This window comes from Vulpes vulpes, chromosome 14 (genome assembly GCF_048418805.1).
Source record: "Vulpes vulpes isolate BD-2025 chromosome 14, VulVul3, whole genome shotgun sequence".
NCBI lineage: Eukaryota > Metazoa > Chordata > Mammalia > Carnivora > Canidae > Vulpes > Vulpes vulpes.
Window position 1 is genome coordinate 9,921,212 of NC_132793.1, and position 286,439 is coordinate 10,207,650.

The 286,439-nt window shown below is 50.2% G+C and overlaps 1 protein-coding gene across 5 annotated transcripts; it reads left to right on the forward strand.

The window, feature by feature from the left end:
• The first annotated feature begins 25,792 nt into the window (after positions 1-25,792).
• NFATC2 (nuclear factor of activated T cells 2) lies at positions 25,793-187,575 on the forward strand. Of its 5 annotated transcripts, XM_072735563.1 has the most exons (11): positions 43,258-43,440; positions 61,213-62,224; positions 67,216-67,387; positions 107,323-107,525; positions 108,481-108,653; positions 123,643-123,783; positions 140,734-140,789; positions 141,185-141,311; positions 143,780-144,469; positions 176,003-176,090; positions 183,004-187,575. In XM_072735563.1, exons 1-10 carry the CDS (start codon positions 43,311-43,313, stop codon positions 176,044-176,046), a joined length of 2,748 nt encoding a protein of 915 aa, XP_072591664.1. In that variant the 5' UTR covers positions 43,258-43,310; the 3' UTR covers positions 176,047-176,090; positions 183,004-187,575. The 5 variants fall into 5 exon arrangements, with proteins under 5 accessions (XP_072591667.1, XP_072591664.1, XP_072591663.1 ...); XM_072735566.1 differs by lacking the exons at positions 43,258-43,440; positions 176,003-176,090 and adding an exon at positions 25,793-26,217 and having other exon boundaries at positions 61,727-62,224; XM_072735562.1 differs by lacking the exon at positions 176,003-176,090.
• The last annotated feature ends 98,864 nt before the right edge of the window (positions 187,576-286,439 follow it).

Here is a 286,439-nt window from a genome sequence, read left to right on the forward strand (position 1 = left end):
CCAGACTATTTTGCTGGACTTCGCTTAAACACACACACACACACACACACACACACGCACACACGGGTTGGAAGGGGTGGTGGTGGTGGTGGTGGGAGATGAATATTTATTTGATCTTGGATATTTGTATTCTTGAATATTTGGCAGCCGGGAAGACTTGCCCTACTCCTTATTCAGGCTAATAAGGTTTTGAGACGAAATGTTCCAACACCCCAAGTACTTTAACTGTTTTTGTTATGAAACGTTTCAGGGTGACATGAAGCCCTGCGGTATTTGCGAGGAGATCTATAAATGATGGATTTGCTCACCTCAAAATAGAACTGCAGTCGCTCCAAACTTTCCAGAAGTCGAGCACAGTAACAGAATTCATTCAGGACTTGCTAATTTCCTACTTGAAATGGGTTACATAACAAGAACGGTCCCGCCTTCGGGCCTCGCAAAACTACCCATGTAGTGATGGTGAAATGTATCATTAAAAGCTAGAAATAGCTTTGCTAAACTCTGGGGAAAAAAAAGAGGAGGTTTTTTTTTTTTTTTCCCCCTGATAGCTCCCCCTCTCCTTCACCCAAACATTGCATAATGTTAAAAAAAGTCAACTCTTTCCGTGGGATTTAATTTCATTCTCCATGTGGCTGCGGTTGGAGGGGTAACTTCAGCATTTTGGGGGCTGGCAGATTTTTGGAGGATCACGCATCCCCGGATCGGTTTCCATTCGAGGCCATAGCAGACAAATACGCCCGATTCTGGGGTGCCCCTTTCCCTCCTGCCCCCCCTCTGGTGGATGCGTTCTCTATAACGTAGCGTCTTTGCAGAGAGGAATGTCAAAGCCAAGCCACCCCTCAGCCTTCCGTGTTGAGGTTTGGACTTTGAAGTGCATTCCCCGCTAAGATTTGGGGTAATTGAATCATACTGTGAAGTCACTGGCTCCGCAACCTGCGCCTGACGGCGGGGCAGGCCCTGTTTCTTCGAACTCAGCCTGCAGGTTCTCTTTGCTCACGCCGGGAGCTTGGTGTTCCGAGCCTCTGCGGTCCATTTTCAAGAGGTTCTTAAGAGCAAAGCATTTTCTTTTCTTTTCTTGGGTCCAGATACGCCCAGGAATATTTTTCAACTTTCAAGATTGCAGAATCCTGAAAGAGTAAGGGGGCCAGGGGTTATATGGAATACACTGACTTTTTTGGTCATTCATTTACCATTTACTGAGCACCTACTATATGTTGGGTGCTGACCGGAGGGTATTGATCAGGTAAGACTGGAGAAAGTGATGGAGGGAGGGAAGCGCCCTTCAGGGATGGGCCCACTGAAGCAGAAGCCTGAAGGATGGAGAGGAGGGAGTTGTGGCAAGGTCTGGCAGAAGCCACATTTGTGCAGTGCAAAGGCCCTGGGGTTGGAAAGTCTGGGTATGTGAGAGGTGCAGAAGGAGGGGCATATGGCTAGAGTGCTAAGACCAAGGGGGAGCATAGAGGAGATGAGAGCAGGGACATAGGTCAGGCCTGCAGACCATGGCATTCAGGCTAAGGAGCCCTGAGACCTGAGCAAGCGTTATTCAAGTTTGCCCGCTGTGCTTGAACTGCGTCTGCAAGGCCCTGTTTCACTGCCTCACTGACCCATCCCTGCTTGATCTCATTTCCACTTCTGTGGTCTGCAAAGACTCTGGGGAGACCCACCCCTCCCGTTGGAATCAACCCACTCTCATCCCTGATATTTCTTGTGATTTTATTGGCATAAGCGGCCCTATTAAATAAAGGGAAGACGAAGCTGGTCCTTGGATGAAATTCTTGCTTTTCCAGCAAATACTACCAAGGCCTTCTGTTCTGCTTGGGGTGTAGTTGGCGGCTGTTCATTCGCGAGTCCTGGAAAGCAGGCCACCTAAGAAGTGGGAGGTGAGTCTGGGAGGAGAACAGGTAGAGAAAAACCCAACTGGGTCACATTCTTCAAAGCTGCCACATTTCCAGAATATGCCCGCTTGGGTCTGATTTCGAAGAGGAAGGCTTTTGCAGTCATGAACTGCGTGCGGGAGCCCAGGCTGTGTTCAAATTCCTCCCGAAGAAAGAAGGAATAACGAGAACAGGCTGTGGAAAAGAATGTAGTTAGTGTCTTAAAGATGGGCAAATATTCATTCTCATTTGTCCTTTTATGTGAAACAGATTTTTAAAAAGGCAATTGGAGTAGTTAATGACATCCAGAGCCCTGTTGATTCAAGTGGGGTTGGGGGTGGGGGCTTAAATTGGCCCAAACGATTAATCAGACCCAAAGAAAGAGGTGAGTTGCTCCGGAATTCTTCAGAGACGGGGCCAATAATTAGAGTGTAAGATGCTACTCTCTATGCACATAACTTAGCATAATTTTCTTAGGCAGCTCATCACCAGCAGAATTAGAGAAAATCAGACCAGGAAAAACCCGCTAGCCAGGCTGACTTGTGCAGACGTGGAGACTTTTGCTCCAAAATGGCTTCATGCTTGAGGAACACACCAAGAGAAAGCGCTGCCTTTCTTCTGGGCCCCAGTGGGAGCGAGACTAGACATGAATGCAGTGCCGTTTTAGGGAATGTGCTGGAATTGGGGCGCCGGGCAGCCCAGGGAAACATGCCATGGACCCAGCTGGAACAGAGACAGATTTGAACACCAGTTCCCATACTTACTGAGTGACAGGGGGCCAATTCCTTACATTCTCTGAGCTCAGTTCCTCACCTGTTCTTAGGGGATCGGCCACGAGGCCTACAGTCCTGGCTGCAGGTGCAGACTGAAGCGGCAGCTACACCTCCCATCGACACCTCTGAGCAAAGGGTGGGCTGCACGTGGAGGGAGGCATCTTCGCTCCCAGACTGGGGCACACGTTTTCTTCAAACACGGAGGTCACCCAACTGGAGAGATTCCTCGCGTGAGTTCAGATCTTGGGCGCAGAGGCAATATCTCACCCCGAGTCTTTGCACTGGCCTTTGCTGAGCTCAAAGGCAATGTCCACCCTGGGTCCCATTCTCCCAGCAGTGCTCTGCGTGGGAAGCAAACCTGCCTGCATGGCGCTGGGCTGGCCTGAGCATCCCTAGGGACGCTCACACGCCTTCGGAGCAGGGGGTAGATGTAGCCAAAGGAGAAAGGGGACTTCCCAAAGCCTCCACTACTGGGTGATTTGGAAGACAAAATGAGAACAAGTCACTCAATGGCCAGTTGTTTAACATCTCTCTCTCTCTCTCTCTCTCTCTCATGGAAGCAAATTCATTATTGTAATAGAGTAGAAGGCAAATTTTGCTTGAATTGTAAAAAAAAAAAAAAACAAACACAAGGCCTGGGCAATGTGTTGGGGGGAAGGGCAGCTGGTGCCCATGGAGGCGACGCCTCTTCACTGGCTCTGCTCTTCAGGCATCTAAGGGACAGCTTGGGAGGCACTGACTTCTGGTTTCATCCTGAGCCAAGCCAGCCCAGGCCCAGGCCCATGGTTAGGGCTCAGTAAAAACTGAGGTTTTATTTTTTAATTTTTATTGTGGTGAAATATACATAACATGAAATTGACCATTTGAACCATTTTTGAACGTCTAACTCAGGGCCATTGAGTCATTCATCGAGTGTTAAGAGAAGGTTCCAGAAGATTCAGGAACCTGACTAGAAAAAGCAGGCCTTGCCTTATCACAGTCTTTAAGGGTTGCAAAGTGCTTCCCCACCTACCCCTCACGATCCTGGGAGGCAGGTGCTATCATCCCCATTTTGGAGGTGAGAAAAGCGTCACAGGGAGGCTGAACGTGGGTCAGACCCACATAGAAGCACCAGTGCTAGGCACCATTCACGACACCCAAAAAGCAGAAATGTCCAGCAGTCGATGAATACACAAACAAGGTGTGGCGGAGCCATGCAATGGGACACGGTTCCACCACAAAGAGGAGTGAAGTGTGCTACGTGCCGCAGCATGCATGAGAGAACACGGTGCTCAGTGCAAGAAGCCAGACACTACGGGCCACGTACCGTATGGCTCCATTTCTATGAAATATCCAGAAAAGGCCAATCTATAGAGACAGAAGGTTGATTCATGGTTGCCTAGGGATGGAGCAAATAGGGGGAGCAAGGGGGTGACTGCTGATGGGTAGAGGGTTTCTTTTTGGGGTGATGAGAAAACATGTTCTGAAGTTAGACACGTGGTTGCACAAGTGAAAATAACACGGAGACCCATTGAACCGTGTGCTTTAAATGGGTGAACTGTATGGTGTGTAACTTCTATCACAACAACTCTGTTCTGCCTGGGGGCTGTATCGTCTCTGCATTCTGCACCAGCACACACGGGGGGCCCAGCCTCTCCACGTCTTCGCGGGCACTTGGCCTTGTCCGCGGTTTTGCTCTAGCCATCCTAGCAGGCTTTCATTGTACGTTCCCAGCCGCTGATAACATCGGACGTCTTTGCGTGCGCTTGGTTGCTGCTCACATACCTTCTCTGGCGAGGTGTTCATGCCTTTTGCCCAATTTTTAAAGTTACCTTGTTTTCTTACTGTTGACTTCTGAGAGCTCTTTATATGTTCTGGATACAAAGCTATTGCCGAACATGTGATTTGAAACGTTTCCCCCACCTGCAGCTCAGCATTTCATTCTCTTTATTGCCAGCCTTTCTACTGCTAGCCCCTCTGGTGGGTGCATTGCGGCATCTCATTGTGGTTCGAATTTGCATCACATCATGTCTTAGTTTGGCTTGTGGAGTCTTGGGTCAACAGCATCTCTGGCTACATGCATAGTGCTTTATATTTGGAATCTTTCTTTCTTTTTTTCTTTCTTTCTTTCTTTCTTTCTTTCTTTCTTTCTTTCTTTCTATTATATTTATTTGACAGAGAGCTCAAGCAGGGGGAGTAGCAGGCGGAGGAAGAAGCAGGCCCGCCACCGAGCAGGGACCCTGATGTGGGGCTCCATCCCAGGACCTTGGGATCATGGCCTGAGCTGAAGGCAGATGCTTCACTGACTGAGCCACCCAGGTGCCCTTATTCAGAATCTTTCTGAAGAGGGGAGACTTGGAATCTTCTGTACAAGCAAGGCTTTAAGAGATTCAGTAACTTGGGGCGCCTAGGTGGCTCATTGGTTGGGTATCTACCTTCGGCTCAGATTGTGATCCCAGGGTCCTGGTTTTGAGTCCTATGTCAGGCTCCCTGCATGGAGCCTGCTTCTCCCTCTGCCTGTGTCTCTGCCTCTCTCTCTCTATGTCTCTCATGAATAAATAAATACAATCTTAAAAAAAAAAAAAGAGAGAGAGAGAGAGATTTGGTAACTGGCCCAAGGCTGTGCAGCACTAGATGACGGGCAGGGCAAGGATGGGAGCCCGGCCCTGTTGTCTCTCTGTTGAGCTGTGATCTGCTTGGAGCCTTGGCTTCAAGGCTCCTGATAAAAGCACCCGCTTCACATCTCCCCAGCAAGCCGCATTCCTTCATGGCATGTCACGAGAGGTTGAGAAATGCCAACAAAGATGACGAACACAAGCCCCATCGATGTGACTCTCATCACCCCAAGGTCCCTCCTTCCCTGACATGGCAGTTCCCTGGGAACTGCCACATTCTCTAGCTGCTCTCATTGTGGCTGTTCCCACCTTCTAATTATGAGCAGAGTCAGCCCTGGGGGAGGGGGGCAGAGGCCTTGAGCTGTGAGTCATCGCGGGGATGTCGTCACCAGTGGGGGGTGCGGGGAGAGAGAGCCCCTGAACTGTCTGGAGGCACCATTCAGTATCCACGGCTGTGTATTCATCAAGTGCCCGCTGGGTGCCAGGCAGCTTCTAGGCCCTGTGCTCAGACGTCCCTTCTCAGAGAGCCCTTCGCTCTCTGCCCCATATAATGTTCCAACCCTGTCACCCCCTAGCCCCTCACCCAGCCGTATTTGTCCTCAGCCACCTAGCACTGTTCAAGCACTGTTTTCAGTCCTGCCCATGGAAATGCATGCTCTGTGAGGGCAGGGCCGGGATTATTTGCTGTTCTAGAAACTTCAAAAAAAGGTCCCATAGAGTGGGTGTTCAATAAATATGAGATGAACAAATGAATTAAATGAGTGAGGTAAGTGCATTCATTTCACGGTGATGAATACCATAATGAATTTAAATCAGGGTGCCATTGGGGGGACTGACCAGAGTGAGGTGGGGAATGTGTGTCCTTGAATATCAGGTGGATTTAGAGCTTGGATCTGAAAGACGAAGGGAGCCAGCATTGACAGATGTGAGGAAACAGCATTCAGCGCAGAGGAAATAGCATGTGCAAATGCCCTGGGGCAGGAAGGGTTCAGTGTATTGAGGAACAGAAAGAAGAGAAGGCCACCTGGTGCTGCTAAGTGGCAGAAACTGAGCACCGTCTAGCAGGAAGGCATCTGTTTACCAGCTCCCCCTCTCCCTGGCCTATCTCCATCATACCAGAGCTCACTGTCATCTGACCTTTTCAGGTTGGTTTTGAGAGTGGACCCACTGTGTGTCACGTTGAGAGACTCAGGATCCCAGGCTCATGGATTCCCAGAGCCAGAGAGGTCAGGGAAGTGGCTCATACCCCAGACCACACTGCCCCAACTATGACTGATCTTTTTCTCCTAGTCCAGGGCTGTGGCTTTTGGTAGCTGGATCAACCCATGAGAAAGCTCTTCTAATTCTCGAGAGAATCCCCCCAGGGCTCAGGAAATGCCTCTCAAAAGAGAAACTTCTGAGAGCCATGTGGCTTCCAAATGGGGGCATGTATGCCATGTCACAGTCACTTCCACTTGTGTTATCTGAGTCCTCGTTGTAACCGTGTCGGGGAAGCGAAATTAAACTCCCCTAACAGATAAGGAGGGCGGGACACACTTCAGTTCCAGACCTGGCAACTCGTTAGCCACGGAAGGCCTTGCACTCGGAGCCTGAGAGCTCGTATCTGTGCCATGGGCGTGGGTCTGTGTGCGTGACGGGCCCCAGCACGCAGAGCCCTCGGGTACCAGTGACAGCTCTGTGCTTGCACACAGCCCAGTCAGGCCTGGCGACGTCAAGCAGGAGGACGTTGGGGGAGTTTGCTGCCAGCATGAGGCACTTGGGCTCGGAACCGCCGAAAACCAGGGCAGCTGGGGATGTGGTCGCAGGAGCGAATCCACCTCCAGGCAGGTCCGGGCAGCTTGGTCCGTCGCCTCCAGCCGTCCTGTCGCCCCTCCAAGCCCCTCCTTCTCCCGGCACTCCGAAGTCCTGGCGGGAGACTCTCTGGGGCTCAGTGTGGGTCACAGCGGGGCACGTTGGCCAACAGTTTCCCCAGACTGCCCGCGTGGGGAGGAGGTGATGCTCCCCCCCCATCCCTGGGGACCGTGGCTGTGTTCCGGGGCATTAAGGGCAAAGGGATGCGCAAATGGATGCTCGGCGGCCAAGGAAGAGCTCAGGTTCCCTGCAGCAGCCGGGTTGGCTTTGCCGCTGCGCAACCCGCTCGGGGCCTCCCCCTCCAGGCCCTGCTCCTACGCTGCCAGACGACGGCACGGAGTCCAGCTCTGAGTCTGGGGCAAGTCTGGAGAAACGGGGACATCTCTTTTGGGCCATGCCTCTCCATCAGCTCGGAGAACGTGGCCTGCCCTTCCCTCTTCCACGCCATTGGCCAGCAGCGGGGCCACGCCCACTCCCGGGCCAATCACCGGCAAGGGGCGGGGCGATAAAGACCAATCAGATTGGAGCCCCGCTCCTCCTGCAGCCGGGGTCCCACGGGGCTCCTCCAGGCTGGTCCTCTCCAGGGTGGTGGTGGCTTCTGTCCCACAGAATTCTCTGGGATGGTAGAGTTTGCACACGGGGTGTCTTTCTGGGCCTGGAGGGGGTGTCCGTGAAGGTCGCGCCGTGGAGCACCTCCTAGGGAGGAGGCCATCTGTGTGTGTCCCCCGCCCCGCAGGTAGCTCAGGTGCTGCAGGCATCCAATGACCCCACGACGTGCCAAAGCCAGCGGCCAGCGCGGGGAGGAAAGAAACACCAGGTGAGAGTACCCAATAAATAAGGATTGTGGCTGACCTGGAAAAAAAAAAATCATCTTGCCAGGCGGCCGTGTTGACTTAAGGCAGGTTTAATTATAGTGCCAGGTAAGCTCTGCTCTGCCTTTGGGGGGCTGTCCCCCCGCTCAGCTGTCAACTCCGTTTACCTTCTAGAGAGCTGACAATTACATGGTGGCACTTTTTCACTCGCGTGTGACCTAACACAGACGCTCTTCTCAAAAGTTGGTAACTAAATTGGAGGTGCTGAAAGAAATATTGCAATTGAAATAATGCTTCAGGGGACGTTTATATGCCTCAGAGTGAATTAGTGTCTTTTAAAAAAAAAGGGAGAGAGAGAGAGAGAGAGAGAGAGAGAGAGAGCCCCTTCTCTGTGCACAAATATATACTTTTCACATTCCTTTTGAGGCACCAGCGATTTTAACAGCAGTGTAAATCAGATTTTACAGGCCACATATTTCAAGTATGGAGTTCATTAAATGTGTGAAATTTGACATTTGCTTCAGGGCGTGGCTAGGGTCTCCGGTAATGAATCACAAATTGTGTTGGGCTTGCTGATCAAGTACAATATGCTAACTACCCCTGTGGACTTGCACAAACAAAGAGGCACTTTCTCTCTGAGCCTCCCCAAAACCCAATCCTCCTAGGCACCCTTCTTCAAGGGACAAGGCACTAATAGGACTAATGGGGTCCTGTCATCTTTACTGAGGTTGAGAAACACGTGGGACGTATTCTTTGAATCAATTCCTGAGTGGTGTCAGTGCATGCATTAGTTGAAGGCCGATGTACTAACCCCCCACTGTGTGCCAGGCTCTGTGCTGACTCTGAGAACACAGTGGCAGGTGAGACCGTGTCTCACCTGGTGGAGTTTGTAGCTTCGGGGGTGGGGGGGAGACGGCGGTAGAGTAATTACTCTCGCCAACAATTAGGCAATGGCCTGAGAAGTGCGATGAGGGAAAAGCCTGGGGCGTTGTGAGGCCCAGAGGAGACTTAATTATTTTCTGGGGGTATTAAGAAACATCTTTCTGGGAGCCGTAGATAAGTGGAGACTTGAAGGATGAGGGGACCTTAGCTAGAGAAGAGTTGGGAGATGGCGACAGGATTGAGAGCATGGCCTGCACTCAGTTAATCAATGACTAAGTGTTTATGGACTTCTTGTGCTCTGGGGTAGGCCTCACAATGGAGAGAAGACCTGGCAGTTGCATCAGCTGAGATTCACGGTTGCAAGTGACAGAAACCCAGTTAATTGGGAATTTGTTGGCTCATGTACTTAAAAAGCCAGGGCTGGCTTCAGGCATGGCTGGATCTAGGATGAACAGGCATCTACCCCTGTCCCCTGGCTTTGTTTTGCCTTATGTTTGCTTCTTTCTAAGCCAGAACCTCTCTACCCCATGGCTCCAGCAGCCCAGGATCATATTCCACTAGTTTCCACTCCCGGCCAACAGAGTATCTCCTTCTCATAAGCGTCAGCAAGAGTTCTAGGTCTGAATCTCACTGGTTGGTTGCCCATCCAGTCCCAGGATGATCCCTGTGGCCGGTGCTTGGGAGCGCCCTGGTGGGCTGGATCTGGGTCACGTGTCATCATGGAAGACAGAGCGGGAGGCCCCAAGAATGGGAATGGGGGTGGAATGTCTTCCCCAATGGAAAACTGGTGTGAAAAGATGGGGTAACAGATGCCTGGCAGGTGGAATGTCTGTCGCATAATCAAGGCCTCAGGGAGTGACCCTTGGGACACTCTACCAGGTGGCCAGGAGGGCAAGGGGTCTCACTGAGCTCCTGTTCTGTGTCACTCATTGTGCTCTTTGAAAGAATGAGTTCTTGTCACCTAAGTCCCTGTCTCTGAGAGGGGAGAGGAGATGTGTAAGTAACCAGAGTCCAGGGTGGGGGGTAAATTCTTTGAGGCCACAGAAGCGTACTTTGAGAGGGACAGAGAGCAAGGGAGTGTCAGATGTGCGATTCTCATGGAAGTGATACCCCACCCCACCCTGCTTGAGGGATGCCCTGATGACAAATCCATGTCTCTGTAGGTGGTGCCACGGCGAGGGGCGTTTTAGGACAAGGAAATAGCAGGACCAAAGACACAAGGGCTGGAGCATGGGATATATTCTGCTAATTATTCAAGAGGTACTTTTCTCAGAAGCCTAGAGACATGCAGGAAAATAGTGGGGACATGGCTAGCAAGGGAAGTTGGAATCATATTGTTGACTTGCCCAGTGACAGAAATTTATGTCAAACTAGTTCAGATCGTTAAAAAAAAAAAAAAAAAAAAAAAAAGACAAATATACTAAGTGGCTAGCTGGCTTCAGGCACAGCTGCATCCAGGGACTTAGAGATGTTTTGAAGATCACTTCTTTGTTGGTCTCACAGATCTGTTCTCCCCTTGTGGTAGCAAGATGGCCCTTCATGGCTCTTGGCCTACATCATCATCATCATCATCATCTTCTTCTTCTTCTTCTTCTTCTTCAAGATTATTTATTTGAGAGAGAGAGAGAGAGAGAGAGAGAGAGCCAGCAGGGGGAGGGGCAGAGGGAGAAAGAGAATCTGAAGCAGACTCCCTGCTGAGTGTGGAGCCCACACTGGGCTCCTTCTCATGACACCCAAGATCATGACCTGAGCTGATACCAAGAGTTGGATGCTTAACAGACTGAGCCACCCAGGTGCCCTGGCCTGCGTCGGCCTGCATCTTCTAAGCCTGGCAATACTGAGAGCGAGAGAGAAAGAGAGAGAGATCTCAGGAGTTCCAGCTAGGGCCCTGTGGTTGGCATGGCTGGCCTGGCTGGACCAATTCCTGTGTTCAGGGGACTGTAGTGCACTCATCAGCCCAGCCTGGGCCGCACAGCCCCCTGCTGGACCTGGGACGGAAGGCAAGTCCCAAACCACATGATGCAAAGGGGGAGATTATGACCCCTCCTCCGTGTCCCCCAAGAAAACAGAGAACAGATTTCCCAACAGAAGAGAAAGAGGCTGGAAACCAAAGCAGCAGATGCCTATCACAGGAAGGTTTACCACCGCAGTGAGGAAGCTGGTACTTATTTCAGGAGCCCATGGGAGCCAGCAAAGGTCATGGAGCAAGGGACTGATACCATTATTCAAGGTGTTCTTCAGGAAGAGCCCTTTGGCAGTGGTGGTGAGAAGGGGGGTCAACTGGAGTGGAGGGAGAGGTGAGGTGATGACGGAGGAGGTTCCATGTAGGCCAGGAGGCATGAGACCTGACGCGAGGCAGTGGCCACAGAGTGGGAAAGAGCTGAGTGGAAGGGAAATCTCTGGGATGGGGTGTGCCGGGAGGTGGGGGTAGCAGGGAGGCCCACCAGCCTGATGGCCACTTGGCCAGGGCCGGGGGTGCAGAGCCACCCTCTGGAGGTGGTGGTGATTTTGGAGGGATGTGACCCCAGGCAAAGACAGGGCTTTGGTAGGAGAACAGAGGGGCCTGTGTCTCTCCTCCAAGAGCATTTGGGGGCCAGTCTCAAATCCCATGGGCATTTGCGCTCTGACTCCAGGGAGGGTGGGTCCTCCAAGAGGCCATTTGCTGCAAAGCTTTCCAGATGTTTGCTTTGTTGGTTTGCTTTATTTATTTATTTATTTACCCAAGTGGTTAACAACAGAGAGACCAAAAAAAAAAAAAAAAAAAAAAAAAAAACCAAAGTTGAGAGTGAGGAGCCCTTGAGACTTGAGAAGGGCCAGAAAGGCCTGGATAGAACACGCTGGAAGGCAGAGGGGTGCTTCTTGCCCCACCCCTGCCCAGCAGTCCACTGTGCCCCGTGCTCCCCTGCCTGGCTGAGGACGGGGTGTTAGGTGTCCTTCCCCTTTCTCTGTGCCCAGACCTTGGGACTCCCACAGGAGAGGAGCCCTCTAGGTTTTCTGCTGATCCCAGCCCTGGTGGCTCAGACCTCCCCAGGTGCCCTGCTTCCACCCAGGGGGGGGCCACCAGGGCTGCCCCCTGAAGGGTCTCTGGGGGCGCAGCGAGTTCTCCAGTCCCTCCTTCTTGGAGTTGTAGTTCCCGGGACCCGGGCTGGGTATGAAGCTTGGCTGTGTGACCCTGTGAGAGTCACCCAAACTCTGAACCTCAGTTTACTCATGTTTTACAATGAGGGCTGTAGTGGGCCTGCCCCGTGGAAGAAGGCGGGAAGGAGGGGTCAAGAGGAGGCCGGGACAGCCTTCAATATAGAGTAGACATTTCCAGACGGGAGGGTGGGGGTGGGCCCTGACTCCCCAGGACCTGTCCCCACTAACTGGGGAAATGACTGTCTAACCGAGTGCAGTGCAGGGGCGGTGCGCGTTCCTGCCCCGGGTAGGGGCTGCGACTCCATGACAGCCCAGCTTTACCTCTTGGGTTCAACTAACCTGGTCCCAACCAGCAGGGTTGCCAGATAAAACCCACGACATTCAATTAAATTTGAATTTCTGAGAAACGAGGAATAATTTTGTAGCATAAGTAGGTCCCAGATATTGCACAGGACACACTTATGCTACAAAATGATTGTTTACCCTCTCTCCCTGCCTTGGCTCTGCTCTCGCTGCTCGGACTCTACCCCAGCTCGCCCCTCCTGTTGCCATGGTGGCCACATCCTTCCACCTTCCTTTCCAGCAGGAAAGAGAGAGTCTGTCCAGAGCCCAGCTGAAGGCTTCTGGTGTGACCCTGGCCCGGACTGGCTCATGTGCTTGTCCTTGAACCAGTCCCAGCGGTCAGGGGAATTCCATGTGCCCACTGACTTAGGCCTTGGTCACCTGGCACCTCTCTTCTCCCTCTCTCTTTTGTTTGTTTATGAAAGGATTTTTTTTAAAAAGATTTTATTTGTTTGAGAGAGAGAGAGCACACAAGCAGGGGCGGGAGAGGGACAAGCAGACTCTGCGCTGAGTGCAGAGCCCGACGCGGGACTCGATCCCACGGCCCTGAGCTCATGATCCCAGCCAAAATCAAGAGTTGGATGCTTAAGCGACTGAGCCACCCAGGCGCCCCTGGCAGGACATTTTATTATTTCACCATATAACACGTTAGTGATGACACCAGTTGCTTTTTTTTTTTTTTCCCTCAAATGCCACAAGAAACATGAGATAACATTTCTCTGATTCCCAAGAACCTTAATATCTGTCTTTGGGAGAATCTAGTTTCTGACAATGTCGTAGGGTTCCAGCCTGTGGTCATGGGTGTCTGCGTTGTCACGCACAAGATCTCATGGAGGGCGGGCTTGGGGCGTGTGCGTGTGATGTCCCCAGGAGGGTGCATCGCATCCTCTGCCTTGCAGACGTCACCGCAAGCTCTACTTTGCAGTTACCTGGAAGAGGAGACTGTACATTTATGACAAACACGGTAGAAAGCTCGCTTTGGGATTGGAAATAAATGCTTCAAGATTGTTCCTTTGATATCCCCCTTTGACGGCTGCTACTGCCCCGGTGGATCAAGATGCTTATCAGGTGGTATGACAACCAGGTTTTGAAGAGGAACTGCTTTTAAACTCTGCTTCTAGGCACGCCAGCTTTCACCCCTTGACAGCAGCTCACCGTGAGCCTGTCATCTTGTCTCCACATGACCCAACTTTGAATTAGGGATGAAGCCCTTCCCAGTGTAGGTGGGGGCGGAGACGGCGTGGGCTGCCAGGGACAGATGTGCGGCGCTGTTTTATCAGGAGGGTGATTGACACGCACGACCTGGGGTCTGGGTGACATCCCGGCTCAGGTTGTCTCCCGGCCCACCCTTGCAGCGTTGTCCTCGACTCCATCTGAGGAACCAGTGACCACTGCGCGCAGAGTCAATAATGACTCCATGGGGCCAGCTGTGAGGGAGGCGGAAGAAGATAAATCAGAGGGTTGAAGGGAACCATCTGCAGCACCTCTACTTTGTCGGCCCTGGGCTGGAGCCCCCGTGCTAGTCTCTATTCCTCACAGCTGCTATTCGAGAGAAGCGTGACCATCCCTGTGTTACAAGTAAGAACACTGAGTATGCCACTCGGGACACCTTTGGCCACCAGCGAAGCAAAAGCTGAGTCAAACAGGCTTAAACTAACTCCCTTCAGAGGAAGTGTATGATCTCATCATCAGGAACGGCAGTAAGGTGGGTTTCAGGAATGGCACAATCAGGGCTCTGGCTCCTTCTCTCTATATTTCCCTTAGTTTCTCCTTGTCTTTCTTGGTAGCAAGCAACTAGGGCCCCATTTCCAGGTTTCCAACTCCTGTGAATGAAATAGGAGATGTTGCAAGTGACAGAAACCCTAATTCAGAGTGGCTTCGGTAAAAAAGAAATGTCTTCCTATAAGTGAGAAGCAAATGAAGTTTCTTCTGGCTGCAGGTATGGCTGGATTCAGGGGCTCAGATGTTGCCAGCCACACTGAGTCTCTCTCAGTCTCTTGGCCTTGCTCTATGTTGCTTGCGTCCTCTGACATCCTGCTGTATACAGTGGGATCTTGGTAGATGGGTGAATATCCTTGTATCTCAGGAGGAAAGAGACATGTATGTGTGAGTGGGGTTTTCTTTTCTAACTGTTCAAACTAAAGTCCTGGAACTGATTCTCCCTGGCCTGAGCCAGTCAGTCTGAATGCTGATTAGTTGGACTGGGGTCCTTGCCTATCCCAAGAGCAGGGGGTAGAGTCAGCCCTTCTAAACTGCATGAGCTGGGAGTCACAAAGGCCTGGGAGTCCCCAAATAAGAAGTAGAGTACTTAGGGGCACCTGGCTGGCTCAGGGTTGAGCATCTGCCTTCGGCTCGGGTTGTGATCCTGGGGCCCTGGGATTGAGTCTCGCATCGGGCTCCCCACAAAGATTTTAAACAAAATCTTAAAAAAAAAAGAAAATAAAAGAAAAGGAATTGGAGTACTGATTCCAGAAGCAGGCAGGGACATTAGGGGCCAGGGGCAAAGCCGATGAATATTTAGAGGAACCTTCCTGCAGAGGGACCCCCCCCAGCAGGCTACAGCATAAGGTCCCTCTCACCCCCAGTCCCCTCTAGTCCGGTTTCAGGACTGTTCGGGACTGGGACCTTGAGACTGTCCCTGCGTTCCATGCTCTGACCTCAGGTTTGAGGAGAGAGGCCAGGGAGAGGCAGGCCCTCCCTGCAGCCTTTTGCTCACAGCTCCCATTTTGTTTTTTAATGACTTTTACAGCTGATGACAATTTTATTTTTACTTCGTTTTAAGGTTTTATTTTTCTATTCATGAGAGACACAGAGAGAGAGGCAGAGACACAGGCAGAGGGAGAAGCAGGCTCCCTGCGGGGAGCCCGATGCGGGACTCGACCCCAGGACCCTGGGATCAGGCCCCAAGCCAAAGGCATACGCTCAACCGCTGCGCCCCGCCGGCGTCCCGACAATGCAGTTTTATACTGCCCAGTGCTCCAGGTTGAGTCTGTGCCATGAGAAAAAAATCACTTTGAGAGACTCTGGCCCACGTAACCAATTCAGTAGACTGCAGTGTCTTCGCAGAGGGAAGAGATGAAGGAGGGGAGGAAGGAAGGAGAGAGATAAGTGTAATACGTGGGATGTGAACACCCCCACCCGCCGAGCGCCACCACGCTGTCTCGGGCTGCGCGGGGCCCGGTTCTGTGTAAGGACTCTCCTTGAGTCTTGATTTCCCAGCTCCAGCTCCCAGACATCAGAGCCTGGGCTGCAGAAGGCGCTTCTAAAGACACGTCAAATGGTTCCCAAATGGGGCAAATCAGGAGATCGTCCAGAGGACTTGGATCTTCCCACATCTGGGAGGAGTTGCCAGCACGTGAGCTGGGCACTGTAGTGGTTTTGGGGTTAAAAGGGTTGGGAAGCGGTGCATGGAGCCTGCTTCTCCCTCTGCCTGTGTCTCTGCCTCTCTCTCTCTCTCTCTCTGTGTGACTATCATAAATGAATAAAAATTAGAGAAAAAAAAAAGGGTTGGGAAATTGGGTGCCTCTGGTCCTGAAAACAGGATGCATCTAAAGTAGCGTTCAGCTCCTAGTTTTTCTCCAGAGCTGGGTTAATAGACTTCGGGAAGGGCCAGATAGAAGACAGTTTCAGCTTTGTAGGCCGTACGGTCTCTGTTGCAAGTCACTTGCGCCACGCTGCCATTTTATTGTGAACACAGCCGTAGGCCATCCATGAACACATGTGCATGTCTGTTATTCCAATAAAACTTTATTTATAAAGCCAAGCAGTGGGCCATATTTGGTCATAGTTTGCCAACCTCTCACCTAGACTGAAAAGATCGTAGGAAGAATTAGCACCCTGAGTCAGAAAACCGGTATTTTTTTTTTTAAAGCCAGCTTTGCTAAATTTTAATTCACGGGCAATGAGATGCACGTTATGACTGTGCCTTTCAATCAGTCAATACGGAACGTCTCTGTTGCCTTTTGCAGTTGACTGTCCCTTGCCCCCCACTCCTCTGCCCAGCCAACGGTTGGTCTGATTGCCATCCTACAGATTAGTTCGGACTGCGCCAGCATTTCATATAAATAGACGTGGTGTGCTCTGCACCAGGAACGGCCAGGGATCCTGAACAGCAGTGGCACCGTGCCTCCGCTCGAGTGTGAGGCTGTCCTCCCTGCAGAGGCCGGCAGCCCCGGAGCCCGCTCTCCCTGGACCGGATCACGGCTCAGAAGGCAGAGAGCCCCAGAGTAAGAACAGCGTCTCCTCTGCTCGGTGGCCCAGAGCCACCAACCAGGGCTGGGATGAGCTGTGTTTACCTTGGAAGGCCCTACCTCTTTTGTAACACTCACTCATTGTTGCCAGGAGCCCAAAAATACTTTTATTAATGGAAAAACGGGGATGGCTCCACAAAGAAATATTTTGACAAGCCCGGAGGAGCCAGCGGGAAGGTTCAGAGCATATCCTCAGGAAGCTTGGGTTTCTTATCTTCTAGGGAGCCCGCTGGGGGGAAAGGGCAGCACGCTTCTCCCGGCAGGGTGCTGCCCCATTTCCACCAGAGGCTCCCAGGCACGGCCCTGTAGGCTCCATTGTGCCGGGGAGGTGGCTCTCTGCACCGTGGCCTGGTCCGCACCCCACTCTCGCTATGGCTCCCCAGGGCCCGGCGGCTTTATTCACGGTGACTGCCCCATCCAGGTGTTCTTCCCTATGGCCCATTTCCCTTGACTGCAGATGAAGGCTCCAGACGTCTCTCCGGGCTCCCTGGTGCCCACCAGTGCCAGCTGGGCGAGGCAGGTCCCAGCAGGCTTTTCTAGCTCTCCTCGAGAGAGCGCTCTTGAACCCTATGCCTCTCTTATATGTGCTGGGTGCTGTTTGGTTTTATTTTATTTATTAGAGAGAGGGAGGGAGGGTGGGAGGGGGTGGGAGAGAGAATCTGAAGCAGACTCCATGCTGAGCACAGAGCCCGACGTGGGGCTTGATCCCACGACCCTGAGATCATGATCTGAGCCAAAACTGAGAGCCACATGCTTAACCGACTGAGTCACCTGGGCACCCCGTGCCAGGTGCTATTTTAAATACCCTTACATGTGCTAACTCCCCACAGCAGCTCTCCAGCTGGGTAATACTACCCCCACTGTGTGGATAAGGAAGCCGAGGTACAGAGCAGTTGAGTAACTTGCCTAAGATCGCAAGGGCAGGGAAAGGGGCTAGGATTGGTACTAGGCCCGCTGGCTCCGGAGCCTGACTCTTAACTCCACGTATGGCCATCTTTCTGAAGTGCGTATGTGATTGCATTTCTCAATGTCTCTGAACTTGAGGTCTTCGTATCATAAAATAAAATCCACATTGGTTAGGGCAAGTTTAGCTGTTGTGCTGAAGATCCCCAAATAACAGAGGCATAAACAAGTTAAATGTTTATTTTTCTCTTACAAAAGGACCTGGTCAGGAGATCCAGGGTTGATACGGAGGCCCTATGACCCGCAGGCACCTGAGTTCCTTCCAGCTGGTAGCTTTGTCTTCATGAACACAGTTTCTACCTCATAGCCCCGAAATGGCTGCTTGAGCTCCTACCACTGAGTCCCCATTTTAGCAGGAAGGGAAGAAGGGGAAGTAAAGAGTATGTCCTATCCCTTTAAGAGCTTAATTCCAGGCCCTTCCACCATGCGGCCTAGGTCAAGTCATTTAACCTGGTTCATCTTTGAAAAGGAAAAATATTTGAATTTCTTTCAAAGATTATAAGGACTAGACGAGTTGATACACGTCAAGCACTTGGAAAAAGGCAAAGCGGCTCACTGCCACAGAGAATGCTGCCACAGGGCCTTTGCACATGCTTTTTCCTCTGTTGTCCCTGTGTTTCCCCAGTTCTCTGCATAAGCAGTTGTCATATTCCACTCTGCTCAGTGCCACCTCTTCAGTGAAGCCTCCCATGACCATCCTGGCCGGTCCCCTTCCCCTATCCGTTTCCATCTTCTTGTTCCACTTTGGCACATATCACCACGCAATGGCGTCATCTATATTCACATGTTCACTTTCGAACCACCCCGCTGGACTGTGAGCTCAGTAAAGGCAGCCTCTGTGTCTCCTTTGCTCACAGCTGCATCCCCAGCGCCCAGAAGATGACAGGTAGGTGACAGTGTCTGTTGAATCAATACAGCAGGCACCGAGGTAGCCCGCTTGAGTTTTAAAGGACGAGGAGACAAGTTCGAGTCATATGCACCTCAGTCCTTCTTTTAATGAACAGAAGGCCCGACTGTTTCCAGCTTAGCTCTCAGAAAAATGCAAACGAGATAAACCTTTCCTTCTCCCCCTTTCTTTTTCTACTGCCCGCAGAGGGAGGAAGGCAAGCCAAGCCGATTCCCTCTCACTCCACGTCAGCTCTCCAGCTTCTAGGAAAATCTTCCCCATCCCTGAGGGCCCCCGGGGCATTCCGAGGGCCGCCTTTGGCCTCCTGCCGCATCCCGGCTCAGCGATCTTGGATTAGCGGAGGGAGCCCCGCAGAGGGGCAGGCTCTCCCTGGAAACTTGCTGTCAGCAGGCCGATGAGCTGGCAGGGAACGTCCGGGGTTCTCTCCAAAAGCCTTGGAAACCTCCCTGTTGGGTCACATTCCGGCTCGGGGGACCCTGGGATTACCAGGGCTCTCGGTGGCAGCCAGCGGCTGATTGGGAGGTAGCAAGATTCAGCACTTCTGAGTTGGAAAAAGCGGTGCCGGGTATTATTTTGGGAACAGTCAGTCATGAGAACCTCCAAGAGCGGATCGGGGAGGCTATTAAAAGCAAGACAATGTCTTTTGAAATGAACCAGGCTGGGGAGACACCTTGCTCTTTGCCACGACCACAGAACTGGGAGTTCTTTCCAGATGAGGTGAACCTTTCCATCCCTTGGAAATGGGGAAAGCCTCTCCAGCTGTCCAGCCACCGCCTCGTTCCTTCTCCCCTGCCAACCCCGGTGGAGCATCCCATCCACGTCCTCGGCCACGTGATGGGGTGAGGGGCCCCCTCAGCTGGCCGAGAAGGCGGCTGGACAGTCGTGCCTGCCTGCCGTTCATTGAACAAACGCTGCGAGGACCCAGAGGCAAGGCTCTGGAGTCAGTGGGCTGCTGCGGTTGCGACTGGTTGGTGACCTGGAGTCTCGGTGCCTCAATCTCCTTACCTGCGAAATGGGGATAGTCGTCTTCATCCCGCGGAGTTGTTGTGGGGACAGTGAGTTAGTACATAGCCATCGCTTGGTAGGCATGAGATAGGATTATTTACTGAGCGCCCACCAGTTCTGGCCGTCATTCCAAGCCCCACGTAAGATGGGCATGCCTCTCTCCTCCTAGTCCAGTGGGGAGATGAGTCAGGGCCAAGCAAACAAACAGATGAGATAATTTTATATTATTCACTCAACAAAGCTCTTCGAGGTCCGACTGTATGCCAGGCATCATTCTAGGCACCGAGGAGATAGCCATGAATAAGACAAAGCTCCGGCTCTCGGAGAATTTCTATCTTGGGTGAGAGGTAGGGCAGACACATAGTACACAGACGGATGCACAGTTTATCTCAGGGTATGTGGTAAACACTGTACAGAAATACAACAGGGTGCTGAGGTTGGGATTTGTGGGGCCGGGTTGAGCTTTAAGGCAGAGGACCCTATTTCTAAGATGAAGGCCACAGAAGAATGCATTCGTAGGATGACATGAGAACTGGCACCAAGAGGATGCCAGCAGCTGGCCCTGAGGCATCGGGGACAAAGGGTTCTGGGAAGAGGGGGCAGCACCAGGGCCATGAGGTGGGGCCTGGCCAAGGATGGCCAGGGAGGCTGGACTGAGACCGTGAGCTCAGGAGACGGTGGACAGATTAGTAGGACTGGGTCTTAGGGGCCGCTGTGTTCGCAATCTGTTGTTCCCTCCAAGCTTAGTGGCTTAAAAAAAAAAACAAAAACAAGTGTGAATTATCTCCATTTCTGGGGCAGGAGCAGCTTAGGTGGATGATGTGGCCACGTCACCTGAAGACGCGGCCACCGGGGGGAGGCTCTCGGAGGGCTGCTTGAGTGTCCTGACAGCATGGCAGCAGGCTGCCCCAGAGGGCGGGCCCTGGAAGGCAAGGCGGAAACCTTAGGACCCGGCCACAGATGCCACGTGCCACCGTTTTGGAGATGTCCCAGGGTGGGCATCTCAGGGTGGGCACCCCAGGACCTTCTGGGAGGTTGGCCGGGCTCCCTGTGGTGGGGCCTGCGGAGGCTCTGAAATGGCATTTTTGGTTGATCTGGGAACTCGTACGGCTGCTGTCTCTAGTGGTGGTTTTAGCACAACTGCCAAGTGCTTGTGTCACCGGCCTTAGAAAGAACCTCAGGAGCTGCTGTGTCCTTGGCCCCTCCTGGCTGCTGGAGAGCAGGTACAGTCGGTGCAGCTCCAGGGCAGGCCCAGAGTCCGGCGGAAATACCCGAGGGAGAGAGGCGAGGGGACGGGAGCCCAGAGGGGACGCAGCGTGGTGGCAGGGCCCACAGGGGCGGGACGCAGGGCTTGGGGCTCCAGGGGCAAGAGGTGAGCGCTGTGGCTGGAAGGGGTGGGGAAGACTTGATAGGCCTTTAAGCCACGCATGGGATTCTGGACTTTATTCTGCAGGTGATTCTACCCCAGTGGAGGGTTTTAAGAAGGGGAGGATGACAGGATGGGGTGCCTCCTTTAGATTCTGGGGGTTAGGAAAGGTCATGCAGGACAAGAGTGGACTTAAGTGGGGGTGGGCATTGGAGAGGACCAGGGACACAGCGGGGAGGGAGACATGAGGGTGCCTGGCGAGGCTGGCGGTGTGCGGAGGAAGCGAGGTGGATGGACTCAAGAGCTTTTTAGGGGGAGACGTGTGGCAGTGGAGGGAAGGGACAGAGTTAAGGATGATGACCACCGACCACCAGGCTCCTGGGGAAACAGCTAGGACGTAGAGGCGCCTGGGCAAAGCTCTCCAGACCCCCCACCTCCCACCGTCTGGGAGGGTCTCCAGCATTTAGGGTGCTGCTCCAGTTCACCAGGGCTCCCTCGGTGAGGCGGGGGCCTTCTAGGCCAAGGGCAAGGCCAGGCTGGCATCCTCCAGGTGTGTCCCTTCCCATTCCCGCCACTCAGGTGCACGGAGTGGGCTAGTAGGCGAGTAGGTGTTTGGTTGGGGGAGTTTCTCAGAGCAAACGAGAGGCAGCACAGCCTCGTGGGCAAGAACACGGGCTCTCGAGCAGGTGGTTCGGGGTTCACGTCTCCCGCCTGCCGCTCACCGGTGGTGCAGCCGGACGTAAGCTGTATAACCCCTCCGTGCTGCAGCTTCCTCCTCTCTGCAAAAGGATAATCATAGGGCTGTTGTGGTGACTGCGTGAGTTCGCTCCTGCCACTCAGCCAGTGTCCACGGGGGTGGCTGGCTCAACACACCCTGCAGTTCTGGGTTGCATGCACCTGTCAGCCCCGCTCCCCGAGCTTGGGACGTACGGTAGTCCAGCCCGATGCTAACCTGCTGAATACCTGTCAGCCAGGAAGGGCTGCTGTGGGTCAAGGTGACCAGCAGGCGGAGGTGACACTTGAGCTATAAATGCAGCCGGGGGACCCAGGAAAAAAGCCCAAGCCCTTCTAAATGTGCCTGGTGTTGAATCAGTTGTCGGGGCAGCACCAGTAAGTGGTGTCTCAGCAGAAATACCTGCATTTCTTATTTATGGGGCCATTGTGGGGAAGAGAGTCTAATAAAAGTCTTCCCCGGTGATTCAAGGTCTCCTGCAGCCCAGATGCCTTGCAGTCTCCCGGGCCTTTCTCCCCACGGCCACCTGGACTCCTTCTATTTGCTTTGATTCAGCTTCTTTTTCGCTTTTTCCTCATATGCTGGCCCGTTCCCACCCCAGCTGAGAGCTTCTATTTTGGGAGTTTTCGTGGATAATTTAGTGGGCGGAAGCTCCCCACCCACCCCCCTCGGAGCATCCCTTAAAAAAAAGGGAGAGTGCTCGAGAGAAGTGAAAAACAGTGGGTGGTTCAGTTCAAAAGGACAAAATATTTCTTGCCCTGGCACTGGGAGAGGAAAGAAATTGTCTGAGGAGCCGAATAGCTAAACTAAGAAGCCGAAAGCTGTAGCCCATAAGGGCAAATTAGGTGACTCAGCCTCGACTCCCCCGGCTCCAATCCTTGCAGCATGAAAGTGCTTTAAAAGGGAAAAATGCTTAACTGTGACAGAGTGGGCTCCATAAAAATGTGGCTAATGCTGCTTCCACCGAGTTCCAAGAGGCGGCCCCCTCTCGGCAGCGCTGGGCACCTGTGGAGATGGGCACTGGCCTCTGAGGCCTGAGCCTGGGTGGGACTGAGTCTAAAATTATCCCCGGTAATGAGTCTGGCAGAAGCAGGCCCAGCGTGCTAGTTTCCTGCCTAGCTTCTGGCCTCTAAGACCTCGGCTCCCAGGGCGGCCTCTGGGAGCAGGGGCCGTGGTGCCAAGAACATGGGCTTTGCTGCCAAACAGAGTTGGGTTCCAGTCTTGGCTGGTCGTGTGAACGGCAACTCACCAAGCATCAGTTTGCTCATCTGTGAATGGGGCTCATAGCATCAAGCTCAGTGGGAAGGTGAGACGAATGGGATTTTGCAAAGAGCCTCTTGCACGACCTGGACAGCACGGTTGTTTAATAGAGAGAGGCTTTTGGAGGTCAAGGGCACCGATGAGCGGGTCAAAGAGTCCCAATCCCAACCTAAGCACTATTCACAGATTGACCATAGGAAGGTTTCGGTGTTTTGTTTTGATTTTTCATTTTGTTTTGTTTTATTGAAGTTTTTTTTTTTTCAATTTATTTATTGGAGGGGCACCTGGATGGCTCAGTGGTTGAGCATCTGCCTTGGGCTCAGGTCGTGATCCCGGGGTCCTGGGATTGAGTCCTGCATCAGGCTCCCTGTAGGAGCCTGCCTATGTCTCTGCCTCTCTCTGGGTCTCTCATGAATAAATAAATACAATATATATTTTTAAAATGTATTTATTTGAGAGAGAGAAAATGAACACAAGTGGGGAGGGAGGGGCAGAGGGAGAGGAAGAAGCAGACACGGGGCTGATCCCAGGACCCCGGGATCGTGACCTGAGCTGTGATGCTTAACCAACTGAGCCGCCCAGGCACCCTTGTTTTGTTTTAGAATATATTTCAAGCACTTATTATATGGCTTATACTGTTCTTAGAATCACATTCTTTCATCAACTCTGAGCAAGGCATTATGAGTTTCCTCATTTTACAGAGCGGGTAAGTGACTGTGGCAGAGCCAAGAGTCTGGTTCTAGAGCCTTTCCTTTATCCTGCCTTTCAGGTTATCTGACGCAGTGCTGCCCAACAGAACTTTCTACAGTGATGGAAACGTTCTATTCTGCACTGTACAACTTGGTAGCAAATAGCCACAGGGGGCTCTTGAGCACCTGAAGTGTGGTTCATGCACCAAAGAACTGATGTTTATGTTTGTTATTATTTTCTATTTTAATAGCTGCATGCAGCTAGTGGCGACCGTGTTAGACAATGCAGGGCCAGCCCCTCCCAGGGTCATGGCATTATTTTGCAAAGGGTCAAGAGTAGGAATCTATAGCCGACCCAGCTCAGGGCTGGGCACACGGTAGGTGCCGAATTAGGACTTGCTATTCATAGTATTTCTAAGTAGAGTGATCATCGTCAGAAGACTGGTTCACAGTCTTGCCTGTTGTCTGGATCGCAGCAAAAGGAAGTTGAGGGCTGAGTTTCATTCATGCCTAGGATGAGCAACTTGTGCCAGCTTGCCCAAGACTCTCCCAGTTTTGAAACTGAAAGTCCTGTATCCCAGGAACCTCCCCAGTCCTCGCAAACCAGGACAGTTGGTCACCCTGTTCTTGCCTCAGATGAGGGGGTGCAGAGTCCTCAGGCATCGGAGCTTCCTGAACAGACTCGCTGAAAAGAATCTCCTCCCTGGCCTTACAGGCTGCACTCCAGCGTTGGCCAAGTAAAGCAACAGGGGAGTCAACTGCTGTCTGGGTGCCTCAGTTTCCCTTTTCGGGAAGTGGGGGTGAAGGATGCCCTGCTTGCAGGGCAGCTGCAAGGAATTCAAAGTAGGCAGTACAAGGCCCCCGGGCACAGCAGGTGGACAGCTGCGGCGGCTCCTGGGGGAAGAGCAGCCGTCAGTGCTCCCGCTGGAGGCCATGTGGTTGATGCAGGCTTCCAGGTGAGGTGGGTGGGTGAGGCCGGCTGGGCTGCGGGTGGAGGCTTTTCCCCAGTGGCTCTTTGAGGGGCAGCATCTGCAGCAGAAGTGGTCATGTCCAGAGCCCAGCCAGGCTGTCGTGGGCCGAGGCCTGGCAAACAGAGTGGTCCCACAGACGGAGCCAGCTCCTTGCATTGCCTATTAAAGGTCCAGTCTGTCTGTGAGGGGGTGGCAGTGCCGATGAGTCACCCGCCCTGGTGCTACCCACAGTTTTATCAACAGTATCTGCAATGGCCACTTTCAAAGCTGGGCTTGCACGGTGGGCCCGGAATCTCCCACGCGGCCTGCAGGTGAAGAAGCAGAGCCAGGCTACGGGAGAGAGCATCTTGACAGCTGCGCCCCCCCCCCCCGGGGGGGCCTCCCACCTTCCGGGGTCTGTGGCCCATTGATGGGAGCCACGCGTGGCATCCCACGGACCTTCTTCTGGAGAGTGTGCAAAGTTCATGACATCCCTTCCCTTTATTTTCCTGTTTATTCAGAGCATGTGTAAACACATGGGTTGCCTGGTTCCCGCGTCCCTTTGGCCATTTCATTATTGCTGGAGCCTCTGAGCATCACTGGAAACCTTGGGTTTTCTAAATGAATCTAAAAATAAACCCTTCGAAAAAAAAAAATCTTGGAGAGTTGACACAAGGCACCGTTATTTATTTCTTTTCCCTCCTCCCCCTCCTCCCCTCCCCCTCCTCCCCTTCCTCCTCCCCACCATCCCCCCAAGACAAAAGCTTTGGGCAGCCAGAGGCCCCGAGGGACCTGGAAGGGCCCCTGGGTCGGTGTCCAGGTGCCCTGACCACCTGGGCTGTGGGCTGGAGCCCTGGGGAGCTTGCAAAGCGGGAGGGGGGTGCTCAGGCGGGCGGGGCGCGGTGTCCGTGCAGACGGCCGCGGAGCTCCTGCAAGCCCCCACCCCTTCTCCTGGCCGTCGCCCGCCTCTGCTCCCTCTCCCCGACTTCTCTCCCGAACAATCAGGGACTTGTGCTGGCGGCCGAGGGAGCCACGGAGCTGGCTGGCCGCGGAGGAGGCGACGTCATGGATTCCTGAGTGTGAAGTTTGCAGGAAAGCCCTTAGTTTTGGAGATGGCCGGGATCCAGCGGTTTCCATGGCGCTGGATAAACAGGAGGAAACAGTGAGGGAATCCCGTTATTTTACTGCATTGAAAGCCTATAAACACGGCGCGCGGGGAAGGAAGTCGCGTTCCCTCTCGAGTAAGCCCGAGCGCCCAGCCGCGCCGGGAGCGGGAGCGGGAGCGGGAGCGGGAGCCGGGAGCGGGAGCCGGGAGCCGGGAGCGGGAGCCGGGAGCCGGGAGCGGGAGCCGGGAGCTGCAGCCGGGAGCTGCAGCCGGGAGCTGGGAGCCCCAGCCGGGAGCTCCAGCCGGGAGCTGGGAGCCGGGAGCTCCAGCCGGGAGCTGCAGCCGGGAGCCGGGAGCTGGGAGCCGGGAGCCGGGAGCCGGGAGCTCCAGCCGGGAGCTGCAGCCGGGAGCCGGGAGCTGGGAGCCGGGAGCCGGGAGCCGGGAGCTCCAGCCGGGAGCTGCAGCCGGGAGCCGGGAGCCCAGCCGGGAGCCCAGCCCGGAGCCGGGAGCCGGGAGCCGGGAGCCCCCGCCCGGAGGTCGGAGCCCCAGCCCGGGGCGGCAGGCGCGCAGCTCCCGGGCCGCTCGCGGGATGCTGTAGCCGCGCGGCCCCGCCGCCCCCCGCTCCCGCGGCGCCGAGCCCCCAGCCCCGCCAGATGCAGAGAGAGGCTGCGTTCAGACCGGGGCCCTGCCATCCCCTCCGCATCATGGGGTCTGTGGACCAAGGTAAGCCGCTCGCCTTCTGGCTCCGTCTGTTCCTCCTCCCGCCCCCCAGCCCTGTCCCTTCTGCTCCTTTCGGGCAGCGCTTTCTCAGCTCCTGGCGGAGGTGGCGGAGGCGGCGGGGAGGCCCGGGGACTGCGGGCTCCTAGGGGCGCAGGTAGGGGGCGGGGAGACGAGGCCCCTCGGCGGGGCAGCGAGGCGTCCCCGGGCGGGATTCCCCAGGCGGATCTGTCATAAGGACTGTCCCCTGCTCGGGACAGTGGGAGAGATTCGTGCTACTAACCGCTGGCCGCTTAACCATTCCAGCGCTCGGCTTCTGACAGCAGATGCCATTCAGCTGCATCATCACCATCACCATCACCATCACCATCACCATCACCATCACCATCACCATCACCACCATCACCATCACCATCACCATCTAGCTTTTTTTTTTCTTTCTTTTAGGAGAAGGCGCTTGACATTTTACTATGCCAGAGATATAGTAATGAGGATTTTTGCTTTTTAACAGTTAGAGCGGCAGATGCCCCCAGGGACATTTAAACAACTTTCTTAACCCCCTCTCCCGCACCCCCCCCCTTTTTTTTTTGATGTGCCTGATGCATACAGTCCTCCGGCCCTTTTAAGTGCAATGTACCATCAGTTTGTTTGGCGATCTGATTACCCTCCACTTTCCGAGTTTCTCTTTCTCCCCCTCCCCTCGGCTTTAGCCCTGGAATCCTACTATTTGGACCTTACGGGAGGGGCTTAATGTATAAGAATCTGATATGAAAATAGCCATCTGGTCGGGATTGTGGCGGGCTCTCGGCTGCACGCTAATGAAGCAGGCTTCAAGAGGGGGAAGCGGGCAGTGCGATGTGTTCCTCGGAGGCCAACCCGCCTAGAGCGGTGGGCACTGCCCAGAGGGCAGGACCGCAAGAGTTAAGTGAAATAAATATGCGTAGGAGGAGTTAGCCTCGTGTCATAAAATCGGAGTTGAATGTAGGTTTTGTGCTCTGTGTGGCTGATTAAAGTTCTGGGGGAAAAGAAATGACAATTTCAGTAAATAAACCTGAAGAGCTTTTTTCTTTCTTTCTTTCTTTCTTTCTTTTTTTTTAAAAACCGGAGCGAGGCCAAATGCCTTGGGTTAGGTAAATGGTGTGCTTTGCCGCAGCGGACCTCACTGACATATATTTTTAGCTGAGCTGCACTTTTGAAAGCAAGACCCTGCCAACGCTTTGAACTTTTTTTTTTTTTTTTTTTTTTTTTTTACGGGTACCAGTTTATCCTGTCCTCTGCTAGTGGTCAAGCATACGACAATAATGCCCGAAATACATTACTAACATGGCATCATCTGTAAAAGTGATACTCCCAGGCAGCCTACAGATCTATTATGGACACGAATTAGTTTTTACTGTCAAACATACCGAAAAATGGTGTTTGATGTTATGATGGTGGAGGTGGGTGGTGGTGGGGGAACAGACTAGTGACACATTTAGCTCTATTCAGAAAGAGAGGGAGCGAGAGCTTGGACTTGGAGGAGAAATTGGGCTTCTGTTTGACTGTGTGATCTAATACAAGCCTCACATTTTATTGGGGCGGCTACACCTCTCCTCTGGGTTTATGAACTTTCTCCTTTCTCAAAGTTTTGAAGTATGTGTATTTGGGGTGTGCACGTGCATTGCCTACCCTCCCTGGCCCGTGCTCATGTGTGCAGGGATTATGAATGTGTAGCGTGCCAGTGTGTGTGTACGCATGTGGGAGACAGGGTACCACATTGTTCCCGGCAAACCACACTTGGCATGCCAAGGCAACTGGGCACACAGAATGCAATTCCAGGCATCAAAGACAGCTGGCATGAGTCGCTTCGACCGTGTTCTGCATTGGGGTCTCCGGAGGGAAAAAAACCTTTCAACTCAAACACTGCCATGATCCTAGCAACAGACCTGAAGTGTGCATGTAGATGGGCGGGGTCAGCAATAGTGAATAGAAATATTTGCATGGTAGGAAAATACTGACCTTGCTGTGTAGCTCCGGGTCAAGGTCCTGGGAAAAACTGAAGATCTGAAAGAGGTGTGTTCAGTTTTATCTGAAGTGGGATGATGGAAAATATTTTAGGAATAAACAAACCCAGGGTGAGCTCTGCTCACTCCCAGACCCAAACTCCCTGTCTTCTGCTTGGATTAGAATTTCTGCCTGGCCACATTGCAACTGTGTGATCGTAGGCAAGTGACTTACCCTCTCTGTGCCTTGGTTTCCACATCCCCGAAATGGGGCCAATAATAATGTCTCCCTTACAAGTTGCTGTGAGATTCAGTGAGGTGGCACAGGTAAGGCACCTACAATGGTGTCATGCTGGCAGCCAGCACGTGGCAAAGGTTAGCTGCAATTCCCATTACGTTAAAGAGGCAAAACAACAACGCGGTGATGTGGACACTGGATTTCACAGCAACGGTTCTTTGAGGAGGTGCAGTGCTTTAAGTTTCTCTGGCTACTCTAACTTATGGGAGCTTCCCGATGGCACCAGGTTGGGCTAAGATCGTGGCTTGTAAAGCCTGTTTCCTCATCTGCAACAGAGAATAATGATGGTGGTGACCTCATGGGGTTGTCACGAGCATCACATGAAATCATGCACCCAAAACCCTTACCTCTGTGCTTAACACGAGGTTAACACTTACTAAATGTGATTGTTGCCTGACAGTTTAGGACGACGAGAGCTACTTTGCCTAAGGTCACACAGCAGGTTAGCAGCACGATGCCTGGCACGCCACGGTGGAGGGGGCAGACACACATGGAGCACCGGCTAGGTGTTTTAGAAATATTAAGTCTTTGCATCATTGGTGCGACTGTGTGTGCGGGGTAAGTACAATTATTGCCTCCTTCACGGAGGAGGCCAGTGAGGCATAGAGAAGGGCGGTGATGGCCAAGCGTTACCCAGCAGGGAAGCAGGGGAGCTACAGTCTGAATCCAGCCTCTCGACCATATGCTCTGTCGATTCTGGAACTCATTAATATTATTACAATTCTTTGTAATACCATTTGACAGATGAGGAAGCTGAGGCCGACCTGACCCTGGTCCTGGGCTCTTTCCCAGCACTATGTTGTTCCCCGACATATCCTGGAAGGGAAGGAGAGAAGTGAGAGATGATGTGAAGGGTAGAAGCATCATCCTAGAGTTTCAGTTGTGGGGTGAATCAGGGAGAGCTTCTTGCCTTGCCTCAGGGGAACGAGGGTGAGATATTTCCACTTCACTAGAGGAAGAACAGTCCCCAGGCAGCCAGGAGGCTCTCATACCAGCACTGCCTTCCACCTGCGATGAACAGAGACCCCTGTAAGGGCCCCTCAGACGGGCCAAGCCCTTGCATTGCTCCCCCTGTCAGCCCACCTCCAGCAAGATCTTCAGGTCTCTCCCTCTTGCCCTAGAACTTCAGAGACAAGCACTCATTTTCCCAGATGTTCCTCTAACTACCATTGCTGAAAACGTCCCTTGATTGGATTGTAAACCCCCTTTGGACAGGGCCAGGTCTGTTTCTGTGTCTGCAATGGGACCCAGGACATTTCTACACGGGAGAAGTCGATAGCTTGAGATCTGAGTGATGGGAGTTCACATCCTGGCTCTGCCACTTGCTGGCTGTGTGACCTTATGCAGATAACTTCGCCTTCCTGTGTCCCAGTCACTCCACACATCAAAGGATGACAGTCATAATATGTGGAATAATAGCTAATGACTAAGCGCCAACCCATCAGAACAGCAGGAGCAGGGTATCAACAGACATCCCTGCGGGGCCAGGGTTTACCCCTTTATTTGCCGAATCGCAGGGAAGGTCCTAAGGCAGCAGAGACCCTTAGAGGGCATGACAGCAATTATTTATTAACCTACAGAGAATTTCGACCTTTTAATAAACAATATGACCCTCAAAGTACCCACTTAATAAATAATTGCTGTCATTACTACGTATAATTCATTAGTTCAATATTTACCCTCTATCCCCTCCCCCAAAAAATCAAAATTAAAAAGCCAGTTACCGAGTGCTTTCTTTTGCATTTTGCCATTGGATCCATCTCCCTTACTACTTACATGAGGGATTGAGTATTTCACATCTCACCCAGAAGAAGCCAGGAAGGTTTCTATTTTTGTTCCTTTGTTAGAACAGGGATTTGAGGCTCTGACTGCCCAGGCTGGATTGGAGGCCCGCGCCCCACGTTGCCCCATCCTGTGCTGGTCACACTGGCGGTAACACAGTCCATGCTTCGTCTGTGTCTTCTTTCAGACTTCAACTCCAAGAAGCAGAAACCATAGCTATCCTGCTCACTCCTGTGGCCCCGGTAACTTGAACAGTGCCTGGCACTCAGTCGGTGCTCAGTACTTTTTTATGTTAAATGGACAGACAGATGGATGAATACAGGAATGGATGATGCACGGTAGGGGTCATGCAATCTGTTAAGGCCACAGAACTAAGACTTAACTCGGGAGCACGGTGCCAGCTTTCTGATTCATGCTCTTTGGCCTCCTTTTGACAATGACGGTGGCCTTTGACTTCCATGTTTTTCCACCAAAAGCTAGAGACCTAGACAGGATTCCTCCTAGGCCATCCAACAGGCACGTGCTTTCTTGCTGTTGTCTGCAGAGAATCAGCCCCAAAGATCACGACAACAGCCACCACTTGTTGACTGCCAGCTACAGGCCAGGCACCATCCCAAGGGTCTCTCATGTGCCCCCTCATTAGCCTCACGCCAGCCCGACGGCTACCATGCCCATCTTGTCCAAGGTACAGTCACGCCCCAGGATCACATGGCTCAGTCACAGAGCTTGCTTGCAGCCCACTCTGACCTGTCACTCCCTGTTAGGCTGAGTGGTCATAACAACAAAACGACCTGTTTTCTCTTTTCTGCACATTCCGTGTGGCCAAGCACTTTACCTATGTTATCTCAGGGGCTTCTCACAAAACCCCCCAAGAGGCGGGTTTAGAATATTGAGCCTCACGTAGAGATGGAGGAAACCGAGATGGGGAGTGGTCAAGGCATTTTGAGAGCAGGCCCAGCTCCTACTCATGCCCAGAGCTTGGCATTTAAGGGCCCCACAGTCCTGTCTGCCCTGTTTGAGCAGTAGGACCACCCAACAAGAAGGTGAGTGGGAGAGGGGGCTGCAGGCCCCAAAGGACCCGGCGCTCCACAACATTTGGAGCAGGGGTGGGTGGATTGAGGTCTCCTCCTTCCTTCCACTTTGACTTTCTGGGCTACCCAGTAACTTCAGGCAGTGCCCATCCCCACCCCTTCTGGCTCTCTCTGGCACAATGCACCTGTCCAGGGGCCCATGACCCCAAAGCTCTCTGGGAGGAGGAGGCTCCATTGGTGCTTCTTGGGTGACTGTAGCGCTTCCATTAATGGCACTGTCGCTGCTCCTGGAGCCGGTCTGTGCCTTGTGTACACGCCACTCAGTCTTTTCCTCTGCCTCTGCCAGCCTTGCCACACCTTTCCTCAAGGCCCACCTCATCCTCCGCTGAGAAGCTCCCTTGACCATTTAATTCATTTTCATCAACAACTTCAGAGCATTCACTATGTGCCAGTGACCATCCCAGAGGCTGGGGAAAGAGTAGAGAACAAGATGGAGTCTGCCCTCATCAGGCGAGCGCCAAGTGGGTGAACCCAGGAAGATCCATGATAGTTTCAAACGGAGTCAAATGCTAGAGACTCAAAGAGGAGAATAGAGCTGTGAATAGCCTGGTGTAAGCACATGGGCATGCGTGTGTATGTGTGTGTGTGCGTGTGTGCATATGTATGTGTGTGCGTGCATGCGTGTTATGCATGTGTTCACATATATGTGTATCTATATACGCATTTGAGTGTTTATATGTGCACATATGTGTATATGTATGCACGTGTGCATGCATGTATACGTGTGATGTATGCATGTGAGCAAGTACACATATGCATGTGTATGCACATGCATGTAATGCACGTGTGTATATGTGTGCATGAATGTGTATATGCACATGTATGTTGCATGTGTGCACGTATGTGTGTATACATGTATATGCATATGCACGTATAGTTGTATATGTGTGCGTGTGTATATGTGTGTGGGTGCATGTGTATATATGTGCATGTCTGTATATGTATGCATGCATGTGTGCATGCATGTAAATGTGTATGCATGTATGTGTGTGTGCGTGTGCTGTGGGTGGGAGTATTAGGTTCCTCTGGCTGCCATCACAAGTTACCACAAACTGGATGGCTTAAAACAACAGAAATCTATTCTCTCATATTTTTGGAGACTAAACCTTTGAAATGAAGGTGTCAGCAGGGCAGTCTAGGGGAGGATCCTTTCTTGTCTCTTCCAGCTTCTGGCGGCTCCTGGCAATCCTTAGCTCGTAGATGCATCCCTCCAGTCTCTGCATCTGCTCTCACGTGTTCTTCTTCCTTGTATGTATGTGTGTCCTCTCTTTTTCCTATAAGGATACCAGCCACTGGATTCCAGCCTTGAGCTCTAATGAGCTCAGCCCATTTGGATGACATCTGCCAAGACCCTATTTCGAAATAAGATCACGTCCACAGGTGTCTAGGGTTAGGAAATGTATTTTTGGGAAAAGACACAATTTAACCCTCACAGTAGGGATTGCGAATTCAGAATGAATGGCCCCCTTCCTCTTTAAAGAGATGTCTTTTTCACCAACCTCTGAATGGCATGGGGTCTGCCTATAAAATGTCTGGGGGAAGAGCATCCAGGCAGAAGGAGGAAGTCCTGAGGAGAGAGATGTGCTGGAACATTCAGTGAACAGCAAGAGAACCGTATGGCAGGAGGCTGGAACAAAAGAGGTGGGGGAGCAGGACAGAAACCGAGACAAGGAGGCAAGCCAGGGCAGGAGCAGTTTGCAGTTCATTCTCAGGGTACTGGGGAGGCATTAGGGGAATTTTAAGTGCACAGGGTGTGGCCTCGTTAATCTTTTCAAAGGATCATACTGACCATTAAGTGGAGAACAGCCTCTAGCAGGTCAGAGTAGGTGCTCAGAATGCAGATGGGTGGCTCTTGAGGTGGCCGGTGGCCTGGGTGGGAGATGATGGCAGCTGGGACCAGCGCGGGGCAGAGGAGATGGGGAGCGCTGGTACTTTCCAGTCCACAGAGTGCTCTCCTTTGTGGTTCTCACACTGTGTTCCCTGGAGCCCTGAGGTCCTACAGCAATGGCCCTTGTCTTTGGTCCTGGGGGTAGGTGCCATTGATTTTATGAAGTCTGAACCACTTCAGACACATCTTCCTCTCGGCCCAGCCTGGATGCCCACAGGAGCCCCTCCTTCACCCTCTGGTATCGTTGAGAGTCACAAGACATTTTTCAGCGTTTCATCTTGGTCCAAAATGTCCCTTAGCAAATCCGCCCTTAGCTAATAACCAAGGAACAGTGTGACTCAGTAATGAGTATCAGACTTGTGTGGGATAAAGCCATTTCCGTGGTGGCATGTGTGACTTTAGAATTAACATCACAACCTCCTCTGTGCCTAGTTTCCTTCACTGAAATGTGGGTAATAGTGATCCTTAGACACAGGGGCTGCTTGGGGGTTCGAAGATCATGTCTGTGATGCCCTCGGCATATGGAAAGTGGTCCGTTCATGCTAGCTGCCACTTTATTGTTTTAAATTCAAGTTAGCGCTTTCCTTCAGCCTTATAACCTTCAGGTCTGTCCTAAAGGGGGTAAATCCATTGTCTACCAAATCTCAGGGCTCTTTTCTGTGGCTTCTGGATGGCTTATTCAGTTGGTGAACCAGTAAGTCCAGAGGTGTGTGTGTGTGTGTGTGTGTGTGTGTGTGTGTGTGTGTGTGTGTAGGTTCTGCTAGATGCAAGGCACCAGCTAGGTCTTGAGGGAAAAAAATCCAAGATATATAAAGACATGCTTGCTTGCATTCGAAAGTCAGATACCGAGATTTTTCTTTTTGTAAAATCAGGGAGGCGCTATCATATGGGAAGCCATTTATGTGCTAAGTAACTAAAGGTTTAAGTGAAAATCTAGTGATGGCTTTGAGAGAGGAATACAAAAGAGAGAGGGCAAGAGCAGATGGCGTGTGCTTTTATTGGGGGGCCAGGGTGTGGTCCTGCCGAAGGGAAGCTGATGGAGGGTAGCTCTGAGCTCATCACTCCCTGACTTCAGAGAGTACAAAGTCCACACAGATGTTCCAGTCTGCAGAGACTACTGCACGGGAGAGAACGGAGATGAGAAATGCAATACTGGGGTGGGGGGGCCCAGGCATCTAGGGGGGACAGCCTGGGTGACAGAAGGGCAGACGGCAGATGGTTGGGGAATGATTGTGGGGGTGGGCAGACGCTAAGCAATGCTCCCTCCCCTACCCAGCCACCCCTCCGCTGCTTGCCCCTAAGTAAGGCTCTGCTTTGGGAGGAGTTGGGGCTCCCCTGGCAGAGGGATGGTGGCACCTTGTGCTTAATCCAAGGCTAGGACTGGGTGGGAGATGATGAGGTTTAGGAGGAAGGGGAGTTTGCCGACATGCTCCTCTGCTAAGGATCCATTTCTGGAGGCAGAGGGGAATGTGCTAGAAAGCAAGGAATGAAGAGGAGAAACACAACCAGAACATACTGCGGGAGCAGGGACCAGGTAGAAGGAGTCAAGAGCCTGGAAGCCAGGGTCTCAAACTCACATGCTCACGGGGACACACGTCAGCTGGGTGGTGGCCTGAGAGCAACAGAATCCTCTGAAGGGGGAAGCTCCTACTCTGCTCCAGCCGATTGGTCCACGCGGGACTGTGGACCTGCTGTGGCCAGGTCTTCCCATTTTCTCAGGAGATACTGGAAATTGGGGTTTTTATGTAAAATCTCCCAATTTATTTTTTTAAAAGATTTTATTTATTTATTTGACAGAGAGACAGAGAGAGACAGCGCGCACAGGCAGGGGGAGTGGCAGAGGGAGAGGGAGAAGCAGACTCCCCACCCTGGGATCACGTCCTGAGCCATAGGCAGATACTTAACCGACCTGAGCCACCCAGGAGCCCCCAAATTTCCAAATTTAAAAATGTTAGTCTGGGACAGCCTGGGTGGCTCAGTGGTTTAGTGCCGCCTTTGGCCCAGGGCGTGATCTAGAGACCCGGGATCGAGTCCGACATTAGGCTCCCTGCATGGAGCCTGCTTCTCCCCCTGCCTGTGTCTCTGCCTCTCAGTCTCTCTCTCTCTCTCTCTCTCTGTCTCTCATGAATAAATAAATAAAATCTTTTTAAAAAAATAAAAGATGATGTGGGTGTTGCATTGGAGTAGAAGTCAGCTCTCAAACTGTCTTGTTCCCTCGATTCATAAGGAGCACGTTCCTGAAAATGACTTTGGTGGGAAGGCAAAATATAAGGGAACTCCAAAAGGCTCTGTAGTTGAGATGAGTAAGATTTTAATGTAATATCTTAAAGAATCACAATTACTGTCAAAAATCCATGCTAAACCAAAAACAAAAATAAAAAAATTTTTAAAAAGGACAGGATCAGTATTACTCATGTTTCCTTTTTGCCTCAGGCTCTGGTGTGGCTCTGCAGGGTACTGTTACTACTAATTCTGTCTTTATTAGAATTGTCATAGTTTGCTCACCATGGATCCTTTTTTTTTTTCTTTTTTTGGTATTCATTTTGATTTTCGAAAACATCTTATGGAAATAGCATTTCATCGATTGCTGAGTTTTCTTGGCACTCTCTTGAATCTAGCCTCGTTTGCCTTATCTGAGTTCCAGGCATGTAGGAGTCAAATGCATCCAACTATAAATTATAACATTAGTATTTAGGGTGATAATGCCATGGTGTCCTTGACGTGGGATCGTCTCTGGAAGCTGGGAGAGAATGTTCCTGCTTTTTGAATTTGACTTGACTTTGAATTTGACTTAAAAATGTCTCAGCTTGACTTAAAAGCCGAGCTTTTATTACAATGGGTGTTGTCAAAATGTGAAGTTGGTGATGAGAACTTGTGACTTACACGTTGTGTCCTTCCATCATGCCTTGCTAGGTCACTTGTAGGCCTCGGGACAAAGTGAAAGTGTGCATGCAGCCCCATGTTCAAAAATTAAGAATCTTAAGACAGGGATGCCTGGGTGGCTCAGCGATTAAGCGTCTGCCTTCATGCTTAGGGTGTGATCCTGGAGTCCCGGGATTGAGTCCCACATCAGGCTCCCTGTGTGGAGCCTACTTCTCCCTCTGCCTGTGTCTCTGCCTCTCTCTCTCTGTCTCTCTCATGAATAAATAAATAAAATCTTAAAAAAAAAAAAAAGAATCTTAGGACAGCAGAGCATTGAACCAAGCATGGGGTCCTTCCAAGCACAGGGACCTGTGTGCTTGTGCAGGTCGCACACCCATGAAGATGACCCTGGATGCCACTCGGGTGAGCGTCAAATGAATTGGATGACCCAGTTCATCCCCCCATATTACAGATGGAGAAACTGAGGCACAGGAAGGCCAGGTGACTTGCTTAAAGGTTGCAGGGTGAGTTAGGGGAAGAACTTGGATTGGGTCCTGGGCCTCCCAGCTCTGGGACGTTCCATACTGGACCACAAGGTGACCCCAACCTTGGCCAAACATCTATATTTTCTGGCCTGTGGGTGCCATTGACCTTCAGGGAGGTCAGCGGTAGGGGCAGTGGTGATGGGATTCAAACGTACCAGTCTTATTACAATAACCCAAGCACGTATTTTCTATTACAGGACATATAGTCTAGAAGTATTTTTTTCTTCTTTCTTCCTTTTTCTCTCTCTTATTTTTAAAATAAAAACATGTATAGGCAGAAGTTCCCTGAAGCCACTGAGTCAGATGAAATGTTTTTATATAAAAATGATTACAGGTATTATAACCACGCTGGAGGCTGGGCCCCCAGTTGTGCAAAACATCAGATTTTAGGATATCCCCAATGAGTCTCGTTAAACTGAGGAAAGCGGGGGCCCAGGGGCTCCTCCTGGTACAGGCTCAGGGTGGATTGGTCTCTCGGGGCAGGGTGGGGGGAAGCTCTGCTCGGCACCCTTCCTTCCCTCATTCCTTTAGCTGCCTCTCACTGACTAGCTGCCACGTGCTGGGTACTATTCTAGGACCTGGGGATACAGCCAGAGTCGCCAGACAGAAATACAGGGTGCCCAGGTAACTTTGAATCTCAAACAATGAATCATTTTTAGCTTAAATGTGTCCCATATAATATACAGAACATACTTAGACTAAAAATATTTGTTGTTCGTCTAAATGCCAAATTTAACAGACGCCTAAGTCCTGTATTTTTCATCTGCTAAATCTGACAACCCCAGATATGCCAGTGAACAAAGCAGACACACATCCTTGCCCCTGTGGGGCTTACATTCAAGTGAGAACAAGCAGTCGACGGATGAACAGACACACAGAGGAGTACAACACACTGTGGAGGTGAAGGCCGGGGGGGATGCAAAGTTGGGTGCACCCACAGAGCAGACCAGGGGGTGGTCATGGGAGGTCACTCTGAGGAGGTGACAGTTGAGCTGGGGCGTGAGCAAAGTGAGGGGGTGGTCGGGCAAATAGCAACAGGAGCAGGAGGTGCGGAGGCCCGGAGGTGAGGCTGTGCGTGGCATTCTCAAGGAACAGGGTGATGAGCGGGGTGGCAGGAAGGAGTGAGAGAAGGGGAGGATGGCGAGAGATGATAGTCAAAGGGAGGGGTGCAGGGGGGCAGCTCATCCAGGGTCTTGCAGGGTTTGTATTTAATTCTAGACTTAATGGGAAGCCACAGGAGGACTCACGGGTCTGAAAGGATGCCCAGGGCTGCTCTGTGCAAAAGTGGAAGTAGCAAGGCCGGGGAGGAGGCGCCTGCAGTCGTCTGGGGAAGTGGGTGGTTGGGGCGGGAGGAAGAGCCGTGAAGTCAGTGAGAGACGGTTGGGTCCAGGTTACACGTTGAGGATAGAGATGCCTACATTTGCTGCGGGGTTGCCTGTGGGTGTGAGAAAATGAGAGGGATCACGGACTACCCCTCGGATGTGGGCAGAGAACTGGACGGATGGGGGCGGGTCGGGGCAGGTGGTATTTGAGTGGGAGCGGAGAGGGTGCCGAGGGTCACAGGGCTTGGTTGGGAGACTTGGGGATGCTGTCAGCTTGGCAGCTGGACACCTGCCCCCAGATGTAAGGGGAGAGATCCTGGCTGCTTCCTCCAGAAGGTGGGAAGAAGGGCAGAGCTGTGCGTAGTGGGTCCCTGCAGGGCCCACCTGAATGGGCGACAGGATGCAGGGCCCGGGGGCCAGCGCTCCTCTGATACTCACATTCGGGTGGAATCGAATTGTGCTGCATTTTAAGGGGAAGCCTAGAAGAGGAAAAGAGATGCCAAGGGCGGGTCAAGGACAAGGGTACACACGCGTGTCTTTTGTGCGCTGCTGCTGTTTTCAACGCAGTCACTGAAGTCCCCGTTCCCAGTACCCCTCGCCCACGCGGCTACAGGTGATTCCTAAACATTCTTCCCACTTCAGCCTTTATAGCCTGCAGTTTCCTCTCCACACAGGACCCAAGCAATTGTTTAGAAACTCTGATATGATCTTGTCGCGCACTTCCTGATACGGTTCGGTTGTCGTCATTGCTCTTAGGTCCTGAATTCTCCCCACGGTCCCCACTTACCTCCCAGCCTTACCTTACACCTTCTTCAGGTCCGTGAGCATCTGCCCCTCCAGTCTTCCTTCGGTCCCACCAACACTTCATACTTCCTCCTGCCTCAGGGCCTTTGCACATACTTTCCCCATCTGGCTGTTAGTTCTTCCCCTCAGTATTTCCTTGGCAACTTCTTGGCAACTCTTTGGTCTCTGCTAAAACCTCACCTCCTAGGGAAGCCTTCCCTGAACTCCCTATCTATATCAGGTTTCTTTGATATGAGCTCTGTAGCACCTTCTTCTTTTCTTCACGGTGCTTACCTCAGTCGGCAAGTATACATTCGGGTAAATGCTTGTTGAAGTGAGTTGAATTCCTGGAGCAGGGCCAGGCAATATCAATGCATGCTATAAGTTTCAGGCTCTCAGGGGCTTCGCTGGCTTCCCCTTGCACTTTTGTTGTCAAGGCTGGAGAAAAAATGAAGACGCCAGGGCCTCTTCAAGGAGGTCAGCCACGGGGCAGAAAGAAGGTTGACAGAGCTACCCTGTCAGGGCCTCCATCCCCCTGCCCGCCCCTCCCTCCCCGAGATGGCCACTGAATGCACAAAGGTCATACATTCTGCTCCTAGTCCTTGCTCCTAAGAGCACAAATTATTTATTTTGGAATTGCAAATGTGTCTTCTCCTCAACCCAAACCCCCACCTTCTAGGTGGCCCTCCAAGAAGAAAAGCCTCTTACTTCTCACTGCTCCAGCAGAAACTGTTTTGGGTCAGGATCTAGTCTGAACCTATTCCCTTTAGAGAACTCTGATTGTTTGGGTGCAGATTCCAAACCTTAGAAGCCTTAAACAAAATACATCCACTGTTCAGAGGAACAGCTAAAGTACTTAGAGTCTTTTTTTAATTTAAATTTTTTTTTTTTTTTTAGAATTTATTTATTTTAGGGGGAGAGAGAGAGAGAGAGAAAGAGCTTGTGAGCATGGGGTGGGGCAGAGGGAGAGGGACAAGCAGACTTCCTGCTGAATGGGGAGCCTAACACGGGGCTTATTCCCAGGACCCTGGGATCATGACCTGAGCAAAAATTGAGAGTCAGATGCTCAATGAACTGAGCCACCCAGGCGCCTCAAGGCAGTTAGAGTCTTAATTTCGAATGTCCTGAGCCACTCTTCCTAAGCCTGAAGTGTTTGCTGTCCTTTGTCAGTTGTTAAGGGCTTTCCCTTCATATCTCATCTTATTGGGTATCTCAAGAGGATGTTGTTTGGGTAATGATTGAGGTTCTTGCCTTAACAATTGGGTGGCCAGAGTAAGCCTCAGGGAGGAGGACCCTTAAAAAAAACTAAGGTACTTATACATGCAGGACAGTTAAACTCTCTTTTTCCGACCCTCCCATCCATTCCTCCATCCAAACATCCACTTCTCCACTGAGCCATTGATCGATCCGTCTACTATTATCCAAACATCTACTCTTCCATAGATTGATCAACTGAACTATTCTATGTATGCATCCATTGATTAATCCAAACACACACTCTCCCATCCATCCACGCATCCATGCAAACACCCACTCATCCATTCATCCATCTATCCATCCACACATTGCTGGGCACAAAGCTGTGTATGAATGAGGTAGTCATGACCACTGTCTTAGTAGGTCTCATAGGCTAGAGGAGATAAAATTCTCTAGTCAAGTGTGGGTCATTCACCCACTTCTTTGCCAGGGAAGGGTGGGACAACTGGGCTGATAGTTTTGCCAAAATTGTGTCAAGAGTAGTTTCCCAAAGGAACACGCTGGGATGTTTTGATCAGAAGCAGGGAATGAATCCAGGTAGGCAAAATCCACAGGTATCCACTAGATTAGAGGCATTTAATCATTATGGGTGAGAGATGACATGTGAGGGTGACACCAGCCCTTCCTTTTTCTACAGCATAAGGGCAACCTGGTTCCTTTATTTATCTCTGACCACAGAATAAATAAATAAATAAATAAATAAATAAATAAATAAATAAATAAAGTCAGGGTCTCGACTTTGAGTCCTGTCATAAGGACCCAAGAACCCTCGTCTTCTTCTAGATGCTTGCCTCTAAATGTTGCAGTCTGGGTCATCATCACTCCCCCCTCCTCCATCTACATTTTAAGCTACCCTAAGATGTTGGTTGGTTACACCCAGTGTCACTGTGCTTATGGTTTGGAATCAAAGAAGAGGATAGTTTTCTGCTCTGACAACCAGAAAGTACTTCCTAAGACTCTGAAAGTTGGTGAGTCCTGAGCCAGGCTGGGTCCCTTGAAATGAAGTGAGAGTCTAAATTAATGTTTCCCATCCCTGGCGACCCATTGGAAGCATCTAGGGAGCTTTTACAAAATCCTGATGCCCAGGCCCTATGTTCAAACATTCTGATTATAACTGGTCTTTGGTGGGGCCCAGCCATTGAATTTTTAAACAGCTCTCCAGGTGATTCTAAAGCATAGCTGGGGTTAAGAACCACTGGTCTAAGTACAATTTGGAAAACCCTATTCATTGCTGTGTCTCTTTGCTTCCAGGATATAAGCATGATAAGGGTAGAGACGCTGTCCTATTGATGGCTGCATCTCCAAGATCTGTAGCAGTGTCAGGTACCTGGAGGTGCTCAGCAAATATCTGGAATGAACGATGATCCCTAGCTTTGCACCAATCCTCTAATGGAGCAGAGATGGCTCCCCCTGAAGGATGCACATTCACTGTTCTTCCTAGCACGTGGAGAAGGATTTGAGTCACTTCCACGTGAGGTCAAGTTGTGGTTTTCTGGGAATCCTAGGAACTTTCCCACCTAATCTTCTGATCCAGAGATTCTCAACACTGCATACACTTTAGATTCATCTGAGGTCATTAAAAACAAAACAAAACAAAACAAAACAAAACAACCTTTGAATGTTCTGGTTCCCTAGAGGTTGGATTGAAGCCTAGGCATAGGCATTGAAAAAGTGTTCCAGGTGATTCTGACATGTTGTTAGGGTTGAAGACCTCTGTTCTCATCTCCTTTACTGCCTCTGGGAGTCTTCTGACTTCAGCTAACTTGGTCCAAGCCCCCTGGACGTGTTTTATGGGGTGGTGATGGTGGTACTGGGTTCTTACACAGTGTTCCTCAAATGTACCTGTTCACAGCATTCAACTTGGGCACTTAAAAAAAAAAAAAAAACAAACGCATCACTGAGCCTCTGCTCCAGACTTACGGAATCAGAACCTCCAGGGAGAGGCCTGGGGGTCTGTGTATTTAACAAGTGTCCAGGTGGACTTGTTACCAGCCAACCTCTCCAACACACTGAACCCCTTCTGGCTTTAGCTTCCCTGTGGTTCCCCCACTGCCAGAACTCTCTTCCCCCAGATCAGTTAGGTTCATCCATCTGTCACCACCGTCCCCGGAGAGGTGGTGACCACCGCAGAGAATAAAGCCTCCCCAGCTGCCAGTCCTTGCCCAGACCCCTGGTGGTTCCCTCCTGACACTGTTCAAGATGACCTTTCTTCTTCTTTTTTTTTTTAATTTTTTATTTATTTATGATAGTCACAGAGAGAGAGAGAGAGAGAGAGAGAGAGAGAGAGAGAGAGAGGCAGAGACATAGGCAGAGGGAAAAGCAGGCTCCATGCACCGGGAGCCCGATGTGGGATTCGATCCCGGGTCTCCAGGATCGCGCCCTGGGCCAAAGGCAGGCGCCAAACCGCTGCGCTACCCAGGGATCCCGACCTTTCTTCTCTCGTTGATCACCTTCACGCCTGCCCCTAGCCCCAACCTGAGCTTCCCGGGAGGGGCATCGGTGTCAGGTTCATGCTGGGGCCCTGGCGCCAGGCACGTGCTAGGTCGGCCGGAGGGGTCCAGCTGTAAGGTGGGGGCTTGTGCTCTAGAGTATCTAGGATTCTTCCCCCCCACCCCCCCACCTCCACGTCCTGGGAAACTGGGGAAACTGCTTTCAGGGGGTATACAGGTGACCCAACTGCAGGTGAAACAAAGATCATGCCACAGCTGTGGGCACGCAGAGACACCTGGAGACACGGTGTGCAGGGGAAGGGAGTGGGCCCCCCCCCCATGCTCACCTCCCCGCAGAGAAGAGAGGAGGGACAAGAAGGGGATCAGCTGATGACGAAGGGCAAAACTACCCCCCCCGTCCCCCCTCCCCCCCGGTCTGGGTCCGGGTCCCGCAGGCCCGCAGCCTCCCCCGCGGCCCCGGAGCGCCCCGCGGAGGGGACCAGGGCGCGTGCTGCCAGGGGCGGCCTCCTTCCTCCCGGGCGCCCGCCGGGCCGCCTCCCCCGCCCCGCCCCGCCCCGCCCTCCCCGCGCCCCGGTCGCGGCCCCGCCCCGCCCCGCCGGCCCGGCCGGCCCGGCCCCGCCTCCCCGCGGCGGCTGCAGCAGGTGCCTCGGAGCAGGAAGCCGCCGCCGCCGCCGCCGCCGCTCAGCTCCGGGCGCGTCCAGGACCCGCTGCGCCCGCGCCGCCCCGCGAGGACAGGCCCCGCCGCCCCCGCCCCCGCCCCCGCCCCCGCCAGGGCCCAGCAGGCCGCCGCGCTCGCCCCCGGCCCCGCCGCCCCCCGCCGCCCCCCGCCGCCCGCGAGCATGGACGCCCCGGAGCGGCAGCCGGACCCCGACGGCGGGGGCGCCCCAGGTCACGAGCCCGGGGGCAGCCCCCAGGACGAGTTCGACTTCTCCATCCTCTTCGACTATGAGTATTTGAACCCCATCGAAGGTCGGTGGAGGCTCCTCCCGGCCGGGCCCCCCTGCCTCCCCGGAGCCGGGGCGGGGGCTTGGCCTGCGGACGGGGCACCGGGCGGGCGGGCGCCTCTTTGCTCCCGATGTCACACTTCCCGGGCGGGGGGCTGATGAGGGCGGGAGGGGTGGAGGGCATGAGGCTCCGGGACTGCTGCCACCCTTAGGGGGCGGTAGGCCCTCTCTTGCCCAGTAGGGCGTCAGCCTCCAGGTACTGGGTCAGCCTCCAGGTACTGGTGACTTCTCCCTGAGGGTCCCTGGGAGCAAAGCAAAAGGTGGCCCGGGCCTCAGCTGGCTCTGCCCGGCCGCAGGGTGCTCCGAGGGGGCAAGGAAGGGCCGGACTTGCCTCTGGAGGGAGGAGGTGAGGAGGCCAAAGATGGTACTAGGGAGGGAACGGAGGGGCCCAAAGGTTACCACGGAGCCCAGGTGTCACTGAGCCTCCTGTCTCCAGACAGCACCGCCTGTGAGCTGGGTTTGTCGCACACGCGGTGGCGAAACTCATGAAGAGGTTGTTTGTCTGTGTCTGATGCCGGAGCGTGGTTTGACCTCAGAAGCCAGCCCATTTCTTCTCTGGGTTCTGCTGCTGCCTTTGTGAATCACCCCAAATGGATCAGTCTGAGCTTTGTTATGTGACCCCCTACCCCATGGTCGCAGTGGAATGTGGGGTTTTTTTTGGTGGGGGGGAAGGCTGGCCTGTGGATTCAGGAAGAAGCAGCCCATCTCTGCCCCAACGACCTGTCAGTGTCTGCCTTCAGGTGCCCTGGGTGGCTGGGGACTTCCCCAGGCCGGGCCATCACTTCACGTGGTTAACAGGAGCATTTGTCAGAAGGAGGAGGAGGAGGTCGCATGCCCAACTTCACTGTATTTTTCTGGTTAGCAGGTTGTCTTGGAAAAAACAACAACAAAAAAACCCCCGACCGGGCTTCCTGATTTTGACAGCCCAGCCCAGCCAATGCTTGTTGAAGCCTCAGGGGCAGGCCTGTTGGTAACTTCCAGATGCACTCGGGCTTGGCCGCATCCGGAGCGCAGGAAGGGGTTGTGCCGGCTGGTTTGTGTAGGAGGCCTTTACACAGATATTTGGGGGTTTGGTACTTCCCAGAGATGCTGTGTATGGCAGGTGAATGAGAAGTTTTAACTTTCCTTCCCTGGCCATCCTCACAGGCCGCGTTAGGTGAGGGGCTTGCTTTGGCTTGGTTGCCAAGTGAAGATGGGAATTAGTAAATTATTCTGTATTTTGGCTGGAGATGGAAATGATTAGCCAGCCTAAGAGACCAGTCTTCTCAAGTTGCAATCTGGAGGCCATCCTTCGCTTTGAAAAGATACAATTAAGAATCTGCAAACGATCCCTTTAAGGATCCTTTACCATCCGTGGTCTTTGTTTGTTAAGATTAAAGTCATGTTTTACAGAGAACTAATACTGACACCCCTCCCAGATTCACAATCAGCTAACTTTTTTTTTCTTTCTTTCTTTTTCCTTTTTTTTTTTTTTTGCACAGGGGAGCTTTCCGGGGAAATAGTTTCCAAGCCAAATCTGATGGGAGGTGCTTTTTATAGTTTTTCTTGGCAAGTGGTGCTTGGTGGCCGCCAGATGGGTGTCTAAATGGCCACAGTGAAAGCCCTGGAATCATTTAAAAAAAAAAACACCTTATTTTTTTGGAACAGTTTTAGGTTCACAGAAAAGTTGTAAAGACAGCATAGGGAGTTGCCATATACTGAGCACCCAGGTCCCTATTTTATTAACATTATATTAGTATGGGTATACTTACTATCATTCAGGAACTAGTATTGATGCATTATTATGAACTAGAGTCCATGCCGTCTTTGTATTTTATGAGCTTGCCAGTTTTGAGGAGCACTGGCTAGGTATACTGTAGAATGGGCCTCGGTTAGGGTCTTTCTGACATTTCCCTCATGGAAAGACTGGGGCTATAGGTTCTGGGGATGAAGAGCATGCAGCTGAAGTGACAATGTCCATCACATCTTATCAAGGGTACCTATTATCAACTTGATCAATGTTGATATGGACCTTGATCTACTTGGCCAAGGAAGTATTTGTCAGATTCCTCCCTTCCAAACTGGGCTCTTTGGAAAGAAGTTTCTATGTTCAGGCCCTCCGTCCCCCTTATGGAGTGGGGGAGTTTGCTCTGGAATCTATAAATGATGAGTCCTTGCTGGGAAGTAAGCAGCACAGAAACATTGTGGCTGAGGATGAGAAGGGGTGTTGTGAGCCTGGGGAGGTTAAAGGAGCTCTTCCAGATGTGGTCTGGCCCTGCCTTACCCAGATGTTAGTGGGGTCACCTCTGCTTCTGCATGGTGGAGCTCCCCAAGGACTGGCACTAGTCTTTGGGTTGCTATTGGGCTCTGTCCCAGGTGACAGTGTTTTGGTGGTGCATGTGAGGGCTGCCCTTAACTCTGTGCGTGAGCTTGGCAAAAGTCAAGGAAGGAAAGGGCCCCCTAATGGGTCGGACAATTGTCAGAACTTGTTGATGGTCCTTAGAAATTTGGGGGAAGTTGGATGCTCATTTTATGGAACTATATATAGCGTTGCAGCAGATGCTTTTTAAGTCATGCCATAACCCTCCAACCCTAGCCGGTGGGCACTATGGTCACCTCATTTTACAGAGGAGTCAGTGAGGCATGGAATGGTGAAGAAAGTTTCCCAGGAAAGCGGAGCCGGTTAAATGGCAGAGTTGAAACCTGAACCTGGCTGTCTTGCTCCAGAGCCTACATTCTTAACTACTGTGTGAGGGTTCACTATTCCCTTATCTGAGGAGAGAGATGTAAAGCAGTGTGTAAGGGGCCTGGCAGCCATGGCAAGACTGGAGTTTAAAACATTTACCAGCAGAGTGATCTTGGATGAGTCATTTAACCTCTCTGGACCTTGGTTTGCTTAGCTGTCAAATGGCTGAAATAATAGTACTTATCTTACAAGGTTGTTGTTGAATGGCTTGACTTATTTATTTATCTAAAATTTATTTATTTATTTGAGAGAGAGACAGAGAGAGAGAGAGAGAGAGAGAGAGAAAGGGGTGGGTGGAGGGAGGGTGAACATTTTAAGCAGGCTCCATGCCCAGTGCAGAGCCCAACACAGGCCTCGATCTCACCACCCTGAGATGATCTGATCCAAAATCAAGAGTCGCTCGACTGACTGAGCCACCCAGGCACCTCTTATCTATTTAAATCAATACAGAGTGTGATTTGTTGCCAGCATTTTATTAAACCCTTGGCTTTGTTAATAGCCAGTTAATATGAGCCATTATTCATTTACTCATCCAGCTAACTATTGAGCATCTATTGTATTAGATCCTGGGGATACAATAGAGAATGAGACCCAGCCCCTGCCCTCACTGAGCTAGAGCCTTTAATGGTGCTCCTGTGGTTTCTTCTTGTCCAGTGGTGTTGACTAATAATACCTCCAGCAGCCTGCTGTGTAATAGTGGACATAGTAGGCACCCTTGCCTTGTTTCTGACCCTGGCAGGAATACCTCCTGTGTCTGCTTTAGGATTGAAGTGGATGTATTTTATTATGTCAAGGAAGTATCTACTCATGACTGTTTTCTTGAGAGTTTTGATGAGAGTTGTATTATGTCATAGACTCCTTAGGATCTATGGAAAAATGATTTTACTCTTCTTAGATCTCTTTATATGCTGATTTATACTAACGGACTTCCGAATGTTGAGAAACTCCTGGTTTAAACCCCACTTGGTCACTTAAGGTGGTGGGGCTGGTGTCTGATAATATTTAAGATTCCTGTCAGCAGTATCACGAGTGGTATTTGTGATGTCCTTTTTGGTATGCTATTAAGTTTGGATTTCTTTCCTTTTCTGTGCTCAGGAACAATGTATGTATTGTTGGGACTATCCCATTCCTAAAGCTGTGATAGAATTTCCCTGTGAAGCCATCCAGACCTGGTGCCTTTTTATGGGGGTGGTTCTCTGATTGTTTTCTCTATTGTGTCTATGGGAATTGGCCTGCTTGCACTTTGTGTCTACTAGAGTCAATCTTGGTAAGCCATATCTTTCTAAGAAATCATCTATTTTATTTACCTCGGTTTTCAAATTTATGTGCTTAGAGGCATGCAAAGTAGACTCTTACTATACTTAGCTGTCTCCCTCAGTTGAAAAAAGTAACAGAAAGAACGGGGACAGAGCTGGAAGTCCTGACCAGTGCTACTGCTCATCGTGGAGAGGAGAGAGGTGTGTTGGTTGTCAGTGGACAAGTTAGAACTTTAATTCCTTTGTGGGTGCTTGTGAATTCAATGAAATGAATTATTACTTCTCCCAATGTATAAAACACTGGGTGAGATGGATGGATACTGGGAATTCTGGCCACCTCCAGAAGTGCCACATCTCCTCTGGACTGTCAGGACTGACCCATTGGGAGTGATCATTTCTGGTAGGCCTCAATGGGTCTGGTGTATCCCTCCCTTCAGTTCCTGGTAAGCTAATGCAAATGGCACCAGCATTGACCTTTCAGACTCCTGGTCATTTGCTTGTAGAGTCAATTCTGGTGGTCCTTAAGCTGTTGGGGTCACAGCCACTGAAAGCCACAGACCCCATATGCACACACAGCATAGGAGCATGTGTGCACTGCACATGTGCATAACTCCCGCACGCCCCATCTCCCCAACACATCCCCTTCTGCCCTCTGTGTGCCTTTTATACCATTTTCAGGTAGAGTCACAGACCCTGCTGGAGCCCATCCCCTCTTGTCACCTGCACTTCCACTTAGGAACACCTGCTCTCAACCCATTCACGGGGGACAATTAAAACCTCATTCTTTCAGCAAACACACACCGAATGCTGGTTTTGTGCCAGGCCCTGTGGGGGTGTAGAGACAATTAGATGTGGTCCTACCCTTGCCTGGCCCCCGGGCCACTGTGGGACACAGCCTGGTAAACAAAGAGGGACAAGCGAGGTGCTGGGATATAGTATCATGGGGTTTTTTTTTGGTGCTTGCTAAAAATAGAGTTCTACCCTAAGCAAGCAGGTTCACTAAACACATGTGACATTCAGAGACGTTGCCGTCTGTGTCGAGTTAAGGACAGGCCTTATTAAGCCTGGTTTGTACAAATAGCGTCTCCAGGTGCAGCCGGAAAGGTGAAATGAGGGCTAGGGTTGAGCGGTGGCCTTGTCAGGGAGGCGAAGGAAATGGGGAGAAAGTTGCCCTAATCATTCTTTACTACTGAACAGATGTCATCCACGCTTCCAGATTAAAGGCCCTCTGTTCTGGAGGTGATTGGAAGCGAGGTTCTTAAAACCTTAGGGCAGTGTTATTTGGGTTGGTTCCAGAGGTGTCCTAATCCTGTAAGGTTGGTGGGGGGCCGGGGGGGGGGGTAGCTGAATATATATGAAAAATGCAGTATTGTGGCCAGCGGTCCTCAGTCCTGGCTGCACATTAGAATCTTTTGGCTGCACTTGGGCCAAGTGAAGTCAGACTCTTTGGGGGTTCATTACCTTCGCTGAGTCGTGCAGCGGCAAATGGCAGGGCAGGCCTTGAGCCCAGGTTGTTGGGGTCCTGAGTCCCTGCTGTCAGCACTGCAACTCAGCCAGAGTGTCACAAACTCCAGCTTTGAGGGGTCCCATGTCCTGGAGCCTGGGCTGTGTTCACCTCTCATATTTGATATTTCTAGAATCATCAACTTTATGTTTTCTGCTGTCCTAAGGGGGTTATGCTCCTACAGCAAAAATAAAAATGATAAAGGACAGGAAATCAGTGGGACTTGAGCTGTTTTTCTATTTCTTTCTGCATCCCAGTGGATGGTTGTACATTCCTCTGGGCGCACATGATCCCCCAGCTCCAGAGGCCTCAGCGGGTCAGAGCACCAGGTCTGAAATCAGAAAACCCTGGCTTGAAATTCTGGTTTAGATGCCTCCTACCTGCTTGACCTTGGCCAAGCAAAAGTCCCCAGCATTAGCAAGCACACAATAAGTAAATGAATGGATGAAAAGTTGCATAATAATTCCTTATTAGCCGTATGCCTAAGGGCACATGATTTTGCTTCTTTGGGCTTGTGTTTTCTCACCTGTGCAGCAGGGTTGCGCTCACCTGCTGGAGTGGAGGTGAGGTTACCAGGAGGCAGCGTGCTCGAAGCCGGGTGTGGTAGGCCTGTGCAGAGATTGGGTGGCTGTGGCAGTGGTGATGGGCTCCGGGATAGCCTCCAGCTCTCCTGACTTCCTGAGAACATTGGCTCCTTGGAAGAGTGAGAGCCTTTACCTTGGATGAATTCTGAGCTTTAAAAGAAGACAGGCCAGAAATAAAGCAGATTCTGGTTCTTAGAGAGGAGCCCCTGGCTCCCTGGCTTGAGTGGGTGTGGTCTACCTTAATGCACTTACTGTGTAGACCCCGAAACCTCATCTGGCTCCTTGAACAGGCTCCAGAACAGGGTCCAGAACAGGGCTGGCTGCAAAAACTTTCTCCAATGTCCACACTCTGGGGCTTGGAGGTTCCCCTGTGGCTGCCTCTCCTGGGGAGGCAGGGCTTCCCCAGGTATCCTGCTCTGGCCCCATGGGACCTTTGAGCCAGGGCCAGGAAGGAGCAGCCCTGGAAAGTGCAGTGTGATGGATGCCTTGTGGCTTCCCCCCACGAAGGGACTTCCTCCTTCTTTCCTCCCCAGCACAGGAAGTAGCCACACGCTCCGCAGAGCTCCAGCCAAACTTGGCTTCCCTCGGCTGGTGTGAGGTTTGTTTTTTCTGCTGATTGTTCAAACTGAGCTCAGGGAAGAAGGCAACGCTCTACCCTGGGGCTCTTCCTGGGATGGGTCAGGGGCTGTCTGCTTCCTTGCCTGGAGCAGCGCCCGATATGGGCTTCCCCAAAGCAAGAACAACTGCCTTTCACTTTTTCCTGAATTTTTATTATGAACTTTTCCCGAAAAATGGAAACATAGAGAAATGATATAATTAACATTCACGTTCCTATCACCCAGCTTCAGTTACCAGCATGAGGCCAATCATTCATCCCTCCCCCCACTTGTTCTCTAACACTCCCACCCACAGTCACTTTGAGTCAAATTCCGGATGACCTACTATTTTGTTAATAAACCAGAGTAGCCTGGAGCTCTCAAAGATAAGGACTGGAGAAAAATCAAATGCTTATTATCAAACCTAAAACAGAACAATAATTACTTGATTTCACATGTCTAGTTGCCAGTTTCCTGTTTGTCGCACAGGTATCTTTTTACAGTTAATTTGTTGGACTCAAGATCCAAAGAAGATCTTCACATTGTATTTGGTTGATGTGACCACTGTGTCTCTTTGATTCTGCAGAAGTCCCCATCCATCTGTTTTCTTGCTACCTCTTTGCTGAAGACACAGGCCACTTTTCCGGCTCCATTCTCCGCGTACTGGATTTGGCCAGGGGCGTTCCTGGGGTGTCTTCGAACATGTTCCTCTGTCCTTTGCATTTCTTATAAACTAGCATTTAGATGGAAAGCCCCATGCCTTGGATTTTTAATGCCTCCCCCTCCCCCTCTTGGTGTGGGGGAGGGGATATATAGCCAAAGGCCCACTAAGGTACAAGCAGAGCCAGAAGATGGCTTTTCCTGAGTTGGCATCTGGGACCCTCCCCACCTCCTCATCTGAGTTTCGGGCAAAGCACATTTTCTCCACGGGGCCTGTTTGAGTTAAGATGCATTTCTAAAAGCCAGGCCTTCCCCTGTGAATTTTAATTGAGCCATGCCTGGGTGAGCTTTGTGAAGGGAAGAAAGTCGCCTGCAAAGCTCAGGATTTATAAAGGCCCTTATCAAAACAAACCTGCTTGGGCACGCCTGCACTGGGGGGGAGACGTTAAATGAGGAGGGGAAGGCCTTGGTCTGCTGTGCCTGTAACAGTGACTCCGCAGACTACATACAGAAAGGGGCTGTTTACCTGTGTGACCCTCAGAAGCTGGGCTGCCGGTCTGAGATCCGCTGTGGGTGACATCACCTCTGAAAGGAGGAATGCCATGAACGGCTGGGGCTGGCAGGGCCAGTGATGAGGTGTGCCCGCCCCTGGGAGCGTGGCACCGAAAAGAAAACTGCTGGGGGAAAGTGTAAATAAAGAACCTGTCACTCAATCAGGGTATTAATTTTAAATCTCTGTCCCTAGCCAAGAGTCCAGGGGCCCCACTGTTTTCAAGGCATAAGTTTCCACTTGGATTTCAGGTTGGCTACGAGAAAGGTGGCCATCAGCGTGTCGGCAGTGCCAGGGGTTGTGAGACCCCAGGGGTGCAGCCCCGAGGTGCCGGCGGGAAGGTGAGGGGTCTTTGCTGAGCTGGGGGGAAAGTGCGCGTCCACCCGTGGCCCCTCATGCAGGCCTTCGGCGGAGAGGTGGGTGAGCCCACGGTGTCTGAGGGAGGGTTATCTGAAGTCTATTTCTGGTTAGTTCTGACCAGATCTTTCCTTCTCCTTTCGGTGAGGAAGCTGTCTGAACTATGCTCTTTGTCACGCACCCCTTGACGAGCGTGGAGGGACGGTCACTACGTCCAGTTCCATCTCAAATGGCTGTCTTTGAAGAGAGAGGTCGTACAGCCTGGTGACCTTGGATACATAAATTATGGTGTCATCATATGGCGGGGGATGCTACGTGGTGATAAGAAATTGTGGCTGCACACAACGTGGGTGAATCTCAGAACATTGAGTGAAAGACGAATCCTGTCCACCCCATAGGATTTTATTTATGTGACGTTCAAGGGCAGGCAAACCGAGTCTCTGGTGGGAGAAGTCAGGCCTGGTGAGGGTTACTGGCTGGGGGGCCTCCCCCAGGGAAGCCTGGGGCAGAAGGGAAATGTTCTGTATCTTGGACGGTGGGTAACCAGATACGTACAGGTGTAAAAGGCACGAGAGACGTACGTTTCACATTTGTGCGTTTTATGGCACTTAAATGATGAGGTCTCAGTTCGAACCCCAGCTCTGCCCCTCATCGTTTTGTGACTTTGGGAGAATCTCTGCACCCTTATGCCTCAGTTTCTCTATGTGTAACACAAGGGACTTGAGAGCACCTGCCTCCCGGGGGGTTGTGAGCTGCAGGGAGAGAGGTAGCACGCGTGAAAGCTTGGGACACGGTGGCTATGAAAGCAGGCCGGGGCCCTTGGGACGCCTAAACCAGCAAGAGGTGGCTCTTTTCACCCCGATTTGAGGATGGAGATGAGGCCTCCAGTCTGCCGGATGCCTGGGCCGTCCTGCCTCCATCCAAAAGCTGACCTTGAGGCCTGCGGGTCGCCGATTCCATGCGCTTCTCTGCGGCTCTCCGAAAGGAGGACGTGTCCACCTCTGGGCGCGTGTGGGTTTGCACACAGACATGCCAGCAGCCGGTCTGTGAGGCTGATTGTTTGCAAATCATCCTGGGTCTTGTGTCCCGGGCGCCTGGCCTCGTGGCAGGCCGCCTGGGGAGCGGGACCGAGCCTTCCTTTCTGTCCCGTCTGGCGAAGGCAGACAGCTGTCTTCGCTGGGACAAGGTCAGCAAAGAGCACGGCGTTCAAGGTGGCTTTTTCCAGTGGTTCCACATGGACGAGACGGGACGGTAAACTGCTTTTCTTCCCTTCTGGCACTTCTGGACCTGAGTTATCTGGATGGAATTTCTCACCTTTCGTGCCCTGCGTCTGTCTATGTCATCTCCTTGGGACGAGTGTGACGACCTGATTCTCCGTCATGATTCACACACATGGGTCATGGATGAGGAATCCAGCTGCTGTTCTGCGTGTGCGCGGCGGGGGCCTGGGGGGGCCTCCGGGGGGGGGGTCCCGGGGCGGCCTTGGGGAAGGTTTGCCGAGCGCTGGACTTACTACCCCAGGGCCACGTGTCGCTTTTCAGAGACGGGCTTGGCTGGAGGTGGTGCCGGCCACCGGCCACAATGCCTCCGCCTTCCTGCTCTGTGGGTGACTCCTCGCAGCCCCCCGCACACGGGAGGTTAGGGGAGTAGCCGGGTGGTGGGAGGCAGGGCTCGTTACCTCCCCCTTCTCCCCCTTCTCTCCCTTCTCCCCTTCCTCCCCTTCCCTCCGGCTCCGCTCCCTGGTGCCAGGTTGTGGCATCCCGAGCGCTGCCCCGGCAACAGACTGTGATGACTCAAGCCCAGGGCCTGTGACTCGCACCACCTTGGGGCGTGGGCTCATCACGCGGTGGGTCCCTCCGGCAGACAGGGACGGCGGCCCGCAGCCCCCTGGCCGTGACCTGGCTCCCTTCCTCCGAGCCATCCAGGCCTGAAAGCCCCTCTTCTTCCTGTGTCCGCCCCGCCCCCGGACGGCAGACCCCGTGGTGGTTCCCTCGCTGGGTTTCTATTTGGGTCATTCTATTCTGCTTCCTGAAAGTTCCACCCGCCCGGAGTTCTAGGCGGAGATGTCCTCTTGCTGTTCCTTTTTTTCTTTTTTCTTTTCTTTTTTCAAAAGCGATCTGTTGGCTGGCGGGTTGGCACTGCACGCCCGCCTCGGGCTTGGCCGTGTGTCCCCGAGGGTGAGCAACAGGCCCGCCAGAGGCTCCAGGAGGAGAGGCGCTGGCAGGGACCTCTGTGTGGCCTGAGTGTGATGTTAAAATAAATCGTTGACTCAATCCTGGGGCAAATGTGAATATTTCAGAAGAAAGGAATCCGTGTCGTTGGTTGTCAGTTGCCTCCTGGAGGAACCCCCAGAGCAGCTCCAATTCTTGGGGTACCTCCTGGTCCCAGAGTCAAGGTTAAGGTGTCGCCAGCCCAAATGTAGCCCCTTTCATGAACAGCAGGCTAGAGTAATGGATAGGAGGCGGGGGAGCCAGACTGCCACTTAGAAGCAGTGTGACCTTGGGAAAATTCGTCACCCTCTCTGAGCCATATTTTCCCATTAGTAAAATGAGGAAACCGTATCACCAGCCTCATAGGGTTCTTGTGGGACAAACATTAAATGTGTACCCAGGGGTTCTTGGTCTACAGTGGTACAGACATGTTAGCTGTCATCATTTTTGTTACGGCGAGTAGCTTACTGAGTCACTGACACCTTAGTAAGATTAGTTGATCAGCTCCCAGAGGGCCCAGGGGAAAGAGTAAAAGCATAAAATGGAAGGGTATTGGAAGCCTTCTTTGCCTATTCCACATATTTTTTGAAGGCTAGCAGAAAAAGATTTCTCAAAGTGCTGACGAATCCATCTTATTTTTATAAAACGCTCTTCCCTTTTTCTTTTAAGTAGATGCTATGCTGAATATGGGGCTTGAACTCAGGACCCCGGAATCAGGAGTCACATACTCCCCTGATGGAGCCAGCCAGGCCTCTTGCCCTTTCTTCTTTCTTTTAATGCTTTTGGAGGCATTAGGGGCCAGTGTGTGTCCTGCTGGCAAGTTGTTATAAAATATAGCAGTGTGAGCTGAGAAAGGGGAGAATTTTCATTTCATAAGTCACTTTCCATAATAATACCATCACACCAAGAGATCCCATTTATTGGGTGCTCAGTCCGTGTGTTTCAGGCTTCATGTGGGTTAGGTGAACTCTCAGGTTGGTACCATCATTGACCTCATCACCGTGAGGACTTGGGGGGTTCCCCGGTCACACCGGCGAGGGGCAAGGTGGTGCAGCTGGGGGTCCCCTCACTCTGTGCTAGGTGAGACCCGGATCTCTGTGCAGGCACCCTGCTGATGTGGGGCCAGAGCGGTTCCCCCAGAAATCTTGTCCCACAGTCCCCGACAGTGGCCTGAGACACCCGCACCCCCCATGCACGGCCCTGGATGCTGGGGTGAGCCTCTGGGAAGCTGAGGAAGGGGAGAGTGCTGGGAATCAGGCCTTCCAGTGTCTGCTCCAGACATTGCTCCATGCTTCACCTGCTGGGGCCAACAGGGAGCAGATGTCTCCTCTCTGAAGTTTTTTGGGTTCAGGGCCTGACTTGAGTGTATGCTTCCAGCAGCCTTTTGGGCCTCTCGGTATGTGGCAGGCCACGCATACCAGGGTTGTACAGCACAGAGCAGGGATTCTCGCCTGGGCTGGGGGGTGGGCTCTTCTGCTTGGCAGGAGAAATTCGGCAATACTTGGAGACAGTTTGGGTTGTTACAACTGGGAGAAGGGTGGGGGTTTTACTGGCATCTAGTAGGTAGAGGCCAGGGGTGATACTCAACACCCTTCCCCCCCTACCCCCCCACCCCCCCGCACAAAAGAATTAGCCTAGGCCTGAATTGCTGCTGGTTCTGAGGTTGAAAATCCCCGGCCTGGTGCTTGATGGTGCTCTCGGGTCTGTCTGGGTTCGGGCGGTGGGACCTTGGGCAGGTTAATTCACCTCCTTGTGTCTCAGTTTCCTTATCTGTGACAGGGGGATGCACAGGGCTTACCTCATAGGTGGTTATGGGGATAGAATAGTTCACACATAACGTGCTTCCCACAGTGCCTGGCATGTAAGTTCTCAATAAATATTAGCTGCTTTCATGGTTTATTATTACTATTGACTTATGATCCCTGTCTGCCTCTAAGACCTTAATTGATAGACTTATTACATGATTCTGTAGGTTCTGGGAACACAAAAGAAGAGCTTCCTTTTTTTTTTTTTTTAAAGATTTTATTTATTTATTCAAGAGAGACACACAGAGAGAGGCAGAGACACAGGCAGAGGGAGAAGCAGGCTCCATGTAGGGAGCCCGACGTGGGACTCAATCCCTGGTCTCCAGGATCATGACCTGAGCTGGAGGCAGATGCTCAACTGATGAGCCTCCTAGGTGTCCCAGAAGAAGAGCTTCCTGATCTAGACTAGGGAATCTAGGAGGGCCTTCAGGAGGTGGCCCAAGTGTAATCTTGATGGATGAATAATGGCTGGCTAGGAGGAGTGAGGCTAGGAGATTTGGAAGGGAGTTCTAGGTAAGGGGAACAGCATATGCAAAGACATGGAGGCATAGAGGACTTAGAACAGCAACCTCTGAATCTGCTGTCGTGGCTTTTACCTTCTTCATCTGAGAATGGATGCATTGAGGGTGGGCTAGGTATCTCTCACAGCACATCTCATCACAGATGAGATGATTTTATGTAGGTCCACTGATGAGTACGTTGCGTGTAATGAGTGCCATTTTTCTGCAGCGCTACTTTGCTTGGAACAAGTCCAAGGTTGAGTCTCCGTTAGGTGCTACTGTGTCTTTAACACCTTCCTTTCTAGCACTTGCCATTCCCTATCCCCACCTCCAGCCTTAAAAAAGGTAGGCTTACTGGGGTTGTGGAAATGTTCTACATCTTTATTGTGGTTGTGGTTACAAGGGTGTATAACATTTGGCAAAACTCATCAAACTCTACATAGTCAAAATTGGTATATATAAGTTCTACTTCAATAAAAAGAGAGCATTCAGGGCAGAAAAAGGGTGGACCTCAGACTAGAGCCTTTGGAAGGCGACAGTGTCTTGAATCTCGAATTTAGTGACTTTTATTTTTATTGTGTTTTTTACCCTACCTTCTATTTACGGAGGTGACACAGATTTTCCATTAGCAGCAGTGGTATAAAGTTTCCTTTTAAAATAAAAAAAAAATTAAAGTACTAGGTCAGTGAATTTAAATAGAAATATTAAGTAAGTAAATAATATTTACTGGTGATACACAGATATTGCAAAGATCGCGCAAGTTGTAAAAGGAGCGAGATTTTGGAAAAAATTTGGAAACCCTTCTGAAAATCTGGGGGTTCTGAGATGAAACTCACTTGGCCCAGTTGCCTTCTGGGCATGGCCGTGGCCCCCAGGGGCTGGCTGCGAGGGGGGCAGTTGTATAAGGGGAGAGAGAGAGAGAAAGCAAGCGAGCGAGCAGAGAATCCTAGTTGCTTAAAGAAATGTGTTCACGATGAGCTGTGCGTCTGGGATATTTACTGTCAAACACCCAGAGGGCCGAGAATGGAATGATGATGAATTACCGTCACATTCCCTGCTTGCTGTGCAACTTTCAGAATCTTGAGAGGAAAAAGAAAACGGAAAAACTCTGCTGCTTGGATTAATTAAAACCAGTGTAAATGCTTCGGATGCTTTTGCTCAGCAAAACCGGCCTTTCTGTTTTGCACTGCTTGCCAGCGAGTGCGAGTGATGTGTGTTTTCGTGGCCGGGTTTCTGTGCCGGTTCCCATCAGGCCCGAGGGGGTGTGTCTGATGAGATGTGATGCCGTTCATCTGATAAAGGCCGGAATTTTTGCTAAGAGACTTTTTGTGGTCAGTTGTGCTGGTTCACGGGGCAATGGATGATCAGAACATTGTTGGACATGGATTTGATGTTGATCTCTTGCTAGATTAAAAATGTGCCCTCTGTTACCTGCCGGGAAGGCGTGTGTGTGCGTGCATGTGTGTGTGTGCGTGCATGTGTGTGTGTGTGTTTGCACACAGATACGAGTTGTTAGGGATTGTCTCTTCCTAAGAACGCGAGACCTGATAGACCCCGGCTAGAAAAAATCAAAGGATTTTACAGCCAGAAGTGACCGAAGAGACAGATCTGGTTTAGTGCCGTCCTGTTATAAATGGGAAGGTGAGACATAGAGCCAGTGGAGGACTTTCTCAAGGTCATACCGCTCGTTAGTGGCAGAGTAGGACCAGGTCTCAATTTCCTGCTTCTTAAACCAGGGTGTCATTACTGTATATCCTGTTATGTCACCTGCACGCCCCATCACCTTTAAAATAAAAACATGTTTCTTTTGGGAATTGTATTTCTTTTCTCAAGGTCATACAGGAATCAATCTCCTTTCTGCCATGCTTGATTACTTAGTTTCCCAGCAGCTGTGTGTGTACCTGTGTACACATTGTTTTATCCTCTGCTTTTATACTGTGCATGCTTTTCTCCTCTGACACTGTATCTTGTGGTCATTCTGTTTTAATGCAGAAAGAATTTCTCTAACCCTTTATCTAGTCGTGTTGTATCCCATTATATGAACAAACCAGAATTCAACCCATCCCCAGTTGATGGACATTAGGTTGCTTCTAGTCTTTTGAGGTTACAAACAGGACAGCATTAACTAATCTTATGCACACTTCACTTTGCATATATGAGGGTTTGTCTGCAGGATAAATTTCTAAGGCAATACTGTTTAGTTGGAATTTTGGTAGATATTACCAAATTACCCTCTCGAGGTTGTATCTTTCTACTTTTTGGTTTGGATGTTAGCGTCTTTGAGTAGCAGTTTAAATGTTTCACATAGACTTTTGTGAACTCACTTTTAAAAAATTCATTCACCCAACTAGCACATATTTTTGAGCCAGGAGTGGGGGTATGGAGCAGAATGGAGAAGCATGAGTGAGCTCTGATCTTGCCAAGGAGACCAGAACGCCTTCCCCAGCACATGTCACTTGAGCTGGAAGGAATGAGTGGCTTTAGTAATGTAGAGAAGAAGAGGCCTGGGTATGGTGGGAGAGGAGCCGTTGTGGCAGAGGGAACAGCAAGTGCTAAGGTCCTGAGGCAGAAAGGAGGTAGATGCTTTCTAAGAACAGAAATAGTTTGGTTGGAGTCCAGGGAGAGATGTAGAAGAATAGAGAGAGGTGAGGCTGGAGGTGGCAGGCCGGGTTTGGTCAGGTTGGCCTAGATGAGGTTGGTTATCTTTACCCTAAGAGCTGTGGGAAGCCATTTCTGGGCCCTCTCCTAGGTAGAAGCACCATCTGGATCCCATGAAATCAGCTCAGCTAAACTAGGTAGCATGTACTCCAGGATGTTCCAGAAAGGGCCCCAGGAGGTTGAGGATCACCTATGTAGCCACCTTGGCTCCCCAAGGCAAGGGCCAGCCACACACCTCTAGGAAGAAGTCTCATTTCTGGCTGGATGGACCTTGGGCATGAGGTCCATCTATTGTTTGCTCAGCCACTCAGCAAATGTTTATGGACCGCCTGTGCTAGGTGCCTGGCAAACAATGCTGAACCTCAGTAGGTATGGTTCCAACACCGGCATAGCATAGCCTGGTGCATGGGTTGCAAACTTCTAGAAAGGGCCAGATAATACATGTTTTGGGTTTTCTGGGCCACAGAGCATCTGTCGTAATTATCATCTCTGCTACTGTAGTGCAAAAACAAGCCATAGACCGTATGTAAACAAGCAGGTGCATGGGTGCATTCCAATAAAACTTTATTTACAAACACAGTCCGTGGGCCGGATTTGGCATAGGAGCTGCAGTTTGCCTGCCCCTGATCCATCAGGATGAGAGTCCCTAAACAGATAATACCAGATGTGGTGTGAACTGGTAGCAGGTGTTAACAGGGAAACAATGGCAGGAGAAAAGGGCGGAGAGTGACACGGGTGGGGATAGAGCTGATCTTTCTGATGGGCTAATCTAAGGAGGTGTTGACTGAGCAGACACATGAAGAAATTAAGGGAAACGGCCACGCGAAGATCTGAGGGGGTAGAGTTTCCAGAGGAATGATAGCACTCGAGAACTTCAAGGCGGGAGCTACTTGAACATAATAAAGGGGTTAGCGCAGCTGTTGCTGAAATCAGGTGGGGAAAGAGTGAGGAGGAACGAGGGGCGATATGGGCCAGGGCTCTATCACGGGTGTGAAGGACTTTAGAGCACATCTGGGGAAGCTTTTAAAGTTTTGCAGATGGGTGTTTTCGAGAGGCTACTGCATGGCAAACAGACCAAAGGGGCGAGGGTAGAAGGGGGTAGCCCAGAGAGGAGGTGACTTTGGTCCAGGTGAGAGAGGTTGGCCACTGGCTTAGGGCAGGGTTTCGTGGTGGAGAGGGAGACTCGCATACCTGGGGCTTAGGTTTTGACAGTAGGGTGGTTAGGATTCGCTCTGGATTGGATGTAAGGTGGGGGAGAGAGAGGAGTCAGGCGGAGCCAAGCCCCGACAGGGAGAGTGGAGGCGCCTCTGCTGAGTGGGGGAGCTTGATGAGAGTCAGGGGGGCTGGGAAAGAACAGCTCTTTCCCTCACTAAATCCACTCTCCAGGTGGGTCCTTTCAAGGTGGCAGCAGAAGCTGGAGACGGAAGGCCGCTCCTAAAGAAAAATTAGGTCCTCTGGGTACCCACTGTTCTCAATAGTTCGGGAGACTATAGAGCCAGGGCTCTGCCTTTGGAGGGCCTGGGGGCTTGTCTGTGGGATTTCTCCAACTGTGAATTCTGTGTCTTTGGGTGAATCTCTTCCCCACCCCAAGCCCCAGCTTCCTCATCTGTAAAAGGGCACAAGATGAGACGGGACTCAGGAGTCCTCATTCTAAACTAAGCCGCTATTTACACTTGGGTGTGCAGGGCTCGGATTGGGACCCAGAGCTCTTTGGACTGCAGAGCTGGTGCAGTCTCCCTCTGCAGGATGATGAGATGAGCCTAGGTGGTGGTGGTGGTGGTGGTGGGGGTTTGTATTGTGGTCATGACCCACGGGGAGGGGGGTGGGTAGGAAATCTGTTGAATGAGTTATGACCAGCATTCAAACCAAATCACCCCAGACAAGAGGAAAGATAAGAGTGTATTGTATGTAGCAGGGTAAGTATTGTTTCGTGAAGCTTTTGTTTCAGTCTCCGGTAAATGGGGTGTGAACGGAGTTGTGAAAGAGAACGCATTTCTTCCGAGGGTTCCACCGAACCCAAAGTTTGGAAGCCACGGGCCCAGCGCGTCCTGCATGGCTTGGATGAGCTGTGCTCTGTGCATCTGCACTAAAGTCTTTCCGCTTTGGTCTCTGTCTTCAAGGAATCTGGGATGAAGTGGCCCACCCCCCACCCCGCCTTTCCTCTGGCGAGGGAAGGGGGCTCCAGCTTGGGGTTTGGCGTGGTGGGGATTATAAAAAAAACAGAAACAAACAAGAAAAAAACAGGAGACAAAACCCAGCCTGTGATTGCTCTGCATGGGAGTTCTGTTTTAGAGGCTTAAAAAGACCCCTCCTTCCCCCCTTCTCTTTCCAGAAGAACCGAATGCACATAAGGTCGCCAGCCCACCCTCCGGACTCGCATACCCCGATGATGTCCTGGACTATGGCCTCAAGCCATACAGCCCCCTCCCCAGTCTCCCTGGCGAACCCCCCGGCCGATTCGGAGAGCCGGATAGGGTAGGGCCGCAGAACTTTCTGAGCGCGGCCAAGCCAGCGGGGCCCTCGGGCCTGAGCCCTCGGATCGAGATCACTCCATCTCACGAACTGATGCAGGCAGGGGGCCCCCTCCGCGGGAGAGACACTGGCCTGCTGGGGGAGCAGCCGGCCCTGGCCGGCGTGGCCGGCAGCCCGCGGTTCACCCTGCCCGTGCCCGGCTTCGAGGGCTACCGCGAGCCGCTTTGCTTGAGCCCCGCTAGCAGCGGCTCCTCTGCCAGCTTCATTTCCGACACCTTCTCCCCCTACACCTCGCCCTGCGTCTCGCCCAATAACGGCGGGCCCGACGACCTGTGTCCCCAGTTTCAAAACATCCCTGCTCATTATTCCCCCAGAACCTCGCCAATAATGTCACCTCGAACCAGCCTCGCTGAGGACAGCTGCCTGGGCCGCCACTCGCCCGTGCCCCGTCCGGCCTCCCGCTCCTCGTCGCCTGGTGCCAAGCGGAGGCACTCGTGTGCCGGGGCCTTGGCCGCCCCGCTGCCCGGAGCCTCGCCCCAGCGCTCCCGGAGCCCCTCGCCGCAGCCCCGGGACGACGGCGCCCCGGCCGGCTACCCCCCCGCGGCCGGCTCTGCCGTCCTCATGGACGCCCTGAACAGCCTCGCCGCCGACTCGCCCTGCGGCATCCCCCCCAAGATGTGGAAGACGAGCCCCGACCCGTCGCCCGTGTCTGCCGCCCCGCCCAAGGCCGGCCTGCCCCGCCACATCTACCCGGCCGTGGAGTTCCTGGGGCCCTGCGAGCAGGAGGAGGGCAGGAGCTCGGCCCCCGAGTCCATCCTGCTCGTGCCGCCCACCTGGCCCAAGCAGCTGGTGCCAGCTATTCCCATCTGCAGGTGAGCGCGCTCGGGACGCGGTATGGGCCTCGGTTTACCTTCAGGGCGCGTTTTCCGGGTGGGGGTCGGGAGGGGGGGGCATGGGGCGTAGAGTCCCCTGGACAGGATTTACACCCTGGCCCTCCGCTTACTGGCTGCGAGACCTTGGCGAGGAAGTTAGCTCCTCCGAGCTGTGGTTTCCCCGTCGGTACGAGGAGGTGCAAGTGGGCCGAACTCACCAGGTGGTGGTCGTGAGGATGCTCAGGGGCACCCGGCCCATTCATTCGTTCACGGGACAGGTGTTTATCAAACACCTCCCATGTGCCCGGCAGGCGCTGACTGATACAGGTGTTGGGGAGCCAGTGGTGAACAGAACGGGCACACATGTCTGTCTGCGGGGAGCTGACATTCTGGGAAGCACAGAGCAAGCCTTCATGTGGGGAGTTTGCTGGGCCTCTTCTAAGAGGCCTTGATGTTGGTTGGTGTCTGCTGTGTGCCTCAGTACTGCCGTCAGTGCCCTGGAGGTCCTAAAAAAAAGCAAGTGTGAACCGTAATCCTCAAGGAGCTTAAAATAGTGGTAAGCTGAAGAGATGCATGTAGGTGGCAGCGTGTAGGCTTTGGGGTCTGTCGGGACTGGATTTGAGTCCTGGTTCTGTCCCTCACTGGCTTTGTGATCATGGGCATTTCTGGTGCTGTGCCAGGGCAGGCATGGCTAATCAATCAGGACCCCCTTCCTCATTGAGCACCTTGGCTCATTACCTTGCGAGAGGAGAATGATAATAGTCCTCACCTCAGCATGGTGGTTTTTGTTTTGTTTTTGCAAGGATGAGGCAAGAGGATGGATATCAAATTCTTGGCATGCAGCCTGAGCAAAGTAAGAGTACAAAGGAGGGGCAGTCATTATAGAGGAATCCTCTTATTATGGGGGAAGCATTTAGGAGTTGCTTTCTCATCCATGAGCCTTATTCTAGGAGATTGAGCTCCCAATGGTTGTCAAAGGAACGACATGACAGTGATAGTCACCAGTGCTAAGGATGCTTGCTGTGTGCCAGGCATGATTCTAAGTGTTCTGTATGTATTATTTCATTCTTTTTTTTTAAAAAAGATTTTATTTACTTATTTATTAATGAGAGTCAGAGAGAGAGAGAGAGAGAGAGAGAGAGAGAGAGAATGAGAGGCGCAGAGACACAGGCAGAGGGAGAAGCAGGCTCGGTGCAGGGAGCCTGACATGGGACTCAATCCCGGGTCTCCAGGATTAGGCCCTGGGCTGAAGATGGCACTAAACCACCTAGCCACTCGGGCTGCCCTATTTCATTCTTATATAAACCTGGTTGGTACTCTTTTTTTCATTTTTTAGTTTTTAAAGAATTTATTTCAGAAAGAGAGAGAGAGCATGAGCTGGGGGGAAAGGCAGAGGAAGGAGGAGAAGCAGGGAGCCCAATGTGGGGCTCCCAGGACTCTGGGATCATGACCTGAGCCAAAGGCAGATGCTTAGCTCACGGAGCCACCCAGGTGCCCCTGGCTGGTATTATTTTTATCTTCATTTTGATGCTAAGAAAAATGAGGCTCACAGAGTTTGGAAGAAAATGATATTCCATCAAAATGAGGTAAAAATAATCCCAACACTTTGAAAACTCTGAGGTAATGATAATAGCATGAGGCCCTAGATTCTTTTTTTTATTTTTTAATTTTTTTTACAGATTTATTTATTTATTAGAGAGAGAGAGAGATAGAGACGACACAGAGAGAGAGACAGAGACAGAGAGGAGGGGCAGGGGGAGAGAATCTCTTCAAGCAGACTCCCTGCTGAGCATGGAGCCCCATGCTGGGCTCCATCCCATGACCCATGAGGTCATGACCTGAGCTGAAACCAAGAGTCCCATCCTCCACCAGGTGAACCACCCAGGCATCCCGAGAGCTGTTTTGATTGATGGGAGGAGAGTAGACTAGGGCTCTGTCCCCCAGGCCTTGCTTATCCCGCACCGGACCGAACTGGACCACAGGGAGCTTCCAGTCTGGCGCCTCCTCCAGAACAGTTCTGAGAACACCAGTGCCATCATAGGTTGATTGTTGTTCCTTAAAAAAGGAGTTTCTGAGTTTAACAGAGCTAAACAGATATCATTATGCAGGGGCCATTCCCAGCTGTGGACAGAATAGGAATAGGCAGTGATTTCAAAGGCCACTTGGCCATGGAGTTATGAGTTCTGTGATGAAAGTTGTATGGAGCCACCTTAGGAAATGCTGATTAAAGCCAATCCTGGTACAGGTTGAGAAACCTAGACTTGGGGAGGTGAGGCCTCATGCCTGTGATCACCCAGCTCATTAATGAGTGAGTAGGAAACTTAGAACCAACCTTGAGTTCTTGAAAAATTAGAGGGAGAAAAAACCACGAGAGTCTCCTAACTCTGGGAAACGAACAAAGGGTTGCAGGAGGAGAGTTGGGTGGAGGGATGGTGTAGCTGGGTGATGGGCACTGAGGAGGGCACTTGATGGGATGAGCACTGGGTATTATACTAAATGTTGGCAAAGTGAATTTATATTAAAAAAAAAAAAAGAATCTCGAGTTCTTGACTCCTTGCTCTCTCTGCTGCAGATCAATCCCAGAATGTGACTTATGTAATGATTGAGGGTAGGAAAGAACATTCACATAAAATATGATCATGCTGCATTTGCCTGAGACTTTACTGTTTATAAAGAATTTATCATTTATCCTTCCATCTCCATTCTGTGGCTTGATCCAAATAACTGTGGATGCTGGTAGAGTTATTTTAATGCCTACAAGTGCCAGTTTTCTTTAAGATCGAGAGGATAGGGTATTCAAGGATGTCTCATGATAATATTTGTCTCAGGGTCTGTGTGGAGCAGAGGACTGGAATTCACATGCAGCATTTCACATTGGCTCTGATGGTCTAATTCTTAAGATTGTATTATAGTCATCAAAGACTTATTCTAGAACCAAGGAAAATCTGAGGTCGATACTTAGAGATATCCCAGTGGATCTACTCCTTGGTTTTTGTTTTCGTTTTTGTTTTTTATACTTCAAAAGATAATACAAGGGTGAAGTGATTGTTTTATAAGCCTTCTTTTTATTTTGCAAACTTTAAAAAAATTTAATTTGTGTACAGAATGAGAGTATGGGTAACACATGTGACACCTTGGCTGCAGGCATATTGGCACTGAAACCAAGGTGGACATTGTAAGACTTCAGAGTAAGAGAGGCTTCAGGAGCCAACTAGTTACAAAGAAGAGATTGAGATTTGCTTGCATAGTGAGGATATAATTTTAAAATTGGATTGTATGTTCAAGTTGGACTCCACTGCTGATGGAGTTTAGGGGTGCCACTCCCCTGCCTCTCCCCTTGGTACTGTTATGATGGAGAAGGGATGGAATTGGTTTCATTGCAAATGCTTAACTAAGTCCAGTTGATAATCTCAGCTTTTGGCAGCTCTGGGTTTAGTGGAAAAGAATATCCTGATTGGATTAATGATTGGTGCCATATGTGCAAAATCAGGACACAGTGACACAAATCCATGCATTTGCAACTCTGAAACTACTTTGAATATACAGGGCTCCTTTTCAGTAAAACTGTCCATTCATTCATTCATTCATTCATGCATCCATCCAGCCATCAACCTACCCACCCACTGAATATTCACTGAGATATGTGCTGCCAAAGCGAGCACATGAATATTCACTGAGGATCTTTCAAATGTCAGGTATTATTCTAGAGTCATTCCATAAAGGAGGGATTGTTTTGGCCCTATTTTAAATAAATTAGTAAGATAAGAGGTAGTATAGAGATGTGCATGGAGCACTGGACCCAGAATCAAGACACATAAGTTGCAGCCTTGGTGTGTCTTGCTCTGTAATCTTGGGAAAATGTCTGTGTTCTCTGAGGCTCTGAAGGAATACTCTAGTTAGATCATTAAGATTTCAGTCAACTCTTAAATGGCATAATTTTAACCATATATTAAGTACCCAATGGGTACTTGTGCTGGGTAGGTTTAAGATTCTATAGGAAAATAAAACTTAATACATGCCATTACAACTTCAGATGTAAAGGCATATATATCTAATTATCATAACCACAAGTAAATTAGATTGTCTAGAGAACATAACTATTTATTTGAAATATGCGATATATATGTATAGGGAAACATAATGATAGCCTAATATTTATTGGGGAGTTATTGTGCTAAGCTGTTTATATGATCTCAGTATCCTCATTTCCCAGTTGAGGAAACTAAGGCCTAGGGAGATAGAGGCATCTGCTCAAAGTAGTTAGAGGTGGAGTTTGGACTTGAACTCTGGTGGGTAACTCCAGTTATGTTCTTGACCTTTACTCTTCCTTTAAATTTAGGGGTCTCTAAGTTTAGCTACCTTTCCATGATTAGATGTTTTATATTTGCCCTGATAAGCAATGCCTATGACGAGAAATGGGCTCTCCCTAGAATTATCTTTTAATTGAAAGCATCAGATTTGGAAATAAGAGCTGAAATAACCCTCAGGTGCCATCTGGTCCATATGTTATGTTATTATAAGACCCCGAAGATAGAAGAGGTGAAGTTACTTGCCTAATGTAACATGGCACATTAGTGACAACACATAGCCCCCTGATTTCCACTTCAATGTACCTTCTTCCACACTCAGTCATTTAGAAAGGGAGAACATTCTGAGAAATGGTACTCTTCAAAATTCCCAGAGGAAAATAAGCTATAGCAGTTAGAAATGTGCTAGAACTCACATATAATGAATTTAGCTTCATAAATTGAGATGTTAAAAAAATAGAGATGTTAGTCCCATAATTTTCATCAAAGATGGAAGAGAAAACAAAAGGATCTCTACCTTGTGAAGAGTCCCACCCATCCTGTCTGAGAAATAAGTACTTCCTAATGGTAGGATCAAATACCTTTTGGACACGATTTTTCAGAAAAGGGACCATTTACATTTAGTGTACAGGTTGACTGGTTCTGATTTCTCATACACATGACTGATTCTTTTTCCTCCTTCAGCATCCCAGTGACCGCATCCCTCCCTCCGCTTGAGTGGCCGCTCTCCCACCAGTCGGGCTCCTATGAGCTGCGGATTGAGGTGCAGCCCAAGCCACATCACCGGGCCCACTATGAGACAGAAGGCAGCCGAGGAGCTGTCAAAGCTCCAACTGGTGGCCATCCTGTCGTTCAGGTATGGACTTGAATCTTTGTCCTATTTGTGTCCTTCATCTGCCACTAGGTGATCTACTTCTCAGCCACTGTCTGTTGCTTATTGGGTTGTCGTTTGTGTCTAAGCCTCCTACCTGTCTGATGGATGGAAAATTTGAGATGGAATGAGTATCAGAAACTAGTTCAGAGGCCAAATGAGAAAGTCTTCCTGAGCTGGATAAGGATAGAAATGTATTCTTGCTCAAGCTACTTTTTCCCTTCTCTTCCTGATGGAAAAATTGCTAGATTTTGCAGAGGTTTGTGCATTGGCAGAAGGTTTCTGAAGGCATTATTTTGTGTTTAAATTTCAGATGCGAGTCCACTGAGGAAAATTCATACATTCTTGTAAAATATAGAAAGCTAGGAGAAAATGGAAATTACATATAAAATAACTATTCTTTGCATTGTATTGTAGTTCTTGTTGCCTTTTTTTCTATTCACAAACTTGGCAATGTCTATTAATGTACATTTATATGCTGTCACAGTAATTGGTACTCTGATTTTTTTTTATATTATACCATGAACATTTCCTCCTGTTTTTTTCTTTTTTTTTTTTTTTTTTTTTAATTTTTTTTTTTTTTTAATTTATTCATGATAGTCACAGAGAGAGTGAGAGAGAGGCAGAGACATAGGCAGACGGAGAAGCAGGCTCCATGCACCGGGAGCCCGACGCGGGATTCGATCCCGGGTCTCCAGGATCGCGCCCTGGGCCAAAGGCAGGCGCTAAACCACTGCGCCACCCAGGGATCCCCTCCTGTTTTTTTCTTAATCATTATCTTTTATGCCTGTGGCTTTTGATTTAACCTCAGACTTTTTTTTTTTTTCAAAATAAGTAGTGTGCATTTTTCTGCAAAATAATTAGAGTTGAAATTATCTTTCTTAATCGTGTAATCTGTTCAGCCTGAGACTGCTAATTGGTGCTCACCAACCAACTCAATTAAGCAGAACCTTCAATATATATAAATTTACCTCTTATTTGTATGGATGTAGTCTATGATAAGAATTCTGTAATGTGTTAGAACCCTGTAGAGATTCCTAAGCATCCCCTGAAACCACTTAATGAGAAACTACATGAGTAGGGCTCAGGCAAGTGAAAAACCCAAACTCCAAAACCCTGAAATCTCCACAGGTGCTTTGGGTGTACACATCCAGTTAAGGACTTTTATGATGGTATTAGGGACTTACAAATCCTGGCGTTGCTTTTTCTAGAGCGGATATCACAATTATTTTGGGATCTGTGTGTATTCATCACTTCTTCTCCTTGATCATGAGCCACATTCTCCTCTTTGTTTGCATGTCTAGTAACTGTTGGCTCTCTTCTGATATTGTGATGATTATACACACACACACACACACACACACATATACATATACACACTGGACATTATAGAGACTCTGGATTTTGTTATCTTCCTCCAAAGGCAGTTCAGTAACTGGCTGATCACTGTGAACTTGTGTAGACTTGATTTTACATTTTCTGAGGGTCACCTGTGGAACACCTGAAAAGTTTACAATGGTCCCTCCTGTGTTGAGCTCGTTGAGACTTGATTTTAGGGTCTGCCAGGGGCAGTTCTAGGGTAGCCTCTACTCTAAGGCATACCCTTATTTCTAAGAATAACCTTTCTAGATGCTTGGTGAGGGAGGTGACTCCATGCGGGAGTGAACATGGGCTCACCTCCTGTATGTTCTTTTCCTCAGTGACCCCAGTCTTATGCTGCCTGCTATATCTAAAGCCTGAAAACAGTTGACTTATCTATGTTTGTCTGGACTTAACGGTTGTTTATTTGGGGGCTGAGGGGCGAGGCTGGTCTGGTACCATTTTCTCTGTCATGCATGAAAATTGCTTTTTGGGAAAGGAAGTCTTTATGTCATTATTGATCTAGGCTTATCGATTCTATGATGGGGACTCTGGCTTGGAGAGTGGCGTTCATCTGTGGGTTAGAATCAAAACTTTTAGTATCATGGGAAGAGAAACTCACTGAAGGCAGATTAGAAGGGGAATTAGGGGCTTGTCTGAGAAGGCTACCTTTGCAGAACCAGGCCAGGAGACTTGGGAAGAAGCTGGACTTGAGAATGGTCCAAAAATGTACTTTTTTGTTCAGTCAACCCAGTCAACAAGGGGGTTCATTCTGGAAGTAGTTGTCGAGCACCTACTTCTTTGCCATATACTGTGCTTGACACTAAAATACAATGAAGAATAAAAAAGAGGTTAATGATACAAACGTTAAAGGTACAAAGTGTGGTAAGTAGCATGAAGGAAAAGAAACCGAGGCTCTAGGCGTGTAAAACGGAGGAGCCAAGGAAAATGAGGGAAGAACATCTGCTAGGATTTCCTTGAGAAGGCGACTGTGGTTGAAGATGCATTGGGGGAGTGGCATGTGCAAAGGTCTGGAACTGTGCCAGAGGAATGAAGGAGGCCAGTATAAGTGGAGCTGGGAAGGCCAAAGGGAGGGGGGTGGAGGTGGGCAGGAGGGAGTTAGCAGGCTCCGTCCTCTCAGGGCTGTGCTCTCCATGCTCTGACCACTCATCAGACACCGGTTGAGTGCTACTGTGTACCAGGCACGGTTCTAGATGCTGTGATATGATATGAACCAAACTGTGAGAAATCCTCAGCCTCAGGAGGTTACAGTTGAGCAAAATGATAATAATAGTAGTTAACATTCAGCTGTTCCCCATACTGTATGTATTGACTTATCTAATCCTCAAAGGGGCCCCAGGAAGCAAGTCATAGTGAGGTCAAGGAGATGCCGAGGGACTCTCATAGCTGTTAAGTGGGCCTGGGATTTGGACCCCGTGGGTCCGGCTCTTCTTGCTACACAACGTTGCTGATTTTTTACGTCTCTCTGCAGACCACCTTTCCCTGCTTCCACACCCTTACCAGGCTTCCAAAGCCTGTTGGAAAGATGCTCACACCACCTCCTGCCTATCAATTTTATGTGTGGTCCTCACACCAGGTCACTGGGGGCCCAAATTGTGATGTCTCATGGAGATTCTTTTTTTTTTTTTTCTCATGGAGATTCTAATTGGCCTTGGTCCTGTTGGCTTGGCCAGAGAGGTCAGAGCATGTGCAGTGCTGGGCTCTGCTCACCCATTCACCTAGGGCCAGGGCCATAGCAAGTTCCAGAGAGGTGAATGAGCTGGATGGGCAATTCAAAAGACCCTGCTGAACTGTGCTTGAAGTTCGTGTACCTCTCCTTCTGACAGGCCTCTAAGGATCCATCCCTCTTCCTGTTCCTAACTTTGAAAACCTAGCACATGACTTAAAAGTTTGTAGCCACAGTTTTGAAAGATACAAAGTGAAGTATTTTTTAAAAAATAATTTCAATAGATTGTTTTCTTCAAAATGTGCTAACCCCTGATTTACAGCATAGTAAGTCAGTTTTTTTAGAAAACTTCTTTGAAAGTTGAAGTGAGAAGGGGACTTAAGACAAGTGCTCTTACCCCTGGAGTAGGAGTGAAAACCCCTTTCGAAATCGGGAGGGTTGCCCTTTCGTTCCCAAAAGTACAGCAAAGCCCTGTTTTGTACCTTGCCTAGATGCTTCTGCTGGTTTCTCTCTTGATCTGTCTCTCTTCTCTTTATCTCTACATCTGTTTCTATTTCTGTACAGTACCACGGCTCCTTCCCCCCTCAATGACTGGTCCCCACCCTTCTCTTTTTTATTTACCACACTATAAAACTTCATTTTTTTTGCATGCCTCGTGGTTTTATGCTCCTCTTTATGTGAAAATAAAATGAGTACAAGATCATTTCGTTCGTTCTTTACATATAAAATTAAAAACCAAAAAAAAAAAAAATTTAAAAACCTTAAGTGTGTGCATGTTTAGCTGTTCATTTTTTTTTTTTTTTAATATCCCTTGGCCTTGGAAGAAAGTTTGTTCCAAACCTTAAATGCTTTTGGATCTCATGATTCTTGATTCAACTGGCATATATTTGGTTGAGGACCTGCTGTGTGCCAGGCACTGTGCTATGTGCTGATAATACAATGATGGGGGAGATGAATACAGTTTCTGTCCTGCTGGAACTCAGTGGGTCCTGGGGGTGCAAAGTAGACCAGAATGGTTTGGTGTGACCATTGTTGAGATGTGGGTGAGTCAGGGAGGCAGATGAGGGCAATCTGGAATGACATCTGGACCCTAGGGCAAGACATGATGACTGATTAGGATTTACCATATGGGGGTAACTACTTCAACAAAACCCACCATGCCAAGAGAGTACTTGGAAGACCTGCCGTAGAAGGGAGTCTTGCTAAGGAGATGACTTATCAGCTGGGTCCCTGAGCAGGTGACAGAGTCAGCAAAGAGAAAGACCAGTGTCACTTGAGTTTATCTTGGGGGGTGATGGGTTGACAGGACCATGCTGTGCAGGACTCATAAGCCAAGAGGAGGAGCTCAAGTTTTATTCCAAGGTAAGGGGAAGGGAGTGACAAGTTTTGAGTAGAGGAGGAAGGTGATTCTGATTTACTATTTCTTTTTTTTAAAGTTACTTTCTTTCATTAAAAAATTATTTATTTATTCCTGGAGACACACAGAGAGAGGCAGAGGGAGAAGCAGGCTCCTTGCAGGGAGCCCGATGTGGGACTCGATCCCAGGACTCTGGGATCGTGCCCTGAGCTGAAAGCGGATGCTCAACCACTGAGCCACCCAGGTGCCCCTGGTTTACTATTTCTAGGATCATTTGGGCTTCTATCTAGGGAGTGGGTTAGAAGGCATAAGGGAGGAAGCAGGGAAATGAATGTGAGGGGCTGTGGCAGTGCCAGGTGAAGATCAAGCTGCTGAGGACAAGATGTCAGTGGGAGGGAAGGCGGGGGTGGTGGGGGGGGAGGGATTCTATGGTGTGATCGATCTTCAGGACTCAGAGCTGGCTTCGATGCAGGAGGTGAAGGGCCTACGGGTCCAGGATCGTGTCGTGTGCCCTGTGGGGAGACAGGAAGGAATTGTTTTATTAAGGGAAGATGATGAATTCAGTTTGGGGTGTAGCAAGTTGGAAGGGCTTGTGAAGGATCCAAGTAAAGATGTCAACAGACAGCTGGACTTAAGAGCCCAGAGCTTGGAAGCAAAGCACTGAACTTTCTACCTCTCAGGCCTCTGGAATGCCACAGGATCGCATGTGCCATCACTGGAGGGCTGAGCACAGATCCACTTTGAAGGGTTTATTTCCCACACCCTAGTAGGAACCTACATCTCTCCAGAAGCAATGGACTGAGGAAAGGACCCAAGAAGAGATTGGAGAAACAGGATCACAAGCTGACAAGCTGGAGGGGGCCAGGCAATGAAAAAAAAATGGCTGAGTTGTCCAAATGTCAGGGACCAATAGGGAGTGGCGGGGAGTAGGGCACAGCAGCGTGTGTGCCTCATCTCTAGGAGCCACTATTCAGTCCCCATTAGTTGTGCCATGTGGGAGATTGGGCCCGGCAGTGCCAGGTTTTACAGGTTTTCTTCGTGAGAAGCTCGGAAGTCTGAATTTTCACGTGAAATTTCTGGTTATTAAGTTTGGCTGCTAAATCAAACTTTGGGTTAGATTTGGCTCAAGGCAAATATCCTCAAGTTCATAATCTCTGGGGTAAATAAGGTCTGCGCTACTTCAAGGTTTATCAAATAGAGAAGGCGATAAGAGAGAGGCTATATTTATACGATTTCTAAGAATTGTCTGGTTAGGGAAGGAGCACTCTTAGCAGTCAGGCCCACGTTGTTTCTTTTACAAAGCTTTAAATCCTGTGGAAATAGAACAAGCTTATGGTTCTTTCCCAGGAGCCAGAGCATCTTAATTCTACGGCCTCACTTTGACCCGTAAGGACCAGACGAGAAAGGGACCTGCTTGACTCACCTTGAAAGAGCCACGTGCCCTTTGGCAGAACCCAGCCATCATTTCCTTGTTCTGTTTCGGGGCAGGATGCAGGGGTCCTTGGTGGACAAAACTTCCATTCAGAGGCTGCTTTGCAAAATTAGGCTTTAAGCATTTCCCCAGCTCTTCAGCTTCTGGGATTGGATAATAATACCCCAGTTGACCTTGGCCTGTATAATGCCATTGTCCTGGAACCCTTTCCCTGCCTGCTTCCAGATTCCCTTAACCATATTCCTGCACAGAAATTCCTGGTGGAAGATGCTTTGTCATTTTCCTTAGGCATCCTTGTCCTAGGGGCTTTCAGAACACATTATTCTTACCACGCTCTGGGACTTGTTTTCAGCTGAAAGAATGATCGGAAAGGCATCCTTTCAGTTAGAAAGTAATCAAAATGAGAATGTCTAACCAGAGTACACACCTCCAAAGACAATTCTTTCAAACAGATGTTCAGACATATGGAAAAAACATGGGTAGTTCCTTTAGGAGAAATTCCTTACAGATGCAGAAACCTGATCTGTGTTTCATGCCAGGCAACAGTGACGAGCTTTGCAGGGCGGGGAGCGGAGGCCAGGGCCGCACCTGTCCACCTTACACCTCTACCCGCAACCCCCCCCACCCCCCGCCACCCAGCCCTTGAGGAGGCCAGTCAAGTCTCCAGGCTTTCATCTCATAAAATGGATTGTGAGGCTGTGATTTTCATCCTGCTGGATTTTAGCCTTTATCCCCTCTGCGACTCACTTTAAATTATATCTCAGAAAAGGCCGAGAGAAGCCAGGTGGCCTTTTTTCCTTACCAGACAAAGCTGCAGTCATGACAGTGAGCAGCGCTCCTTTGGCACTCGGCTGCACACGTGGGCTTCTATTTGACTAACCAAATTTTGTGCTCAGTGAGGCTTCCCCAACCCCCCACTTTTTAGACATGAAACAGGAAGCAGGTCTTGCCGATGCTGATTTGTCCAGAAGCTGCCGAATTTGCTTCTCCAGAGGGTTCCGTCCAACCCTCTGGAGAGAGAGGAAACAGAGGTGGCTCAGGCTTGTGTCCTGAGATCACCAGAAGTTCCTTTGCTCATTCATCCGTTTGTCTGAAAGATTTACCAAGCACCTTCTATGTGCCAGGCACGCTTCCAGGCGCTGGGCATGTGGCTGTGAACAAAACAGAGATCCCTGCCCCCGTGGAGCTGACGTTCTGGCTGCTGGGAGATAAACAATAAATCTAATAAGTAGGAAAGTTAAATAGTGTGCTGGAAGGTGATAAGTACAATGGGAAAGACTGCCAGGCCAAGGGAAATTGGGAGGGGTCAGAGAGGCCTCACTGCACAGGTGGCTTTGGAGCAAAGGAGGAAAATGTGCAGGGATCTGGGGATGAATGCTCCTGACTGAGAGGCTCTCTGGGGCAAGCTGGCATGGGCTGGGAGCAGAGAGGTGGCCAGAGGAGCAGGGTGAGCCAGGAGGGGTGTGCAGGAGATGGAGGCCCAGAGGAAAGAGGATGGGCAGATTTGGGGTTTGGGCACCGAGGATTTTTATTCTCAGTGAGTTGGGAGCTGGGAGGGATGGGAGCATCCCTCTGGCTGTTGTGCAGGTGAGAACAGACTTCAGGGGGGCTGGGGAAGAGAAACAGGGAGGGGGGTGAAGAGGGGCTGCTGTGGTCCAGGTGAGAGGGGAGCGTGGCTGGACTGGAGCTGGGGGCAGAGGGCATGAGAAGTGGTTGGATTCTGGGTATATTTTGAAAGCCAGGTTAACTAGTCTAGTTGAGAGATTGGCTATGGTCGAGAAGCATGGGTGTGGCTGTAGTCTTGGGAAAGGCCCGAGTCCCCAGGGCTGAGCAGCACTGCCTGTCCCCCACCGAAGCTTCATCTACTTTCAGAGGGAGGACCTCTTCTAGGGGTGGCCTGACCCAGCCCTCTCATGTAAAGATGGGGACGGGGCAGGGTGGGGATGCTGATGCCAGCTTTTGGAGGAGCCGTTGTCACCAGCCGCTTCTTAGTTATACCGATCTCTTAATTATAAGGCTGGCTGTTCAATTAAAAATCCGTAAGAGTGCAGCCCAAACCCAGTGCATCTGTGGGCCAGATGTGGCCTCCTGTGTGTGACCTCGAGTGGTCAAGCAGGCTTTGTGAAAGAACAGAGGCTGGTGCTGGCTTCCAGGGTGAGCCGGGTGGAGGAGACAGGGTGTCCAGGGTGGGGCCGGCAAAGGTGTGGGTGATGAGCAGGTGCAGGGTTGGATGATCCCGTGTGCGCACACATTGTGTGCCAAATGCACACCGATGGGAAGCAGGGTGCTCCTTCAGTTCACATTAGAAGATAAATGGTCATGAATCAGTGAAACATTGCCCCCAGATGTAGGGAAAAAACAGAAAGCTTCCAGAATCTTGGAGAAAGAGTTGTTCCAAAAAGAGTATTAAGTCTGAGGCTTGCAATATGTCTGGCAACCAGTGGGAACATATAGATGAAACTTGATTTGTTTCCCAAACAACTTTTTGGGTCCCTCCTATGGGCCGGGCACTATGTTGTAACAACGAGAGCTGCACTTACGGAGCGCTTACTGTGTACTTTCCTTAGGGTGACCTACTTCATCTTTGCAGTGATGCCATGGAGTGTAGGTGGTGGAATTACTACTCTCCTTTTACAGGCAAGGAAACTGGGACACAGAGAGGTTAAGCAACTTGCCCAGTGTCACCCAGCTGGTGAGCGATGGCATTGATTTGGACACAGGCCTGAAGCCAGAGCCTACATTTAACCATGCGTCTGCACGGCCTCTTTGAAGTAGGGAAAAGCAGGTGGTTTGGAGCAAGGCAGTCTTGGGGTTCATGAGCTTTGGGACTCTACGTCACTGGCTGGGCTGTAGTTTCTTCCCTTTTTCTTCCCTTCATTCCCTTCCAGTAATGAAGACCTGCATCTTTCAGATGATTTGTTTTGTTGTGTCTAGAGTCATTCGGATGCTACACAGAAGTGTCCGGCGTGATGTTTGGCACGAAGCAGGCATCTAATCTGCTGTTCTTTTTGTTGAGAACTATAGTGACTTGGATGGGGGGGGGGGGCGGGGTTGAGCTGTGCTAGCCTAAGACTGGATGCTGGTGCCCATTCAGGCCTTTTCTGGTTGAGTGACCCAAATCTGAGACTCATCTAGGGTATTGTGAGCGCTCTGAGGGTTGTTTATTTATACATTGTTATGTATACGATCTTACTTCACTCTTGCAACCACATAGTGAGGTGGGGCTATTATTCACATTGTACAGGTGAGGAGAGACTCTAACTAACATCATTTGCCTGAAGGCAACTAGTGTATTGCCCCGACCTGGGCTTTTAGCTTCTGCCCACTTACCTCTCCATTCATCCATCACCAGCTCGCAGACAGCCCTGCACGAAGTGCCAGCCCCGCACACAGTGCCAGCCCAGAGCCCTGCAGCTGGGTTAATGCGGGGGTGAGTTGGGACGGGAAGCTTTGGGCGGTGCCAGGCTGGCTGTGATTTGAGCCCCGGGCCAGTGTTGGATATCCGGGTCCTACCCTTGTCTCCACTTTCTCCACCGAGGGACCCTGAGTGAAGCAAAGATTTTCTCTGGTCCTGCGAGAAAGGAAGCATCTGCCGGAGGTGGATTTTCAAGCAACTGTTGGCTCTAACGTGCCACAAGAGTCAGGGTGGTGATGGCTTCTCGAAGGGGCCTCCTTCCCTCTCCATCAGCAGCAAAGCCATACTCCAGACCCTGGGAGACAGTGGGGAGGTTCGAGCCACCGATTCTGAGCCTCCTGGAAGACTGTGGACCAACCTTGCCCATACCTGTGTCTATTTATTGAGCCCTTTCCATGTGACAGGCATGTCTCAGGGACTGGCTGAGCAAGGCATGCTGTGCCTTGCTCTCTGGGTGGGGAAACAGGCTCAGAGGTGCTGAGTGCCTTTTCCAAGGAGCACTTTCTAAGTGACACTTGACTGAGCTGCGGGAGGTCATGGTGCTATTATTAATGTCAGTTACAGAGGAGGAAACTGAGGCTCAGAATCACAGGGCTCATCAGAAGGGATGGTACCCACGCCAACCTCCTCGGGTCTTTGCCAAGAGTGAATGACCTAACAGGTGGAGTGTGTGGAGTGGGGCCTGGCACCCCACAAACACTCAACGTGGGTTCATCGTTACTGTTTCCTATTGTTCTTTCTTTTGCTCTCTCCTGTCCCATTAGGGTAAAAAAGGGAGCATTCGTTCTTACGTGGAAGTTTGGATCTTGTGCTGCAGTCCTGGGGCAGGCGGGAGTTCAATGCTGCGGGTATGGGTGACACTGGTGGCCAACACATCCTGAGCATGGGCTCTGGGCAAGGTCAGAGGACTTGCTTAGGGTCCTGGGGTCTGGATGTAGCAGAGTGGAATTTAGGAGCACACCTGTTGAGCTGCTTGGCTGGACCATTGCCACGGGGCTGCATTGTCCTCAGGCCCAGCGTGCAGGGTTAGCTCATTGTGAGCGTTCTGACGCAGGTTTGAAGAAGTTGGTGCCTGTGTGTGCATGTAGATATCCACAGATGGCATATACAAATTAAATATATGTAAGTATTAAATATAGATATGTAAATACACATGTATATGTAGGCATTATACATATGTGTGTATATATATGTGCATCAGGCACACGAAACATATTTTTATTCAATTATTTTTTTCTTGTTTTTTTGTGAGGGGGAGCATGTTTAGAGTGTGAATGAGTGGGGAGGGAGGGATGAGAGAGAGAATCCCAGGCAGGCTCCACACCCAGCACAGAGCCCGACGTGGGGCTCAACCTCACAATCCTAAGATCACAACCTGAGCTGAAACCAAGAGTCGGACCCTTGACCAACTGAGCCACCAGGTGCCCTTATTTTTTTCTTGTTTTAATATGTATTTATTGTTTTGAAAATACAGGAAAATATAAAAAAGAAACCCACCCTTTGTCACCTGGAGAACTACTGGTTTTGCTTTGATAGATTTCCTTCCAGTCTTTCCCCTCTGAGCCTGCGCACACATGCCCATCGCAGCCTGCTCCTCCTGCCCTCCTTACAATGGTCAGCAGTGTATCAGGTTATTGTGATAACCTCAGGGGCAAAATAGCCCCTACCAAGATCTGAGTTAGACTAGGAGTTACATTCCGTCTCTAAATTATTTTCCATCTCTAAATGTGTATAATGCTACCATTATTTCTAGGCTGTACTTAGAGACACAGAGAGGTTAAGTCACTTGCCCGAGGTCACACAGGAAGTGGATGAGGCCCGAACCGAACCTAGGTGGTCTGGCCCTAAAGGAAAAATAGAGACCTTTAATGACCTTTAATCTTCCAGGTCATTCCTAAGGGTTCTTATTGTTATTTAAGTATTTTGAAAAATTCAGGAAATAAGTCTAGTTTGGTTGAGCTCAAGTTTAATTTTTCCCTTATCAGTTGGCTCAGGCTCCCGCCTTCCAGTGTGTTTCGCCACCTGCCTGGCTTCTGCCCTCCCTGTGTTTGTGCCACAGCAGCCAGCAGGCCCCTCCCAGGTGCAGAACAACAGCCGGCTTGTGGGTGGTGCAGCCTCCTGGGGTGTGGACTTCAGCTGATGCTTCCACATGTCCTGGTGTGAGGGCCCAGAGCCCCCCCAAAACCCCCAGAGGCCTGCAGGTTGCATTCCCTGCATGGCCCCTGAAGGCACTTGAATTTAACTCTATGCCAGGCATTTCTGCTGGTTGAAAAGACATCCCTACACTCCAGGACTTTCTTTTTCCAGATGGGATAGCCTGCCCTTGGGATTCAAGACTTAGCATCTCTGGGGGAGTGGGGTCGGGGCCAGGTCTAGCTCCCGAGTGCAAACCTTGATGATCAGACCTGTGTCAGCTGGTCATGGGACCTCCCTGTCCACTCTTGCTCTTCAGCTTGAGTTGTTCCCACTGTACCAATGGTGTGATTGGGAAGAAGGATAACCTGACCTCCTGAGACCTCAGTTTCCCTGATGGCAAATCGGACAAAATGCTACGCAGAGGATTTCTGTAAGAATTAGCACAGTACTAAGTGTAGACTTCCCTGGTTTCTTTAATAAATTAATTTTTGGGGAGGAGACGCATTCACATGGTGGTACAAGAGATGTGCAGGGCAAGGCCTTCCCACCCTACACCTGAGTGGCCACTTCCACTTCCCGAGGCCCCAGTGTCACCTGTTTTGAATATTATCCTTCCAGAAGGGGTGCGTGTCCTTGTGCTGATATCTCCATTGTTGTCGCTGTCCTCCTCATCAGCATTATCATTTATAAAGGAACTTGCAGAATGTCCTGTGCATTTGAAAAACCTGATAAACGATCAAGGCGGTTATTACTGAGGAGCTTATAGAGGCTTCTAGGGGCGCCTGGGTGGCTCAGTGGTTGAGTGACTGCCTCTGGCTCAGGTTGTGATCCCGGGGTCCTGGGATCGAGTCCTGCATCGGGCTCCCTGCATGGAGCCTGCTTCTCCCTCTGCCTGTGTCTCTGCCTCTCTGTGTGTCTCTCATGAATAAATAAAATATATATATTTTTAAAGAGGCTTCTAATTTCAGTTTCCCAAATAGGAATTGAAGCTGAGGTGATCTTTTTGGTGTCATATCTTTAACCAAATAGACCTTTCCCCACCAGACTTAGGTTTCTGTTAAGGAGCTCCCATCTTCCTAATTTGACATTCATTATAAAATTATAAGTGCCGTTCTAATGAGTGTAATTCATGCAGCCTGTGTTGGGTGAACGTTAAGCGTCGGCTTCACCTGACGCCAGGCTTGTGTCGGCACACTGACTGCCTTAAACCTCTGTGTGCACATATCCTTTCTCCATCAGAAAATGATACATCAAAGAAAAAAAGATGGATATTATCAACAAGGGTGCAACCCATGGTTAAAAAGTAGCAAGAAAAGGGGCGCCTGGGTGGTGCGGTCAGTTAACTGGTTAAGTGTCAGACTCTTGGTTTTGGCTCAGGTCGTGATCTCAGGGTCTTGAGACTGAGCCCTGCATCAGGCTCTGCGCTCAGTGAGGTGTCTGCTTGCGGCTCTCTCTCCCTCTGCCCCTCCCCCCTGTGCTCACACTGTCTCTCAAATCTTAAAAAAAATAGTAGCAAGAAAAGTGTTGAATAGGATTATGAGTGATTTTCTTATCTTTTATTTAGTCAACAAATAATGATTGGTCTCCCACCATATGCCAGGCACTGTGCTGGGTGCTCCCCACTGTTTAGTCCACGGGCCAGCTGCACAGACATCCCCTAGGAGCCTGCTAACAATACAGAATTTTAGGCTCCCTCATAGCTTGCTGAGTCAGTCTGCCTTTTTATAAGATCCTCAGGGGGATTTGTGTGGATATTAGAGTCTGAAGCATGTTATTCTAGGATAGGAGCCCTTAAATTATACCGCCAAATCCAGCCTGGCACCTCTTTTTTTTTGTTTTAAAGATTTTATTTATTTATTCATGAGAGACACAGAGAGGCAGAGACACAGGCAGAGGGAGAAACAGGCACCATGCAAGGAGCCCGACGTGGGACTTGATCCCAGGAATCCTGAGCCAAAGGCAGAAGATGCCCAACCACTGAGCCACCCAGGCGTCCCTGGCACCTCCTTTTTTTTTTTTAAGATTTTATTTATTCATGAGAGACACACAGAGAGGCAGAGACATAGGCAGAGGGAGAAGCAGGTTCCCTGCGGGGAGCCTGATACGGAACTCGATCCCAGAACTCCAGGATCACATCCTGAGCCAAAGGCAGATGCTCAACTGCTGAGCCACCCGGGCATCCCTTAAATAAAGTTTTATTGGAACACAGTCATGCCCATTTATTTACATACATTTATTTATACTGCAAGGGCAGAGTGGAGTCCTGGCCACAGGACCGTGTGGCCTACGTAGCCTAACATGTTTACTGTCTCGTCCTTTACAGAAGAGGTTTGCTGCTCGAGTTGGAGACAGAGCAGTGAACAGAACAGAAAGATCTCCAGCTCTTATGGAGCTGACATTCTGCTGGAGGCAGACATACAGCAAACTGAAAGATCTATACTCTGTTGGGTAGTAAAAAAAAGCAAAAAGCAAAATAAGTCAAGAGAGGGGGGTGGAAGATGATTGTGAGGTGGTGAAGATGCTGTTGAGAGAAGAACTTTTGGAAGAGTTACGTTTTGAAACAGAGTGAACTGCATGGCTATGTTGGGAGAAAGCATTGCAGGAGCGAGAACAGCCAGTGCAAGGGGCCTGAGGCAGGAGCTTTCTTGGTGTCCACTTTGTGCATCAGTACAGAGGTGGGAGCTAGCCGGGTCTGATTTAGAAGTTAAGTGTTGGCCGTGAATGTGGTTTTGGCTTTCAGTTTTCACATGACCTTTGCTGTGGCATTGTAGTGCCTTTTATGAGACCATGGAATGTAGATAGAGGTCCCCATCTCATAGCACAGGGAAGCCTTCTGTGTGTCATTGGATACAGTTGCACATGCTGTGCACTGCAAAGGGCACTGCATCACATGAGGGCACCGTTTATGTTTGCATATTTATTAGGACAGTGTTCTGAAGGGTGCAGAAGTAGTGGTATCTTTTGCTGATCTGCCTGCATAAAAGCAGCAGGCCACTTAGCAGTGGCCCTGGTGGTATAAAAAGAGAAGAAAATCCGAGTGTCCACATCTTTAGGTTAGGGACAGTCGTCAGTCTCTGCAGGGGGTTACGCAGCTCAGTTAACCTTCCCTGCGTGGCCCCTGAAGGCATTTGAATTTAAGCTTTGACAGCGAGAGAGGCATTTCTGCTGGTTGAAAAGACATCCCTATACTCCAGGACTTTCTTTTACCAGATGGGGTTTCCGTGGCATTCTTTTTCCCCACCCGCTGTCAGACCAGACCACCCGGGGCAGCAGGCGGGGAGTCCTGTCATCATCCACCTCTGCTTGTGTTTGCTGTGCAATCTCAGTTTACACACTTCTCCTCTCTGAGCTGTGGGAACCCTGGCTCTAAAAAAAAGAAAAAGAAAAAAAAAAGAGGGGGTGTGTGTGCTCTGTGAGCTTCCTCCCACCTCTGAACTCTCAGGATTCTATGAGTCACATTATATAGGTATCACCCGAGACGAAGTGCCTGCATTCAGGGTTATTTACTTAGAGATGGGAGTTCCAGCCTCTCTCCAACCAGACCTGCCTTAACTTGCGTGCTTTCCTAGCTCCCAAGTTGACTCATTCAGGGACTTGAAGCTGGGGTGTCTGTCTGTTTGTTTAGAATTTGGGGATGCATGAGCCGGAAGGAGACTTGGAAATCATTTACCCAAGTGCCTGGTGTGTCCGATTCATGTGTCATTTTTGCCCAGGGCTTCAGCCACCATTTAGTTGAGGGCTTCAGTTACCATTTCACTGAGGGCTTCTGATGCGTCAGGCCTTCTGCTTAGCTAATGTCATGTCATTCAGTCTCATGCTTACTGCCTGCGCTAGGCACCATCGCCATCGGTTTGCAAATGACCAGATCGGGACTCAGTGAATCCTAAAAATGATACAGTGAGTAAGGGAGGGGGGGCAGAGCCACCACTCAGACTGTGAAAAGTAGGGGTTAGGAAAGGGTTACTTCTTGAGCAGGTACGATAGGCCAGACCTTATTAAGCACCAGTCTGCATGACCCATTCCCATTCTAACCCTATCAGAGGTCCCATTCTTTCACAAAGGAGAAAACCAAGCCCCAGGGGAACGTGTGACCTACCCTGGGTAAGGGTGCAGGTGGTGAGTGGGACCATTTCAGAGTTCGGATCTTTCTCCCCTCATGCACTTCTCCTTGCTCTGTGAACTTTTAGCGCATCCTGTTTACCTGTTGGCATCTGTCACATGCCTTTGTACCTGTGCCAGGATGGGGGCATGCTGGTACTTTGGTAGCCACTGGCTCCTCTCTTACTACCTCCCCTCTGCTCCCTGGGGCCAAGCACCCTCATCCCTTGTCTGGGTGACACCTATAGCCTCCTAACTGGTTTCCTGGTCTCCACGTTGCCCCTTGTCAAGTCTGCTCTCCGCAGCAGCCAGAGGCATCTGTTCGAAATGCGAATCACTCCACACCCCTCTGTTTTGAATCCTGTGACTCCCGTCTCAGGACGCACCAGGTCCTTCCCAGGGACTATAAGGCCCAACGTCACCTGCTCCCGGCCCCCCTCTCTGCTCTTCCTCACTCCACTCCCACCCTCCTGGCCTCTTGGGAGTCTTCAAACACTCCAAGGAGGCTCATGCCTCAGGGCCTTTGCATTTGCTATTCACCTCTCCTGAATAGCCACCTGACTCTCTTCTCTCCTTCGCTTATGCTTCAATTGTCACCTCCTCAAAGAAGCTCTCCCTGATTGCTCTGTCAAAATACCCCCCCTTTCCCCTGCCACCCTCTGTCCCTGTACTTGTGATGTTTTCATTCCTAACCTGATATTGTCTTCCGTTCTCCCCTCCCATCCGTCATCCCTCCATCGCTGCTCCAGCCCCAGTCCCAAGCCCGATGCCCGACACGCAGCAGGCACTTAATCTGTTGTGCGAATCACCATTCCTGTGAGGCATCGGTGAGCCCCACTGTGCCCTGGCCCCTCAGATGAGCGATGCCCTGGGAGTTGAGGCGATGGATGTGCTGACACGGGCGGCTCCTCAGCGGCTTTCCTGTGCGAAGGGAAGTGGAGGAAGGAAGTGTCAACAATTAAGAAGGACCAATTCAGTTCTCTGGGACAAGCCCAGGCTTCCTCTGCCCCTCGTCTCTTTGCCCAGCATGACGGGGGCTCGCCCGAGGCATAGAGAAGCGTGACTTGATGGAATAGGCATAAGTTTGTTGCATAATGATTAAGAAGGAGAGAGAAAAAAACCTTATTTTTCACTTTCCTTTTTTAATCAGTAAGTATGCTGTGGGTGTTCCCTTGTGGTTTCTGAGTCAAAGGGAGGATTGTTGTCGAGCTCCGAGTCCCCCTGGGGCTTCAGCTTTGCGTGTGTCTAACTTCAACTTTGAACTAGTAGTGCTTTTAGGGCCGTGCTCGGATGGGGGTCCCGCGGTCCCTCTTGGAACAAGGCAGCAGGCTTGTTTATTGTGCCTGGCTCTTACCCCACCTCTGTCCTGCTCCGGATAGCCCCTGTCAGCCTCGTCCTGTCCCCCTGGGGCAGGGGGGCTCAGGGGACGGGACCCGGCGGTGCAAGGCAGGGGCCGCAGCAACTGGACCCCAACGGAGTGTCCCTTACATGGGGACACAGGATGTGGCTCCTGTGTGGTGGTAGGACAGGGGCAGTTTAGTGCTCAACTGGGGATCTCTACCAAGGGCTGTCAGGGCAAGAAACCGCGCAGAAAGGGGTCAGATCCCCGTGATCGTGGCAGGTTCAGCCCCTGCCAGCAGCCCCTGCTGCTCTCACTCGCGCTTTCCTTCCGTGTCCATTTATCGGGCCTGTGCTCTTCTCTCCGGAGAATGGGCTCCTTGCCTTTAGACCTGGGGTTGCTGATGTTGTAGGCGCTCTGCTGCCCCCCACCCCAGGCAGGGTGCACGGCCCCTGGGAGGTGGGCTCCGGGAAGCTGGGGCTTGTGGTGGGACCCAGGTGTGACTCCTGCCCTGGGGGGCAGCACCGAGCCCCGCCTTGGGTGGCTAGCGTGGAATCCGGTTCTTCACTCCCCGCTTGCGCCCGGAGCTGAATGTTGTGGTCCTACTGGAATCCCTGTTTGGAAGGAGGCTTCGGGGCTCGCTGGGATTCCGGCCCCACGTAGTCGGGTTGGGTCTTGCCTTTGCGTTGCTAACAAGGTCATTGCTAACAACCCAGTGCCCATCGAGTGACCGGGTGTCCGTCTGGGTCCCACGCCGGCCTTCTTCCCCAGCGTGGGTGTTGGAGGACTCGGAGGCGGGCACCCCCATGTGCAGCCACATTTGGTCCAGTATGTGGCCGTCCTCCCTAGAGCCACCTTTCCGCGCTCACAAAGGCCATCGGAGCTGGGGTGGCCCAGACCTCGCGAATCCTTAAGGAGTTAGAGTAAGCTCTTCCTTTTTACAACAGACTTCATTTCCCTTTCCTTCCAGAAGTTCTTCTTGGCAGGCTGTGGCTTCTCCGCCTCTGACCCCCCTGCTGTGGGAGCTGAGAACATCTCCCTCGCTGGGGAACAACCCCGGGGGAGGGCCTGCTTTCCGGTAGCCAAATACCAGCCCCTCCAACCTCTCAGGTCCTGAGTCTCAGGACTCAGATGGACCGTGGGAAACTCTAGGTCTAGGCGGGGGGAGGGGGGTCGGTCACCACCAAAGGAGCGAAAGGGATCTGAAAGCAGTAGCAAAGGGAGAGCGCTTTGGGGCCCGAGTAAGAGGTGGGGGGAGCCGCAGGCCTCTCAAGAGCGACTCCCTCACACTGCCTTTCCACGGTGGTAAAAGAGACATGTTTATGCAAAGAGGAAACAGGGCGAGCAGGTGTAGCAGGGAAGGGACAGGCTGGAGAAGCCCCTGGATTTGTCTCTGATTCCCAGTTGCACCCCTCGTGGGCTGGGTGCCTCAGGCAGCTTGCTCAGTTTGAGCAAACTGGTGCAGGGCTTGGCAGGCAGGTGGGCAGCACGGACCCCAACCTTCCTCGGGCCCTCCTTTGAAAAAATGAACTACTGATGCCACGGAGCAAGGTTTGAAACGAATGACAATGGTGGTGATGGTGACGATGCTGACATTTATTGAGCACTTACTGTGTGCCGGGCACTGATCTGAGTTCTTTACACGTCTTCTGTCTTTAACCGTTCACTGCAGCCTATGGGAGCGGTATCTCTTGTTCCCCCTCTGGTACAGATGGGGGCCAGTGTGGGATACCCCCAACGAATGTCAGCTCTGGGATGCAGTTGGGGCCCGAGAAAGCTGGTGGTTAGAGCCACCGCATCCTGGGCCCAACTCTTTGCTAGTGTTTTCTCCTGGTGGGAGAGCATAGTGCTTGGGGACCTGGTGCCCACGCTGCATGGAAGATGGGGAAGCAGCCTGGACTGAGCTGCTCCCGACCCCATGTCAGCACAGCCAGCCTGTAGGACGGCCAGGTTGCTGCTGCTTCAGAGCCACCTCAGGTGGGGAGCAGGCTGGTGTCTGGGCTGGCGAATGAGACTCCGTCGGGGCAGAAAGATACGTAGCGAATGGTTCTCTCCTGCAGGAGGACAAAGAGGAAAGGTGAGCAGGGTCACCTCTGAGACCAAAACAGTTTCTCTCGTGTGTCATTGATTTCCCATCAGCAGGCATGACCTGCCACCCAGATCTCCTTCCAGTGTCTGCAGCAGCCGCAGGAGAGCAAGGGAGGGGTCGGGTGATGGCCAGTGTTTACGGAGCACCTGCTGTGCCCGCCTCTGTTCTGAGGCTGCCGCTATGCTGTAATGACTGCTCATCCTTCCAAGCCCGGGAGATAGGTGGGCGCCCTTTCCCTTTGACCCGTGTGCAAACACTCGTTTAGGGGGGCTGCTGAGTGGCTTGCCCAAGATCAGCCGCTGGGACCCCGGCTGGGGTGCTCCAACTCCCCAGCAACCCCGTCTTCACGGCTGGGTGCTGTTGCTCTAAAATCTCTCCTTCGGGTTTCCCGATGGCACCACCAGGGCCCGGACGGCCTCAGTGACTGGGCCCAGGTCACACGGGTCACATGGCCACCAGCAGGCCCAGGCTCGGAGAGGCATATAGCCCCATCTGAGCGGTGAACTGCAGCGCTGCGCTGGGATTCCGTGCGCCCGCGGACACACGGACACGCGGACACACGGACACACGGCCGGCAGGACAGGGCGACATGAAAGGAACAGGCTCGACCTTGACGGGGCCCAGCCCCCGGCTCCCTGGAGGCAGTTGAAAGGAAAGCTGCCGATAAGGAGGCGCTTTATCACGCCTCTTGACAGGCCCCGCTTCCTCCCCTGCGTGGCCCCAGCCTTAAACCCCTTCCAAGTCCCTGGCCCGGAGCCTGGGCCGCGAGCGGTGGGAGTGGGCCCGGGACGGGACGGGGGGCCAAGCCTTTGAAACATCCAGAGGGCCCCACGCGGCCCTTATCTCGGCGCGTTGTTGTTTCTGGGCCGGAAAAGGGAAGCGTGAAGAGGAAAGGCTTTCTCCTGCGGCTTTTGTGTTTGGTTCACATTAAATGAGGCCGGGCCGGGGGTTTTTTTGTTGTTTGTTTTCCCACTTTTCAGCGCCAGGATGATGGATGACTCTCGGGGGGGGGGGGGGGGGGTGGCAGGCCACACGCCACGCTCACGCTCACGCACGCTGGGGCCGGCGGGTGCACAGTGGGCTCCGCGGCTCCGGGCCAGGGCGAGCGGGGTGCCGGGCCCCCAGGCCCCCAGGGCCGCCCCATGGAGCCCGCCGTGCCAGGGCGTGGAGGGCTGTGAATTCATTCACTCTGGGGCCCTGGCAGCCGGTGGCCGTGTCTAGACAGGAAGATGTGTGTGATTGGATTCAAGACGGGGCTGTAGCTCCTGCTGGGGGAGCAGCCGCCTGGAGCCCTGGGGCTGGGGGGAGCCCTGGGGGGTGGGGGCGCAGGGGGAGCCCAGGCTGCTGGAGGCAGGGGCGATGTGGCAGAGGGGACAGGAAGGGCAGAAGCGATACAAGGATGGGCGACGCGGAGAGGGGACGGACCCCCGCGGGACCCTCACGGGCTTTGCACGGGGACTGAGGCTGGGGACATGTGTGGACTCGCGTGCACAGGGACCTACCGCTCCTGGGGCTGCGCCCCAGCCCATCTGTACCAGCTCCTGGGCGCTGATGTTCAAGTTTTCAGGAATTCCACGGTATTTTGGCTAATTTACCTCCCTTGGATCCCCTCCCTCGGGGGAAGGCGTGGAAGAGTATAGCGCAGTGACCTCCTGGCTTGCCTGGGTGGCTCAGCCGTTGGGTGCCTGCCTTTGGCTCAGGGCGGGATCCTGGGGTCCCAGGATCGAGATCGAGGCCCCACATGGAGCCTGCTTCTCCTGCCTGTGTCTCTGCCTCTCTCTCTCTCTCTCTCTCTCTCTCTCTGTGTCTCTCACGAATAAATAAATAAAATCTTAAAAAAAAAAAAAAAAGAATATCTCTTCCCAACTCCGTCTTCACTGACAACATGCCCAGAGCTTGAGAACCACCCCGGTGGGAGTATTTACACCGTGGAAATTAGTGAACGCTACAAATCAAGGCTCTTCCCTTGGAGAGTGGTTGTTAAATCTTTACCAGCCCCCTGCTGTATACCCCCCAGGCACACGCAGGCTGGCAGGCAGGCAGGAAGCTGCCTGAACAAATGCCACTTTTTGTTTTAGGAAAAAATATCAAACATTTATAGATTGGTTGATTTTCTTTTTCCATCCTCTTCTCTGCACACAGGACCCTTCTAGCCCCCAGGTAGGACAGTGGTGCTTTTTCCTCCTGCAGGGAAGTCATTAGCAAAGCTTCTTGGCCCCCTGAGCAAAGAAAGGTTTGCTGAGCCTCTGCTGTGTCTGGGCACTGACCCAGGTGGTTTTCTGAACTTGTGCCCTGATCATCTCCTGGCTCCCCACCCCCAGGATCACCCAGGCTTGGTTGTGCTTTTCCCTAGCACGTCCTGTGATATATACTTTGTACATCAGTCAGTTCTGCAAACTGGGGTTCCCTGATAGATGAATTGTGTGGTACTTAATCTGCATTTTAGAAAGCATTTGTAATTATTTTACTGGCACTTTTGTTCTGTTGTGTATTTATGTGCACCTTTGATTTCTGACTGGTGATCCTGGCTTCCTATTTATGGTAGTGGCCTAAAGATTATTTGTCGATAAATTTCTACCAGTAAAAATATGAGTTAAATTTTAAGGAGAAAGATTCAGAAAATAACAGTCCAGCAGAAGCTCAGACACGTGGCTGGAGAAGGGGCTTTGCGGAACCACTGTTGTGGCCACTTGTGGGTTTGCATCTCTCTCCCCCTCCTTCTAAAACCGAAGGAACAGAGTATCAGAGGGGGGTGAAGAGAATGGGCCTTGGAGCTGGATCTGCCACAGATGGAACCCTGGCTTCTCTCTTCCCTGCTGTGTGACCCTGAACAAATTCCTTGCCCTCCCTGTGCCTCAGTTTCCTCTTGTATAAGAAAGCAGTACCTCCCTCTCCAGGTTGGCATGAGGATTGGATGAGTTGATAGTACCAGCACTCAGAACAATGCCCAACATTTAGCAAACACTCATGACAGTACTAGCTGCCGCTGCCATTGCGGTTGTTGTTATTATGATTAATTATAGCATCCCCCTGTTATACAGATTTTCCCTAGCATGGCGTTGTTTTTTTTTTTTTTTTCTCTTTGTGGATAGACAGGGTTCAACAAATATTTGTTGACTTGAATCGAATTTTAGATTTTTAGAAAGCTGCCAGGCCTGGCACCTTTCAACCAGGAAAAAGCAATCGGGAAACCAGACAGAAAGTAAGCAGCAATTTTTATTTCTAGCGAGCCCCATCGTCACTCCTATGTGTGTCAGACGGCCGTCTCTTCCCCCACCCCACCACCCCCCTTCAGGAATACCTTTCTAGACGCTCACTAGGATTGTGTGGGAGAGGGCAGGGAGCCTCCCAGACTGACTTGGGTGTTGTTACCTGGTATTTTCTGAGCAGTTGGATCATTTGACTTTTTGTAAATGGCAGTTTCTTCCTGATTCACTTTTAGTACTGGCTCTTGAGAGAAACAATTTTTTTGTGAAGCCTGAAGTCTGTAAAGCAGACGTGTGCTCTGATGTATAGATCTATTTGCACCTTGAGTTTTTTTTTTGTTTTTAATTGAGGCTCACCTGAGCATGGTTGTCTTGTTCTCACTGAGGTGAGTTGAGGGGAACATGGAGGTGTAGAGGTAAATGATGTTCTGATGGTGGGGTGATAGGCCTTTCAGTTAGGTTTAAAGGTGCATCTAATAGAAACCTCACATCATAGTTGCTTAAACACTCAAAAATTTATTTTATTGTGTGCAAAGCCTAGAAGTGAGTGATTCAGAGTACTGTGGAGCCATCAGGAATCCAGGCTCCTTCTCCCTTCTTGTTCTGCTCAAGATCCCCTCATGATCCATAATGATTGCAGGAGATGCCACCATCACATCTATGCTCCATGCAGTGGAATTCCAAGAAGAAGGAAGACAGGGCAAAAGGCTCCCCCACTGGGTTAGCTTCCTTTTGGGAGCCCTTCTGCAAGTTCTCCCCACACTTCTGCTTATATCTCATTGACTCCAACCTGGTCATGTGACCACTTTCATCTGCAAAGGAGGCTGAGACATGTAGACCCTTAGCTGGGCTCATTGTCACCAGAGATCATTAGGATCCTATTACTAAGGAAGGGAAAATGAATAATGGATAGAGGGCAAGAGGTCTCTGCCACAACAGATGACCTTGAAGAAGAAAGATACTGTAGCACCATTTTTATAATACAATTTTAAAGATTTGAGAGATGTGGTTCTTTAGTTCTTAACTGGTTTTCTCTGGCCTGTGGTCTAGGGAGGTGGATGCTCAACTCGTAGATGTGGCGGGGATTTGAGAGAGGTCCTACAGGATGCTGCTAGAGAGGAGGGCAGGAGGGGGCTCCTGTGATGATGGTCTCTGGGGACTTTTGGGATTCTTTTTTGAGAACCTGTGTGCAAAAGTCAAAACATCACAGGCCTCCCTCCCGCTCACCTGTCTTTTTCAGCGCTGAGTTTCCAGCATCTAGAACTGCGCGAGGCCCACTGTAGGCACTTGCTCTGTATTCAGTGAAAGAATAAGTGAATCTGAGCCTTGTTTCCTCATTGACAAAACCCAGATGAGTGCCTTTGACCTTCTGGCCTTTATACCTAGAGCGTGTTCTAAGGAGCCATGAATAATAACAGGTGCCAGGGGCCTTTAAAGTCAGTGCTCAACGGGATGCCTGGGTGGCTCAGTGGTTGAGTGTCTGCCTTTGGCTCAGGTCATGATCCTGGGTCCTGGGATCAAGTCCCACACTGGGGTCCCTGCAGGGAGCCTGCTTCTCCCTCTGCGTGTGTCTCTCATGAATAAGTAAATAAAATCTTTAATAAAATAAAAATAAAGTCAGTGCTCAACACTAGGTGTTGTATGTAAGTAATGAATCACCACTGAATTCTGCTCCTGAAACCAATATTGCACTGTATGTCTATATGTTAACTAACTAAATAAATAAAAAAAAAAAAAGACAAAGTCAGTGCTCAAAATGCTGGGCAAGGTACAGCTATTACTTTTTAATACTTTTTTTCTTAAGAGCTAAGGCAATATGTGCTCATTATGAAGTGTTTAGAATATATAGATTGCTCACTTATTAATTATTATGTACCTACTGTGTGCTAGGCTCTGAGTCCAGGTGAAGAAGAAAAATAAGGTGTTCATTCCATGGAGGAAATGGATATCAAACAGGTTAAACCATCAGTACGATTATTTTAGATTGTGATGAAGCATTTTAAGGGGGAAAAGTGGGTAATAGGAGAGAAAGCCTGGGGAGGTAGTTTACTTTATGTTGGGATCATCGAGGGGGTGGTTCTCTCCAGGGATGGGTTCATTTAAGTTGATATTTGAATGACCATAAGGAATCAGGCCAGTGAGACTCAGAACATTCCAGATAAAGGGAATAGTAAGTGCAAAGGCTCTGAGGCAGGAGAGCTCAGATGTTTGAGGAAGGATGAGGAGGCCTGTGTGGCTTCCTGCGGTGCATGAGGGAAGGAGCAGGAGGAGATAAAACTGGAGAGAGAAGAAGGGATCTGATCATGCAGGACTTTGCAGGCCATAGAATTTGAATTTAATTGTTTATACACTGGAAAACCATTGGGGGTTTTAAGTAGAGGAGTGATATTACCTGATTTGCTTTAAAAAGATCCCTCTGGCTTGTTTCTAGAGGCTATTTAGGATTCGAGGAGTGGGGCAGAGCAAAAGAAAAGCAGGCAGATGGCAGTGGGGTGGATGCCGTGGTCTAGACAAGAGGCAGCCGTTGGGGGACCCAGGGGAGGTGGAGAACAAGGTGAGAAGTGAAGGCTGGAGGTTTTGCCAGTTGTACTCTTGATGGACAAGGGATAGGATTCCAGTACGGGCTTCCCAAGAAACCACCCCCCACCCCCCCACGAACGTCAAAGGAATTGAGGACTGGTTCCCAGTGGGGTGATTCTGACCCTCGGGACGGTAGACAATGTCCAGAGACGTTTTTGGCATCACAACTGAGGGCGGGGTGGTGTAGGTTCCCGGCATCTCGTGAGTGCAGGCCAGAGATGCTGCTGCCAAACATCCTATAGTGCGCAGGGCATCCCCTGCGGCAGGTCGTTGCCTGGCCCCCAAATCAAGTCAACCTTGGTCAATATGCCGAGGCTGAGAAATCCCGATTCATCAGTTGTTGGGCTTTTAAAAAATTCTTAGCCCATATCTTAAATAAATTATAGGACAATGAAAACCCTGAATGTTACCATCGCCCCAGAGGGGTCCCTGATTCTTCACGGCAGGGGTGGGTGTAATGGTTCTGCAGCGCGGCCCTCTGCTTGCGGCCCCTCCCCGCGAGGCCTCTGCTGAATGATGAACGAATGAATGAATGAGCACAGGAGCTGCCTCCATCAAGAGATGAGTCAGAGGGGATCGGCCCCCAGCCTCCCCTCGTGTTACGAAAGCCAGGCCCCGTGCGGCCGCGCACAAGAACGGGCTCCTTGTTCCTGTATGATGTGATTTGTTGACCTGCCAGGGAGCCCCGCCTCTCCGCAGGTCACCGGCAGCGGCGGGCAGTCTCCCCGCTGTCTCGCCGCCCAGCGCGGGGCACCAGAGCGGTGCGGGGCCCTCCAAAAACCCACCCTTTGAAACGAAAGAAATTGGATCTTAAAATCCCAAAATAGTGTACGGAAAGGTACACATCACGTCTGCCTTCCCCTCTTCCCCCTGGTGGCAAAAGTGACTCAGAGGTGTTGGTCTGCATCCAGGGAGACCTGCGCTGCCTCTGGGGGCGGGGGCGGGGGCGGGGGTGTGATTGGATGGGGCTGGCTCACCTTTCCCTTGGCTCTGCTGCCTTTCTAGAGTCTCCCTTTTCCCCCACCCCACTGTCCCGGGGTTCCTTCTCAGCTTTGGGCTGCTATGAAAAAGGAGGGGCCGGAGCAGATGCTTATCTCCCCCCACTCCATGCCCCTGTCTTTGGTGGAACATTGATGAAGAGCTGAGCTGCATTTGCGTTGGGTGTTATGTTGGAGTGTTCTGGGGGGCTGCCAGCAGGATGGCGAGATGGGATTCTTACCCCCCTGGGGTCCTTGGGGTGCTCCATGCTGCTGCGTCGGGTCCCACCAGTCAGGGGCAGGTAGGCCCACGGAATGGCCATGATGGCCAGGAGCTGCCTTGCGTCCTCAATTGTCCCCTGCAAGGGGGACTCTGTCTTCTTCCTCTTCTCTGCTTCTCCTAGAGCCCAGGTCCCCCCTGCAGACAGGAGTGTGTCCCTCACTGTCAGGCCAGTGCTTGTGGTGAAAGACGCCTGGAGAAACGTTTTGGAAGCATGCTGTCCCTTCTCGTTTGGGCTTTGGGTGAACACGCTGGTGGTGGGGGGCCCTGTGCGGGCCTTGCTTCTCCCTCACCGTCTCCACCGGGTTGCCAAGTCACTGCACTTTCGGCCCAGTCTCTCCCTGTGTGGATCCCTGAGTGCTGCCTGGAGAAGAGATTGTAAACTTCATTTTTCCAGCCCAAGTTTGTCTCCTCTTTGACTTCCAGTGGACTTGGCCTGGTATAATATGTCTCTTTCACGGTGAGACACATTCCTGCAGACTGGCTCAAACGGTAGTGAATTTAGGCGGACTCCAAACGCGGAGATTCTCTTCCAGACATGAATAAGCCTCCTCTTTCAGGGTCACTGGAGGATGAATCACCCGGCAATATGTTGAGCCACATAGGAACCTGAGAATCAATCTGTTCATTTATTTACTCAGCAAATATTTATTGAACGTCTACTATATGCCGGGTACTGCTCAAGATGCTGGGCCACAGTAATGAACAAACTGTCATTCTAGCGGCGGGGGCTGTGGGGGGAGTGGGGGCAGACAATAAGCAGAAGCATGAGGTGACACTTATCACTATAAGGAAGGAAATCAACAGGAAGCCATGATGGAGCGACAGTGGGGTGAGGGCGGGGGCTCTACTCTAGCCAGACTTCTCTGAGAAGGCCTCGAATTTAGGCTGAGACCTGAAGAATTGGGAAGAACCAGCTGTGGGAAGATCTGGGTGGTGGTGGTGGTTGGGGGGGTATTCTGGGCTGTGAGAACAGCAAGTGCAAAGGCCCTGAGGTAGGAGCAAACTCGGGCTATTTAAGGAGCATCAAGGAGGTCCATGTGGCTGGACCAGAGTTGGGGAGATAGTGTTGGTGACATGGGCAAAGGCCAGATCGTGCAGGGTTTTGTATGCAGTGACGAGGCATTTGGGTTTTATTCTAAACATAGCTGAGGATCACTACGTTTTAGAGCTGAGAGACAGCCTTCAAGATGATTTCTTCCGAGAACTGAAACTAGAGAAGAGGAATTTACCAAAAGTCACCCAGCCACCATTGGTGGATGAGTATTAACAAGAATGGATATGTATTGAATTCTTGCTGCACGCTTTAGACGTAACTCACTCGATCCTTCCGACAGCCCGGTGAGGTGCGTCATGCCCGTAGTCCCTCTTACAGATGAAGAAACTGAGTCCCGGAGAAGTCCATAACTCACCTGCCACAACAGAGGAAGTACCAGTGGCAGGTCATGACCCCAGACAGGCTGGCTCCGGGGGCCCCACTCACGCAGTGGCACAGAGAGAAGACCTGCAAAGTACTCATTTGGCTTTTTAAAACAAAAAACAAAAAAAACCCCAAACTCCATCCGAAGGTTGACTCCAAGAAGGCTTGCATATTTTAATCCAGGACTTCCAGACTCATCTCCTAGATGACTCAGTCGCTCCTTGGCCCAGGGAGATAACTGGTCAGGATGGAGATGCTGGTGGGGAGCCACGATGCAGCTGACAGTCCTTTCAAGTGGACCAGAGGCAGGGGGTTGGGAGTGGAGGGGGTGAGTGGACCTGAGAAGGGGAAGGCCCCCCTATAGGAGGGGGCGGGGGCAGTACGGTCCAGTTCCTTTGTGCAAAGACCCCTGGAGGTGCTGGGGTGGGAGACGCACACTAGGTCCGGGATCTCGTCCGCTAATGCGCCTCGCCTCTGATCTCTCCCTGGCTTCCTCGGGCTTTCCAATGTGGACATGGTAATTGGAAACAAATTTAGCATGTTTCAAAGCCATCAGGCTTCTCTTCAGGCAGCGTGCTTGCTGTGCGGTAGATACGTCTGTTTTTAATTTCCAGTGATGTGAGAAATATAGAATGACTTGATTCTTAATTTAGAATCCTGAGAGAGGGAGAGAGAGAGAGAGAGACTGTCTTGTTTTGTTTTCAAGCCTGTGCAAAATACCGAATTCTCCTTCTCCGGCTCACCATGTGATTTTAAAACGTGGCCCTATCTGTGGGCATCTGGAGTTTGCTGGTCATAGAGGTCTCCTGCCAGCTGAAGACATGTCTGGCTGGGGGTGTCCCAGCTAGGGTTGACAAGCGGATGTGCCGCTCCTTTTTCATCACACCCCGGAGCTGCTGTCACCTCTGTTTGGGACAGGGCAGGCCAGGGACCAGTCATCTGACCAGCCGAGTCCTGCCCATGCTGAGCAGGACACAGTGGTCGCTCTGGGCCGGGAAGATAGATTGCGCTGGGGAGGAGGTGGTGTGGGCAGCATAGGGGGAAGGAAGGGTCTGGAGGGGTTGCCAGCCACTCAGACGCTCCCTGTGAGTGTTGCTCACACTTCGAGCACCTGCATGGATATTTAGGCACCATAGATGCCTCAGTGAGCAAGACAGATAAGTTGATGATGCTCTCGGTGCAGGAGGCAGAAAGAAGCAAATAAATATATTGTGTGGTGTCTGGTGGTGATAATTGGCTGATGTAACGGGAAGCAGGATGGATGAATGAGGAGTGGGAAGGGTATATGGGGTGCCTGCCACATTGGGGTGGGTGGTTGGGGAAGGCCGTGCTGGCGAGGAGTCCTCTGAGGACAGGTTTGAATGAAGAGAGAAGTGAGCAGCACTGTGGATTTGGGGGAAGAACATTCCAAGCAGAGGGAACAATAAGTGGGAGGGTGTGTCTGGCCTGTGCCTGGCCTGTTTGAGGACCACCAGGCCAGTGTGCCTGGAGCAGAGGGAGTGAGGACGGTGAGCTGGAGATGGTGAAGAGAGGACCAGATCGTATAGGATCTTCTGAGTTATGTGCAAGACACGGGCTTTTTGACCTGAGTAAGATGTTGGCTGTTGGTGGCGGGGTGGGGGGGTGGGGTGGAGGGCACGCAGGGGGAGGGCAGTGTTGAGCAGAGGAACAGGATCCCTAACTTCAGACTGTAAAGATCATTCTAGCTGCTGCGTGAAGAAGACTGTGTGGAGGGGGAGGGGGCAGGGAGGGAACAGGGAGAAGGATGAAGGCAGGGAGACCAGGAAGGAGTCTACTGCACAAGTCCAGGCAAGAGATTGTAGAAGCTCAGACCAGGGTGGTGATAATAGGACTCGTGAAAAGCAGTTAGATTTTGGATGGATTTTGAATGTTGAGTCACCAAGACTTGCTACTCGACTGGATGTGGTGTGTGGTTTGCTTATCTCTTGGTTGTAGGCCCCATAGCCTGAACTCAAACGGAGCCTGCTGGCACTTCAGCCTGTCTCTTTCTTTGCTGAAGGCTTCCACCTTGGACCTCCTACTCTTGAGGTTTCCACGGGTGGGTCCTGGGTTTTGACTTTTCTCACCGGATGGGATGGCACATCGCACATGCATTGGTACCTTCATTGCTTTAGTTTTTCTTCCTTCTGGCCTTTAAAAGAAGTGTCAAGATTCACAAAGAGAAAAGTGGGGTGGGGAGGATCTCTTTCTGTGAATGAATGTTTTGGCCTTATTTTTTACATTATACATTCAGAAAATAATTTTTGTGTTGAGCTGTAACCAATATAATAGATTCAGGGGTGCTGCAGCCATGGGCTCTTGGGACAACCAAGCTTCTCCCTGGGAATGATCAAAATCCAGGGGATATTTTATTTTATTTTATTATTACTATTTTTAAACATTTTATTTATTCATAAGAGACACAGAAAGAGAGGCAGAGACACAGGCAGAGGGAGAAGCAGGTTCCCTGTAGGGAGCCCGATGCGGGACTCGATTCCAGGACCCCGGGATCACGCCCTGAGCCAAAGGCAGGCACTCAACCACTAAGCCACCCAGGCATCCCTCCAGTGGGCATTTTAAGAAGAGCGTCTGATTTCTGGTTTTGTATTTTATTTTAATTAATTTATTTATTTTAAAGGTTTTATTTATTTATTCATGAGAAACACAGAGAGAGAGAGGCAGAGACACAGGCAGAGGGAGAAGCAGGCTCCCTGCAGGTAGCTCGATGTGGGACTCGATCTTGGGACTCCAGGATCACACCCTTGAGCCAATGTCAGGCACTAAACCGCTGAGCCACCCAGGGATCCCCAGATTTCTGGTTTTATTTTAAATTTTACTTTGGATTCCCACACACTCCCCACCCTCACACCTACATAACACTAATAGGTATATTGGGTCTCACTGTCACAGTATATTTTGGAGATTATTTTATATCCATACATAAAAGCTTCCCTAGAGTTGCCCAGGTTGTGCACTGCACAGTGCCAAGGGATGCCATTCGTATTAACCTGCCACGCAGGTTCCTAGAATACTCATTCTTTTCTGTAACAGCATCATATTGCGTCGTCCATCACCACTGACTTAACCAGTACTCTTGATGGGCCAAATCTTTTGCTATTTTAAAAAGTGCGGCACTCAACGACCTTGTGCTTAATTTTTTCCACACATCTGCCAGGACGCCCATAGGACAGCCCACTCACCAGTAGTAGAGTTACTTCATCAAAGGGGGTGTACATTTTTAATTTTAAAAGATAACTGCAAAGTTACCTGCACACTTTGGTGTGCAATTTGAATTTGGAAGGTGACTTTGCTTGCCCCAGGCCCCTGGAAAGGACCTCACTTTTGGGTTTGGGGGAGCCTAGAAAGAGGCCTCATGACCAAAGTCTCCCTAAAAAGGGGGCGACAGGGCATAGGGGACCTCAAGAGCCCATCATGCCATCCCAAGACATGAGGTTGTTCTTGCAAGACCCAAATCACTCGGCTTTTGGAGAAGCAAGGAAATGGCTCCATGATCTTCCTACCAAATCTCCAAAGTCTATTTGTGTGTGTCTGGGTGTGTCCGTGTGTGCAATAGGTTTGGGCGCACCCTATTTCCGCAGACTCTCCTCGTGGGTTTATGTATTTCAACCAGGTCGCTCTCTTGTCCTGTCTTTTGTGTCCGTCCACGTAGAGCAGATGAAGGAGATGAGACCTGGATTCAAATCCCTGCTCTGCTGCTAGCTTGCTGGGGGGACCTGACCTCTCTGAGCTGAGCTTCTTCTTCTGTAAAAAGGGCAATTGAATAGCTCACAGAACTTTGTGGGGATGGACGGGGGGCAGACATGCAGCAAGTAACTGGACAGTGAATTAGGTTTGGTAATGATGGTGAAGGAGGCAGCAAAGGAGAGTGTTACTGGGGGGCCCTGCCCCACCTGGGAGCAAGGAAACTTAGGTGGGAAATAAGATTTGGGTCCCGCTCTGCAGTGGGAGTTAAGGAGGATGGGGGTGGGGCGAGATTATTCCTGATGATCAGAGGCAGGGGAACACCCTGTAAGGGGCAGGGGGTTGGGGTGCTGGTAGGGGGATGTGTGCTGTGGGGAGGGGCCAGGCCACGCCTGCCCTGCAGCCAGCGGACCGGACAGGGAGTGAGGAGCCAAAGTTTCTGAAAGGTCATCCTGGCTGCAGGGTGGGGAATGGGGGGCGAGGGCTGGAGGGAAGGTGGTAGTTTGGATGAAGGGGGAGGCGATGGAGGGAGGGGGGTGGGTCTGAGTGCGCTTTAGGAAGCGGAATTGACAGGACTTTGAGATGGAGCCAGTAGAGGGAGGAGGCAGAGGGCGGTCTCAAGAATTAGGATTTCTGGTGAAGTTACTACTGTGTGCTCACTAGGTGGGTGGGTGTGTAATGCCTGTTGGGATGCCTGAGGTGAGAGTAAAGTCATCATCTAATTTCCCTGGTGTGTGTGTATGTGTGTCCGTGTGTGAGAGTCTGGTGTGAGTCTGTGTGTCTGTGTGTGTATGCTTGTGTGTGTGAGTCTATTTGTGTGTGACTGTGTGTCTGTGTGTGCATCTATGTGTGTCTGTGTGAGTCTATGTGTCTGTGTGTGTATGAGTCTATGTGTGTCTGTGTCTGTGTGAGTCTATTTGTGTGTGTCTACGTGTGCATCTATGTGTGTCTGTGTGAGTCTGTGTGTTTGTGTGTGTATCTGTGTATGTGCATCTATGTATGTCTGTGTGAGTCTGTGTGTGCATCTCTGTGTGTCTGTGTGTGTCTATTTGTGTGCATGTGTCTGTGTGTTTGCATCTGTGTGAGTCTATGTGTGCGTGTACATCTATGTTTATCTGTGTATGCTTGTGTGTGTATCACTGTATGCATCTATGTGTGTCTGTGTGAGTCTATGTGTGTGTGTATGAGTCTATGTGTGTCTGTGTGAGTCTATTTGTGTGTGTGTGTGCATCTGTGTGTGTCTGTGAGTATCTGTGTCTATGTGTATGCTTGTGTGTGTCCGTGTGTGAGAGTCTGGTGTGAGTCTGTGTGTCTGTGTGTGTATGCTTGTGTGTGTGTGAGTCTATTTGTGTGTGACTGTGTGTGTCTGTGTGTGCATCTATGTGTGTCTGTGTGAGTCTGTGTTTGTGTGTGTATCTGTGTATGCGCATCTATGTATGTCTGTGTGAGTCTGTGTGTGTGCATCTATGTGTGTCTGCGTGTGAGTCTATTTGTGTGCATGTGTCTGTGTGCGTATGTGTGTGTGTGCATCTGTGTGAGTCTATGTGTGTGTGTACATCTATGTTTGTGTGTGTATGCTTGTGTGTGTGTGTGTCTGTATCACTGTGTATGCATCTGTGTGTCTGTGTGAGTCTATTTGTGTGTGTGTGTGCATCTGTGTGTGTCTGTGAGTATCTGTGTCTATGTGTATGCTTGTGTGTGTCCGTGTGTGTATGTGCCTATGTGTAGGGGGCTGGGGAGGCAGGTAGGTTCTGCAATTTTTGCATCCAAAACAATAAAGGCAGAGTTTGGGATCCACGCATACTTGCAGAAATCTCCTCCCTCCTGCTATGTGGCAACGGGGAATCGCAAGAAAACACCCTCACAGGCCTTTCCCTTCTTTCACAGTGAACTCTATGAGGACGATACCAATTTCCTAATATTCCAAATTCAACAACAACAAAAAAATGCTACTTAACATTGTTAAAGTTTGATTTTAGTAAAATTCAAAACAGTTTCTTTGGCCAGTTGCCATTTTGAAAATCAATCCCACATTTTGGACTTGATGGCAATCTTCGTCCATCTGAGAGTATTTAAAAAGCTCTAGCAGGGTTGATAGAAAAATTGTTTTCAAGGAAATGTCATTTAGGAGTTCTCATTGCAGGGTCTATCACGGGGGAAGGTTTGAACGCCGTCAGTGCCCCAAGGTAGGGGTTAAAGCTGTAGCCCATACAGAGGTTGGAAATGCCAGGGGTGGGACCCAGGGTGACGCAAGGGTGGGGGCAAAACTTAAGGCAGCACTCACCCCCGGGTGCCTACCTGGCCTTTAGACAATCCCGAGAACCAGTGCCTCCGTAAGTCACGTGGCCAGGTGCCCGGGCACCTCCCTGGCCTTGCTAGTCCCCGGGAGAGCCTCTGCAGTCATTTGAGATCGTCTCAAATAAGATTCAATGACAAGGGGAAATGGTCACACTGTATTGTTAAGTGGAAACAGTATGTAAAACAGAATCCCAAATATGTGCGCCTAGAAGAAAAGTCTGGAAGGAATATACTAAAACGCTTCCTTATTTTGAGAGAGTATTTTCTTGATAATTTATACTTTATTTTGATTTTTTTGGTATTGTCTGTTTTTCCTACAATAAATGAACCGCTACTCACTTTTCCTTTGTCTTGTTATACAGTTACTATCAGCGTCGATGGATGTTCTTTTATCTGTGCACCAGGGCAGTTAAATTGCTGTATTGCTGTTGCGAGTGGGTCGGGCTTGAATCTGGGGGTGGGTTTTTTTTTTAAAGATTTTGTTTATTTATTCGTGAGAGACACACGGAGAGAGGCAGAGACACAGGTGGAGGGAGAAGCAGGCTCCCTGTGGGAAGCCCAGTGTGGGACTGGATGACCTGAGCCAAAGGCAGACAGATGCTCAACCACTGAGCCTCCCAGGCGTCCCAGGGGGTGGGGGTTCTGATGGGCCTTCCCCGTGAAACCCTGGGTCTCTGAGGCCTGGACACCGTGTTCCCTCCGGGTTCTTTTTGCTGAGCTGGCGGGATATACCTGCCTGTCTTAAGAGGCCTACTCCAGATTCTGGCCTTTTTCCGAGTCAGGTGTGACCCAGAGGCAGCCAGCAAGGCCACATCCTTGGGGTTCCACCCCAGGGGCTTTGGAACTGTAGGGTCATGAGCAGGGCCCTTAATCCTGCTGAGCCTCAGTTTTCTCATCCAAAAAAGGAGTGACCCTGCTTTCCTGCTGTGCAGATTAAATCAGCTTTGCCACTCCCTCCTCACGAACCAAACCTCACCACCCTGTGCACCAGAAACACCCCTTCTTCCTGGAACCCTGTCAGCCACCTGGGAAATGACAAGAAGCAGAACTTTCGCTCTCACCTCTGTGCAGGAAGCAGAGCCTCTTGTGCTTTGGAGACCAGCTGACCTTGAACTCATAGGTTTGCAGCAGGTGTCTGCTAAAGTCGGAAGGTGACTTTGCTTGCCCCTGGGAAGGACCTCACCTCTGGGGGAGCCCAGAAAGAGGCCTCGTGACCAAAGTCTCCCTAAAATGGGGGCAACAGGGCATAGGGGACCTCAAGGGGCCATCATGTCATCCCAAGACATGAGGTTGTTTTTACAAGACCCAAATCACTCAGCTTTGGAGAAGCAAGGAAATGGCTCCATGATCTTCCTACCAAATCTCCAGATGGCTGGCTGGGCTCTCCAGAATGAGCACAGCAAGCAGTCAGAGCCCTGGGGCACCTTCTACCACCTTCTCGGGGAGGGTGGGGGTGGAGGGGAAGTGTTCTTTGCATTTCATGCAAGCTGGTGAGCTTTCTTCACGGGGCCCCACCTCCTTCCAGCACTCTGTCAGAGTGGCTGTTAGCCAGCCCGCAGAGAAGACTGGAATTAGTGCCTGGGTTTGCCACCCACAGGCATGTTTCGGGTCGTTTTTCACTTTGCTAGTCTTTCACATTCATTCTTCACCTTTCCATTCAGTTCTGTAGTCTCACCTCCGTGTTTTGATTTATGTCATCCTGTGATGACAAGGAAAAGTCTCTGCTCACGGGCCCTTGCTGGGTGCTATACTCTGGGGCCCTATGAAAGTCATCTTGCGAAGCCTTTGAAGGAGCCCCAGGGAGTAGGAGGTGGTATCCCTCTCTTTCATGATCATTTGAAACCCAGAAGGGTGGAGCCCCTGCTCCAAAGTCACACAGCTTTCAAGAAGCAGGGCTGGGACCGAATTTTAGCTGTGTCTGACCAAGAATGAAATCCTTTCCTCTTTCTGGGACACCACACCCCTGCCTGGTGCTACCTGGGGAGGGGCCACTCCCCTGGTGAGATGGGCTCTCTCTCTTCTCACCGCAGGCGTTGGTCAGGCTCTACCATGGGGCTGCTCTAGAACGCAGAGAGGACCTTCTTTTCTTTTATTTAATTATTTATTTATTTATTTATTTTTGAGAACCTTCTTTTAAAGGAACGAGAGGGATGCCTGGGCAGCCCAGTGGTTGAGCATCTGCCTTCGGCTCAGGTTGTGATCCCGGGATCCCGGGATCGAGTCCCACGTCAGGCTCCCTACATGAAGCCTGCTTCTCCTTCTGCCTGTGTCTCTGCCTCTCTGTGTGTCTCTAGTGAATAAATAAATAAAATCTTTTAAAAAAAAGTAAAGGAATGAGCTTCTTTTTCATGAGGAGCACCATTATTTGTATTGATTTCTGGTGCCTTCCTTTGTCTCCATCCATTCCTCTCCAGCTCCTCTGACACCCCTTCTTGAGCAAGGAGAACACGTTTGATCTCCCACCTGAGCACGTGTGTTTCCTGAGGACCTCATCTGTGTGTCTGACCTGTAGTCCCAGCTCCCCGAGCAGCTGTGGTCACACCAGGTCATGGAGCATGTGGTGGTTAACAGAGTGGCCTGGCAGCCTGGAATCCACATCCTAGCTCGGCCCTACACTAGCCGGGGTACCTGGACAGGCCGCCTGACCCTTGCAAGCCTCAGTGGGCCCCTCCTACCCAGTTACTTGGCCTGTGGGTGGCGTGCATTTAGCTGATGCGTTGTTGGTGACCATGACCGTGAATTCAATATGTTTATTGCTCACACTGACCAAAATAAACAAGGTTCCTGCCACCAAGGTTCTTGGGCCTCGTGTTCAGGTGGGGAAGAGAGAGAGAGAGATACTAGGCAAACAACTAATGAAACAAGACAATTTTTAGATGGTCATGAAGTCACGATTCCAGTGCTATGCTCGAGAATGTTAAGTGTCCGATTCTCTGGAAAAAAAAAAAAGAGCCCTGATGTGTAGCATTTGCCAGTTTTTGTGGTATAAATATCCCTACTGTGGCTGACTTCAAGTTACCAAAGTGGCATCCACTGGCTCTTAAAATTTCTAAAACTTTAACAAGTGGCTTTTTGCAAGGCCCGAGAAGCTGTTTCCAGCATTGGGTGTGGCTCGGGAAAGACCTGAAAGTATCTGAAAACAGAATGTACCAGTGGGAGAGCATTCTAGGCAGAGAAGGGGGCTGTGCACAAGCCCTGAGGTGGGGGAGAGAGCTCGGTGTACCCAGGGAACAGAAGACGGTGGGTTTTGGCAGGGACCTAATGGGGTGAAGGGAGAAGAAGTGAGACTCTGTGCTGGTGGAAGCCTCATAGACCATGGGACCAAGTTAGGATTTTTTTCTAAGGCCACAGGAAGTCTTTGGAGAGTTGTAAGCAAGAGAGTGTCTGTGTCTCTCATTTGCATTTTTTTTTAAAAAGGTGATTGGACTATTCTGTAAAAAGCCAGAAGGGGCCAGTTGGGGGACAGTGGTGTGTGGGCCAGTGTTCCTGCAGGGAAAGAGATAGAAGTTGCTGGATTCAGATGGATCCACAGGGATGTGGCACATTATATCTTCAGGTGTCTCCTGGATGTTCACCGTGAGTACATATACTGAGGCTGCAATTTCTTCTTCCATCCTGGGGAGGAGGAAGGAAACAGACCATCAGGGCTCGCTATCTATCCAACCTACTCCTGTCTACACTGTGCAATACTCTGTTTACTACCTCCCAATAAATCCAAGAGAGGAGGTGAGGAAATATATTTATCTTGGGTCCAAATACAAAGCACAACCAACAGAAACAAAATCTGAACTCTGACCTTCTTCCTGTGATTTTTGCAGGAGAACAGTACACTGTTCTTTGCCTGGGGGAGAAGATAAGAGGCTCCCACTCAGGATTTCCATCTTTGCCCTTGGGCGCCTCTTGGGTGTGTATCAGACATGTAAATGCTGTGGGCCGCGGCCTGGCAGGTTTTAAAAGAGGTGTCATCTGGCTCTGCTCCACTCCCAGCCTGTCTCTATATGGTGTTTAGGAGGCTGTTGAGAAGAACTCCATCTCTCTGGACGGGTGTTGTCCAGTAGAACTTGCTGATGGAAATGTTCTGTATCTGTGCCACTAGCCATCTGTGGCTCCTGAGTGCTGAAAATGTGGCTAGTGTGACCGAGAAATTGGATTTTCCATTTTCTTTAATTTTTGTATCTATTATACTGGCCGGCATGGTTCTAGACCATGTGTAACCCTCCCATTACCCTGGAGCCTTTGTTTCTTGGCAGTTGACTAGAGATCCTAGTTTTGTAGATCTGCAGAGAAGGGTAGGGTTTTGGAAGCTGTCACTTGTCACAGCCCCACGCTCGCATGATTTGCCAAGAATGGAACAGTGTTTTTCAGGGGGAGAGTGGCAAGATGAGACACCATCTTCAAAGTCTCAACCCAATCCTCTTTTTCTTTTGTGTGTGTGTGTGTGTGTGTGTGTGTGTGTGTATTTTTAAAACTAATGTTACATTTCACAAGTTTCTAGGCATAGATTCTTCATTCATTGTAAATCAAGTGGTAGTCTTCTCTGACCACCTTCTTAACCTTAATCTCCTCCATCCCTAGAAGTGACTATGGTGTGGTCACTTTAGCATACAACCCTTTGTACCTTTTCCTATTGCATTTATATCTGTATCAATGGATAGATCCCAAACATCTAGCATTAAAAAAAAATAAGTTGTATTGTGTTTTTCTGCAAATTGTCATCTTTTTCAGCAGTAAGTCTTAGATCTTTCTGGGTTAGTTCATTGATCTTTACTGTGTTTTTTGTGTTTTTTTTTTAATTGCTGGACTATTTCCTAGCCTGGACATTTCATATTACTCAGAAGCCTACTGCTGTAATTAATCGATTATTATTCCATTTGTTTTCGTAAACATTTTTGTGCATGTCTCCTAAATGCACAATATTTCTTCTAAAGGTACATAGTGAGAAATGGAATTAGCAGGTCATAGGGAATATGTATTTCTGATTATAATAGCTGCTACATAATACTCTTTAAGGGGTACCTGGCTGGCTTAGTTGGTAGAGCATGCAAGCCTTGATCTCGGGATTATACCAGCCCCACACTGGGTATAGAGATTACTAAAAAATAAAATCCTTAAAAAAATAATAACAAAATAGTTATACCCTGTTATGTCCTTATCACGTGCATGGGAGTGCCTGTGTGCCCATAGTTTCTAAAACAGGTGATTTTATCAAATACCAACATGCATGCCAATCTAGCAGGTGAAAAATGATATCCCATAGTTATGTAATTTGCATTTTCCTGTTTATAAGTCAGATTGAACATCTTTTCCATACTAATGGCCATTTGTTTTTCTGTGAATTGCCTGTTCAAATTTCTTGCTCATTTTTATGTGGGATAATTTTGTTAATTCATTCAGCAAATGTGTCCCAGAACACCTACCATGTACCAAGCAGCATTCTAGGCGCTAGGGATGTTGTGGCAAGTAAAATAAATAGACATGCCTGCCCTTGAAGAGATAGTTGTAGGAGAAAGACCTGGGCTCCTGGGTGGCTCAGCTGGATAAGTGTTCAACTCTTGATTTTGGCTCAGGTCATGATCTCGGGGTTGTGAGATTGAGTTCCATGTCAGGCTCTATGCTGGGCATGGAGCTTGCTTCAGATTCTGTCTCTCCCTCTCTCACTGCCCCTCTCCCCTTCTCATGTGCACACACTCTCTCTTTCTCTCTTGAAAGAAAGAAAGAAAGAAAGAAAGAAAGAAAGAAAGAAAGGAAGAAAGGAAGACCTAACCAAAAGGAATCAAAGAAATATATAATAATATTAGATGGGATAAAAAGAAGGAAGAGGAGATAGAGAAGAAGGAAGGAGATAGTCCTACCCACTGAGGGTAAGACTCAATTTTTAGTAGGATGGCCAGGAATCTTGTCCTTTACTTATTCATTTGTAGGCATTCTTTATGTATTTGTGTACTAATCCTTTGCCTATTCTATGTTACCCACATTTTCTTCCAGTCTTTAATTTTCTTTTGACTCAGATGATGGTACTTTTGCCTTGGTCTCTCTCCCTCTCTCTTTCTTTCTTTTTCTTTTTTTTTGATTAAAAAATATAACTTGTTAATGATTTTAATTAAAAAACTTTTAATTAAAAAATATATTCATATAAAAAGTGTGAGTTCCTTCTTCCCAGGCAACCATTGTCAAGAGCTCTTATTTACCTTTCCTGATTATTTTCTATCTTCAGCACCATGTGACATTCTCCCCACCACCCTACTGACAACACTGAGCTCTGGGAGTTTCTGGCTGTTTCCTCATAAATGCAGCTCTGATCTACTACATTCATCCTCATGGTTGTTTAATATTCCAATTAAGAGAGGATATCTGTAATTTATTTGAGCAGCCCTTCTGGTTGGATCTCAAGGTTACTTCCAGTTCTCCATTCCTCTAGATGATGCAGCAATCCTGTGCTCTTTCTGCTGCCCATGAGCTTCTCCGATCTTGGTGGGACTATACCCAGCAACACCCTGCATACCAAAGGTGCTATAATAATCTGATTTTTGTTTTCTCCCTCACAGCTCCATGGCTACATGGAAAACAAGCCCCTGGGTCTTCAGATCTTCATTGGGACAGCTGATGAGCGGATCCTTAAGCCCCATGCCTTCTACCAGGTGCACCGGATCACAGGAAAAACCGTCACTACCACCAGCTATGAGAAGATTGTGGGCAACACCAAAGTCTTGGAGATCCCTCTGGAGCCAAAAAACAACATGAGGGCGACGTAAGGGCTGTGGGCCAAGGGTGATGGGTCTTTACGGGGAAGCAAGTGGGGCCAAGTGGCAGGGATTTGGGACAGGGGACTCTGAAGTTGGTGGAAGAAACCATGGATGGTTCTTCCCACTCTGTGATGGACCCTTAAAGATTTGTTTAAAAAGTATCAGGAGGAGAACACATATATCTTTGGATTGTCTTATTTGGGATGAGGCTAAATTTATTGACATTTAAAAATGTGTTTGGCCTAAAGAAAATTATTAAATGATGATGCAGAAAGGCTGAAACTCACAAAGCAGTAGCAATATAGCTAAAATTTGGGAGACATTGCACCCATGTATTGGAGTTAAAACAAACTCTTTATTAGAAAATAATATCAAACTTCCAAACCACGAGAATTTTACAAAGAACTCCTGTCTCCTGTTCACTCACATTTGTCCATCACGAATGTTTTCCAACTTGCTTTATTATTCCCTTCACTCTTCGGCTTTTCCTGAGCTGTTTGAGAGTTGGTTGCAAACACAGTGACTTTTTTACATTTAGATGCCTGAGTGTGCATTTCCTCAGTACAAGACTGCGTTCCTTTGTAACCACAGTACATTTATCAAATTAAAGATCCTTAATGTTGATACACCCCTCTTTATCTACTGAATAGTCTATAATCAATTTGACCAGTTGCATATTTGAGTTTCTCAGATAATGTTGAGAGTAGAAAAACTGGCAGGAAAAAATATCCCTGGAGAAGGAATTTCCACTAGGGAATTTCGCTCATGACTTTGGAAGTGTTTTACCCCCAACTGGGCATCAGCTCCTGGATGAAATATTTATCAATGGACTGCAGCCACCGCCCTTCCCCATCCACCATAGCTGGTGGTATTATTTTGGTTAAATGAGTAAGGTGGTTTCATGGGTGATCTCTTCACCGAGATGGTCAGTTCTAAATGGGGTTCTCCACCTCCTGGCAGCATTGATTGTGCGGGGATCCTGAAGCTTAGGAACGCCGATATCGAGCTGAGGAAGGGTGAGACGGACATTGGCAGGAAGAACACGCGGGTGCGGCTGGTCTTCCGAGTGCACATCCCAGAGTCCAGCGGGAGGATCGTCTCCCTGCAGACAGCATCTAACCCCATCGAGTGCTGTAAGTTGGGCTTTGGGCAGGGTCGGCCTCTGCAAAGTGTACTGTATGTGACTGTCCCCCCTGGGCAAGGTGCCCAGCAAGAGTACCCCGGACCCACAAGGGTCCACAGGGGGCCCAGGAGGACCATAGGGCCCAGAGACAGAGCACATGTAACGATTTCTCTCTGCTTCTGTTTACTTGTGGAAGGTTCTGTGGTCTCACAGGAAATTAAAAGAATAATACAGCTAATGAGTAGCCTACAGCTTTGTTTAGAAGATTTGAAATGTATAAGTGATTTGGTCTTAAAAAAGGTTGATGTAGTAGGAGTGAGTTCACTGTACACAGCGTCCTCGTTTTCTTTTCCTGGCCTCTCATTTCAATCAGAAGGGACTCCCAGTGGCTCTCGCTTATTGAGCGGTGACGCTGCTGGTCACAGTGCTGAGCACTCAGCACTCGATAGCTCGTGGAATCTTCACAGCAGTCTTTGGCAATGCCTGGTACCATGATGCTCATTTTACAGAAGAGGTGGGAGAGAGCTGAAGGGTTGGCTAACTTGTCCCAGCAGGGCTGGGATTTGAACAGGGAAAGATGCCCAAACAAAAGTGCAGAGGAATCTTAGAATAATCCAGTGTGCAATGGCCGAGACCTGCTGTGTGGAAGGGCCCCCGAGCAGAAACTGGCTCAGTTCTCATCAGGCTTCGAAAGAAGAAGCTGCTTTGAGCTCATTCATGGGGACTCTAGGCAAGTTTTGTAGTCAGACATGGCAAAACTTACTGTCTGCTTAGGGTTTGAGAGTTCGCAAATCATTTGCCAAAGCATAAAGAAGAAAAAGTAAACGTTGTTGCGGAAACCAAAGCTGTTTATATGATTTTTTTAGTCTCTTCTAAGAGTATTTTTTATGTTGTTACAGTTGTGTTCTGTATTCAATTATGTCTCAGGATTCTTTTTCCTTTTTGCTGGACATTTTACCATAACTTGGTGTCACAGAAATCTGCTGCCGGCAGAAGCCAGGGGGGTCACGTGGAGGAGCGGAGTGGCTTTTGGTGGGTAGCAGTAGGGAGTGGTGGAGACCAGGGAGCAGAAGGACATGTTCCCCACCTAAACGGGCTGCCTTTATGCCACCCCAGCCAATATTTCCACGCGGGCATGTAGACTAGAGGCGGCCAGATCCTCTGACTTTGTCAGACAAACCAAAAATCTCCTGATTTTTAAAAAACAGTAACAAATTCAAACTACTGTGTGGATCAGAGGAAATCTTCATGTGGCTTTGATTAATCAGAGGTAGTCTTAATCAGACATTAATGAGTAAAGCAAAAGCATGAATATCTTATGCAGAGAGGGTTGAGGACGTCTGGCCCTCAGGACTAGAAGCCAGGGAGGAGAGAGCGTGGGCCCTCTTTGGGAGTGAAGCCAGAACTTGGTCTTGGTTGGTCTTTGGAAAAAGATGAAGGGGCCCTGTGATTTCTTCCAGCCTTGCAAGTCACGATGTGGATTAGACTGAACGCAGTGGTGAGCCTATCCTCTGATGTTAGATGAGAAAGACCCAATAGCAGACAACAAGGGAAAACAAGTGTTGAAAACGTCAGCGCAGAAACATTGGAATTCCCCTCTTCTACCCAGCAGACCCCACCCCTGTCCCCTGAGTGCTAGTCATGGTGGCTGCCCTACTCCACTGTTGGTTTTGAACATCTCGAGATGTTTTTTGGGAAGGAAACTCAGGCTCTTCCTCAGTAATTTGGGGGATTTTGAGAAGATAAGGTCTCCTCTTTCTGGCAAGTGAGTCACACTACAGGATGGGGCTGTGGTTTGTAGCAAGGTGGGGAGCAGGAGGCCTCAGGAGAGAACACATGCCGGAGCCCCTGTCCCTCTCCATCGTGGGTCCCTGAGGTCAATGTGTCTCCTGTTGAGCTGAGACTTTAAGGATCACCATTGAACCACATACAGCTCCGGTAAGGTCTTCAGGGTGTTATAAAGTTGTTTGACAACCTTGCACATAGGGTTTTTTCCCTCTATTTGGCTGATTCCGCTACCTCCCTTTGACAGATAAGGAAACAGACTTTCTTGGTAGAGTGATTCACTCATTTTTACTCAGTAGGGAGCAGAGCCAGAGTCTCCAGCTTTCCAGTTCTATGAAATACCTTCTTAAGGTTTCTAGAACACCACCATTTCTTGCAGTTCCAGACTAAACCACCAGTTGGTTGGTCGCTCTCTCTCTCTCTCTCTTAGAATCATCTGTCATTTTTATTGCCTTCTGTGTCCTATTTGCCTAGACCGGTGCCTGATAGTTCTACACATATTTATTGACTAATGGACTTACCGTATGATCCTTAGGGAGATGTTCAATAAATATTTATTGACACTTAGTCTGTAGCCTGTGTTGACACAGTATTTATACAATAAATATTTATTGACTGGTTGACTTAGTGTATACCCTATGGGGAAGGTGAGTTGGTAAGAAAAACACTCCATGGGCTGGTACTTATTTGCAAGGCTAGCTTACTTACTTCAGAGGGGCCACTTATGTACTAATGTCTTAGGGATCAAGGGTAAGCTCTCAGATTCTAGCAAAAGAACAAAACAAACAAAAACAAAACCAAAAACAAAAACCCCAAAACCAAACTTGAACAAACTACTGAAGGCCACTCTTTGGAAAGTGACTAATTTGCTAGAAAAGTCAATTCCTTACATTTGTTTATTCACAGGTCAGCATGTCAGAGGTCAGCTCTCCCCTTTGCGCAGACAGGCAATCCATGTCTTTCTATACCACATTACTTCTCTGTTTCCATGAGATCCTTCGGTATGGCCAAGGACATACTTTTAGTTCCCTCCCGTGGTTGTCAGCAGAGCCAATTTTTTTTAAAGATTTTATTTATTTATTCATGAGAGATACAGGAAGAGAGAGGCAGAGACACAGGCAGAGGGAGAAGTAGGCTCCCTGTGGGGAGCCCGATGGGGGACTTGATCCCGGGATCCCAGGATCACGCCCTGAGCTGAAGGGGGATGCTCAACCATTGAGCCACCCAGGTGCCCCAGCAGAGCCTGTTTTGAAGCTTCTCCAGTCTCCCTGGCTCTGGGTACCTCCCACTTCTCCGAGGACACCCTGGTCTTCCCCGATGGCAAACACACACTGGGCTCGCAGGGCCGGTGCCTTCCCTCCTCCAGAGCCTGGAGATGGGACAGTTCTCCTTTCCTCAGGGCTCCTCTGTGTTCTCAGCTTCAACTGCTAGTTTCTTGTGGTGCTTGAGCCCTTGGGTCCCTCTTGTAGGACTTCCTTAGGACTGGCATGCCTGGATGCCCCAGACAGGGAGGCTTGCGATGGCAGACTTCTGTTCTCTCACGGTCCTGGAGGCCAGAGCCCGGAATCAGGGTGTCAGCAGGGTTGTTCCTTCTGGAGGTTCCTCCTTGGAGCCCAGCAGTCTCGCACTCCTCGGCTTGTGGGGGCATCACTCTCATCTCTGCCTCCTGTTCACATGCCCCTCTCCTCCCTGTGTCCTTGTCCATCTCCTATAAGGACATTCTTATGAGATTCGAGACCCTCGCTGCTCCTGTGTGATCTGCCCTCCATCCTTAATTTATTTACACCTTCAAAGATCGTATTTCCAAATACAGTGGGGTTCTGGGTGGCTGGAAGGTTTTGGCTGGGGCTCTGCTCAACCCAGGACACTGCCTCAGCTGCATTCCTTCTCTGTCCCTCAGTTCCCAAACCAACTCGGATCTTTCTCTGACTTCTTTCTTGGCTTTTGCCCATCCTGTCCCCTCCATCCAGAACACTGGTTCAAACTTGGCTGCATGTTGGAGTCACCTGGGGAGTTCTTAAAAAAACAGTATGGTGCCCAAACCCCACCCAGAGATGGCAAGTCTGCTGGTCAGTGGTGGGGTCTGTGCATGGAGACTTTTATTTTATTTTTTAAAGATTTTACTCATTTATTCATGAGAGACACACAGAGAGAGGCTGAGACACAGAGGGAGAAGCAGGCTCACCGTGGAGAACCCAATGTGGGACTTGATCCCAGGACCCTGGGATCATGCTCTGAGCTGAAGGCAGATGCTCAACCACTGAGCCCCCCAGATGCCCCACAGGGAGACTTTTAAGTGGAGGTCGACGGTGGTTTTGCTGTGAGAAAACCTTGCCTCCCCCACCCCTCCTACCCTCTAGTCATTGGGTTCACTACTCGTCATCCAAGGCTGCTCTTCACTTGGCCCCTCAAGAAGGATGCTTGCCTTGACCCCACGGGGCATGGGGCCCCCACTCTGTGCTGACAACCCAGTTTACTTACCAGTCTCTCTCATGTAAGGATGGAGACCAGAGGGTGTCAGCCAGGGCCTGGCACAGAGCAACTATCTCTAGAATGTTTGTTTTAAAAAAAGAAATAGTGAAAACAAGCATTTCCAGGCTGCCTGGGGGAGAGAAAGGCAGCGAGGGGACGGAGTGGGGCTCTCCACAGGTGCAGAGGCCTTGTCCCGTGAGAACCTCCCCGTGGATTTTCTTCCTGCCCCGAAGGGGCCTGTCAATCGAGTTTCAGAAAGCACCAAAAGCAGTTTTCCACTAAGTCTTACCCGCTCCCAGCACAGGATGGAAATTCGCTTTGCTCCTTCTGCAGGAACTGGGGAGTGGGTATATGATGGGGACCAGAACGTGGATTTTCTCACCAGCTCTTTTCGTTCTCTCCCATTTGGTGACATAACTGTGTTTTACTAAGGTATAATTAAGATGCAAGAAATGGTGCAGACTGCGAGTCTTCAGCTGAATGATTTTTGACAATTCACGGTACCTGGGTGACCACAGCTCGAAACGAGACACAGGACATTTCCTTCCCTCCTGGAAGGGCCCTCGCACCCCGTCAGCCAGCGCCTCCTCCCCAGTCGTGCACACAGGCAACCGCTGTTCTGATTCCTATCACCGTAGCTTAGCTTTCCCCGTTCTGGAACTTCATGTAATGGAATTAGACAGCATGTACTCTTGTGTCTGGCGGTTTCTGCTCAGCACGGTGGTTTTGAGATCCATTGCTATTATCGTGTGATTTGATAGTCTATTCTTTTTTCTTGCCAAACACTATTCAATTGTGTGACTATAATGCTCGTTTATTTACCATTCATAGACATTTGGCTTGCAGGCGGGGTTTGGGTGCTGAGGAGAAGGCTGCCACGAACCTTCTCGTTCCGGGTCTTTTGTGGACAGATGCTTTCACTGCTCCCAGGTGAATACCTGGGAATGGATTTGCTGCTTCACGGGTGGAAAGATATGTTCCAGCTTATGTATTTTCTAAATCATTTTATACTCTGTGCAAGAGTGCATGGGAGTTCCATTTGCACCACATCCTCACTGGTGTTGGATTTCTTTTTTAAGATTTTATTTATTTATTCACGAGAGACACACAGAGAGAGAGGCAGACGCATAGGTAGAAGGAGAAGAAGGCTCCCCACAGGACTCGATTCCAGGACCCTGGGATCATGCTCTGAGCTGAAGGCAGATGCTCAACCACTGAGCCACCCAGGTGTCCCTGGTGTTGGATTTTGCCAGTCTTTCTACTAGTAGCCATTACAGGGAGCCTGAGCTGTACCTCTTTATGCATAACTTGCATTTCTCCAGTGACCCAGGATGCTAGACTCCAGTTTGTGTGCTTATGGCTGTTTCAGTGTCTTTAGTGAAGTGTCCATTCAAAGCTTTTGCCCATTTTCTGTTGGGTTACTCATATTTTTATTGTTATTACGCAGCAGTTGTTTGTGTACTGTGGATAGGAGTCTTTTGTCAATGTATGTGTTATGACGATTTTCCCCAGTCTGTGGCTTTCCTATTTATTTTCTTAACGAGCATCACTGTTTGATTTTGATGAAGCCCTAATTTATCATTTTCTTTTCCTTTGGGGTTAGTGCTCTTTGCATTCCCCCAACAAATCTCTAGCTGTCTGAAGGAAGCAAAGGTATTATCTTATGTTTTCTTTTAGAAGCTTTTTGATTCTGGCTTTTAGGCTTAGGGCTATACTCCATCTGAGGCTAATTTTTGTGTAGGGTGTGAGGTAGGGTCGAGGTCCATGGTTCACCATCTGGAAATCTGCTTGTTTCATATGCCCTTTTCTGAAAGCAAGAGCTTAGAAAACCCAACCGTGTTCTTTCCCTCATCAGTGTTCCTTCATTGCTCCATTTCAGTCTCCTAGGCAGGCAATCATGCAGGGTTGCTTCAGGAAAGACCTTAGACTCAGTGGGACCACTCTGGCATATTCCCTCCTTTGCTTCATGAAGCAAGGCTGCTTAACTTGTCTACCTGCTTCTGCCAGAAGCCGGGAGGACCCACATAATTCCTGTGGGCTTTTTAACGTGGATTTGTCCACTTAGAAATATATTTGGAGTGCATGATATACTGTTCTAGGCACTAGGGATGAAACAGTGATCCAAACAAAGTCTTGGCCCTCATGGAGGTCACATTCTAGTAGGGAAAACCAACAATAAACAAGTAATGAAAACCATCATTCACACAGCTAAGCATGATGAAAATAACAAGGACCATGTGTTGGTGACTTGGGGGCAGGGAGCAGCAGGGTTGCGTGTGCTGATCAGGAGAGACCTCTTGAAAGAAGTTTCATATTAACCTGGGACTGAGTAGTTGGGGAGCATGGCCTAGTGGAAGGATACAGTAAGTGCAAGGGCCCTGAGGCAGGGATGAGCGCTGGGTCTTCAGGTAACAGAAGAGCAGCTAGGGAGGCTGTGTGGAGTGAAGAGGGGTCAGGAGAGACCTGAGATGAAGCTGGGGACTTGGATTTTATTCGAAATGAAACAGGAAGTCTTGAGTTCTAAGTAGGGGACTGACATGATGGGATCTATGTTTTCAAATTTGTTTAGCACAGTGCCAGGTACACAGTAGATGTTAGTAAGACCAAATGAAGGTAGAAGGGAGACAATAGGACCCGGCAGGGAAGAGGTAAAGGAAGAGGAAAAATGATCAGTCACTTACTGTGAGTCAAGCATGTTCTGTGTTGCTGTTGGCTCATCAAAAACACTGCGAACTCAGTGTGTGTTCCCATTTCACAGCTGGGAAAACTGAAGAACAGAGAAGTTAAATAAATTGCCTGTGGTCACACAGCTAACAAGGGACCAAACCAGCATGACATCCACATTGTGCTGGATCTCAGGACACCAAGGTGGAGGTGTATCACCAGCAACAGATTAATTTGGGCTGCAACCCAAGATTGGCATCATCTCACATAAACCAGAGATCAGCTCAGCAACCCTCATAGGCCTGTGGATGCCCTCCCACCCATGGCAATAGATTGTCTCCCCTGAGCTCCCGTAGCAGTAAATCTTGAGTGAAATTTGGGCATTAGGCAGAGAGTGGGTAGGCCAGGCCTTTGTCAGCCCCTGCTTTCCAAGGAGACTTCTGAGCCAAGAAGCCACATTTCAGAAACACCAGAAACCTCCATGATGGGGAGAAGCAGTTTAGGCTGGTGTTTAGGTCTGGGCCTGGGTTCAAAACCTGCCTCTGCCACTTAGTAGCTATATAGTCCCAGGAAGTTACTTAAAACTCTGTGCCTCAGTTTCCTCATCTGTAAAATGGGGATAGTGGTCATGCCTGTCTCTTGGTACTTGTGGGGGGCTAAATGTGTGTGTGTGTGTATCATACAGTAGGTGCCAGTTGAGATCACACTAGGATAACCCAAATGCCTCTCCTGTGGTATGTCTCACACATGCTTGTTTACAGCCCTTCCCATGGCTCTACAGAGCAGCTTTGCGTATACCTCTGACTGCTACTCTGTCACTGCCAAGAGACCATAGCCTAGGCAGCAATAGCAGGTGTGGGTGTTTAACAATCGCTAATTGTTTCAGGCGAGCTAGCACCAAGCAGCACACCGTACTGCTGACCAGGGACCTGGATGGTTATCTGGCCAGTGGAGTGGGTCGGCCAGGTGGCGAATGCAGGTTTAGGGGAAGGGGCCCAGGCTTGAGGTGGCTTCCCTGCTGATTGATACGGTTATCTGACCAAAGGTTATGGCCCCTTATTGAGCTAGTTATGCAGTGGCAGGGAAGGCAAAACCAACCTGATTGAAAGGTCAAAGTTGCCCATGGCTCTCACATGTATTGACTTGTTTCTAGCCTCCTCATGGCCTTGCAAGGCTCACTTTAAAGACTCGATCAATTCATTCATTCAGAAGCATTTATTGACAGGTGCCAGTGAGTGTTTGAGGCATGAAATGCTGCCTTCTTGGAGCTTTTCTTCTAGTGGATTGAGGTTCAGAAGCATTTTGTGATTTGCTGCAGCCACACTGCTGGCAAGAAGAGGGGCAGAGCTTGGGGTGACATCCATGTCCTTTGATTAAAGGGTCCAAGCTGCCTGGGTCCCTCAGTGACTAGAAAGCTCATCAGTTGAATGGAGACTCATGCTGCCCTCAGGAAGGGTCTTGTTATAATGGAGATATATGGGAATATTCTGAAGAGGCCGCCTGTTAGCACATTGGAACAGGAGAGTAATATCTGAGCAAGCAAGAAAGGTCATGGTACCCACTGTGGCCCTTAGTGCTTTGTGGGTTCAGTGCAATGACATATACCGGCCCTACAGGGTACATGTTACTGTTGCATGTGAGAAAGCCCCATGAAGCCCAGAGTTAGAAGGTGGTCACATGCACTGCAGGCTCCATGTATTTGTGCAGACCGGACCCCACTCCTGTGGGGTGAATGCTGACAGATCTTTCACGGGGGTGAACCCCACACTCGGGGAGGGTTGCTGTCCCACCTCCTGCTTCCCTGGGAATACCCGGTAATCTCCAGGGCAGGGGCTGAGGGACCTATGGGGCGGGTCTCAGGCAAGGCCTGAGTCAGCACTGGATTCTGAGCTGGGCCAGGCTCACAGCCAAGGATGACAGCCTGATGTAGCGAGGAGAAGGATGTACAGCAGCTGGAGCGCCGTGGCCAGGGGTGGTCAGTGCTCGGGCCAGGATGAGACTGATGGGAGGCCCCCCCCCTTGCCTGGGCTGGCTGGCAGCTGTCCCACCGGGAAAGCCTTTACTCAAAAGGGGCCCCTCAGGGTAGAGTGCCACAGTCTAGGTTCGGATTCTGCTTGTCTGCCTTACTTAGCTGTGAGCTCTCTGGCATACTGCTTTTCCTCTGGGAGATGCCGTGCCCCAACACCAAGACGGGAATAATTCTCACTTAGTGGTCTCATGAAGTTTAGCAGCAAAAATAAATGTAAACAACATTCATTGAGCCTGACAAAATGCTACATGCTTCCTGTGCATTGATTCATTTAATCTGCAAACAGCCCTATGAGGTTGGTGCTATGATTACTCCCATTTTAGGGATGAAGCAAGAGAGACCCAGAGAGATTATGTGACTTGCCCAAGGTCCCAATGCTCAGAGGTTACTGAGCTGGGCTTTGGACTCGGGCATTCACTTGGCAGCATCCTTTTATCCATGGCCCTAAATTGCCTCCTCATGTGTGTTTTATAACATCAACCAAAAAATGTATATGTGAAGTGGCTGGGATCGGAGGCACTCTCTATGGCAGCTGTAATTACTCGCTATTATTAGCAGAATCCACCCACTCTGCAGAATCAGATTTCTCCGACCAGCTTCTCCTGCCTGTCTCCTGAGGTTTTTTGGGTAGATCGTAATTCTTGGCCACATACCCCAATGACGGGGCACCCTGAAGACAGGCAAGCAGCGATGCCCCCCATTCCCAGGCTGCGTTGGGCAGACCTGCAGGACCCCGCGCCCGCGTGAATTTCCCCTGTTGCTGCCGCTTGGCTCTGCATCAGCCCCTGTTGCTGAAAAAAGCAAACACCCCAACTGGTTAAACCAACAGTGCCCTGTTGATTCAGAGCTTGTAAAACCCAGGAGCCCCAAGCCCCTTTATGACGCACCAGAATCTGGGGGCAGGCGGGAAGCCCCGGGAAGTCTCTTGGTGAGGGCCACCTAGAAGCTTAATGTGGAGCGGAGGGTCTAGACGTCACCCAGGGGCTGGAGCCGGGTCCTCAGGATGGCTTGAAAACGGCAGCCCCTGGTCTGGGTAGAGCAGGGCAGGGTGTATGGTTTGGACGGTCTGGAACCTCTAATGGTTGAAAGGCTGAATGAGAGTCAGCGGGGCCTGATGGGGGTTTGGTGTGAGCCCCTGCTCCCGGAGAGCCCTCTCACGGGTCCTGGATGGTGTCATTCCAATTAACAGCCATAGGTGTGAGAGGTTGCATCAGAGAGAGAGGAGGAAGTGGAGCCCAGGAGGGTAATTTTGGTTGCTGTTTGCCTCTCTCTTCAGTTCCTCTTTCAGAGCCTAATTGGATTTGTTTGCTTTACCTCTGGGCTCTCTGAGGATGCGGGGGCATCCCCTGGAGGAGGTCCCCTTGTCCCCAGGTGGCCTCTTCAGTGTCAACGTTGGCTTTCAAACAGATGTGTACGACAAGTCGCCTGGAAAGGTTGTTACCATGCAAATTCTAGGAAGGTTTGGGTGCAGGAGATTGAGGGTGTGAGCTGAGCATCCGCATGTTTATTAAGTGCCTCCTCCAACCAGGTAATCTGGCTGCCAGGGACCTGGGAGCATTACTTTGAGCAACTCTGGCCGTCAAGGTTGAGAAATCTGGCTTCTGGCTCAGGATCCACCAGGAACAACAGGAGTGGGCACAGTAGCACCTGTAGACACGTGGGATGTGGTTGGCACGGTCTCGGTGAAGTAAAGGCTCTAAGACAGCAACCCCGAGCCAGCGCCTTGCGCGTGGAAACGGCTCAAGAAACTCCAGGGTTTAGTATCGGTCACCTTGTGAAATGTACTGAGCCGAATACACGTGTTGTGAATTCTCCCCTGGACTGTGAACAGCTGCAGCTTGCAGATGGGGAACCGACTTAGGGGAGCCCCACGCGAGGGTCACCCTAGCTAGGCCCCGGGACCCCCCAGCGCTCCAGCCCTCACCCGAGCCGCGGCTGCCCCCCCCGTGGAGTGAGTGCCGAGCGTCTGTTCCTCTGTCTGTACAGTGGCGCTGACAGCCTCTTCCTCGGGACTCCGGTAGGGCTGTCACTGAAGAGTTTAAAAAGATCACAAATGAGAAAATGTTTAGAATATGTCTAGGTAAGAGAGAGCAGCATGTGAAAAGTTGATGGTAGTAAGGCGTCGTTTCTCGAACAGTTACTGTGTGTTAGGCCCCAGCTGAGTGCTTTTGTCTTAGATTTTTTTTCTTATTGTGATAAAATACACATCACCAAATGTGCCATTTAAGCCACCTTCAGGTGGATAATCCTGCGGCACTCAGGACACTCCTGATGTTGTGCTGCTACCACCACCACCACCACCACCACCACCACCTAGTCACAGAGCATGTCCATCCCCCCTAAAAGAAACCCCATACTCCTTGGCACTTACTCCCCGGGCCCTGGCAGCCACCTATTTTCCATCTCAATGGATTCACCCATTGTGAACAGTGTGCCTACACGGGATCCCAGAATAGTTGTGCTTTTGTGTCTGGCGCCTTTCGTTTAGCATAACATTTCAAGGCTCAGCATTACATGGGTGTATGTTCCTTCCCACGGCTGAATCGTACTTCTGTATGGGTCCATCCAATTGTGCATTGATGGATATTTGGGTTATCGATACTTGCTATCTTACTGGGTGTGTGCTGCCCCCACCTGTGTTTACATGTGGTATGTTCTCTGGTACTGCTTGCAGCAGATCCACGAGGGCAGGTACGGGTTGGATTTTACCGAGGTGGCATCAGTGATCCAGAGAGGTGATGTGACCTGCTCAGGGTCACGTAGCAGGGAGGGAGCAGAGGCAAGCCTTGAAGCTGTGTCTTTCTGACCCCAGAGCCCAAACAGCAGTAAACCAAGAATTCTCCTTTGGCTTCCAGGGTCCTGCATTAATCTGCCATTGATGGTATAGCAAATCATACCTTGTGGGACCCATTGGGATTAATCATTAGGGATTCTTCTTCTTCTTTTTTTTTTTTTTAAATCTCTGCTGCTGACCTTCCCTCAGAGCATTGAAGTCAGAACAGTGGTTCTCAACTAGGGATGATTTTGGCCTCCTCCTCCCCAGGGGGCCATCTACCGTGATGTCTGGAGGCACTTCTGGTTGTCCACAGGGAGGGGTGCGGCTGGCAGCCAGTGGGTGGAGGTGCTGGGGGCGGCCCACAGCAGAGGCAGCTCTAGCCTACATGGCAATAGTACCCAGGCTGAGAACCCCTGCTCTAGAATTAGGACCTGAGTGCCAGTATTCTCTAAACTTCCTGGCTCATTCAAATGAGCCCTCAGGGGTAAGAGTGCCTCTCAGACTTGGCAGTGCCTAACAATCATGTGGATTCCTTAGGCCTGGGGTGGGGCCCGAGGCTCTGCATTTCTGACAGGGTCTGGGTAATGCTCATCTCGGTTCAGGACTGGAAAACAGATGAGAAAGTACAGGGAGCTGGGCTAGACTCTTGGTTCTCTCTCTTTAAATTATTGTTTAAGAAAACAGTCTTTTCCTTCAGCTCAGGCGAAGGAGTGGGAAATGCAAGTGTGGCCGAGGGAGAGAATGTTGTGAGTCTCTGCAGGGAGAAGCGGTGAAGCTGCTCCAGGAAGGAGACCGTGGTGTTCACAGCATTGCACAGTGATTCACAGAGCAGCCGTCCGGGCCAGCCTCCCCCCAGCGCGGAGAGTCACGGCCACGGCCAGTCCCCGGCCCGGCTGGCCGCGAGCCCTTGGCTGACTCTCCCAGTAGTGATGATTAAGGCTTTCCACCTGCAAAATGGGAGGGATGGCTCTTGCCGCCTCCCCACCCATTCCTGGGGCCAGAAGCCCCCCGGCTGCCCCCCAAACTCATCAAAGGCAGATCTTAAAAGTTGGGGCCTGCTTTCCTAGGCGATGCAACTGCTGTTTTCACTGCTAATAAATCTCCATTTGTGGCAGCTCAATTAGGAAGTCATACAAAACTCCTATATTGAAAGAAGGGATTAATAACCCGGCCCATGTGGGAGAGATTAGCAGCTTCTGCAGAGAGGCCTTTTTAATATATACTCTTAACTGGCAGCCCCTTGGAACAGGCTGGCTGGTCCCTGGGCTGAGCCGGGCAGGGGGCGAAACCAGCAGGGGATCATTGTGAGTCATTGGGTTGCACTTTCAAGGTGAAGTGTCTGGGAGCCTGTGGCTGGTCCACAATTGACTGCTGAAATGTTGCCAAATGCACGGTTGCTCCAGAAGGAGCCGGGTTCAGGAGAGATGGAAGGGGATGCTCGGCCACCTGGAGGTGCAGGCCGGCCAGGAGGGAAGGGTTAGGCTCGGGCTGCTGCCTGCCATAGCTCCCGGATGGGGAGGTCCTCGGGCCCCTGGCACGGAAAGGGCTGGCCCTCTGCCCAGTTCTTGGGCTTGGGAGGAACGCCAGGAGCTCGGGCTGACTCACAAGGGGAGGGCCAGCCTCTGCGGCCCACGCTGCTAAGGCGAGGCCTGAGCAGATGGGTCCCTCTCACTGACTGGGACTTGTTTCTCACCCTGCCCGGGAAACGTGGCTGGAGAGGGTCTTCATTCTCTCTTGCAGCCTGTCTTCCAGAAAAATCGGTGGCTGGCCGGAGTGAGCAAGGGATGGAGGTCTGGAGCTGGGACAAAGCAGCTTCTGAGGATTCAAATCTGAGTCCCTTGGTCAAGGGGTGGCCTGACTTCTCTTAGCTTTAGTTTTCTCTGTAGGCAAATGTGAATAATTTTAATCCTTCCTTCCTCCGAAGGTTGCTTTGAGCATTTTCAAGTATTATATCACTGTGGCTTGGTGCTTAGCATCGGCCTGTCCTGTGCCTCCATCTTTCATTCATCATATATACAGATGAGGGTATAGGTAGAGAGTCTGATATGTATGTATTAAGATATATTGAGATATATCCACATCCATGTATATCCATCAGTCTTTTTATCAGTCCATCCATCCTGAGTATGTCCTACTAAGTCTGAGGCACTGGTCCTGGCCCTGGGATTACAGCAGGGCTCCCTCCTGAGGCATACCTTCTAGTGGGGAGAGATTTGAAAGACAGGTGAACTAATAAAACAGGGTCTTGCAAGATAAAGGGAGAGAGGAAGAGAGAGACATGGATGGATGGGATGGGTACTAACTTGAAGGCAGGAGGCTACGTAGAGGGGTAGGAGGTAAGGAAGCCTTTCTGAGAAGGGGGGCGTTGGAGGAGAAACCTACATGAAGCGAAGATGGGAATAACAGGAATAACCTTCTAGAGAGAGGGACTAGAAAGTACAAGCACTCAAAGATAGGAGTGTGCTGAGTGTGTTGGAGAGACATCGAGAGCATTCTAGAAGTGGGGCAGCTGGGTGGCTCCGTGGTTGAGCATTTGCCTTCAGCTCAGGGCGTGATTCTGGGATCCTGGGATCGAGTCCCACATCGGGCTCCCTGTAGGGACCCTACTTATCCTCTGCCTATGTCTCTGCCCCTCTCTCTCTCTCATGAATAAATAAAATCTTTTTTTTTTTTTTTTTTTTAAGCACATTCTAGAAGTATGGCTGAAACAGTGAGCCAGGCAGTTGGGGGTGAGGAGGAGGGGAGGTCCTAGAAAGTGAGTTCAGAGAGGTGATGGGGGCAATCATGCTGTTTCGAAGACTCAGTTCAGAATTGCCAGTGAAGTCCCAAGCTGCTATGTCTAAACCCCGTAGGAACTGGGTCCTAGCACTTAGCATGCATGATTCCTTCAAGAATTTGTTGACATCAGGTACATGAGGAGAGGACACCCGGGCCAAGGGACTCTCTTATGAAAAAGCTGATTTGCCCTTTTATAAAATAAAGACCAAACCTCATTCGTTTTTCCTCCCTGCAAAGAGAACAGACGTCTCTGTCCCTTGGTTCATGAAAACAAAATGTGTTGTTAGAAGAAAACCAGCCCAAATAACTTAGGGCACTTTTACGCTAACATGGCATTTCCAGAGTCAGTGGTTGCCGGGACCCATGGCTTCATGTTTGCCATGACAACAGGTGACAAAGATGGGCAGAGCGTGTCTGTTCGCCGTGAAATCGGAAAGCCTCTTGTGAGCGGACTTTTCCTGCCATCACCGTGACTTCTTTCTCTCTTGCCCTCAGCCCAGCGATCCGCCCACGAGCTGCCCATGGTGGAGAGACAAGACATTGACAGCTGCCTGGTTTATGGGGGCCAGCAGATGATCCTCACCGGACAGAACTTCACCGCCGAGTCCAAAGTCGTGTTTACTGAGAAGACCACAGGTCAGGGGGCTTTTTGAGCTCTTTTGTTGTCCGCTGGCACCATATCAAAGCACCATCTTTTTCTTCCAGACAGCACCGATTGGGGGGATAGATTCTGTTGGGTCGGGCTTTCTGGTCTGCTCTTTCTGCTCACCACGAGCAGCTCCCCAGGCCTCCAGAGACTGATATCAGCACAGTTCACCATGCCATGTGCCATGATGTGGTCTGGGTTGTTCTGTTGGTTGGTGAGGTTGACCTCCACCCAAAACTCTTTTTTTTTTTTCCTACTGTATATTCACATAGAGAGGCGAACCTTTTCAACTTTTGACTATTATCAAAAAGGGAGGCCTTTCTCGGGACCTGAGTTCACACGCTCTGGCCCTGGATCTCCTAGGTGTAGATGCCAGCTTTGCTACTTGCTTCTTCTGTGATCTTAGGCACATCACCCCCCCCCCCCTTCTGTGCTTCATTTCCTTGCATATAGGATGATAATAACAAAGGTTCCTACCCCACAGTATTGTCAGGAAGGCTAACCGGGTTAATACAGGTCGAGTAATTATAACAGCACCGGTTTATTGCAGGCCAATAAACATAAGCTACTTATGATTTTATTACAAAGAGTGTTGCGCTGAATCTTCTCTAATACTTTTAGGATTAATTAACTAATCTTCTATACCTGAGTGTCCATTGTTGTGTACTTAGGGTTTATTCCTAAAGCGGAATTTTGGATAGTCATTTTGAGAGCTTTAATTACCTTCTGGAAATGTACAGATTGAAACTTCCATCAATCCCATGTTCGGAATGGTTTCACCACATCCCAGAAGTGCCATTTTTTTTTTTTAAATTAAAAAAATACTTGCTGAATTGCTCTTTACTACACGCTCCTTTGCTGTGAGAGCTGTGATGTTTTTGTTTATTGGCCGTGTGTATTCTTCCTTCCATATATTGTCTGTTAATATCTTTTGCCAATGAGGACATGGTAAAAAGAGAATGATCTAAAATAGGATGAATTTCAAGTTATGCAATTATTTGTTAGTTATGGATGCAAGACCAACTTTTTTTTTCCCTAATGGACATGATTGCAGTAGGTTAATTCTAAGGGGGTATTATATTGATATTTGTTGACTGTCTTTAGGATGATTTGGAGATCATAGTAGGCAGGCTGTCCAGTTGTGAGGATTGTGCACTGCATAAGGGCACCTCGTCTAGGGACTACCGTTCAAATGGGGATCCATCATCAGTGTGTTACTAAGACAGCTGCTGGCAAGAGGAAGTGGGATGTCTTAGGGAAGGGGTGTTTCTTCCCATTTCAACACAATGCCTTCTCCTGGGGTGGGCTAGCTCTGTGACCAGACATGACATTAAGGAAGACTGTGGCAGTGGGGGCTGGAGATGGATGGGTGGGTTTGGGAGTGGTTTAAAGGGAATGGGATCTATCCCTGTGGGTTTGAGGAGTAGTAGTGGTATGGTGAGGGGTTAGGGATGCCAACATTTAAATGGGTGCATTGCATTCTATCCCATGTTTGTACAGTACTTTAGTTAGCTATTCCCATTTTATTATGCCTTAGGCTGCTCCCAACTCTGTGCTATTATGAGTAACTCAGTGATGAACATCCTCTACATCCCTTTAGTCAGCTAGGTAGGAGCTCATGCTCTTGAGCCAAAACCGAGCTCCACTGTTTCCTAGCGGTGTGACGATGGGCAGGTTATGTAACCTCCCTGGGCAATGATTTTCTCGTCTATACGATGACGAAGATGACAGTCCTACCTCATAGGGTGGCCATAGGATTAAAAATTTCTGCATGTTAAGTACTCACAACATGCGTGGTATATATAGTGCTCAAGATACATTAAGTAATGCTATTTGGTGTTATTTCCTAGGGTTAAGGCCTGCCTGTGGTGTCTTGGCTTCATGGAGGCATGCATGGTTTTAAGCATCTTGCGGGGTGGCTTACTTTTCAGATGATGGAACAGTGAACTACTCTCTTCTGCAGGAATTTTCTAGGCTTTTGTAAATCAGAGGGCAAACCGATGTGGCTGGCATGTTGTGACAAAGCAGGCAGAGGTCAGAACAGAGAGGTCTCCCAGTGCCAGGTAGGGACATGGCCTTGGTTCGGTCAGCACATGGTCAGGGGGAGTCGTGGTGAGTTCTCCAGCAGGAGAGTGGCATGAGGTGTAGATGACCAAGCCCTCACTCGCTGCTCCAGTGTTGGTGCCTCCTGTGTGAGCAAACCGTCCTGCGCGCCTTCCGCTGACTTTCACCAGAAGCCTGTGGATTCGTAGCACCTGTTAGCAGAGGGGAAATGCTCATAAGACAGAGACGTCTTGTCAGCCACACACGGGTTGGCAGATGCTCTGGGGGTGGGGGTGGCTTGGAGGGAGGCCAGGTCCTACTAGGTCCCCCACGGATTTAGGAGCCAGCCAGTTGTCCTTGTCCCAAGAGCTCAGGCACTTGTGACGCCCTCTGAGGGGCACCAGTGAAGTGTTTGTTGAGTGAATGAACGATGGTTTTCCTCTCTAGCTTGCTGTCTCTTGGTTTCAGAGGAAATGTCACGGTTGACCTCCTAGTGGGAGGAAAACTCAGAGTCTGTTTCAATTTTGAAAAGTCGTGTATTAATAAGGAATAAGGAGTAATTAAGGAGTTAATAAGGAATAATAATAATAATAGTAGTAGTAGTAGTAGTAGCAGCCATGTCTGCTCTTTGCTGTCACTTTGCACGTTGTGGGCGGGGGATGAGGGACTCACCCACGGTTAACGCCCACCATTGTCCTGGTGTCCAGCCTCCCGGTTTCCCTCTCCATAAAATGAGATGATAACGCCCCCTCCCCACAAGAGTTAAATGGATACACAGGCAGCATGCGCTTAGGGTGCAGAGTGTGCTCACTGAACGTTTGCTGTCGTTTGTACGCCCAGAACTATCATGGCTTGGGCCACCATCGACTCGATGGTTGCAAGCACAGGTTCTGAGCTCAGAAGGCCTGGGTTCGAATCCGTGATGTGCTTTCAGTAGCTTCGGCATCCTGGATAAGTCCCTTCACCTCTCCGAGCCCCTCTTTTGTAACATGCACGTGATTTACTTCTCGTGAGAGAGGATGGCATGAGTGGGTGGCACAGGTTGGGGCTCTTCGCCTAGATCTTAGCACACTGTAGATGCTCAGGAAACCTGAGTTTTTATTGTTAGCATTACATTTAGGCCCTGGAAGAACAAAGACGGATGAGATTTTATCTCATGGCCCTAGGGGACATTGAAAAACAATAAGCAACAATAAGGAACTATCTGCCAGGCCTTGTTCTAAGCACTTTGTGTGTATTACCGAATCTGATGCCTCCTGACAACCCTACCAGGTAGCTACTCTTCTCCTCATTTTCCTAACGAGAGCCTGAGCACAGAGAGGTTAAGTAACTTAGGGAAGATCACACAGGTGCCAAGTGGCAGTGCTGGATCCGGCACCCCTGACCATTAGCTCTTCTGAGGAAGCTCAGAACCAGGTTAATTTGCCTGAAGGCCCTTCAGCTGCTTTGAGCCACTGACATGAGCCATTTTGTGGTGAAATAGGTCCTTGGATTTTGCAGGGGGTCACTGGGTTCCAGAGGACCCATTCAGAACCCCTTCGTGCCTAGCTTAAAGAATCTTGGGTGAAGGTGGTTTCTGGATTGATGCCAGCAGACCAGCAGGGGTCTTGGAGATGCCCCTGTGCCCCCAGAGAGCCAGTGGCCTTCCCTCGTGGGAGTGTGTGGCTCCTCGGGGCTCCAACAGGCGGGGGGGGGGGGGGGCTAGTCTTGCGTTGCAGGGAGCTGCTCTTTTGACCCCAAGCCCTCGCCTCCTCGCCCAGGACAGCCTTCTGCAGGGGGAATCCCTGTTGCTCAACTTCGTTTTTCCAAAACGCATCTCCGTTCCCATCTCCATGGACAGCTTGGCTGGCAAGGGCGCTGCGGGGCGGGGCGGAGTGGAACGGACTGAAGTTTTCCAAGGAAGGGGAACCCCAGCTGGTTCTCACATTAAGGAAAGGTGACAGCCTCCTGGGCTAATCTTAGCCCCCACGTTGGGTCATCGGCACCACCAGCTCCAATGTTCTTTTTATAGCCGTCAACTGAAATGGGGTTGGCAGCTTCTACTCCAGCAGGATGACAAACTGGAGAGTGATGGAAAAACAGTAGGAGAGGGGCAGCATGGTGTTTCTTAAGTTAGAAAAGCTTGGTGTTTTGGAAAATGGCATCTTATTTATAGCAGCAGTAATAATAATGACTATTATATTATTTTTATTACTATTTTAAATTATTTTCACGACTTCCAGGAGCCTGTATGATCTGGCCCTTGCCCATCCCTCTGAATTCACGCTTTTTGGCCCAAACCCTTGCTCACTTGGCCATAGGTACACCTGTCTTCGTTCTGTCCTCAGACACCCCATGCTGGTTTGTGCCTCAGGACCTTGGCTTTCACTGTCCCCTCTTAGAATGTCCTTCCACCATTTCTTTACGAGGTTGCGTCCTCCTGTGTCTCTGAGGCTCAGCACAGAGGTGACTTTCTCAACAAGCGCCTCCTTGACCCTCTGCTCTGAAGTTGCTCTACATCCCCCTCCCCATAACCCCGTCACCTTGGTTACGTCACATTGTCCTGCTTTGTTTTCTGGGTGGCACCTTGCTCTGCTGAAATTATCTTGCCTGTTTGTTGATTCATTTGTTGTCTGGTCTCCCACACGAGACTCTTAGTACCTCGAGGGTGGGGACTCCATGTTTGCTGCTGTATCCACAGCATCTAGAACAATCCCTGTGCACATAGTAGGTATTCATTCATACTGTCCAACGGGTGTTTTCTCCTTTAATTGTCACATCGTCCCCAAGAGACAGGTGACATGGTCCCCGTTTACAGCCGAGGTAATAGGTCAGCCCAGAGCTGGTGACGGAGCTGGATGCCCAGGTGGTGTTAATCAGCATCCGCCCCACCCCCCGTACCCCCCACCCCCACCCCAAGGAAGCTCTCTGGTCACGTCCACGAGGGCAAAGAGAAACCAAACAGGATGATCAGGGTCTTTCCTATTTACCGTCCTCGGTGATGGCCTAAAACCCTTCATATAGTCTCTGAAATGTAAAAAATGTGTAACCTTCCAGGCAGAGTTCAGGCGGAGAAGTCCAGGCTGTTCCTGACTTCAGCTGGTAACCCTGGCCCCCGGCCACCCAGGCCTCAGGCGGAGTTGGGGGTCCCAGCAAAACATTGCAAAACAGGAAAAAATCTAAGGACACAAAAATAAAAGTGATGTGGCAGCGGAAACAGGGTTGCCATGGCTTTGAGCGACTCGCCGCTTCTGGGTGGGATCCAATGTTTTGGAAGGTTCCTCCACATGACACAGGGTTTTGGAATCTTTCAGCTGGTAAATCTTTCTTAATTCAGGCCCCCGGCCCCAGCCAAGTAGCTCCCTGGCTCTCTGTGTCCTGCGGGGGTGTAGGTTGGAAACCTGCCTGCATCGGATTACTCAGCTTTGAAACTTAAATTGTTTGAAGAGAATTTGTGTTTTGTTTTGCTGGACGATTTTCTTGGAACAGTCTGATGGCAGAGGCTCCCATCACCTGTTGAGAGGGCAAATTGATTTTTTAGAAAGGAGGCGTGGGTAGCGGAATTCCCTCTTTCCCACTGAGTCATCATATCCTAATATGAGTCATTTTATTACTTGGAGGTTCCCAAAGGTTGTATTTTGGGCTTTGTTTAATAAATATAAATGCACATGCTTAAAATAATTTTTTTTTGCTAAATTAAGTATCTTTCCATGAATTAGTATCCTAGAAACCTTGGAACCACCTTAAGGAGGCATCTGCTCCTGCCACCTGTTTTTCTCTGCGGGTTCGGCTTCGCCCAGTGTGGCGTTGTCTAAAACAATAGACCTGGTGTGGGAGTCTCTCTAGACTGGGCTTCCCTCTGGGAAAGGTCAGACTCCAGGCTGGGCCGGGCCGGGGCATGGCTAAGGCCCCGCAGACCTCTGCCCTCGGTGACTCATGTCCACACTGTCATCGGCCCCCTGGGCTGAAGCCCACCACTTACACACAGCTGGCCGGGACGCCAGGCTTGCCTCCAAAGCCAGAGGCCAGGCCGTGGCCCCTTAGCCCCACTGGAGACAGAGCAAATGGTCTCATTTTCATCCCTTGCATGTAAGGACAGGCTTTTGGGTGAAAGAATCTGACAGTTCATTCTGTTTGGAAGGCTTTGAAAGAGGACACAGAGAAATGAGTTTTCGAGCTAACTTGGGTTCAAGCGTTTCCACCATCAGAAATTGTTCTTGGTGCTAACAGACCTTTGTGTAGATGGCAGTCAGGAGGCCGAAGTGCTCCCCTCCACACCCCACCGCCACACACACCTGCAAGAAAATCATAAAGAAAGAAAGAAATTATCTTTCATTAGTTAAAACTATTAGTTAAAACTAATAAAAGAAAATCATCTTTTATTAGTTAACACCCTTTTGTATTTTTTTCCTACATTTTTGGTTTCATGCTTTTTATTTTATTTTATTTTTTTTCAAAGATTTATTTATTCATCAGAGACACAGAAAGAGAGAAGCAGAGACACAGGCAGAGGGAGAAGCAGGCTCCATGCAGGGAGCCCAATGTGGGACTCGATCCTAGGACCCTGGGATCACGCCCTGAGCTGAAGGCAGACGCTCAACCGCTGAGCCACCCAGGCATCCCTATTTCATTTTATTTTAAAGATTTTATTTATTTATTCATGAGAGACAGAGAGAGAGAGAGAGAAAGAGAGAGAGAGGCAGAGACACAGGCATAGGGAGAAGCAGGCCCCATGCAGGGAGCCCAATGTGGGATTGGATCCTGGGATTCCAGGATCATACCCTGGGCCGAAGGCAGATGCTCAACCACTGAGCCACCCAGGCATCCCAAGTTATATTTAAAAAAAAATAAATAAATAAAAATTGTCTATATTTAAGGTAGAAGCAGTATAAGGAAGCTGGATTTTGGATCATCTAGCAGATTTGGCTCGAAACCTGGATAGGCCCCATATTATGTGCTCTGGGACTCAATTTCCCCATCTCTAACATGGGATTCATGATATTTCAGCAATGCAAAGACAGCAAGGATCTCTAAGTGTCCAGCACATAATAGGTGTTCAGAAGAGGTCAGCTGACCTTCCCCGTGCCCTCTGGGAGCTCAGTTTACTGAAACGGAGCCAGGCAGGCAGGGCCGAGTTGGTTTCTCATCTGAGAGAAGAGTCCCTCTGGGCACGGGGGAGTCTCTCCTCTCGCCCCCCAGCCACCCCCCACCTGCTGTCACCGCCTCACCGAGGAGCTGGAGGGAGCTTGGGTGCTGGCTGCTCCCTGCCCCCATCGTACAGGTGGGGAAGCTGACTCACATGGTGAGGTTGACAGACTTCCTCAAGGTGGCAGAGCTTGTGGGTGGAGGGCTGGGTCCCCAGCCCCCACTTCCTGGTTCCCAGAGCGATGGGCTGGACGCAGCCGTTGGGGGGCACCCATAGGTGACTGCTCATTGCGGGGAAGAGTTGCCCCTGTGGGGGGATGGAAGATGGGTGCAAATCCAGCCTCCGTGGGACCAACCCAGCGATGCCCCTTTAGCCTCCTTCCACACGCTCAGCCCCGGGGCTTCCATGACACCCCCTAGGTATTTACCCAACACCTACTAGGTGCAGGTACTGTGCCAGGCACTGGGGACCCACCTCGGATGAGGTCCCTGCTCTCAGGGGGTGGGCAGTCTCAAACTTGCCCATGAGCGGGCCACTCCGCAATGGAGAAAGTGCTCTGAGGCCAGTGAAACCGGTCAGAGGAGCTAGACAAAGGGCTCGGGGGTTGGGGGGCAGGTATGTAGGAGGCTCAGGGAAATTCAGATCTCAGACCACACTCTGTCCGTGCAGCAGCACAGGGTTTGGGACATACTTGTAGTAAAAAGTGGTCACTGATTTCTGAAAATCAAATTTAACTGTAGTCTTAGATGTTAAATCTGGCCGCCCTGGAGAGTGTGATCAGAGCGAGGGCTTCCCGGAGGAGGTGGCTTTGCACAGAGGCCTAAAGGCAGAAAAGAGGGATCTGTACAGACTGTCGGAGGAGGGTCACAGGTGGAAATAACTGCCCAGGGCCACTGTCCCAGCCTGGGGATGAGCTTGGGGTGTTTGAGGAAATGAAAGCAGGCCCTGGTGGCCACCCGGGGCAACATGAAGAGCACAGGGCGGCGGGGGTGGGTGGTGAGGACAACACCAACCAAACCTGGAGAGGTCGCTGGGGTGGGGCGAGGGTGGGAGGCACCTAGGACATGCCCAGGGTTTTGTAGGCACCGAGAAGCGTTTGGATTTTGTTACAAAAGCAACTAGGAGGGGATCCCTGGGTGGCTCAGCGGTTTAGCACCTGCCTTTGGCCCAGGGCGCGATCCTGGAGTCCCGGGATCGAATCCCGTGTCGGGCTCCCGGCATGGAGCCTGCTTCTCCCTCTGCCCGTGTCTCTGCCTCTCTCTCTATATGTCTATCATGAATAAATAAATGAAATCTTTTTTGTCCTATGCAGGGGGGTGACAGGCTCTAATTTCTCTCGTTAAAGTCGCCCTGGCAATCTGGATCAAGGACGGACTCAGGGCTGAGGGGACAAGGGGAAGGCGCTGTGAGCAAGTGCATGTGGGCGGCTGTAGCATTTGGGGCGGTGAGATCTCAGCCCCCGGCCCCTCCTGGCCCCCGGCCCCGTCCGCTCGGCCCGCTGAGCCCCCACACCCAGGGACTATACATGTTTCTGCTCATTAGCAGTGGGCAGGAGCAGACTGGAGGGACTCTGGCCATCTTCATTTAGCTAATTTTAAAAGCAGGGCCGGGGCTGGGAAGCATCACACATGGTTTCCTAACACAAACTGACACTTGGATTTCCTCCCCGTTTGCCTGGAGCCCAGGGGCGTGCTCACGGCCCCAGTGAGGACGGATTCGCTGTCCTCCTCCTGAAGGCTTCCTTGTTTCTCCTTCGAGTGCTGACAGGAGCCCGTGGCTCATCCAGGCTGGCTGCTGAGACCCCAGCCCAGACCCGATGCCAGCCCTCCTGCTTCCTGATGTTTCGGGTTCGAGAACTGTCTACAAAGCTGATGTGAGAGCAACTACAGGGTAGGGGCCCCGGGTCCCACAGACACGTTGCCTACTGGGGTGCGCCCTCTGGCACGACGGCCCAGCCACCACGGAGCCTGGAATGTTCATCGAACCAGGCACATCCCCCACCCCGTGTCTCTCTGTGCTTGCACGGGCTTGCTAAGTCCTCTCTAGACTCATCCCCATTGCCCAAAGAACCTGGCTCTTTTCTCTTCCCCTCTGAGTAAGACTTGGAAGGGCCCGTTTCGTGCTGGCTGCCAGTCCCTGTTAATTTAGGACGGGGGAAGTTTGCCCAAACATCTGCTCGAGGGACTGAAGTCCTTCATTTCATCTCAGCCCAGAGCAGCAGAAGCGTACTTGGTCATCTTGGGCCTCCTCTGTCCTGGGCAGGTTTTCCCGGAGTCTCAGACCTGAGGTCTGGGTTGGGAAGTGGATTGTAGACAACTCAGCTGGGTTGGTCCAGCTGTTCGTGACTCAGTGTCTGCACCCTTATCCCAGGTGTCTTCCCCATCCCTCTGTCCCCCAAAAGGACTCTTCATGAAGGTTTCAGTCTCTCCTTCTGGGGTCTTTCTGTCAGAGAAGCCAGTGGTCTGGTTGTGGGCCAAGCCCTGGGAAATCCTGACGTCACTTTGTTCATTAAGGCCACTGGTGTTTCCCAAGTGCTCATTGTGTGCCAGACACGGTGGGGCTGGGATGAAGCAGAGAACCAGGCAGGTGCATGGCACTGGTCTCGGGAAGCCCACAGTCCAGCAGCAGAGGGAGACAGAAAACCATTAGGCCAAGAAGATGAGGCCAGAGGATGGAAGGTGATGGGGGACAAGTCAAGGAGGACGTCCCCAAGCAGAGCTGGAGGTCTGGGAAGGCACGGGTCTCAGTGACGTCTGCAGAGGAGCAAGTGTGGTTGTTGGGGGGAATGGGGAAGGCTGGTGTGGCCGGAGGGAGATGAGGGAGACAGAGTCTCCAGCCCAGGAGACATGAAGAAGCCTGAGTCCTCACTTGTGAGCAATGGTGGGCCTGCCAAGAGCAGGAAGGCATGTGTGGCTTGTACCATGGTCCCAGCGACCTGCATGGGGCCTGCTGTGCGGTAGGAGCTTGGTCAGTGTTGGTGGTCCATGCTTGGCTTCTGTCGGAGACCGTGGCCCCAGAGGGTTCCCGGGAGACAGGCACTTGCAATATACTTTTACCTTAAGAGAAAAGATTTCTCTTAAAAAAAAAAAAAACCAACAACAACAACACTAAAAATGCACCTATGGAGCACCTGGGTGGCACGGTCATTTAAGTGTCCAGCTCTTTGTCTTGGCTCAGGTCGTGATCTCAGGGTAGTGAGATCGAGCCCCACCTCGGGCTCTGAACTCGGCTCAGAGTCTGCTTGAGACTTGCTCTGCCCCTACACCCTGCACTCTCTTTCTCTCTCTCTAAAATGAACAAATATTTTAAAAAATATGCATGCAATGTATTTCCACCCAGTTTCCTGAATGGTGTTACAGAAGAGGTGCATGTCTGGGCTGGGTCCATCCGCTCTGGCCACGGGGGTGTAGCCATGTGGACAGTGTGAGGTGTGTGTTCTCAGAGCTTGTACCACACATATGGGGCTGTGGTACTTACCAGTTCCTGCTCTTTAATGTAACAGGGACACGTTTCCAGGGCAGAGAATCGGATCACGCTAATTCTAAGTGCTGCCCAGTGTTCTCAGAGCTCATCTACCTGATATTCTATACCAGGGACAGAGGGCCTGTAATTACTTCAGCCCCCTATCCACGAAAACTTTCTGTGGCCGTTTTATCTATTCACCATGAGAGACGTAATATAATGCAGTGAAACAAGGAACTGGAACACCCAGTGGAACACTTGGGTCAAGATGACCAGCAAGTTCGTCCTCCCCAGAGTCAGACCAATGGGACACCAAATTCTTGAAGGAGAATTACAGCAGTACTCACCGTGGGCTGAGCATTTTGCTAATAAGCATTTTACCTATAATCTATTTGAATGTTGGCCAACTCTTTGAAGTCAGTAAATGAACTTGACCATTTTGCTTCAAGGAGGAAACTAAGGCACAGAGGGGTTAAGCTGCCACTCAAAGGCCACACAGCAAGTGAATGGCATTGGTTGAGCTTGAACCTGGAGGGAGTGAGTTCAGGCAGAGAGCGCCCTGCCAGTGTTTATGGAGAGTTCCTCTGACTCCTGGAAGCTCAATTCAGAGGATGGGATTAGGGTGTTCTCTTGATGAAACCCTAGGACTCATGCTCTGCAGGATGCAGGGTGGGGGAAGGGAAGATGAGCCCAGGGAAATGGTCTTGAGGTATTTTGCAAACCATGCACTTCCCGTAGAGATCATTTCCCTTGAGTGTGCCTTCCATGTGCTACCTAAAATTGAGGACGGCAGTGTCAGCTTTCAGTTCTCTTTGGGGACTTGTCTGTTGGAGCTCAGTGCAGACTGCACTGGAGATGCACAACCAGGCTGGAGTCCTGAAGCTGCCCTCTGGGCTTCTGGTGCTTAAAGACAAAACGGAAGAAGCTGGGCCCCTGGGTTTGGCTCATGATTTAGGTGTTTTTTTCTTTTTTGTTTTTTAACAAATTATTTATTTATTTGAGAGGGAGAGAGAGCGAGCGAGCATGTGCACAAAGCAGGGAGGGACAGAGGGAGAGAGAGAGAGAGAGAGAGAGAGAGAGAGAGAATCCTAAGCAGACTCCCCGCTGTGTGCAGAGCCTGATGTGGGGCTCGACCTCACAACCCTGAGATCAAGACCTGAGCTGAAACCAAGAGTCGGACACTTAACAAACTGAGCCAACTGAGTGCCTCATGGTTTAGGTTTTGATTTTTCATTCTCGTGAGCTTTCTGTCTCTTTCTAAAAGTTGGGATAATGGTGGGAAGACCCATTTGAAAGGAAAAAAGTCCGGCACCATCTATACCTGCCTCCTATGACAGACACTGTCCCTTTGTGAATTCCCTCTACTTGTGCCCGTAGGCAAGAATATTTATAATTCATAATTATAAGCAGAGAAATGTGTATTATTTTCTGATTAAAATATGCTTGTGGTTTTTTTGTACCCCAATCATGACACATTGTGGAATAAATGCAAAAAATGATAAGACAGTATTTAAATGCTATGTTGCCATGAGCCATAATAATGATGCACACGAACATCTGCTCCACATTTATCCTGTGCCACGTGTCTGTCTGGCAACGAACCTGTGAGGTATGGGTCCTGTGATTGTCCCCATATTTTGGATCAGAGGCAGAGAGTGGTAAAGTGTCTTATCCAAGTGCACACAGCTAATTGGGCCTGTGGCCTGTAGGGTGGCTGAGAGGTGTTTTTAATTAGGTGTGGCCATTTCAAAATGAGATTTCACTTGAAATACAGGGATTCCAAGCTGGGTCTGTCTCCTCTGGAGTTTGGGGTTCGCAGGAACAAAGCAGACACCGCTGTGGTGCCACGGAGGGGAACTCTGTTCTGGCCACGGAACATGCCCGAGCCGGCTCGGGTTACAGTAGCCCGTGTAGTTGAAGACCCGACAGAGAACACTGAGCAGAGTTTTTTCTTCCCGACCTACTGTCTGGGGCTCCAGCAGTGGGGTGAGGCCTTGAGCCACGCCACGGTCTTCCTGCAGAGGCCTCCAGAAGCCCTACCTGGTGGGGGTCCTGTTTGCTCTGCTTGGAGCCCAGAGAAAGGGGGCAGCAAGGAGGGAGAGTTTTTAAGTGAGCGGCTGTAGAAGGACATCCCTGTGTAGCCCAACCTGGGGAGGGCCCTGTGGACACATGTCCCTCCTGGGCATGTGGTTCTGATACTTTTTTTAAAAAAATTTATTTATTTATTCATGAGAGACGGGGGGGCGGGGGGCAGAGACACAGGCAGAGGGAGAAGCAGGGTCCCTGCGGGGAGCCTGATGCGGGACTAGTTGTGGGACCCCGGGATCACGCTCTGAACCAAAGGCAGACACTCAACCACTGAGCCACCCACGTGTCTCAAAAATCTGCATTTTCTTGGTGAAACCTCATTTTGAAATGGCAGCAGCTAATGAAAAAAACGTCTGAGCTACCTTACAGGCCATAAAACAGGCCTGGTCTCAAGGGTGGGGCCAGTGGCTTTTGAAAAAAAATTGTAAGCTGTGCATATTACAATAGTGGTCATTGTAACCATTTGCCAGTGTACCATTCAGTGCCATTAAATCACTCACGGTATTGGTCCACCATTGTCGCCGCTGTCGGTTTTCAGGACATTTTCATTTTTTGAAACAGAAGCTCTGTCCGCATTAAACAGTCTCCCCTCTCCCACCCCTCCCCGTTGGCCTCTGATAACCTGCGTTCTTCTTTCTGTGTCTGTGCATTTGCCTGCTCTGTGTCCCTCTTGTAAGGGGGTTTAGGTAATACTGTCCTGCATCGAGCCTGTTTCACTCAGCATCACGCGTTCAAGGTCGATCCGTGTTGGAGCGTGCGTCCAAATTTGCTTCCTTTTGGAGGCTGGAGGCTGTTCCACTGTATGTGCGAATAGACCACATTTCGGTTGATGCATTTGTCTGTCCATGGACCTCTGTCTCCTCTGAAGAAGCGTCTGCCCCAGCAAATACCTAGGTTGTGACTATTGCAACCATCTTAATTCTGATTGTGCTGACAAATGGTTGAGCACTAGGGTATGGAATAAGGGAAACGTGGCCTTTGAGGACAGTGGAGGAGGCAAATGCACACTTTTTAGGAGAGAGAGGTGATGGTGGGGTTGCCTGGGGTGCCATGGGCACCGTGGCTTGGCTTCCCCGGGAGAGGCTGCAGCTCAGGGGTGAAGGATGCGCTGCCTGGAGTGCCTGCCCAGTGTCCTTCCTTCACTTGGTGGAGGAGCTGCACAGGGATCCAGAAAGCACATCACGTGGGCGGGATAAGGAGAACCGGACCAGGTGCCTGCGTTCAAATCTGGCTCCCTGTCCTCGGGCCAGTGCCTGAGTGTCCTCACCTTCCAAACGGAGGTGATGATCAGACCTGCGGTATAGGATTGTTGGATCGGATCAGCCCATACTGACGGTGCTCAGAAGCAATAGCTGTTACTCCTCCTGGGGGCAAGGTCGTGAAAATGGGGCCCATGGAGGCCAGGACAGGGTGGGTGGGGTCTTCAAGGCCTCTGTGCTTGCTCAGAGGCTATCTGCTGTCACAGGGGGAGCAGGGGAGCCTTTGAGAAGATGCACATGAACCTTTGTGGTGGATGTGGCCCTGGAAAGATCTTACCTGCAGAGAACTTTCCCTGAGCCTCCCAGGAAGCTGGTCTTCCTGTCTCTGCTTAATGACCTTGAGCTTTTCTCCTCAAAAGCATCTCTTTTGTTATTGGACTGTGCCAGTTATTGTGTAAGGACTGGGATTTCGTGACTGTTTGCTTCCTGCCATTGGACAAACCATGGTTCTTTCTCTGGGCCTCAGTTTCCCCATCTGATGGTGTCGGGATAGCTAATTCCTAAAAGTAGTCCCAAGCACCTGGGCCCTGGAATTCTGTGGCTCTTCGTGGGTGGAATCTTACTTATTATGTACGCCCACCGGAGATTGGAAAAAAAGTGAAATTTAAGGAGAAAGGCCACCTCTCATTTCTCTTGGGTCCCTGGACCAGGAGAAGAGACCCCGTGAGAATCCTCTTTCTGGGGACATCAGAGTGCCACTTTGTGCTTTGCCTCTCACTTGCTGGTGTGAGTCAGGAAGAGAGCTGGGGATGGAGACGATGGACCCAGCTTAATAGATCCTGATGCTATTTCCCAGCTACTTCTCCCTTTCCTCCCAATGATGAGACTCCGGAAAACTGTGCTTTCTTTTCAAAGTGGGTCAGAGTCTCCAGGGAAATGAGCCGAGCTGAAGCAGCCAAGATATTACTGATGACAGAGCTCAGTTCAGCCAATGAGAGGCCAGGGAGGAGGTGGCACACCAGACATCAACACGTTATTGTCTGTTTCCTCGATTAATTTGTTATTTGATCTCCTGACTTGGAGCTCGCGTTGTAGTTAGTGAGTAAGAATGCACTTTAAGACACGAACCCATGCCTCACTCGAACCACCACCTGAAAGACGGGCACACGTCTCTGTGGATGAGTTTTGACTTTTCATAAAGGGGTGAGGATTTTTTCTGACTAGTTCTGTCCAGGGCTTTTCACCTGGAAAGTACCCAGTCTTGGTGACCTAACTTCAAATTCCTTAAAAAAAAAAAAAATTATTTATTCATGAGAGACACAGAGAGAGAGAGGCAGAGACAAAGGCAGAGGGAGAAGCAGGCTCCCTGCAGGGGGAGCCCGGTGCGGGACTCGATCCCAGGACCCCAGGATCATGCCCTGAGCCAAAGGCAGATGCTCAACCACTGAGCCACCCAGCCCCCCCCTAACTTCAAATTCCTTGATGTCCACCCACCATCCTTTCTTGCCTTCTTTTGAGCATGGCTGACGTTGGCCCTTGGAGCTGCTGACACTTTGGCGTGCTGAGACATGAGATGTTTAGTAGGCACCTGCAGTGTCGGGTTTTGAGGAGATGGTGGTGACTCCGCCTTGGTCCCTCCCATCATGGTGAGAGTTGGTACATGGACCACACTTACTCTCTTTTCTTTTGACATAAGTCCATGTCTCCCTTAATCACTTCAGGAGTCCGGTAGGACTCTAAGGCCAAGGCTTGGAGACGTCCTCATTACTGAGGGCTCCAGCTAGCTCCTTGCCTTTGTTGCTAAGATCATCTACATTGCTTCAGCTTTGGTAGCAATCACTTTATTCATTATTAGTTGCGGAAATATATTCTATACTAGGAAGTCCAACTAATGCTTGGAAACCAGATTTCTTTGGGTGAACCTTAAGAGCCAAGACTATGTGGATTCAAATCTAAACTATCATGGAAGATGTTACTTGTTGTGCTTAAAACAGGGGAGAGGGAGGGTTGTGTGGCCAAATGTTGGGACATGGTATTTACCTCAGCCCACCTCAGAGAGTTACACTGCATGTGAGCAGATTAAAGGCTCTGAGAAGTCCTGCAGTAAAGAAACCCATTTGACATTGACTCAGCATTTTCCAAATGCTTATTAGCTTTAGAATTTGTTTCCCTGTCCTCATAAACCCATTTAATATTCTTCGGAGCCAGCGTTCCACAAAACACCCTGGAAACACTTGTGGAAATGATTTGTTTCAGCCGAAAACTGCCCAATGGCCAATGTAGGTGGTCAGAAAAAGAAATCTGTTATTTGCAGATGCAGAGTTTTGTTTGGCCCAACTCATTGGCCCCAAACTGAGGAATTAGTGCTCTTCTCCAGGGAAGGAGAGTTCACTCCTGAGCAAAACCTCTCATTGATTATTGTAATGAGTCATGCGAAATCCAAGCTGTTGCCTGAAAGGTGAGGGGTGGGCTCCTACGCTTCCACCATCTCCAGGGACTCATAAGCTGGGACATCATTTAAGGCTCTTAGAGCAGAATATGTGAGCCACCTGTGTTCCCAGACAATCAAGAAGCCACATATGGGGCAGCCAGTGATCCATAATAGGGCCCCTCTGACTGTCTTGGCATGTGCAGGACATTTTGGAACTAGTCTTTGGTTGAACAAAGCATAGAGTTATGTATAATGTGTAACAATACTGCTTTTTTTTTTTTTTAAGAAAGATATAATAGACATTCAAACATAACAGCAGTGGGGTGATGGGCAATTTTTGTTCTCTTCTTTCCCTCATTACCTACGGGTACCCAGCTTTCTATTGTCAACATGCACTCCCTGTGGAAAAAGAAATATGTGTAAATAAAAATACATGTGTGTTCAAATAGGCATGCGTAACACAAGCGCACATGTACACCTTGCTTGGATGACATATGCATAAACCAAGATAAATATAAGTTGGTGAATTTGGGTCTTAAATCCTTGGTTTCTCACAGTTGCCTCAAAGTGTGTCCCTTTTTAATTTTTCCAGATGGGCAACAAATTTGGGAGATGGAAGCCACGGTGGATAAAGACAAGAGCCAGCCAGTAAGCACACGGACGAGATGACCGAGCGCCCTGTCTTGTTTCCTTCCCACCTCCCTTGTGCTCTCTTTCCTTCTTTTTTTTTCCCCCTCCTTCATCAAAGTCTCAGTGCTTTGGACCAAATAGGCACTCAGTAGGTATTAAATCGACAAATCCATCGAACATTTATCTAGCACCCGGCCCTCTAATTTGTAATTGTGGCATCATAATATACTTTGGTAGAGTAAGTGGTAATCCTTTCTTTGCTGCAGCTGGAAGGTCAAGTTCCCCTTAGAGAGAATTTCACCTGTAAGCGTACAGGATGTGTCTTGACTCCTTTTAGTTGAGCTGGCTTGATGTGCCTTGCGTAGGAAGGTAGGCGTTGTGCAGTGAAGTTGATAATAGCTCCTTCCTTCCAGAACATGCTTTTTGTTGAGATCCCTGAGTATCGAAACAAGCACATCCGTGCATCGGTGAAGGTGAACTTCTATGTCATCAATGGGAAAAGAAAACGAAGTCAACCTCAGCACTTTACCTACCACCCAGGTAAGGAATCTTCTCTGAAGGCCCCTTTGGTGTTGAGAGGCAGCACAGGCATGTGGTGAGGACACATGAGGTCGGCTTCCAGCTGGGTGACCTTGGGCAGGTGACTCACCCTCTCTGAGCCTCCATTGTCTCATCTGCCAGATGGCACCTTCCTTATAAGACTTAGAGAAGCCAAATGCATGTAAAGTGCTTAGCACAGTGCACAGTAAGCAGATATGGATGATATTAGCTATTATTGTTAATAATTTCCTTTGGGAGGGCAGAGTAGGAGGGAGGCACATATGGACTTGTTCAACAGAAGGTTGCAAAGCTGATGACTCCTGTCCATGTCTTAGATTTGCTCATGATTTGGTGAATGAACATGCCCTGAAACCTGCAGAATCTTTAGTGGACCCCACAGAGGGTGGTCACCCTGTGCCCCAGACGAATTCCTGGGTAGGTAGCCCGGCCAGGAGGTCTCATTCCCACAAAGGACTACAGTTGGAAAAAGAGTGTCAGGGGCCATTTTGCATGCATTCATTCGTTCAGAAAATCTCTGAGTGCCATATCTGAGGCACTGTTCTTGGCTTGGAGATAACAGTAGTGAACAAAACCTAAAAAATCCCTATCTTCATTGGAGCTCGTGTTCAAACAGGGGGGATTATGATAAAATATAAATTGATCAAAGGTGATTCAGAGAGCAGGTAATATTGAGATGTCAGATTATCACTGGGGCTGCAGAGATGGCCTACAAGCTTCCCAAGGCTGACACAGGCCTGCTAGCCACCTTTCCAGGAGTGGAAACCTATAATCCAAGACTATCACCCAGGTGTAATTTCCATCCTGTGACAGTGTCGCGTGGAGCCTCTGCGCTGCCGGCAGCATGAGACCAAGGGGACCATCCTGGCAGCCCAGGCTTGATGGGCTTTGGCTTTGGTGGAGTGTGTCCATAGATTTGCTTGGTCTCTCTGGCCATTGTACCATCCCAGGGCTGACATGACATGCCGTTAGTGGCAGGGGCTTGCAGGAACCCAAAACTGTGTAGAGGAGAATCTCTGAGAAGGTTCTAGACTAAAGCTCAATGCTCAATGATCCTTTTTTTTTTTTTTAAAGATTTTATTTATTTATTCATGAGAGACACAGAGAGAGAGGCAGAGACAGGCAGGGGGAGAAGCAGGCTCCCTGTGGGGAGCCTGATGCAGAACTCGATCCCAGGACCCCGGGATCACGACCTGAGCCAAAGGCAGACGCTCAGTCATTGAGCTACCCAGGCGTCCTCAATGATCCTGTTTAACATAGAGGTTTTCCCTGTGTTCTATGGCACTCTCACCTCATGTTTGTGGTCAGGAGGCCTCCCTGGGCTTGGCATTGGCACCTGCATGCCTGAGCGGGAATTCAGTCTTCCAGGTCGGCCAGGGACTGCAATGATGGTCTTTAAAGGACAATTTGAGAAACAATCGCTGGTTGGTGTCCAATCAGTCTTTAGCTCTAGTGGCTGAACCTCCTTGCTGTCTCTACTTCCTGATGCCTGATGGTTCCCAAACGTGGTTACCATCCTGTACCCACCACATTCACTCCAGTGGGGAAACTGGTTCTTCAGCTCCTGGGACTGGCAATGCTTTAGGAAGGGATGCTGGAGGAGTACAAGTTCTGGAGACCGTCCTAGGTGGAGAGAGAAGCTGCAACGGCACCAGTGCTGATGGTGGAAAGCTAGTAATAATAACAGCAAGCATTGAGCACTTACTGTATGCCAGTCACTGTGATAAATTCTTTCCACTCATCTCATTTCATCTTCCCAACAACCCCATGGGGCCCAGGGGTGTGCTTGTTACTGCCAGGTAACAGATGGGGAAACTGAAGCCTAGGCCAGCAGGTCTCACTGCCCCCAGAATACTACAAAACTGAGATGGATCCACCACCATTCGGTCATTCCTATTTCCTGAAAACATCTGAGTGCCAATTGAGTGCCAGGCACTGTTTTAGGTGCTTAGGGACACAGCATGGGACAAAACAGATGCAAAAAATCCTCCCTTTGAGCATCCGACAGTCTAGCAGATAATAAGTAAGCACATGAAACATCCAGAATATTTCAGGGCGTGGTAAACATTACCAGGGACAGCAGGCAGAGAACAGGGACTGAAGTGCTAGGGCAGGAGGAGGAGGGGGTATAATTTCAGTCAAGCCTTCCTGTCCAAGCTCTGCCCCTGGGAAAAGCCTGCGAACATCCCGGGGCTGAGACAGACCTACCAGCCATCTTTCCACTATTGGAAAGACCCACCATTCGTGGTCATCATCCAGGGTAAAATTTCTATGTAAGACAATTACACAGGGAGGCTCTTGTCCAAGGCTAATAAGTGACAGAGCCTGGGGCTCTGATCCCACCTACTTGGACTCCCAAGGCCACGTTCCCGGCCCCAGTGCTCGCATCCTCTGTGTGCACCTGTGGCTCACTAAGAAGGGTGCACCCCGTGTGCTTCTCTCTCTCCCAGTCCCAGCCATCAAGACGGAGCCCACTGATGAATACGACCCCACCTTGATCTGCAGCCCTGCCCACGGGGGCCTGGGGAGCCAGCCTTACTACCCACAGCACCCGATGGTGGCGGAGTCCCCCTCCTGCCTCGTGGCCACCATGGCGCCCTGCCAGCAGTTCCGCTCGGGGCTCTCATCCCCCGATGCCCGCTACCAGCAGCAGAACCCAGCGGCCGTCCTCTACCAGCGGAGCAAGAGCCTGAGCCCCAGCCTGCTGGGCTACCAGCAGCCGGCCCTCATGGCCACCCCCCTGTCCCTGGCGGACGCCCACCGCTCGGTGCTGGTGCATGCTGGCTCCCAGGGCCAGGGTTCCACCCTGCTGCACTCGTCTCCCACCAACCAGCAGGCCTCGCCGGTGATCCACTACTCGCCCACCAACCAGCCGCTGCGCTGCGGCGGCCACCAGGAGTTCCAGCACATCATGTACTGCGAGAACTTCGCGCCCGGCACGGCCAGGCCCGGCCCACCTCCCGTGAGTCAAGGTCAGAGGCTGAGCCCGGGGTCCTACCCCACGGTCATCCAGCAGCAGAACGCCACCAGCCAAAGAGCCGCCAAAAACGGACCCCCGGTCAGTGACCAAAAGGAAGTATTACCTGCAGGAGTGACAATTAAACAGGAGCAGAACTTGGACCAGACCTACTTGGATGACGGTAAGATGCTTGTTTTTTCTTGTTGCCCATAAGGACAGGGCCCCCAAAGTATCCTCCCCCACCCAGTAAGTCCACGCTGTGGCCTGGGTATCCATCCACCTGCCCCGCTTTGGGCCTCCGAGTCTCCCTCTTAATGTAAAGGGGTTGACTGAGATAACCCTTACTGCCTCACTCAACTCTGTGTGCACGAGTCCTCTCCCAGCAGGACCTTGGGGGTGGCTGCTGAGAGTTTTAGAGGTTTCGCCATAACCACTGCAACAGAAAGAGCAAATGAGGGCAGTTCTGGCCAAAGGAGGGCTCCCTGGGTCATGAACTGGGGCAGTTTAACCGCTTCCACTCTCTTTGCGTTGCCAAGTTTAGACCAAGAATAGACAAACAGAAAGGAAGGAAGGCAAACCTTTTATTCCCGTAGAGAGAAAGAGAGAGAGAGAGAGAGAAAAAAAAAAAAAGTCCTGCTTCATAGCCCTCTTTTGTGTATTTGGGGGAGGGGAGCAGAGAAAGGGAAGGAGCGAGTCCGCTGGAAAGTGGAGCATGAATGGGGGGCTTGCAGGCAGGCTCCGGGCATCTCTGTGCCATGTGCCAGTGGAACAGAGAGGCGCATTGACGGGAGGGAAACAGCGGGCTTCCGTTGTGGTGAGCCCGGTTGCTGGGGTGGTTGGGCCGGAGCAAAAGACTCAGGGCAGCTTTGTGTGAGTCTGTAGGTGCCTGAGTTTGGGGGAGGACATTGGGGGTAGCGGGGGCGGGGTGCCAGCTGGAAGGTAGTCTTGGCGGAGTGGCTGTGTCTGTGACAGTGGTCTGTGATCTCAGGGAGGAGGGGCCCATTGTGCTAGAGGACTCACCTGGGATCAGCCAGGTGCGGCTGATGGACAGAGAGGGCGGCAGGCAGAGCCATCCCCCCCACCAGCATCTCCCCCCCCCCCACCCGCAGGGGCTCCAGAGAAAAGAAAACAGGTGGTGTGAGCTCCTTAGTAGAAGGAAAACCTACACCACTGGCTGCCATCCACAGCTCCAGCTTTGCATTTTGCAGGCGGCAGCATCTGATAGACCCCAAAACCTCAATTATTTAGGGAAATTTACTCTCAGGAACCCAGCCAGGTAATAGGAAAGGAAGGCAGAAAGCTTCAAAATGGCCACAACAGTTATCCTAGAAACCAGATACTAAGAATCAGACCCTTCAGTGGCAGGAATCCTCGGGCACTTCTCAGACTGTTGACTTTGACTCGGTGGAGAGTTTTGACGATCTGGGTGATGGGGGGTTCCGGGACTTCTAGTAGTTTGTACATCCTCTCTCTAGTGCAACTATTGGTCACACACCCAAGCCCCATCAAGCAAAGATGTCTAGGGTGACTTGGTATAGGGTCAAACTGCCCTTGCAAGGCTGACCTCAGGGTATTGCCGTGTGAATAATTGATCTGTCTCATCCTGAATATTCAAACACAAGTCGAGGTAGGGCACTGTGCTTGGGTTTTAAAAGGGAGACCATGGGCAACCCGGGTGGCTCAACGGTTTAGTGCCCCCTTCAGTCCAGGGCCTGATCCTGGATACCCGGGATCGAATCCCCCATCAGGCTCCCTGCATGGAGCCTGCTTCTCCCTCTGCCTGTGTCTCTGCCTCTCTCTCTCTCTGTGTCTCTGTGTCTCTTGTGAGTAAATAAATAAAATCTTTAAAAAAATAAAAAATAAAAGGGAGACCATAGGCAATCCGTCCTTGGACAACCCACACTTCCAAATGGCTAAGATAACATTTTGGTGCTGATTTGAAAGGGGGCTGTCTTGTAGGAACTCCATTTCATGCGGAATGCCTAATGCGAGCAGGTGAATGAAACGTGGCTGTAACCAGACCTCTCTCCACCACGCTCGCGCTCAGGGGATGTATCAGGGATGAGGTGCTTTATAAATAAATGATGCCTGAGTAGGCGCAGGTGCCTTTCCCCAGCTGGCTCTGTGTCTGGTGGTTTAGTCTCCCAGAGTGAGAAATGTGCCCCCCCCCCGCCCCCCACCTGTCTGTCGTTCCACATGAAAGACAAATGGTGAGGGTCTCTATTAGAGATGGTGAGTTAGTCAGTGCCCTGGCCCTTAGGGATCCATCAGTATACAGGTGGTCGTGACTCACCTTCCAGGTCCGTCATGGCTCCAGGCCCGCAAAGGTGCTTCCTGTTTTCACAGAAGCCTGGGTTAGGGACAAAGCAGCTGAGGATAGAGACCCCATAGGGCCTCCTAAATGCCTTTCTGAACACAGGCCAGTTCAAAGTCATGGTGAAAGTGAGCTCTTGGCAGGTCGGTAACATGAGTCGGCTCTGAGGATGTCTCAGAGAACTGAGTGCGGTGAAATTGCTTCTCCTGATGGGGCCTGTTTTTCAGTACTTTGTGCACAAGTCCAATCCCATGGGATTTTAGGACATATTCTCTGAAGTGAGGGTTCCAGAGCTTAAAAAAAAAAGTTTTTAAAAAACCCATTTACTGTGGGACTTCTCAGAGCCTTTACTGTACTTGTGGACAGTGTCAATCTGTAAAATGAGGGATGTAGCACTTCCTTGAATTAGTCACACACAAGACAGTGTGCAACTCGAGGGGTGCCATTCACACTGCATTTTATTATACCGTCTGTGAATGGAATCCCCGGAGTGGTACAACACGGCAGGCCTGGAACCCCTGTTCCCCAGCCTTCTGGAGAAATAACACTGAGGGAATTAGAGTTTAGAAGCCCAGTGCTGCCCCCATCCCCATATGGCTGTATTCACGCTTCTGAGTTCTGTGGCTTCACGGGGGGGCCAGAGTAGGACAAGGCAAGAGAATAATGTCTGCCTGTGTGGCTTCCAAAAGGCAGCAAGGTGGCTGCTGGTTAGATGTTCAGGACTTGACCGGCAGCGTCTCCAAGGCTCTGCACAACCCAGGACCACCCAGGGGGGCCAGCTGTGCACAGTGTAAGCTCCAAACAGCACCACTGCTGTAGCCACTAGAAGAGCTGTGTGCACTTCGGTCTCCTGATTTGCTGAGATTTCAGACCCCTCCGATGGAACATTCTCGGATTCCACAGTTGGCTTTGTGGATGTGGGAGTCAGACTTCTCAGTCGATTTTGCATTTCTTTCTTTTTTTTTTTCTTTTTTTGCATTTATTTCTGACAGGCAATCTGGAGATCCCTGGGTCATCTCTGTAGTCTGGCTGGGAGACATCCTGGGTTGTGAACACCCCCCCCAGTTCTTTTTTTAAAGATTTTGTTTATTTGAGAGCGAGAGAGAGAGAGAGAGAGGGTGAGGGGCAGAGGGAGAAGCAGACTCCCTGCTGAGCAGGGAGCCCAATGTGGGGCTCGATCTCGGGACCCTGAGGTCATGATCTGAGCTGAAGGCAGATGCTTCACCGACTGAGCCCCCCAGGTGCCCTGTTAAGCTCCTTTTCTACACCTTTTACCGATTACTCGGAGGGAGGCTCCTCCACAAAATATATATCAGGCTGTGCATCCTGGAGCTGTGTGTGCTTCCAGTGGTGGGGATTTCTCATGTGACGTTCCTTTGCCTTAGGATTTTGGCAGAGTGCACTTTCCTCGGAAACTTCTCGAGAGCAGTTTAAGTGTTTCGAGGGTCAAGGGGAGGTTTCTCGGGCTGCAAGAGGAAGGGGCCACCAGTGGACTCCGGTCCAAACACAAGCAAATCTTTGAAGTTGATCGTGCCAACTGACTGTGATCCCTGGGAGCCCCCATGCTTGGTTATCTTTTCCTGACCCTTCTCGAAAGGTCCCGAGTGCCTTGTCTGGGCGTCCCACCTGATTCCATCATGTTGCATTCCTGCACAGAGACAGTCTGTCTGGGCCCCACTTTTTCTTGGAACTCCAAAATGCAGCTTCTGCTTTCCCCACTCCGAGGATTTGAGACATTTTCACTGAGTCTCATTCTGAACTGGCAAAGTAAGTGAGATTCCAGGGCAACACGCATCCCCACTCCTCCCTCTCCCTATGTTCCTCCACCCAAACCAGGCACTTTCCATTATTCTTCTGAAATGTAGGCTTTGCACACGTACTGCCTTCTTTTTTCTCTGTCCTCTTGTCACTTCTCTACATCGTTCCTTGTTCTAAAGTCCCTAGTTTTACCTGGAAAACACCAGTCATGAATGAATTCTTCTCCCCTCCTTCCCTTCCTGCCTCCAACCTATCTCCTGCCAGCCCTCCCTGCCTAGAGGCCTCCCTCCTTCCCTCTGTCCCCTCCATCCTGACCGTCCTTCCCTCCCTCCTTCCCACCTCCCTCTCGCGCCTAGGTAGTGACAGGCTGCCTACTGTGTGCCAGGCACTGTTCTGGGACTTGGGCACACAAGTCAGACGAAGTCCTTGCTCACGTGGGATAATTTTTCTGTAAAGGAGGTAGACATTAGTATGGAAGGTAACATGTAAGCACATTTCAGATGGTGATAAAAGGCCATGAGGGAGCCTGCACAGGGTGAGGAGTGAGAGTGTAGCCAGATGGGGGTGGTATTGGCCCCTGAGACCCAATGCAGAGAGGCTGCTGTGGGGAGGTGGGAATAGTAGGTGGTGGTGACTATGAGGGCAGAGGAGGTGGCGGGTTTTTGGCAGTGTGGTGTGATCTGATTTACCTTTTGAAAAGCTGACTTTGGTTGTGTTTGGAAAATGGACCGTGGGTAGGCAAGAGTTGGCCAACAGGGGCTTTACTTTGTTTCAGACAAAGCCAGATACAAAGAGCGAGAATCCCACGGCAGGCGGGTTATGGAGGGGTGAGTCGTTTTACAAAAGGTTGCCTTGTGCGTCCTTTCATTAGTGCGATTATTTAAAATGTAACTGGAATTGTCAAAACGTGTTTAGTTCACAAATAGTTCTTGCATTGCCGTTGCCTGGAATGAGGTGGCTGTACCTCATCGGCCTAGGTGATCCAGCAGGTGGGTGGGGGGGTGGGGGGGTGGTTTGTGCCGTGCAGGCCCAGGCAAGGGAAGAGGCAGGGGCAGGTCTCCTCCCGTGTGCCACTGATGGCACAGTCTGCAGAACTGGGGGGGAGGGTGTTCTCTGGTCATGAGGCCGTCTCACCGCAGGCTCCGGGTGGCAGGCATACGCCATCAGCCTCGAGACTCAGCCACTGATAAGAGGACTGAGGGACAGGGGGAGGCTTGGGACTCAAAGGAATTCCTTGATCCCATTCTGGAAATGTCTTGGGGAGAAAGGATGTGGTCTTGGTGACGCTGGAGCCTCCACCAGAGTTTTGGGAGGACAGCAGATGGTGTGTGCATGTCTGTTTGGTCGGGTTTTTTTTTTTTTTAAGATTTTATTTATTTGAGAGAGAGAGAGATCTAGAGAGAGAGCGTAAGTGGGGGGGGAGGTCAGATGGAGAGGGAGGAGCAGAGTCCTCACTGAGCAGGGAGCCCAATGCAGGACTTGATCCCAGGACCCTGAGATCATGACCTGACCCAAAGGCAGATGCTTAACCAGCTGAGCCACCCTGGTGCCCTAGACCAGTCCGTTTGTGAATCTACTTCTCTGGTCTTCATGTGAACTACTTACAAAACCATTTTTTGGAAATACGTTGAATGAATTTGAATATTTCTCTATATACTTAAATATTGAGACATGTGCACATTCAGAAATCAGTTAGTGTACTTTGAACTTCACCTGTTGGGCCACCCACGTGATTACCACCTGGACCATGCATGGCATGGAATCATGGTAGCACCCGAGCAGCCCCCATGTGTGCCCCTGCATATGTCCCATCCACCATCTCGGCCACTCTCCTGCCTCCTACCCCGAGATTCATTTTGCCTTTTTGTATAGACAGAAGTCATATAGTGGTGCTCTTTTGTGTCTGGCTTCTTTCCATCAACTGCGGGCCTGGGAGATCTGGAGATACTGTTGGTTGCAGTCGGGGTTCATTCATTTCATCACTGTGGGTTATTCCATTGAGGGAATATCCTGTGGTCTCTGCACCCATGTTTCCATTGATGGACAGTTGGCTTGTTTCCAGTTTTATGAATAAAATTTCTGTGAACTCTTCTTTTGATGCTCAGACATAGGTCAGGAGCAGAGCCTTTGCCACTTTTCCTAAGTGGTTGCACTAGTTTATCCACCCAGAGCAGGTCATGGACAGCACATGAACTCGTCTGAAGCGGAGTCCATTTAATATCTGCTGACCTTGGGATCTGCCCTCACTGCTGATGAATACGCCTGGTGGTGGGGGATCCGGGCTGCAGACCCAGGGCGTGGCAAGCTGGTTGGGTGTCAGCCACTTAAACTCTCTGGACCTCTGTTTTCTCACCCATGAAAACCACGCCTCTTGCTCAGAATACTCAAACTGCCAAAGATACATTAAGATCAGAATGTGGAGTTGCCAGCCAAGGACGCAGGACTCCTGAAAGATGTTCAGTACTCAATATTGGCTCTGTGAATAAGGATCGTGATGATTGGGGCACCTGGGGGTGGCTCAGTGGTTGAGCATCTGCCTTCTGCTCAGGTCGTGATCCCGAGGTCCTGGGATCGAGTCCCATGTTGGGCTCCCTGCGTGGAGCCTGCTTCTCCCTCTGCCTGTGTCTCTGCCTCTCTCTCTCTCTCTCTCTCTCTCTCTCTCTCTCTCTGTCTCTCATGAATAAATAAAAATCTTAAAAAAAAATAAAAGAATCATGATGATCATCCTATTTCTGCTTCCCTTGCAGTTTCCTGTGATGTCTGCTCCAGGCTTACCTGTATTACTTTTTTTTGTTGTTTGACAAGCAAACTTTATGTGAAAAGCAAGTGGGAAAAGCCCCGGAGAAAGCAGCACTGATCTGTGATGGCTTTTCCGGCAGCAAAGAAACAGTGTAGATGTTTGCTCACCTCTGGGTGGGGGGGGCAGCTTTCACTCCCCCACGGGCAGCTCCCCCCCCAGGCCAGGGAAAGACATGGGCAGGGAAAAAGCACAGCTGGCCTCACCCCTGGAGGTTAGGCGGCCTTTCTACCCTTGGAAGAGCCCCTAGAGCGCATTGGGAAGAAGAGGTGACCATACCTCGTGGAATTCTCTAGGCTTCGGGCTGGCAGGCAGCGTGGAGCTGAAGGTCAGCCACCCTCCAGCCCCCTGCGGAAATGGTGTGATGCAGTGGCCTCCCGTCATCCCTTCTCTTTGCTGTATTTGGTCTTGTTTTCATCCTTCCCTTGCCTTGCTCGAAGTGTTGACTCAATATGACTTTGAGCGGCTGGCTCCAGCCCATACTTGTGACCCCAGGGCAGCTTACTGGCTGCTGCCCCTCAGCCTCCTGCCCTACAGGTGGCAATGACCCCCACTCCTCCCTTGAATGGAGTGAGCGGATGCGTGTCACATGCCTAGAGTGGTGCTCGGCACAAAGTAACTCTCTATGGATATCCGCTGCCCTTCTTGTTTGTGAGCTTAGTTGTCGTCTTGTAGAACATGGTTTACATTTTTAAGAGTGTATTTGCCTAGGAAAAGAAAAACTTGGCTACTTTGGTCTTTGGTGCTGAAGACCCTTAGGCCCTGCCTCCCCCACGCTGCACAGGCTCAGGGTCCCCTTCCTTCTGGGGACCTCAGGATGTTTGCCTGCACAAGGAGATGATGTCATCTGCCCAGGGGCTGCAGGAAAGGCCAGTTAGCGTGGCCTCTGCTGTGCTCGCCTGGCGGAACATGGACCAAGGGCCTAAGTTTTGCTAGTTGTGCAAATCAGCAGAAGGACCAAGGGGGTCCTTTCATCCATCCATCCATTCATTCATTTATTTGAATCTCTATTTTTTTTAAAGGTTTTTATTTATTTATTTATTAATGAGAGACAGAGAGGCAGAGACACAGGCAGAGGGAGAAGCAGGCACCTTGCAGTGAGCCTGATGCAGGACTGGATCCTAGGCTCCCAGGATCACGATCTGAGCTGAAGGCAGATGCTCAACCACTGAGCCACCCAGGTGCCCCGAAGGAGGTCCTTCTAAAAGGCTCTTTCCCCAGAAGCTGGACATGGCCCATGCGTGAGCAACAGGCCAGGGAGGAAGGGACAGAGGGACGCGCAGAACAAGAGAAAGGAGCTGAGGGTGACTGGCACAGCTTTGTTCAGCAGGTCAGGAATCTTTTCTGCAGTTGCTCAGGGTCCCCAGCAAGCCTGGGACAAAGCAGCTCCTGTTAGGAGAGGGGAGAGGCGTGCCCAGCCCACGGACAGCCTGGCACTGCTGAGAGCGGCCCCCGTGCCCAGCCACCGCGTGGGCCCCAGGGTCTGGGTGAAACACGGGGATCGTCTCTTCTGATGAGGACCAAGCAGAGCGGGTGCCTGGCGGGGAGGCCCAGAGGCCACAGATGCCCAGAGAGTCTGCCTCTGGGGCCGTAGATCAGGGCAGTGCTGTTCACTTGAATCCAAAGCCAAGTTTAATTCACGTGGCTGCCTTTCGTAGGCGCCAACAGAGTCCCGCCCTGGCTGAGGTCTTTGGTCAGCATTCTTTTTTAAAAATTCATTTAAAGATGTTTATATTTTACATAGGCAGTATATTCACATGCTTTAAAAAACCATATAAAAAGATCCATCCAGCTCAGTCTGGCTTGCATTTCTGCCCTGCCCCTTCTCCAGCCTTCTAGAATAGCCTTTCTCAACCTTATTTTCTTTACCACCACCATCTCTGGCCAGGCTCCTTTTACAGTTCTTTCCTGTCAGTGCCCCCATGATTGTCAGTCCCACAGATACACTGTGTATCTGGTTAGGTACCGTGGCCCTTTGTGGGGCCACAAACTAATGTAATATATAAGACTTCTTCATACCTTAAGGTCCAATCTCCACCACCTTGGGAATACACACTGTAGAGTTCTTTATGTCATCACTGGCAGGTGCAAATCCTATTTCCCTCCTTCCTTCTACAAAATGTAGCAGATCTACTCCCGGGTCCCCCCCTGGATGGGAAGTTGGGCATGTCTTGTACAAGCAGGGTGTGTGAATCTGTCACCCGCTGAAGGGGCAGGTATGTCAGGGGCTGGGTCTCAGGAATGAGAGGGCTGGCCTGAGGGTCCAGCCTTGATTTGGGATCTGTTGAGTGGAGAGTTTCTGGGGTCATCTGACCTGGCTTTCGTTCTAGCCTCGCCTCTGCTGTCGTTTATGACCTCAGGCGAGTAACTTATGATGATGGTCCCAACTCTGAGGGTTATGGTAAGAATGAAAAAGGAAGCCTCCTTAGAAGAAGAGCACTTTGGCCACTACCTGGTATGCATGGTAAGTGCTCAGTACTTACCAGTGTACTTTCCCACCACCATCACCACCACCATCGTCATCATCAGTCTGGGCTACCGCTGTGGTCTGCGTGGTTGGGTCCCTATAAAATTCATATGTTGAAGCCTAACCTCCAAGGTGATGGTACTAGGAGGTGTAGCCCCTGGGAAGTGCTTAGGTCATGAGAGCAGGGCCTCCTGAATGGGATTGGTGCTCTTATAAAAGAGACCCTCAGAATTCCCTAGTTCCCATCTGCCGTGTGAGCTTATTGAGGAAGGTGGCCGTCTTTGAGGGGGGCACCAAATCTTGGAACAAATCTTGATCTTGGAACTTCTCAGTCTCCAGGACTATGAGAAATAAATACTTGTTGTTTGTAAACCACTTGGTGGCTTGTTTGTTATAGCAGCTGGAACAGACTAAGACAGCCGTGCAGGTCGTCAGGGCAGAGCTGGGCTTTGAAGAAGAGCCCTGAGGGCTTTGAAGAAGAGCCCTGAGACTGATTCAGCCTGTGTCCTTATTACCTTGTTAGGCTATTTCTGGTTAATTCAGCAAAGGATATTTAGAGTCTTGCTAGAAAATACCAAATTCCAGAAAACTGCTTGCTTAGAGGTGAGCCCGCAAAATTTGCAAGAGCTGCTGCTGGAAGATCAATGAACTGGGCTAAGAGCAGATGTCTCTGCCTTCCAGGAGAAGGAGCATCATGTAGGTGCCTCCCTACATAGATGTAGGCATCTATTTTGCCCCTCTCGATATTTCCCCACCTTCCAAGAACCTGCGATTTCTAGCTGTGCCACTTAGCTGCCCTTTGATCCCCACTGATGTGTACTTTGTGTCGCTAGCTTATGTAAATGTAAGGAGCCACCTTCCAGCTGAGTCCCCACCCAGAAACGCTTAGCCATCTTTTTGAAATTCTGCAGCGCAGATGTTTCCAAAGGGAATATGCCCTTGCATTTCGAGATCAGAAGCTACCAAACCACAAGAAAGTCCATTCTCAGACTTGTCCACTCAGCCTGTGTTCCAGAGCAGCATCTGACCCACAGAGAGCAGACGGGACCCAATAAAGAGGACCAGAAGAGACATGACTTGGTGTCATCTGCTGGCCCCACAGTCATTACCAAAACCCACGCATTAAACTGTTCTGAGTCATTCGTTTCTACCTCCAAGTGAGGTGATCGTCTTGTGGTAACAAGTGAATATCCTTGTGCAGGAATAAGGTGATGGGTTAAACAAGATTTATGGGTAGGTCAGCAGCCAAACCTGCTTTGAAAAGCTCCTCTCTTTTTCATGCTTACTCGCAGAGGACAGAAGTGCTGAGGCTCACTTCCTCCCTAGTCAGTGTGTGGGGCATGCCCGAGACTTTGCTCCTTGCGGAATGATACAGCAACGATTGTTGTGAGCCTCCTTACATGGAGGGTTATGGTTGTGGTGGCTCCTCACTCGTCCCAGCCCACAAGCCAAGATAGTCCAGAATTTTTGTGTTAAAAAGTACAAAACGTCACAGTATCAGCTTGAGCCACAATTTGTTTCTCTCTAGAAAAGTAGAACTTGAAAAGCAATTTAGTTACTTGAGGCTATGCGTTGGATGTGCGGCCTTTAATCAGATCTTCTTTTAATACTGCATTTTTCTCTGTACTCCCTGCCCTCTCCCCCATCAAGAAACCCATTTCAGGTAAATAGTAATGCTTTATTTACCCAGAAAAAAACAAAATCTTTTACGAAATAGCCCTGGTTTCAACTCCATTCCGTAGAGCTGAGATTTGGGTGCATATTGTTTTTGTGGCCTTTGAGCATAGTTCTGGACTCTCTTCTTGCCCTGGGCCCGTTCAGCTTTATTTTAGGACAAATTTTCTTTTACTTTTCACCCTCTCAGGAAAAAAGAGGGGCTTTGTTCTCAGGGAATGATGAAACCATTTCTCTGGCCCTTCTCCACCACATTCTTGACACCTCTTTAATTTGTTAAACCTGAGGATCTGGTTAAGCTGAGCCTGTGCCTATAAACGCAGGGCCGGGGCCTGTTTTGCCCATCCAGGATGTCAGCAGTCTTTCCCTGGGCAAAGCCACAAGCAAACCGAGGCTTGACACTCAGGAAGGAGTCTGTTCAGGTCCTCAGCAACCAATCCTGCCACTTTAAGGCTTCAGAATGACATCTGCCTCATTTCTTTAAACTGCCATGAAATCAGATCTCTGGCAACCAAAGTGGAGCACTTCCTGGTCATTTTACAATGGATGCTAAGCACCCCAACTTGATTTTATGATGGGATCGTCTGTTGCAAGTGGTTTGGACTTAAGTCCTAGGCATTCTGCAAACCAACAAATGGGTTTCATCTGAAGCCTGTTAGTTCCACCATCCCAGGAAAGTTGCAAGGACACTCCCTGGTTGTTAGTTTCCAAAACTCTGGACAGAGTGAAGGTTCTGTTGCATAAGCCTACTTATGTGGACGACGCCTTTGAAATGTTCCGCAGCCGGTTCTTATAGATTTCTGGAAGTTGATGGTGTCTTTTGAATTCTCAGCTTTACTGGATGCCTAAAAAAGAATCGACCCAAAGTTGATTAATGCACTCTTTCTACTTCTTACAGATGGATCGAGTTGTGGTCTGCTTCAGGACTGGGAGTAGGGGCGGCCAACTGGTGTTCCAAGGGCTCCATTTAGCCTGCAGATATTTTGTTTGGCCCACACAGTATTTTAAAAAACATTTGGATTAGATGCCAACGCTTAAAAACCAGGAGATTGCACATAAAAATACAGATTTCAGGCTTTCCTTGGAAAATCCAAGAATCGGCTGCCCTGGGCCCCACGTTCTGCATGGTGGCTACCTGGAATCAAAGTCAAGGCTGGCCTAATGTAGCGACCACCTCCCTTAGAGCACATAGCTGCCCTCGTCTGTAGCCCCCGCCCCTCCTCCCTGTCTCCTGAAGATGGATGGAGTGTCCTTTGTGTTTTGCCAACTGCTCCTTTGTGCTCCTGCCGTTGTTGCTCTCATACTTGGGCCAACCTTGCTCAGTCAAGGTTTCTTTCCGAGCCTGTTAAGCATTTGAATTTGTGACCTCTCTTCTGGAAGTGCCACTCCCATCTGTGGCTGCCTAACCCAGCACTTGGCATACAGTGGCACTCTGGAGGTGTTCGCTCCCTCTTTCTTCTTTCTCCTTTGTAGCTGGGAGTAAGATGTTTTAAAGAGCTTTTATTACGAAATGTTTGAATATACAGAAATATAGAGTAGTACAGTGTACTCACCACTCACCTTTGACGGTTATCAATCAGCTCACAGCTAATCTGATTTCTTCCAGACCTCTGTCATTTCCCAGTCCTGTTTCTTCCCAGTAGTTCGAAGCAAATCCTAGACATCAGAAATCCTAGATAGCAGAACTACATCATCGCATGTGTAAACATGTGCTATGTATCCCTAAGAGAAAAAGACTCTCAAAAGATTCATACTACTCTTAGCAAATAGGAGACTGAGAGCAAATTCCTTAATAGTATGAAATATCCAGTATTTAAACTTCCCGTTGTCTCAGACCCATCATAAATGTTTTTCCCTCTCGGTTTCATTTTCATTACTTTATCGTTTGTCTGGATCAGAAGGCGGACCAGACCCATACTTTATAAGTGGGATACCTTGGTTTCTCTAAGTCTGCTTTAATCTAGAGGTTCCCCTCTAGAACTGTTTTTTATTATTGTTGTTGTTGCTAGTATTTTGCCAGTTTGTTAAAACAAAAACAAAAACGGCTTCTTTATCCTATCAACTTTCTCACAGTCTGGCTTTTGGCAATTATATTCCCGTGGTGAGGTTCAGCATGCCCCCCTGTCGATGCTAGAGGCTCAGTTGATTCAGGTTCAATTGTTTTGGCCAAGACGGCCTCATAGCTGGCAGTGGGTCCTTTTGTCAGGAAGCACATGATGTCAGGTCACTTCTCTTTTGGCGACGCTAGTAATGATCGAGAGTGCCTAGCTCCGTTGATTCAGTGATGCATTAACTGCAAAATGGTGATATTCTGTTCTAATTCTGTCCTGCCTTCCTCTTCTGTTAGTTGGAAAACTTCTATAAAGAGAAATGTCCCTTCATCAACAATGATAGAATTCATATAGGAAAAGATGGATGAATGCTTGATTCTTCCCCTTTATTTACCAGTTTTTAAAATAATGGGTTGGTTCCTTAACATCCTTCCAGTGGCAGTCAATTAGGGTTTTGTGGGTTTTTTTGTGCCATTATGAACTCATAGATTTAAACATACTTGATGTCTTAAGATGTTAATAGACTTTTTTGAGGGGGTAGTTCCTTTTGTCCTCATCATTTGATGGTTCTAAATAATATGACTTCCTCTCCTTTCTTTCTCTGGCTTAGCAATGTGCTTATTCTGAGGTGTTAGGGAGGAAAGAATCCTACAAATAGACTAAGGGTTATGATCCCTACACGTGTGAAGGGGAAATCATAAAAGAGCTCTTCTGCACCAGCTGACTGAGGTATTCGTCAAAGCACTAAGGAGTTTTTAGATGTGACTTCAGAACTGTTAGAGTTTGTAGGGTAGGAGAAAGTTCTGTATTGATTAGGTATATAGGGCTGCTGTAACCAGAACCCAAAGTTAACAGCAGCTTAAACAAGATAGATGCTTGCTTGCTTATGTAACAGCTGGGACATAAGCGGTCCAGGGCTGGTATACAGGCCATGAGGTGCAGAGACTAGGCTCCTTCTATCTTATCATTCCACTATTCTCAAGGTGGTACCCCCATCCGCATTGTCCAAGGTGGCTCCTGGTGTGTGTGGGGGGGCAGGGTAGGGACCAGGAGGAAGAAAGGCATGTCCCTTCCTCTCAAGGGCATAACCAGGTAATCTCCTACAACCCTTCACACTGAGCTGCAAATGAGGCTGGGAAATGTGGTTTTAAGTATTTACATTTCCCAATCACAAATAAAACATGATTGTAATGGAGACAGTTTTAGAGAGGTGTTGTTTTGTTTTGTTTTGTTTTGTTTTGGTTTTGTTTTGTTTTGTTTGTTTTAGATCCCACAGACACAGTCGTACACAAAACAGATGAGTCTATGCCTTCATGGGACTTACCTCCTAGTTGGGGAACCAAACAAACAGTTAAAAATATATATATGATAATGTCCAATGGTTACTGCACTATGAGAAAAATCCAAAACAGAATGAGGCCTCAAATGTCCAGTTGTTATTTCTCCCCAGATTCGGGGACTCCTCCTCCTCCTCCTCAGGGTCAGTCCAGGAACCCCCCAAAATGTTTTATCTTTTTGCCTGAATCAGGTTTCTCAACCTCAACACTATTGGCATTTGGGGCCAGATAATTCTTTGTCGTGGGAGCTGCCCTGTGCACTGTGGGATGTTTACCAGCATTCCTGGCCTCCACCTCCCAGATTCCAGCAGCTCGCCTGCCCCGCCCCACTAGTGACAGCCAAAAATGTTTTCAGATATCGCCACATGACCCCTGGGGTGCAGAACTGCCACTAGTTAAGAACCAGCAGACTGAAGGCTTTTAGTGCCTGATTCTGGTGCAAACCTTGCCTTTATCGTATTGAATGTTGACCAAAATATATGTTTTTTGGGGTACATGGGGGTCCACTCTAGAAAAAGCCACTTATTTGTAGAGTGGAGAGTTCTTAGATCTCTCTGGGTGTGTAAAGCCACCAGGAACTGGTTTCTTTCTGTGCACAGTGGCTTCCCTGGTGAATGCCCAGGACAGTGGCTTCAGGGTCCAATGTTGGTGAGTAGTTGAAGTCAAAGGAAGCGTGGCTTGGAGCCTGCTTGGCCACCGCCTCCTTGTGGCCTTGGGTGAGGCATGTGTGAAAAGTGCCCCACAACAGATGGCGAGGGCCAGCAGTATGGGCGTAGCCTCTCCTTAGCGTGGGGTTGGTGGGCTGGCTGCCTCAGGAAACAGCCAGGAGACATCTCGTATTGGGCCTTTGCCTTCTTGTTTGCTTCTAATCAACTGCTGGCCCAGACATTCATTCATTCCTTCCTTGAAAAGATTTCCACTAGGCACCTACTGTGTGCTGGGCTTTGTCCTGGGCACTGGAACATAGCAGTGAATCCAATGGATGAGGCCCCTCTTCTGCTGGTCTCTAGGGGAGAAAATGTTAATCAGAAATCAACCAATGAATAATGAGACTTTCAGATGGAGCAAAGTGCTCTGAATAAAATAAACAAGGTGATGGTAGGGAAAGGAGGAGCTTCAGGTGGGCCAGCCAGGGACAGTCTGCTTGAAGAGGTGGCCTTGACCTGAGCCCTGGAGAAGGGGGTGAGGGAAGGGAGTTCCAGGCAGGTGGAACAGCATGTGCAAAGGGCCAGAGGTGGGAGGAAGCCTGACCTGTGTGGAGGGCAGAGAGAGGTCTAGAGTAGCTGACAAGCCATGGCCGGGAGATGAAAGCAAGGTTTTGAGGGGAGGCCAGACCACACAGGGCCTCAGAGGCCACAGCCACAAGCTTGGATTCAATTCTGGGAGGGAAGGGAAGCTGCTGGCAGGTGGCAGGTTGGGGTGTGTGTTTGCAGGCTAGCAAGTACAGGAAATAATTATGACAACAGTCTGTCGCACTTAATGAGCACCTTTGGAAGGCAGGGACTGATTATCATCTCGAGCACAGCTATGATGAGCCAGGCTGAGGAGCGAGGGAGCAATGTGTCTCAGGTCCCAATGCTAGAGGCCCAGAAGAGGGGCCGTCAGAGGCAGGTGCATATCGATGACATGAGAGAGTCGTCTAGCTACAGTTCATAAGCAGGATGGAGCATTTCTCTTGGGGCTTTTCGCTCCCTCCATCTAATGGGACTTCAGAAAATTGACTTTCACGGCAGACCCGCCAACGTGCCTGCCTCCTGGACACCCCCACGTGGATGCCCCACAGGAATGCAGTGCCCATCCTCCTCAGTCCCTGTCTCCTCAATCTGTATGGCCACCTAGAGAATGTAGGGGTATGGCCTCAGGCAAGTTACTTAATACTTGGGACCCCAACTTCCCCATTTGTAAAGGGGGATCATTCGGGTGCTTCAAGTTTTAATGACTGACTCACAGCCAGTGCCTGTAGCAGGTGCAGCCGCGTGGTAGGTACTTGGCAGGGAGTAACTGGCAGCTCATCATCTTCCCTGAAACCATCCTCATCCATCCAGGGCCAAGGAGTGGCCCATCCCTGCATCTGGGATGCGTCAGCCCCCTTTCATGGCCTTGTGTCTGTTCTGGGTTGAAGCCTACCTGCCCGGATACCACAGTGAGCCCAGCCCGGCCGCTAGACACCGCCCCCCAGGTGAGGGGCGTGGGTGTGGATTCCCATCTTGCCCTTACTGGCAGACGACCAGAAGCAATCTACGGGACTGTTAATAAGACACAGTCCCAGAGGAGGGTGCTGAGCAGCTGAGACAGGAATAGAGGGGAAGACCTCTTCCTGTTTGTGTTTTTATACCTACAGATTTTTTTCTTCCTTGCCAAATGCGTATATTACTTAAGAAGTTACAAAGAAAAAAAGGAAAGAAAGGGAACATGGTTCAGGTCTGAGAAAATGGGGTTTTAGCAATGGAAAGCTTTTAGTTCTGCCTATGGGTGCGTCTCACCATTTGGATGTGAACTTGTCCCTCTTGTCCACCCCTCTCGGCTTTGAGTGGAGGATGACATGTGGCTGGGCTAAGACTTTCTTGCCTCTGAACTTGTACCCATACCATACGCTCCTCCTGGAATGCCATCCCCTCCCTCTTGTGCCTTTTGGAGTCTGGTTAGTGTTTTGAGGCTCTGTGGAGCTCTCTCCTCTCTGCTGCGGGGAGGGGGCCATTGTCTCTTCCTCTGAGTCCTGCAGACACACGTGGCCCCTGGCAGCTGCTGTTTATCACATATACCTGTCAGGTGTTTCTATGTATTTTTTTCCTTCCTGGTTCAAGTCCAAGTCTCTGGGTGGGAAGGACTAACATCTCTGACTTGTCTGAACCCGCAACTACCTCTGCGATGGCTTTGCACATAGTAGGTCCTTGGCAATGTGTGCTAATGCTCCCCTCGGCTCAGAGCCTTGCCCAGCTCCCTGCAGGTAAGACCTGTGGAACTGAATGAATATCTGAGAACAAAATGGAGATCATATGCTGCCTGGCTTTTAAATGATTTAAAACTTCTCATCCTAAAACAATAATAATTTTTTTAAAAAATTTTCCTTTTATTTATTTGAGAGAAAGAGAGAGCACGAGTGGTGGGAGAGGGGCAGATGGAGAGGGAGAAGCAGACTCCATGCTGAGCAGGGAGCCTGATGTGGGCCTCGATCTCAGGACCCTGGGATCATGACCTGAGCCAAAGGCAGATGCTTAACCAGCTGAGCCCACCCAGGCACCCCTATTTTTAATAATAATAATAGTAGCTAATACTTAGGTGGCACTCGTTGCATGCCAGACACTCTGCTAAGACTTTGCTGTATTAACTCATTTAACCCTCACAACAGCTCACGGGCAGGTACTATTATTATTCCCATTTTAGAGGTAAGGAAACTCTAGCCCAGACAGATGAGGTGACTGACTAAGGTCACACAGCGAGTGAGTGTCTAGTTGTTCTGTCTCTGTTTTTTGAGGCAAGATCCTACATTTTTCTGTGGGAGTTGAGGAATGCAAGGAAACAACCCGGTGGCACCTGCTAGCAAGGTCGATGGCATATACAAGCGGGGGACAGCCTGCGTCCCGGTCCTAGAATCAGGCCCCATCAGGATAGCTTTGTGACTTAGAGCTGTGAGCTTTTCAAAAGGCCAAAGAGACAGTTTGAGAGACGTGGGGTGGGGGGTGTTAGTAGAGGAATAAACCTCCAAATCCAAACACAGAGCTGCAAAACGGGAGTGACGAACGTTTAACGGAACGCCTGTGATGTAAGATGCCAGCAGTCACCCCAGCCCTTACTGTGCGATGCTTCGTGTGAGTGATGGGGCTTCTTAGTTGTCTGGCATGATAGGGCCTGGAGTTTCTAAAAGTAGCAGCAGTGCCTCGGCCTTGAACGTCCCGCTGGGAGGGCCGGGCGCGGGGAGGCTGGGCCAGGCCGTGGGCTCCCTCGCAGCACCCCGCTCTCCGGGCCTCTCGCTGTCCCCCAGGCCCGGCAGAGGCAGAGTCAGAAGGCCGGGCCGGGGCAGGCCTCCAAATACGTGCTGGCCGCGGGGTGCCCTAGACAATTGATTTCTTGCCTTTGGGGGCCACGCTGCCCAGCGTTGGGCCCTCCGCGGTTGTTGTGACAACAAAAGCAGGTGCCATGGAAACGATTGTGCAAGCCCGAGCCGGCTGCCTGGGAGTGTGTGCGCGAGTGTGTGCACAGTAGCTTTGGTGGCGATTGTGCAAGCCCGAGCCGGCTGCTCGGGAGTGTGTGCGCAAGTGTGTGCGCAGTAGCTTCAGAGGCGATTGTGCAAGCCCAAGCCAGCTGCCGGGAGTGTGTGCACAAGTGTGTGCGCAGTAGCTTCGGCAGCGATTGTGCAAGCCCGAGCCGGCTGCTCGGGAGTGTGTGCACGAGTGTGTGCGCAGTAGCTTTGGCGGCCGGCGCTGCCCTTTGCTGTGCTTGGCCGGGGCTCCGTGGCCCCTCTGCCTGCCAGGAGCTGGCCCAGCTGCCCGTGCCTCTTCCCTGGCTGGGGCTCCCCCCCACCCCCACCCCCCACCCCCGGTCGTGGGGCCTCCCTCCAGCTCTGCCTCTGAGGCGTTTCTGGGGGTGGAAAGCAGACACCAGCCCTGTGTTCCCCGGGCTGCCAAGCTTCTGAGAAACTGGACCGCCCCTCTCCTGCCCACCCCGGCCCCTCTCAGAGGCAGGTGCCCGCTTCCCCCCGGCCGGCCTCCCAGTTCGCTCTGATCAGAGGGAAGCTTCCAGGGATGGTCTCTGCTCCACCTACAATTGCCATCCCTTTACTCACTGGCCCCTCCCCTCACCCAACGCCAGCCGTGGGGCGCACAGGGCCGGGGCTCACCCCGAGATGGCCTCTTGGCACTTGACTGAGGCCAGAACTAACTACCCTGGCAGGAGGGTCCTAAATTCAAACTCTAGATTACAGCCCCGGGGCACCTGCTGCCCTGAGGCAGTTGCTTCGCCTTTCAGGGTCCCCTCTGTGTGGCTGCTGTTGGCAGAGGGACAGATGTAAAGCATCTGTTTCAAGTCATTCTTGCTAAGGTGGGGAGGACTGATGAGGTTAGGGCCCCCTCCCGTGGGTGCCTCAGGCCCAGGAGGTGCTCATTCACGCCGGAGGGTCTCCTAAGGAGAAAGGGGATGGAGTGTTCTCAGGCGGAGGTTGGCACCTCTGGTTTCTGTTTTGGAACATTCGGCATCCTGGCCAAACTGTTTGCTCTTGAGTCTGTTCCACTCAGCACGTCTGCCGGGTGTCTGCTGTGTACCAAGCTGAGAACAAGTCAGAGGGTCTCCGCTTAGTAACCTGCACTGTGGTGTGTAATAAGGCGAGTGTGGATTGTGTGCGTGTGTGCGTGCATGGGCGTGTGTGCAGCCACAACCGTATGTGCCAAGGAGCGGCTCAGGTGCTGATGGGGGCGAGAGAAAGAAGTTGGCCCGATCAGGTTCTCCTTGGACTTTGGGGTTAACTGATCACTGTGGGCCCAAACAAAAAGCTCCGTCTTTATCATTAAACCAACATTTATGGGCGAAGCAGGAGCGCAGGGTAGAGTGGTTTCCATTGGCGCCCTGGTGTCACCAGCTGCATCTGAATCCTGGCCCTGTGACTCCGAGCAAGTCCCCTCAGCTCTCTGAGCCCGGGTTTACTGAACTACACGATGGGAATATAGTGACATCTACTCGTGGGGTCCTGTAAGCACTGACTGGTCAGCGCATGTAGATGTCTTAGTTCAGGACCATTATGCACTGACCCCTGTGACCAGCCAGGTAAACTGACAGGTGCTGGATGAATGAGGGGAGGTCCCCTGCTGTGGATCTTGCAGCCTAAGGGAGAGCAGGGATACTTCTCACAACAGAGATGTGTTTCAGATGGTGAGATAGACCTTGAAGGAACAGATGCTGAGAGACAAAGTCAGGAGGGAAGGCTTCTCGGAGGAGGAGGCATTCTCCTGGCCCAGGGGTGCTCGAGGCTCCTCCCCGTCCCCTGAAGGGGTGCTGCTTCCTGCTGCTCTCCAAGCTGGTGCTCCTGTGGGAGGCAGCAGGGAATGGGGCTCATCCATCTTCCTTGTCTCTCGTCTCTGTTCCCTCCCCCCTACCTTCCTTCCTTCCTTCCTTCCTTCCTTCCTTCCTTCCTTCCAATACCAAATTGCTTTTATTACATATATGTAAGATGCAAAAATAAGGATACAAATGTCGGGTCCCTACCCTGAGTTTAAAGAAGAACATAACGACTACCTTGTGGCTCTTCTGTCTTTAAAACTTTTACAATTCACAATCTTACAGTTAGGTTTCTCTACGAGATGGCTCTTTTAAAAAAAACTTCTAAAAAAAAAATAAAATAAAAAAAAACTTCTGATTTTTCACTATCACAGCTAAAAACAATTCTTTGATATCAAACCCAATGCTTAAATTTTCACTTGTCTCATAAGTGCCTGATTCTCTTTTCTCTTCTTTTCTTTGTTTCTTTTTTTTTCTTTTTCCAGCTAGTTTGACTCTGGATCCAAGGCAGGGCCCACACGTGTGGCTGTTGGACATGTGTTTTCGTCTCTTCCCTCTGCTCACCTCCCCGTCTTCTTTCTCCCGTTCGCTGTCTCTGCGTTTGTTCGCAAAGCCAGGTGGTTTGCACATAGGCTGGTTTTGCACATTGAAACCCCGTGTGCCTCTGACGTGCTGCTCCATCCTCAGTATTTCCTGCAAGTCAGTAGCGAGACCAGGGGCTGGATCAGGTTCTGTTAGAAGGGTCAGGGGAGACCACCTCATGAGAGCCGGTGTGTTCCTCCCCAAGGAGGCACCTGGGGCCCAGCTGCCTCTGTCCTGCGGGGCTCACAGCCCGGGTGCTCAGTGCACCCTCTTCACCTCCGCCCCCACCCCCACCCCGTCTTAGAGTAATCGCTGTCCTCAGTTCTGTGTTGGGTACTTCCTTTTCTTTATACTGTTTCCACTTGTTTGATTCTCCACACAGTACATTTAGTTTTGCACGCTGGTGAAGGGTCACAGAAATGGAATCATTGTGCAAGTTCTCTGCAACTTGCTTCTTCCCTCAACATTGAGATTCCTAGGTTGTCGTTTCAGTAGCTGTAATGCTTTCCTTTTCTCTACTGTGTCGTATTCCATCGTCGAGCTCCTGTATCCATCCTGCCAGTAGACATTCAGCCGTTTCCAGGGTTTTCCTCTTTGCTTTTTATAGAAAGTGCCTTCTGGAATATTCTTCTCTGTTTCCTGGCACACACACAACAGGAGTTTCTGTAGGCTTATGCCTCCAGGTGGAATTACTAGGCCACTTGGGCGTACACATCTGCCACTTGAGTAGACAATACCAAATTGTCTTCCAAAGTGGTTGTACCCGTTTGTACTCCCACCAGCAGCATAGAAGTGATTGCATGGCGCCACGTCCTCCCAGTGGTTGGTACTGGGAGATTTATAAGTGGTTTTGCATAGCCGGTATGTGTGAAATGATACCTTTTGATGAACAGAAACTTCTAATGTAAATTTATTTTCCGAAAGGTTTGAACTTCTTGAGTGTAGTTTAAGGTGGTGCTCACCCAAAAATGTGTCATTGGACCGGGAGCTTATGAGAAATGCAAATTCCAGACCTGGTAAATGAGAAACACCAGGGTGGGGCCTGGCAAGCTGCTCTTTACAAGCCCTCCAGGTGATTCTGGTGCTTCTCCAGAGCATCAGAAGGACTGGGTTAGGAAAGCTTTTTCTACCCTGATGCCTGAAAGAGCTTCTCCTATATTGTGTTCCAATATGTTGTAGTCTTCCTTTTCACACTGAAGTTTGTAATCCACCTGGAACTGTTTGTGTGTCCAGTACAAGGTAAGGTTCTCATTTCATTGTTTTCCATGTGGATAAGTCATGGGCCCAGACCATCCGGTGAGAAGTCCCTCCTCTCCCCACAGGCCTGTAATCCGGCGCTGGTATAAATATCATTTCTGTGTAAGCGTGGGCTGCTTCTTGATCTCTCGACTTTGTTCCGTAGATGAGTTTGTCTGTCCCCGATCCCAGTTCTTGATAATAGCAGCTCTGGAGGTAGTCTTGGTTTCTGGTAGGGTCAGTCGCCAGCTTGTGTTCTCCAGAAGTGTCTTGGCTATCTGGGGGCTTTGGTGTGTCTGTGGACACGGAAGAGTCAGTTTGTCAGACTCCACGGGATGGCGTTGAATCTTTACATCGACTTCAGATCGCTGGATGTCTGGCTCAAACAGGAAAAAAGCAACTATTGTACAGTACTGAATTCTTGTGGAGTTTTGCTAGAACCTGCTCAAAGTCCTCCTTCGTAACAGGAGCAAAGACAGAGCCAGCTCACCCAAGGGTTTGCCGTCATTCCTGGCCACCGAGCCTGCCATGTGGGCTGGGGTATACCTCTTGAGCTCACTCACGACTGCCCTGCAACCTGCCTCCCCACTCAGAGCTTGGCGGCCTCAGTGGATGTGTGCTTAGGGCCAGGAGGATGGAGGGCTTTAATGGGGCAGGCTGACCCTCTCATGCCTAAGTGTCTCTGGTTTCCTGCGGATGCACTACTCAAAACCTGCCTCGTGGAAAGGTCTTTCCACAGACAGTTTCTAGCCATGTCCCAGTTGGCTTAAGAAATAAGCTCAAGGGAACACCTGGGTGGTTCAGCGGTTTAGCGCCTGCTTTTGGCCCAGGGTGTGATCCTGGAGTTCCAGGATCGAGTCCCACATCGGCTCCCTGCATGGAGCCTGCTTCTTCCTCTGCCTGTGTCTCTGCCTCTTTCTCTCTGTCTCTGTCTCTGTCTCTCTCTCTCTCTCTCTCTCTCTCTCTCTGTGTCTCTTATGAATAAATAAATAAAATCTTAAAAAAAAAAAGAAAGAAAGAAGCTCAAGGGGTGCCTGGGTGGCTCAGTCAGTTAAATGTCTGCCTTTGGCTCAGGTTGTGATCCCAGGGTCCTGAAATCAAGCCCCAAGTCGGGCTCCCTGCTCAGCAGGGAGCCTGCTTCTCCCTCTCCCTTCCCCCTAACCCCTACCTCCCGCTTGTGCTTTCTCTCTCTGTCAAATAAATAAATAAAATCTTTTTAAAAATGTCTTTTACAGGTTTTATTTATTTATTTGACAGAGCACATGCACATAAGTGGGGGGAGCAACAGAGGGAGAAGCAGACTCCCTGCGAGCAGGGAGCCTGACTCAGGGCTTGATTCCAGGACCCTAAGATCATGACCTGAGCTGAAGGCAGATGCTTAACCCACTGAGCCACCCAGGAATCCCTAAATAAATATAATCTTAAAAAAAAAAATGAACTCAGGATAGAGATGTTCACAGGTGAAGAAATAGTTTTTTCACCCTTTAAGTCAGACTTAGTGGTAAAGAAAGATTTGAGGTTCCAGATTCCATGTCCTTGTCTTGACCCCATTTGCGGCTTACTGTCGGCTTATTCTGTCCACGCCTGGTACTCGGAGGGGGATGTGGGCCCCACGAGACTTTGAGGCAGGATTTCACTAGTTAGAAGGAACCAGGTGGGTGACAGCCTGACCCAAAGCTCAGAGGCCTTGCTTCTCCCTTATGACAGCAAAGCATGACATGTCACTGCTTCTCCTGGGATCTGCTCTGAGGGACAAGCATTATATTAGTCTGTGTTTTTTGCCTCAGTGAAGTCAGCACTGGGTTTGCCAGTACTCAGAGCGGAGTTTATTCATCCATCTTTTCCTTCTATTCAATCAGTCATTCACCCAATAGCTATTTATTGTCACTCCAGGGGATGCTGCATGAACAGAATGGCTCAAGGGCCCTGCCCTCATCAGGCTCACAGTCTAAATAATAGAACCAAGTAGAGCTAAGTGCTGTGAAAAAATGCAAAGCAAGGGGGCCAGGAAGAGAGAGTGGTAGGTAGCACGGAGGCCTGCTGTATCAGGAGAGGGAAGTATCCCAGAGGAGGAGACGTTGGGCAGAGAGCTCAATGAGAGAGCTTATAGATATCTAAGGACACAGCCTCCTAGGGAGAGAGAACAGCAAGTACAAAGGCCCTGGGGTGTATGCTTGCGGCATTTAGAGTGTAAGAAGGTGGGCTGCGGGGCTCAGAGGATCGTGAGAAAGAGAATGTATTCTCTTTGATCTTAAAGGGGTGGACTTTCTCAGGGCCAAGGGAGACCCCTAGGTCCCAAGAGTGGGTTAGTGCCAGCTGGAGAAAGTCCATCAAAGTGGAATCCAGTGGGTATCTCCAGCACCCAGGCTCCCGCTGTGGATAGTTGGCAGTCTGGCAGCCATTCACCCGTCACCCTCTGGGGTCACCTGGATTTCCCCATCAGGCCCCTGACCGTGGAGGCTAAGATAGTTATGCTTTCTTTGGAGAAAGACTGCCTTATGTGCCCTGCAGGTGGCCACCAGAACCCAAAGCCAGAATCAGATCGACAGCATGGGAAGGCTTGGGTTCCATTAGGTCTAGAAACACAGGTTCCTGGTGGCTTTGTGGGATGTGAGCTTAAAATTTCCTCTTTTGCTGGAGAATCTTGTCAATAGGAACAAGCTGGATGCCTCCCATCATACCTGAGGAAGCCATCGTCTCTCTCTGAGCCCTGGGCCTCACTCTGTTTCCAGTCTTGTGATGTGCTAGCACCGTGTCACTCTTGAGACACGTGCCCTATGCTTGACATTGTGGTCCCCAGGGGGCCAGGCCTCTCTGCTTCTTACAGCTCACTTCCCCCACTTAACTTGAATGAACAACATTTTCCCTCCAATAGACACGAGTGACTTTTCACTGTGCAACTCTGTTGAAAGTCGGGGTATCCCAGGGACCAGTCTTTGCTCAGAATTGCATCCAAAGAAGCAGGTTCTGGCTGCCAGGTGATAATTGCAAAAGAATTCCCATCTTGGCTGCAAGCCGGCCTGTCTTCCCCATCTGCCAATGACATGCCCTCCTCCCAGTTAGCACCTTGGCTTCCGACTCAGAACCCGAGCCTCAGTCCTGCCATGTTTACTCATCCTGAGAGCTGGGGACAGTTTGCTGCGGCGTGGCATCTTTCTCGGAAGCTCCTAGGTCTTGCTGGTAACATGTCTGGGTGGCTGGGTGCTGTGCGGGCCTGATGCTTGGGCTGGCTTCCGGAGCCCTCTGGTTTGCAGAGTGTGGGTGACTCAGAGGGCTGTTCTGCATGTCGCAGGCCCAGTACAGCCAGCGCACCGTGCAGGGTGGCCCCAGAGGGGCCCCTCTCGGCAGGATGTGAAAACGCATCTCCGAGAGCACGGCTGACCTCAGACCCACCCACTCTGAAGATGCAGAAATAGCTGCCAGGGTGAAAGTGCTTTGGTGAAAGAGGGTGGCTGTCCAATCGGTTCCGTCTGTTAACCAAACGCTCTCTGTGTGGTGGGCAAATGCATGCAAGCAAGCAGAGGGGGAGCGGCGCAGACACGCTGTTAGCATGGCACTGCGCTGTGCCAACTGGATTCATAGCACAGCACTTTTCTGGGTTACGTGTTATTATTCCTATTTTGCGGATGAGGAAGCTAGGCCTCGGGGAGTGAAATGATTGGCTCACGTTCCCTCAACATCTGCAGGGGGCTCAGTATGTGCCACACGCTGTTGGAAGCACCTGTTACGTGCTGATGCGTCGATCCCCTCAGGGATGGTCAGGAACAGCCATCGCCCACCTTTTACAGGGGAGGTGCGGGGAGTGGGGGCCGGCCTCCAGTCTGTGGCAGGGTGTGTCAGGCAGGGATCTGGACCCATGATTCTGGCCCCCAGTAGTGTATTTTCCTGGCAGTCCGCCCTGGGGTGCCAGCCCCCCATCCATGTCCATGGAGCTCAGCCCCCACCCTCAGAGACTTATACAGCCTTACCAGACACAGAAAGGCTGCATTTGTGATATCAGTGGACGGTAGAGTGGGGAGAAGGGGCTCTGGGCCGGGGGACCCAGGTGGCATTTGAGGTGGGGTGTAGATAGAGAAGTGGCATCCTGCTGCATATCTCGAGGAGGGGGCCCTTCTGGATCCAGAGCCGGGCTGCGTGAAGGTGTGGTGGTAGTGGGAACACTGGGCCATAGCAGCAGCATCTGCTCCTTGGTCACATCCTGCCACGGACCAGCCCTGTGACCTGGGACAGTCACTTACACTTGGCTGCTTCTCTGCAGGTGCCTGACATGTGAGCTTCAATGGAGATACAGGGGAGAAAGGTGCTCTGCAGAATAGTGCTTATAGGCCTATCTTAGCTCAGGCTGCCATTAATTTTCCTCACTGTTTTAGAGGCTGGAAGTCCGAGGTCAGGGTGACAGCGCCATTGGGTTCTGGTGAGAGCGCTCTTGAGATGGGCACCCTCCTGCTGTGTTGGCACAAGGCAGAGGGAGTGAGTGTATAAGCTCTCTGCTATCTCTTGGGATGAAGGTACAAATCCTATCATGGGGGTCCCACCCTGACGACCTCATCAACTCCAGTCACCCCCATAGGCCCCATCTCTAGGTACCATCACATTGAGTGGTATAGGGCTTCAACAGAGCCATTTGAGGGACACAGTTCAGTTCATGGTTGGGCTTGATGGAGGGGATGAGCCAAGAGTTGGGGCTCTGTCTGCACATATCTTAGGGACACATGGTATAATGTCACACACAGGGTCCTTGCCGGTCTCTTGGACAGCCTTTGAGCTGAGGGCAGTAAGTGCCTGGGCCGGACCTGTGAATCTCAGAGAACTTTAGGTCTAGGTTCGGTCCCTGCTCAGACCTGGCAAAATTTCTTCGCTAGAAGCTAATTGCTTTCTTGAGCCTGGAATGTGTGGGTTGGGTGGCCTGGGGTGGCGGCCGGGGTTGGAGGGGGGCGGTCCCTCATTTATCTTGCTGTCTCCTACCCCACAGGCCCTTGGCTGAACCAGGAAGGTAGAGGGTTCTTAGCCACACACTTGCCCTCTCCCTCCCCGAAGCAGGTGGGCTTTCCCAGGGCTGGGCCCTAGAGTGAGGACTTGTCAGGTGAACCTGGGGCCAGGCCTCCACCCTCAGGAGGCCCAGTCTTTAGGTCAATCAAGTATTACACTAACCCAAGCGAGAGGGAGGCAGACATGGTTGAAATCTTCTGGGGGATTCGAGACAAAATGTGCAAGACGGGGGAAGGTATGGTGGAAGAGAGTGTGAAGTGGTGGGATGCCTCTTTACAGGTCATGGGCTTATGTTGGGCTTTGGAGATGTGTGGATGTGTGTGTTTGTGAGGGAAGGGTGTTCCTCTTGGGGATAGATTGTGCTCTGAGCTGGTCAGGACAGAGATGGGAGGACACAGAATAATCTGGAGAGTGAGGTGGAGACAGCTGGAAGAGTCAATAAATATGCAGTGAGTCCTTTCCAAGCAGCGAGGGCCATGCTGGTCTTTGAAGGCAGAGGGTCTTGTGAACCAGGCCAGGGATTTTGGGCCACCTCCGAGAGGCCATGGGGAAGTTTTGTGCCATTCCCTGACATGAGGAAAGGGGCCCAGGAGGGAGATGCCTCTTCCTGCTCCCACCTGTTTAACCCACCCCCGAACCCTGGCCTCCATCCCATAGCTCACACGGAAGCAAGGAGAAATACACTCAGATGTCTTAGCGTAAGTTTTTGGCTAATTCCTTCAACCCCCAAAGAGAAAAATGGCTTCCCAAACAATTAGGTATTTATTTTATCATCTCATTTGCGGTCACAGGCTGATTTGTGGGTTTGGATCGCTGTTTCTTTCCCAAATCTCAACTGGATGTAGTAACAAGTGCTTTTCTTTTGCTTCTGTTTTGGCAACAATTTATTTTGCAATGCTTGCTTTGTGGCTGATGCCTCTCAGCAGAGGTTTGGGGTCAAGGCCATGATGAAATGGCAGAAGGACAAGGAAGCAAGCCGTGGTTTGTTTAGAATGCTTTCCTGCCTGTGGTTGCTACCTTAGAAGCCGTGTGGTTGCTCGCCAGGGGAGGTGCAATGTAGCTGCATGAAATCAGAAGAAATTCTGCTGAATTGGAGAAAAGGACTGGGCAGCAGGGGCAAACCCGGCTCAGGTCTGAGTTTCAATGGCTGGATAATCCTTCCTTGTATGGCAGCTTAGCTCAGAGCACGTCCAAGCTGTTTTTCTCAAGATTGTAAGCCGATGTGTAACCCTGGGAAAAGTAGAAAATGAGTAGGATGGTGGTAGTTGTGACTGCGGTTGGGAGGGACACCAGTGTTTTCATTGTAGAACCATCAAACTGAATGCACCTTGGACCCGTCTCTAATTCCTACCGGCTCCATGACAGATGCACACAGGACTTCCCATCTAATTCCACCTCACTTAGAGATGCATGCATGGGCTTTCATGAGACTGGATGCTAATTATATGATTTGTCAAGGCGACAGATTCTTGGGTCTGTGTTTTTGCACTTTATCTGTTGATATCATGTGCTTGTGTGATAGTTATTAGTGTTGTTGAATCAGTGAAGCACTTCTGACCCTTAGCCTCAATGACCATCTAATCCACAGCACCAGTGGAATGGTTCACTGATTTGTGCCTAGTGTTGTAAAAATGCAACATCACTGTGTAGGTCTTCAGCTGTGGCCTTCATAAAAGACCACAAACTGGGGCAATGATTCTAGGACCAGAGGCCCCACTCCTCGGCTCTGGGAGGGTTTGTGGATGTTACCCAGGTAACTCGGAACAGTGGCCTACTCTCTCGCTGTCTCCCTCCATATTACAACTGGCCAGAGCAGTCATACTGATCAAAGGAACCTACTTCCTCTTGAACCACATAAAAAAATAGAGTCATGTTCTTGGTTACTGGAGAAGATGGTTAGGCCAGGTCTCCATCTCCTTTCACATCCTCTCCCCGTTCTCTTCTTTAGGAGACTATATTGCGGAGTTTATAAATACTTGCCAATAAGTCAAACAGAACCTCTTATTTAATCCACACAGCAGCCTTGCCAGGAGGTGTTCTTTTCCCCACCCTGGGGCTCAGCGAGAGGCCCCGAGACCAACATGGATGTCCCTGCCAGGGTGCTTTTGTTCCAAGGGCTCCAGATGCCAGTCTGAATTTTAACACAGCTCCCAGGACCCCCTGACCATCTTCCCACTGTAGGGAGCCTGGCATTAACGCCCGGGGAGCGAGGGCCTTACCAAGCTCTGCCCAGCACAGGGGGCTGGTCCTGGCCAAGTTGCCCCACCTTTCTACACCTCAGTGATTGATCTGAGCAATGGGCATCCCACTACCAATCCCCAGAGATAGCCGTGTGAGTTAAATACAGCCCCTGTGTAGCTGCCTGTGGGAGAGGAGAGCAGGCCAAGGGGGTGGGGGTGGCTGGGTCGTGAGGAGAGTTTGGAGTCTAAGTTGTATGGAAACAGGCCCTTCCTCTCCTCTTGTTGCCTCCATCTTCCACCAAGAAACAGACAATTAAAGAGCGAAACTTCATGACTAAACAGGAAGCTGTACCTCAAAAGGCCGCACACAAGCCAGTTGGTTTGATGCTTTATAAATTCTCTGCACACTCTTGACGAGGAGTAGGGAGTGGAGACCGAGCAGGGCTGGCTTCTTGGGCACTGGCTGGCTGGTCTTAGGGGCATCGTTCCTGGGGTTTCCCCTAGATTTGGCTCATTGCTCCAAGCATGGGACCTTGGCCCTGTGCTGGCACCGGATCCTCCTAAGCGCTCCCTGAATGGGCGTAGATGGACAGAGCAAACACCTCCTGGCCCCGACAGCACCTTTGAGCAGGTTTTTCTGGGAGTAGCAACTGAGCCAATTGCTCTGCCTTCGGTACCAACAGGTCCACCTGCTGCTGGGCAGAGGCCAGCACAGGGTCAGGGAGACGGGGGAGGGGCCAAGACAGTGATCGAGACAGGAGGTGGTAGAGACTGCTCGTTTCCGGATGTATTTTGAGGGTAAATCCAGAAGCATTTGCATCTGGAGGGATGTGGGCTGTGACCAAGATTGGCCCGAACAACCAGAGGAAGGCAGTAGGTTTCCTATGGTGGGAACAAGTGGTACAGGGCTGCCATTTGGGGATGGGGTGGGCAGTGGGAGCGGGAGTGAGGATCGGGAGGTCGACCTTGGCCCTATTCAGTTTGAAATGCCTGGTGGGCAATTAGATGTTTGCGTCTGAAGTCCAAGGGTGAGGTCTGGGGCTGAAAACATGGTCAGGATACAGGTGGTATTTTAAGGCCCCTAGTGAATGGTCTGACGGTGCCTTCTGCTCGTGGGTGTGGAACAAGCCACAGTGTAGTCCAGAGAGGGAAGCACAGTGGGGAAGCTGCTGTAGGGCCACAGCCACCCAGGCGTGGGGGGAGGGGGCCTTCTCCTTCAGGAGACCGCCTGCAATGCACAGTCCAAATGGTGTTTACCGCAACTACAGCGGAGCAGGGGGGAGCTGGGTACTTGGTCCTGCACCAGCCCCAGCCCACCCCCTGGAGCCCAACACTAGGGCGTTCAAGCCCTATAACTGCACCAGTGCTGGCGAGCTCTCATGATTCGGTGGTCTCCGCCTTGAAGGGACATGTCAGGGCGTCCCAGCTTCTCCCTCAAGAGCATCCTGGTTTACCTACTGATGCTTAATAAAGCTGCACCTAGTAAAAATTGAGGCACTTCCTGCAAGAAATTAATTTCAGGCACTCAAAACAGACCCTGGCCATTTAAATGGACTTGGGCCATTTAAAGGAGATCGAGAGAACGAGTGGTTTGGAAATCTAGACATGATAGACGGCTACACAGGGGAGTGTATTGCTCTTGAAAATTGAAGAGAAAAAAGTAATCTAACAGAATGGTAATGTAGATTGTTCAGGACTCTTTTTAGGGGCCTTCAGTGCTCTGACTGGGCTGTGGCTATAAAAATAGTAACTTTTTCTCATTGTCAACCAAAAAAAAAAAAAACAGGAAGAAAATGTGCAGCCTTATGAGTTTGCATGCACACTGAGGTTATATCACTTGTAAGAAGGAGACAGGGGCCAAACTTAGCATATATAAAAGCCCGAAGGAGGATTACATTTGAGTAGATTTCTCATGAAATTCTCATTTTCTTTGCAGAAGCTAGCGTCTTAAAATTTTTTCTCTTTAGTTGGCCCTGACTCGCAACTCCAGGGCAGACAGGCAGCAGGGCCGTTTTGTCTAGCTTAGGAAAAAAAAAAAGAGAACCCACCAAAACCTTACTGATGCCCTTTGATCCCAGAGACCCTCATTTCTTTGCACAGAGTCCCTCCTCTCAGTGACTATTCCACTGGTTTGGGGTTAATTCTGGCACAGTTGTTAAGGTGATACAGGATGTGGGCTTCAACGGCACCCAGAGGGTGACATTCTGTCCTGGGTTCTGAGTGGCCCCGAGGCTAAGGGATACTCAGTAAATGGATGATATTAACATGAGATGGAAGCGTAATAGAGGTCAAAGGTGATTTTTTTTTTCTTCTCAAAAATGGTTTTGCAAATCTTTTTCAGAGCTGATAGACACACACCTTAGCTGGATACAAAACATATTATGAAACAGAATGACTGTGATCTTTGATCCGAGAAATCAAAGTGAAAGGTAATTGACATCTTCTGCTTCTCTTTTTGTTTTCCAGCTGTGTGTTTCCTTAACTTGAATTACTTGTAGTAGAAGAAAGCTTTTCCACCCGTCCTCACAGACACCACTTCCTGCTCTTAAGGGCTGGACCCCACCACTCTGTGAGGGGGACACCCCTGGGGGATATCCCTGAGACTGGCTGGGAGGCTGGAGCTCAGGGTTGGGGGCGGAGGTGGGGAGGAGGCTCTGGGAATTTGCATGTTCTCCCAGAGGCCCCGTCCCCTCTCCCAGGTCACGTTCCTACGTTTGAAAGTTCTGCTCCTGCACCAGACCAGCTCCTTTCTGGTTCTGTACACTTTGTTTGGCGTATCCAGTTAAGACAGACTGTCAAAGGTGGGGCGTTCTGCACTGGGGAGCGAGAGAAGGCAGGTAGAGCCAAAGAGCCGGGCAGCTACTCTCAAAGGGTACAGTGCTGGGTCCATCCAGGGTAGAGCTGGTTTTCCCTTTGAGCTCAGCGGAGCCCCTGAGCCAGCCTCAGGCATTAGATCGACCTCAGCTGACTCTGGCTTCTGGGCCTGCGTCGAGAGGAGCCTGGTGGCTAATGCAGACCTTCCAGCACAGGGGTAGGGAGGCTCCCCGTGGGCCGTGAGGGCGCTGCTTTACCTTTCTGTGTCTCAGCTGTTCAGATGCTACTGCTGTTACTGGATGCTCTGAGGTTCTGATTAGAATCAGCGCACGCAGCGCCCAGCATGGGATGAGCAGTCCCCCGAAGTCAGCCGGCCGTATCCCTGGGTTACATGCCTCCTCACATCTCCCCGGCTCGCTGGGCTGTGGCTTCTGAATGGCCCCTTTGTGAGAGACAGTGGGCCCATTCCATCGAAGCCAGGCCCAGAAGAGCACGGCGGCAGCACACTGGCAGCCCACTCTGGAAGCACAGAAATATTCACAATCAGCACACGCAGGGGAGTGGACACCCTGGAATCGTGGTTCCCAGAGGGTGGGCTCTTTCCAGTAGCGGCAGGAAAGGGGCAGTGGGGAAGGGGGTGTTGCCCTGGCACCTTCTCCAACACTGACACCGTCGGTGAACATCTGCTGGACGCCGGGTGCCAGACTCCCTCCTGGGGGCTTCACATCCAGGAGTCAGGGTGACAAAAATTCAGACTATAAGGCACTTAACCAAAGCCCTTAAAGGGCCTTTTTAACGGACTTCTCCCCTCCCTGGTATTAGCACTTGGTGATGCTTCTGACCTTACAGAGGTCTGGGAATTTTGGCAAGCCAGCTGGGATCTTCAGGGCCCCAGGGGGATTTACCAACATCTAGCTCTCAGACCTCATCCACGGCTTGGAGCTGTAGGCCTGTCAAGGTTTTGGTTTTTTTTGTTTTGTTTTGTTTTGTTTTGTTTTTTTGTCTTTTACACCAAGTTTCTGAAGTCTGGCCCCTCTGGAAAGTTCTTTAGAGTTTCCCAGGTGCCCACGAAACAGGCAGAGATGGCTGGGAAGTTACTTAGGAAGCAAAAGCAGAGCCTTGGGAAAGTTCTGTTCTCAGAGGACGAATCATTTCAGTTCTGATATCGAGTCACAGGAGAAGCCTCCAGGCCAAGGGCCACTTTTTCCTTCTTAGTACCTTTCTGCAGCCTAGTGGGGAAAACAGGCCTGGTGCTCACTCTTGGCTGTTGGAGCAGCTTCTCCCACAAGCAGCTGGGATGAGAGGCGGAAGGACCCAGAGCACACTCTCTGTGCTTTCTGATCCGGCCTTCTCGCCCCAAGCATGAGTCTTGGGAGCGAATTTGCAAAGCATTGTGGGAGCGGATGGAGGAGAATTGGGGTGGGGGGCTGCACCCATACTGGCTCTTCAGCCTCTTTGGCCTTAGAGAATGTAGCCTCCCCAGTTCCCATCCAAGCTTGAGGAGTGTCTTTCTGGCTGTGGCCTTTGTGGCTGGCCCCAGACTCTCGTGGGCACTCACATGATCTAACCAGATTTTAGAAAACATGCTTGAGGTTTGGGAGAGAAGCAGGATGGTGTCTCTCCACTCCTTCCTGTTGTTGCTTTCTCGGGGGATGAAGTTCCAAAGTCAGCAATTAAGGGGGAACGGCCTAGAGTCAAAAGGACGCTCACCAGACCTTTCAGTTACACCTAGCGTATATCCGTGTGGTTTTCTCTGTATGCAACCCCGAGCAGACATTCTTCTGCATGGTGAAGTTTGAGAACCTCCGAGCTCAGCTGAAAGGAGAAAGTCAGCATGCATCCCTTCATATAGATCAGAAAATCCCTAGGGGAGAGTGAGATGCTAACAGAAACCCAAGTTCTTGGAAATCAACACCTAGAATTGTGGGATGAACAACGCTAGGAGGCGGCATTGGCTTCTGCAGTTGTTACTCCCCAACAGTAGGTGCAGAAAACACTCCTTTCCTGTTCTTCTCTGCCATTGGTATATACTAGGGGTTGGTACACGAAGTCTCGGGCCAGTTGGTAATTGGTCTGTTCAAATCTAGCCCCCTGGCCTGTTGTGGCAAAGTTTTATTGGCACACAGCCCTGGCCATTTGCTCACATGCTGTCTGTGGCTGCTTTCACACCAGAACGGCAGAGCTGAGCAGTTGAGTAAAGGGCCATCTAGCCAGCAGACCCGAAAATATTTTTATCTGGCCTTTTATAGACAAAGTTTGGGGATCTCTCGTATTTTCTTTTTATGCCTACAGCCATTTATTAGAATAGTTACACAGTTTTCTCTTTAAAACTCCAAAAAATCAAGTAAGAAAAGAATAATTGTAAATACTTAACATCTGTCAGTTTTTTCCTTTCCTGGTTTCACCATTAGGTCTCAGGCTTAGAAATCACCCTGAGGTTCATCAGTGTTTTCAACACAAAGCCTCGCTCTAAGGGTGACAAGAGGTCAGGGGTGCTTGTGGTAGAGTCAACACCATCGGCCTCAATAGTGTTCTGAGAAAGTGATGCTTGGTGACCGCCCTAACCACTTAGCACATGGCCTCTGCTGTGCACTTACAGGTTGCCCTTACCTTTTCCTCTCTCTCTCACATACGCACGCACACACACACACACACACACACACACACACAATACTGAGGACTCCAGGGTCACAGAGGAAAGATGATGACTACTGAACTTAGTAGCACAGTCTCTTTGTCAGTTGTGTAGCCACATAGTGTTCAGGTTGATATAGGGGTCCTGAGTTCTAATCCTGATCCCATCACCTTGTCTGGCTGGTGACTGCCTATCTCCACCTATAAAACAAGGTATATTACTAGGTATAGTGTAAGAAAAATCTAGCATTTATTACAGTGCCTGATGCATAGCTAACCTTCAATAAATACGAACGGCTTACATTCTCTCGTAGAGAAAAGGCTCCAGACAAGTAATAGACTTGTAACCCATTTGTCAGTTGGGTGACAGAGGAAAATCAGCTTCCCCAGACCAAATGACCTAGGCTGATAGTATGGGATCCCCATGGGGGAGCTGAGATGCATGCATTAGGTACCTGCTGTGTGCAGGGGATGCAGGTAACTAACTTGACCCAGGAGTTTGTGAGCAAAGCATTATGAGAATTCAAGATTTGCTTTTGGAAGGAGGGCTGGCCCAAGGGTAGGAGTGGGAGGTGGCTTCCATGAAAAGGTGGCTTCGGAACAGGGGCAGAAGGGAAGTTAGGGTTGGGACAAGGAGAGGAGGGACTATTTGGAGAAATGCATGTGGCCCAGTTTGAGAACGGGGGGGAGGAAAGATAGAGATTGGCATAGGACGGATGCTCAAAACATTTACTGAATGAATGAAACGTAGAGGGCTGACATAGAATCCAGCACTCAGACCTCAGTCAGAGCTGAGGACCAAGCCCACAGTGGGTCAGTATGACCTGAGGCTGCTTAACCAGAAAAGGGAAGCGCAGAAAGGGGTTCAGTGTCAGCAAGCACTTCCTATGCCCTGAAGCCCTTTTGTTCAACAAGAACTTGAACAAAACCCCAGCTGGTGAATTGCAGGAACCTATGAATGGAGAAGATGGAAGGGAGAGTGCCACCGAGGGGGGCTAGGGGCGTGCACTGCGGAGCCCGGGCGGCCTTCCCGGAGGAGAGGGAGCAGAGCCCTGAATGGAGGAGTGAGGAGAAAGGCCTTGGGGGCCGGGGGTGGGGTGGGCAGCCAGGACAGAGACCTAGGGGGTACGGGTGGAAGCCCACGTGGCAGAGCAGTGGCAGGAGCTGAGGGGGGAAGGGAGCTGGCACCAGATTGCAGGTGGGGCCCGGGAGCGAGGGAGTGAGGCCAGGGCCCGAGAATGAGCTGCTACAGGGCAGCCAGGAGCCCCCTTCCCCATGAGGACAGAAGCTGGGGAAGGACCACGGGAGGGGTTTCATGGTGGGCGCCAGGGAACTGCTTCAAAGGGCAGGGTGGCCTCGCTCACTCTTCTTCCTTCCCCCGATACCCTTGGCTGTGAAGGGACACCTCCTACAGGCAGGACACCCGGCTCTGGAGGAAGCGGTGGAGCAGAGACCCTCTCAGCTCCCCGACAGACGGGGCTGCACTGCCCTTGCCGCCACCCAGCTGGCACTTCTGCTACAGAACTTTCTCCTTATTCGCAGCCAGGAGAGCAAGCTCTGAGGTTTGAGCAAGAGAAGGTTCCTCTACCCAGAGAGAGGTTTCTGTGGGGTTTGAGCAGGCCTCCCTTCGGGACCTGAGAACACAGCTGCCTCCCCACACCCCCATGAAGGGCTAAGCACATGGTGTCCAGAGTTTTTCCAGACGCAGCTATTAGCTTTTCTACCTGAAAGTAGCTCCCAGAAAGCAGGGGGAAAGCCACTCCTGCCTCCTTGACGCATCTCCTGCCTTCCATCCCACCCCGGCCCCTGCCTTCTGAGAAGGGAAACGACCCTTTAGTGAGGGCCACAGTGCCAGCCTCGCTGCCTCCCAGATATTTTTAGAAAGCCGAGGCTATGGAACGTTTCCATTAAGGATCGACTCCCCTGGTTTCCTAGATTGAGAAAACAGGAAGCCCTTCAGAATCCGGGCTTTGAAAAGCTTTGCATGAAGCTGCGCTGACCCCACCTCCGCCCTGGCACTCTGCTTTCACTCCTGCCTCCCTGCTTACCAGGCCCCGGCAGGGGTCACAGAAGGGTGGGCCTGTGGGGGTGGCCAGTCTTCCTTGGGTTCCTGCTTGAGGGCTCCTGGGAGGCAGCTAAGCTGGTGCCTGGTATACAGTAAGTGCCCAATTAATGTTGGTTCACTCAATCTGAATTCATCTTCTGAGTCACTCCCAATAGATCCACAGTTTGCTGTTCTGATGTACACATTCACAACACCGCTACCCATCCAATACGTGTGTCTAGCGCACACCATGCTACCAACACCTGCCATACACGAGGCACGCTACTATTTTCATCACTTGCAAGAGCTTATCTAAGCTCCTCCACAGCCCTAGAAGGAAGGTGACTTTTATAAACCATTTGCAGACAGGGAGACTGAGGCAAGGTTTAGCGAACAAAGCGGCAGTAGAGATGGGATTCGAAGCCTGGAGCTATCTGGCTGCAGGACCCAAATGCTCACCTTGTCTCTGAAGAGCAGAGAGCGGTGGTCGCCCAGGCTCTAGCACAAAACAAAACCCACTGGCACCAGGCACGTGTTCCCACAGCCTGGGGCTAGTGAGATCGCAGCTACCGGTGCTTACCAGGCAGGGCCCCGGAGCTTGTGTGGGCCTCAACACCTAACGGGACTAATCGGGACATGCTGCTGGTCTCGTCCTCTGTAAAAGGGAGAGCATGAGGCACAGAGAGGTAAAGTCCCGCCGCCTGGGAGCAGGGGTCCGAAGGTCAGATGTGCCTCTGGTGGCTCTAAGGCAGTGGACGTCCACACTCCTCGCACGTCAGGGCTGGCGGACTGGTCCACTCAGGGGTCTTCTGGGGAAGGCAGCCTGGCCCTAGGAGGGCTCAGCTTGAACTTGGGGAGAGTAGGAGCAAGTCTCCACCATTTGAGATGGAAAAGCAAGATGAAAATGAAACAGCCTGGAGGAGGAGGCGGGGAAGGGCTGCAGGGGACCCTGGGTGACCTTCCCTGGAAGCCAAGAGGGGCCTCCCTCCTTTCCTCTCCTGCCCCTGGGACCAGTCAGCTGCCCTGAGGCCCACACGGCGGTGGATACACCCCTCAGGGCAGGCACACACCTCTCCCTTGGGTCTGGGCTGTCACCGAGAGCCACTTTTTACCAAGAACATCAAAGGAAGCCTGTGTCCCAGCTCCACCTCCTCAGACCTTTGCTGCCTTGTCTACAGGGACCAGGGCCCTGGACAAGGGACGCAAGATGGGAAGAGAGAACCAGCTTCTTGATGCCAGGGGTGGGCATCCCACCATCCCCTGGTTCCCTGCTAGGCATTACACAGTCCTTCTGCGGGAGGGGGTGGCTGAATTTTCCAGACCCCTGGGAGGTCCTTCCCCACTTCAGAAGACTCCCCGTGTGATCCTTCCCCAGTGGAGGGGTGGGGGACATTCCTGGTTGTGCCGAGAGGGATGGTCTACCCTGATGGCTAGCCTTAGTGGAATTCCTAGCTGCTTTTCTAAAAGGTCGCCTGCTTCGTGGGTCAACTATGGTTTCGTCACATAGTAGGTATTTTCTGGATGCTACAATAGGGGTGGTCGGCAGAGAGACCGAACATCCTGAGAACCCGCCCTCTGGCCCAGCTCTATTTCTGCCAGGATTTGTGAAAGTTACCTTCACTATCGCCGGTAGCACCAAGTATTATCATCCAGGGGGAAAAAAAAAGCAGAGGAAGGCATGTCTCATGTTAAGAATCATCCAGAGGTTTTATCCGAACCTAAGCGCATTTTACAAAACAGCCCCATTGCTGTTAGGTTCTAGAAAGCTAATCGGATCCGTGTTGTTGGCGCCCGCTCACTCGCCCCTTCTCTCTCTCTCTCTCCCTTTCTCTTTCTCTTTTCTCTTGTAGTTAATGAAATTATCAGGAAGGAGTTTTCAGGACCTCCCGCCAGAAATCAGACGTAGAAGATGCCATTAGCAAGACACCTTCCGTATCTGACCCCCTGGAGCCTTCCACTGCCCTCACCTCTGTTTCCTTTCCTGTTACATCTCCCGGCCCGGAGGCCACCCGCGGGACACGGTTGTGGCAGAAAGCTGACTCGATTCAGGAGCTCGCCACCTCTCGGTGTCCACACCAGAGAGAACACTCTGCCTTTTGATTTGTGTCTTAAATCCCAGAGAGCATCTCGGTTGACTTTCATGGTGTCCCGTCCAAACCTTAAGTGCCTGCTGACCAAAACCACATTCTGAACAAGACAGCGCGCTGGAGCGGCCCTGAGGACGGCGAGAGCGGAGCTGGGGGCGCGGGCTGGGGTGGGGGAATGGAAGACGTGGGCCCCGTGATTAAACCCCAGCCCTGCCTTCATTTTTCCAGGTCACAGATACAGCTCCTGTACCTTTTGAAGGAAAGGAGTTTTCCCACAGAGCCACCAAAGGAACGTGACCCGAGAGCCTGGCTTCCAGGCCGAAGCAAAACAGCAGCCGGACTGTCACCCTTAGGGACCGACTGCCTCTCCCAGGCCGCGGTCGGGCCATGGCTCCAGCCTTATTTTTCGATTTTCTCCTGAAGCAAAAACGCTCTGGCCCCCCGCCCCCCCACGACATTACCTGTTCAAACTCAGCGTTAAGTTATGACATGTGTCCACGCTTTTATGTTGGTCTCCGCTGCAAAAAGCTGGCCACGGGTGGCTGGAGGAGGAGCTCTCGGGGCCAGCTGCCCGTCACCCCTGCAGCCAGCCGTGGGGACTGGAAGCAGGGACCCCGGGCCCTGGAGCGAGCGCCCGTCTTCTGCAGCCCTGCAACCCAGTGGCTTTCTGCTAAATCTCGCTTGCCTTCTTCCTAGCGGCCAGACTGCTTTTCCATAAACTAGTGAAGGAGAATCTCCAGCATGTGCATTGAATGTTGAGAAGGAATCGTAGAAGAGCTACAGCAAGCAAAAGAAAAAAAGAAAAAAAAAATTAAACAGCACAGGTATTTTTTGTGAAGTGTGAAATGAGGCAACTGGCAGGCCTAAGTGTTTCTCTGAGTGGGTTCCCCCACGACAAGGGGTGAATTCCCTCGCAGGCCTAGACTTAAAGTGAGACAACAAGCTCAGGCTTTAGTCCCAAAGTTCATTGGTTATTTTTTTTTTAACCTGCACCCTTTTAAAGCGCCCCCGCCCCAAGACCTGTCTGCATTAGCTGCTGCTTCTGCATCGAAGAGAATCAGCCCACGTGCATCCCTCACTTGAAAGGAGCTCTGCCCAGACTGGTCATATGGGGATCTTCTCCCCACTTGTCTCCCCTGCACACACCGAGTCCTCAAGAGTCTTCCTCCTTTGGTGCAGTTTTTGCAAACACACAAAACTTTCAAAAGTTGCCTGCAGGGGCGGTTCTCATCACACAGAGGTGTTCCTGTTTGCATTTATTGCGGGCACCCCAGGACAAGCCAGGGATTCCTTTTCCGCCATTCGGTTTCTTCCCCAGTAAATCAGCACAGAATGTAAATATTCCTGGCTCTCTTCGGAAGGCTCCACTTAGGGATTTCTCAGTCTGCAAATCTGCCAGGTAGGAGCCCAGGAAGAGAATCGTGGCCGTTAAGGGCTCGCTGTGGGTTTTCCAAGTCCTGGCTTTCTTGTCAAGGTGACATAGAGGTTAAACCTTGCTCATAGCTTGACCAGGAGCCTGAGGCTCGGTGACTACGGCCCAGTGGTGGGCCTGGTGCTCCAGAGAGAGGACCGGACACCCCCGGCTGTGACCTTTCAATCAAGACCTAGCTTTTATTTTCCCCCAACAGCTGGGGACCTCTCTTCAAGCACAAAGTTTGGCAAAATCCTCTTCCATACAAAATGCCAGTAAGAACTTGTCATTGCAGAGCTTGTGGGATGTGAAATTCTTCCTAATAAAAAGACTCCTTATACCAGCAGCTTTACCTAAAGCATTCTCTCTCCAGCAATATTGACTTTCCTGGGGAAGAGTTTAAGTGTTTGGTGAGTGATCTGGTCTCACTTGACCTGGCTAGGAACTTTTTTTTTTTTTGCACATGAGGGAACTTGGCCTTTCCTTGGTTATCTGAATGTTCTACCCAAGTGCCTTCCTGCTATTGTAGCAAACTTGCTCTGCTTCATCGTATGTGGATGGGCTGAACAAGGGCTAACGTGTTTTCCATCAGTCTTCTGTCGGTCAACAGGGCCTCCCGCTAGTTCAGACACTTGTACGGATCCACATATGTACGTGTGTGTGTCTAATGCACGCACAAGCTTTTTCTAAGACCTCCTAGCTGGATAGTAGAGGAAGCACTTTCATAAACAACTCTACCGAATAACAAAGGAAAGAGAAACCAAAGCATTAGTTTGAGACCTAAACAGGTAAGAGAATGTGTATCAGGAGCCGACAGCTATCAAGAAAGTTGGGTCGGTAACAATTGCCAGGAGGAAGTTTTGCCAAGAGGAATTGCTCATGAAATATTTTTCAGTCTGGGAAGAGGCAATAAGATCCTCTAAGAGAAGGAGAAAATAAGGATGTCTAAGTGGTAAAGATGTGTGTGTTGCACGTGATAGAAGGATCTCAGGTCGAGGTTTGCACTTGCTACATCCAAGGTAATGTAAATATGTAGCACTGCCAACAGGAATCTACCGTGTTGCTGAATGTAGTATATTTCCAAAGTTTGCAAGTCTTCCTGTATTGTACAAAAATACTGCTGCTTGATAATATATAAGAGCGATCCAAATTAGTAGGTTATTAAATTTTATTTTCTTATCTGTATTTTTATGCTTTTTATCTGTCCTGAAAATATCACATAACACCCCCTGTTGGAATCAGAAAATATTTATAAATGGTTGAAATCTTTTTCAAGTGTTACTTTTTACATACATTGATGATTTCTTTCCCCTAAGGGAAATGATGTATTCTTGAAATTTTGTAATTCATTCTAGCAAAAAAAAAAAAAAAAAAAAAAAAAGAAAGAAAATTAAAAAAAACAACAAAAAACAAAAAGCAAAAACAAACCAAAGCAAAACACAAAAACCCACCTCCGAGTCTGTCGAGTCACCTGAGTCGTAGAAGAAAGTGTCTCTGGAGTAAGGGATGGCTTTGTAGAAGAAGGAACCTTCTAATTGTTGCTTGAGAGGACACGGACTTCAGCTCTGAGCCTTCCTCTGGTCACGGAGGAGAATTATGAAGTGTTGAGATCCCCCAAAGCAGTAGTCCAGGAGGTGATTTTGATTTAAAAACAAAACTGCCTGTGTTGTGATGGGATTCTGGAAAATGTTCACAGAACCCTAAGGGCAGGCTCATGTTTACAGAGCTGACCAAATCCTGGTAGGTAACCCCCATACGCATTATCTAAAGGACCTGCAGAGTTTTCCAGCATAGACACACCCTAGATGAATCAGATTGATTCCTTCTAGAAACTGGGAAGCACTGATGTGGCCTTTCTTGTTTACATCCAGTAGCCAAGACGTCGGTCTCAGGAAGCCAGCCTTGGCCAGTGTGGGAGCTGTCACATTTAGATTGGAAGCTGATGTGTTCTACTTGTCACTCTGAACTAAAGGGAGGGCTGAATGTGTTTATTTTCATGTCAAACACTTTCCAAGTGCTTTCTATTGTCCAGAATTGAAAGACTGTCAGAGGTCCGGCTAACAGTTTTTGTTCATGTTTACAAGAGGCATGGGGGTTGTGACACTCTTGATAAGCTGGGCTACACTTTCCTGCACTCATTTTTTTGGAGGGATAACCCTTTAGCAGGTACCACCCAACACATCCTAACCTCCCATCTCCCAAGCCTGGAGCTTGGGTAATAAATCTCATGGAGCCAAAGCAGCCAATGCAAGTGTTTTCCTGCATTCCAGCTACAGAAGGATCACACAGAACCGGGACTGCAAACATCAATTACCCTCAGCTTTCAGGAGTACCTGGAGTTACAACCACCATCACCATCTTAACTCAGTTTGTTTAAAAACAAACGTTTCTGTGATTGGTAAGCTAGAGATGGTCCCTAAAGCAAGCCCCTCTGAAAAGGAGATGGGGTGCTGGGTGCTGGAAAAAATCATTTAACACTCTGCCTTGATGCGGCTGTTAGCAGACCAAACGCCTGCCTGGTTCAGGGTTTGGATGCAAAGGCCACTGTTTCCAGCAGAGCAGGTGCCTTCAGCATTGCGATTGGCTCGAGCAGACAGAGGCTTTGGTTAGAACAAGCTTAGCATCCTGAGCATCTTGTTAAAGAACCTTCCTTACTCCCATTGCCTCTACAACCCTTAGAGGGGAGAAATGTTGACAACGCCCTAATTAGTTCTCTAACAAATACAAAGAATGCTCTCCAACGGGGTGGTGCTAGAAGGCTTAGGATTTTCGAAATCTTGACTGTTAAAAGAAGTTTGAATACATCACATTCCTATGCAAAATGTTTTTAATCTCCAGTTTAATGTAGTTTATTTTTGCTATATGTAAAGTATTTTTATACGGCTTGTATCATGATAGTTTAGCAATAAAACAGTTGAAAGCAACAGCTGCTTTGGTGTATCTTTTCTTCTCTAGAGAGGCTGTTCAAATTTACCCTTTATGTTTTGAGTTCATACAAGGAAATTGTGTGTGTGTGTGCGTGTGCGTGCACATTCTCAGAATATGTTCAATCCTCAGCTCAGCCCCAGGAGGTAGACGCGATCCATTTTACCTCTAACGCTGGGGTGCAGAAGCCACTTGTCCAAAGCCACAGAGCCATGAGGTCATCCTGGCTTCGCCCATTTCTATTCCAGCTCCCCCCATTGCAGCTCTGCTATACTCTCTCTATACCTGTTTAGAAGTAGCATCTAGGTAAAGACGACTGATAATGTCCACCTTGGGCCAGCTCACCGAGGCTTTCAGAGCATTCACAGCCAGCCAGGCTGAGCTGGTCACTTGAAAGGAAAAGCAGTTATTTGCTTAAACATTTTACACAATTAAAAAAAAAATCTCTCTTACCAAACCCACAAGCATAATTAGATATTGTAAATACTAGAACTTTCCAGCTGACTTCTCCCTTACAACAGCTTTTCTTCCTCGGGCCCTTTCGTTATCAGAGGTTTGAAAATAATCACTATGTAAGTCTTCATATTGTTCAAACTTCATCCCCTGGTCAGCACTACCTTTAAGCCCTAGGGAAGCAGGATCCCTGCCCCGGGTGCTGTGCTTCATGACCACCCTACCACGCCATGGCCCTCCTTTGGGGTGCTTTCTTAGACTTTCCAAGTCCCCCTTCCAGTACCTGGAAGCAGCAGTACCATATGGTGGGGTGTCCCAAGCACATGCAGGACCCTGCATGGGTTCTGGCTACTGGAAGCTAGATCCCCCCAACTGGCCAGAACCAGTTGGTTCCCATCTCTTCTCTTCATAGCACAAGGTCAACCAGATACCCCAGAGAGCTCTAGAATCCACATCTATGGGGCCACCTGGTTTCTAGATGACCTCCTGGTAGAAGAGTTGATTTTTTTGTGTGGGATCATGTGAAATTGGGTCACCATAATGGTGCTGAAACAGTGATTTGAGGAAGTCCCCAAATTGCTTATGTAGACAGGATCCCCATAAAAACAGTTTGCCCAGGCCCACACACTCTATGAGTACTTCTGCCCTCTTACAGCTTCTGCTGTAGCTGGGTTCACCAGCTGTCTTTAAATGAACTAACTTCCTGAAAACTTTATACTGCTTTTCCTGAATAGAAACCCCGTCATCTCAGGCAGAGGACATGGATAAAACCATACAGCCATTTAAAAAATAAATCTGTGTTCTGTATTTATATCTGAGTCACACTTGGAAAACGCCAGTCAACCTGTGCCTCAGTTTCCCTAGATGTAAAATGAGGATATGAATAGTCCCTGCATCATAGGCATTGTTAATACTGTTAACAATAATTAGCCACTGATAAAATATCCCAGTGCCTGGCAAATTTAAGATTCACCTAAAGTTGGACTTTGTCTTCCTAATACCAGGAAGGCAGCATTCAGAGCTCTGACAATAGGTCAGCTTTTCACAAGAAATTGCTAAAGCCAAAAAACTTGAGCTTATCCAATTTTCAAGTCCTGAAACAAAAGGGAAACTCCCAGGGGCATCTTCTCTGCATCAGGGCAACTTGGCAGATCCGTGAAGGTCTCTTCCTACACGTGAAAGCATGATGGAGTTTTGTACTAAGGAGTAAAACCACAACACTGGGGGGCAGCTGGGGGGGCTCAGTGTTGAGCATATGCCTTCGGCTCAGGTCGTGATCCCCGGGGTCCTGGGATCAAGTCCCACATCGGGCTCCCCGCAGGGAGCCTGCTTCTCCCTCTGCCTGTGTCTCTGCCTCTCTCTGTGTGTCTCTCATGAATAAATAAATAAAGTCTTTAAAAAATGTATTAAACCCACAACACTGGTTTAGTAACAAGTGGAAATATTAAGAAGCAGTAAGACAAGAGCCAACAAAATGCTGACTACACTATTTTCAGGTTCACAAAATAGGAAGGAAACTGATTTCTTGGCAGGAGTGGGTTGAATAGGAAATAATCCCAAGAAGGAGGCATAACCACAGAGACCATTAAAAAATGAAGGCCGCAGGCACCTGGGGGCTCAGGTGGTGAAGCATCTGCCTTCGGCTCAGGTCATAATCCCACGTCCTGGGATGGAGTCCCACACCGGGCTCCCTGCTCAGCGGGGAGTCTGTTTCTCCTCCTTTCTCTGTCAAATAAATAAAATCTTAGAAAAGGAGTGAAGGCCAGACTTTTGGGGAAGATGGCAGAGCAGGAAGCCCTAAGCTCACCTTGTCCCACAGATACGAGGCAACAACCACATCAGGTACATGGCCCAGAACCCGGCACGACGGCCACCAGAAAGGAGAGAAAAGGCCACATCAGAGGGCAGGAAGGGCAGAGACAGGGTTGGGAGCTAAACAGACCCTCGGGGCTGTCCCCTGGAGGGACGCCACAAGTGTACAGAGGGGAGAGGAACTATTCTTAGACTGGGAAGCCTGTACGAGAAAGACAAATCCTCATACCATTGGGCTTTGAAAATTGCGGGGTGGTGGGGCACATTTCAGGGCTTAAAACTTGGAACTTTAAAAATCAACAGGCTCAGGCAGAGGTGGGAGGGAGAGGAAACTGCGTCCTTGACCTTGAAGAGACAGCACAACAAACAGCCTGTGGATGTAAAGTACAGAGGCAGCAGTTTGAAAATTGCCTGTGGAATAGGGGAGGGAGATTGCTTTACTAATCCCAGAGCAGTGCTAGAGGGGCAGGGACACTGCTCTAGGAACAAAGGAGCTGGCGGCAGGTGCCGCTTTCCTCCCCCTGCCCCCTGCCTAGACACCTAACAGGAAACAGCAAGGCCATAGCAACCCCTACCTAACTCGCTAACAGCAAGCCCTGCCCCTGTGTTATCTTGTAGGCACCCCCCACACACACCAGGTCTCCACCCCAGGTCTCCTCCATGGCAGACTCCTGCAAACCTTGCTTCCCACCTCCCACTTGCTTCTGGGGATTTGCCTCCTCCAGCCCTGCCTGCTGTAGTTAGGGGCTACAGGTCCCCTTTCCCTGGTGTGGACCTTGCTGACACCACGTGCCCTGTCCCCACGTTCTCCCGCAGTTGGGTGCTACCATGTCTCCAGCAAACACCTGGTCTGACTCAGCTCAAGCCCAAGGCAGCCCCAGATGGGTCCATTAATAACAGACACCAATCCCATTCCCACAGCACCAATCCCTTGCCCACTGAAGGCAAAAGCAGCTCAGCCACAATAGGGAGCATGCAACACACATAGGAGACGCCCCAGAGGCATGAAGTTCCAGTGAACAGGGAACATTCAACTGTGAGGCACCATAGAATCTCTTCTTCATAAGGCCACTACTTTCAAGAATAGGATACCTAGCTGACTTTCCTAACACATAGAAACAGACAGAGGGGCACCTGGGTGGCTCAGTCAGTTAAATGTCTGACTTTTGATTTTGGCTCAGGTCGTGATCTCAGGGTCATGGGATTGGGCCCCACATCGGGCTTCACACTCACCAGGGAATCTACTGGAGATTCTCTGCCTCTCCCCTGTTCTCTCCTCTAAAATAAAAAAATCTTGTTTTAAAAAGAAGAGAAACATATATAGAGTTAGACAAAATGAGGAGACAGAGGAATAGATCCCAAATGAAAGAACAAGGCAAAACACAGCAGGAGACTGAAGTGAAATGGAGATTAGTAATATGCCTGATAGAGAATTTAAAGTAATGGTAATAAAGATACTCACTGGACTTGAGAAGAGTGGAGGACCTCAGTGGGACCCTTAGCAAGGAGAGAGGAAACATACAAAACCAATCAGAGACCATCAACTCATTGACTAAACTGAAAATACACTAGAGGGAATAAATGGTAGACTAGAGGAAGCAGAAGAATGAACCAGTGACCCAGAGGGCAGAGTAATGAAAAGCAATCAAGCTAAACAGGAAAGAGAAAAAATAATAAATGAAAAAAGACTTAGGGAATTCAGCAACATCATCAAGTGTAATAACATTCACATTATGGGATCCCAGAAGGAGAAAAGAGAAAAAGGGTCAGAAAGTTTATCTGAGGAAATAATAGCTGAAAATTTCCCAAAGCTGGAGAAGGAAATGGAAATTCAGATCCAGGAGGCACAGAGAGCCCCCAACAACAACAAGAAAAAACAAACAACAACAACAATCAACCCAAGGAGGTCCACACCAAGACACACAGTAATTAAAATGACAAAAAGTAGAGATAAAAAGAAATTTAAAAGCAGCAAGAGAAAAGAAAGCAGTCACATACAAGGGAAACCCCATTAGGCTTTCAGCTGATTTTTGAGCAGAACCTTTTCAGGCCAGAAGGGAGTGGCATGGTATATTCAAAGTGCTAAAAGGGTAAAATCAGCAGCCAAGTGTACTCTATGCAGCAAGGCTATCATTCAGAATAGAAAGAGAGATAGAGTTTCCCAGACAAACATTAAAGGAATTCATGACCACTAAACTAGCCCTTCAAGAAATGTTAAAGGGGACTCTGAGTGGAAGGGAAAAACTGTAAGTAGGAGTAAGAAAAGCAGGAAACACTTAGGGTGACTGAATGGATTTTTAAAAAGCCCCACAACAATACCCATACATATGCTGCCTACAAGAGACTCATTTCAGAGATACTCCTAATGACACCTGCATATTGAAAGTGAAGAAATGGAAAAGCTTTTATCACACAAATGGAAGTTGAAAAGCCAAGGAAGCAATACTTATAATTGGACAAAATAGACTTTAAAACAAAGACTGTAACAAGAGATAAAAAACACTAATATAAAGAGGACAATTCAATAGAAGATATAACAATTGTAAATATTTATGTACCCAACTATGGGACAATCCAAACACAAAAAGCAGTTAATAACATAAAAGAAGTAATCAATAGTAATACAGTAAGAGTAAGGGACTTTAACACCCCACCTACAACAATGGATAGATCATCCAAACAGAAAACCAATAAGGAAATAGTGGTTTTGAATAATACATTGGACAGATGGACCTAACAGATTATTCAGAACATCCCATTTTACAACAGGATACACATTATTTAAGTGCACATTGAACATTTTCCAGAATAGATCACATATTAGGCCACAAAACAAGTCTTAAAAATTCAAAAAGATCAAAGTCATACCAAGCATCTTTTCTCACCACAATGCTATGAAACTAGAAATCGACCATAAGAAAAAACAGCTGAGGAAAAAAAAATACACAGAGATTAAGTAACATGCAACTAACTAAACAAAGAATGGGTCAACCAAGAAGTCAAAGAGGAAATCAAAGAATATATGCAGACAAATGAAAATGAAAACACAATGGGCCAATATCTTGGGATGCAGCAAAAACTGCTTAAGTTTATAGCAATATAGGCCTACCTCAAGAAGCAAGAAAAGTCTCAAACAACCTAGCTTTACACCTAAAAGGAGCTAGGAAAAAACAAAATCCAAAACCAGTAGAAGAAAATAAAGATTAGAGCAGAAATAGACAAAACAGAAACAACAAAAAAGAATAGAAAAAAAATCCATGAAACCAGGAGCTGGTTCTTTGAAAAGGGCAACAAAATAAAACCTTTACTTTAGTCAGACTCATTTAAAAAAGGGGGCGGGGAGACTCACAAACAGAAATTAAAGAGAAAGAATAACCAACACCACAGAAATAAAGGATTATGAGAAAATTATGAAAAGTTATATACCCTTAAATTGAACAACCTAGAAGAAATGGATAACTTCCTACAAAGATATAACCTCTCAATACTAAAGCAGGAAGAAATAGGAAATTTGAAAAGACCAGTTACCAGCAATGAAATTGAATCAGTAATCAAATAGTTCCCAACAGGGGTGCCTGGGTGGCTCAGTCAGTTAAGCAGCCAACTCTTGATTTCAAGTCATGATCTCAGGGTCATGAGATTGAACCCCATGTTGGGCTCCATCCTGGATGCGGAACCTGCTTAAGATTCTCTCTCTCCCTCTTTCTCTGCCCCTCTCTGCTCTTGCTCTGTCTCTAAAACAATGCCCCCCCCCCCAATAAAACAAAACTCCCAAAAAACAAAAGTCTAGGACTAGATGGCTTCACAGGTGGATTCTACCAAACATTTTAAGAGGAATTAACACCTATTCTTATTAAAGTATTCCAAAAAATAGAAAAGGAAGGAAAGCCTCTAAATTCATTCTGAGACCAGCATTACCCTAATACCACAACCAGACAGACACTACAGAAAAAGAGAACTACAGGCCAATCTCTGATGAACATAGATGCAAAAATCCTCAACAAAGTATTGGTAAACCAAGTCCAACAATACATTAAAAAATTAATTCACCACGATTAAGTGGTATTTATTCCTGGGATGTAAGGGTAGTTCAATATTCACAAATCAATATGGTATATCACATCAAGAGGATAAAAACCATATCTTAATTTCAATAGGTGCAGAAAAAGCATTTGACAAAGTACCACATCTATTTATGATAAAAACCCTCAAAGTAGGTTTAGAGGGAATAGATCTCAACATAATGAAGGTTTTATATGAAAAAATAGTGAACATCATACTTCATGGTGAAAAACAGTTTTTCCTCTAAGATCAGAAACAAGACCAAGATGTCCACTCTCACCACTTTTATTCAACATAGTACTGGAGGTCCTAGCCACAGCAATCAGACAATAGAAAGAAATAAAAGATACCCAAGCTGGTTAAGAAGAAGCAAAACTTTTACTGTTTGAAGAGGATATGATACTATATAGAGAAAACTCTAAAGACTTTCTCAAAAAACTACTAGAACTGATAAATGAATTCAGTAAGGTTGCAGGATACAAAACCAATATACATAAATCCACTGCATTTCTACACACTAATAATGAAGTAGCAGAAAGAAAAATTAGAAAACAATCCCTACTTACAATTGCACCAAAAATAATAAATTACCTAGAAATAAACTTAACCAAGGAGATGAAATACTTCTACTCTGGTGAAAAAAACACCGATGAAAGAAACTGAAGAGGACACAAATGGAAAGATATTCCATGCTCATGAGTTGGAAGAATATTGTTAAAATGTCCATACTACACAAAGCAATCAACAGATTGAATGAAATCTCTATAAAAATACCAATAGCATTTTTTACAGAACTAGAAAAAATAATCTTAAAATTTGTATGGAACCACAAAAGACCCCAAAAGGCCAAAGCAATCTGAAAAAGAACAAAATGGAAGTATCATGATCCCAGATTTCAAGATACGCTACAAAGCTGTAGTAATCAAATCAAAAAGGTAGGATTAAAAAAAAAAACAGTATGATACTGGCATACACACACAAAAATAGATTCATAGATCAATGGAACAGAATAAAGAGCCCAGAAATAAATCCACAACTATATGGTCAATTAATCTTTGACAAAGGAGGCACAAATATGCAATAGGGAAAGGACAGGCTCTTCAACAAATGGTGCTGAGAAACTGGATAGCTCCATGCAAAGACTAAAACTGATCCCTTTCTCACACCATACACAAAAATAAACTCAAAATGCGATCAAGGACCTAAATGTGAGACCTGAAACAATAAAAATCCTAGAAGAGAGCACAGTCAGTAATTTCTCTTACATTGACTGCAGGAATATTTTTCTATATCTAGAAACATATCTGTTTCCTGAGGCAAGGGAAACAAAAGCAAAAATAAACTATCGGAACTACATCAAAATAAAAAGCTTCTGCACAGCAAAGAAAACTATCCATAAAAGACAACCTACTGAATGGGAGGAGGTATTTGCAAAGGACATATCCAATAAAGGGTTAGTAACCAAAGATAAAGAACTTTTACAACTTCACACCAAAAAACCCAAATAATCCCATTAAAAATGGGCAGACGACATGAATAGACATTTCTCCAAAGACATACAGATGGCCAACAGACACATGAAAAGATGCTCAACATCATTAATAAATCATCAGGAAAAAGCAAAACCACAAGGAGATATCACCTCATATCTGTCAGAACAGCTAAAATAAAACAGACAGGAAACAACAAGGGGTGGGGAGGATGTGGAGAAATAGGAACCCTCATGTCTTGTTGTTAGAATGCAAACTGGTACACAGTCATTCTGGAAAACAGTATGGAGGTTCCTCAAAACAGTAAAAATAGAAGTAGCCTGTAATCTAGTAATCACACTACTGGGTATTTACTTAACATGAAAACATTAACTCGAAAAGATTTATGAATCCCTATATTTATTGTAGCATTATCTACAACAGCCAAATCATGGGAGCAGCTCAAGTATCCATCGATAGATGAATGCATAAAAAAGATGTGGTATATGTACACAATGGACTACTACTCAGCCATGAAAAATAATGAAATCTGGCCATTGCAACAACATGGACAGATCTAGAGACTATACTGCTAAGTGAAATAAGTCACAGAAAGACAAATACATATAATTTTACTCATATGTGGAAGCTAAGAAACAAAAGGAACAAACCAAAAAACAGATTTTTTAAAAAAGATTCTATTTATTTGTGAGAGACACAGAGAGAGAGAGAAAGATATAGGCAGAGGGAGAAGCAGACTCTCTGTGGGGTGATGCGGGACTTGATCCCAGGACAATGGGATCATGACCTGAGGTGAAGGCAGATGCTCAACCACTGAGCCACCCAGGTGCCCCCAAACGGGTTCTGAACTATGGAGAACAAACTGATGGTCACCAGAGGGGTGGTGGGTGGGGATGGGTGAAATAGATGACAGGGATTAAAGAGTACACTTATCATAATGAGCACGGAATAATGTATGGAATTGTGGAATCACTATATTGTATACCTGAAACTGATGTAATATTGTATGTTAATTATATTAGAATTAATTTTTTAAAAATTTTCAAGAGAAAAAAATGAAAGTCATTTTTGTTTCAGGAACTTGGGTTGCTGAAAGAGCTGTAATGAGGCACATTTGCTGAACAGGGTTGGACCAAACTTTCTCCAAAAACGGCTACCCACTCTAAACTTCTAAACAGTCCCTTCCTTCTTCCTCCTGGTAAAATTCAGAAATCAAGCTTGGTAAGCGGGCTGATGCAGAGTTATCACCAATGAGAAGGAATCCTTTTCCCTAGCCCAGGATTTCTTAGTTTCCTAGAAATTTCAAACCCTGAAACTCTACACACAAAGTGCAATGAACTTCAGACATGAAGTACAAGGACAATCTGATCCTAAACATTCTCTAGGGGCCAAGAGATGGTGTCTTGCCCTGAGCTCTTGCTAGATCTTCCCAGTAAACACCCCAGAACCGTTGCCGTTGGTCCTCAAAATACCAGAGGGTAGCTGTGATCTGATCAAGAACCCTCTGTAGCTGATGCCATCAGGACAGCTCTTGAGGAAAAGGATTCACAGGACAACCTTGGCACCAGAGTTTACCCTCACAATCCACTCCCCAGACTCTTATGCAATGGCCTTTGTGACTTCTCAAAGTCATAGACTATTGATAGCCATAGACTATTTCTCACTCGATGTGCCCTGATCTTCCCAATTCCCAGTCTCCTCTCTCCCCACCACCCCTAGGCCTTCCAAGTACGCCCAGTCTTCCCCATCAGTGTGTGGCAATCACCTAAGCATTCTGCAGCCAAAACCCCAGGTGTGACCCTGGATCCCTCACTGTCCCCAAGGCTCACACATCAGCAAATCCTGGTGAGTCTATCTCTGCAATTACCTCTAGGCTTCATGCCCCCTGGACCACCATTTATGATCCGCCTGACTGGGAGAGCAGCCCCCTCACTGCTCTGGCCCACTCCTGCCCTCAGTGACCACACAGCAGCCAAACTGAGCTTAAAGAAAATTCGGGTGTCACATGCTCACTTAAAGCCTTCTGAGGGAGTCCCTTTGCATTTAGTTGTTTTCCAGCTGTGTTGAGGTATGGTTGACAAACAAGAATTCTATGTATTTAAGGTACACAACAAGGTATCTGATATATGCAAACACTGTGAAGTGATTGCCCAAAATCAAGCTATTTAACACGTACATCACCTCATGGTTGCCTTTTTTGTCTGTGTGGTGAGGACACTTGAGATCTATTCTCTTAATAAGCTTTAAATGTAATTATTAACTCTATTTACCATGATGTACATTAGCTTTCTAAAACTCACTGATCTCATAACTGAAGTCCATGCCTTCTAATATCTATTTTCCCCAGCCCTCAACCATGATACCACCACTCTACTCTGTTACTAGGAGTTTGACTTTTTTAGATTCCACATATAAATGAGATCATGGACTATTTGTCTTTGACTTACTTCACTTAGCACAATGTCCTCCAGTTTCGTCCATATTGTCTCAAATGCAGGATGTCCTTTTTATGGCTGAATCATACTCTATTGTGTGTGTGTGTGTGTGTGTATGTGTATGTGTATACTCATAAATTTATTACATTCTCCACATCCATTCACCTCCTGGTAAAATTGATGGCCACTTAGGGTTTACTTTAGATCTGTAGATGGCTCTATGTAGTATGGGAAATTTGACAATTCTTTTAATTGGCATATGCATGGAGTATCTCTCCCATTTATTTGGGTCTTCTTCAGGGTCTCTCAAGGTTTTATAGTTTCTAGCATATAGATCTTTAGCCTCCTAGGTTAAATTTATTCTGAAGTATTTTATTCTTTTTGATCTTATTATAAATGGCATCATTTTCTTCATTTCTTTTTTTGGATAGTTCATTGTTTTTGTATAGAAATGCAATGGATTTGTTAATTTTGTTTCTTGCAACTTTGCTGAATTCATTTATTCTTGCAGGGTTTTTTTGTTTGGTTTTGGTAGAGTCTTCAGAGCTTTCTATATAGAAGAACATGTCATTTGCAAAAAATGTACTTCTTCCTTTTTTTAAGAAAGATTTTATTATTTATTCATAAGAGAGAGAGAAGCAGACTCCATGCAGGGTGTCCAATGTGAGATTCAATCCCAGGATTGAATGATCTTCAGGATCATGCCTGGGTCGAAAGGCAGGCACCAAACCGCTGAGCCACCCAGGCGTCCCTACTTCTCCCTTTCTAATTTGGATGCTTTTTATATCTTTTTCTTGCTTCATAGCTCTGGCAAGGAATTCTAGTACTGTGGTGAATGGAAGGTCAGATTGAGCATCCTTGTCTTGTTCCTAATTTAAGAGGAAAAGCTTTCAGTTTTTCATTGTTGAATATGAGGTTAGCTGTAAGCTTGTCACATACATACAGCTTTTAACAGTTGAGGGACATTCCTTCCATTCCTAATTTGTTGAGAGTTTGTATCATTAAAGATGAATTTTTTCAAATGCTTTTTGTGCAACTATGAAGACAGTTATCTAATTTTTATCCTTCATTTTGTTAAAGGGGTATACCATATTTACTGATTTGTATATGCAAGGAAATATCCTTGCAACCCAGGGATAAATCCCACTTGATAGTGTATAATTCTTTTGATGTGCTACTGAATTTGGTTTGCAAGTATTTTGTTGAGGATTTTTGCATCTGTGTCCATTAGAGATATTGGCCTCTGGTTTTCTTTTATTGCAGGGTCTTTGGTCTGGCTTTTGTAGCAAGGTGATAGGGGCCTCATAAAAATGAGTTTGGAAGTATTCCCTACTCTACAATTTTTTGGAAGAGCTTGAGAAGGACTGGCATTAGTTCTTCTTTTAATGTTTGATAGAATTCACCAGTAATGCCATCTGGTACTGGGTTTTTCTTGGGAGATTTTTGATTGCTAGTAAGGTGACTGAATTAGTAATTGGTCTTTTCAGATTTCCTTTTTCTTCATGATTCAGTCCTGGCAGGTTGTAGGTTGCTAGAAATCAACCCATTACTTCTAGATTATCCAGTTACTTCTATATGTACATTTGTTTGTAGTAGTCCCTTATGATCTTTTGTATTTCTTTTTAAGATTCTATTTATTTATCCATGAGAGACACACACAGAGAGGCAGAAACACAGGCAGAGGGAGAAGTAGGCTCCCTGCAGGGAGCCCAACATGGGACTCGATCCCAGGACCCAGGATCACACCCTGAGCCAAAGGCAGATGCTCAACCCAGGCGCCCCTGATCCTTTGTATTTCTTTGTTATGAGGTGTAATGTTTATATTTGCAGATGATATATCATATATAGAAAATCTTAAAGATTCTGCCAAAAAACTGTTAGAACAAATTCAGTGAAGTTACAGACTTTTGTATAATGGTTTTTGTACATTATAATGTACAAAAACCATTATACAAAACTCAGTTGCATTTCTATACACTAACAAACTGTCTGAAAGAGAAATTCATCCTAAAAGAATACAATACCTAGGAATAAATTTAACCAAGGAGGTGAAAGATCTGTACACTGAAAACTATAAGTTACTGATGAAAGAATTTGAAGAGGACACAAATAAATAGAACAATATCCCAAGTCCATTCTACCTGAAGCCATCTACAGATTTTAGCCCTATCAAAATTCCAACGGTATTTTCACAGAAATGAAAAGAATCCCAAGATTTGTATGGAGCCATAGAAGACTCCAGATATCCACAGCAATCTTGAGAAAGATGAACAAAGCTGTAGGTATCACACTTCTCGATTTTAAATTGCATCACAACGCTATAGTAATCAAAACAGTGTGGTACGGGCAAAAAGAGACATACAGATCAATGGAATAGACAAGAGTCCAGAAATAAAGCGATGCATATATGGCTGCCTAATTTACAACAAAGGAGCCAAGTATATACAACAGGGAAAGGATAGTCTCTTCAATAAATGGTGCTGGAAAAACTAGACAGCCACATGCAAAAGAATGAAACTTGACCCATATCTTATACACAAAAATCAATTAAAAATGGACTAGAGACTTAATATAAGGCCATGGAACTCCTAGAAGAATATATAGGCAGTAAGCTCCTGGACCTCAGTCTTCATGATGATTTTCATCATTGGACACCAAAAGCCCAGGGAACAAACACAAAAGGAAAAAAAAAAAAAAGACAAAAACAAATGGAAACCATCAACCACAACAAAGGAAACCATCGACACAATGAAAAGGCAACTTACAGAATGGGAGAAAATACTTGCGAATCTAGTAAGGGTTAATAGTCAAAATACTAAAGAACTCATAGCTCAATAAACAACGAAACAATCCAATTTCAAAAATGGGCAGAGTAACTAAGGCATTTTTCCAAAGAACACACACAACTGGCCAACAGGTATGTGAGAAGGTGCTCGGCATCGCTCACCATCAGGGAAATGCAACTCATAACCACAATGAGATCTCACTTCGTACCTGTTAGGATGGCAGTTAGCAACAAACAAACCAAGAGAGAAGCACTGGTGAGGAAGGGAAGGGAAATTTTAAACACTGTTGGTGGGGATGTACGCTGGTGTAGCCACTAGTACCTCCAGTATGGAGGTTCCTTGAAAACTTAAATATAGAACTCCCAGATGACCCAGCCACCCGCCTTCTGGGTATGGATCCAAAGGAAATGAGAGACCTACACTCCCACGTTCACTGCAGCAATCTTCCTAGAAGCTAAGATGCAGAAACCGCATAAGCAGCTGTCAGTGGATGAACGGACAAGGAAGACGTGGTATGTACACATAGTGGAAGATCATCCAGCCACGAGAAGGAAAGACATCCTGCTATTTGCAGCAACATGGACCTGGACGGTGTCATGCTAAGTGAAGTTGGCCAGACTCGGAAAGACAAATACTACGTGGTTTCATTTCTATGTGGAATCTAAGAAAAAAAAAATAATAAAGTCCAGCTCCAACAGTCAGTAGAAAAGTGGTTAGGTTCCCAGGGGCCGGGAAAAATACGGAGAGGTTGGTAAAAGGGTACAGACCTTCAGTGTTAGATCCTCAGAACATACATGTTCTGTACATTAGTTCTGAGGATCTAGCATACAACATGGGGATGATGGTTGATAACACTGTTGTATAACTGCAATTTGCTACGAGGACAACCTAATGTTCTCACACACATGAAAAGGTCAATATGTGAAGTGATGGATTAACTAGAAGGGGGAGAAGTCCTTTTACAATGTATATACCTTATATCAGCTCACCATGAGGTACACTTTAAATATGTTATACCTTTATTGTCGGTTACACTTCGATAAAGCTGGGCGGGGGGGGGGGCTGGAGATCACTGCTCTGCTTGGGGCGGGGGAGGAAATCAAGGCTCTGTAGGAGGAGGAGGATAAAAAGAGCTGCTTTTGCCATTTTGCTGACATCACTTCTTTATTTTAACTTCAAACCTGGAGCAGGCATCTCAACCACTTGGATCTGAGACCCTGCAAGAGCCTTGGTGTCCTGCCAGTCACAGGACCAAGCTCTTCCCTGTGCATTTAGAATGATCCAGATTGCAGGCAAGACTTCCAGTGATCTTCCCTGCCAACCACTTCTCCAGACTCGCCTCTGGCTAAAGCTTCAGTCTCTCCTCTGGTCTTTGCACAGACGAAAACCTTTTTCCCAGCCTCTTTCTCTGCTCTCCCAGGATCTCAAATGCTCTGACCCCAGAGGTTCGTGGACCTGGCTCTCCCTTGTTCAGGTCTCTGATCGAACAGCTCATCCTCCGAGGACTTCCCCGACCACCAGGTAATGCGGGATTGACACATACAGGCGTCACAAGCCACGCACGCTCTTGCTTGAATAACCACTTGCTTGTTTGCTCACGGTCTAGCTCTTACACCTGTCAATTCCATGAGGGTAAAGAGAGGGATGGTCTTTGCTCAAAGCCACACACCTAGATCCTGCACACAGTAGGCTCTCTGGAGCGGCGAGCTCAATGAATAAACGTGGCTCAATTTCACATATGCAAGTGACATTGAGAACATCGGACTTGTCTGGAACACATGAAAAATTAATTGTTTCCTACTATTTAATACATTTTTAAAAGCCAAACATCTGACTCAAGAGAGACCTTTCTTCTGTCCCACATGGCTCGGTTTGTTCACTTCTAATTACACATCAGTGTATTCCAGCCCGTCTTCTAGAAAGAGCCAGTTCTCCTTGCTGCAGAAGCCAATAAAGGCCATTATTCCCCAGAATCCTGGAGCCTGCCAGGCTATTATCTGCCTTCTGGCATCCTGCAGTCACCCGTGGCCCTCTTGCCTGTAAAATGCTTGCTGCTGTGACTCAACAGCTCCTCGGGGACAGGTAAGAGCAGGGCGGCTGGCCAACTGCCGTTTACAAGCCAAATGTGAAACACCACTTCTCTGGGGAAGCTGTTCAACAAGGTGAGTTATGGGAATGTCTGAAGCGGGCAAAAGGCGCAGCCAGAGTGTCCTCCTTGCCACCTGAGATTGTACAAACATGCGTGGCTGTGGCTCCTCTCGGCCTGGTCCTCCCTAGATACACCTGTACTGGGCACACCTGGTCCCACATTCTCCTCCATCCTCCAACAGGTGCAGAGGTGCCAGGGATTCCTCCAGGCATGAGCCTTGTGGAACATCTTTCTCAAGCCTACCTACCCCCTGGACACCTCCCCGGGGCCCCGGCAGGGAACAACACTGCCTGAGTGGGTCCAGGCCCGCTCTGAGCATTGTGAAGAGGGATCCCAGGCCCTCCTCCCCATCTCCCACTGCCCTGGCCTCATCCTCAGCGCTGATTTTTTTTTTTTTGTCCTTCATCCCTATTCACGTCGGATGCAAGCCAGCCTCCGTTATCTCCCACTTGCTCGTCCCCATGAGGCTCTGCACACCCATTTTGCCCCCCCAGCTCCCGAAGACACTGCTGCTGCTTCGCCCTCTGCCTCTCATGGCCAGCCACAGACAAAATCCCCACATCCTTGCTCTTCCGGCCAATGCGCGCCCGCTGATTTTGCTCTAACTGAAGATGCCACACCACCGAGGCCCCCGTTTTCCTCGGAGACCCGTGACAAATCATCACAAACCCAGTAGCTTGACACGACACAAATTCATTAACTTATGATTTCGGAGTCAGAAATCCAAAATGGTCTCTAAACCAAGGTGTCCATGGGGTCTCGTCCTTTCTGGAGGCTCCAGGGGAGAATCAGCCCCCTGGCCTGGGGCCCCCATCTTCAAGGCCGGCGATGGCACCCCTCACACCTGCCCTCGGCCTTCCTCTTTAAGGACCTTGTGATTGCACTGGGCTCACCTGGAGAATGCAATCCAGCCCGAGAGTAGCACTCACACCTGCAGAGGGCACGGTGACATCCACAAGTACTGGGGATTGCGAGGTGGACGTTGGGGGCCTGTTCTCCTGCCCACTGTGCTCCCCACAGTCTGTAAATCACCAGGCTCTGCCTGTAGGCGCCTTCCTTGCTCTAGGCTGTTCTTCACCCCCTGGCCAATGTCCTCATTTCTTGGTGACTTGAGCTCCTGGGTCGGAGCACTTCTTCAGCTTCTACTCTTGGCTTAATTTTTGGCAATTGCATCGTCCGTCAAAGGATCCTTTCCTCAACTTGACTTCTCAGTTTCCTAAATTCTTCTGGTCCCGTGACTTGTCCCCTCCTTTAGCCATCATACCCTAGAGCTGTGGCTCAAATCGTCATGTGGATCATAAAACCCGGGAGCCAGTTCAAACACTAGATCGCTGGTTCTAGCCCCAGAAAGTCTGAGGCAGCAGGTCTGGGGCGGGATCAGAGAATCTGTGCTTCTAACAAGGTCCTGGGCCGCCACACAGAACCATCACCCTGACCCTGAGCACCAGTAACTGTAGCTCCTCCCTCTAATCAACTTCAAGTACCCCACTCCGATCCAGACTCCTCCCTCTCCAGCACCTGACCCCAATAATCCTACATCCCACCTGCCACCTACAATCCTTTGCCCCTCCAACTTTTCCCTCTTGCCTTTGCCTTCACCTGCCTCCTCCTTCTCCAATCCCACAGCCAAGCATCATCATCGTCTCGCCCACGCGGGTTAAATCCAGCTCTGTTTCCTCCGTGCCTGCACCCATGAGTGAGCTCCAGCAAAGCACAAATGCCAGACCAGGCCTCTGCTCCCTCCCACCTTCCCAAGACATCACCCAGCACTCTCATGACTTCGGCCCCATCAATTTTCCTTTATCCCAGATAATTCTGATCAGAATACAAACACGCAATCACTTCTCCTCCCTTAAAAATGATGATTGGCTTTACAACCTCATTCAGCTCTTGCCTTATTTCTCTCTTTTCCTCCACAGCAGAACTCCTTGAAACACCGTGCATATCGGCTTTCTCCCACATCCCTCCCGCCATTCTTGAGCTCACTCTCATCAGCGTTGACAGCACTGACACCACCTGGTCAAAGTCACCAACGACCCCCAGGTTGACCTTGAACACAGTGGCCACCTGCCCAGCACCATCCACTTGGATGGGTCCTGAACACGGATTCTGTTTGCTGTTTGCTTTACGGGGCTTCCGCTGGGTTCCCCACCCTCCTCTGTCCTTTGCTGCCTCTTTCTCATCTCCCCAACATGAGAACACCCCCAGGCTCAGCCCTTGGACCCCATTCTATGTGCACACATTTCCTTGGTGACCTTATCCAACTTCATGGTTTTATTATTTTTTAAAGATTTTATTTATTTATTTATTTATTTATTTATTTATTTATTTATTTATTTATTTATTTATTTATTTATTTATTTATGACAGAGAGAGAGCAGGGAGCGGGGGGCAGAGGGAGAAGCAGGCTCCATGCTGCCTGACGTGGGACTTGATCCCTGGACTCTAGGATCACACTCTGGGCCGAAGGCAGCGCTAAACCGCTGAGCCACCCGGGCTGCCCAATTGCGTGGTTTTAAATACCACTTACATGCACAGGACTCTCCAATTCATGTACCTGCGTGGATCCCCTGTCCCTGGACTCCAGACTCAACTATCTACCTGCCTGCTTGACACACCTTGCGTGGAACTCAGAGTGGCTTCTGGCCTCAGTGAAAAACTGATCCCTCCACAGCCCCCACCCCCCACCCCAGGAACTGAACTGAACCCTGCCAACAGTGGAGGATTGTGCCTCTTGGGACTCTAGGGACTCTGACTCTGCAGACACCTTGATCACAGCCTCATGATCAACCCTGAGCAGGGGGCCCAGCAAAGCTGCTCCTGGATACCCCACACTCAAACTATAGGATGATAAACGTGTTGATTGAAGTTGCTAAGATTTTTTTTTTTAATTTATTTGAGAGAGGAGAGAGAGAGAGAGAGAGAGAGAGAGAATGGTGGTGGGGCTGGTGCTGAGGGAGAGGGAGAAGCAGGCTCCCCGTTGAGCAGGGAGCCATACGTGGGGCTCAATCCTAGGACCCCAGGACCATGACCTGGGCCGCAGGCAGATGCTTAACCAACCAACCCACCCAGGTGCCCCTTAGCTGCTGAGTTTTGAGGCAATTGCTTATACGGCAATGAATAACTAATGCCCCAGAGAGGTCTAATCACCAGCCCGGGGTCACACAGCTTGTGGGAAGGGAGTCAGTGTCCAAGCCCAGTCCATCCCCTAGAATTTGTGCTTTTTAATCTCAAAACAAACTGCCTCTCAGGATATTCTGCATCTTGTCTCATGAGAGACATTTCCACCAGCATCTGGGTGTGAACCCAGCTCCTAACAGGCTGATGGGGCTGCACATCTGCCTCATGACCGGCCCTCATGCCCCCTCCACATTCATCAGCTGCCAGGCACTAGCTCCAAAGTTCAAGTCAGACCCAGTCACTCTTAGATTTGAAGCCCTGGGATGACCGCTTTACGGGGCTCTTGGGGTCCCGTGACGATGTGTTTGCTGCACACAGGCCCCCTCCAAGGATTCCCCGCCGGCTACAAGCCCACGGGCTTCCCTGCACCTGCCTGGGTCCCTCCTCCGGGAGGGCTGCCCCCTACCTCCTTCCACCTCCCTCACTTGGGGCCAAACCCTCCCCTTTATCCTCACACTCTCTCTTCTGGCTTCCGGCAATCCACGTATGAACGTGCTAGGTGGCCCCTTGTCAAACCAGAAACAAAAACAGAGGGCAGCCCGGGTGGCTCGGCGGTTTAGCGCTGCCTTCAGCCTGGGGCCTTATCCTGGGGTCCCGGGATCAAGTCCCACGTCGGGCTCCCTGCGTGGAGCCTGCTTTGCCCTCCGCCTCTGTCTCTGCCTCTTTCTCTCTCTCTCTCTCTCTCTCTCTCTGTGTGTGTGTGTGTGTCTCTCATGAATAAGTAAATAAAATCTTAAAAAAAAACAACAACAGAAAAACCCTTCACCCCACCGCTGCCTCCTGCCACTGGCCTATCTCTCTTCTACCCCCACCCCCCAACCTCAGCCAAGGGTCTGACTTTAACGTGTGTTCTCATCTCCTCTCCTGCTCTCTCCTCAGCTGCTGCCCTACGGCCTCTGCCCCCACCACACTGCTGAGACCAAGGCTACCAGCGCCCTTCTCAGGCTGAATCAGATGGATCCTTCTCCAGCCTTTTCTTCCTGGACTTCTCTGCAGCATTTGGCACTGTCCAGTTCTCTCTGCCACATGAACCTGTCCCCTTCCCCTGGGTTTTCAGGACACCCATGCTACTGGTTTCCCCCACTCCCATCCCACCCACTGGGCCCTCTTCCCCTACAGCTAAAACAGAGGCTCCCCAGGCACATCTTCTCACTCATGGGGTCCCCACAGCCTTGATTCCCATCCTGAGACCAATAATGCCTGTGTCCGTTTGCTCCAGCTCAGATCTCCCCTTACCACTGACACCCCATGTGGATATAGCTTAGACCCTCCATGCTGTCATCCTGGCATACCCAGCATGGAATTCATCGTCTCCCCAATGCCTGAAAAATGTTCTTCTCCTGTGAACCCGTCCCAGAAAGTGACACCACCATCTACCCCGTTGTTGAATCTAGAACCCCAGGATTCAGCTTCAGTTCCTCCCACCTCCCCAGCTCAGCGTGGCTACTGGCCACCCCTTTGCCACCCTCCATCTCCATACCTGCCATCTTGTTTTGGTCTAGTGCCTATGATGCCATCTCTCCCCTGACTGACTTTCTTCCCCATAAGGCGGTCAGTCCTTGAGAGCAAGGCCAGTCTCTCCGGTCCACAGCCGTGCCCACAGAGACGAGACCGGCCAGGCATGTGGCAGGCACTCTGATATCTGGCAAGTGAATGGATCTATCAGTTTTCTCTGGAATCCTTGGCTGCAGACTGACTTCCGAGAAGCCCCCATGGCAACCTATGTGGTCTGGGGGTGATGAGGGGTGTTTGGGGAGACACAAACTTTCTCTTCCCTGTGACCCAACTTGAACCCTAAAGGAGAACCCAATCACCCCTTTGGTGTCCAGGCTGGAGGGGAAGAGAGAGAACCCATGGCAGCAGGAGGAATGGAGGGCCAGGGAAGAGTAGAGTGGTCAGCTGAGTAACGGCCCCCATGCTGTTCACGTCCTCATCCCTGGACCCTGTGAATACATCACCTTCCATGCTAAATGGGACTCTGCAGCCTTTCTGAAGAACCATGAGGTCCAGAGACTGTCTTGCATTATCCAGGTGGGCCCAGTGTAGCCACAAGGGTCCTGAGGGGATGGAGGCAGGAGGGTCAAGGTCAAGAGAGGTGACAGGACAAAGGGGCCACAGGGATGTGCGCCGAGGAACATGGGCAGCTTCTAGAACCTGAAAAAGGCAAGGAAAGATTCTCCTTGGAGCCTCCAGAAGGAATGAGCCCTACCGACATCTTGATTTTAGGACGACTGACCTCTAGAAACGCAAGATAATAAATTCGTGTTTGAAGCCATTAAGTTGGTGGTGATTTGTTATGGCAACAATAGGAAACTAATACAAACAGTAATATTTACTCTTCCCTAACTACCATGTGCGTGCCAGCCACCGCCGCGGATCCTTGTATGGAATGAGGATTCCAGTGTTGAAATCCTAACCCCCCCCTGAGTGATGGTATTAGAAGGCGGGGCCTTTGGGGGGGAGATCAGGTCATGGGGTGGAGCCTAATCCTCCAGAAGGGGGTGAGTGCCTTTATTTTTTAATTTTTTAAAAAGATTTTATTTATTTATTCATGAGAGACAGAGAGAGAGAGAGGCAGAGACACAGGCAGAGGGAGAAGCAGACTCCCTGCGGGGAGCCCCCTATGCGGGACTCGATCCCAGGACCCCGGGATCACACCCTGAGTGGAAGGCAGATGCGCAACACTGAGCCACCCAGGTGGCTGGGTGAGTGTCTTTATAAAAGAGCTCGCCAGCCCTGCTCCCCCACGTGAGGGCAGAGCCCAGAAGAGGCCCCCACAGAGGCCTTGTGCCACCCCCTGGCCTCAGACTTCCAGCCTCCAGGACGGCGAGAAATAAAGTTCCGTTGTTTATAAGCCAGCCAGTCTATAGTAGCTTGTTTTAGCAGCCCGAACGGACTAAGACAGCCATTCATGGTGTTCTGCAAAGCAGGCACTTTTATCTCCGTGTTACCCACTAGGAAATGGAGGCTCTGAGAGGCGACGTGACCTCCCCAGGTCATGCAGCTGCTTCCCACAGAGCCAGGCCGCAGACCGGCTCTCCCGGCTTCCAACGCCTACGTCCTTCCCACCAAGACGCAGCGCTTCGCAGCTGCACTTGCTACCTCTTTGGGCTCTAGTTTCTCCATTTGTCACACAGATCGATCTGATGAGGTCACCCTTGCACTAAACACATGCTTTGTGAGTTGCCAATAGGTGTTCTGGGCCGGGGCGGGGTGGGGTGGGGTGTATTTTGTGGTACATCGTCTCTGGAAGTGCTGAGTTAAAGTCGGTCATCCTTTTCTGCTCTTTGCCTTTGACCTTCTCAGAGCATCCAAGAGCTGAGAACCCTGTCACTTACTCAGATGTGGACCGTCTGTGGCATTTCCTGACGGGTCTATGTGGCCCTTTGGAGTGGATCCCCTGCCCTGGACTGATTCTGGGGACATCTCACTCTGAAATGTTGAACTACATGATCTTGAAGTTCTCTTTTCAGGTTTAAAGGACCAGGATTCTAGGCCTTTCAACTCACTGTGAGCAGGTGTGGGATGGGTCCCCTTCCCAAGAGGGAGCATCCCGCATGACCATGGCTGCTATAAGCCATCGCCACAAGTGTGCAGCTTAAAGCCACAGTTATCATCTAACGGTGTGAGGGATCAGAGGCCGCCCTGGGCTAAAAGCAAGGTGTGGCCAGGGCTGTGTTCCTTCTGGAGGCTCTAAGAGTTTCCTGCCCTTTCCAGCCTCCGGAGGCCGCCCGCACGCCTTGGCTCATGGCCCTTTGCCCATCTTCAAAGCTGGCAATGGCAGATGGAGCCTTTCTCGCTGCATTCCCCTTGGGCCCGACACCCCCGCCTCCCTCTTCCACGACTCAGGGTCCTATGGTTACACTGCATCTACTCCGGGCTAGCCTCCCTATCATAATGTCAGCTGATGAGCAACCTTAATCGCCCCCTTGCCACATATAATTCTACAGGCTCTGGGGACCAGGATTAGCACATCTTTGGGGGCTGTTACTCCTTTCTCAACAGCGAACTCATCACAGTGAGGATTCCCATTTATGGTGCTGGTTATAGTCTTGCTATGGCTCTTGGAGGGAGGGGCTAGCATCACCCCCATTTCACAGGAAACTGAACCTCAAAGCTGTGAATCCACCTACCAGAGGCCACTCAGAGGGGAAAACTCATGCCTCAGGAGTCCTTGCTCTTGGCCACCACGGGAGGTCTGCTCCCACCATGGGCCACCTCCCCCCCAGGAGACTCACAGTCCCTGGCTGTTTCACAGAGAGGAACAGCTGAGACAGTTCCGGGGCTCAATGCTGCCACTTGCAGGGATGAGTGACCCCACTTCTCTGTGCCCCAGGTCCTCCTCTCTGACCTAAGGCTCCTCTGCCTGGCGTTCGGAAGGATCCGACAGGACAGTGCCTGGTGCAGAGAACCGACTAGGGTCTCACTGGTTGAGTCTGCGTAAACGGGTGGCTGGTGGCCCATAGCTCTGAGCTGCACTTGGGAGCTGCGTGGTGGGCTGGCGATGCTCCTGATAGCATTATTCAGCCTCGACCAACATCTGGAATCTGATGTTACTTACCGGGAAGTAAGAGTGCCTGGGCCAGGTGCTCTCACACAGCTTTGCTTCTATTAATCCATCCAAAGCAACCTCAGAGACTTGTAATACTACCATCATCCTCCTTGCACAGCTGGGGAAACTGAGGCCCAGAGAGCTGTCATAAAGCTCCCCTTATTGGGGGCACTTGGGTAGCTCAGCATCTGAGCATCTGCCTTCTGTTCAGGTCATGATCCCAGGGTCCTGGGATCGATTCCCACCATCGAGCTCCCCGCAGGGAGCCTGCTTCTCCCTCTGCATGTGTCTCTGCCTCTCTCTGAGTCTCTCATGAATAAATAAATAAAATATTTTTTAAAAAGAGTTTCCATGGGGATCTCTGGGTGGCTCAGCGGTTCAGCACTTGCCTTTGGCCCAGGGCCTGATCCTGGAGTCCCAGGATCGAATCCCACGTTGGGCTCCCGGAGTGGAGCCTGCTTCTTCCTTTGCCTGTGTCTCTGCCTTTCTCTCTCTCTCCTTTTCTCTGTCTATCGTGAATAAATAAATAAAATCTTTTTAAAAATTATTTTAAAAAAGAGCTCCCATTATTCATTCACACAGTAAGTCTATGCCGATGCTGACTATGTGCCCAGAATGGGGTGTTTGGGATGCATTAGAGGAGCTCGCATTACAGCAGGAGAGATCAACTGTAAACAGGATGCAGAGAAGGTATGGAAACAAATAACCTGTGCCATGGAGGAGAGAAGTAGGTCAAGGTAGACGGAGTCTCGCAGGCAGGGCGGGTGGCAGCAGGGAGGGGGCACTGGCAGTGTCCTGAGGCATATTTACGATGTACCTGGCACCATGCTCAGCCCGTTCCAGGAAGCCTGTCCCCGGAACGGTGTCCAGGAATCACAGCCACCCACCCTGTAAGGCAGGCAGGTCTCCCCCTGTTCCCCAGGTGAGGTAGGAGGGTCAGGGAGGATCCCTGCCAATGACCACACGGCCCGAAGTGGTGGAGTTAGGATCTGAAGCCAGGGCTGTGTGTGCCCAAGGCAGAAATGTTCAGAACTCCCACAGTTGCCCCTCGGGATGGGAGTGGGGGGAGCTATGGGGCCACAGGGAGTGCTGCCCACAAGTCTCAGATCTGGGGTCACAGTGGCTACGCCAAAACACACCCAGGGGCTATCCCTTGTTTGCCAAGATGGAGAGAGGGGAGGAGGAGGAGCAGGTGCTCCCTAGGATGGGTGCAGAAGAGCCAGCCCAGGAAACCTCTTCTCCATATGAATATTCTAAGCCTTAGAAAGCCACCCACCTTCCCCTGCCATACACGAGGTGGACTTCCCATGCTGGCTGGAACCCCTAAGCGTCCCCTAAGTGGATGCAGCTGTTGGGCTTCTGTTTTTAGAAACATTCATGGTCGGGGACACGAACTTCCCCCTTTCTAAAGAGTGTCGCATCCACACCAACATCTGAATGTGAAAAGATGTAACCTCTGCGCCCAGACAAGGCAAAGTTTGTGCAGAAACTCCCCGTTACACCGAACACTGAGCTAGGCAAGGAGCATTCGCTGGCCTCTGGGAGGCGAGATGGGGACTCAGTGGAGCCCTACTGCCCCCTAGAGGGGCAGATTCTGGAGGCTCCGCTGGGGATGCGCAGGCCTGGAGCCTGGGGCCTGGGGTCCTCCCTGTGCACCCCCTCCCCCCAGCTTCTTTGCCCTCCTCCAGTCCTCACCCCAGGACATTAGCTCGACCACAATCCATCTGCTGAGTCATTAAGGTGGAGGAGGCTCCGAGCCCCACTGGCTGAGTCAGGTCCCTGGATCGTGCGCTGAATCCCAAGGACTCAGCTTGCTCTGCCCTAAGGAGTGACTGGCGTCCCCAGGCACGTCTGCCTTCTCCAAAGGTTTTAAATGCCCACGCCCTGAATAGAAGAGGACATCTCACGCCCCCTAATCTAATTCCAACAAAACCCAACATTAAGCCGTAAAACAAGAGTAAGGAAATCTAAGACCTTTCGGAGTGTTGCCTGACGACTGCTTTGAAGTCTCTTTCATTTTCTAGAATAAATATCCCTCCAACCGTTAACAAAAAATTTTTGGCGCATCGCATTGTTCATGTGGTAATAATGCTAAGACTTAAGTATTCTTTTATGAGGATTAGCTACTGCTCTCTGGGCAGGTCCTAGGGACGCTGCAGTTCCAAGGGCCCCCTCATGGCTCCCTCACCTCGTCCTCAGGACGGCTGTGCCTTGCGTAGTGTTGTCACCATCCACACTTTACACAAGAGGACACTGAGGCACAGAGAGATTAGGCAACTTGCCCAAGATCACACAGCTAAGCAGGGAGGGGGCAGGAACAACCAGGTCCTTCTCTGCATCCAGCGCCCGGTTGAGAGGTCACATCTTCTGAGAAGCCTTCCCTGCCCTCCCTGGTTACAGCTGGCCCACCCCACCCCCCTGGCCTCGTCTCTCCCTTGTTCCCTTGGCAGCTCTACCTGCATGTGCAGTCGTGCCTCAGGTCTCTCTGGGTCCACCTCCCCCACTGCAAGGTCAGCTCCGTGAGGGCGGGCACGGGATCTGCTGGGATCGCTTCACACCCCATGACGGGCCCTGGAACATGGTACACGCTCCCTCAATATCTGTGGAATGAATGAAGGAATGAATGAAGACGTACAGTTTCCGTTCTCAAGGAGCTCCCACTTAATAGGGGTGATGCACCTTCCTGACTATATAGTAGGCTGAAATGCCCACCAGGAACCTGTGAGCGCTACCTTATTCAGAAAAAAGGGTCTTGGGGATGTAATCAGGTTAATGATCTCAAGATGAGATCATCCTGGATGATCTGGGTGGGCCCCAAATCCGATGACAAAGCGTCCTCACGAGGCGAGACAAAGACCCAGAGAAGGCTGTGGAGTGGAGGTGTGGGCAGAGAGCAGAGCCTGGCAGCCACAAGCCAAGGGGCACCTGGGGCCCCGGGGAGCCACAGAAGGTAATGATTCCTCCCAGAAGCCTTTGGACAGAGGCTGGCTCTACTGACATCCTGACTTCTTCTACCTTCGGATCTGTGAGACAGTAAACTTTGTTTTTTAAAACACAAATGGTTGTTTTAGGCCACGTAGTGTGTGGCACTTTGTTACGGCCGAGCCCTGGGAAACCAACACATTTGAGCAAGCAGCAAACACCCCACAAAAGGGCTCCCAAGACCCCCACCCACCAGGCAGCACCGTTGGGGGCAGCGCAGCCAGCTGGGCCCTCTGTGCTTTGGGGGCGCTTGCCATTTCCGGGAGACACAGACACCAGGCCTCTCTCCCAGGAGCCTCCCTGCTACTCTGGTTAGAACTTCGAAGCCTATTCTAGCCTCTGTTTTGAATTTCCTGGAGGCCTTCCCCCTCAACTCACACCTCTGCCAAATGGAGCGACTCCCTCACACACAGGTGTGTAACTCACCTGACTTCACAGGTGCGGAGTCCCCCCTCCACCCCCCCCCCCACCTGACTTCAAAGCCGCCTCCCGCTGGGAGCTTTCCCTAATCCCCTGCCTGGCAGTGATTCTTCCCTTGTTCTCCCATAGGCTGTGGACTCCTGGGGAAACAAAGGGCTCACGCCTCACCTGTCCCCCTCCCAAGCCACCTGGCACACAGCAGAGGGATAGCAAGAAATGAAAACAGAGAGCCTCGTCCTTGGCCAAACATAGTTCTCTGCTGCCCCCCACCCTTGTGCACCCAACTGCCTACCTCCTGCTCCCCTCCTATCAACAGTGACCTCTGACCCCACTTATGCCCTGCTTACCGCCTGTGACCTCCGTCCCTCTCCCATGCCCACCCTGGGTTCACACTATCTGCCTCTTAGCTTTGTGCTCCTAGTCACTGGACGCATATGATGGTCCTGACCAAGTGGGTTGGGTGCACTGACCTTCCACCCTGACCTTCCAGCTCTGGAGCAGTACCTGACGATGCCACTCAGACCTCAGACTCCAATGAGACCACCTGATAGGAGGTAGGAGAACGAAGTGAGGTACCGATGGGACTCCCCTAGAAACTGTACCGTCTGTGGTAGGTAGGCCTTAATACTGGCTGGTGTCACGCATGATGACGGCGATGACAATCATCATCACTCCCAGCTGGGCCAGGCCAATACGCTTCCGGGGGCATGACCAGGATGCATCCCCACTTCCCTTCAGGCCAGCACGCCCCCGAGAGCCCCGGGAAGGCCCTGGTCCCGAGCACACGCCCAGTTCTGGCCCTCATCCACTCAGTGTCCTTTCTCATTCTGGGTTGGTTTCTGTGGTGCTGGAAGATGTTTTCAAAATGATGCGAGCATATTTCTGAGGTCAACTCCTAATCAAAAACGACTCCCAGACGGTGCCCTGGTTTAAAAAGAAAGAAAGAAGAAATTAAGTGAGTCATCATCCAAACCATTTGAATGAAACAAAGACACAACAAACTCTGCTTTCCTCCTGCGCCAGAACAGATGACCTCAGCCCAGCAGAGAGGCAGCTGGAGGGAATTAACGGGGATCTCCGGCTCCCCAAGATAGCGGGGACCGCACAGTCGACCCACATGACTCACAGCGGGAACCACAGGGATATGGCCGACCCAGGCCATTTGGACCCCTCGGAGGGGCCAGCAGCAGGGTGGCAGCTCCCAAAACGGCCCTGGGATCCTGGGACTAATGGGGGGTGGACCCAGAAGGCCAATGGACTGTAGACTCAGGGGGTAGTGAGGGTGACCACAGAAAGACCCCAAAGTTGGGGTGACTCCACCCCATACTAGCTTTCAGGGAGCTGGAGGATCCTGCTAGACCAAAACGGGGTTTTACAAATATCCAGAATGCCCTGAATGGTGACTCTATTTGCAATGTCAGTGACCTCTTCTCCAGATTTTCTCTGGGTCGCCTCACCTAACACCCTTCTCTCTGGGGGAGAACAAACAGCCATTTCCCAGGAATCTTGGGGCTCCATTTATTTATTTGTTTGTTTGTTTATTGAGAGAGAGAGAGAGAGAGAGAGCACGCATGAGCATGAGCAGGGGGAGGTGTGAGGGAGAGAGAGAGAAAATCCCAAGGAGACTCTATGCTGAGCATAGAGTGGGGCTGGATCTCATGACCCCAAGATCATGACCTGAGTCAAAACCAAAAGTCAGAGGCCTAACCAACTGACTGAGCTTCCCAGGTGCCCCTTGGGGCTCCTGTTAAAATGCTGAGCGTGCCAAGGTTCTGAACTTGGAAGACTTTGCCAGATCAACTTTTCCCTGGAGTGGGAGAGAGCCCTGACTGGACAGGACTGAGGGCTCAGGCTGAGCAGGCTGCTAGAAGTGGGCCCAGACCCACTGTGACTGTTACTCCAAAACGTGTAACTTCCACTCAGGACTGTCAGGATGGCTCGCTGCATGGAGAGAATTAGGTTCTTTGAAAATTGAAGTAGTTTCTAAAATGAAAGCAATAACATATGCACATGATAACACCCTTTTCAATAATAAAGACAAAAATTAGCAGCAAACATGGAAACAAAGTTAATTATCTCAGGATATTAATATTGAGGGGGGAAGAAAGTGTGACACAAAGTCTTCTTCCGCCAGGGTACACAAGAGCTCCTTCTGCGGTGCTGTCCTTTCTTGGTTTGGCTTTTCTTGTTTTTCTGATGTAAAGTTTACCTTTAATGATATGTTTACTTCTACTTCTTGATTTATCAATATTAAGAGGTACTGAATGACTCCCTCCATTGAAAGATGAGGGACTTAGTATAGTTATGTTAGTTTTACTTTGTGCAACCTGAGGTCAGTCTGGATTCAAATCCCACCTCTCCCACTTCTTGCTGTGTAACTCTGGGAAAGTTGCTTAACCTCTCTGTGTTCCAGTTTCCTCATTGGTAAAAATGACAGATAATGCTAGTTTTTGCTTCATAAAGTTGTCATGAAGATTAAATGTGCTAATTCAGGCTACATGCTTAGAACAGTGCTTGCTATAGAAGTTTTCGATCAATTATCATTAATTTGTTATTATTACTTAAATTATTTCTCATTATTCTGCTCTAGAATTTAGAACTAAGTCCTCTTTGAACTGTCAATAGGCTGACTCAAAAAATTGAAAACTGTGATCAGTAAACAGTATTTGCTAAGTGTGCATGGACCCACAGAGAAGGACTGTATCAAAGGAAAATCTCCTAAATGTCAGATCTAACATGTGCTCCTTTCAATTCTTTCTAGTATTCCCTGCCTCTATGGTATAACTGTCAACTGACACTTTAAAATATGTGTATGGGGATCCCTGGGTGGCACAGCGGTTTAGCGCCTGCCTTTGGCCCAGGGCGTGATCCTGGAAACCCGGGATCGAATCCCACATCGGGCTCCCGGTGCATGGAGACTGCTTCTCCCTCTGCCTGTGTCTCTGCCTCTCTCTCTCTCTCTCTGTGACTATCATAAATAAATTTTAAAAAAAAAGTTTAAAAAAAAATAAATAAAATATGTGTATGCCATCCTCTTTCTTAGGTTCTTTTTTGGGAGATTGACACGGACCCTTGAGTAGTTTTCTCATTTAAAGGACAATCCTTGTCCTGTTAATGTTTGAATTCTAGAATGTCTAAGAATATCTTTATTTTGTTTAGCTATATACAACGAATTCTGGATTGAAAATCTTTTACATTCAGATCATGAAAGACCTAGCTTCAGCATCTTCTGGCATCCAAGTAGATGACAAATGTGGTGCTGATCTGATTTTCAATCTTTTGTCGTTGGCCACTTTAAAATTATCTCCAAAAGCCTGTACGGCAGCCTCTTTATTCTGAAAGCTTTGAAACGTCTGTCGGTATGCATCAGAAACAGAAGTCAGTGGAGCATGTAATCTGCAGACCTTAAGTCTCTCCTGGAGTGTGGTGAAATATTCTTCTCATTTCTTTTATTATTTCCCACCACCGTCCTCCTGCCCCCACTCTGGTCCATTCTCTTCCCTTTTTGGGAATTCCCATTTTACAGGGGTTGGAACTCCTGGATTTGTTCCCCTCTGTCTCAACTTCCTCATATTTTCTAGTGTTCTCTCTTTACATTCAGGGTTATTTCTTCAATTCTGTTCTCCAGATACTAACTTTATCATCGGCCGGGTCTATTTTATTTTTCATCCCACTCACTGAAATTTTCAAATGAGATCATATTTCTTTCATTTTCTTCTTCTCAGATGACTACAATTTCACACCAGCCTACTCTTGTTGATGCAAAAGTCTCTCAAATCCTCTTCAAGATGCAAATTTGGACAAAACCACTTTTATCCTCCTCTCTGAATTATCTCTGCTTATTCCAGAGTGAAGTAGTCAGTTTATTCATAGCGATCCTTCCCTTTTGTGATATTTGTTTTCTCCAAGTGCCTTGAGATCCCCTGGACATTGTTTTACGTTGACAAATACAGGATCAAGTTGGCCAATGTCTGTGAGAGGCATGGTTTTCCTCTGTGACTCCAAATGGTTTCCTTCCCCAGTGGGCCTCTCCTTGGAAGGGTGGGACAAGCCATGGGCTGTGCAAACATGGGCAGGGCACAACCACCAACAAGCCTGGGTACAAGGGCAGAGAGCGGAGAGGCAGGCAAAGGAGATTCCAAATTGCCATAGCGAAGAGGATTAAACAAACAAGGGGTTGATTTTTCTCCGGAGGGAGGAAGTCTGAGGACAGGAAGTCCACAGATGTTAGGGAGGCTTGGTGACATCATCCACCAAGGGCCCAGGCTCCTCCTCGATGTCCACTTCTCATGTTTGACAGACAGATGGCTGATGTACCTTGAAGCTTCACTCCTGAGCTTCTGGTAAGAAGTGGAAGACCAGGGAAGCAAGAAGGGAGGAGACTGGAAGATACTCCAGAAATCCCCAACCAATTTCTGGTCAGGTACATGGTCTCAAGGGAGGCTGGGAGTTAAAATGTTTTGGCCAAGTGCTTTGTGATCTTGAAGAAACCAGGGTTCCTCTTAGAAAGGATGAAGGAAATCAGATGTTGGGCGAGTGACCACCTGTGTGGGAAAGGTGCTTCCATATCCCTCCCCCCAGGGGAGCTGCTTATCTACACCCCCTCACCCCCACCTCACCAGCCCTACGTCCATGAGAAAGATCTCGATCTTCTCTCTTCTCTCAGCCCTGTAGTGGAGATTGTTCTTTGTTCCCTACTATTGAACTCTCCGTCCTTTATAGTGATGGAATTCCCATTTTTCCTGGGCACCCGGCCACCTAGAATAACCACACTTCCTAACCTTCTGTACTTCTAGGTGTGCTGGGTGGCCAAGTCCCAGACAACAGAGTGATGGCAGAAGCAAAGGAGCCAACTTCTGGGTGTGCTCACAAAGGGAAAAGAAGGGTGTGCTTCCCCCTTCATTCCTTCCCATTGGCTAGGCTGTAGATGCGATGGAGACTTTTCTGGAACGTGCCTGGTGATGGTAAAGCATCGAGATAGAGAGAACGAAGACCTGACATAATGGACACCTCCTTAGTTCTGGCAAGAGCTTCATCTTATTTTACCCGCTGCTCTTTGGGCCTCTGTTGCAAATGCTCAGTCCAAACAGCCACCTTAAAGATGCCTTCTTGGTCCTATGAAAAAAAAAATCACCAAATCACCATCACCAGTTGTAGACAGAATAATAGCCCCTAAGACGTCAGCATCCTAATTCCCAGGATCAATGAATACATTCCCTGAGGTGGCAAAAGGGACTTCACAGATGTGACTAAGGATTTTGAGATGGGAAGATCATCCTGGGTGACCCGGAGCACCCGATATCATCCCAAGAGTCCATATAAGAGAGAGACAGGAGGGTCAGAGCTAAAGGGGGAGATGTGGTGACAGAAGCAGAAGTCAGAGATAGAGGTTTAAAGATGTTCCTGGGTGGGGGACACCTCGCTGGTTCAGTTGGCTAAATGTCCAACTCTTGATTTCAGCTGAGGTGATTTCAGCTGAGGGATTGAGCCCTGCGTTGGACTCTGCGCTCAGTGGGGAGTCTGCTGGAAGTTCTCTCTCTCTCTCCCCCATCTCCTTGCCGCCCCTCCTACTCTCTCTCTCTCTCTCTCTCTCAAATAAATAAATATTAAATAGATAAATAAATATTAAAAAAATAAAGATGCTGCTGGCTTTGAAGATGGAGATAATAGTCACAACCCAAGAATGCAGCCTCTGGAAGCTGGACAAAGCAAGGGAATGGATTCTCCCTCGGAACCCATAGGAGGAACTCGGCCTTTCTGACACCTCCAGTTTAGAATTTCTGAGATCCACAACTGTAAGGTACTAAATTTGTGTTGTTTTCATATTGTGGTAATTTGTCACAGCAGCAAGAGGAAACGAATACACCAGCCATGAGAATATTAAAGTAGCCATTTGTAGAGTTTTTCATCCAACACTCACAATACAAATTCATAATGCAAATGATTTCACTCAATCCTCACAACCCTGCCAGGGAACTACTCCCATCACCCCCATTTTACAGAAGAAGTTGAGACTCAGAGAAGTTCTGTCAATTGTCCAAGATCAAACAGCTGGTAAATGGGAGCTAGGATATGTTCCTAACATGTTGCTCTTCTGCCTTCAGCTAAAAAACCAAAAAACCAAAAAACTTAAGAAGGTTCAGAAGGGCAAGAGTGTGGCATGAAAGCTGTGCCCTGCAAATCAACCTGGGAAATAATGCCTCCTTTTTTTCCAACTTGTCAGGATATCCTTCTAATCCTCTAAACCTCTCTCTTTTGGTTTAAAATAACCTTTGCTTTGCTGCAGTTTGGTGGCTCAGAGACCCCTCATTTTGTGGCTGCCCATAAGCACACCGCAGGCCTCCTCCCTTTGTTTGGGGGAACAGTTCTCTTGTGACGGCAGAAGCATGAGTCAGGGGTGCTCTTGGGGACCTGGGGTGAGGGTACTCCCAAGAGCATCTATGCTCAGGAAACCACAGGGACAGAGCCTCAGCCAGACCCAAGAGGCTCCCCTCAACACACTCTCAGGACCCTCTGGGCACTTCCCCCATCCAGGCCCCTTATGATGGAGTTCAGGGAGATTGGTCACCTAGCCATGAGGGAGGGAATCTTCTGGTCCCTCACATGCTTGCTCTTTCTGCTTCCTTACTGTAATGCCACCTCTCCTAAGGCCCACCGTGGCCACTACCTGGTTGTCTGTGGAGTGGCAGGTCTCCCTTTTCCCCCCTCCCAGCCACAGCCTCATCTCTGCCATGGTGAGTGTGCAATTAGAATGCATGACGTCTGTGGTCCCTGTGTCCTCTTGCTGGCCCCAGGTACCCAGAGGCTCTCACTGACCACAGGCACAATTTATTTTGGTCTACACTTAATGTCATAAGCCCTCATCCCCTCATCTCTAAAAGGACCTACCTTATAGGATTAGTTGAGGATCCAATTAGATAACGCAGGAAAAGGACTGACATAGACACTTCATGATAATTATTGAGACACTTGAGACACTTCATGGTAATATATTCTGTCTATCTATCTATCATCTATCTATCATCTATGAAAAAGAGTGCATGTGCATGAGCAGGGGGAGAGGGGCAGAGGAGGGAGGGAGAAAGAGAATCCCAAGTAAGCTCCAAGCCCAATGTGGAGTCTGACACAGGCTCAATCTCATGACTCTGAGATCATGACCTGAGCCAAAATCAAAAGTTGGATGCTTAACCAACTGAGCCACCCAGGTGTCCCAATTATCGAGATTTTAGTTATTATTACTACAATGCATTGATTCTAACAAAACTGGTTTCTGTCCTGTCTTATTCCCTAGGTCAGCTTTCCAAATCTAAGGCAGAGTTTGTAAACTAGGGTCCTATACGTTGTGCCCAGCCTGGGGTGCATTCTGTTTGGCACACCGGGTGTCAGCCCACAAGGTGGTTTTAATACTTGAGATAGTTGCCAAAGGAATTAGTGAGGGTACAGCTGCTGAGCTGGAGACCCCAAACAATAGCGGCTTAAGAAGGAAATAACTTTCTCTCTCTCTGCCAGAATAGTTTGAGGACAGGCAGGTGGATAGAGAGGCCCCACCGGGCTGGGGACTCAGGCTCCCTCTCTCCTGTTCTGCCTTCTTTCCTAAGTGCTACCATCCAGAGGGTCCATGGTGGCTCACCATCACATTGTCTGTACCCCACCAGCGGCAGAAGACCAGGGGAGGGTGGGCCCTTCCTTTTGGGGTCAAGGCCTTGCAGTTGTCCACATCATTTCTGCTGATAGGCCATTGGCCTGAACTTGATCATTTGGCCACACGTAGTTGCTGGGAGTGTATCGTATTTGGGTTGGCCTCAAGCCTGACAAAAATTTAGAGGTGCTGTTATCAAAGGAAAAGGAGAACATCAATTTGGGTGACAAGGAGTAGTCTCTGACACACTGACATTTTAAAATTGGGGAATTATCGATTCTGGGGCATACTGATGACAAGGAGAACTTGCGTGCAATGAGCACCTCTCCGTGTCCTTGCATTGGCCATGTTGATGGGGGTACATCTGAGATTGGGAACTGGCATTCAAACTCACCCCCAAATAGAAGCAAAACCTAGTTCCTTCCCATATTCTGCTGGATGCATGCTAGAGAAAGCTTCGGAATGGCGCAGCAAGTAAATTCCACAAACCACTCTACCCCCAAACCCCCGCCTGAGAGTGACATCATCCCCCCATCTGGGCAGGCAGTGCCCTATCTCTCACTTCCTTCCTGATCACTGAGGGCTCAAGGCACATGCTTCTTCCCATCCGGTCCTCAGCTTGGGGACCACAGAAGGCACCCAAGTGAACTGTTGACACTACCTCTCACTCAGACCCAGGAAAGGCCAGTGGCCCCCCATCTCCCTTGCTCCTCACTCCTGCCAGCCCCAGAAGCTGAAGAGCCTTTCAGAGAAGCTGAGCTGGTGACGACAAGCTGTCCCTGTGGGAGTGTGCTGGGCTGCCACCCGGCCAACCAGTGGCAGGGTCCTGTAAGCCACAGCTCCCAGTCACCGTGACAGGAAAGCTAGCAGTGTGTGCCTTCCACCTCCTAGCGGGTCATAAATGCTGCTCCCGGAGATTACGGGGCCCCACACTCCATCCTTAGCTCCTCCAAGGGGCACGAGGTAGAGCAGAGTCACAGCACCCCCCCCTCCCGCCCTTTCTAAATTGGACTTAAAAATGAAAAAATAAATAAAAGAGGGAAAGGGCCTGATTGTTTTTAAGAGCCGAAGAATGAGCTTTCTTTGTGCTCACACGCCTCCAGAAGGACCCAGGGGAGTGAGCTCACAGCAGCCATGGCCCTCCCCAAACTTCACCTTCAGGGTAAAGCCAGGAGCCAAAGAAAATATTGTGATAAAGTCTAAGTTACTGCTGATGCCTGCCCGGCCACTTGATTAACTGAACTGAGTGCAAACAAATCTTCCAGCTCCTTCCTCTGCAAATTTGGGACAGGGAGGAGGTGAGGCCTGGGCTCCAAGCCAAGTCCCGGTGTCCACACCGTGCTGGGCCCTCGCTCCCTTCCGTTCTTGTTGCTACCAGCACTCGGGCCCATGGTGCAGGCACGAGCTCAGGGCAAAGTGAACATGCTGGGCCCTTGTTCAAAAAGCAGGAAGAAAAGTGCCGCTACAGGGACTCGAGGTACTAACACATAAAATATTTTTCTTTCTGGACTGGTCATGGCGTTTCTTTGCTATTTAATGTTGTTCTAAGTACGGGAGAATTTAAAAATTGAAATTATTAGCATGAATTTTAGCCGCCCATCTGTCTACTGCAAAACCCCAATTCTAAATTCAAATATAAGGGCACCAGAGCCCATCAGCAGATTCACCCTGCTGATTCACGACTGGTGTGTCGTAGCTCACATGGGCGCGCACACACACACACACACATGTTCCCTCCTCACCAGCACCGTGGAAACACTGCACAGAAGCTTCTGGATACATGCACGTGCTAGCAGCCCCGTCTGCCTTCCGCTCACCTGGAGTGAGGACTGTCAGAGAGGAGCAGGAATTATGGCTTCTGCAATCCTTCCTCTCCTTCCGAGTCCTCGTGTTCAGGGTCTGTGAGACACCAGGACAGGCAGGTTCCACGTGTAAGCAAGGGTTCCTTGGCTGGTCGTTGTTTCTTTCTGCATTTGCCTTGTTTCTACATCCAAAGCAGCTGGTTCTGGCAGAAAGCCTGGCCTCTCGGGGCTGTCGGTGCACCCCCGCCCAACCCCGTTTTGACTTGGTTGTAAGTGTGACACACACACCTTGGACTCACTCTGAGTTTCACCAAACTCCAGGTTGGCGGTGGGGGTCCCAGATCCCACATCACGGCAACTGTGAACCACATGGTACAGTCGAGGTGCGTACGGAGCCCATCTCCTTTGCTCACACACCTGCCCCCCGTCCCAGCGGACTCCGTGAAGAGGGCTTGGTCCAGCCGCTGGCACGTGTGAAGCCCTGGAGGAAGGAGGCCACGGTCACCGTTGCTGTTATCACTGCCCTAAGTCTCCCAAGGCCTCCCAACAATTTAGAAATAATCAGGTCCCCAACTTTGATCCCCTGCTTCCGAGCCCAATGCTTTTCCCACTCACTCCACCTCTGAACAGAGAGGAGATGAGATGTTTGCAGAGCACTTAGGGCACACGTGTCTGAAAACCTACTATATATAGGTCTCTGCCCCTGGGACCTGGAGCTCCCAATACCCTTGTCAGTAGGGATGCTGGGAGCATCTTTTGTTTTAATGTTTGGTCTTTGACCCCAGTTCCTGACACAGAGTTCCTAAATCCCTTGGGATGTCTTGCGTGACAGCAGTATCTCCTGGTTTTTTTTTTTTTTAGTATCTCCTGTTTTAATGGTGCTGGGCTCCTGGATGAGAGCTGGTTGCTAAAAAGACCAAGCCGTGATTAGAAGCTTGGAACTTTCAGCAACCCCTCCCCCCCCCCCCCCCCGCCCCCGGTCCTCCAGAGACTGGAGAGGAGCTGGGAAGTAAATCCATAATTGATTTTGTCTATGGGATGAAGACCCCATACAAACTCCAGAAGTACGGGATTCAGACCTGGTGAGCATATCCACGTGCCAGTAGAGTGGCACATCCCAGCCCCTTGGGGACAGAGTCCCCCGCCCTCAGGACCTTCCTGGAGCTCGCCTTAGGAATCTCTTTAGCCGGCTGTTCATTCATATCCTCAGAAATATCCTTGGTAATAAATCAGCCGGAGTAAGTAAAGTGTTTTCCTGGGCTCTGTGAGCCCGTCTAGAAAATTACCAAACTCAAGGAGGGGGCTACGGGAACCCCCATTTACTGCTGGTGGGTCAGAAGCTCGGGTGACAACCTGGACTTCCGGTTGGTGTTGCTGTCACCAGGGGAGGGGAAGGCAGGCTCGTGGGACTGACCCCTTAGCCTGTGGGGCTGATTCCAGTTAGTGTCAGATTGAGCTGTAGACCCGAGGCTGGTGTTGCAGAATTGCTGGTGGGGGAAACCCCACACAGCTCCCGTCAGAAGTGCCCTAAGTGATGTGTGAGAAAGCAGGACAGGGTTTTTTTTCCTGTTCATTCTGACATATGAGGCTGCTCCATCAATCTTGGCTGCTGTCATTGATCGGTGCACCCTGAAACAGAGAAGACAGGCCACCCCGCCAGCTGCCTGCCCCTCCGCTCTCTGCTTCTCCCTGGCCTCAGCCCTGCACGCCAACAAAATTTATGTATGGATCCGGGGCCTATTGGTCCCCCCAAAACCTGGGACCAGCTGAGACTCATTTGAGAGCCTGTCTTTATCCAGCTGGGGACGGGGGCTCCCCAGAAAGCTGAGCTCTCCCCAGAGAGCAAGATGCCTCTCTTCATTCTGGCCGAAGTGGCGGACACAGGCCAAGTAGACGCTGTGAGGACAGAAATGCCCCGAGGCCCACAGACGTGGGAAGCTCTGCTATCAGGAACCAGGCGCTAGAGCCCTGTGACTCATTGCTTTTCCAAGGTCAAGTATCACTTTGGAGGTCAGTGATGCCTAAGGCTCTGGAAGCCATGCCCTTAGTTGGTCAAGCTTGTGGGTATACCTCTTGGCTACCCTTCCCTGCCTTCATCCATCAAGCCCTGGCCTTTATCTGAAAATTCCCTGAGTGTACTCGATGCTCTAAGAGATCATCTTGAGGTGTTTGGTTTTAAACTCTGCAGATGCCAGACCTTATTCCTTCCCCACCCAGGAATGCCCTTGGGGCCGTGGGTTAGTCACAAGGCAATGGGAGTGACATTATCCCAGGGCTGGCATCAAAGTGGGTGTCCTGCTGGGAGGCTCCTTCCTGGCTCGATCTAATGTCGTGTGAGTCAGATACACACATATGTGCAGAAACACCCTGTGTGTGTATCTCGAAGCACCGCCCCAAAGAACAGGCCTCAGGAGAAGGGCCTGAAGCTGTGTGTGAGTCCAAGCTCCTGCCAGTGATAAAAATGACAAGGTCCCAGAGGCAAGAGCCTCACAGGCAGGCAGCATTTTAGCAACAGGCCCGTGTCCTGTACCATTCCTGGAGCAGCCTGGACAATGGTGTGTGATGAAGCGTGCGCCCCTCCAGGCCACTTGCTCGGGGATGGTGTGGGAATAGCATCACAAATACAGATTTCCAAGTCCTAACCCAGATCCATTGACTCAGAATCGTGCAAGGGATCCTCACAGGACTCAGGGCCATCAGGCCAGGGGGCTGGAGGCTGCACAGTCACCAAGCACCTGCTAAGCAACTTCCATGACGGCCCATCAGGGGCCTGCTATGGCCCAGGCACGGCCCTGGCCCCTGGGGACACATGAAAGGAAATGACACCTAGAACGTGAAATGAAGGAACAAAACATAAAATGAAATAAAACCAGGAAAAGCCCCCACCCACATGCAAATTTCAGTTTGGAGCACGTGAGTATCTTGGTGCTGCGGTAACAGATGGCAAAAAGCAGACAAAGCATGAGATTATTCCAGAAAGTACTACGTGCTAGGGGCGGTGGGGAGTAGGAGATGGGATGGGAGGGCCCAGGGGGAGGCGGAGGGTTGTTTTAGACAGTGGAGGAGGAAGGCCTTTCCTGTGGGAGTGGGAGTCACGGGGCCATGGGGGTGGTGGGGAGAAGGGAGCCTTGAGGCCTGGAGGCAGGGAAGCTGGGGAGAAGGTTCCAGGTGCACCAGCCAGGGTCAGGTGTGCTGGGTGCTTTGCCTACACGGCCTCGTTTGACCCTCACAGCAGCCCTGCACAGGATTTATCAGGGACACCCTCCCTCCCTTTTATACCAACCTCCTGCATCTCAAATAGTGTCAGCCCCATCCTTTGAGGGGTGGGGTGTTGGGTTCCTGGGGCTGCTAGCATGAGGCATGCACCCTGCAGGGCTTGAACAACAGACATGTGACCTCTCTCAGGTCCGGAGGTGGCAGGACAAGTATCAAGGTGTCAGCAGGCTCTGTTCCTTCCGGGGGCTCTGACTTGGGGTGTCAGCCCGGCGCCACCCGCCACCCCAGCTCCTGGTGGACGTGTTCACTGCCAGTGATCCTCACAGATGCACCACTCGATCTCTGCCCCCCTCTTCTCACAGCCTTCTCCTCTGTGTGTCTCTGTATCCTCTCCATTTCTTTTTTTTCTTTTTTTTAAAGATTTTTATTTATTTATTCATGAAAGACACACAGAGAGAGGCAGAGGGAGAAGCCGGCTCCCTAGGGGGAGCCCGATGCGGGACTGGATTCCAGGACTCTGGGATCACGATGTAAGCCAAAGGCAGGTGTTCAACCACTGAGCCACCGTGGAGCCCTTCTATTTCTTTCTTTCTTTCTTTTTTTTTTTCTTTTTTTTTTTTATTTTTATTTATGATAGTCACAGAGAGAGAGAGGCAGAGACACAGGCAGAGGGAGAAGCAGGCTCCATGCACCGGGAGCCCGATGTAGGATTCGATCCCGGGTCTCCAGGATCGCGCCCTGGGCCAAAGGCAGGCGCCAAACCGCTGCGCCACCCAGGGATCCCTCTTTCTTTCTTTCTAGATTTTATTTATTTATTCATGAGAAACAGAGAGAGAGAGGGGCAGAGACACAGGCAGAGGGAGAAGCAGGCTCCATGCAGGGAGCCTGACGTGGGACTTGACCCCGGGTCTCCAGGATAATGCCCTGGGCCGAAGGCAGGCGCTAAACTGCTGAGCCATCTAGACTTCCCTTCCCCTCCCCCCCCCTCTTTCTTATAAGAACATGTGTCACTGGAGTTAGGGCCCACCTAAATCTGGGATGATCTCACGTTGAGATCCTTAATTACACCTGCAAAAACCCTTTTTCCAAATAAAGTCACTTTTGCTGGTTCCAGGGGGTTGGGACTCGGGCATCTCTCTCTCTCTCTCTTTTTTTTTTTATTTGGCAAGGCAGGGGCGGGGGTAGTGATATATTTACCCCACCACAGTTTCTCAGGCCAGAACATTTGGAGACGACCCTGATGATGACGTGACTCTCTTGCAGCCCGCCTCCAGCCCATCAGCAAATGCTCATGGTCCCAGCTTCCAGATAGATGCTGAAGATCTTCCTCCCCGACCCCTGCTCTGACCGCCCCCCCCCTCCCCGGACCCGAGTTAGCTCCTCAGGGCTCCCTGCCTCTTCCCTGGTTCCCCACAGCCCACGGTCAGAACAGCAGCACAGGGGGCCTGTTAAAACCAAGCAAAGGACGTCCCTCCCCCGTTCAGTTTCTGAGTGGCTTCTCATCTGGGAGGCGTACAACAAAAGCCCAGACTGGCCCAGCGCACCTGCCTCTTGCCGTCACCTCTCCTCATCCTGCTCCAGCCATGCTGGACCCCTTGCTGGCCCTCGGAGGGTCAGACAAGCTTCTGCTCGGGGGACCTCGGCTCTTGCTGTGCCCTCTGCCTGGCCCGCGCTGCCTGAAACCACTGCTCCTCTTGTCTCCCTCAAGTCTGAGCTCGAGGAGCCCCTGCTTAACGAGACCAAAACAAGAAATCTGGACGAGGAAAGGCACAGGCCCAATCTCAAACCATCTGACGTGGGGCACGGTAGCGAGCATTAACAGAACATAAGAGAGGATCCTGGGCCGCCTGGGTGGCTCAGTGGTTGAGCGTCTGCCTTCGACTCAGGGCCTGACCCCAGAGTCCTGGGATCGAGTCCCACGTCGGGCTCCTGCATGGAGCCTGCTTCTCCCTCTGCCTGTGTCTCTGCCTTTCTCTCTGTCTCTCATGAATAAATAAAATCTTAAAAAAGAAAAAAAGAGAGAAGAGGATCCAGTCGGCTGGTTGTGCCGAACGTCCTCCTTCAAAGGGCTTGGCTGGGTCCAGCGGTGTGGACCTCCACAGGAAACAGTATTTGCATAATCACATTAGATTTGTGTTTCTTGGTTTCTGACCGTAGAATCCACCTTTGCCTTGCTTTTCATTGCAGGAGAGGAAGCTAATGCTGTGAGCCTCGGCATGCAAGTCCCGAGGGTTTCCCTTCCTTGATCCTGCTCTGCAAACTTGGGGAGCTCCGGGTGCCAGGTGTTCTACAGAACATCTCTCCTTCGCCCCTCAGAAGACCCCGGAGGTAGGTCTGACTACTGCGGATGCACAAGCAGGTCCGAGAGGCCAGGGGGCCGGTCCCGAGTCAACGGGGTTGCCATGCGGTGGAGCTGGAATCTGAACCCGGGCCTTTGGACTTGAGAACACATGCTCTCAACTACTAAGCCACATCATCTCTGCTCCCTTTAAGCCTTAACACTCTCAGCACTTGGGGCCAGATGCCTTGTTTGTGGTCGCTTGTGCTCTATGCTGCAGATGTTTAGCACCACCCTCGGCTTCCACCCACTTGGTGCCTGTAACACCTCCCACCCCAGCTGTGCCAACCAAAAATGTCTCCAGATATGGCCACATTTCCCCTCAGGCAAAATCCCTCCTGCTTGTGGACCACTGTTTCTACCCAAATTCTCCCCCTCTTTAAGTCCTGCTTTAAGTCCCAGGGATTCCCCTCTCCCTTCAATTGCTAGGATGTGGCGGCTGGTCAACCCCACTGTCGAGCCCTCCGCACCACGGCCAATCCCGTGGGGCCTCTGTGGAAGGAGACCCCTCTTCTCCTGAGGCCCCTACCCCACGGGACCCTCTAATGTTCCAGAAAGAGCTGATGGGGGGTGAAGGGCGAGATGAGAGCAAAGTGTTGGCAAGACCACCTTGAGGGAGATGGCGGGACCCAGAGGACAGGCCTAGAATGCTCTTCTACGGGGACACGAAGGGTAGAGACCAGGAGAGTGTGAGCAAAGGGGACAGATTCTCGGCTACTGAGTGACCAGAGGGCAGGGCTGCCCCTGGGGCAGAGCGTGGAGACACACCCCAGAGATCCCAAAGACTGGTCCTTTGGTTTTGCTGAGCCAGATTTACCTAAAACTGGGAAGTCACTTTTATCCCCAGACCACAGGCCCTCTGGAAGAGGAGAGTTTGCCCCAGGAAATAAAGACTGAGGGTCCGTGAAGGGTGGTAGCAGCACCGGGGGACTCCTTGGCTCCCCAGTGCTGTGCTGGGTGGTCAGAACTCCAGGTCTTCTGGGCTGATCCAGTCACACCATCTGATGGTGACAGAGACCTCTCTGTCCGCCAAAGTCTAAAGACCACATTTCTCAGCATCTGCTGAAGCTAGATATGACCACGTGACTATGAGTTGGCTCGGGAGATATAGAAGGAGATTTGGTGGGTTATCGCCAAGAAGGCTCTGTAAACGGGAGTGTGTAAGGGCCCCTGGCTCCTCCGTTTCTTCTGGCTGCTGGCCTAGAAGGTAGACGTGATGGCTGGAGCTGCCGCAGCCATTTAGAATCGTGAGATGACCTTGAGGATAGAGGCCATATGCTGAGGATGGTGGAACAGAAAAATAGTCTGGGTCTCTGATTTTTTATGAGAGAATAATAAACTTTGGTCTTTTTTAAGGCATAACATATTTGGGGCGGGTGTTTTTTTTCCCTGTTATATTTAGTAAAACCCAATCCTAACAGATATAATTGGTTATAAATGAAAATCTGAAGTGAGACTCTTCCTCTGAATTTTTTTTACAAGTGCAGCCCTACCCATTTGGGATGTTTAGATTTCATAAAACCTCAAAGCTCTCTGTTTTAATGGCACAACTCGGGACAGGGGAAGAAAGGGAACAGGCCCGGTATTGCTGTGTAGACAATGCTAATTACAGCAATTGGAGTCACAAAGAAAAGTGGTTTTTTGGCTTGGGGTGGGCATAGGGGTGGAGACAGGAATATGGGGAGGGTGAAAGGTGGGGATGGCTGGAAATGCATTCCTCTGGTGGGGATAAAACTCGTGTCTATGTCATTAGCAGAATTAGATGCGGGTCAGTGGCCACAGCTGGAGTTTGTAAACAATCTTTTGAGCATTTGCACATTTTTTTTCTGGCTTGATCAAAATGAAACATCATTAAAAACAGCTCCATCACCAATTGTCATCTCTGCCAGGGCCTTGGGAGGCACCCTCCAGTCACGTCAGGCTGCATGTAATTGGCTTTGAAGTCTGTATATGCAAAGTGCCTTTGAGGATTGCAGCCCAAGAGAACTTTGGCGGAGGAAGAAACTGCGAAACTCCATCCACCAACATGGCTTCTCAGCTTAACTACAAAGACCCTGAGTAGTCATGAATTCCGGCCTTTGCTGAAGGAACCTGAAGACAGGTTCAAGTGGGGTGGCCTCCCTTTCGGCCACCTAGAAAGGGTGACATCACTTAGGATGCAATGGCCAGGACCCAGGCTATCCCAGGCCCATGGGCCAGTGGTTGGGGACCCAGATTCCGCAGCTGGGTGAGGCAGCTTCAAATCCCTGCTCTATCGTTTACTAGCCACGTTACCCTGCCCAACTCACTTCACTGCTCTGTGCCTCAGTGTCCCTGTCTATAAAATGGGGGCAGTGTCAGCATCTAGCACGTACTGATAAAGCCCTTCGAGCAATGCCTGGCTTGCAGGAGGGGCCAACACCGATGAGCTGCTATCACCGCTACTGCTGCTAGCAGTACTGCAGAGTTTCTACTTGAACTTAATCCTCCTGGAAAGTTTTTTTTTTTTAATTGCATGATGTTTAATTTGCATGTTATTATATTTCTTGCATTATTTCCACTTCCTGTTCTTACTTAAAAGAAGCAGATGCCACGGGAAGAAGTCTAAAAACCAAATAAAATCGATTGAAAGTCTCAACAGAATAGTGGCAGGCATATCCAAACCCCTCATTTACACAAGAAATGGGTTTATATAGTCAGGTTTCACCTTGGGTATGCTTTATAGTTCAGCTGGTTTCATGAGATGGCCTCCAACTTTAGGTGAGTTTTTTTTTTTTTTTTTTTTTAGGTGAGTTTTATGTAAAGAAAGGGGATCCAATGAGACTTTTGCTCTATGGAAAGGCCACAGCGTCTTTCCAGGGAGGAGGGGAGGAGGTGGGGGTGGTGTCCACGGCATCTGGCGGGGTTTTCTTTTACTTGTGACCAGAATTCTCCTAATTCACCCAAGGAGACTGAGCCCTTAGACACCACCCCACGGATACCCCACAATCACCTGGCTGTCGCCAGGCCCCTGAGACATTCGTCCCTTTGTCAGGACCCTGAGATACCCGGCACGTGGGAGGGTAGGACGGGGCCTGGAAGCTCAGACGTGGCGGGCCCACAAGCGGGCCACGGCTCCCCGCCAGCACATGCACCCCCCCGAATCTACACGTGTGTCCTGCTGAGACGCAGCCCCGAGACTCTGAGCCGCAGTGGGGTGCGGGTGGGCCTGCACCCTCCCAGGCCCATTTAGGAGGCTGTGCGGGTCGCCCCCGGGGGTGCCCGGCGCAGATCACGGCACCAGCGGTGCAGTCGGCCTCCTCCACAGCTGGCAAAAGGGAGTTTTCATGCAGAGGGCCCTGATTTCCTCCGAGTGGCTTGTTTCTTCCCAGGAACAGGGGTGGGGGGAAACGTTCCCCGAGAGCCGTGTCTCGGACACCCCTGCTCCTTCTCCAGGGCTTTAGTATTTCAGACATACGACGGAAACCGTCTACTAGAAACCACATGTGTAATATAGAAATCGCGTGTCACATAAATTGTGTGTGTGTGTATAAACCTTGATTTGTTTGTTTTTTTGTCTTGTTCCAGGGTCTTTGTCCATGACTTCCTTTAATTTTTGCCACGGCCCTACTAGGTGGATTCACTACCCCTACGTTTCTGATGACTCAGACTGAGGCCGGAGAGCCTAAGTGACCTGCTCAAGGTCAGGCCTCCGGTGTTTTCTATCCCAAAACACTGCACCTCCGGCCGCCCCACCCCGGCCACTCGGCCCGTGACAGTAGGTGCCCCCTGATGCCCCCACTTCCTCTGCTCTCATGTCCTACCCACGGGCAGCTCTGGGGCATACCCACGGGATGCCCCGGGCTGGGCACGCAGCTCCCCTCCCCAGGGGCCGGCCCGGTCCAGGCCCGTCTCCCCGGCAGCTCCGGGCCCGCCTCCTCCTCTGCCCTCGCCTCTCGTCTCTGCGCCGTTCCCATGACGCAGCTGTCATCCTGCTGACACGGGAGCTGAGGCCCCAGTGGCCCTGAGGCCCCGGCCAGGCACCGCAAGTGGGCCAGCGGGCGGTCGGCAACTGCTGGAGCTTCCTCCGCAAGATTCCCCTCGACCCCTTCACCCCCGGATCACAGCTCCCATACACGTTTATTGAGCACCTACGGTGTGCCCGCCCTTCACGCTCTGGGCGCGGGTGCTGAGTCCGCAGGTGAAGGCCCTGCCCTCCCGGGGTGGACATCCCCAGCCTGAGTTCTGCTCCGCCCGGATGGCTGTGGCTCTGCCTAAGCACCGTCTGTCTTCTTCCTTCTAGGCCCCTGCTTGTCTGGCCCCTTGCCTGTGGCCTCCCCACGCTCCCTGATGTCCCTCCCAACACGCAGCCAATTCCCACTCCTCTATACTGGTTCTTTGTTGTTGCATAACAACCCTCCTCCAAACAAAGTGGCTTAAAACATTTTTCATCTCGTGCTTTCTATGGGCCATGGATCTGGACATGTCAGCTGGGTCCTTGGGCTGTGGGGCTCTCGGAGGCTGCGGTTGTCCCAAAGCTTGACTGACAAGGCCCCCAGCTCACCCCCAGGGCTGTGGGCAGGACCCAGTTCCTCCCGAGTTGTTGGACTGAGGAGGACCGCGGTCCTCGCAGGCCGCTGACTGGCTTCTCCATATCATGGGGCTGGTGGGGGGGTGGGGACCCAAGAGATGGAGGTCGCAGTGCTTTGCACCTAATCCTGGAAGTGACATCCCATCATTCTGCCAGTTTATTCACTGGAAGCAGGTCATCAGGTCCGGCGTGCACAAGGACGTGCATACACACAGGGGGCAGGGAGCCCTAGGGACGGTGGCAAAAGCACCCTTACCACACCTTTCTTCAGCGTTAAATATGAATGTCTCCTCCTCCAGGAAGCCCTCCCTGATTCCCAGGTTAGGAGCTCCTTCTTTGAGCTTAGGCAACCCAGGGATCCCCTTGTGACACTTATTACATTATGGCATGGGGGGCACCATGGATGAGCCCTCCTGAGGACACCAGCTCCCACTTACCAGGGTACTTTGCATTGTATTCCCGGCCCTTGCCACTCCAGGGCACGCAGCTGGGCTCAGTGTTTTTGTTTAAACTGCATGTCTCTTTACGAGTTGAAAAGTGGAGACACATTTTAGCTCTGTATTCGTTATCATAGACACATACGGCAACAGACTACACAGGATTCAAAACAAGAATAATCCTTTCAGATCACCTAAGAGTAAACAGCTCCTTTATTTTAGTAACGGACTCCTGCCTGACTTCGAATTCCTGCTCCCTCCCTATGCTGGCTATGGAACCTGGGGCCCGACCACCCAGATGTCCACATCTGTACGGCAGGGATAAGGGCCGACACTCGCTGAGCACCAACTATGTGCCAGGTGTTAGTATTAGTGTTCTCTGCACACCACCCCATGTGGCCCTCTGAGTGGCCTGATGAGGTGGACCCCAACTGCCGCTGTTTCCATTCTAAGAAGAAGGAAAATGGAGCACAGGGAGATGGAGTTACTTGCCTAACTCAAAGGAGGTAAGAATTTAAGTCCGGATTACCTGGCTCCAGAGCCCACCCAACTCACTGGGTTATTGCAAGGATTAAATGAGATCATGCGTACAATTTTAGCTCAGGGCCCCGCATGTGGCAAATGCTCAACAAACACTACTGTGTAAGTTTAACTCCAGCTGAATATAACAGAAACCTAAATACATTTTTTAAAAATGTAGGGTTCCTTTTCTTTTCGTGTGGAAGGCAGTACGTGGCTGGTAGTGTCATGATGCTGTTAACACCCCAGCCTCCTGCTCACCCATCCTCTGCATACAATTTCCCTGTTCCATGATGACTCATGGTCCAAGGTGGCTGCCAAGGCTCCAGCCATTACTTTGAAGTTCCCAGCAGGTAAAAGGAGACAAAGAGAGGAAGGGCTGAAAGGACTCCCCTTCCAGTGAATGAGTAACCTCTATATTAAGAGCCTTTTTAGGGGCACTTGGTGGCTCAGTGGTTGAACATCTGCCTTCAGCTCAGGTCATGATCCAGGGATCCTGGGATCGAGTCCTGCATCGGGCTCCCTGCAAGGAGCCTGCTTCTCCCTCTGCCTGTGTCTCTCATGAATAAATACACAAAATCTTAAAAAAAAAAAAAAAAAAAAAAAAAAAAAAGAAAGAAACCTTTTTAAAAGCTCCATCTGGTGACTTCAGCTTCTAGCCCCCTGGCTGCCTCTGGCCGTAAGCAGGGGTGGGATGGGGTCTTTTAGCAGATACGATGTCGCACTAGATAAAACCAGGGTTTTGTTGGTGAGGAAAGGAAGAACGGAGGTTGAAGAAACAATTAAGCCTCTGCCGTGTATCCTTAATGCCGTTAGCATCAATAAACGGGAGCCAGTCTAATGCTGAACTAACACTATTCACCCGAAGGCCCCCATAGAAGCACGGGGTGCTCAAAGTGGGGAGAAGTGGGTGCCCTCCACGCCCCAGTGTGACCTTGAATTGCCCAGAGAGGGGCCTCGGGGTGCCACACCACACAGGGTCCCTCTTTACCTTGGTCGTGTCACCTAACCCTCTGAACTTCAGGTCCATCACTCGGGAAACAGGACCTGTGAAGGCATCTGGCCCAGAAGGCCCGAGGGGGACCTGGTGTGACAGGAGCAGTGACCGTCCGCACCAGTACAGCCCCTGGCCCTCGGTCGGCCGGGAGTAAGGGGGGGGTCTCGCGCTCTGGCTGTGGCGATAACCTACGCAGGGAAAACAGAGAAACCTAACATCTAGGCCTCTGGCTTCTCAAAAAGTGCTCTATTGGCTTTTTTTTTTTTTTTTAAACCAATGCACCGAATCCCACTGGGCTGGCAGGAGGCCCCAGGCGAATCTGGGGCAGCACGGAACACCGCGGAGTGCCAGGGTGTACCCCACCACAGCAGTTTTCCACAGACGCTGCCCACTTGGCCCCAGCTTGCCGTGGGAGCCGTGGGAGCCGGGGTCCCCGCAGAACGGCGCGTCCCGGGCAGACCGCGCGGGGCTGCCGGTGGTGACTCATGCATGTCTGTGGGGAGCCGGGCTCAGGGCCGGCGGGCTCCGCTGCCAAGTGGGCCTCGGCTGGTCCCGCTGTGCCCCGGGGCTGGAGATGCCCCAGGCGACTCTGCTAATCCTCAGAACCTTGGACCCGTCCTGAATTCCACGCCGCTGGGTCATTCACGGCCTGTGCTCTCTCCAGGGCCCGAAGTCTGCGTCCGCACTGCCCACCACACAGGTCCACAGGTCCCGATCCAGACAAGTACCACAAAGCGTAAGGATTCCTCAGGGAAACGGATGAAGCCCCCACCCCCCGCCACCCCGCAACCCATCTTCCCTTCCCACCCAAATTCCTGTTGGTTATTAAGACCATAGGTTTGAAGACCTCAAACTGGGATTTGAATCCCTACTTGATTGTGTGACCTCAAGCAAGTTACATCACCTCTGTGGGCCTCAGTTGCCCTATGTGGCCAGTGGGGGCAGTAATAGTGTCTACCCCATTTGGTGAGGATTGGAGGGGGCAATGCACAGGGAGGGTGGCACCTGGCACTGAGGCACGCAGGGGCCATGAGCCACTATGATCTTCTCATCATGGAGCTTTCCGTGCCTCACAGTTGGGCCCCTTATCATCTCTCTGACCTCACCTTCTACCATCTTCTTCCCCTCACCTGGTCCAGCCACATCAGGCTCTTTGTTGGTGACACACACTCAAGCTCCTGCCTCGGGGCCTTTGCATCTGGTCATCTCATTGCCCCAGAGACTCTTCCATGGAGTTAATTCCCTCAAATCCTTTCAGCCTTTAGCCAATTGTCACCTATTCTTAGCGAGGCCTTAGTGACTATCTTATTGAGGCCTTCAATTCCCCTCGCCTCACCCTTCCCTGCTTTATTTCTCTCCATAGCACTTATCCTTCACCTGGCATTATTTTGGGCATGATTTGTCTCTCCCTATGTATTAATTATTTATTGATGCATAATAAATTATTCTAAAACTAAATACCTTAAAGGAACAAATATTGATTACCTTACAGTTTTAGGGAGTCAGAAATTTGGGAGCAGCTTAACTGCATGGTTCTGGCTCACTGTCTCTCATGAGGTTGCAGTCAGCTGGCACCACAGTCTCATCTGAAGGCTGGACTGAGGCTGGAGGCTCTGTTTCAAGATGGTACCCATATGCCGCTGTTGGTGGGAGGCTTTAGTTCCTCACTACCTGGACCCTCTCATGGCCGCTTGATGTGCTTACGATATGGCAGCTGGATTCCATCAGAGTGAGGGATTCAAGAGAGAGCATGATAGAAGGTACTCTGTCTTTACAACCTTACCTCAGAGGTCCCCTCCATCATTCCCGCGTGGAGGGGGGAGGCGAAGGGAGAGAAGTCATCCCTGTTCAGAGTGGGAGGGGACCACACAAGGATGTGAATACCAGGAGGCAAGGATCATTGGGGCCATCGTAGAGGCTGGCTACCACCACCTACCAGAGCACAAATACCATGACAGCAGGACCATGTCTATTCACAGTAGTCTTCAGTTTCTAGAACAATGCTTGGCACGTAACAGATTCTTAGTCCATTGTTGGATAACTGACTTAAGGAGTGAACAGTAGAGGTGGAACTCAGCCAAAGCAGAATGAACACACCTCCCTGAGGACAGGTGGAACATGGCCTCTCCAACAGAGGCTTCCCCCCGCCCCCCACCCCGGGTGGCTTGTGAGGCCAACCGTGTGCCACAGCTTCAGAATAATGGGGGAAATAAAAGAAAAAGCAACAGCTCTGAATACAAAGTCACCTCCTCACAATACTCCTAGAATGTTCTGATATGCAGAAAAGATGTAAGGATGTGGGGTTAAGGGCACGAGGTTAGACAGCAGAAAGTCAGTGCCTGTCCTGGCTTGGCCACTCAATCAGTCAAGTACTAGAGTTTAATTCGATCAATTGATCGATTTATTTATTTAAAAAATATTTTTAAACATTTATTTCTACATGATAGACACAGAGAGGCAGAGACATAGGCAGAGAGAGAAGCAGGCTCCATGTAGGGAGCCTGATGTGGGACTCGACCCTGGGACCCCAGGATCACTCCCTGGGCCGAAGGCAGGCGCTCAACTGCTGAGCCACCCAGGCATCCCTCAGTCATCATATTTAAATGGGAGTAGCCCCACGCTTTCTGCCTAGCACCCAGGGATAAAGCTCATTGATTCATTTACACTGGTCATTTAATCATAATCCCTGACATCATGGATTCACAGTTTAGTGAGAGACTCAGATGGATTGGTCCATTCTGAAAACAGCACCGCACAGTAGGACGTGGGTTGTTAAGTGCCTTGACGAATTCCTTCTTCATTTATTGAGCATCTACTATCCGCAGCCACTATGCTACATCGTGTTACATTCATTTAAACTGACAGTGGGGAGCGACATTTCTAATAAAAGCCCAAATCGATTCACTGAGTGCTATTTACTTTCTAATGTAGTAATTGTGGTGGGTTTGGATTGTGTCAACTCAGCTAAGTTAGAATTCCCAGAATTCCTTCCCCTGTAGGCTTTCTGGCTGGCATGTGCCACAGGAGACATTTCAGGTAAGACCGGGAAGGTAGAAGAAGCAGACAGACCATTTTTATGCTTGGAGGTGGGGTGTGGGGACGAGGCTGTGGCTCACTCACACCGACGCTCTTCTTCTGGCTCACCTGGTTGGCATGGGGCGGCAGACAGCCCATGGCTTCCAGCTCCTGCAAGTCCTCTCTCAGCAACTCTGAATCCCGACAGGCGTGCGTTAGTTCCACGATAAAGGAAGCCACCTTCTCCAGCGGGTCACTGGGGTGGGGCTTCCGACCCGTCCTTGGGTGGGGCTCCAGGCTGTCCTCATCCCTCTATTTCTCGTTCACCCTGCCTTCTTGGTGGCTGCCCTGCTGACTTCAGGCTACAGCACCAGATTAAAAAGAAACAGGCTCACGTAGGCTGTCGGACCAGCTCCCACATCTGCATAATGTCAACCCCCCATGATAAATCCCTCCAGTAGTTTCTCTGACCAAACCCTTAGCCAATCACTGAAGGCTAATTCTCATCTGATGTCCTTTAAAATATAATAACCCAAGACTATTCTCAAAGCATCACTGTTTTCAAATACCGACATCGAATACCTATGGGCACGTAAGGAATACCTACAGGTGTCACCCATCATGGCTAAAAGCTCTACTTGAAGTTTTGAAAAATACACCCTCGGGATGAATGGCAAGTCTGTCTGGAGAGGTGCTGAGGTGGGAGGAAATGCCCATGCCTTTGACCCAGACTCCTTGGTTCTCCAAAATCACTTGGTGGTTTTTCTCCAGACCTGCCCCCGAGGCCTTCGACTTGGCTGTGGCCTTGAGGGCAGGAATAGCTCCGAACTGGCTGCTGGAGAATGTGGACTGTCTAGTGGAAAATCCTGATGCCAGCGTGAGCTGTGTTGCAAGCATGCGGCTAGACAGCAGAGAAGTGCCCGCACACTAGGAAGTGATGTGTCTTCTTGGACAATGCCAGCGGATACTGCTCGATATGCATAAGCTTTTCCAGACTCTCACAGCAGAAGATGAACAGCCTCACTTTTACAACCACAAGTAGTACATTCTTAAGCTTGTACATGAGTGTATATGTCAACGCATTCAAATGACCTAATCAAGCGTAACTCTCAAACTATGAAGAACTATGCAAGGGGATAAGCAAGACTATCACTGAGCTTCTATTAACCTAAAGCAGAAAATAACTAATCAATAAATTTCCACCGATACAAAGGAGGGAACAGCAACTAGAAAAGCTATTGATAAGCCTCCATTTATCCAAAGGAGGAAAAAAAAAAAAGAGTAAATCCACGAGTGAGCCTCTACCTATTTAAAGGAGAAAAGGGCAATTAAGCAAACCCATGGTTGAGATTTCATTTGCCTAAGAGAGGGAAGGACATTTTACAAAAACGTAAATGATCGTCTGTTTTTTAAAGTTGGAAAGACTGACTTCAACTGTTTATTCCAGGGGGCGGCGAATGAGGGCCCAGGGCAGGCTGACTGTTTCTGTAAATAAACTTTTATTGGAACACAACTGTGCTCATTCTTTTAACTTATGGCCTGTGGCTGCTTTCATGTGACAAGGACAGAGTTCATTAGCCGGGACAGAGACATATGGCCTGCAAGCCCCAAAATATTTATTATGTGATCCTCGAATAAAAGTTTGCTGACCTCTGGTTTATTCTATAATCTCTGTGACCTGTGAAGCGTTCAACAACTTCTCTATTGCTTTCATGTTTTCAATAAATAAATTATGCCTCATTGAAAAGTCGGACACCTCCTCCTGAGCCTCTGACTTTGTCACCATGCCTATTGTTCAAGAACTCTGGCGTTTACACGGTCCCAGAGGGGGCCAGCGGGGGCGTCTGAAGCGTGAACCACGGCCACCCGTCCTCGCTGCCACCAGGGGTCACTGTGGAACACAGGCGGCGCGCGTTCGTCCCAGATTCCCTAGTTCACAATCAGCGCTGATCCCAGACCCAGTTGTGCGAGGACTGCCAGGGCCTAATGGGGCTCCAGCTCATTTACTTGCCCTGTCCGAAGCAGCCCCCTGCAAAGCTCCTCGGGGCTCTCAATCTTCGGCCACCTTCCTGATGATTTCCCACGTGGGTTTCTTGTCCTTCTCCCACGGTGGCTATCAGGTGGGAGCTTGAGTCCACTCTGATGGGTTTTCCTGACTTCAAGTCTTGAGGAACAGGGGTCGGGTGTCTGAGCCCCTTCATTCTGTAGAGATCCAGCCTCCCTCAGCCCCATCCCCAGCCACTAGGTCTTTATGGAGAGAGACCCACTTTTGTTGGATCACACAGGTTCTTTGTAGGTTTTTTTTTTTTTTTTTTTAGGATTTTTATTTATTTATTCATGAGAGACACAGAGAGAGAGGCAGAGACACAGGCAGAGGAAGAAGCAGGCTCCATGCAGGGAGCCCGACACGGGACTGGATCCCCGGTCTCTAGGATCAGGCTGTGGGCTGAAGGCAGTGCTAAACCGCTGAGCCACCTGGGCTGCCCAGGGTCACACAAGTTCTCTACAACCACCCTTGAGCAATGGTGCTACTTGCCCCCGTCACATGAACTAAGAGAGACCAGCTGCCTCCCGATCAAAGGTTTACTGTGAGGTGGCTTGAGTGGAGGTGCAGGGCAGGTTCAGGGGCCTTTTTGCGATCTAAAGGAGAGGATAAGCTTGAGCCCACTGGGCTATGCCTTTACTTACACCTCACAGGCTCTTTCCTGTTGTCAGCAGCCTCTGAGATGGCTCCAGTGATCTCCACTGCCCCGCTGTCCTGTCCTGGACAATCCCCTCCTCTTGGGTAGCCTGTGTCTAACCAACAGAATACCTCAGTGGTGGTGGGCTGTCACATTCTGGTCACATTACAGAAGGTTCTAACTTCCATCATGCTAGCAGACTCTCTCCCCTGCTGGTTGTGATGAGGCAACCTTATGGACCAACAGTCAGTTTGCATAGTTGGGTACACCATGGGGAGGCCACCTCAGTGAGGAACCAAGAGAGCTCGCCAAAGCTGGGGGTGGCTACTACAGCCCTCTGCCCACCAATCTGCAAGGCACCGAACTGGCACACAACCACATGAGTGAGCTTGGAAGTAGATCCATCCCCAGTCGAGCCTTTGGATGAGACCCCAGCCCTGCAGACACCTTGATTGCAGCCTTGGGAGATGCTGAAGCAGTGGACCAGCCAAGCCGTGCTGATTCCTGACCCACAGAAACTGGGAGACTGTTTTAACTGTGCTGTTTTAAGCCACTGGGTTTGTGGTCATTTGTCACACAGCAGTAACTAATATGCCTGTCTCTAGACCACGCGGGTCCCAAACATGTGAAAAGCTGTTAGGTATCAACTGTATCTACCTCTTAAGACCTCTATGTTTTTCAATAGTGTGTGGCATGCAAATTAGAGTCCTTCTCAGAAAAATAAAAAGTATGACCTAGATAGTTGAGTATTTGGACAGCCTATGAAAGCAAGCCCAAGCAGAGTGACACCTGTCCTCCCAGGTCCAGGTGTTGGGTGGTATTATGGACTGAACATTTGAGGGTGGAGTCTCCAAGAATGGGATCAGTGCCCTTATAAAGCAGACTCCAAAGAGTTCCCTTGCCCCACCTGCCATGTGGCCTCAGCGAGAAGAGGGCCTTCTGTGAACAAGAAAGTGGGCTCTCACTAGACCCCCAAAATCTGCTGGTGTCTTAATCTTGGACTTTGCAGCTTCCAGAACTATGAGAAATGAATTTCTGTTGCTCAAGAGCCACCCAGTCTGTGGTATTCTGGGTTACAGCACCCCGAGGTGGATCAAGACAGTCCCTTGCACAATCAGATCTTTTTAAAACTGACATTTTTTGCAGGTGTGCCAAGTGCCATACATGGAGCTAAATTTGTTAGCTGTGTTATCTCACTAGACCGACCCCAAATCTCTTGTGGGTGTTATTACCAGCTCCAGTTTTCAGAAGCCAAAGAGACTTCGTGAGCAAGACAGGCAAAAATCCCCACTCTTATGGGGCTGATAGTTTAGGGAGGGAGACACAGACAATCACTAAATAATCAAGTAATGTGGCATCATGCCAGGTAATTATAAAGGCTATAGGGGAGAAAAACCTATAAGAATGAGAGAATAAAGTATGGGGGTAGTATTTTATTTTATTTTATTTATTTATTTATTTTTTTAATTTATGATAGTCGCACAGAGAGAGAGAGAGAGAGAGAGAGAGGCAGAGACACAGGCAGAGGGAGAAGCAGGCTCCATGCGCTGGGAGCCTGATGTGGGATTCGATCCTGGGTCTCCAGGACCGCACCCTGGGCCAAAGGCAGGCGCTAAACCACTGCGCCACCCAGGGATCCCTGGGGGTAGTATTTTAGATAGGGTTATCATGGAGGGCTTCCTTGAGGAGGTGACAACTAGGTAGAAACCTGAGACCAACACTGTAGGCAGAGGGCACAGCCAGTGCAAACCTCCTGAGGTCAGATTGTGGGTAGGGGCCCAGGGTAGCTAACGAACAGCACGGGGCATCTTGAGGCCGAATCGTCCAGAAGGTGGGTGGCTGAGGGGGGTGCTAGGCAGAGCCTACACTGTGCAGGACCTTGTGAAAACCCAGGGTTTACTCTCTGTGAAGGGAGGCCCATTCTTCCACAGCAATCACTCTCTGCTGGGGATGTCCCACCACCGGACGCGCACCTGGCCAGCGGGAAGGACACCGCCCCTCCGGCCCGGGCTCAGGATCTGCCCTTTCCAGGCCCTGCAATCCCTCCCCAGAACCACCACAGTGTGAGAGAGCAGCTTGGAGGGGTACAGAGGCTGTGGAAAAAGTGACTCACTGCTGGGCCTGGCAGGGGGGACCCTCCCACTGCCATATCTGCTTTCTGCGTGAGTGTGCAAAACCCACAACCACAAGGGCCCGCGGCCTGGCCCCCGGTCACACACACTCATCTCTCCCTTCGCTGCGAGCTGGAGGTCACGCTCGTGGGCCGTGCAGGGTGCCCTCGGGGTGTGCGGGTCCCCGGGCCGGGCCCTGGGCCCTGCGAGCGCACCTGACGCGCCCGGACTCCGCGTGGCCCGGGGCCCCCCCGCCGCGTGGTGGGCCGCCGCCAGGGCTCCGTGTGCGCCGGGCTCCAGAAATGTTTATTTTGCATCTGCCAGTTCGCGAGGCAATTATCGGTAACCGAATCCACAGCCCAGGAAATGTGACTTCATCAGGACACCGAAGCCCAGGAAGGGGGACACTTCTGAGCCCAGGGCTGACCACAGACACCACGGAGGGGGGTTCCGCGCCTTGGCTGCGGGTGACATCACCGTGGCTTGTGTCCGAGACGTGACATGAGGACAACCCCTGCGGAGGCCGGACCCGGTGCGCCTGTGGGAGGCCTCCCCTCCGGCCGTCTGCCCGCCGAAACCCCCGGCGCTTCTATTTCTGGCACCACTTGGAGATGGATATGGTCGCTGTGGATGGGAATTAGCTGTTAACGGACTTGCCAAACACAAAGACCAATTTCCAATTCTACGGATTTTTGAGTGGAGGGGGTTTGAGGTTAAAGATTTATAAATTTATAAAATACGGCTTCTAAAATGATTTGCTGGAGCCTCCCCGAGCACCCTAGAAAAACACGTAACCAAGGAAACGCTGGAAAAATTTCCACACCCCTCTGAGCAAACAGTATTTCAACTCTGTTCTTTAAACACACACACACACACACACACACACACACACACAGCCAGTTCCTCTAAAACCAGTTAGCTTCCCGCAGACGCACAAAAGCCAAAGCATCAAGCCTGAAGCCTTAGAGTGGATCTGCTGGGGCAAATTCCATTTCCTAAGATACGAGGGGAAGTAGCCAGGACTTTCACATCCTGAAATGGGCCCGAACTTGTGGCGACAGGGGCTGGAAGAGGTATAGAATGGAAGGTGGCCTCGTGTGGTGGATAAGTGGCCAGTTAGAGAATCAGAGGCCAGAGTTCGAATCCTACCTCTGTGCCTCTTTTACCTGGGTAACACTGGGTAGGTTTAATTTTGTGTTCTTCTGGCAAATGGATTTGACAACATTTTTAGCCTTTTGCTAAATGCTTCTAGAAGGACCAGATGACACCCTGTGCATAAAGGGTTCAGTAAGGCGTAGCAGGGATGAGCAAGACACATCAGCTCACTCCCACAACGTCTCCACTCCGCTGCTCCCTCCTCTAGCTGCCTGGCTGCTCAGAGCTCGCTGTCCTTGGTGTCCAGCTCCCGGGAGATGGTGTCTGCAGGGATGGCTCTGAGCTCCAGGGTCTGAGGTCTGAGTTCAAGTCTGTTATTAGTGGTGAGAAGTGCAGCCATAACCTGCCTCTGAACCTAGTCTCCTCATCTGTGGGTGAGGCCGCAGGTAATGCCCACCCTACCAGGGCTGCTGTGGGTATTAAGTGAGGGAAAGCCCGTGACTCTAGAGTCCTAGACCACAGTGAGGTGATGGTATCTTTTCCTGGGTCTTCCTCCCTCAACTGTTCTCGAATGTACTATTTCTTACTAGGGCGTGAAGTTGGTAATCAAACAGGCGAGAAAGCTAATGCTGGAATGTGTCCCCCTGTGCCCTTCTAAGGGCTTCAGAGAAGGCCCCAAGATCAGCTCGGACCCTGTAGAAGCCAGTCCAGACGGAAGGAGAGGCCCCCTCACTGGATGGCAGGCCCTGGGAAAAACAGCAGAGTGGGGCCGGCGGTTCTCTGCAGGCAGAGCTCCAGAGAAAGCTGGCCTTTAGAAGATGCTTCCAGTCTGTTAGCCTCTTTGCACATCCTGAATGGGGTATGTCAGCTTTTCCAAGTGGTTTCTACTCTCTCCCCTCTGCCCTCCTCTCCTAGAAGCCTGAACCTGGGCACTACTGACATTTGGACCAGATCCTTCCTTGCCGGCAGGGAGTGTCCTGGGCATGGCAGGCTGCTCAGCTGCATTCCTCGCCGGCAGCCACTAGATGTCAGCAGCACCTCCCTACCTTGTAAGGATCAAACCATCTCCAGACTTGACCAAATGACCTCTGGTGGGACAAAAATGACACCTGGTTGACCCCCCTCTTGGAGCTCCTGCTTCTTGCTATTTTTCCTTCTGAGAGCTCAGAGAACAGGCGTCATCCTCATGCTGATGAACCATCATGTTGCAATCAACACACTGGCCATCCATCAAATCTGGGATGGTGTGTGTGTGTGTGCTTGCACGTGTGTGTGTGTGCGCGTGTGCAAAAAAAGAGAGAAGAGGGGGGAAGAGGCTCTGTTCAACCTGTGTCAGGCCCATCAGAAGGCAGGAAGTGCCAGAGATGGGGGCAGGCATGTGAAAGAAGAATCTGCTCCCTGGACAAGTCACCCTGCAAATTCCTAATAGCGCTGACTTAGCAAAGAAGGTCTCCCTCGACTGGCTCCCCCTCATTGTCCCATTCTGTTGTGCTCAGCGTGAAAGCCTGGGAGCAACCTTTCCTTGAGGGTCACAAGGGCCCGGCACTGGGGAGCGTCCCCACAGAGCTGTAAGGCTGGCATGGCCCTTCCCCTTTGGCAGATGAGGAAACCGAGGCTCACAGAAAGAGCACGAGGAGCCCAACGTGGCAGACCGATCTTATTCTATGCCTGCATTTGTCACAGGCTCACCCTCCTTGAGCAACCCTGCAGCCACCCAGGCAGGCAGCCGGGATGAGAAAACCGTCACAATCTCAATTTGCAGGGTCATTGCCAAGCATTTACAGGCTCATAGAATTTACGTTATTCGGGATTTCAAGCCCACGACAAAGAACAGAGACTAATATAGGAGAACAGCACAGATCCACTGCCCAGCTTGGATCAAATCTGCTTCGTGACTTAAGTTCTCTAATTTTTATTGAAAAATCACATATGTGCAGAAAAATGCACATGTACTATGTGATCAGCTGGATGAAGTTCCACAAAGTGAAGCCAGCATCCAGATGAAGAAATTTATTACCAACATCCCAGAAAACCCTTCATACGCCCATGGCTTGTTTTTAAGAAACAAAGCCTATCTAAAGCCTCACGGGTAACCCCTCCCCACCTATTTCTCTCTCTCGCCCTGGTGCCATCGTCCTGAACACGCCACCCGTCATTCCCACGTCTGTGCCTTCACGTTGATGGAGCAAAGACACATCTATGTAAACAACCGGTGTTATTACTTGTCAGGCTTAACGCTTTCCATAAATAAAATATGATGCTTTCTTCATTCTAAAGTGATGTTTTGAGAATTGTCCATGTTAATAAATATAGCTGTAGTTTCCTTTCACTGCAAATGTCACAAGCACTGCTCCATGTGCCTGGTGATGGACACCTGGACAGCTTTCCGGGTTTCTCTATTACACACATCTACACGTGACGCCGGGATGAATATCCTTCGGTGTGGCTCCCGCACGTGGGAGTGAGCCTTTTGCCAGGGCACCTAAGCAGTGGGGTGGAACCGGTGTGTCACAGGATGGGTGTGTAGTCAATTTTGCTCTCCCCGAGGGTTGTGTCAGAGTCACACACATTTTAAACTGGGGAGGGTATCACTGACTTTCGGTCCAAAAGTCACAAGCTGTCAGCCTGTGGAGCTGGGAAAGTCTGCATAATATTTGAATAATGAATGTTAATACTCACAAGTGGGCAGATTTCACACAAAATCTAGACTTGAAGCTTTTTGCGAGAAATTGAAAAGCGTGGCAGGTCTGGGCTCTGATGGCCACAGAGGTGCCTCTGGAGGCAGAAAGGGGTCCTGGAGGTCAGGTCCGGCAAAGAGATCAGCTGAAGGGCTCTGTGCCCAAGCAAAGCGGGTTGGAAGGCAGGGGGAAGTGCAGGAAAGAGGGAGGGGGGAGCAGGGGGGACACGAGGGGGGCCCGCACAGCTTGGGACAAACCAAACCGTGAAAATGCTAGGAGCCTCGAGCCTCCTCATAAGATGGGGGACATCCAGCATCACACTGTGAGCTGTGCTGGGTCACTGAGATGCAAATCTTCCCACTGATCCACACCTTGTCTGGGCCCAATCGCCTTCCCAGAGTGTCCTGAGTGCACGTGTGAAAGTTTACCAAAACTTCTGTGCTCCTCATGTGAGAGATTTAACCTGGGACACCAGCCACCCGAGGCGGGGTGGCGGGGGGGTGATGACGGCTCTCAACGCAGTGATGTCAGTAGGAGCTGGGGTGCGGGCTGACAGGTGCCCCTGGGGATCATGAGCCTTAGGAGGCATCAAAATGTTGAGGTGGCCCAGGGCCTTTTTAGGAGCTGGACGGTGGAGCTGGAAACACAAGCTTTTTAGAGCCTGTTACGAGTAGAGTGAAACTAAATCTAATAAAAACTTACCCTGTTTGTAACGGCTGCTTCTCCTCCGTTCCCTAAAAAGGGCTTTCAGGGTCGCCCACTGTTTTCTCGCATCCCCTCTCCGGGCAGTCACACTGGTCCACGGGCGGCTGCTTGGACTCCTCGCGTGTCACCCCTGCCCTAGCAGACAGAGTCCGTCCTGACATCTGTGGGGGCAGGCACGAGACCCTGCTCTGCCACTGGCTGCCAACAAGGCCTCTGGCATGATCTAAGCTAGCGTGTGCCTCAGTGTCCTGCAGAATGGGGCCATGGCACCTAAATCACAGGGCTTTGCAAAGATGAAATGGCGAACAGTACCCGCTCCCCAGGTGTTGGTTACCCCTGCTGTCATCGCCGCCCTGGCTCCTGGGACCCACTCTCTGAGCCACAGGTGGTGGGATCAGCAGCCCTGCCTTGTGTTCCCCAACTCCTGCACCGATTTCTCTAGAAATCCCCACACCTTGTCTTCCACAGGCCACACCAGGCCCCTAAGGTTGGGACGGGCACCCCAGTGCTCAGGAGCCCACCCTGAGTGGTGGCTGAATGAACCCCACTTTCTCCTATGGCTGCCTGGGAAGAGGTAGTTATCCAGCTGACCTGGAAGGTGAAGAATCAGAAGTTCAAAGAGGTTCAAAGTCGCACAGCCCCGAAGGGGTTGAAATAGACACCAAACCCAAAGTCCACACTCTTCCCTTTATCACCCAATGACTCAGAATTCAAAATTATTTTTTCTGTTTTTGGAATGAACTCGGTGTACCCTTCGAATAGGGACTTGGTCCAGGGGATCAACCTCCCCCCAAGCCAGATGGCCAAGAATGCAGCTTGGGTGAGAAATTTCCTTAACCTCATTCTCCCTCCCCCGCCCTGGCCCTGGATCCACCTAGACTCCTGATTCCCACACAGAGGAACCTGCTTGTGTCAAGTAGAGGCAGCCTTGCTTCTGCCACCTTCTCCGGGAACTGGAAGGATGGGAGATGCTTCGTTACTCTGCTCGAATCCAGCACCGGAGTCAATATGATTCAGCTCCTGGGTGCCCATTATAGAGCATGGTAATGGGCAGGAGGGCAATCTGGCTCCCGGCCATTCATTTGTAGATTCTCCAGCCTAGACTTGTGACGCTGTCTGAACTTAGATGAGTCATCGAGCTCTACATGGAAAAAGCACTACTTTATTAAGCCCAAATAGTGAAAATCTACCATAATTTTCATATTCCCTTTTAACTTTTAAAAGCAAAATCTTTATTTTAAATAGGGAGGTGGCTTTGGCTTTCCTCATCCCTGAGAGGCCCTGATTAGGTGCCAACCTCGAGATGTTTCCAGAGCTCAACAAAAGCTGGGTTTATGCAAAATCTAAGCTTGTCACAAACAAGTCAATTAGGGCTCAGACAGGCGTTTGTGACAAACATCCTCTAATCAGCTCCATCCCTATCCCCTTCCAAAAGTCTGTGCAAGGGGAAGCATGGCATCGAAATAATAAGATACGAGGCTCTTTGACTTCTTTGCTTCCTAAACCCTTTGCTCCTCTGATGGCTGCTCTGGGCCTCTCTCCAGGGAAGTGTGCAGAGCTGCCTACAGCAATTCGCATCCAAATCCAGGGATTTCATGGCCCCCGTACGTTGCCAGTCAAGGATTTTTAAGTAAGCCAGTTAAAACGGTGGAGATGGGGATCCCTGGGTGGCTCAGCGGTTTAACGCCTGCCTTTGGCCCAGGACTTGGTCCTGGAGACCAGGGAGACCAGGGATCGAGTCCCACATCGGGCTCCCTGCATGGAGCCTGCTTCTCTCTCTGCCCGTGTCTCTACCTCTCTCTCTCTCTCTCTGTGTCTCTCATGAATAAATAAAATCTTAAATAAATAAATAAATAAACAAACAAATAAATAAAACGGCGGAGATGTTTAATTCATGATCAATGCAATTGTTTGCCAGGTGTAACATTTAAGGTTGTTTTCTGCAGTCCCCAAATCCACTGGCTGGAAGCACAGCCTCTGAGTGGGATGGACGCAGGTCCAATCCCATCCCTACGAAATTGGGCAAAGGTCCCCATCGTTAGAATGGAAATATCAATGGGACAGAGCTGTCGAGGGGATTGAGTTAATGTTTGTAAGTTGCCTAGATGGGTCCCTGGCATACGGTAAGTGCCCAGGAGTGTTCGCGCCTTCTGGCAGCATTGGTGCACTTCCCCTTCCAGGCTCTGGGATAGATGAGGACTAAGCCCTCTGCCAGGACAGACCTCTGGCTCCCGCCACCAACACCACCACCAAATCCCCCCCCACCCAAGCTTGCAGGGCTCACTTCCATGAAGCCACGAGAGGGAGCACTTGCCTTTCCTAACACAGAGGCCTTGCTCCCGCCACTGAGGATCCCCGGACACTGGAGCCTGACCTGCAACCTTCCCCTCAACAACAGCGGGGGTGGGGTGGGTAGGGGTGTGAATGGCCCTGTACTTTGGACAGGCCTCTAATTTACTTGACCTGAGATTTCCTCTTCTCCACTAGATCCCAGGGCTGGTCCTCTCCTCCTTCCTGCTCTGAGAACCTTAGCTCGTGGGGCAGGTCCAGCCTGAGTGATAGACGCAATTTATCTCCCCAGGGGAGATGCTTCATCCCCTACCCACCCAGTGGCCCTTGAGACCACTGGCCAACAGCTTGAAAGTGGGACCTCATCGGGGCTTCTGGAAGCGGCTCTGCCCCTGTCTGCATCACAGACAGGGCAGGCAGGCAGCCTCCCAGCCCTGCCTTCCTGCCTCGGATCCTGGCCGCTCCGGTGGCCATCGTGACACTGTGACGTGACAAGCCACAGACACACAGAGAGCAGAAAGCCTGGGCCCACCTGAATTTCCTGTCCTTCCTGGGAACGCGCTAATACTCATGCCCCTTCGGAGCCTCCAACGCTGCCCTGCCCACTGCACTGAGGGTAAGATCCATGCTGAGGCCCCTGAAGGCCTGGTCTCCTGACCCTTCCTCCCTTCCTCCCTTCCTCCCTTCCTCCCTTCCTCCCTTCCTGACACACCAGCCTTCTTCTCTGCTGCTCTATTATGCAAAGTCCATTCCTGCCTCAGGGCATCTGCACTTGCTATTCCCTGCCTCTGGAAAGTTCTTTACCCAGATTTCCAACACCAGCTCTCATCACTCAGGCCTGGGCTCAGATGTTCCCTCCTCAGAGGCCCTTTCCCCCACGACCTCCTGCTCCATGCACCCTGAGCATCTATCCTACTCATCTCCCAGCACCCAGTACTACCTGCAATGGCCTTGTTTCTTTATTCAGTGCCTGGTTTACTGGCTTTCCTCTAGATGAGAACCTAAGTTTCTGAGGGCACACAGTGTGTGGCACAGGGTAGGTACACAGGGAATGCCTGCCCAATGAACAAATATATTTGTCTTTTTGCTGGACCTCATTTGAGTAGGTGTCTGTTCTTTGCACTTAATGGAAATTCTTGGCCAACAGAGAAAAATTAACTCTGAATCAACTGCCACAATACGTTCTGCTCTGGCTGCTGCAGGCTGAGCTCCCATCTCTCTTCCCGGCCTCCCAGCCTCCCTCTAACACACACACCATCCCCACTGCACCCCGAGACATCACTCATTCATCTGACACCCGGAGGCATTAACACTTACCTCCTGGGGAAGAGCCTTCTATTGCAGCAGGCAGTTAGAGTCAGCAGCTCTGCTTTGGGTGTTCATCAACAAAACGGATGAAGGCAGGGGCTGCCCTCAGTGTCCCCTGAGCTCACAGGTGAACCTGGATTTCCCCAGGAGGTAGATGATTCCTGGAAAAGTATATGAGCAGCTGACTTTTGCATGACTCTTTGATGCTAAAATGCATCAAAGAGAAGGTTTGTGGAGGAAATGTGAATCATGGCCCCCATTACGCAGTTCTGTGAATCCTGAATCTGTTCATTAGGGTTCCTGAGAAAACCCAAGCTAGCTGTCACATCCCCAAGTATCACTGAGCGGCCAATTACAATCTCCCTGCCCCGTACTGTGGCAGAGAGGTCCGGCCCTGCAGTCACACGAACCTGGGCACGAGAACCGATACAACCATTATCTGTGCGACATCTGGCCAATCACTGAATGTCTCTGTGCCTCAGTTTCCCCATCTGTAAGTGGACATCCGACTTGGAGCTACTTAGTGGACAAAGCAGTCCAAGCTTTTTGGAGCGTGGGTTGGCAAAATCAATTTCAGTGAAATACATGAATCCCCTTTTATTCCAAAATGTTCCTACGAGGAATCTAGGCTGAGTAAGATTCACATTCCAGAAGGTTCACACGACATCACGTGCAATGGTATGTGTTGTATACACACATGTTCGTGCACATAGCAACAACCTAATGTGGGTTAAATAAGTTCTGGCACCAACAGAAAACTGGGAAAGTTTAAAGCCGTTAAATGAATGAGGTAGACTCACTGAGAGGCTTGAAATAGGTCAGAAAAGCAAATTTTAGGGCAATATTGTGACATGATTCCTTTCCATTTTTTTGGAAAAGCATATTCAGTGCATTTATAAATAGTTGCTTAAATTCATGTTAGCTGGGCTCCATGTCCTTTCTTCTGGGGACAGAGGTGGCTTCAACACGACACAGAATAGCCTGGCTGCGGCCATGGGGCCACACAGGCCCAAGCTCTCCTGTCTCCTCCAGCATCTGCCCCCGCTTGGAAGTGGGTGGGCATGGAGCCCCAACAAATAGGTACATAAAGCCCTGAAATAACGCTGTTTTTTTTTTTTTAAAAGATTTTATTTATTTATTCATGAGAGACACAGAGAGCGAGAGGCAGAGACACAGGAGAGGGAGAAGCAGGCTCCTTGCAGGGAGCCCAATGCAGGCCTCCATCCCAGGACTCCAGGATCAGTCCCTGGGCCAAAGGCAGATGCCAAACGGCTGAGCCACCCAGGGATCCCTTCTGCTGGTTCTTTATCTCAAAGGACAGAATCCAAATTTGAGTCCACCAGGGCAGTGGGGACTCGGGTGCTCATCCCCCAGCGGAGGCTGGGGGGATCCACTTGCTGGCATGGGGCTTGGGCTTCCAGGGCCTCAGGGACTCACAGGGCCACCCCAGGGACTCTCTGCCCCGTGTCCCCCCCCCCCCCCCCGCCCCCCGCAAGTGGTTGGAAATGCTTCTCCTTCACCCCCTGCTCTGGGCTCATCCTGTTTTCCTGGCTGGCACCAGGGGGTGGGGGGCTCTCTGCCTTCTGTCAGAAGGGGGGCGGGAGGGGCCCGCAGCAGGGATAAGGCCTTAGGATACCCACTGTGCTCGTCCCCCGTGCCCTTTCTGCCTTGAGCTACATCACAAAATAATGCTCCCTCTGTTACTTTGGCTACGGGAAAGTCCAGCCTCCAGGAGGGGCGAGGGGAGGCCAGTGGGGAAGAAGTAAAGCTCCAGCCAGCCATGGTGGGAGAAGCTGAGGGGTGTGGGGAGCAGGGCAAGGTGGGGGGAGTGCAGAGGGGAGGCTCTCCAAGGCTGCACCACCCCAGTGTGGGGCAGTGCATTTTCTGAACAGCATTTCTTTCTCTTGACAGTTGTGTGTGTGTGTAAAACCACCATAGATATTAAGGGAAGAGTGAAACAGAGAGTCCTGTCCAGCCAGCAGGCTGTTCCGACTCTCAGCCTTGCAGCCGGGGCCCCGGGCTCTCCCGCAGCACACAGAGCCAAGGGGTTAGTGAGACCACTCCCCGGAGGGCAGACCAGAAATACCAAGCTTTTTCTTCCTAAAAATTTTTTTAGAAGATTTTATTTATTCATGAGAGACGCAGAGAGAGGCAGAGACACAGGCATAGGGAGATGCAGGCTCCCCGCAGGGAGACTGATGTGGGACTCGATCCTGGAACCCCAGGATCACAACCTGAGAGCCAAAGGGAGATGCTCAACCATGGAGCCACCCAGGTGCCCCTAAACTTTTTCTATCAAGGGCCAGAGAGTCAATATTTTAGATAGTGGGTCTAAAGGCAAAATAGAATTACGTACTTCTATTTCCAAGATAAAAAATAATCTCCACACATTTTTTATTGATGAAATTCGAAACATAGTAACTAAGTATAGATTTTAAAAAAATAATACGAGTTTACTGTTGAGAGGAATGGGAGGTGGCTGAGAGTATTCACTTAATTGGGGTTCGAAGTTAGTGTTCCCTATCATTGAAATCAACTGTAATGCTGGATTTTTTCCAAAAGCATAAAAACGTGAAAACCTTTTTCAGTCATACAGAACCCTACAAGTGAGTGGACAGCTGCCGGATCTGGGGCACATCACCCCGGAAACTGGGCCACTTCCCTAAACCTTCCCTGGTTGCCGCTGGGGTACATTGCCAACACCGTGAAGGCACGCAGATGAAGGTGACTGCTCCAAGTACTTTCTGTCCACAAAAAAGAAAATGCTACGCAAGTAGAGCATGTGGGTCTGATCTGGCTCAAAGAAAATGCCTCCAGCTTGAGTCTTGAGTGGATTCCGAGCCACCCATCCAGACTCTCGAGATGGTCCTCAGGGAGGAGCCTGGGTCTGAGGTTGAAAGGCAGGGAGGAGCCTGGGTCGGACGGCTGAAAGGCAGGAGCTTAGGCCCATCCATGGAGAGTGGGAGCCCATGGGTCAGAGACAGGGCCCAGGAGCCTGAACCCTGACCAGCCAAGGGATTCTGCAGTAGGTGGTCCATGGGCCCTACTTGGAGAAGCACCGGCAGAGAGGAAGGGAGACCAGGTGGGATGGAACACCCACATCCTGCATCACTAACAACAGTGGCCCTGGCTGCAGGGTGCTATCGGGGTGCCACCCTCCTGCCTTCTCAGAGACTCCTTCCCGGCCAGCAGCCCTGACCCAGGAAGTGTCACTGTAGCTATTTACTGCTGAGGTGCGGGGGATTGAGTAGCTGACCCAGAGTCACCCAGCCAGGAAGAGCGCTCCCAGAACTGGAGCAAGGCAGCCCCACCGCAGAGCCTGCCGTCTTTAAACGTAAGGCTTCTATCAAGGGGCTTCTGGTGACCGCAGCGATTCACAAAGCCATTCTCAAAACTGAACAGTTTGGCAGTACTTGGAAAGAAAAGGGAGGAAAGAAGGCAACCAAGGCACGCAGGACCTACTACATTTCCAGTACTTGATTCTTAAAAATTTGATTTAAATTCAATTTGCCAACATATAACAGCAGTGCCCATCCCATCAAGTGTCCTCCTTAGTGCCCATCACCCAGTTACCCCAACCCCCCACCCACCTCCCCTTCCAAAACCTGTTGTTTCCCAGAGTTAGGAGTCTCTCATGGTTTGTCTCCCTCTCTAAATTTTCCCCACTCAGTTCCCCTCCTTCCCTAATAGTCCCTTTCACTATTTCTTATATTCCACATGAGTGAAAACATCTGATAATTGTCTTTCTCTCACTGACTTGTTTCACTCAGCATAATACCCTCCACTTCCATCCACATTGAAGCAAGTCATAGGTATCTGTCCTTTCTAATGGCTGAGTAAGATTCCATTGGGTATATAGACCACATCTTCTTTATCCATTCATCTGTTGAAGGACATCGTGGCTCCTTCTGCAGTTTGGCTATTGTGGACATTGCTGCTATAAACATTGGGGGGCAGGTGTCCTATCATTTCACTACATCAGTATCTTTGAGGTAAATCCACAGCAGTGTAATTGCTGGGTCGTAGGGTAGCTCTATTTTTAACTTCTTGAGGAACCTCCACACGGTTTTCCAGAGTGGCTGCACCAGTTTGCATTCCCACCAACAGTTCAAGAGGGTTCCCCTTTCTCCCCATCCTCTCCAACATGTGTTATTTCCTGTCTTGTTCGTTTTAGCCATTCTCACCAGTGTCAAGTGGTATCTCTCTGTGGCCTTGATTTGTATTTCCCTGATGGCAAGTGACGTGGAGCATTTGTTCATGTGCTTGTTGGCCGTGTGGAGGTCTTCTTCGGAGAACTGTCTGTTCATGTCTTCTGTCCATTTCTTGGCTGGATTGTTTGTTTCTTGGGTGTTGAGTTTGACAAGTTCTTTATAGATCTTGGATACTAGCCATTTACCTGATAGGTCACTTACAAATATCTTCTCCCATTCTGTAGGTTGTCTTTTAGTTTTGTTGACTGTTTCCTTTGCTGTGCAGAAGCTTTTTAGATTGATGAGGTCCCAATAGTTCATTATTGCTTTTGTTTCCATTGCCTTCATAGATGTGTCTTGTAAGAAGCTGCTGTGGCAAAGTTCAAAAAGGTCATCATTGCCTGTGTTTTCCAGTACTTTAGATACAATTTACGTTAATTCTCACAATAGCCCTGGGAAGCAGGGGTGACTGTACCCATTTGTCACACAAGGACATTCCTGAAAGACAGAGGTTAAGTAACATGCCTAAGCTCACAGGGGATAAGTATAAGATCCTACCAGTGTCAAACCAAGGTGTTTTTTTTTTAAGATTTTATTTATTTATTCATGAGAGACAGAGAGAGAGAGAGAGACAGAGGGAGAAGCAGGCTCCATGCAGGGAGCCCGACGTGGGACTCCATCCTGGGTCCCCAGGATCAGGCCCTGGGCTGAAGGTGGCGCTAAACCACTGAGCCACCAGGGCTGCCCAAACCAAGGTTGATCTGGCCCCAAGGCAGTACCATGAATGCTCGTTGCTACCACAATTTTCTTGAATTGCAAAAAGCCCTGAGCTCTGTATCTGTTAGCTCTTGTGACATAACAAACCATGCCTGCACTCAGCAGTATACAATAAAAATTTGCACTCAGGCTCAAAGGTATATGGGAAGACTGAGATGGTTTTTCTCTACATGTATTTATTGGGGTCCAGGGTAGAAAGATAGCAACTACCCAGGAGTTTGTTATTCTCATGGGTAAAATCTGGAGCTACCAGAAGGGCAAGTGGAAACGTGTGATCCTTTTTACCATCTAGGCTCAAAACTGCCACATCGTCACTTTTACCCATATTCTGTTGATCAAAACAAATCACAAGGTCAAACCCAACGTCAGTGGGGCAGGGAATATACTCCTTGAAAAGAGGCTTACGGAAGGGGGAACAGAGTGAACATTTGCTGAACAATTACCTAAAGGCTGACCTGGGGGATCTGAGAGATAATGAGCCCCCTTCCCCCCACCTTGGTTCCAGATACTCTGATATTGGGATGCAAAAGGCTTAGTCTCAATGGGGAAGAAGAGAGACATTAATTCTGCAATAGCAATGCAAGCAGCAGAAACGAGGAACACAGACAAGATGTAGAACAACAGGGAGTGGTGGAGACTGTGGCAAACAGAGAGCACAGACCCTGCCCAGGGGCTCCGTGGCTCCCACAGACTACCCACAGATGTGCAACCTTTCCCCTGACTCCTGTCATCCCTGCCAGCCTGGCCCTGGCTCCCAAGTATCCGACTTATCATTATGGGAAAGGTGAACCTCCGAGAAGCAACATTCTAGAAGAAATTTGCCGCTGCTCTTGTGCTGTACTGCATAAAGAGACATTCTCAGCACTGCTGGAGGTTTACCTGAACTCCTCATCACGCCTTGCTGGGCTCCATCCCCAGGAGCAGGAGTTGAGGACAGTCGGGACCACAGCCTCAGTGTGCATCTCGTGGAGGAGGACGCATTGCCCCAGGCTCCTGGGGCCACAGTGGCCACCAGCAAGGGGGAGCCTGCGGCCAGTACAGTGTCAGGTGCAGCTGTGCCAAGCCCCACGGGAATTTGAGCAAAAGGAAAAATCAGACAGATCCTGTCTTTGTTTAAAACTGTGATATTTTGCCTTGTGGGCATTTGCCTTGGATTCTTTTTGCATGAATTTCAATTTTTAAAAGTACTGCATTCAAATATCATTTATCTTGATTTCTCAGCCTTTTGGTGTCCCTTACATTTGACACCTGAGGCCATGTACTTCACTTGCCTCATCCTTTTTGTGGCCCCACTGCTTGCAGTAGAGGAAGGCCTGGGTCCCAGCCATGGCTCTACTACTTACAGATCTCTCTGTAAGCCCTTGGTCTCTCTGAGCCCTGGTTCATTCGCCTGTAAAACAGGGGTGCCCATACCCACTGGGCTGGATTCAACAAGATGATATATGTAAATGCTTCTTGTAAACAGCGATCACCTGAATAGGATCTTCTGGCTAAACATCCAACTCCTCCTCCAAGAGTGAACAGGATCAGGTGTGGGGCTAAGGGATGAGCCGCCTCTGATTTGGACCACAGGAAATATATCCTGTGGTTAGAGGTCTCCCCGTGTCCCAGATGAGGTAATAGGCATGGACAAGGGCCACCAGCCACGACTGTCAGATCTGGGCAGAAGGTGCCCGCTTGCACACATCTGTCAGGGTGAGAGGGAAGAAGCAGTGAGCGTCAGGCCTGAGACCCAGACTCCAGAACCGAGCCGGGCTGATGTGCAGTCCTCATCACCACATTTCAAAGCTTGTGAATTTTCGTCATTTTGTGCTGCTTTGGATCAGCTTTCACACTTGAAACGACCATCAAATTGCCGTCATTGCTGCTGGCCCTAGTCGCCGACACCAGCAACAACCCCTGTGGATGCCCAGGCTGCTCCCGGAGCAGTGGTGTCAGCTGCTGTTGGCATTCGGGGCAAATGGGACATGGGGGCTTGGGGCCATCCTGGCCAAACCCAGAGCAGAGGGAGCAGCAACACAAAGCCTCTCCCAGTGAATAGGAAGGACGAATGACCTCTAGTCTGCAGGAGCCCTCCTGTGACTATGAGGCAAGGGCAGTCATGCCAAGGAGAGCAACGTAGAAAGACGGAATAAAGAGTGAGCTCAGGTTCCTTGTGTCCCTTCTGGGCAGCTGAGTCAATGTCAGCAGTTCCCTACCCCTGGGGATCTTGTGGGGACAGAACAAATCACCCCCCCTCCCACCATCCCTATTTGTTTAAGCCAGCGGTGGTCAGCTTCCTGCTCCGGGTGCAGCCAACACAGTTCTCACGGATACAGCTAGTGATACTGTTTATGGTGTTTACTCAAGTGTTACTTGAGCAAAGCTTTGTCTGGAGTAAGAATTTTCTGGCCATCAACCCATGATAAATGTGTCTGCATATGCATTTAATATGCATTTAATATGCATTTAATATGCATTTAATATTTGACCTCCGAAACAAATACCCTTCCACCATGAGACTGCACACATCCCCTGCAGTCTGTCCAACAAACACAGCCGTGAGCATGTGCTAAGGTCACAGAAGCTTAATATTAAAACAAGACACAGCAAACCGCCTCAAGGGAAGTGCAAATCTCCTGTGGGTGCAACTGACTGGCCTGACCTAAATAACATCTAGAGCACCGGCTGCAAGGGACTCTGGGAAGTGTAGTTGGGCAAGTGCAGAAGGCAGGCGGGACGGATGCCCAACACCAGTTCACTACATCTACCACCTGGCAAACGAGGGGCACCCCTGGATTTCAAAGATCTTTTATTTTTATTGTTTTTTCAAAGATCTTTTAGAATTTAATTTCCTGCTTAAGTGTCTAGCACAGAAAACAAATGCGTCCCCACAAAAACAGAAATAAAAATCCCCAAACACATAAGGTAGCTCTAACAGATACTCAGGCAAATCAGTTAAATTCCCAGTTCCTCTGTTCTTTTGTGTCTGAAATGGACGGGATATCCACTGCAGCTCCTACCTGGGGTTTCCGTGAAAACAAAGTGGGATAATGCACAGGAGAGCATCTGGTAAGTGGTCCAGGGCTCTGACTTCTAAAGAACTTAGAGAGAATCAGATCCACAGCTGAGAGTCAGGATTGGTATTCAGGATGGGAAAAAAAATGAAAACGAGACAACTGTTGATCAAGGTAAAATAGGTCCCGCTACGGCAGATGGGTTGAAAAAAAATGAGGTTCATTTGGGGAGAGAGGTTGTCAGCATTTAGAGGTCCTGGTAAACAAGCCATCATTCTATAAGGCACGTGTGACGTGTTTTCAAATCACAGTCAAGGGGCACCAAGGATCGGAGGGAAACTGGGTGCTTGGTGTGGGTCCAGCTCCGCCCCTCCCTCCTTCTAGGCCATTGCCTCTGCCCGGTAGTGGACCGCATTAGCTTGGTCCAGTTGCCCCCAACAGCCTCCCTGCTCAACGGAGACTTCTCCCTCTGATCGCCCCACTGCAGGGCAGGTGAGGGAAACTCCTAAAACTCAGATCTGACCTTTCTGCTCCCTCATTAGTAAACCCTCCAAGGCTCCCCACTGTCCCCAGGATCTACCTGGAACCCTTGCTATCATCTTTCCAGTGCCCTCTCCAATGTTACTCTCGGACTCTGATGTTCTATCACATTCCACCATCTAGTTACTCAAACTGGGCACACTTCCTGCTCCCACTATGCCTCTAAGTATCTGCCCCTGCTATTCTCTGGTCTAAGTCCTATTCAATCCTCAAGGCTCGGCTCAGTGGTCACCTCCTCCAGGAAGCCTTCCCTGCATCCCACCAACTGATCAGACCCTTCTCCTGGGCTCCAGGGGCTGCCTGTACAAGTGGCTTATGTCCATCTTATCAACTCTACAACATAGAAATAATCCATGTATATAACTCTCTAAAACTCGAGCCACCTTTATCCACCCCTCTACCCTCCACTCCCAACACACAGGGACTAGGACATAATCATCTCTAGTAATGCTGGCAAATGCTTAGCAGTTGCTTACTGTGCGCCAGACCCAGGGCTGAACATTAAGTCCTTCTAATCACCCTCTGAAGCATCTACAGATAAGGACTGGAAAGCTCTGAGAGGTTAGGGACCCTGCTCAACACCACAGTTCCTAAGGGACAAGGATGGAGGAACCCAGACCAAGTGTGTCAAACCCCAGTACCTGGCATGACTTCCCGGTAACTATTTTCTGAGTCTAAGTGCAACTCTGGGAGTAAAATAAACAGAATGAAAGTGCTTAGAAGGGCCCTTGCTGAGTGTAAACTGGAGGCCTCAGGTCCTGTGTTAAGGAAAGGATGAGGCCATGAGAGGCCTCTTCACTCTGTGACCCCACCTGCACCCCCCAAATGCCAACTTCATCCCAGCAGGTAGCCCTGCTCTTTATCCTTTGAGCATCCCTCTCGGGGAATCCCCAGGGAGCAGATGAATCCTCAAGAGATGGCCCCATAGGGTCCGCATAGGTGAGGAGGAGTCTCGTCTATGCCTTGCTCCTGCCCATCCTTCTTGCCCTGAGCTATACCTCTGTAGTAACATGGGGGGGGGGGAACTCAGAGACAAGGTTGTTTTTTGCAGCCAAGGCCATACCAACAGCTGTTAGTCAGTAATCTTGCCATCAAACTGAATTTATGAATGCATGCAGCTATCAACTCCAAAATTAGCTTCAGGAATGGCTGGATCCAGACATCCAAGTGATGTCATTAAAACACCCATCTTTCCTTCCCTCTCCTCCAAGGTTTAGCTCTGCTTTCCTGGATTGGCCTCATTCTCAAGGAGACTCTCTCCCAGAACTCTGGCTGCCAGCAGCTTCTGGTTTCCATCTTCCCCATTCAGCCACTTCCCAGAAGGACAATTACTCTTTTCCCATATAAGTCCCCAAACCAAATCTCGCTGGCCTGGCTTGGGTTTCCCATTCATGTCTGAATCGCCAAGGTAGAGCAGGGAAATAATATGCCCACTCGCCAGGCCTGGATAATTTGATCGCCCCTAAAACTGGGGGTGGGTAGAGATGGATTTCATCCTCACCCAAAATGTATGAACTTAGGGCAGAGGCACCAGCCATGCCTGAACTGTTGTCCAGTTTTCAGGAGTGACTGGGCAGGAAAAATCAGCAGACCTGCCCTACAAAATGTCTAGGTGAAATAGGAACCCTTTCTTCTGCAGTAAATTCCTCAAGCCTGAGCCCATGTCAGGGACCCCGTGTCCAGTCCCAGACTTAGGGTTTCCGAGGAAGGGCCCTGCAAGTCCCCATAACGCAGGACATATGAGCTGTTTATGATGGCAATCTTCCACTTAGCCGCTCACGTGTCTGACTAAGATGGTATCAGGACTCAAAGACGGGGAAGAGCACAAGCTGTAAAAATAATCTGCTATTAAGCCCTGTGCCGGCACCAACTGTGGTGGCATTTGGAAGATGAAACCAAAACCGTTTCTTTGGAGATAGCAGGCGCTTTCCCAGCGCACTGACAAAAAAGGAAGACATGAAGTAAAGTGACATTTACGTGCTAGGAGAAGCATATCTCCTTTCTTACTCTGAAACCATTTCAGGAGCTGGGCAAGGGGGGCGTTGGCGCGGGCTGCGGGGAGCATCTGGCTTGGGGGGGGGGTCCCGCCAGCCTCGGCGGCCAGGTGGGGTTCAGCCTCCCATCCCTCGTGCTCGGAGGGGCCAATGCTGCCCCCACCCCCACCCCCACCCCCATCTGCTACTCTGCTACTGGCAAATTTAAATACCAGCCTGTTTCAGCTCAGAAATGTGGAAATTAAGAAAGGAAACGCGCGGCGGCGGGAAGGGAAAAGGAGCGATGAATCACTCTGGACCGCTGCCTCTTTCGAATGCGTGTGGCGAGAGGCAGGTTCGTGTAGGAGGAAGAGTTTGGGAGCTGAAAAGAGCCGAGTTCAAATTCCAGCTCCACCAAGTATAGCAAGAGGCCTGGGGCCACTCGCCTCGCTGAGCCTCGTTTTTGTCATCTGTAAAATGGGGATCACGCCTTTCGCAGGGTCTTTCTGAAGGCTGAGGGACACAGAGAGATGGCAGCTGGCACAGAACTGGCTCTGAAGGACACTGATCTTTTTTCTAGAAGGTTGGGCCCAAGCCACAGCATGGCTCCATCATCCCCCATCTAGACCATGAGGCGCCAATGCTCAACTCCCTTCCAACATCCCCGAAACCCAAACATCTTGCCTGGCCTTCCAGGACTGCCCTTCAGCTCCTGCCTAGCCCTGCTCTGACCTCTAGCACGTTCTCCAACCTCAGGCTCCACACGCCCGGGCTGTTGCTTATTTCTCCAGTACCCAGGGCTCTCTGCGGCCTCAAGGCCACCACACTTGCCGTCCCTCCCCTATTCTTCCCGGGCTCAGCTCTTTCAGATCATTAGGTCTCTGCCCAAATGTCACCTCCTCCGAGACACTCTCTAGCTCATCTTTTGAAAATGGTCTCGTTTATCTGTTAACTCTTTCCCCCAAGGAGAATATAAGCACGAAGGGGGCAGGGAATGCTTTCATCCTCTCCATCTCTGTGTTCCTGGTGCTGAATGGCATGCCTGGCCCAGAAGAGACACTCAGATACTTGAGAAGGGAGGGAGGAAAAAGAAAGGAAGGTGGGAGGACGAGTGGGCGAGGAGGAGGAAGCTGAGGACCCATCCCCCCAACCTCATTCTTGAGCTTCTATTACCCCACCTCCCCAGGGGCTGGTTCCCTTCACACCTCCACCCCCACCCAGCCCCTCACACACAACCCCTGCCTCACCGGACTCCTGTAGCCGGCCTAACTCTGTGTAGACAGCTGCCTCGTGTATAACACTCTGCCATTAGTATTTCCTTCTGGTCATGAAGGCCAGTCCAGTTCCCGTTTCCACATCACTGTACTCAGAGGCGCCAAGCATCATACTCATCCGTTACTTCCACCTGCCTCTTGCACCCTACCTTGGGGAATAGAACCCCAGTGCAGCCTCTAGAGAACCACTGCTCACCCCCACACTTGGGCCCTGGAGCCCACCCAGAGGAGCCCACCCCCATCCCCTGTGGCCTCCATCCCCTGTGGCCCCCCCAGCCCCTGAGCCCAGGCAGGACACATGACCCAGGCCTGGCCAATGAGCACACAGCACTGTCCCAGCCCCGTGATTGGTAGGAACGGTGCCTATGACTCCAGCTGGCGCCACTGCCATTGAATTCCAGGACTCTGACCACGTGTCCGCCAGCAAGGTGGTGCTGTTCTTCGGGTGGCAATGCCGAGCTGAGTAGATGAAAGCCTGGAGCTGCCAGCCATCTTCCCGCAGCGTGGGAACAGCCTGACTTGAGAATAGAGCCAGCACAGAGGGTAGCAGAGCTAGAGACAGACGGTTCAGATGATACCATTTGTGCACCTGGATCCATGTTTACCTGAAGTTGAGGCCACTCCTGCAATCTGCAGTGCCCCAAGCCAGTGGACTCCCTTTTGTGCTCAAGCCAGCTGGCCTTGAGTTTGTCACTTGCTACTAAAATTGTTCTGAGGCACAGAGCTAGCATTAGTCAGTAGCTGGTTGGTAGAGACACGTGAGGAGGCAGCCGGGAGGTGGGGTGGGGGCAGAGAGTGCCAGTCGCGGGAAGGGGGCCACCTCTCCCCAACTGTGCAAACCTGCCGAGGTGAGGGCCTGGGCTAGCCCCAGCGCCATCCTTCGGCACACTTCCTGTGGCACAGTGTCCACTAGAAAGGGGAAAAGGCAGACAAAACTCCAAGGCAGACTAGGCCAGAAGTCAGCCAGGGCTTTGACCAGAAAAATTAGCATCTTCCCAGATGGAGGGATCCCTGAGCTGCTCTCCGCCGGGGCACCCAGCCTCTTTGAGCGCCCTGCTTCCCCTCACCACCCCCCTCAGGGTTTCAGGCAGCCTTGAAATCTTTCATGGCAAAAAATAAATCCGAGGCAGCAGTCATATCTTTAGAGGAAAGAGATTCCTCAGCCTTCCTTAAGGTGCAAAACATTTCCAGCGTGCGGGATGCCTCCCACTTGCCATCAGCTCCCAGGCCCACACGAGGCATGCGTCCTGGATGCTCTGTACACCCAGGACGGTACCTGAGGGCCAGCTGGGGCCTGTTCCAGCTCTCCCACAGGCGAGTACTCACCTGAGCCCACAAATGCAAACAACTCCAGGAAAACGGGTTTGTGGGGGTAGAGCCCAGCTCCCCGGAGCCCCGCCTCGGAGCAGAAACACAGCTGGGGGTGTGAGGCAACAGAAGAGGCCTTGTCAGCGTGACAGGTGTCACCTTCTCAGGAAGAGTGACAGCCTCTAGCTCTCCTGGGATCTCTGACTCTTGGTAGAGAGCTGTTTCCCTGCTTCCGAGGCCTGGAGCAGGACCCGGCCATGGGGGGAGGGAAGGGGGAGGCCATGGGCTGGGGTTGGCTGGATTCTAGGCTCCCCTCTCTGGCTGCAGATGCCCCTGAGGCTCAAGAAATGGTCTCAGGAGGACATGAGGAGAAGCCCCGTGCTGGAGCTGCTAGAATGTATGTTTTCAAGAACTCAGCCCCAGGTCTGAACACACCCTGCTGTTCAGCTCATTCTTCAGGCTGTGGACATGTCTACACTGGGGCCTCCTCTAAGTCACCACCTTCTGGTTCATGCCTGTCCCTCCCTTCTGAGCTCTAGACCCGTGAGGCCAACTTCCAGCTGGACATCTTGGCTGAGACACCCAACAGGCACCTCAAATCAATGCCTCTCAAACTGAACTTCCGACTCCAGCACCAGTAGCTCCTCCTCCTCCCTGCTCCTCCTCCCTCTCCTAGCTCAGCGAATGACACCTCTAATCCCACCCCCCCACCAAATGGGAGGCATTTCTCTGATTCCTCTCTGCCCCTTCTGCACCCCCAGAAAATGAGTTACCAATTCCTATTGATTCTCCCTCCTAATGGTCTCACCCAACTGGGATTTTCCAACCCAGCCTCCTCTGGCCTGGATTATTTCAACAGATCCAACAGGTTTCACTGTCTGTGCGCACTCTATCAGCTTGCTGCTGACAGTTCTCCACTCAGCTGCAGCCAGACTGGTTGTCCTGAAACAGGAATAGTCCCTCCCCTGCTCAAACCCCTGCAGTGGTAATCCTCTACCAGCCCAGTGAGTCTCCTTCTTTTACCCAGTCTTCTTTCCTTTCTCCATCTGATTTCCAGCCTAGCAAAAAGAAAGTATTCAAATGTTTCCTCTAAACCAAGCAAACTTTTTCAGTAAAGGGCCAGATAGTAAATATTTTAGGCTTTGTGGGCCATATGGTCTCTGTCGCAACTACTCAACTGTGCTGTTGTAGTGCGAAAGCAGCTGAAGACATTATGTAAATGAACGGTTGAGGCCATGTGCCAGTAAAGCTTTATTTACATTAACAGGTGGTGGGCCAGATTTGACCCACCGGCCAGTTTGCTAATCCCTGCTCTAAAAGAATGAGCTAATTACTCATCATCTCCATGTCTCAGTTGCCTTATCTAGAAAATGGGGATAACACCCACACTGAAGGGTTGGTGGAGGATTTGAAACAACTTGCCAAGTTCCTGGCACAGAGTCTAACATATAGTAGGTGCTCAGTCGGTGATCATTAACTCCAATACCATCGCTCTCTTTTTCTGCATGTTTAAGAATCGGTCAGCCCTGACTCCCATAGCGAGGTTTATAAGGATACGGACCCTCCTTTTCTGTGGACTGATGATGCCCCATGCATTTACGGAGGTGCCAGGAAACCAAACAGCTGAGTGCCCACTCTGTGCCAGGCACTGGGCTTCACATTGTAGAGTGATCAAAATAAATCATAAGGCAATATTCACCCCCTGAGGCCAAGTCTTAGAAATCTAAAGAAGTCAGGGGGTAGGGGAGAATGATGAGAAATTCTTTGTTCGACCTGACTGCATGCTTACTGTGTGCCAGGCCTCACACAGGCTCTAGTGTTACCCAGAGGTATAAGAAACAAGTTCCACCTTTAAAAGAGGCATCTCCTAGCGAAAACTCATCTGGACTGTGAGCTCCTCAGAGCCAGACCCTGTCTCTTTTGTGTCCCTGTATTCAGAGCATGGGGTCTGATGAGGGGCAGGTCTTTTACAGAGTGAGTTGGGAAATGTGTGCGCCTCTTGGTGTCCACTCTTCCTATCCATTGCTGTGTGCAGCGGACAGCCCTTGTTTATGTCCCCGGCACCCGGCCCTTCTGGCAAGTGCCCTAGCATCTCAGGGACTGACAGTGGGGCTGCACCAAGGGGGCAGAGCGTGCAACTGAAGCCTAAACTAATCAAAGCATTAACACCTCCCAGCCGCAACCACTAGTGCCGACCCAGACACGTGGGCCAATGAGGTAGGAAACCCCAGCTACTTGCCACCTACTGTGAACCTATGAGGAGTACCGGTGGCGGTTGCTGTCACAATCCTGCTCCCAGGCAGAGCAGAAGTCTGAAGCCAACAGAGAGGGAGACAGATCTCAGCGATGGAGAAAAGCCAGGATTCTGCTCACATTTACACTCCTGAGGAGTGTAATCAATCTGCCCCTGGATTGTTCTTTCACATGAATCAATAAGTTCCCTCTCCCTCTCTCTGCCTCTTTTGTGCTTAAGGCACTTTGCAACCACTTTTCTGTCCCATTTGAACCAGAAGTGTTTTAATAGACACCTTGTGTGGGGGCCTGTCTCCCACTTTCTGTAACAATTCCAACTTACCTTTTAAAGAAAAACACTCCCCTCCTCTCTGTGCTCCTTCCTCCAAAGCCCAGCTGGTTCACAGGGGTTGGTCATTCATTCACGACAGCATTGCACAGTCACGTCAAGGAGGATTAGGCATGACAACATTGACAGCCTGTAGGACTAGCGCTGGGATTTGGTCACCGCTTGTCTCACATCTTATTTAGATTCAAAACCGTGTGTCTCATTTTTCAGAGACCCAAGTTCCACGGGGTAAGTCCTGTCTGATGGATTCGACAATGATTAAGCGCCTGAGGTGTCCTAGGCCCTGGCGAGAGGCTGCGAGCGCGGAGGATGATGGAGAGGTTACTGTCCTCATTGCTTCCATAAAAGCGCAGCGCCACTGGATGTTTCTAGATGCAAATAACAGAGAAGCAACTTGAGCGGCATGGAGCAGTCGAGGGGATGTGTGTCATGCGGACACAAGGTGAAGGTGAGCTGAGCCTCCAGGTGGATGGCCCAGAGGCCTCACAGTGCCACCTGCGCGCAGGTATCTTCTCTTTCTCATCTCTGCTCCCAGCCACCTGTCCTCTGCAGGCCCAGCGGGTCCACCCTCCCCTAGGAGGTGCACACAGGTGCGTGCAGGTGGGAGCGCACCTGCCAAACAAGATGCACCCTGATTGGGCCCCTGGGCCACATGCTCGCCTGCGAACCAATGACTGGTTCGTGGGGAAATGGACGGCTCACCCTGTGGGTCAATCAGGACCCGCTGCTGGGGCCGGGGGTGGAGTTATCTTTCCTCAAAGCAGGGGCTGCGTGGGGGTGGGGTCCGAGCCTGAAGGAAATTCTAGAAGCTTGAGGAAGGCTGAAGGGGAAGGAATGGTGGTGGCAGAGACCCACAGGCTGCTCTCAGAAGAGGAGATGGGGCAGACTCCCCTGAGCTGATACGGAAGCCATTACACCTGCCTGCGTCCTTGGGGGCACTCCTTGCATGCACACAGTGTGGCTTCATGGTCCTTGGGCTGCACTCACTACACGTGCACAGTGTGGCTTCCTGGTCCTTGGGCTGCACTCACTGCATGTGCACAGTGTGGCTTCCTGGTCCCAGTGGCTTTAGCAGGAGCACCTAGTGTGTGTGAAGCGCTTCCTAGCACCATGTGCTACAGCATTGGCCATCCACCATCTCATTTAACCACAGCACTAGGAAACTGGTTATTTCCATTTTGCAGATTAGGACACAGCCCTCAGAGAGCCGGATCTACCTGCCTCCAACGCTGTTGGCCTGAACCTAAAAGTCAAGGGGGCAACCAGTTGTCCTCAGATTCCTGGTGTTGGGAGGTACTAGTCATGTCCTTGTGCTCCGCTGGGTGAGTGGGGCTTCCAGGTAGAAAACCTCTCCGCTGAGCATCACCTTTGCCCTTGAATCAATCCTGCATGCTTTGCGAGGGTTTGCTCCTGAGTCCTTGGTAAATGCCTGCATTGGCCTGATGCCAAATTTAATTTCCCTCTAGACTGCAGGAAAGTATAACAGAAGTGTCCCTTTCAGACCTCAGGATGCTCTCAGTATGATTACTGCCATAAACACAAGCTCAACATCGCACTACATTGCAGGATCAGCAGGATAATAGTAACCATTACTTTTTAGAATCAGCAAAATCAACACCAGTTGTTGACTTCCTCCAGAGGGTTGGGAAGGGCATGTTTCAGTTCGGGACAGGTGCTGTGTGTGTTGGCAGGGCTGGCAGTGACTCAGAGGGACCTGGAGTAGCTCTCTGGTTGGCCATGTGGCCTTCTAACTAACTTGTTCTCTCTCCTATCTGTGCCTGCCAAGTCAGCTAGAGGCACAGGTTTGCCACTCTGGGGCTTGGGTAAATTCTCAGCTTTTCTCATCAGCTTCGTCCTCACCTTCTCGTCTGGGGGCCAAGGATTCCAGGGAGCCCTCCCCCCCCCCCCCAGTAAGTCCCCTTCCTGGATGGGTAGGGGCACAGTGAGGCAAGGGTATGTGTGGGAGAGTGAGGGAGAAGTTACCTGGGCCTGTCACCACCTAACAGAACGGGGCACTTTGCATTGAAAGCTCATCAAAGCTCCGAGGCTGGAAGTTTCCACTTGGTCTCCTCTTTCTTGAGTGGGTTAAATAAGTTGCTTTTGCTTCTGCTGGAAGCAATCTGCTCCAGTTCCGCTGAACTAGAGCCCTTCATCAGCCTTATCTCCTGGAACTTTCGATTTCCTTCTCATGCTAGCTTTACTCCATTAAGATTCACCTCCATTCAGCTCTGCTTTGCAGGGGTCACCAGGGAGAAGACACTCAGCAAAGCAGATAGAGACACACAGGAGGAAGGTGCCTTGGGACACTGGAACCAGGGCCGCCCCCCCCCCCCCCCCGGGCTTTGTGTGGCCTTAAACGTGTTACTTAATACTCTGTGCTTCAGCCATAAACTGGGAACAGAAGTGGCGCCCATTCCCCTGGAGGTACCCCCTCCACCTCCCTGATATGGGCAGTTGGATCTCCTGAATCTCAGGTAAAGGGATAGAAAACCTCATCCTTCCTTCCCATCAGACTGCCATCCCTGACTCCTGAATTCTGGACCTGCCACAGGCCTATTTTATAAAGATATTATGAAGATTTAATAAGCACATAAAATGCTAACTGCAGTGTCTGGCCCTACAAAGCAGCCAGCGCATGGCCATGATTATTATGACCCAATGTTCAATTTTCAGTATCTCTGTGCCTCAGTTTCCTCACGTGTAAAATGGAGATGATAGTACCAGAAGATCTCATGAAATGAGGTGTAAATGAGCTGTTAACTCAGTGCCTGGCCCATAGAGAAGACTGAGTAGATGTTGACAATTAAGTAGTTACAAATTGAAATAAATGAGAGGCAGTAGGGCATGGTGAAAGCAGAGTCTCCTTCCAGCTTTTACCACTTATTAGCTTTCAATAGAAAAGTTTTCTATCCCTTTGAGCCTCAGTTTCTTCTCCAAGCGGGGAGAATAATCACACAGTTTCACAGGGTTTGCTGAGAGGGTTCATCCTCGCTGTGCACGCACGGTTACCATAGCAGGCCTGGCTGCTCTCCTTTGAAAAGCCTGCATCCAGGGCTGGCCCCTGGGTGGCGTGTGAGAAGGTGGGTTTCAGGAGGGTGCCCACCATTCCCTGATGAGAGTGGCTCACGGTGGCCAAACAGTGTGCACCGACAGGGCAGCTTCTGCTGAACACCTGTCTTGCTCTTGCAAAATTTAGTGCATGCCGGGTAGAGAGTGCCTGGGTGGCCGGTCCCAGTAAGGAGCTTGGGCACTTGGTACCTGCTCCATGATTAGTCTTCAGAAGTAGAAGCCTCAATATGAGTTCCCTTCTTAGTCATGGACTCAGTGCCCTTGCTCACAAGAATCAAATCAGAGAGACCCCATTTCCCTAAAAGTACCTTGTTTGTTTGTTTTAAAGTTTCAGAGGATATACTTGCATGGACCAAGAATCTAAGGATGGCAAGACACAAATAGGAACTCATGAGGGTATTCATGACCTCTTTTATCTTAAACCCCAAAGAAAATTCTGTTGGCTTTGCCTTTGCCCTCTTCCTCCACCCTCCGGAAAGGAATCTTGTCTGATTGGCTACTGAGCCTTTTCTTAATTGAACGCAATAATCAATAAGGGAGACAAGCCGAGGAAGGGCTAGCGGGGGTTTCCTGTGGGAACTGCGGGAACTTCGGCTGGCGACTTCTAACAGATTTGGGAAATAAGGGAAGGATCAAAATCAGAAAGCCCGAGAAGGTTGAGTTAGTGTTTTTTGGTTTGTTTCATTTTGTTTAAATGTGGGAGATAAAGAGGAGAAAATAACTTCATGGCAGCTGTTGTCTATTATAGAAAGAAGAATTGTAAAAAGAAGTTTTGATATATGTTATCCACAGGTCCCTTCTTTGGTATGCTCTTTGGAAGGCCCCAATATATATTCAGATAACTCTTAATGAATTTGGGGTTGCTACACTCTTTGTTTTTACATGGGCTATTCGCCACGCTGGACCTCAGTGCCCCTAGGTTTTATGTGGGTTACACAAGCCACAGTTCTATCACCATCATCGGTCACCTTCTCTCTCTCTCTCTCTCCCGCTCTGACACACACACACAAGGGAGTCTATTTCGGAATCTGCCAAATGATATTCACTATCACTAATCTTCCCTTCTCAGATTTACTTCTCAACCTGCCCCATTTGGAAATTTTTCTCCCCTGTGACTACTACAATTTATAGTTACTTGTGGAGGATCTTTAGGGTTCTGAGCAAGAAGACAGGGGCGAATCAAGGCATCCAGTACTGCTCACACCTACATTCAGGCACCCAGGTGGGTTCAGTGATGGACCCCAGGGCACACAATCATGCCCCCCTAGCCTGAGCCCAGAAAGGGTCCCACCGTCTAAATTCTTTTATGTTCCAATCTCTGACAGTTTAGGCTTATTAGGCTTCTGCATTTCAAAACAGTAGTTATACATGCAAGACACAAGATCAAAATTCCTTAAGGAAAGAGGACTTCAACAAACTCCTGGTGGGCCAACATCTCACAGTAGCTTCTGGAATTAAAGACAAATTAGTGTGACATATGCAGAACACGGGCCCCTGAGGACTCCTGAGTTTAGAGAAGAAAAGGAAAACCAAACTCTTCAAAGGAGGCTGCCAGATTTATCATCAGGGCAGGATGTGATTTATGCAAATATAAAAGGTACAAATGTTATTGGAACAGACACCTTGCAAAGATGCTCCAAACGGCTATAAACAAATGAAAGGCGCTGAGCTTCATTACTTCTCAGGGAAATGCACATTGAGACCATAAAGCAATACCAGGACGCACCCACTGGAAAGGTTAGTGTGAAAATACAAGCATTGGCAGAGAAGTGGAGCAAGTGGAAAGCCCAGGCACGGCTGTGTGCGGACAGTGGGGAAATAAATTGGGACAACCACTTTGCAAAGCTATTGGACTGAACATATGTAGAGTTTTTGACCTAACAGTTCTACTCCTTGGAACATACCTATCAGAAATGCAAACATATGTTCACCAAACACATGTACAGGAATGTTCAAAGCAGCGCTATTCATAAATAGTCTCAAACTGCAACCTACTCAAAACCTCATCAGCAGAACAGATAAATAAAATGTGGTATATTCACACACTGGAATGTTCTACAGCAGGGCTCAGAAAACTTATAGCTCTGTGTCTGTAACGCAGGCTGCTGTTTTCGTAAATAAAGTTTTATTAGAACACAGCCATCCTCTGGTTTAAATATTGCCTACACAATGGCAGAGGTGATGAGGCCTTGTGCTCGAGATCAAATGGCCTGGGAAGCCTCAGGTACTTCCTATCTCTGGCCCTTTCCAGAAAAAGTTTGCTAAGCCCTGCCCTACAGCCTCATGAGTAAACAACGTATAGCTACATACAATAATAAGGAAGGATCTTTATGTCACGATGTCAAATTAAGGAAGCCAGTGACAAGAGAGGACAAATCTGATTCTATTTTTATAAATTTGAAAGCAGGCAAAAACTAATCCATGATGTGAATATGAGAAGTCAGGAGAGAACTTACCCTTGGGACACACAGAGACGGGAAGGGATATAAAGCTTCATGGGTTCCGACTGTGATCTGCTTCTGGATCCATATGCGGGGGCCAAGGATGTGTTCTCTTGGTGAAAATTCATCCAGTTGTACAGCAATATGTGCACTTTTCTCTACGTATTTCAGTGGAACATCTTTTACAAACGTTATTGGAGCTCCCTGCATCCCATTATAAAACTCCAAGCCCTTCGCCCTGCTCTCTCTTGTGTATTTGCCTTCACACAGGTGGACTGTTCCCCTGGGGAGCACCCCTCCTGCTGTCTGTGATAGAAAAACACAAACACACTCTTCAAAACTCAATTCAGTTGTTCCCTCCAGGAATTTTCCTACTGTGTTCCAGTGCTCACAGACCATCCAGGAGAGAGAGAGAGAGAGCCCAGAGGGTGACAGTGGATTTCTGGGCAATCTGGTGGGTGGCATCTGTAGGCAATCTAGAGTTGTTTTTGGAGAATAAAAGAAGTGTGACTGACTGGTTGAATCTTGAATGTTTGTCACATGAGAGGCCAGGGTGGCAACCCAAGAGAAGTTCTGTGGTTTGTCGTTTAGAGCAATCCAAGCTCAACCCATCTAGAGCTGGGAGGAGAGGGGCTTGGTTTGGTGGAAAGAATATGGGTCATGCTTGGAAAAAAGATCTGGTCAGTTGTCAGGAGACAGTAGAGTTCAAGGAAGTATGAGGCCAACCCTAGTTGGCTTGAGCCAAGTGAAGACTCTAATGTCTTGCATAATGAAGAAACTTTGGGTGGGAAGTGATGGTTTCAGGTAGGGTTGGATCCAGCATTGTAAATGATGTCATCAAGAATCTGCCTCCTTTCTCTCTCTCTCTATTTTGGCTCTTCCTTTTTGCCGATCCCACCTCCTGGGTTTCACATTCTGACCCGTTGTCTTCCTGTGTCTTCCTATAATCCCAGTAGCTCTATGTGTATGTCTTTAGGTCCATCCAGTTTCTCTTTCTCAGTAATTCAAGAGTGGTGGCAGGGTCAGGTCTCCTTGGCCTTGTTTGGGTCAAGGCGCTAACTAGCCCCTGGCTGAATCCTTGCAATCTGGGGCTAGAATGTGGAAGTCATGGATTCCCCCTACAGTGGGGCACAAGGAAGAGCAAGTGCCAACCAAACCTTATATGGCCCGAGGGCGTGGGAGAGATAGGCCCCCCACAAAGGAAAACAGAGGTGCTGTTACCAGTGGGGGGAGGATGAGAGGCTGAGCAGGTCAGAGCTGCAGCCACACCCTGCAACTGCTAATAACCGTGACCTAAGGAGCGATGTTTCCTGACCTTACAAGACTGTGGCTGTCCTCACGACTCAGGGACACTGCGAGGATCATGGGTACCACCCTGGGGCCCAGCACCTCGCGCATAGTAGGTGCCTGATAAATGGTGGACCCCTCTATACCGTCTTGGCCTGGCGTCATTCCCGGGGCTGGTGACGAGAGTCAGGAGCACAGGCCGCCCACTGTGGAGCTCCTGGCTGTGTGCCGGGCTCTGTCAATGCCAGCCGCTTGACCTGGCAGGTGAATCATTATGCTCTTCTTAATCATACAATTGAAACAAACAGGAATCAAGGCTCAGATTAATTCAGCATCAAAGTGGAACACACTTTGTGATTTGCAAGTTAAATGTGGCTTCAGACCACATTCTCACTTCAGTTTATTTTATTTATTTATTTATTTAAAAAAGATTTTATTTATTTATTCATGATGGACATAGAGAGAGAGAGAGGCAGAGACACAGGCAGAGGGAGAAGCAGGCTCCATACCGGGAGCCGACGTGGGGCTCGATCCCAGGACTCCAGGATCACCCCCTGGGCCGAAGGCAGGCGCTAAACCTCTGAGCCACCCAGGGATACCCTCACTTCAGTTTAAACATCACGTCTGGAGCACCTGGGTAGCTTGGTTGGTTAAGCCTCCAACTCTTGGTTTGGGTTCAGGTCATGCTCTCATAGGTTGTGGCATCGAGCCCTGCGTCAGGCTCCACGGTCAGCAGGGAGTCTGCTGGAAGGGTCTCTCCCGCTGCCCACCCCCTCGGGCTTTCTCTCTAAAATCAATCAATCAATCTTAAAAAACAAAACCTCACATCCTCCCAGGGTCAGGTGAGAAGGGACAGAGACCTGGCTTTGCACTGTGGGTCTGACACTGACGCTGACTAGTTAGTGTGACCTCGAACAGGATGCCCAGCTACTGCTGGCCTCAGCTTTCTTACCTGTAAAATGGAATCAATGTCATGAAGAGTGCAGGTGTGACTCAGGTAGTCAGAGTCCAGCTGCACAACCACTCTACCTATTTTGAAGAGACATTAGTAGTGAGCATTTGTGGCCCATAGAAACCACCGGGAGGTCACCAGGAGCCATCGTGGGTGGGGTCTCCAGGGAAGACCCACACCTGGCCCACCGAGGGAGGTGGCGTATCTGCCTGCATCAGGAGAGTGGAGACCCCGACGCGGCCCCCAGAGTGGGTGGCTTTGGGACCCCACGGCAAAGGCCGTGACCCTGGGAGTGAGAGGCCTTCCCTGCAGCATCCTGAAGGCGTCTGGCCTATCTCCCGGGCCAGTCCTAGCAGATGGTCAATCATCTAACCCCTCCAGGAAGCCCTCCCGGTTCCCGGCCCTGGGAGAGGGCAGCGGGCAGGGAGAGAAGGAGGCTGGCAGTCGTGCTGATTATTCCGGGTTGTCCCCGAGCCCCAAACCCACCCTCTGGGCCCTGCCCAGCGACGCTGGGCCAGGGATCTGAAACCTGCCTTCCCTCTCCGCCAGCGGGCAGGCCACAGGCCATGGGAAGCGCGCCCGCTCCATCTATCTGTCCGTCCAGATGTTATCAGCATCTGGCCAGTGCGGCCGGTCCCAGCAGGGGCGGGGTGTCCCCGGGTGTAAGTTTTCCAGCAGGCCCAGCCTCCCCCCGCAACCCCCCGCCCCGGGACCCTGCTCCAAGCCCCGGTGTCGGGGCAGGGCCAGCCTCCCTGGATCCCCCCGGCCCTGGCCTGCTGGAAGCTCCCAGAACTTGCTTCCTCCGTATGCCTTCCTCCTGTTTTCTGGCCGCCTCTGTGCTTCTTTAATACCCGAGGACCCAGCCTCTCTGTCTGTGAGTCACGGTGAAAGCAGCTGGTGTGATGTCCCCCGACGGGGCTCTGAGCGACGTGCAGGGGCCACCTCGCCCTTCGGGGGGTTTTGGGACCTGCAGGGAGGACCTCAATCTTCCTCAGCCACAATTTCTTCATCCCCAAGGCAGGGACAAAAATAGCCTGTCTCCACAGAGGTGAAGCGACAATTCATCATGTCAACGTGTGTAGAGAGCTGAATACGGCGGCTGACAGATGCTGAGCTCCCCGCAGCTGTCCGAGGGGGCACCGGGTGGCCAGGCCCAGGCGGGGGGGGCAGTCCCTACCAGAAGTGCAAAGACCTCTGGAAAGACACCCGGAGCCCCTGTGAAGACCCCTCACGCAGATGCTGTTGGGTGCGCCCAGGACGGCATCACCCCCCTCCTGTTTCCCCAGTGGCAGAGCCACCTCCTCTTAGAAGAGCACCAAAGGCAGGTGCTCCGTTTTGGGGACCTAGTACGTGACCCGCCCTGGCCAGTGGAAAGCAAGGGGGTGCTCGAAGGCTCCTGAGCAGTATTTTCCTCCCTGAAGACAGAGTATACTGCATTAAGAGAATATTTTTGTTCCTACTTTGAACCACTGGTTTCCACCTGGGGGTGATTTTGCCCCTCAGGGGACAGCTGGAAATATCTGGGGACAGTTTTTGTTATTGCAACTTGGTTAGGGTGTGGGGGGTTGCTAGTGGCATCCGGTGGACGGGAGCCGGGCGGGGGAGCTGCAAACATCCTACACCGTATACGATGGGCCCCCAGCAGAGAATGATCTGCTCCAAATGTTCATAGTGCTGAGGTGGGTACAGCTGTAGGAATAGATGACATTTGGGGCTGTGATAACTATTTTGGGACCATGAGGAAAGGTCTAGAGAATCACCGAGTTGACTAAGGGCCCTGATATGAGTGAGCTGCTGATATAATGCCAGCAGCACCCTTCTTCTGATTTCTGGTTAAATAATGCAAATGTGGATGCCCGGGTGACTCAGTTGGTTAAGCATCTGCCTTTAGCTCAGGTCATGATCCCATGGTCCTGGGATCAAGCCCCACATGAGGCTCCCTGCTCAGTGGGGAGCCTGCTTCTCCCTCTACCCCTCCCCCATGCTCATGCTTTCTCTTGATTTCTCTCCCTCTCAAATAAATAAAAATCTTTTTGAAAAAATAGATAATGCAAATGCCTCTCTCCTGTAAGTTGGTCATCATCAGATGTTCTGTTATTTACAATCCCAATATTGGGATGTCCCTATTTTAGCCCAAGTACACAAATCCCCATGGATGGGCACTGCTTTGCACTCACTGACTCCTCACCATGAACCCACGTTACAGGTGAGGAAACTGAGCCTTGGCATCATGGTAGGTAACTTGCTGAGACGAAGATAAATGATGCAGGGTGCTCACATCTGTGTAGCATTTTGTGTCATTATGAAACATTTTAAGCATAAAATGCAGACTATCCTCTAATTAACACCCGTGGATACACCACCCAGATTTAACAAGAGTTCACATTTGCTAGAGGGGCTTCAGTGCTGGATCCCACAGCAGACTACTTGTCTCCCAGTATTTGTGCTCCTCATCACTTTAGAAATTGAACCCTCATGTTCTTGCTGGGAAGTTGAGCATTGGAATAAGACTGCAGTTCCCAGCCTCTCCTGCAGAGGAGTGTGGCTGCATAACTAAATAGTGGCCAATAACAAGTGACGAGAAGTGATGTTTACAACATTTGGGTCATGTCCTTAAAGGAAGTGCACGCCCTTTCTCCTTTATCACTGGCCCAAACACAGGTGAAATGAAGACAGTTGGAGTGCAGGTGTGATGGCAGGAACTAGAGCAGCCATATTGGGCCATGAAATGGAAACTATGTTTGGATGATGGAAGAACAGGAGAGAAAAGGCCTGGGTTTCAGATGATTGTGAAATGACCCTATGAGCCCCATATGCCCAGGCAGCCTATTGCATGAGAGAGAAAGAAACTCTTCTATTATGTTATAGCCATTACCATTTGGGACTCTGTTTCAGTAGCTGAACCACTTTCTGAATATATGCACATTTCCAGTGTTTTCATATAAAGATTTCATCTGTTCCCCATAACCAGCCAGGGTCTAGAATTAAGATAATTCACTCAGTTGTTCATCCAATAATTATTTTTGGCTGTCTACCATGTGCCAGGCACTGCTTTGGATGTTAACCATGGAGGGGTGCCCAGATTTCTCCTACACTGGATCAGTCTTTAGGACCTTGACTTCATCCTCTCCCTATTACCTCTCCAGCCTGCTCCTTTCCATCTGTGGTGCTACCCGTTTAGGTCAGGCCACTGTGCATTCCTGCTTGGACTCTTACGCCAGCCTCTTGACCTGTCTTCCTGCCCCCACTCCCACCATTCCTTGCTCCAGATCTTCTCAGGGCCTACCACTGCCAAAGAGCCAGAAGTTCAGACTTCTGGGGATTGACAAGGCCCCACTCACTCCATTCCAGCCACAATGAACTAGGTGACATTTCTCCTATGAGGTCACTCCAGTCGGTGCTCACACAGTTACTCCCTGAGGCTCAGAGAAGCTTTACAGACTAGTGTAGAATGAGGCTTGAACTTGGCTGAAGGTCTCCTAAGCCCGAGACACCGCGCTGCTTTGAAGCCAATTCAAAGTCTTAGCGTCATCCTGGAGCTCAGCCTCGGAGCTGTTCCAGCAGGGATGGAAGGTTCAATGTAGAATTCCACAAAGCAGGGTCTGCAGATCTCCTGCACCCAAGTGCTGGTGGGGAACATGGGAAAAACTTAACTTCTGTGGGGCTCCTGGGGGGTTTGGGTGGTTAAACGACTCACTCTTGATTTCAGCTCTGGTCATGAGCTCCAGGTCGTGAGATCAAGCCCTGCCTTGGGCTTCACACTCAGCATGGAACCTGCTTAAGATTCTCTTTCTCTCTCTCTCTCCCTCTCTCACTGCCTCCTCCCCTCTCTAAAAAATAAACTCTTAAAAAAATAACCTAAAAACCCCCAAACCTAACTTCTCGCCCACCCCAGAGTTATAGAATGGAAGGCTGTGGGGTGAGTCCCGACTACTGGCATCTTCCATAAACTTTCTATGTGTCACTAAGGCTCGAGAACCTCCTGGGATCCTGAAAATAGGACCTGGAGGTTGCACCACTGCTTCCTTCCTTCCCATTTCCCAAGTCTCTCGTGATGCTCCAATCAGAGCCTGTGATAAGGGGGTGAGCCTGTTGGTGCTGAGAGGAGCTCTGCACATTCCTCACTTTACTTTTTCAAGAAGATTAATTAAAAAAAAAAAAAAAAGAGGCGCTAAACCAACTTGGGTGGCTTTTTTCACCTTGAACGTGTGATACTTTCAGCATTTACTGTACAAGGCAGTAAAAATGCTTACCCCTTAGTGGTAGAGAGAATTGGAAAGGGTTCTGAGCCCCACACATCTCAGAAGTTCAAGAGGGGAGGCCAGAAGTCCGAGGCAGGGACCAGCCCGGGTCTGCTAGACTTGGGTTGAATCTTGACTCATCCCTTTCCTCTTCAAGGGCCTTGGTCAAGTCTCTCTTCCATTCACCTGTAAGACAGGGATGATGTGAGCGGTCTGCCTCTTTGCAAAAAGTTGATGTGACTATGGAAGTGCACTTGGCACAGTCAGGGGAATAGCACTAATTAGTCCATTCGTTATTCCTATCATTAGGTTCAACATGAGATGAAATATTGGGGATCTCTCAAAGCTCATCCAACCCTCCTAAAGTTAACCTCAAGGGATAGTCTCCCCTGAAATTCCATTTAATTTCACAGTAGGTTAAATCCTGGTTGACCTTTTAGTGTAGGCAGTGATGTGTTGCTTCTAAATGTCTGTGATTCATCATTCCTAACAAGTCCCTTCTGCCTGTAGACATCGCCCTTCCCCTGCATTTTAGGGGCACAAACTGAGCTTGCTGCCTCTGGTGGAGATCCACAGCAATCTACAGCAGGATATTTCAATAGAGGGGGGAAAACCTTCCAAAACATAGCCGATACAGGTGGACGTGTCTTTAAAATGACATGTGCCTCCAAAAGATGAGTGATGATCTTTGGATGAGCTGAAATCTGAAATGGCCAAAAGGGAAAAACCTGGAAATGACTCCTTTGACTTGATTAAAATGTTCACCATTGGGCAGAATGAGGAATCAGGGTCAAAAAAAGCACACATTTTTTGCAGGTCGGAATGTGTGGTTTGAAAAATCAGACCCTCTACGGAAGCATCCAAATCGATGCGGGGAGCTCAGAGTTTTTCTTCTGCCCGTGACCAGCGTTGTCCTATGGCTCAGTCTCAACTTCTTTGCTTCTCTATTTCCTCACCAGTGAAAGCTTGGCTCACCGCTCTGCTGTGTTTCGAGATTTATTGTGGGGCCCAAAGGAGAGAGGATGTGTGAAAACACTCTGGAAATAGAAAGCTTCAAAGATGAGCAGCGTGGTGACGGTGACGGTGACGACAACGATGACCCAGTGGTGGTGATGTGTTTTAAAAAGATGAATACCCACCATTTGCTTCAACGTGGAGGGTATTATGTTGAGTGAAATTAGTCAATCGGAGAAGGACAATCATTGTATGGTTTCACTCATACGGGGAAGATAAAGAATAGTGAAAGGGATTGATTATAGGGGAAAGGAGAGAAAATGAGTGGCAAAAATCAGAGAGGGTGACAAAATATGAAAGACTCCTAACTCTGGGAAACGAGCAAGGGGTAGTGGAAAGGGAGGTGGTGGGTGGGGGGATGGGGTGACTGGGTGACGGGCACTGAGGGGGGCACTTGACGGGATGAGCGCTGGATGTTGTACTACATATCGGCAAATCGAACTCCAATTAAAAAAATATACAAAAATAAATAAACAAAAATAAAAAGCCAGGAGGGTGGAGGGTCTGCCTACAGCACACGGAACATCTAAGGAATATGCATAACTTCTAGAACAGTTCAACTTAGTCACAAAAGAGTCCCGTCTCGTAAAAATATAGCCACAGTAGGAAAGAAGCAGCAGATTCTCCCTTGATTGACATTGTCGTTTGAATGACAAAGCTTGAAACCATCTCAGGAAACCTGTGAGATCGCATTTTGACATTTGGCTTTGACAGCCTTGGCAGGATATGAAACTCGCCTAGAAAGTGAAAATGTGGCTTTGTCCCCAGGGCTCATGAGCCGCTTGGAGTCGCTGACGCGGGAGCCCTCGCCACCGACAGAGGAAGGAGCCGCTCCCCAGGGGTAGGTGCTCCCGAGGACCAGAGCTGAGCATCGCGACCTCGGGGTGATAGGACCTTGACGTAGGAGGCCAGAATCCTGTCTTTATTTGTTTGGCAAGTGGTGTCTGCTGTGTGTGATCCACTACGCCAGGCAGTGTGAACAGCAAAGAGGAAGAGCCATGTCCCAACTTCCCAAAACCCAGAGTTCTAAGTCAAGCCTCCTGAGGACGTGGAGCCCACTGGAATTCTTATCCGTGGCCGGGGGAGTGAGAATTGGCGCAAACATTTGGAAAAACAATGTGTCGGAATCCTATAAAAGCTAAACATATGCGCCTTCTAGAAATTCACTCTTGGGATGCCTGGGTGGCTCAGTGGTTGAGCATCTGCCTTTGGCTCAGGTCATCATCCCGGGGTCCTGGGATCGAGTCCCACATTGAGTTCCCCTGCAGGGAGCCTGCTTCTCCCCCTGCCTATGTCTCTGCCTCTCTCATGAATAAATAAATAAAACCTCCAAAAACATTCACTCTTAGGTGCCTGCATGGTAGGAATCTGTACAGAGATGTCCCACAAGACATATGCAAGGATGGTCCTAGCAGCATGATTCACTATAAGCCCAGACTGGGGAGGAACAAGACAGCCCTCAGCAGCAGACCAGGGGAAGCAATTGCGGAGTACTCAGTGCAACACTCGGGTGGTTCTCAGCCAGGGGCAACTGTGCCCCACCGGGGACATTTGACAACATCTAGAGACATTTAGGGCAGTCATAACTGGGGGTGCTACTGGCACCTAGTGGGTAGAGGTCATGGATGCTGCTAAATATCCTACGCTGCCAGGATAGCCCCCATAAGACAAAGATTTACCCCCTCCAAAATGTCAGTGGTGTGTTGAGGTTGAGGAATCCTATCCTACATCACGAGAAGGAAGGAACTATGGCTACACACACCATATGGGAATATTCAAACGTAACACTGAGCAAAAAAGAAGCCAGACACAGAATTGCACACATGTATGATTCCATTTGTAAAAACCTCAGAATCAGGCAAAATTCATTCCCAGTGCTGGAAGTCAGGAGCGTGGGGGTGGGAGGGGACATGAGCAATGATCGGGTTCTCGAGCTAGGGACTCGTCTCCTGGCACTGGGTATAAGTTCAAACTGAAAAGTTAATATTTGTATACATTTCTTAACATTTTTAAAATAAAAAGTTTATTTTAAAAATTCTGGCCCTAGTATTTGGGCAAGTTGCATAATTTTTCCGTGTCTCTATTTACTCATCTGCAAAATGGGTCAATAATGCTAGGATATACTCCAGGAGAAGTACTGGGCGGGGGGGGTGGTTTGAGAACATGAGTCAAAGCAACCACACAGGGCCTGGCACACAGTATGTGTGTGTTAAAAATAAAGAGATTAGCCAACATCTACGGAGTCTATTGGTTGGAGTGAAGTTTTCTTAGACAGTCAATGTTTGGGGAAGAAAAGATCGCCCACTGGTTGGCCCCAGATAGTTGTGGTGATGGCACGTGCTGTGTGATCACAGGTTAGGCTCAAGCCTCTCTGGGTCTACGTACTCCCCTTTGCTCAAGGAGAGGCCTGCTCAGCACCGACATTCTCTGAGCTGCCCTCATTCCTGTCACAATAGACATTGGTTGCTTTCCCCTACCCAGCTTCTGTTGCCCCTTTGTCAGGTGACAACACCTCAATATTTCTTTGGGGAGTCACTCATCCCCCATTGCACACAGTCTTGAGGGGGCTGTCGGTCTAGGCACCCTGCCGTGCCCTGGCCAAGGCAGGCATGTGACCCAGGCTGGGCCAACCAGGCTCTCCCCTGGATGGTGCAGCAAGCAGATGCTGGAGCTGGGTCATCCCCAGAGCAGTGCTCCTAGGAATTGCCGGGACCCTCTGCCCCAGAGGTTCCTGGAGCTCTCTGCTCCCCATCCTTTCCTGGGTCTGCTGGGCATCTTCCTGTCAACTCTGTAGGTGACCCCATGTTCTATATAGAGTCCCTGCAATTGGACAGAATGTTTGTATCCCCCCAACTTCATCCAGTGGAACCTGAATGCCAGTGTGAGGGTATGAGGGGGTGGGGCCTCTGGGAGGTGATTAGGTTGTGAGCTTGGAGCCCTCATGAATGGGGTGAGGGCCCCTCTAAGGAGAGGCCTCTGGACACTCTTACTGCCAGGTGAGGATACAGGGAAAAGGCGGCCGCTGCAGCCTGGAAGAGGCTCTGGCCCGAACCCCACGTGCTGGCGGTGATCCCAGGCTTCCGGCCTCCTGAGCCCTGACAGGTAAGTGCTCGTTGCCTCAGCCACGCAGTATGTGGTTCTCGGTTCTCCACCTGAACTGCGACAGTCGACAGTCATTAGTGCTTGAATTGGCCAGAGCTGCTGCTTGCTGCCCAGGACCGATGCTGCGTCCCAGCACCGGTTGTAAAGAAGCTGCCCCAGTCGGCAAGTAGCTCCTGTTCTGAGACACAAGTGCCCTCCTGCAACCCCAGAGCTGCCCTCCCCCTTCCCCGGGTACCTCCTGGGATCCTGCAGCTAAGTGGCCAGTGCCTGGCTCAGCAGGGGCCCCTGGGGGGCCGGAACATCACTCCTCCACAAGTGACTCCAGGCTAGCCTCGCCTGCAAACTTCTCCTCTTCCGACCTCAGCTTCATCAACTATAAAATGGGCAGGCCACACACACCGCACCCCCTCCTCCTCGGGGTGATGTAGGTGACGGGGCACCGGGAATTGTGAAAACACTTCCCAGGCATGAGGTATTCTTTTCACTGTCTGAGATCGCACGGCACACAGGTGGTAAGACAAATTAGCCCAGGAGGAAACACCATCCCAACAAAACAAAACAAAACATGCATTGCTAGGGGCTCGGCCAGGGACCCAGAAGTAATTAAAAAAGAAAAAAAAACCACAGCTTCCAAAAAGGCAGAAATTAAAAGAAAAAAAAAGTCCCATTGCATCTCTGGGCCGGAGTTTGAGCTGTGGGGGATCTGCAGGGTGCTCATGTGGGGAGTCTGCTCGGCTCTGCTGCGTGCCCGGGCAGGTTGCCAGCATCTCTCATGCTTCCCGTCCTTCAGGAACACTGGAGAGCCACTGGACGATGACCGAGGGACTCCATTCTGTCACCTAGCATTTCTTCCAGGAAGCTGTATGATGAAGGTAGGGGTCGAGAAGGGACCACATGGGCAGGAAAAGTCCCACCTCCTCTTAGGTGCGTGTCCTTGGGTGAATCCTGCAGGTTCTATTTGTCAGGAGTCTGGGGCAGAGCCTCCAGCACCAAGCAGGTAGCGTGGCCCCAGTACATTCAGGAACGCATTTCGTCCTCCTGACAACCCTCCTCTCGCCCAGGCGGGAGGTCTAAGAGCTTGCCCAGAGTCACAGGGCTGGGACGTAGCAGAGCCAGGTGTCACGTGCAGCCCTCCAGGGCTCACCCTCTTGGCTCACAGGGCAGTAGGGGTGTGGGGACGTCACCAGGTAAATGGGCCCTCTAGAGAAAGTCCTAACACAGGCTCCAGATGGGGCCTACTTCTGCCTTCCCACAATACACCTAGAATCACTCTCTCTGTTCTTCACCTGCCCAGGGCTTCTGGGTTTTTCTGTGACAAAGCAGACCCTCCCTGGCCAGACAGCTCTGGTCCAGGAAGAGACCAAGACCCTGTGTGGGTGGACACCTGGGGTCCCCAAAATCAGGGCCTGGCAGTGATGATGCTCCCGGGAAGGAAAGACCTAGGCAGGGTGGCTGGCCCATTTCCTACTGTTTTCAGCAAGGCCCTCAGACCAACATCAGGCACAACACTTCTTACTTCTTGTCCAGGGGAATGCAAACTCAAAAAGAAGCCGAAAATTTCTATGTTCACATGAAATCTTGAATTTGTAAACATTAGAAATGCTTTTTGGGGGTACGCCTGGGTGGCTCAGTGGTTGAGCATCTGCCTTTGTCTCAGGGCGTAATTCTGGGGTCCTGGGATCGAGTCCCGCATCGGGCTCCCTGCAGGGAACCTGCTTCTCCCTCTGCCTGTGTCTCTGCCTCTCTCTGTGTGTCTCTCATGAATAAATAAATAAAATCTTAAAAAAAGAAATGCTTTTTTTTTTTCATTTTTAATAAGAAAAAAAGTCAGCAAGATAGAGCTCAGGAGCCACCAATTATTACCCCTCTCAAACAAGGCTAGACCTGACCTCTCTGACATCAGGGATTTATCTGAGCAAGCCTCCACGTGCTTGCCTCTTCTGTGAAATGAGGACACTCTGGCCAAGCTCGGGGTTAGGGAACATGAACATAAAATATTGAGGAGAGAGTAAGGCATTAGTCTCCGCCAGCTCGGGGTGCTGTCACAGCCCACAGGCTGCTGGCTTAAATGGCAGAAACTCATTTCTCATAGTTCTGGGGGCTGGGAGCCTGAGGTCAACGTTCCAGGCAATTCAGCTTCTGGAGAGATCTGTCTTCCTGGCTTGCAGGTGGCTGCCTTCTCGCGAGGTCCTCACGTGGCCTCAGAGAGAGACAGAGAGAGATAGAGATACAGAGATATAGAGACAGAGACAGAGACAGAGAGACATGGATTGTTTTCTGCAATCTCATGGAACGGTCTGAGCTGCCAAGGCATCCATGAGCCAGGGGGGCAAGGTCCCTGATGGTCTGGCAGGTGAGTTCTACAGAACATTTAGGGAAGAGTTAATTCCTGAATCACACAAGTTCTTTTAAAAAAAAAAAAAAAAAGGCAAAGTGGAGAGTTCCAAGCTTATTGAATGAGGCCGGAGAGGGGCAAGATGTCAGGTGGGGACACAGGGAGCCAAGCACAGGATGAGAGCACACGGGAACAGGGGAGCCAGATTAGCACCAGGCTGGCCTCCAGTAAAGACTTCATAGCCTTGACGCTGTGGGTGATGGGACGTGATGTGGGGGCCTGGCTAACGGAGTGACACAGCACCCCTCAGGCACTCCTCCCATCCCATCAAGAAGGCGTTGCCCATCCGAGGAAGCCCCGTCGGTGCCAGGTAACCGTAGCACACCGTGCCCGAGAGAGAACCCATCAGCATCTCTCGCCTAAGAACCACACTAGGTTCTTAGTGGAAAAAACTAAAACTGGAAATAGGTTTTGGGCGGCTGGAGCTATGAGCTTGTTTATTCATTCAGCAAACACTTAACTATGTGCCAGACCCTCTTCTAAGCGCTGCTCACAGTGACGAACAAGACAGCCCAGATCCTTATCCCTCCAGCTTACAGCACAGGGGTGGTGGATGGTAAGTGAGTAGATAAAAAATAGACAAAAAATCCTTCCCATTAGCAGTGACTGCTCTGAAAGGAATAAAACAGTGATGAGTGTGACCTGAGTGGCCACTTGTAATCTGATGATCGGGGGACAAACTCCTCTGGAGAAAAGTCATCTGAATTAAGACTTGGAAGAACAGAATGAGCCTATCACGCAGACAGATGAGGGAACAGTGTTCTAGGTGGAGGGAGCAGCAAAGGCGAAGGCTCTGAGGTGGGAACCGTCTTGGCCCGGTCGACAAATGGAAGGAAGGACAGCGTGGCTGGAGAGAGCGAACCAGAGGAAGGTGGCAGGAGGCTGCTGGGAGGGACATGCTTGGCCACGCAGGCCTCGGGGAGCAGTTTGGCTTTCATTCCAAGTGCACTGAGGAGATTCCAGAGGGTTTCCAGCAGGGGAATTCCATGAGCCGACGTCTGCTCTAGAATGTGAACTCGAGGT

Coding starts and splice junctions, on each gene's coding strand:
- NFATC2 (XM_072735562.1), top strand. CDS start 43,311: ATGGACGCCCCGGAGCGGCAGCCGGACCCCGACGGCGGGGGCGCCCCA. Junction 67,388..107,322: donor GTGGCCATCCTGTCGTTCAG/GTATGGACTTGA, acceptor TCTCCCTCACAG/CTCCATGGCTACATGGAAAA. Junction 141,312..143,779: donor GCACTTTACCTACCACCCAG/GTAAGGAATCTT, acceptor TCTCTCTCCCAG/TCCCAGCCATCAAGACGGAG.